Source organism: Malaclemys terrapin, chromosome 3 (assembly GCF_027887155.1).
Source record: "Malaclemys terrapin pileata isolate rMalTer1 chromosome 3, rMalTer1.hap1, whole genome shotgun sequence".
Lineage (NCBI taxonomy): Eukaryota > Metazoa > Chordata > Testudines > Emydidae > Malaclemys > Malaclemys terrapin.
The window spans coordinates 168188729-168467282 of record NC_071507.1 but is presented as its reverse complement, the minus strand read 5'-3'; the positions used below and the strand labels follow the sequence as shown (position 1 = coordinate 168467282).

The 278554-nt window shown below is 42.3% G+C and overlaps 3 protein-coding genes across 6 annotated transcripts; all 3 read left to right on the top strand.

Moving 5' to 3' along the window:
• The first annotated feature begins 27578 nt into the window (after positions 1–27578).
• Positions 27579–37798, top strand: LOC128834049 (protein CLN8-like). The gene is made up of 3 exons (XM_054022482.1): positions 27579–27883; positions 30036–30688; positions 32599–37798. The coding sequence occupies exons 2-3, from the start codon at positions 30146–30148 to the stop codon at positions 32920–32922; spliced, it is 867 nt and encodes a 288-aa protein (XP_053878457.1). The 5' UTR covers positions 27579–27883; positions 30036–30145; the 3' UTR covers positions 32923–37798.
• A 23764-nt stretch (positions 37799–61562) lies between these two features.
• Positions 61563–228119, top strand: ARHGEF10 (Rho guanine nucleotide exchange factor 10). 4 transcript variants are annotated; one of them, XM_054023863.1, is made up of 29 exons: positions 61563–61705; positions 79912–79995; positions 123618–123788; positions 125541–125831; positions 126983–127049; positions 127617–127696; positions 129678–129734; positions 133293–133456; positions 136316–136432; positions 137684–137798; positions 139898–140010; positions 143906–143983; positions 144205–144384; positions 145167–145283; positions 146845–146937; positions 149079–149249; positions 150836–150981; positions 155054–155229; positions 175162–175277; positions 177577–177704; positions 177901–178001; positions 181633–181754; positions 183776–183862; positions 186500–186723; positions 187951–188108; positions 197768–197910; positions 207342–207516; positions 219808–219927; positions 224656–228119. In XM_054023863.1, the coding sequence occupies exons 2-29, from the start codon at positions 79941–79943 to the stop codon at positions 225168–225170; spliced, it is 4080 nt and encodes a 1359-aa protein (XP_053879838.1). In that variant the 5' UTR covers positions 61563–61705; positions 79912–79940; the 3' UTR covers positions 225171–228119. The 4 variants fall into 4 exon arrangements, with proteins under 4 accessions (XP_053879838.1, XP_053879836.1, XP_053879839.1 ...); XM_054023861.1 differs by having other exon boundaries at positions 137660–137798; XM_054023862.1 differs by lacking the exon at positions 61563–61705 and adding an exon at positions 68671–68734 and having other exon boundaries at positions 137660–137798.
• An 18038-nt stretch (positions 228120–246157) lies between these two features.
• KBTBD11 (kelch repeat and BTB domain containing 11) lies at positions 246158–272706 on the top strand. The gene is made up of 2 exons (XM_054023125.1): positions 246158–246670; positions 264743–272706. Exon 2 carries the CDS (start codon positions 265774–265776, stop codon positions 267751–267753), a length of 1980 nt encoding a protein of 659 aa, XP_053879100.1. The 5' UTR covers positions 246158–246670; positions 264743–265773; the 3' UTR covers positions 267754–272706.
• Positions 272707–278554: the final 5848 nt, after the last annotated feature.

Below are 278554 nucleotides of genomic sequence, written 5' to 3'. Positions count from 1 at the left end.
TCCTTCCTGTAAAATAATTTGGTCTTTCCAGCCAACCTTCCAGTACTGTCACATTCTGAAAGGGTGTGGAAACCTGGCAATGCAGCTGTTGAACAGGCCTGCAGAGAACCAGTGTCATTTTCATTCAGTTCTGAAGATGTATTTGTTCATGTGTTCCAGCTGCATAAGGAATGTTAACTGAACTGAGTGATCCATGGGCTAGCATGTATGACTGCCAGGAATCATACATGGGTCATTCACTCTGGCACGTTGTGTAGTGCTAAGTTAAAGGCTGGCCATGTTGGAATGTATCTGTCTCCTGGAATGTGTGGTATGGTATGTCCGGGCTGTTTGGATCATTTGAAGGTACATGTTCTGTCTCTTCAGCAAAGCAGTACTTAATGAAGCCAGCCTTGGTTTTAGCACTTGGAGGGGCTGGGATCTGCAGTAGTGCTGAGGGATGCAAAAGGATATTAGAAGAGTGGGCCCTAATGGGCTGAGGCAGCTGGATAGATATTTTGACGGAGCTGTGCAGCGCTCGCTCGCTCTCTCCCCCCCTCTCTCTCCTTTTTTTTTTTTATAAATAAGGCCAAAAATAGGTTTTGTAAATCTGAGCTCATAAAACTTGTTATGAACGGAATCGTTTTTTATTACACTGATTTTTCAAATTTTCAATTAAAAGCATTTTTTTAAAAGGAAAAAGTAGGGAAAGGAAATTTAAAATACTCCCGAGCCAGTGTAAGCTGCTTAGGGCAGGAACCTTGTTATATTTTATACCTTCTAAAGCAGGGGTCAGCAGCCTTTAGCATGCAGTCCATCATTGACTGTCCGCAGGCACGGCTCTCTGCAGCTCCAAGTGGCTGCGGTTCGCCATTCCCAGCCAATGGGACCTGTGGGAAGTGGCGCGGGCCGCAGGGATGTGCTGGGCGCTGTTTTCTGCAGCTCCCATTGGCTAGGAATGGCAAACTGCGGCCACTGGGAGCTGCGGGGCCATGCCTGTGGACGGTCAACGTAAACAAAATGTCTCGCGGCCCACCAGCAGATTACCCTGATGGGCCGCGTGCCGAAGGTGGCCAACCCCTGTTCTAAAGCATCCTGTACAACAGTAGTATTTACTGAATAATACTGTTAACCCACCAGTTTTTGCTAGTGCAAAGGAACCAGAAAATGAAGTTGATATGTACCTAAACTTAATTCTTAATTGGGAGGGGGAAGTGTTCTTTGGTCTTGTGAAAAATGTAGCTGGTCTTGTGAAAAATGTACTTTTATCAGTGTTTCTCAACCTGCTTGTGGTGTTTCTCAACCTTTGGATTTGAAAAAAATTTGTGACCCCCCACACACCTGAAATATCATTTAGTAAATTATGAATAATACTTGGCGGGGGGGGGGGGGTGGCAAGCAGGTAATTGTCTGGTGCCCCATGCCACAGTATGCCCCGTGAATCTAAGTTACATGCTTCAGCCCCAGGAGGTGGGGCTTGGGCTTTGGCTTAACCCTTAGGTGACGGGGCAGAAGCCGAAGCCTGAGCCCCACCTCTTGGGGTGTAACTTAGGTTGTAACTTAGCTTTGCAGGGCCCCCTGTGCCATGGGGCCTCAGGCAATTGCCCTGCTTCTCTCCCGCAATGCCAGCCCTGCACTTATGACCCCCCCATAACCCGTCTCATTACCCTGACCCACAGGTTGAGAAACACTGACTTTCACCTTGATAGTGTGCCTTGAGCACCTAGATATCATGGGTGTAGTATAAGAAGCTGGATCAAACTCATTTACATTATTTGAAGAGGGGTGGCAGGAAAGGGGAGAGGCTCAGAATTTAAAGAGAAGGATAAGGGAAGTTCTGCTGGTCTGTATCCCTCTAAAATTATAATCTCAGCAAGTAACCTTAAGTGTACAAAATCACCTTTATATACAAGTAAGGGCTTGTCTTCACTACCGGGGAGATTGATGCTGCTGCAATCAATGCAGCATGTGTTGATTTAGCGGATCTAGTGAAGATCCATTAAATCAATGACAGAGCACTCTCTGGTCGACCCTAGTACTCTAGTTCCCTGAGAAGAGTAAGGTGTACAAGCCCTTACTCCTGGGGGAATTCTGGGCCACTGCGCATGTGCAGAATTTATTTCCCCCGCAGATTTCTTTGCTTTCCCACAGACTTTCTGATGGGGAAACAAAAGGAAGCCATAAGAGCGGTCATGTGACCCACATGTGAACCACTGTGGTCAGGATTGGGTGCAGCCTCACTGCTGTGCCCGTGTCCCAGGGGGGAAGCTGCACAGTGATCTCCCACCTCTATGCACTCAGTGTCCTGTGCTCCCCAATGCCATGCTGGAGCCTCCACATTTATTTGACAAATAAAATTTGCAGAATTTTAAAATATTGTGCACAGAATTTTTAATTTTTTGGCTCAGAATGCCCTCAGGAGTAAAGGCAAGTCAATGAGAGAGTCTCCTGTCGACACAGTGCGGTAAGTCGACCTAAGCTACGTCGACTCCAGCTACATTATTCACGTAACTGGAGTAGTGTGACTTAGGTCAACTTACCTAACTTTACAAGTGAAGACAAGCCCTTACGTGTGTTCCCCATCTGAGCTGCCACTTGTAGACCATTTGGTCAGGTTTACTGCTGTTATGCTGATCTCTGTCCTTCCTCTAGACCTAGACCAGTAGTGTCTGTTTCCTTTAGGTTTCTTTAGCTCTGAAGGATGAGAAATTACTCATGCCTAAATGCTACTAAGACTTTGTTGCTGTTGTAGGCACTAGGCGTAGTGCATTTGTAGGTTTTGCTAATGTAAAATTGGCATACTCCTTTAGCAGGGCTTTATCACACTCCCATATGTAAAAGCTCACATTGACTTCAGCATGAGTTGGGTCAGGCCCTTTAGTATGTTGGAAAATTTTTGCCTAACTTGTTGGCAAGTTAACGAACTCCCTTCTCCAGTTCAGTAATGCAGACTTAATCTTTGCCCTCATCAAGAATGGGCTTATTTATTGTAGTACTTTTTATCAGCCAGTGCTTCATATCCTATCAAACAGATCCAAACACTCCAGCCAGGTTCTGATTGCAGCTTTCATGTGTTGTGTTCTTCACATTGACGTGATTTGTTTGTTAAATCAATTTTTATTCTTACTTACAAAGCCTACCATTATCTAGCACAACAATGCAGAATTCCTTGTATTATAGATTCCAGCCCAAACTCAAGCTCTTCCAGATTGCCAGCTGGGTCCAAGTCCTGTAAATTTTTCTTCTTGTACAGTAATTGAAGATTTATATACTGTGCCCTCTCTTTCTAGATGCTCTAGCGTTGATCTCAGGGAGACTCCCACTTTACTTGGATTTAGAAGTCAGTTTAAACTGTCTCTGAAAACTATGAATGTAGTTGAGTTCGTTGTACAACAAAGCATGTTTGATGATATGCCATCTTTGGCTTTTTGTATAAATCAGTATTTTGTTGACATCAGGAATGGTAACATACATAAGCCAGTAAGTGAACACTTCAATCTCCCTGGTCATTCTATTACAGATTTAAAAGTCACTATCATTGAACAAAAAAACTTCAGAAACAGACTTCAAAGAGAAACAGCAGAACTAAAATTCATTTGCAAATTCAACACCATTAATCTGGGCTTGAATAGGGACTGGGAGTGGCTGGCTCATTACAGAAGCAGCTTTTCCTCTCCTCGAATTGACACCTCCTCATCTATTATTGGGAGTGGACTACATCCACCCTGATTGAATTGGCCCTGTCAACACTGGTTCTCCACTTGTGAAGTAACTCCCTGATCTCCATGTGTCAGTATATAATACCTGCATCTGTAACTTTCACTCTATGCATCCGAAGAAGTGAGGTTTTTACTCACGAAAGCTTATGCCCAAATAAATCTGTTAGTCTTTAAGGTGCCACCAGACTCCTTGTTGTTTTTCAAGTTTTATTGTTTTGCAACCAGTTCTGTGAAAGGCCAAATGGTGACAAAAATATTGGTTTGCTTCCTAATGGATTCCTCTAATTATGACATTTATGGCTAGATCCACAAAAGGACTTGGAAGTCTAACTGCCACTGAGGTCCTTAAAATTCCCGTTCAGCTGCTACTTAATACTTCCTCATACTAAAGCATGACAACTAACACAGAGCACGTTACATAATACAGCAATAACTGTACTATATTATCATCGGTCAGTGCAATTATCCCTAGAATAGATCAAATATTGAAAGCGTATTTAAAAGCATCTATATTTCTCCACACAAGGTGGCAGCATCTCTATATGGATATACAGGATCATGCACATGTGTTCCCAAAGCCATCAACTTTTCCAGGAGTATTTTTATTTCAGTTTGTTACAACAAAAAAATAATAATGGTCTTCAGTTCAGTTACAGGAAAATGCACATATGTGACGTGCTCAATCCAAGGCATAGGGAATGCACAAACTATTTAATATACTACTGACAGCAATAAGCACTACAAGCTAGTGTTGCGGTGCTTTAGTTTTCATTGGCTTTGGTTCTGGAACATATTGATTTTTTGTGATTCATATTTAGATAATTATCATATTCAAAGAAAAGGGAATTGTAAGGGGGAAAAGGAGTAAACAGTAAAAATTTGGAAATGATCAAGTTAAAATCGATAGTAATTTAGAGAATTGTTAAGTTTTTGATACATTGCTAATCAAGTGCACTTTTTAAAATCCATTAATTTTAAATGAGCTTAATTTCAAGATAAAAGGAAATCAAAGTGATTCCAGAATACAGGGGCCTATCTCCCAGCATTCAGTTGAGCCGCTCAGCGGGACGTACAGCTGGGGAGCAAAGCTGATTATATAAGTTGCTGCTCAGGGACTGGTTTGAACTGTTCCCTGCACAAGCAGCTGCAGAGTTGTGCTTCGTACCGATTGCTAACACTCCCTAGAGGCTGTTCCTGCAACCAAAGATTGCCAGAGCCCAGCTTTGCTTCCATCTGACAAACCCTCTTCACCTTTGGGAAGATATGAGGAGAATTATGGAGAATTTAAAGATGCCAGCATGGCACTTAAATCTGAATGACCAGTGCTTTTTTCCCCATGTGATATGAGATCTCACTGAAGTGAGGGGAAGAGGGCTTGTATGTGAACTAGACCTTCAGCAAATGATTTGAAGCCATAGCCGCACAGGGCTTTGAAGCCATCAGATCCACTGCACACCTGTAATATGGTAGATCTAACTGGGGGCTTGATTGTTTTCTTCCCCGGGGAAGAGCGTGAGAAGTGTACAGTGGAGTATCTTGTTTTCTTAGCATTTTAGGTTTTGAGAGGGGATTTATGAGGTTTTGAAGGGGCCATATCATATCCACTGGAGTGGGTCTAATAGTCTGTGAAGGAGAGAGCAGTCAGTGGCATGCATGGACAATACCCAATACACTTAAAAGCTCATGCATTCACTTCAACCTAAAAGGTTTAGGCCTCTCATTAAGGCTAAATTCTGCCCTGTGCTGTGCACATACACAACTCCCATTGAAGTCGGAGTGAACCAGATATGTGTGCTTCCATCCTGCATGCAGTTACACCTATATTTAAAAAAAAAAAAGTTTGTGATTTTGGATAACCAACTTGAGACATCAGAAAAGGCCTGATTTTCAGAAGAAGAGTGTTCAGCATATCTGGAAATCTGGTTCCTTTTAGGTGTGTAAATCTGGGGACACAAAAATTGAGGCAATCAAAACCACTAATAGCTCTTGAGAAAGTAAGTTTTAGATGCTCTGTTGAGAGGAGCCTTTTAAAATACCTTGTTAGATTTGTAACCCCTTTGGGGTTTAGAAAGCCTGGCCCTTTAAATCTTTTTCCTAAGCGGGAGGGGGAGAGTAAGAAAAAAGGAGGGAAACTCCAAGGGGCAGCACTGGAGCTTGAGGGAGAGGCAGCCTGCAGGCCCTGCACTGAAGCCTGGGAAGGACAGGGCTGATCGGGGACAGCTCAGGACAGGAGCCAGGAGGAGCACTGTGCCAGGGAGGAATTGCCCGAGAAGGACAGGCCGGAGCTGGACCCAGTATCACTGCTGCCCAGAGCTGCACGGGGCTGTGAGTACTGGGGCTTGTGACTCTGCGTTGGGGACAAGGAGGGAGGTTGCTGGCTAGTTAAGTGGGGAGGGGGTCGCTCTGTTTGGCTTTGCAGAGAGCGGCAGAAGAGGGCACCGGAGGGGTTTGTTGGGGGGAAGTTCACTGGCGCCGAAGACGACCAGGAGCACCCAAGACTCACCACTGGACTGGAACTTTGCTCAGGACTTCTGAACTCTGTGTGCAGATGCATTGCTCAGTGTCTGCCCTTCCAGACTGTGCTACCACTGGGCCTGTGGGGCCTTGGCTTACTGCTCCTCCTATATTCCCCCTTGTTGTTTTTCTCCTCTCATCCCTCTGTAAATAAATATTTCCCTTGTTATATCCACTGTACTTTCCCTGTGGGGGTGTGTGTTCACTCTGGGGGGGTTGGAACAGGTGCCCCTGGGGTGGAAGGGATTTCTCCTGCTGCATTCCTGCGCGTGCCTTCTCTTGGCCAGAGTTGTCTGCAGAGCAGACTCCATCTTGGCCACGAGGGCGCTAAAGTTACAGATTAGATAAGATAGCTCCAGGGCAGAATACGGCCTGAATTTCCAGCTAAGATGAAGGAAGTTGCAGAGTGGCAATGACATGCTGCTTATTAGCAACTTTCTTTGAAGAAAGACCCCACCTACAGGCAGGTTTGCGAGGCTGCAGCCAGGGAAGGAAGCCCTGGGACATGCTGTCCCTGTCTGCAGCCCTGCAAACCTGCCTGGGGCCCTGCCCCAGTGCTTCCTTGTGGGGCTGCAGCCTGGCAAACCTATGCCCAGGGACTACATCAGGAGGTAAGCGGCTGTGAGGTGGCAGGGGAGGCTGTGGGCAGCGCAGTAGTAGGGAAAGGAAATGCGGCCTGAATGTCAGAGCTGCACTTTACCTTGCCATGCCTTCTCCAGGCTGCACCCTGCCACAAGATTGCAAGCAGGGAAGAAAGCGCTGGGATGTTATGAGTCCTGACTCCTGAAGAGAGTATAATGCAACACCATAGATCCATAGTGCCCTTGCTCCCCATAGAAAGCCCCCTCATCTAGGCTTCAGCCCCCCCACTGCCGCCCTGGCTGCAGACAGGTTTTCAGGGCTGCAGCCAGGGAAGGCCCATCCCAGCACTTCCCTCCCTGTCTGCTCCCCTGCACACCTGCTTTATTAGCAACTACAGAGTAATAACTTTTTGCTGGCAGCCAAGAGGTTGCTAATAAGTGGCATCTACTGTACTTCAGTGACCCCACAGCTATAATCTCTGCTCTGAGTCCAGAGTCCACATCTGGTCCTCAGTATCCCAGCGCACACTGGGGAGGGATTCTCCATCTTGCCACAGCCTCTGTATGCTGTTGCAGCAGCCTAATACCGGGCAATATAAACACTAGGACTGACCATGGGAGAATTCCTTTGGGTAGCTTATACTGCCCTAAGAGTCTCACCAGCCTTTCTCCAGAAAGCTCTAGCATGGGGCCGTGATAGCCGCAGAAAGGAGCATTCTCCATGACACCATTGCCCACGGGGCAGCCCAGGGAGGCTGTCATAACTTAGGGCTGTATTTACATACTACTTATGGGTGTCTCATGCCATTATCCATCATGAAATTCCTGGTTTCCATTCCCTGCACACTTTCCAAAGGTACTGCACCACCTCCTAGGAGCAGTGTGCTGGTGACCCAGTAGGTTAACTTGTTATGTATCACACAGATGTAGTTATATACTCCTAAAACACAGCTACATACACCACAATGAACAAAAATTTGCAGCTGCCAGGTATGGCACTACTTACATGGCACTGTCATGTTTGAATCACGGTGTGATGGGGCACCTGCCCCACACTGGCCTGTAAGGGATTAATGTAGCTCTAGGGAGGCTGTGCTGGAGGCAGCCAATTAGAAAGGAGCTGAGAGGAGTTAGCCAATCATGGCCTTGGAAGCTCAGGGCAGAGCAGAGTTCAGTAGCTGCCTGGAGCTTGAGAAGGGAAAATCAGGCTCCTAGCATGAGGAACGAGTACCAGCACCCTGGACAGAGTAGTGCTGCCAGCAGTAACCAGGAAAGCTAGAGAGAGCTCCTGGCTAGCTGCTAACACTGGCAGGCTGAAACCCTGAGGTAAGAGTGAAAAAGGTGCTGGGGGTTGCGAGGAAGTGGCCCAGGGAGAGGTACAGGGAAATTGGAGGGGACACAGCTCATGGCTGCCATCTACAGGATCCCTGGGCCAGGACCTGGAGTAGTGGGTGGGTCCAAGTCCCCCTCTCACTACTGAGGAAGTAGCCAGACAATTGGCTGTGGTTGCCACTGAAGGAAGTGGCTGGACAGTTGACCCCAGTTCCCCCAGAAGGGGGAAGAACTGAGTGTGACACAGTCGGAGAACTGTGTCCTGAAGAGGATGCCATGGTATTTGGAACAACAGTGGTCCAAGAGCAGATGTGACAGTGGGCAAGACACCACCAGAAAAGGGTACAGAGCTAGTTACCAAGACAGCCAGCAGGAAACGCCGCACTGGTGAATTGCCTCCCCCATCACACATGGCAATAGCATATTTCTGAGCACAAATTAGTGCTGGGGCTGGCACCTTGGGGATATTCAGGGCATCATAATCTAGTGATCTGTACTGGAAGTCGCACATTTTTGAGTCCTAATTTTGGTTCAGCTAATGACTTGCTGTTTGGATGTGGGTGACTCATTTAACCTCTGTGTGACTTGGTTTCCTCATCTGACAATGGGAAGAACAATTCTAACCTGCTGTTCAGGATGTAGGGAGGATTAGGTAATGTTTATACAGTGTTCTGAACTTGTAAAGCTACTAGGGTGACTGATGTCCCTCTCAGTTCCTTCAGCCAGAGTAGCCTCGTGATAACACCTCCTATGTGACTGCTACTGCTATGGTGACTAACCTAACTCTATACAACAGGATTGGTGGCATACAGGCTGACAAATGCCATGGCCTACGGTCATCAGATCGATGTAAGCTATTGTCTGAGCCTACAGGAATCACTGTGAGACTTAAGGCATACACAGCCCTGCCACACTGGAAACCAGACAAGAAAAATGGCCATTGGACTTGTAATATGTATGTCTAACGATCTAATGGATTGCATGTACCACTCCTTTGTCACTTGTATTTGCAGCGCTATGGCTGTCCTTTGCCCAGCTCCATTAGTAGTTTGCTCCTTCTCTTCCATGTGATGTTTGCTGACAGCTATGTTCTTGTGATGGTAAGTGTGAGTAGTGGTTTCAGGTGCGGGGCTATTTCAACAACTACTAGCACCCCCTTCTTCCCCCCCACCCGTATACCAGCCATTCACATGCCAGGGTTGTGGATTCTATATCTCCCGTCCTGTTCTAACCAAATCTTACTGTATTTTGCTCTTTGTTCCATGGGTTTGTTTCTCCTACCAATTATCGCCACAATGCTAGTCACCTCAATTTTGAGGATGATGTCGACAATCATAGTTTGTACAAATGGGTCTTCATGTAACTCCATAGACCAATTCAGGAAGAACCGTGTTTTACCCCTGGCTACAGAGCCATTTGCCTAGCTGTGCTAATTGAGTTGCATGTTTTTTCAGTGCCTGGTGCCGTGCTTCCAGCTGCTCACCGTGACTCTTCCCAAAGTTGTGAACACCAACCATTACAGTGTGGCATCATGCAATGCAATCAATCACCAGTTGCTTAAAGGTTGAGTCCGAAATTTTTGTTTTGCGCAGCTTTTGTTTGGTCTCTCAAGCGTTTCATCTGTGCTCCGTGCTTACAGTTGCTGGAGCTTAATTTGGAATATAAGACTTGTTTTGGTAGTTGGATCTCAGGCATTCAAATTATATGGCCAGTCCATCTCAATTGGGCGCAGATCAAATGAGCCTCAATGCCGACTAAGCCAGCTTTCACCAGGACTTCAGTGTGGGGAAACCTGGTCCTGCCATTTGATGCCCAGCAATTGTTGTAGGTGTCACAAATGGAAGCAGTCAGGCTTCTGAATGTGTCATTGATAACAGGTCCATGTTTCACACCTTGTAGCCGTACAATGTGCTTGGCCTGCAGGAGGTTTGGTCTGCGCTGTAATGATTACTATTTGCACAAGTATTCCTTCCTGGGGGTCCCTTGCAGCACACTTTCTAATGTAATGGATAGATGCCTTAGGACGCTTTTGTATCAGAAATCACATTATCTAGCGTCAGTTGGGCAGTTTCTTCATTAGCTCAGCTCTGCATAATAAAGGGTGGAGAACATGATATGCGGGGAAGTTGGGCTCTCCTCTGGGAGCCACTACCAGCCCCACGCAGTGTGATGGCTGCTACATGGTGGGACTGTTTGACCTAACCCCTCCTACTTTGAATGAAGTTGAAAACCGCTTCTCATCTTCCCCCATGCTCCAGGTCTAGCTGCTCCAAGAAGAAATCATTTAAGATGTTGAGAACCTTGTCTCAGTGTGACCTGATGAGTTTACATGCATGCAGCTGATGTCACCAAGGATTAGTTTATAAGGGCAGGTCTTCACTTCAGGGGGGGGTCGACCTAAGATATGCAACTTCAGCTACATGAATAGCGTAGCTGAAGTGGCGTATTTTAGGTCGACTTACCTGGCTGTGAGGACGGCGGCGAGTTGACCACTGCCGCACCGCTGTCGACTCCGCTTCCGCCTCTTGCCGCGGTGGATTTCCGGAGTCGACAGAAGAGCCATCAGGGATCGATTTTATCACGTCTTCACTAGACGCGATAAGTCGATCCCCAATAGATCGATTGCTACCTGCCGATTCGGCGGGTAGTGAAGACGTGCCCTTAGATTGCTGTTGGCCAGTGATCTGTTGCTGAGACATACCTGTGCCTCACCTTTGGCAGCCACTGCTGTCCCACCACTCCCATACATGCAGTACAGAATGTAGAGTATGCAGAACTTCTACTTTCCATTGTGTAACTACTGCAAAAGGGAGTAAACAATAGCAGGGCAAACTATAAGATCCAGCCCTAAGTAAGTAGGCATCTGGCCCCTTATATTTGGATTCCAGGAATTCAGTATTTCACTTTTTGTTGCTACTGGAGAACACTGCAGCTGATCAGATTTCCCCGGAAATTTTTGTCTTTCCTTTTGTTATTAGAGTAGTCGTTTGCAGTGTACTGCAAGGCCCTGATTGCCTCCCTTCACTGGTGACTTCTATGGGCCTGACTCTCCTGTCATAAAAGTGTAAAGCAGGCAGGGCCGGCTCCAGGCACCAGTGGAGGAAGCACATGCCTGGGGCGGCACATGCTAAGGGGCAGCATTCCATTCATTTTTGGGTTGGCACAGTCAGAGTAGTTTTTTTTTTTTTTTTTTGCTTGGGGCGGCAAAAATGGTAGAGCCGGCCCTGAAAGCAGGAGTAAACCCATTGATTTTAGTGGAATAAGAACAGTATAAAATGAATGTACATAAAAGAAAATAGGCCCTATGTTTTTTACAGCGTATACCATAAGCTGCTTGTGACAGCATGTTGTAAGCTTTGATTTTTTTTTGTGTGTGTGTGTTCCCAGTTAGTAGTTTAAAGAGAAGCAGTAAAATCAAAACTGAGTTCTTGAAGGTTTGTGCCTCCTGAGTGGCTACAGATAATTTAATTTAGTGGAGGGCTGTGAATGACACAGTGAGTGATAAAACTGTCACGCTATCTAGAGTGACTCACGACTGTGAGTGCCTACTACAGGGCAGACTGTCAAAAACAGGGCATATACCCCAAACTAATGTGTTCTATAACTGAATTTCACCAAACCAGTACCAAATGTGAACTCCTGGATTATAACAGTCTCACCATGGAGTCACAGACAGTCCCCTTAGATTCTCCAGTATATCTTGCCACCCAGACAAACAGGGCTTAGTGATAAATGATCATTTACACCAAAAAATCACATCACTTTCAGGTTGCTGCACTTACCCCAGATCAATTGGTACCCTACATCTTACACTAAAGACAATTCCAATAGCCAATCCTGTAATAAACTATCTGAAGATTTATTAACTAGGATAAAGAAATAAGAGATATTTACAGGTTAAAGCAAGCAAACATATACACCCAAATGAGTTACCACCTAAATCCTAAGAGTGACAGAGTTGTGGTGATCTGTCAATTCAAAGTGTTTTTCAGGGCAGCCTCAGGAGGCAGCCCCTGGGGATCTCTAGCTTCAAAGTTCAAACAGCCAAAAAGATGGAAAATTTTCCTGAGGCTTTGTTTTATTTCCTTCATTCAGCTTCTAAGCCAACAGGATGAGCTTCCTTGCCCGTAGCGTTTCCCAATAGTGATAGGGCCATTTACCAATCCTTAGTACTGCGATATTCCTTGATGACCCATCTGATTTTGACAATCCTTCTGGATAGGCAGGGGTGACAATTATCGGTCCAGAGTTCACAAGTTTAGAGAACATTTTCAAAGTTATAAAGTACAACTTACATATTTTTGTATAGCATGGAATACAGACATTTCAAGGGAGATTAGTGCATGCAGCAACTTACTTGTATTGCAGAGTCTAAACACTAAATAAATTCTTATCAGACTAATACCTGTTTTGAGCAAAACTAACATGCAGGTGAACTGGTCTGGTCTCCAGCTATGAGTTTGTTAGTTCTCAGTTTATGCCTGCCTCCCGGGCAAGAGTTGGCAGCTGATCTGCCAGCATCACAAAAATTAGACTTGATTGAAAATAAAATAATGAGCTAAATCCATGGCTTTCAACCTGAGGTCCACGGACCCCTGAAGGCCCACAGACTATGCCTAACATGTCCGTGAAAGGTTGTCATTACCACAGAACAGTGGTTTTCAACCTGTAGTCTGCAGACCCCCAAGGGTCTGCAGATTATGCCTAAGATTTCCAAAGAGATCCATACCTCCATTTGAAAATTTTTAGGAGTCTGCAAATGAAAAAAGGTTGAAAACCACTGAGTTAAAGCAAACACGAATTGTAGTATAACCATACACTGAATTGATACTCACATCCTGAGATGAAATGATGCATCCAGGGGAGATCAGATCCTAAATGGGAAGAATTGGTATAATCCTTTCTCTCATGGTTCCTTGCTGGTGTAGGGGTGCACCTATCTAAAATCAGCATACTACCTTTTTTATAATCAGTTATAATAATGTCCCTTAATTAGTTAGCATTAAATCCACCTTTTTACAATAAATATTTTCTATTTGGCTATTTAACATTAAGCATTGTCTTAATTAACATCTGTCCAGTTCCTTCCCCACTCTGAACTCCAGGGTACAGATATGGGGACCTGCATGAAAGTCCCCTAAACTTATTTACCAGCTTAGATTATCAGTAAGCTGCCACCACCAAGTGTGTTCCAAATCTTAGGGAAGAGCCACTTGGAACTCTGCCTTTCCCCAAATATTTCCCAAATCTCTAACCCCCCCCCCCTTTCCTGGGCAGATTTGAGATAATTCCTTTCCCCCCACCCCCAGTCCTTACCCCCCTTTTCCTGGGTGAAAGGAAAGGCTTGAGAGTATACCCTCACCAATTAGTCCTGGGTGAACACAGATCCAAAACCCTTGGATCTTAAAACAAGGAAAAAATCAATCAGGTTCTTAAAAGAAGAATTTTAATTAAAGAAAAAGTAAAAATCATCTCTGTAAAATCAGGTTGGAAAATAACTTCACAGGGTAATCAGATTCAAAGAGCCCAGAGGAACCCCCTGTAGCCTTAGGTTCAAAGTTACAGCAAACAGAGGTAAACCCTCTAGCAAAAAGGAACATTTACAAGTTGAGAAAACAAACACGCCTTGCCTGGCTGTTCCTTACAAGTTTGAAATATGAGAGATTTGTTCAGAAAGATTTGGAGAGCATGGATTGATGTCCGGTCCCTCTTAGTCCCAAGAGCGAACACATCCAAAAACAAAGAGCACAAACAAAAGCCTTCCCCGCCACCAAGATTTGAAAATATCTTGTCCCCTTATTGGTCCTGTGGGTCAGGTGTCAGACAGGTTACCTGAGCTTCTTAACCCTCTACAGGTAAAAGGATTTTGGTGTCTTTGGCCAGGAGGGATTTTATAGTATTGTACACAGGGGGGTTGTTACCCTTCCCTTTATAATTATGACAACATCCATGTAAGTGCCATACCAATAACTATCAATATAGATAGATAGTACTTGCGTCTGATGAAGTGGGCATTCACCCACGAAAGCTTATGCTCCAATACTTCTGTTAGCCTTAAAGGTGCCAGAGGACCCTCTGTTGCTTTTTACAGATTCAGACTAACACGGCTACCCCTCTGTTACTTAATATAGATAGTGTTTTCCAAAACATTAACATCTTATCTAAAACACTTATAAAAACTAATTAGGACCAAAACATATATACCACATGACCAGGGGTTTTGCCCTTCTTTATCTCTAACTTGCATCTGATTTGTGTCACTTCAGTTTCCTCTTATTTTACCAGGAAATAATTTTTTTTTTAGGCCTACTCACATTTCTATATGACATAAGCAAGCATCATCTCTGTTGGCTAAAATATACAGCACTGTCCCTTTAAATGTGTGGTGGATTTGAAAGAGCTGCAAAATCCCATGAAATTATTCCATGTCCAAATGTGCAATCCATGTAATCAGAGTTTGACTTTTATCATTGAAGGTATAGAGTCTAAAATAAGTCCTAATACATAGAAGGGCAGACCTTCAGGAGGGTTTTATTTCATACAAATCCTAGGTGTCCTCTGCTCATAACCCACTATACCAGAGCTACAGATGGTCACAGTGGGATATCCCATTCCATCAAAAAGTCAGACGCTTTCAAAAAAGCAAGGTGGAAATTTGAATGAACAACATAAGCTTTACAGATATGGGAACTGAATCATAGAACTGTAAGGGACCTCGAGAGGTCATCTAGTCCAGTCCCCTGCACTCAAAGCTGGACTGAGTATTATCTAGACCATCCCTGACAGGTGTTTGTCCAACCTGCTCTTAAAAATCCCCAATGATGGAGATTTCACAACCTCCCTAAGCAATTTATTCCAGAGTTTAACCACTCTGACAGTTAAGAAGTTTTTCCTAATGTCCAACCTAAACCGCCCTTGCTGCAATTTAAGCCCATTGCTTCTTGTCCTATCCTCAGAGGTTAAGAAGAAAAAATTTTCTCCCTCCCACTTGTAACAACCTTTTATGTACTTGAATGTTTGAGTAGTGTAGGTCTCACAACTTCATCCCATCAGTCTGTCACATGGCCAGATCTGCACAGTGAAACCTGTGTTGCAGAGAGACACAAACTAATTGGCCCATATTCTGTTCTCAGCAGTGTTAGTCCATCGAATACGGTAGACTTACTCCTGATTTACATTGGTGTAACAGAATGCAGAATCACATCCATTGATTCCTGCAGCCCTGGCTGAGCAAGTGTCTGTTTTATGCACATTGATATTGGCAGCATTGAAAGTAAGTACCAACTCTTTCCTTGGTAGCACAGCTTACTCTGTGTTCACAGTAAAGACCTCTTAATATGCTTCCCAGAAGGGCTGTTATTCTCAGTCTTTATTATTGTTGTACATGATTCTGCTGTAACAATCAAAACACCAACATAAAGAGCTAGGAATGGTTAAAAGACTTCTTGTTATAAAAGCTGTTCCTCTTTTCTAAGTTCAAAACAAAATCCACTTCATATTTGCTGTAGTCTCATTCTATACAAGTGGGGAGAGTTTCTCTGGCGAAAAGTACTTTGTTCAGAAATGCCCATGTATCTTATCAATTCTGCCTTAAGGGTGCTTCAAAACTGTACTGAATATGGCTTACATCTCACTGTACTGTATTTCAGGAATGCTAAGTCAAAATATCTTCCTAAGCTCTTTCCAAATGAAATGGTGCAGCAAGCAACAGCATACCCACGCCAGCTACAGCTAGCAAATTGCTAAAGCACTGTAGACTATAATTGTCAGTTTGAAAAGAAGAAGGGGTTATGGTCACAAGACTGTAGAGACAGCATAAACCACAGAGTGCAAAGAGGTTTGACTTTCCTAGCCTGGCAATCACTAGGCCCATTTGGGGGACCATGCATCAGCATCATCTATGAGTCTGAGGAAACCTTAGACCCATTTTACTAGATTTGGCCGTTATCCTAAAAAAACATACTTATGTTTATCCATTGTGAGTAGTCCCACTGAAATCAATGGGCTGACTCTCAATGTGTCAATTTAAGCATATGAGTGAATCTTTGCAGGGTTGGGACCTCAAGAGTCTGCCAGACCTTAATCTAAACAGTTGTTGCTAGGGAAGTTAAAACAATTGCATCATCTCATTTTGCTGATTTTTAACTCCTAGGCTTTGGAAGCCAAAACAGTATTCCTTTCAGGCAAACAGAGATCCTCTAGGGGATATAAAAGAAATGACCGTGGGTTTTATCGAAAGTCCACTGATGTCAATGGAAAGATTCCTGTAAGAATACTAGAATATAACTGGCTGCTAAAAATCATGTTTGTCCATTGCGTTCCTCTCAGACCCTGCAACTTCTTTTCCATTTGCCCATCAAGTGTTTCTTCCGTTATCCCACTCCCCACTGTGTCATGGATACTTCCATAGAGAAGGCTAACAAGAATCTACAGTTTTATCCACTCAGAACTGGAACATCTGACAAACTCATCACAAGCAGCAGGAACAGATGTGAAACAATGTAAAAGAGAGAAAGATCATTCAGAAAAATTGAAGCAGTCAGCAAGGACTAGGCAGAAAGAAGTGGGAAGTGTCAGTACAAAAGAGAGAGGGAGGGCCAGATCAGCAGTTGGTGTAAATCATCTAATAGTCTAAGAACAAGACAAAACAGTAACAGGTAGGCACTCTCAATACAAAACTAAATTAGAAAATGATGGTACAGTGCAATGCTGATTTTTCTACCTAGAAATGTATGTGATGATCTGAAAGGGTCACCAAACTTTTAGTACATCTGGGCCCAGCATAATCTAAATAAACCCCTCATAGTTCTTTCCCTAAATTGTTGCTATAGTTTGGGGGAGGGGGGGGGGAAAGAAACAAACCAAAAATCCTAGCCTTGCCTGAGCGGAAACTATCTTGAGCCAGGGGTTCTTGCAACAAATTTTTGGTGGCCTCAGTACAGTCACCAACTCTTGCTGATGGCCGCACTGACACTTTTTCCTAAAATTATTTATTTTTCCTAAAGTTAATAAAGTAATATGCACATATTATACATCCAAATCATAGTAATGTATTTATGTACCTTTTTTTTCAGAATCAGTAATAAAAATAATGCAGTTAGGTCCAGTAAAGAATAGAGATTAAAAACACAAATAAGGTGCTTTGCATGTGCTTGTCTTTTTTATTATTGTTTCTTTTGCTTTTTTGGTAAAAGTGGTTGTCTGTACAACAATTCTGAAGTAAATTTAAAAATGCTTTGACATAACAGAAGTCCAAATAATAATAAAAACATAACTGGGTGGCTTGGGTCTGGGGAGGGGAGGGGAGGAGAGGGGAGGCACCACTGCAGCTGGCCCGGGGCTCATCCGGGCAGGTGGGGGGAGCTCAGGGCTTAGGCTGGCCTGGAGCTCCTCCAGCTGTGGAGTGGGATGGGGCACAGGGCTCTAGGTTTCAACGAGCCCGGGGCTCCTCTGGGCAGGGGTGTGTGTGTTGGGGGGAGGTCTTGGGCCTTCGGCCAGCTCTGGACTCCTCCGGCTGGGGAGGGGGGGGGGCCTCTGGTTAGTGTGACCAGATGTCCCGTTTTTAAAGGAACAGTCCCATTTTGGGGGACTTTTTCTTATATAGGCGCCTATTACCCCCCACCCTCTGTCCCGTTTTTTCACAGTTGCTATCTGGTAACCCTAGATCTGGGCTTCCCTGGGCAGGGGGTTTGTGGCTCCAGTTGCAGGGGGTCTTGGGGCTCTGGCTGCTGCGGGGGGGGGGGGGACATGGGTGGAAGAGGTGAGTCGGGGGCTAGCCTCCCCAAAAGGGGGCTCCACCCACTGCCTATGCGGCCACCACTCACCTCCTCAGTCCCCTGCCTGCTGCTCGCTTCCTGCATCCCGCCTCAGTCCCCAACCCGCCGCTTGTCTCCTCTCACCCCCCCCACCGCTCGCCTCCTCACCTCCCCAGCCCGCTGTGAGAACCCCCACTCGCTGGTGGCTTACCACTCCCCTCCTCACTCCCCCGCTCACAGCCAGACCTCCGCACCTGCCTCCTCACCCTGCTGCTGGCGTGTCACTCATCTCCTTACTCCTCTGCCTGTCCCGCCCCCGCCACTCACCTCACCGCTTGCCTCCTCACCCCCCCCCTTGCCTCCTCACCTTGCTCCTTAAGTGTTGTGCATCCTACCTGTGTCTCCAGAAAGGCGGGGCATGTAGGAGCAACAGGGGGAGAAGGGTGGGGCTGATGCTTCCCCCACACACACTGCCCAGGAAACTGCCGTGGCCACAGGGAAACCCCTTGGTGGCCGCATGCGAGAAACGGTGGCCTAAGAGGTCTTATAAATACCCCAAGTAAGACATAGACAAAAGGATTTGTTTCACCAGCTCCTACAGAGGCATCAGACATATCTGATGTGAGGAATCTGAGAAGAAAGGTAGAGAAACAAGTTCTGGAGAGGCAGGCTATGCCTAAAAGACCAGTTAGACCAGCCCGTGAAGAGTAGAGCTATGAAGAAAGAGTCTGACTACCAATACAGATTGGTCTGATGCAGCCAACACTGTTAAGACTTGTCCAGACATAAGGGAAGAGCTTGACGGCTGAGCTGTCACCCACAGTATCCTACTCCCTGGGAATCAACAATAACCAGAAGTTTCATCAAACCTGGGTACGTAAGTATTTATTATTTATTTATTTCTAGGGACAAAAGGGGGAGATAGTGTTTGTTTCTAGACACCTAAAAAGAGTTGGGGGGAGGGGGCAGTCTATCTTTTCTTAAGGAGCTGGGACCCAGGGAGAAAACAAGGGAAAGAAATTTGCATATTGCATGGATTGGGGGTGGGAGGAAGCAATGTGGCTAGAGAGATTTGGGCATTTACAGAGACATGAGTATAGGGGAGGGAAAGGAAATGAGAGAGCGAGACTGTGGACCTTGTGGTGACAGGGAGAAATTAAGATGAGGAAGTAGGGTTGGAAGTGGAGCAGCAGCAGCCCCTTCTCTTCATGAACCAGGATTTTCAAGGGAGAGAAACAGGTAGAGCTTGGGGTGAATGGTAGGAGGGGGACCGAGAGTCTGAGATTTAGAGAGCCTTTCTGAGGGAGAAGGGGGAAGGGAGAGAGAAAGAGATCCTGAGAGGCTCTTGCACAAAATGAGAAGAAATGGGGATCAGAGGAGAACAAAAGGATGAGATTCACACAGCCTTCACAGGAAAGTAGGACATTGTGAGGAAATAATGCTTTCAGGGCTGCTACTGGTGAGGCTTGAAAGAGCATCAGATAGGAAAGGGCCAGCCCCCGGGAAGCTGGACAGAGCAGGATGAGCAGCTCCAAATTGTGTTCAGATGACTCCAATAAGGGAGGAGAGAGAGCCTGGAGCTTCTCAGGAGTATGTGTGTCTTTTTGGGGGTGAGGGGTGGGAGAGAAAGTAGGCAGTAATTTTGTGGGATGTGGGACAGAATCATCCCTCTGGGTGTTCTCATAATTCTAAACTGTCTGTGCTACCCAGCAAAATTCCAGCAGGTTCAAACAAACCTATCTGATCCATCCATAGTTACTCTCCATTAATGGTTAGCTCCAAACCAGGGTCAGCAAAATTTAACTATATATATATATTTTTCAGTTTTCCCATCTGAGAATCTCAAACACTTCACAAAGAATTTTATTATCACAGCCTCCTTCTATGATGTTGATTTAAAAGGGTTGAGGCCTTCACAAAACAGTATGAAAGTGAAAACTGTGAACTATAGGCAGAGCCAGGAGGAACTCACACAGAGCTTGCAAAGCAGAACTAGGCAAAGTAGCTCTGGCGAATGAATGTACTACGCAGTATAGCAACTCCTGCGTTTATCCAAGGTACTTGCCAAGTCTGAGCTGCGCAACAGGTGATTTTGTGGTAGAATAAGTTTTGTATATTAAGAAATGTATCTAAACTATGGGATTGCATAAAATGAACATATGCTAAATGCTTCTGTTTGGGATAACTGTAGCTTTGTATGTAAGAATTTGGCCTCTGTACTCACTGGACACTGCCCAGAGGAGCTTTGAGGGGGCGTATAAAATATTTATGAAGTGAGATGGCGCATTTCATATTGCAGCTGACGCCCTGGAGGCAGGGTGTGCATACATGTGTGCCAGAGATCAAACCCCAAAGGTTTTAATATAGAATGCAGATTAGTAGCTATTAGAAGAACAGATTTCAATAAAGATGAAGATGGCAGGCAAAATTTGGTGTTAAAACTATGTGATGACATGAAAGATCATCAAATTTTCCATATCGAAAATCCACCAGAATAGAGTTCCCTCTCTAGTCCCCCTCCCCTGTGATTTTTGGGATGGGGGACTGAGACCTTTACACTGGAGGCTGGTATTTGTAACTGAGATGGGTTTTTCCCTCTTTGTTTTTTGGCTTGGTTAACTTAGGCTTGAACTCATAGGACAGTACTTTTAATTTAAAGCAAAGGTACCTAGAGCCCTGATCAGGCACATTTGACGTATTGTAGAAATCAGTGTTTCCCAAACTTGGGACACCGCTTGTTTAGGGAAAGCCCCTGGCGGGCGGGGACGGTTTATTTACCTGCCGCATCCGCAGGTCCGGCCGATCGCGGCTCCCACTGGCTGTGGTTCGCTGCTCCAGGCCAATGGGAGCTGCTGGAAGTGGCAGCCAGTACGTCCCTCGGCCCGCACTGCTTCCAGCAGCTCCCATTGGCCTGGAGCTGCGAACCGCAGCCAGTGGGAGCTGCGATAGGCCGGACCTGCGGATGTGGCAAGTAAACAAACCAGCCTGGCCCGCCAGGGGCTTTCCCTACACAAGTGGCGTCCCAAGTTTGGGAAACACTGGTATAAATCATAAAGAGAGCCACTTTTAGCTAACGCTACACTGCTATGCTACATATAGCTATCAGGGGAATGGACTTCTCTCCCTGGTAGGTCAGCATTTCTGGTTAACCACAGAAAGCCAGAGATTTCACCTGAGAGAGGCCAGGAATAATACAGATTAGATGACTACACCTCCTACAAGGCAACCCAGGGAGTTACCCAGGAACTATCTATCTAAACAAGTCTCAGGCTCTGAGAACAGGGAGAACTTCGATACTATGAACCTGGGTCTGAGAAATGAGGTAAGGCATGATCTACATCACATTCAGGAGGACATAACCCAAAGGCCATTTTCAAATACTCCTAGAAATTGTAATTATAGTAATAATGAAGGACCTATTAGACAGCACTCGCTCAGCTTGGCTATAGTGTCAGATACTGTAAGTGACCCCAGATACTGTGGCATATTATAAATGCCCAAGACTGATAGAAAATACCTCAGAAAAGAGATTGCCTTTGAGGAGACAAACTCCTGGGAGTTAGAGTAGGAAGATATTCCAGAAGGAAGGCGATTACAGCTCTAGGTTCAGACACCGTCTGTAATTGTTAATTACCATGATTTATAATAGCACTGAGGCACTTAAACTGGCACTGCTTTTACCTCAAGGAGCTTACAATCTAGGGAATTCTATCTAGACAATGCCAGGGTGAAAATTACAAGAAACCTTCATGGATATAAGGTAGAAATGTCTGGGGGAGCTGTGCCATTATGGGCAGTATTCTTATATGGGTGAATTTGGGAGTGGGGTTAGTTGATTACAGTTAACAGGTCATGTGTTGCTTGGTTTTACATATTTGGTTTGTCCCAAAAGGTTTTTTATTTCAATTTGCTTGTCTTGGTTTTAGAGATGGTTCGTTTCCAGAACATAGCTGACAGCACCAAAGTGGAGGCTAGAGGAGGAAAGCTACCCAAAAGAACTGAGTTTTGGGGAGAGATTGGAAGGAGGAGCGTGAGAACACCTGATGAATAGGACAGGGAAGCAGTTCCAGCCACAGGGATAATGTGAGGAAAGGTACCAAACTGACTGAGGATCTTGGCCAGAGTCACAAGTTGGGGAAGAAAACAAAGTGAGCATCAAGGAGAAGAGTATAAGTGGTGTGAGAAGAGGAAATAAAGGCTGAGATGTTGGCAGCACAAAAACATGCAGAACCTTGAAGGAGCCTGTGAAGATATACAAAGAGGGGAGTGCAATAGTCTTGATCAGTGGTGGGCAACCTGTGGCCCATGCCGTTTCCCGCAGCTCCCACTGGCTGGGAACGGCGAACCACAGCCACTGGGAGCTGTGGGTGGCTATGCAAATGTAAACAAACTGTCTGGTGGCCCACCAGCGGATTACCCTGATGGGTCATGTGTGGCCCGCAGGCCACAGGTTGCCCACCACTGGTCTCGATGGTGAGAGTGGAAGATGATTTTAGCAGTAGTGTGTTGGTGGACAGGAGAAGAGAAAGGCAGGGAGGCCAGAGAGGAGGTCAAGGCATGAACCGCAGTTCTGAGAACAGGCATAGTGAGGAATGGCCATCATTTAGAAATGCAAGATCTGATTCAACTCCCACTGAAGTCAAAGGGAGTCTTTCCCTTAGATCAGGTCCTTAGAGCACAATCCCTCACCCACTGAAGTAAATGGAAGTTTTTTCCGCTGCTTTGAATGGAAGCATAATGGGCCCTTTGTTATCTGTGAGTGAAGCAAAATAATGCTGCAAAAGTTGTTGCTGCGTTAAGAATTGTTTCTCTAGAGCCGTGTGTGATATCAGCTGTGATATCAGCTGTTATATCAGCTAGAAATGGTGCAACAAAGTTCAAGTACTCTGAAGTGAGCTGAGAGACATAATACCAGCCTGGAGGGGGCTGGCTCTAAGCTGATATAGAATGAAAAGCTATCATTCCCTTTGAACATGGACCTCTGATAAGTATGTCGTACCCCTAAAATAATTTCATACTACTGGAAGCTTCTTTGGCAGAGAATAGGTAAATAATATCCTTACTGACCAAGGTCAGAAACTCCTCTCACTGATGCTGAAGTGTTATTCCAGAAGGAGCCTGTTGGCTTACTTGAACTTTAATCAGCACAATGTCCTAGCCTGTGGAATGCTGCTTAGTCTAACAAGGAGGTGGCTGACAAGCAGACCTAAGTATTTACTTGCAATTGGCAACCAAAAGAAACTTAAAGTTAGTGGTCTCTCTCCCTCCTGAGAGGGATTTTTCCAGGCTGCATAGTTCCCTGCCTGTACTGTGATACTCCCAGCAAGCCAGACCATCTAAACTGGCCAGCATCTGCACTTCACTTTTTCTCCAGAGGCTAGGAACAGCTGTAATTGCCAGCAGCTACAAGTTACCACACAGCCCTTTCTAGGCAAGCATGTTTATTTTTAAGGTGAAAGCATTACAGTGAAAACATATTAAAAACAATAAAAGAACCTACACATATGCTAATAAGCTTACCAGAGACCACGCACCAACTCCAACAAGGGCTCTGGTAGGAGTCAGTCCTTCAAACCCCACCCAGGGTGTTTCTGTGCTTACCAATAGAGCCTTGCAAATTCATAGGCATTCACTTTATATCCGCAGACCATTTTCGCGGCTCATAGCTCGGATCTGAATACAAATTTTGTATCTATGCAGGGCTTTGCAGTACACACTCACCCAAATGGAGCAGCTGTCGCCCAGCCCTCAGGCTCCAGCTCGGCTCTCTGAGTCACGCAGCGGTGGGCTGCAATAGGTGGCAATAGCCTGCTGGACGTTCTGGGAGTTGTAGTCCCCAGCTTGCTCAGATGGAGGTGGTTAAATACAACTCCCAGAAGGGAGTAAGCGAAGCACCACTTTGAAAGAGGTGTGGTTGTACTTTAAACTAGTGGGTGGCAACAGTGGACACTGTGAAGAAAGTAGTTGTTGCTGCTGTCGGTCCCGACAAGGGATGCATGTGTTAGAGCCACTGCAGCTGCGTGGATGTCCGAGCCCTGCACTGGGAGGGCAGCGCTGCATACAAGTGCCCAGAATTGTAGCCTCCCTGCCCAGAACAGGGAAGGAGGTATGGCGGGAGGAGAGCAGGCAGCAGGGCAGGAGGTCTCTGGGGAGATGTGGGGGGCTTGACACAGCTCTGTCACTGCTACACAGTGACCTGTGGAGCTCTTAGTAGAGACTGGGTGCACCTATCCACGGTTTTGCAGGCAATATCCATGGACAATTTTTGCGGATTGGATGTGGATACAAATTTTGTATCCACGCAGGGCTCCACTCACAGTTAATAGCCTTAGATCAGGACCTTGAATAGGTTAGTCTTCCCTTTATACGGCTTGGGCCTTTGATCTTAAGACTCTGGGAACAGGTAATCTGCAGACAAGTGTCCTCTCAAGATGTAGCTTCAAAAGACTGGGATTTTCCTGGCAAAGCCCTGTCACTTCCAAGAATTCAGATCCATTTCTATTGCTTATATTATGCTGATGGTGGGACCTCTAACTTAAAACACAATTCTTGGATTTATTGCTCACTTCCCATGTTTTGTACTGGTTTGGAACAAAATTAAAAATAGTGAAATTAGGTCCAAAGTTGTTTTTGTTAATTGACTTGTCAGTGCTTTTGGGAGGGGAGGGAGTGAATGAAGCAATTCCCTAACCTTCCTATGTTTTGTTGATGCAACTTTAAGATGATATTGGGCTGATTTTTAACCCCTAGTCCAGGAGCAGGACTATTGTTCCTATATCCCAATCATCCACCCTTTGTCTCACTTGTTTATTTAAATTCTAAGTTCTTCAGGCCAAGAACTGTCTATTATTCTGCTTGTACTGCACCTAGCACACTGGGGCACCATTTTTCATTGCTCCCTAGGCACTACCATAAAACAAAGAATAATTCATAATGAAGTGTAATTGAGTACTCAAGGTGCAGGGCAGTGGTGAATTAGGCCCTTGATCTCCATGTTGTAAGCCTCAGATCATCTTGTGCACTGACATCCTTCCCTACTGTATGATTAAAACTGGAGTGGTAGTTCAGTTTTGTTGCTCATTAGGAGTTGACACTCAAAACATGAAACTGAGACAAAACAATTAATTACAATCAACTAATTTTAACTATAAAATCAGAGGTTCTTTCTATTTCTATATATTGCTTTGTCCTTTTGCACAAAAGGGATAGAGTTTTGTAACTACAGTATGTGACTTCTGATCACCTGATTTGGTAGTTTCATATCTCCATTGTTTCTGCTCTTCTTGAGAAGCATCAGAAAGAAGTTGAGCAGCAGGCTCTGTAAAGGAGGAGGATAGAAAATAAGGGGAAAACCTTGGGTGAACTGTAAGTTAGTCAAAAATTGTATCATTAACACTTTATGTGGCTATTGCAGCATTTAGATTTATGATGGTAACTAAACTTCTTCAAAATACTGCGCTTTAATATGTTACTGGCCATTTTAATATTTGCTATGGCGTACAAAGCAAAACCAGCTCAGAAAGAAAAGACCCACATCTTTGATTTAACATGCATATTGTCTTTATTTTTCAAAATCTCTAGCTAAGAAATTAAGATTTTAAAAATGATACAACCTGTTTACAAAAATTAGGCCAAATCCTTCTCTGGTGTGATTGTATTGAAGCCAGTACAGATACACCAGAGATGAATTTGGCCCATGAGTTTAAATTGTTTTCCCTTGTCTTAGTACTCCTTTTTTCATAGGTATTTCTGGAAATGTAAGCTGTACATGACTGTTTAGAAATTGTATTCATTGTGGATGCAAGGCTTTAAAAACACACCTTCCAAATTATAGGGTAAATACATTGTGAACAAGTCTACCTTCTGCATTGTTCTAAACTGAAAGATGCACCAAAAATTACAGCTGTGCCATAATAAATCCATGCTATTTTGCTTTAATCTATTATAGTTATAAGGTGTGTGATGTGCACAGATATGAATGTAAGCTACTGAAATCCAGTCACTCTAATGTGTTTCTGAATTAGGAGAGGAAGTTTGCAAAGTGCAAGAAAGCAGAAGAAAGGAAGAAGCATAGGCAGCGGTAAAAGACAGGCAGGCTGAGCAGTGTGATTCTTTGAAAGTACTTCTCTTGTCTATTATGGTACTGCAGAATAATTAATACCTAGGTCTTACACAGAGTTTTTTATCCATTAATCCTTAAGGTGCTTTGCCAAGGAGGGTGAGTATTGGGAAGAAACTAACACGTGAATTACAAAGTGTATCCGCTGAATTATTTCAGTAACTATTAACTGAATAAAATGAGAATGTTATCCTCATCTCTTGAGACATTTCAACCTAGACTTGGAAAAGCTCTGGAGCACATAGTGTAGGGATTAATGCTGAACTGTTAAGGGCAGAGAAAAGTTGACTGAACTCAGGGCCAGTTTGCAGTCAGTGTGCAAGGAAGAGAATAGATGTAGGTGAGATAGCACCTGTGTTGCAGATATTTAAATGACTAACTCTATTGGGATGAAATATACTTTATACTGCTGTATTAGGGTGTTCCTGATTAAGTTCCTTGTCCTGAGGGCCAATGTCCGGTTGTTGAAGCCCCACATTTAGGTCTGATAATAAATAAAACCTAATATTGATAATTAAATAAATAATCCCCCCCCCCAAAAAAAAGAGCTAGGGCAGAACTGCAAAGTGAAACGGACACGAAACTAACCAGGGCTTGCCCTGCTTCTCACGCTGGTTGCCCAGCCCGCGTGGAGCCGCTGTCAGCAGGAAATATGAGATGGCAGCGCCCCAGGCAACAGCGAGATGAGAACTCCCGAAGAAGAAAAGCTGGGGGATGGGCAGGCAGAGACAGGAGGGGGGGTGCAAAGTTTTTTTTGGGGTATATCTAATTGGGATAAATGCAGGCTGGGGGAGGCTACTCCAACATCCCCCGCATTAGGCAGGCGTGAGGATCCCAATGCTTCCCAACCACCCGTCTCCGGACACCAGCTGGTCTAAGCTCTTTTACCTGCCCAGCCTTCCCCCCCTCCCCCCGCCGGTTAATTTATTCTCTTCTTCCCTTCCCCTCCCAACAAGCCCCAAGCATCTTATTTCATGTCCTTCCCCGAGTCCCTCCACTACCCTACTCCCCACCGCTTTCCCTCGATACCCCTGGCTCCCCACCCCAGCCTTGCTTCAGCAGGGCACATGGGATAGGGGCTCCCACCGCACCCCCACCCCTGCCCCAGTGGGGGAGCACCCGGAGAGGGAAATCACTGACTGTTCTCCGTGAGAAATGCCCCACACCAAGTTGCACAAAACATGGCATCCCTGATAAATAAATATGACCTGGCATAATAAGATACCACAGTGCGGCACATGTGTACAATACAGCCAACCCACGTGTGTGACACACTATTTCTTTGCAGGACACACACACACACACGTCCTGCCCCACAGCGGGGTATTGGAGGGGTCTGTCCCTCGGGTCCATCTCCCACGTTTCTACACAGCTCAGTGGTTCTCGCTGCGGCTGCCAATGACAACACACTCCCCCCGTGCAATGGTTTGTCAGGACTCCCTACGGGGGGGGGGGAATCGCCCTTTTAATCGGTGCAACGCGAAACTTGGCTGCAGCACCAGGGCAGAGTGTGGCCTGACCCCCCTCCTGCCCTGCAGAATAAGCTCCAGGGAGAACTGAGTGCCGGGGTATTCAGTGCGCTCCACTCCCCCCGCCAGGGAGGGACCGACGGTTTACGTCAGCAGGAACAAAGGGTGGGACTTCGGCAGCAGCACATTATCCCGTATGCGGGTGTCTCCCTTTGCTGCGGTGAGGAGTTGGGCTCAAGGCTGTTTCACTTCCATTCCAGCTGCGTCTGCAAAGGTGGAAGAAGAAGCCCGGACTTCACTGTTTTGCTGTCGGCTGATTGCTGCTGTTGAGCGCATGACAGGAAAGCACAGGGGCCTTGGAGAGAAAACTCACAGCCAGCAGCGAGGCCTGCGTGCCACTGAAGCAGACCAGCCAGTAAGTAGCAAGCAATGGGTGCCGGGTGGAGAGGGGCTTTATTAACTATAGCACAGACATTCTGAATGTAAAGGGTGGGCCTAGGGGAACCCGCATACGGTTATTTCGTTGTTGTTGTTTTGTTTTCCCCCCTCCTGAACTGCTTCTTGTGCAAATATTTTCTCTGTGTTGTACTGTTTGCTCTTGTGAGGAGGAGGAAATGGGCATTAGCGTTAACTAACAGCTGGTTTTGGTTACGTGCTTAGAAAGCTTCTATCTTGGAAGTATGATGTCATTGCATGAAGTCAGGGGAGTTCTGAATGTAGCTGGGGTGGGGTGAGTGTGTTTTGTTTTGTCTTTTTTTGTGGGGAGTTTAGAGAGGAAATGTTTCTGGGGCTTTCTCTTCACACCAGTGTAACTATGCTTATGTTAATGGACCTGTGTCTCCACTTCCTTACATGTTGCATACATCAGTGCAGAGAGAGTGTAATATTGTATCAAATGAGGATCCTTAACTCCCACTCGTCCAAGATGCAAGGCAGTGGATTTGCTCTGGTGTAAATGATAATAAAAATCAGCAACATTCCTTTGCTCTGAGGCTATGAGGATATTTCCCCCCTTTTCTGTGATGTATTATATTGGGGAGCAGGAAGGGAAAGCATTTTTGCAGACTCTTTTTATTTATGTTCCTAACGATCCATATGGCTTCCTCTTTTGCCCCCCCCCCCCCTCACTGTGTTAAATTAGATATTCTCTTGGCAGTTCTTCCCATGGCTATATTTGACAGGATGTGCTGTGTCCAGTGGTGGTGCTGACTCCACTCTGATGCATCAGCAAAATGAACTGGTGATTATGGATCTTTTTAAACAAACAACAAAAAAGTTCAGCATCTTTAAACCACATCATGTGGAGGAAGTTTTAATTAAACTTTATACCCCCAAATTTGAAAATTTTGGACTATATAGTTAATGATATTACTGTGATGCTGGAGGAGACAATAGAGAGGTTGTTTCTCGATGTCCTACTCTCTTAGTTAGCTTCGGGAATAAATGACCTTTCGGAAAGTGGTCTAATTCTGTTCAGAAGTTGATTGTGCAGTTCTGTTCATGAGATGACCCTGCAAGCCTTTTGCTCATGTAAATAGTCTCATTTACTAGCATAAGGTGTTGTCAAACTATGCCTTGTTTTTTTGGTGTCTGATATTCCAAATTGCAAACAAAACAACATGCACACCTCTTTCTTCTGTGAGTTGTTTTAATTATGTATGCAGAATCAGAACTATGAAGCAGGGCTCCTTTCTTTTTAATTTTTAAACTTTGAGAAGTTGTATTTATTTTTCACAACATAGGACTTCTTAATACAGAAAAAGATTTTAAAAAATTCTCATTATAACAGACAAAAAGTACATTCTTGTGTGTATCAAAGGTCTGTTAATACAGAACATATAATAAAGAATATTTCCAGTATTATTCTGCTTCCTTATTTTCTTTTTTGTAGCCAAAATAATAAAGTGTGTGTATACACTATAATATCTATATCTACTATCTGTTCACTGAGGCCATGTTATTTGGCACTGAGAATTCAAGGCTCCTTCATACTTACAGGCATTGTAAAGTGTCCTTAGTGTATATGAGAATCAGACCCAGAGGGCTCCACAGGTGAAAAATGAAGATTCAGTGATGCTTAAAGAATTGTAAGTCTGTAGTTTTGGGGGGGGGGGTTGTTTTGTTTTTTCCTTTTGCCCTGGCCCCCTTCTTATGTCCATGGTACTTGTTGCTCTTCGCACTTGAAATGTGAACCTTGTTAGAAGCAATAAACATTGGTCATATTACAATTGCAGATAAACTGTCGAATTATTTTAACAGTGTGTTGACAATATTGACACTAGTGTTAGCAAAACATCTCAACCGAGTCTTCCTGAGGGATGATTTAGAAAGACAATGGAAGACTTGAAGATTTAAAAAAAAGTGTGTATTCTATGTATGTAGAAGCAACAGGAAGGGAAGAAAGACCAATAAGGACAAAGTCTTTACTGTAGTGAAACTAGTGAGCTTTCATAAATGACTTCTTCAAGAATATCTGTGCCTGTGCTTTATTTATTTATATTATATACATATGCGCGCACACACACAGAGCCATTCTTTACAAGTCTCCTTTCTTGTTTTAATTTCAGATGGGTACCTGCTCTATGTAATGGCACGGGCTCAGCAGCCTTAAGTAGACCAACGTGTGAGTAAGAAGCTTCAGACTCCCTCCCAATATTTTGAAGTATAGAAGGAAGAAATGAATCTTGCCAATGATGGTGCAATGTCCAGAGCCATATTTGACTGGGACTATGTTCTGTGGGAAGTTCGTTTGACATTACTAGCAGCTGGTTTTTTCATCTACCTGGGAGTATTTCTTCTAGCTCACTGGCTGTCCTCATGGATCAGTGCTACTTATCGTGCTTTGTCAGCAAAGGAGAAGGTCTTCTGGAATATGACTATCACACGTGGCGTGTTTGGAGTTCAGAGTTGCATAGCTGGGTTGTGGGCCATGCTCATAGATCCAGTTTTTCAAGCTGACAAAGTGTATTCACAGCAAAAGTGGAGCTGGTTTAATTGCTTAATAGCCTCTGGCTTCTTTTTGCTTGAAAATGTAGCTGTTCATCTGTCTAATATTATTTTCAAGACGTTTGATGTATTCTTGGTAGTTCATCATTTACTTGCCCTTGGTGGCTTTCTTGGGCTGATAACAAACATAAAATCTGGACACTATCTACCCCTGATTGGACTGCTACTTGAGATGAGCACTCCTTCAACCTGCTTCTCCTGGGTACTTTTAAAGGTAAGAACTTGTTAATGATCTTGTTTTAATTACTGGTGATAGAAGTTTCCTTTAAAAATGTTGCCCTTTCACTCCCCTCCCCACAAATATGCATATCTGCAAACAAATAAATAATGGTCTCCAAATTTGGAGATAAGTTCTGGGATCAAGGTAGATTTTTTTTTTTCTCTTCTAAACTGGAAATGAATTGACCAAGGGAATCCTTAATTATAACACCCTAAAAATAGTTAACTAATGTAAAACAAAAATATATTTATTTATTTATTTTTACCTATTTCATAACAAAGAAACAAAATGAAAGAGATTTAAAAAAAATAGTTTTCTGACTCACTTTTTGGAATCCAGTGCATAGGACCAAAGATTAGATGATTAAATTCAAATTTTGGAAGATTTTTTATTAAGTCTAAATAGTACCATGAGAATGGCTCATCAGGTCCAATAACTGTAATCTAGGCCTTAACATTATTGCTGGAGAATAAAGATGTGTGCTCACACACATGAGTGTTTATGTATGTTTTATATCCTCTGTGGATGTGGGGAAGGGAGAATAGACTTGAAGAGATCTGCCATGCTTGTAGGGAGAGAAGAAAACAGCCCTGCTTCCCAAGCCTTAATCAGTTCCAAAGGGTATGTCTTAGGGTACGTCTATACTTACCTCCGGGTAAGCAATCGATCCCGGAAGTGCTCGCCGTCGACACCGGTACTCCTGCTCCACAAGAGGAGTACGCGGAGTTGACGGGGGAGCCTGCCTGCCGCGTGTGGACCCGTGGTAAGTAACTTGTGGTTTGAAATAAGATACTTCAGCTACGTTATTCACGTAACTGAAGTTGCGTATCTTAGTTCGAACTGGGGGGTTAGTGTGGACCAGCCCTTAGTGGTTTAAACTTCAGGTCTAAAATATCTGGATTCTATAAAACTACAGCTCACCTCCGCCCTTCTGAGGTGCTTTTGATAAGAACTGAAACGGGGACGTACTTTTTGTGCATATAGATGCTAGAGCAGGCAGAGAGTCATGGTTTGCCTCAGTGGTGTTAGCTAAAATTTCCAGACCCTACTAACCCCCACTGCACTATTGTGACATGTGCTTTGTTTGAATAGTTTATTAAATGGTTTATGGAGGAAGACAATGTGCATGTAAGTGATACTGTACGCCCATTAATGTTCCCTGTAATTTTTTTATATCCATGTACGAATGAATTTTGTTATGTGCACCAATATGGAGCTGATGTGTCGTGGGGGTGGGGCCAAGGGGTTTGGAGTGTGATGTGGGTGGTGCTGGCTCCTGGGTGGGCCAGGATGAGGGGTCTGGGGTGTGGGAGGGGGCTCAGGGCTGGGGCAGAGCATTGGGGTGCAGGGGGGTGCAGGATCCAGCTGGGGGTGCAGACTCAAGGGGTGGGGCTGGGGATGAGGAATCTGGGGTGTAGGCTCCCCCAGGGCTGGGGCCAGAGGACTCCCCCAGGGCTGGGGCCAGAGGACTCCCCCAAGCCCTCTCCCCGCCATTAGCAGCTCAGGGGCTGAGGTCCCTCTCTCTGCTGGCAGCAGCTCCCGGGGCCGAGGTCCGTGGCAGCCCTGTATGTCCCAACTTGCTCCCCTCCCCACCCATCCCCTACTTCTCTCCTCTTCAGGTCCCCTTGGCTGTGTGCCTGGGTGACCCTTTATAGCCTGCCACGCAGCTTAGGGGGAACTTAGATGCCCATAATTTATGAAATGGTTTATAATTCTTGTGGACAAAAGATTGCACATTTATACAGCACCTCTTAGCACTCCAGAGGAAAATGATTGAGAGTATGTGTCTGTATGGCTGTTTACATCTAACACACAGGAAAGCTAAATATGTCTCTTATTTATAGAAAACACTGACTGCTGCTTCAAGGTAAGGCAATTTCATTTCTCTTTGTTGTCTTTTCCAGATTGGCTGGTCTAATACCCTTTTTTGGAAGGCAAACCAGTGGGTAATGATCCACCTGTTTCACTGTCGCATGATCATTACTTATCACATGTGGTGGGTGTGCATTTCCAATTGGAATGATGTGGTGGAAAATATGGGACTTCCATATTTTACTGTCTTTTTCATGGGATTATGTTCACTTACAATAATACTTAACCCATACTGGACATACAAGAAGACCAAGCAGCTCCTCACTCCAGTTGACTGGAACTTTTCAAATACAGCAATGAAAAATGGATCTTTTGGAAAATTAAACGGTGAAACAGGCCAAAAGAAGAGGCTATAATGCTGCAACAGATATTATGGTAAAATATGGCCAGAAGAACATGGAGCAGGTTTACTCCTGAGTGCATGAAAATAGAATTATTTACAAGACGTTTATAAACATATTGCTCAGTTGGCCGATTGTTATCAGTATTCTATACTCATTTATCAAAAGTGTTTAAAATTGTTGCTTCCTCTCTCTCATTATTTTTATATATATATAATATAACACAGTCAAAATCTTTGACTCACTCAGAATTTATGCCAGCATTTTTCTCACGTTGGACAGTGCTCTGTCATTTAGCAATGAAAAGCAAGCGTCTATCATTCATTTTAGAATCTCCAGGTGCTTCACAAATAGCTAATTAAGCCTCACAGCTCCTCCTTGAAGGAGATTAGCATTAATCCCATTCAGTATATGTGCGAGATATTGATAGTGACTTGTCCAAAGTTAAATTGTAAATCAGTGGCAAAACTAGAACTAGAATGTAGAACACCTGGCTCCTAGACCCATGCTTTTACCACTAGCCCATAAAATTTTATAATGAATTCTCCATCACTTGAAGTTTTTAAATCAAAACTAGATATCTTTCTGAAAGATCCGAGAGAATGATGTAGGTCAAACAGAAGGTGTGGGCTTGGTGCAGAGCAGAAATCACTGGGTGAGGTTCTATGGCCTGTGTTATACAGGAGGTCAGTCTAGATGATCATATTGGTCCCCAGGCCTTAAAAATCTATGAAAATGTAAAGTACCATAAGAGTCCATAATGAGCTGTTTGTTAGCACAATTTCTAGTGTACGAGGATCCATTGCACAAAATCACCCCAACTATCGGCACTGACTGATAACCTGGTTGATTGGCCAGCTGACTAGAGGGAAGTTGAGCTGTCTTTTCACTTGTGCAGGTGATTCCTCCACATCAAGGATGTGGTTGTTGCCTGTTCCGGAACCTCTTCTATGACCACACAGAGAACTTTAATCTTCAGGGACACCCCTCTGTATGGTAACACTCCTACAACATAATTTAGAAATCTTTTGTTTTTTTATTTAGGATCTTTATTTTCTTTACAATCAAATGACTCGTTGAGGGTGATAATACTTCGCTAGCATCTGTCTAGCAAAACCTTAAATCTTTCCCTGACACAAAGAAAATATTGTTGGTTTAAAGCTAACTAGTCTGGGACAACTGGTTAAAGTAATCATACCCAGTTACAGGCTTGATTGGACCAGTACTGGTTGAGGTTGTAGACAAGTGACTAATGGACTCTTCTGTGCAGGAGTGGCACCTAATGGCAGGAGTGATGCATTAGTTTTAACATATAAAACTGGCAAAACCAAAAATGTGTGTGGGGCAAATCCCATAATTTGACAAGAACTCTGCTTAATTGTAAATTTATTTCCCAAAGTAACTAGCTTCTGTAAGGCACATGGAAGTATTTTAGGTCAAGGCTCATTTTTCTAATAGTTTTGTATGTGGACATGTGGGTAACATACACTGTTTTCCTAATTATAAGGAGAAAGCATAAATCAGCACATTGTATGTAGTGTAAATGAAGCATTTCACTGACACATGCCAGGTGGAATGGGGAAAAACTGAATGCTCAGAATGCTGTTGGGCCCAAGCAGAAATGTATTAGGGAACACATCAAAGATTTGTTCCTGAGATATAGACCCTTTCACTTCTAGATCATAGGTTCAAATCCAGCCCTAGTGATGGCAGTAGAGTGATTATCTGGAGACTGTCTAATGAACTAGGTGAAATATATTTTGTGGTCTCAGTCCAGTTCCCAGTGGACAGTACTCCAAACCCCCACCTTTTTGGCAGTCTCATGAGAAAGGCCATGAAAATCAATTACCCTGTTATCCATAGTGGTGGCCTCTCCAGATCAGAGTAAAGTCTTGTTGCTTGGGCAGCGTGACACACATTTATCCTGTCCTGTAGATAAAGAACTGGATTCCCCAGGGCAGTCAATCAAGCACTTTTCAGGAGCAGAAAAGTCACACACAAAATGTTTGCGAAAAGGGTTGAGGATGAATCAGTTCCTCATAAACAGAAAAGAAAATCTGTGACCCAAATACATAAAGAGGCCAAACCTCACTGCAAGAGGTTCCAGTATTGGGTGCTCAGCAAGTCTGGTCACTTGGGAGCAAGATGCCACCTGGAGAAGGCATGGAGATGAGAAGTCAAAGAATTTGAGAATGTTTTGAAACCAGGAGACTGGAGAATTTGTCGAGGCCTAAGAACAGGAGAGAAGTAGCCTCAGAAGTGGGTGAAACAGGAAATTGGGATATACTCAGAGGTGAAAGTAAGCCGGTGCGCTGTACGGGGGCGGCCCGGCTTGCCCAGTGGGCAATTTAAAGGGCTGGAGCCCCAAGCCCTTTAAATTGCCACCAGAGCCCCACTGCTAGAGCCCTGAGGTAGGGCTGCGGGGCGCTGGGGGCTATTTAAAGGGCCCGGGGCTCCAGCTGCCTCTGCCGCCCCAAAGTCCTTTAAATAGCCGCTGGAGCCCCGCCACTTCCCCAGGGCTCCGGCACCTATTTAAAGGGCCGGGGCAGTAGAAGCAGGGGAGCCGCGGGCCCTTTAAATAGCCCCTGGAGCCCCAGGCTGCTGCTGCTACCCCGGTGTGGGAGGGCGGGAGGAGGAGGGGGCACTTATCCTACAGAGTGGACTGGGGCTGGCTCTGACTCCCTCAGCCACACCCCTTCTGCCCTAGGTCCCGCCCCTTCCGGGGGCCAGAGCTGGCCCCAGCGTACCGGTAAGTCACTGGACTTACTTTTACCCCTGGATATACTTGTAATTTTTGGAGTAGTTTGTGTGGCCTTGGTTTTAGCACTTAGAGGGGCTGTGATTAGCTGTAGTGCTGGAGATTCAAAAGCATATTGGAAGGGTGTTCTCAGTGGGATTAGGCAACTGGGTAGGTATCTCCAAGGAACTGTGTAGTTCGTTTTTTTTTTTTTTTTTTTTTTAAACAATTGGGGAAAAAATAGGTTTTGTAAAACTGAACAGAATAGCTTTTATTACACTGATATATAAAATATATAAAATTTTAATTAACAGCATTTCTTTTTAGGAAAAGGTCTGGAAAAGAAATTTTACCTAAATCCTGGAGCCAGTGTAAACTGCTCAGGACAGGAACCTTGTAACATTTTATACTTCTTAAAGCATCTTGTACCTCAGTGGTATTTTATGAATAATTTTGTTAACCTACCAGTGTTTGCTAGTTCAAAAGAGCCAGAGAGTGAAGTTGATATGTATCTAAACTGAATTTTTATTTGGGTGGAGAAAGTGTTCTTCGGTCTTGTGAAAAATGTAGCTAGGGCATTATTTTTATTAATGTGATTTTCACCTTGATAGTGTACCTTGAGCATCGAGATATCTTGGGTGTAGTATAATTTATTTTACTTTATTTGAAGAGGAGCGGTGGAGAAGAAGGGAGGCTCAGAACTTGTTAAAGGAAAGGATAAAGAATGAATCCCTCTAAAATTATAATCTCAACAAGTAACTTTAAGTGTACAGAATTACCTATCTGTACTAGCTATGTGTGTTCCTCATCTGAGCTGCACTTGTAGGCAGTTTGGTCAGGTTTATTGCTGTTATGCAGATACATATAGATATATCTCTCAATTCTTCTGGACCTAGACCAGTAGCATCTATTCTCTTTTATGTTTCTTTAGTTCTGAAGGATGAGATATTAGTCATGCCTAAATGCTGCTAAGACTTTATTATTGCTGTAGTCCCAGACTAATTGTAGTTCATTTGTAGGTTTTGCTAATGTAAAATGTAGCGTACTCCTTTAGGAGGACCTTATCACACTCACATATGGAAAAGCTCCCATTGACTTCAGCAAGAGTTGGATGAAGCCCTTAGTATGTTGCTGCCATCACTTCCAAAATTTTTGGCTGAGCCCAAATGCTGGCAGGTTAATGTACTCCCTTCCCCAGTTCAATGCTCCAGACTTTATCTTTGCCTTTATCATGAACAGGATTAATCATTGTAGTGCTTCTTAGAGCAGGTAATACCTTTTATTGGACCAACATCAGCTATTACCTCAACCACCTTGTGTCTCCAATATCCTGGGGTTAACACAGCTACAACAGTAGTACTTTTTGTCTTGCCAATACTCCATATCTTTTCAAACAGATCCAAAACACTCCAGCCACATATCCTGGACTGTGTACTTTGCATTGACTTGGTGTTGTTTTCTTTGTTAATCAATGTTTGTTTTTAATTACAAACCTACCATGGTCACGCACTAAGTACATAGACTTCCTTGCCGTATAGATTCCAGCCCAAACTCTCAAGCACTCCTCTAGATTGCCAACAGTATCCAAGACCTGCACATTTTTTTTCTTGTACAGTAATTGAGGATTTATATACTGTGCCCTCTCTTTCTATAACACTCTACTCTTGCCCTCAGGAGATGCCCACTTGACATGGATTTAGAAGTCTATTTAAAATGTCTTTTAAAATACTGAATGTAGTTGGGTTCATTTACAATATAACATGTTTTAGATGGCACGCTGTCTTTGGCTTCTTTGCATCATTAAAAGTATTTTGTGGAATAATTATAATTTGTGTGACTCTTCCATTCACTGTTTTACTGATGAAATGGCCGCTTTTTGAATATTCAACTTTGTCCACTGGTGACCTGCAGTGATTAAATAAGCTTTGCAATATATAGACTAAATGTATTTATAATGTTTTGTTACATTTGATAAGGATAACATCATGTTCAGCAATTGTGAATAACTAAAGGATAAAGGTCTTCATATTAACAATGTTTATAAAGAAACCGGTGAAAACTGCCCATTTAATGATTACAGATCATTAATATCAGTGCAGGGTCACAATGTTTTTCTTTTATAAAGGGGATTAAAAATGTACCACTTTGACATTATTCTTTGAGTCTGTGTATTGTGTATTCCCAGCTGTGTGGCCTGCGTCTGAGTTAGACCCTGATCCTGAGTACATGCATGTGAATAACTTTACACATGTGTATAAGTATTTTCAGGTTTATCTTATCCAAAGAGGAAGAGGTCTAATGAAATAAAAATTACAATTCAATGTTTAAAAGATTTACTATCCCAACCTTTTAAAAAAATAGCATTAACTTGTTTTTAAAGTGTTGCTTAAACGAATTGCCTTGATGCTAATCCCCAGCCCTCCCCCCCACAAAAAAAAACAACCCTCCAGCCAAATAAAAATTTCTGTAAAATCCATTTAGAATGATAGGCTTATCATTTGTAAACTGGAAAGAAGTTTTAGATTGCAGGATATAGTATAAACCCCCCATCATTTACAGGGAGGTTTTAGGGAAAAAAATATAAAATTAAAAAGAGAAGCCATAGCTTTGTAACTGCATGATGGACAGAGGTAAAAGCTGTAGTATCTGACACCATTACATCAAGAAACATGTCACCCACACCCTCTCTCTCCTTCCTCTTTTCCTGAGGGTTTATTTTAACAAACTGCCAACGTCTCCATATGCTTCTGTGAAACATACTGTCTTTAATCACATGCAAGTTTTAAAAAATAACCTATCCTAAACTTTTAAAAGTTTAACATGAAAAAACAGGGTATGGGGATAAGAAAACCCACATTGATTTTAGGAGAACTTTGACATTAACTGATATCTTTTTAGTGAAACAGCTTTGTATCCAGTCTTTGTTGTCGTGCTTGAGCATGAGTAAGCCTTTGCCATATGGAAACTCACTCCGTCTTCATGAGGCATTATTTCTCCATTGTCTTGCCAAATTTCTAATCACTTTTTCATGGGATATGAGAGACAGTAAGTAAATAACATTAGCAAAAGCACTGGGAGGATTGCATACTTGGCAATATTTCTGTAACAGTACCTGCAAAGCAATAATCCCATTTTTTGTTTTTATTTATCACATTGAAAGGCTCCTAATGAATTAATTTTCCCGCTCATGTACAACACTCTACATTTTACTTTTACACAAGCTGTAACCCTAAATACTGTACAGCATTAAATAATACAAGATGGTAGATGAAAGACCTGAGAAATTGAAAAGAATAGAGGTGTTATGGTCACTAAAGTCTTAGTGCAGAGGGAGTGGAAGGAAATTAAAAGACACAGTGAAATGGAAGTGTATGATTTAAAAGACTTGAAGAAAATAGTTGTGTGGTTCAGGAGTACTTTGTGCTGTTTCAGATCCCCACAGTGCCTACCATATTCAGCTCTTGTCAAAGGCAGAAACAGAATACCTTTGGTTTTGATAAACTGTAACCTACCAACAAGTAGCTTTGCCCGCCCACTTCCTGGTTCCCAATAGGAAGAAGTATACAATATAAAAATATGAAAGTTAAGCATGTACATGTTGTCGCCTTACCTCCTTTCCTTTTGATGCCTGTCCCCAGCCTGTTGTGCTATAAATATGCATTGGACCAAAGTGAGAGTGACTCTATAGCCCAGTGGTTAGGGCTATATGTGGGAGACCCAGGTTCAAAACTTGCTACTGCAATGCATATTTAATTATTTATACACAATGGAACATTTCCAACAGGATAGATGGAGAGAGACTGATTCCAGAATAGCCCAGTGTATAGTGCACTTTTCTCAGAAGAGGGAGACCAAGTTCAAAATCTTTCTCCACCTCAGGTAGAGGGGGTATTGATCTCAGCTCTCTCACATCCTATGTGAGTGCTCTAATCACCAGCCTAAGTATTATTAGGGGCACCATCACCACTACCACCTCCTCCTCCAGCTGTTTTGTGTGGGGTTAGCTTACTCAGAGCACACCTACTCAATTGGGCCCCACAGGTGAGATAGCCAGGGGAATGCTTAGTTTGAGGACCCCACTGGGGTTTAGGCATGAACTAGGCACCCAGCTGCCTAAGCTGAGATGACTGTGCATACGTTCACTAGCAGAAACGTAGGCAGCTGGGGACTTGAGCAGTGGCAGTTGAACAAGGATTCTGAGGATCTCAGTGGTGCCTAATATGGCAGTTAGACTCCTAAGTCCTTTTATGGCTCTAGCCCTAAATGTCATAATGGCAGGAATCCATTAGGAAGCAAACCAATATTTTTGTCACTATTTGGCCCTTCATAGGACCAGTGGCAGAACAATAAAACTAGCAGGAGCCAGTGCACTTTTGTTATGATTTCAGATGTACTTGGTGTATCGTTCTCAAAGTTGGTGGGCTGAAGAGATGATATGATGTGCTCTTACTCAGCAGACATTTAGATGATTACTGATATTGCTGAATATTAGTTTATAGATAAGTTAATGACTTTCAGCAATGTATTGAGACATATACCTGAGTAGTCTACATATTTGTATATTGGCTTCATTTTTTTAATAATATAAGCTCTCTGATTCCTAAGTATTTATGCCTTAAAAATACATTTTATTATTATAATACATTCCTGATTATAGAAGGTTTGTCATTGCCATCTATATGTTGTTTATTGTACATATGGGGGCAGCTCCATGGGCTCCAAATCATAGCTCCGTGGACTTTAATGGAGTTATGTCAATTAACATCAATTGAGGATCTGCCGAAGTGACTGCGGGATGTTTGCATGTTGACTCTTTGGCATTTAAGATCTAGAGGCCCCAACAGGAGAAAACAGGGGCTGAGCCTAATTCTGAAACTTCTGCATTACTCCATACCCAGCAATCTGACAGGAAATCTGACAGGAAATCGTGACAGGAAACTTAACTTCAGAGTATTCCAGGAACAGGTGTGAACATTTCCTTTATTGAACCAGAGGAATGATTCTGAGTGCCAAAACTTTGCTAAGATCTTTATAGGACACACAAAGTCTATTTCCCTAAGAACATGCAATCTAGAGTAAAGAGGAAACCACTGTACACTGTGATGTGTGTTTTAAAAAGAACCATCAGCTGTGTTTAGAACCATGGATTTGATGTACATCGCTGAAAAATATTTTTTCTGTTACTTAGTTCTCTTTGGAATAACTGCAAAGTAATAAAGACCCACACAAGTAAACTTCTTTGTAAACCATGAGTGAGAGCCAACTTCTGGGTGTTCTCCCATTTAGAAAACGTCTAAAATAAAGGTCTCTCAGACTAATTTTAGTGCATGGTTTTGCACCAGGGCTGCTTGTTTTTCTCTCCCTTTTCCTTTTGATTCATCTCCTCCGTTGGCTTCTGCATTCCACAAGGGAACAGCATGAGTTAGCTATTTGCAATGGAAAACAGCTTAGTTGCATATAAAAACAGATATTGTGAAACATGTTTTTTGTTTTTTATGAGTCATTGTCCATGAAGGTCAAACGCACATCATAGCAGAATAATCTTTTCTGGTGAGCAGAGCTCAGAATTACATGTTGGCTATCTGTGAAACCACTCTTTTAATAAGTTACTACCTGCTAACTACTTAAACATCTTCCTAAGGAACATCACATCCAAGTGCAGGGTGCATTTTTTTGATGGCGCCTTCTTTAACATAAATAAAATCAACATTATAATTATAATATAAAAACCCCAGAAAGCCTAAAACCCTACCAAAACAAGTGTGCTTCATTATAAGTGCTTCTTCTTCCTGGGAGAGGATAACAGAACAAACAACACAACAGATGTTAGTCATGTTGCTTAATGAACTATTGGAAAGCAAGACAAGGTGGGTGAGGTAATATCTTTTACTGGACCAACTACTGTTAGTGAGAGAGAGAGAAAAGTTCTCAAGCTACACAGAGCTCTTCTTGAGGTCACTAGAAGGTGCCCAGATACTACAGTGATGTGCACAATAGAAGAAAGAGTAGAATTCCTCTTAATTTTAACAACAATGCTTTGAAAAGAGTTGAAATGTTTGACATTCAAGAATAGCATTAGAATATCCATGAATTTAGGGGCTGGACAATGTAACTACTGTAGATTTGTATAAAGTGGGTGTTGTGTATTTCATAGGATAGCTCTGTGTGTAACTATTCTAACAATAGCATTTTGCAGAACAGTAATAAATTCTCAATAAAGCAAATTCCTGCACATACATTTTGTTCTTTTTAACTGCTACTAGTAGTTTTTCCTCATCTGTTTTTGTGCCATCATGGCCTACTGGATTGTTGAATCTGACTGCTGTATGAATTGTTCTCCAACCAGCAAGCTTCTAAACAGTTACTCAAACTATACAATGCCACAATGAGAAATGCAATTTCTCACCATAAAAATGTTAAGTCCATATTAGTAGTATTAAGGTTCTGTATTATATTAGCACACAAAGTTCTTACCCTGGCTTAGTGCTCTACAGTGCTGGGTGCTGTACAAATAAAGAGAGCCCTGACTTGGAGGATTTACAGTCTAAAAGAAACAAACTGATGAATGGATGGGGATAGAACACAAACAAATGAATATTGTGATAGCTGGCAGTTTAGGTAGCTACAACTGCAGTGACACCCACAAGAGGTGATCAGAGAGCTCAGTAAACATCACAAAGCTCACTGGGGGAAGGGGGGGGGAGTAGAGGTGGTTGGGTGCGAAGCCCTATTAGTTCTAGAATATTCTCTATGAACAGATCTGGATTTTTTTTTTTTTTACAAATTTGTTTATTACTCAGAAATGAACAATTTAAGCAAATATATTTCAAACCTACAGGCCTTATCTAACACCCCAAAGATTATATAAAATGGGAAGCTTAAAATGGATCTGTGCTGAGGTGTTATTCAACAGTTGGTACCTTTAAACATATGTTCTGTGGCACTGGACTGTAATTTTTCTTATTCTAGTGTTACCAAAATATCGGGTCCACCTAGCTGAGAGCCAATAACAGCCAGACGGATAAGGAAAAGTTGCTTTATTCTGAAGAAGAAAGGAGAGCTTTGCATCTTAGTACAAAACCTCTGTCTTACACACATTTTACAGATCCTTTATACACATTCAGACAAAGGTCCTTGCAGTGTTAACACTTGATTGGTGGTTGTCAGACCTGTGCTTTTGCTATCTGGTCAGCGAAAACCGGCTTGGGACCAGCTCCAACTACCTTAAGGTCTTGAAGGGAAGATAGTTGAAAAGTTCAGGCTACTGTGTACTTGAAGTGTCTGCTTCCCCCTAATGGCCACTGGTTGACATAAAGGCTGCTCTTTTTAAGGGGGGGGGGGTCACTAGTAACTTTCACAGTCCCCCCCCTTCAGGCCTGACAAATTCAAAAATTGTCAGGCCCGTTACGCAATTTGCGATCAAGCTGGAGAGACAGATACTGGTTTTTCTTATGGACAGCAGAGCTTTTGATCATAGCATTACACAGGCATTTGGCACATTGTATCATTGTCCAAATAACACATAGAAAGAAAAGAATCCGTTTAACAATTGTTTGAAAGAGCCCCGTAAACCATGACCCAAGGTCTGGAAGGAGGTCCTCAAAACTAAAGGTGTGATCAAAAGATAAAGCACGGAAAACAAACAGCAGCATTCTTAATGGCTTGTAAATCCTGCTCAATTAAGCCAGAATGATTAACATAGAAACAACATTTTACCCCGATGCGAGCACAAGTCCCCCCTTAATTGGTTCATATGCTTGGAAGGAGCATAGAGAATGTTTGTACTTCCACCCAGAAAGTTTCCAAGTATGTCTCCATGGCCACAGATCAGATGGTACTCCTGATGTGCCTGTAAGGGCAGTGGGCCAAGCCTGATGCTCTAGATCATTCCGAATGGCCATTAGCTGGTCATTCAGGAAATCCTGAATTTCTGAACATGCTAGATCCCACTGCAATGCCTTCCCAGCCTTAGTGATATTCAATACCATTTCTGTCAGCAACTTCTGGGTCATAGAACTAAGGGCGGAGATAACATGTAACTCACCAATTCCAGCCTGTACCTGGGTTAGCTGTGCCCCAATTTCTCATCATGTTTTGGTTCTTAAAAATATTCCAAACTGCTGCTGCACTATTGGCCCCATCCCACAGGGATCCGGTCAAGTCACTTTTCTTTCTAGAGGAAATAATCCAAGCCCTCTGTTGTGCTAATCTAATGGCAGCCCCTGTGAGCAATTTGGGTATGTAGAGGTGATCTGGAAACTGAATAAGGGTAATGAAAATTTAACAGTCTCTAGTATAGCGTTAATCACAGTTCATTGATATCCTAATACATTTCTTTTTGGTGTAGTACTATACCACATTCCCAAGCATGGGTCCCACAAGTTTCTTCCTGCCAGTATATAATTCTTTGTTTCTTCACCAGGGTCAGTTCTTAATGTCTCTTGTAGTCAGGAATCCCTGGACTTTGGTGGTTCCAATGAAGCAAGTGTTCCTTCTCTTTTCCTGAAATAGTGTGGTTTAGCATCATACCGGGGAGAGGTTACTAGCACATCACCCTGTAATGGTTTTGCTTCTTCTAGAAAAATCTGAAGGCACAGTAGGTCTGTCAGTGGACAAGGGAGAGGTTACCTAGCACTTCACCTTGTCTTTTTTCCTGCTGTCCAGAAGGCACAGCAGAGCTAGAAGGAGAAATAGGCTTATCAGTCGGAGAGTCCTCCCGAGGTGGAAGGGTCTTTTTACAGTGAGAAGCATGGGTCCAGGTAGCAGTCCTTGGCACTTCACAGCGGTGTTGGTGGTTAACAGCACTTGGAAAGGGCCTTTCCAGTGGGGAGCCAAAGCAGTCTTTCGTTGATGGACTTTACATAGACTCAGTCTCCTTGTTTCAATGAGTGGCAGGGCTGCTAGGGTCTTTGGGTAGCACTTCTTTTATCTGTGAGAAAAGAAACCTAACACATTTCATTAATGCCTGGCAGTGTTTTGCAGATTTCATAGTTGCTTGGACATATTCAGGCCCCCCTTTTCTTGGCTGTCAGTCAAGTCTTAGCTGTGGGCAGTGTCCTTGGATTGGGCCAGTGTCTAATCTTTGTACTGAGCTTGCTAGCTATTTTTTTTTTTCCAAGTTAACTCGTTCTGTTCTTTTTCCTTCTTGGCTTCTTTTAACCTACAAAGGAAACTTCCACTCTTCACTCATACACCTTTTCCCAACAATGAACACATACACATTGCCATTATACAGTACATTAGTCTTATTACTCAATGTATGCCATATACACCCTTTCAGTAAAATAACTTTATTACGGAGCTTTGGAGCAACAAACCAGGACAAGCACACCCACCTTTGAGGATTCCACTCGGTACAACCTCTGGTGTCCAATAGCTTTCCTCCCTCCCCAGCCCTCTGGCTAGAAATCTGAGGTAGCCAGAGGATCCCATGGGCAATATAGGGAATGGGTTAACCTTCCATGTCCTTGCTTCCAAAGACTGTTGGTATGCAAATTTTAACAACAATTTTGGCCATAGAACACAAAAATAATTCCTATTGTGCCAGTAAATGCATGGTACGTTGAATGCTATTCGGCTGGCATCCGTTTTCTCTGATGATCTGAAAGACAAAAGAACAGAGGTCTACCCCTTCTGGGCAGTCAGTCATTGCTTAAAATATTTCCTTTATATAAACATACTCTTGTTCATTTTAGGCAAAACAGAATTACCCCATATTTCCTTGCATTTATTTCATAGGCAGCCCAGGTTTCAGTGGCTTCTACCTTATTAGTTAGAAAATTGCATTAATACAGATGCTTTCTGGCTTGCTTCCAGATCCAAAGCTATCCACAGCTTAAAGATTCTTTCTTTAAAAAAAAAAAAAAGGGGGGGATACAATTAACTTTCCCAGACTTTTGATTGCCTTTTACTTCTAACTCCTGGTTTCAAACACACAGTGATCTGAAAAAGACAACACAACCTATATTGGTAGGTTTGCATTTCTTTTACCTCTGCTACAATATACACTGCACATGTTCTGGGGAAAATGCACATCCTCTCCACAATTCAATTTCCACAACACTAGCCACATCAATTTCTACACAAGGTGTAACTATTTCTTTTTAAACACCGGGTAAAAACCATTTACTTAACATATAATCTAAAGGGCTATCCTTAGGGGGTTTTACCAGAGACCCACCCATCTGCCTGCTGACACTCTAACAGAGAATTACACAGAGAACAGAGGGAATTATGACCTAATAGGATTCTATTACAGGAATTTCTACTAATACTGACCACTACAGGGGACGGGACAAAAGGATCCCAATTCGACCTCAGAGCTTCATCGCACACGATGGCTTCCACTCTGAGGAATTACGAATGAGAGGCTCAGTTCCGTCCACACACCTAACGCCCAAATGTATAAGACAGAAATTCATTAACCAGTTAACCAGACCAGAACCAGATAGCGTCTCCTTATCCTATTAGGACTCACCTTATCGGAGCACGAACCCCATGGGCTGCGGTGAAGCAGAGAAAAGGGGTGAAACACCCTGTTGGCACCGTTCCCAATTCGCCGCAGCCGTCCGGAGTCCAATGTCCGAGCTAGGAGAGTCCCGGCGGAGTCGCCAGAAACTGTTACCAAAATATCGGGTCCACCTAGCTGAGAGCCAACAACAGCCAGACAGGGATAAGGAAGAGTTGCTTTATTCTGCAGAAGAAAGGAGAGCTTTGCACCTTAGTACAAAACCTCTGTCTTACACACATTTTACAGATCCTTTATACACATTCAGACAAAGGTCTTTGCAGTGTTAACACTTGATTGGTGGTTGTCAGACCTGCGCTTTTGCTATCTGGTCAGTGAAAACCAGCTTGGGACCAGCTCCAACTACCTTAAGGCCTTGAAGGGAAGACAGTTGAAAAGTTCAGGCTACTGTATACTTGAAGTGTCTGCTTCCCCCTAATGGCCACTGGTTGACATAAAGGCTGCTCTGTTAAGGGGGGGGTCACTAGTAACTTTCACACTAGGAACAAAAAAAAAAAAAATGAGGCAAAGCAGTGAGGCAAAGCAGTGAGACAATGGTCTTTATTTAAAAAATGAACATGTCTGTTGCTTTACTTGTGAAGCTCCCTGGGACTGAGGCACACTTGTAAAAGTCATTGCAAGGCCTATTTTTGATGATGGAGTAAACTGTTTTTCACCCATGTAGATGTTCCCTGAGAGTGGAAAATGTTGCTCACACAACCTATTGTTCCTTCCTGTTTGCCCTAGCCAAAGCAGTACTTAGTGCTCTGGGATGGAGGGAAGTGAGAGATGAGACCCAGCAAACTACTGGAAGGACTCCACAATTTTTTGGAGGGAGCAGAGACAGGCACAGTAGTGAGAGCCTGTAAGAAGTTTGGTTTAAGTGACTTGCCCAGAATCACATAAGAGATGCTATGTAGCAGAGGCAGGGATAGAATCCAGTTCTTCAGGGCAGCAACTGCCTTAACCATGAGTGGGAGGGTGAGGTTCTGTGACCTGCAGTATGCAGGAGGTCAAACAAGATCCCTTGTGACCTTAAAGTCTATGAGATTAAAAAAAAAGCAGTCCGTGGTCCCTTGCTTTCAAACCCCTGGCATGGGGGACAAAAGAATGCAAATCTGCTGCTGTGTGTAACTCATGGGATGTCCCTGCAACTACTGTCTCTCTGCAGATAGTTCTCAGGGAAAGGACAGGGGCCCGTATAAGAACCTGAATGAACAGATGGGCTAGGCGCTAGACTTAGAGTAGCCACTTCTTACAATTGGCATTTTAGCCCCTGAGGGAGCTGCCATGACACCAGAAGCTCCACCTGTACAGAATTTCAGTCTCTCCAGCGAAAACCCATCTGTGATTGACTTACTGCCTTTTTCAGTTTCCTGACTCCTAAGGAAGAGCAGCCAATAAGGACAGATGCAGGAGGCAGACAGAGCTCCCACCCCTCCCCTCAGGAGCTAAGAGGAGTTTTTGGGTATGGATTGAGAGGAGCCATACCATTTTCATAAAAGAGGAGGAAGGAGAAGAAAGAGTGCAGTTATTTAGGCTTCTTTCTCCTCCCTTCTTACAGAAAATGGCTCACAATTCTCTGCTCCTTCCTTCATGCCTTCAGCACCAGGCCTAGGAAAGGAGAGAGTGGGGTGAAGAACTCCTGGAGTGGTAGGAGGAGCAGATGTGCTGAGGGGAAAACAGTGGGCCTATAGAATTGAAGTGTAGCTGACAGGGCAAAATTGGTGTGGCAGTTGGGGGTGTATAATTAATTGCTGGTTTTGGGGATGAGCAGATGTAGGAGTTTAGAGGGGAGAGAATTAATTAGTTAGAATATTTGGGCTTTGGGAGAAGCTGGAGGATCAGGCATTTTATGCAATTCTGTGTAATTTAATATCGCTTGGGTCTTCCAATGAGAGCTCCTGCAGCGAGAGCTAAAAATCACCTTATTCCATAAATTCAGGAGGGATGGCAACACTGTCCATTATGCACCAACTGGGGGTGATTAAAAAACAAAAGACAGGCCAGTAATCTCCCATCATCCCTTTTACACCCCCAGCATCTTGCACTAGCAATTTTTACTATTTATAGCCTTAATAGATCATTGACTTCTTTAAGCACTGTATAAAGTTGTTCTTCGAGGTATAGTAACAACTAATATGCTCACATCCTCATGAAATCCAGAGGCATTGCTTTGGTACTACTAATTGTTTGCACGAAATCAAGTCAGTACCATTCTGACATACCACCCTGATGCAGGCCTCTCCTGTACTAAAAGCTAGAGATGTTCAGTGAAGTAATGGTTCTGTCATGAACAGCAGATAATGGACCCCTCCTCATGGTGCAGCTTCAAAAGGCTGGGGTTTTGCATAATGAGATGGAGTGGGGAAGGAATTTGCATTCACTGTCAACTAGATATTTCCCAGGAAGTCTATGTTGCATGTGTTGTCCCAAAAGACCATTCTTGTCTACCACAATGTTCAATAAAGTCCTTTGAACATCCAGGCCCAGAGTATTACATAACCTCTGCATTTCATACAATGGGCTCCAAAGCTATTTAAACTTTATTCAATACGGCTTTCCCAGGGATATTGCAAGACATTGCCATCTCTGTCACAGGCTGCACTTGGCGTAGACAAGGAGCAGCCAACAAGAAAAATTCATTTGTATCTTGTAGGTTACATTTATAGACTGGGGGACTGTCTCCAGGAAAGCAGTGGCTCTGGAAAGGATTTAGGATCATGGTAGATAACCAATTGAACATGAGCTCCAATGTGGTGCTGTGGCTAAGAGGGCTAATGTGATTCTTGGATGTGTAAGCCCCGTGGCCTGAAGCTCTGGAGGGTAGGGCGCTCACTGCTATCATCTGTCAGTGAACAGAGGAAAGAGAGGCCCAGAGCAGCTTCAGAAACACCATAAGGGAAAGATCTCTCTGCCACCATCTACTTATCAACAGGGGCAAGAGAATGAATGAGCGAGGCCTGATTTGCATCTTTGTTATGTGCAAATTTTGGTTGCTTTGGAGAAAAGCTAGTTTTGAGTGAAAGGACACTGAAATGTTGTTATCCTTGTTGGGTGGCAAAAGGGCAGCTGGGTGAGAAGTCATCCCAACCTAACACCAGTCTAGCACGGTTGCGTGGTGGAGTATGGATACAAGTCAGTGACAGAGAGGTTCTTACTTTCTGGCAGGGAGTGCATTCCAGGTGGCAAGGACTCTGCTCAAAGGGCCTATATGCCACAAATCCCTATACACATTGCAAAGAGACAGTGCAATGACAGCTTTGTGACTTGAGGTGGCTTGGCAGTGAAAGGTGGATGTTTGCTGAAGCAACAGAGAGCAGCATCAGAGCGGAGTGAATTCCAGTGAGATCCCTCAGCACCAATGAAGCTGAAATCACCATAGCTGGTGGTACTGACCTTAATGAACCAAGCAATAAAATCATAGAAGATTAGGGTTGGAAGAGACCTCAGGAGGTCATCTAGTCCAATCCCCTGCTCAAAGCAGAACCAACACCAATTAAATCATCTCAGCCAGGGCTTCCCCTAGAAGCTAGAGACAGACTTGCCTGAACTCTGGGATTTCTCTAACCGCTGACACCAGTGGTGAGTGGGCTGTAAGTGGATATGGAGGGGAACTTGACTCTTAAAGGGACATTTACTTATAAAGCATGACACCAGCAGGAAAGCTTATGCCCAAATAAATTTGTTAGTCTCTAAGGTGCCACAAGGACTCCTCGTTGTTTTTGTGTTAAAAGACTGCGGCTAAACATACAGTAGTGGTGGGTATTTATTTGTGTGTGTATGTGGAGAGAATTCTATTGTTGCTTTGTTCTTCCAAGTTGATTCTGTGTCTCCTTTTCCCCATTAAAAAGTTTCCCCTGTTTCATATACATACTCAATGCTTGTGAGTGGGGAAATACTGTCTCTTAAAGGAGCCCAGGGAAGGTACTTAGTTTTTCTGGGAAGGGGTGCCACCTGGTGGTATTTGTTAGAATTTTAGGCTATATCTACGCAGGAATAAAAAACCCAGGGCTGGTCGGGATCAATTGACTTAGGCCACGTCTACACTACCCGCCGGATCGGCGGGTAGTAATTGATTTATCAGGGATCGATTTATTGCGTCTCATCTAGACGCAATAAAATCAATCCCCGAATTGACACCCGTACTCCACCTCAGCAGGAGGAGTAAGTGGAGTCAACGGGAGAGCCACAGCGGTCAACTTGCTGCCTTGAGGATGGCCAGGTAAGTCGAACTAAGATACTTCACATAGCTGAAGTTGCGTATCCTAGATCGATTTCCCCCCAGTGTAGACGAGCCCTTAGGCTCGCAGGACTTGGGTTCCAGGGCTGAAAAATTGCTGCGTAGATATTTGGGCTCGGGCTGGAGCCTGAGCTCTGGGACTCTGTAAAGATCTTTTATCCCTGTGTAGATGTACCCCTTAAAGGATCCTCTAGGTATTTGAACCTGGCACTTGTTGCTGTTGACAACACCAGGCAGAAGGATTACAGATGTATAAATGGGAGTATTTAGTATAAGTAGCGAGGAGGAATTACAGCATTGGTGTGAGCACTACAGGAATACTATGTCCAGTTCTGGTGGTCACACTCAAAAAGAAGACACGACAAAAGGCAAAGGGTTCAGAAAAGAGCTACAGGTAGGATTTGGGGTCTGGAAAACCTGCTCTATAGTGCAAGACTTAGGATACTCACTCTATTTAGCTATCAAAGAGAAGATTAATAGGTTGATTTGATCACAATTTACAAGTACCTAAATGAAGAGAAGATTTGTGACAATTAGAGATGTTTATAATGTTGCAGTCAGACAAAGGCTTGAAGCTGCGCTAGATAAATTAAGGCTAAAAATAAGGACACAATTTTAACATTGCCTTTAATGATAATTAACCATTGGATCCGATTACCAAGGGATGAGGTGGATTCTCCATCACGTGAAATCTTTAAATTGAGATTGGAGGTCATTCTAAAAACATGCTCTAGCTCAGTCACAGCATATGGGCTTGATAAGAAATGATTGGATAAATTCCATGGATTCTGTTATGTAGGAGGTCAAACTAGATCAGAGGTGGGCAAACTACGGCCCGGGAGCCACATCCAGCCCTTCAGATGTTTTAATCTGGCCCTTGAGCTTCCGCTGGGGAGCAGGGTCCGGGGCTTGCCCCATATGTGCTGCCTGGCCGCACCTCTGTGTAGAAGCCAGAGGTGGGACATACTACTGCTTCCAGTAGCTGCTTGAGGTAAGCGCCGCCCAGAGCCTGCGCCCCTGGCCCGCTCCCACACTCCAATTCCCAGCCCTGATCCTCCTCCCACCCTCTGAGCCCCTTGATCCCAGCGCAGAGCACCCTCCTGCACCCCAACCCCTCATCCTCAGCCCCACCCCAGAGCCCACACTCCCAGTTGGAGCCCCCACCCTCCCCACATATCCCAACCCGCTGCCCCAGCCTGGAGCCCCCTCCTGCACCCTGAACTTCTCATTTCTGGCCTCACCCCAGAGCCCGCACCCCCCACCTGGAGCCCTCACTCCCTCCCGCACCCCAACCCCCAATTTCGTGAGCATTCATGGCCCACCATACAATTTGCCTACCTCGAACTAGATGATCATAATGGTCCTTTCTGGTCTTAAAGCTTATGAATGATATTTTTATTTCTCTATTTTCCTTGTTCTGATTTTTAAAAAAAAAAGTAATATGAAAATTAATTTAATTCACCATTTTATAGTCACTTTAAAAGAAGTTCTCGTAATTTTTTCCATGCATTTTGAGAGTGAGGATTTTAAGTGCTAGTTTAGTAATATGGTGTACTGATCATGCATAGTTGTACATAGTCACAATGCGAGCAAACATGTAAAATACAGTCTGACTAAAAGTGTAGATGAAAGCCAGGCAACTTAAGAAGCATTTTATTTTGTTGAATTGTCATACTGCAGAATAAAATCTCTACTTAATCTTTAGTATAGCATATTGAATTGTCTATCATTGTACATATTCTGTTTGATTGTGCTAGCATGCTCCCATTAACAAAGCACTTAGCTGCCCATATTTTTAGTTATTTATGCTTTGTTATGCTTAAAAGGGAGAAAAGAACTTAGAAGCTTAAATTCCATTGTCTGTTGATAGGATTTAGACTCCTACATGTCTAAATCTCTTTTGAAAACAAGATTTAGGCTCCTAGATTGGTTAGGTGTTGTGACACTGAGTGCGGCAATGCCTAAACAGCTTTACAAATCTGGGCCTAAAACACTTCGCATCAAACAATAGGACGATGTAGTGAGCCTAGAATAGCAGTTTGTTATAGGAACCTTTCATACTCCAAGTATCCCAAAGCATGTTACATAATACAGCAATAACTTTAATACATTATCGTTGGTCAGTGCAATCATCCCTAGAGTAGATGAAGTGTTGAAAGAGTATTTAATAGCATCTATATTTCTCCACACAAGGTGGCAGTATCTTTATATGGATATACAGGGTAGTACACATATGTTCCCAAAGCCATTAACTTTTTACAGGAGTATTTTTATTTCAGTTTGTTACAACAAATATATAAAAACTAATAATGGTCTTCAGATCAGTTACAGGAAAATGCACACACGTGTCGTGCTCAATCCAAATCATAGGGAATGCACAAACTATTTAATATACTGCTCAAAAGAATAAGCACTACAAGGTTTTGTGGCAATGGTTTGCCTACATCAGTTTTGGACCTGGACTATATTGATTCTGTGGGATTCATATTAAGATAATTATCATGTTAAGAGAAAACGTAACTGTATTAAGCAGAAAAAAGGTATAAACAGAAAAAATTGGAAAAGATTAAGTTAAAATGGACAGCAATTGTAGAGAACACATTGTTAAACAAATTGGCATTTTTGACTCTATTAATTTTAAATGAATTTAATTTCCTTTGTATCTTGAAATTAAAGTGACTCCAGAATAGCTACAGTGGCCTAGATCCTTTCATCTAGCTGAGTTGCTCAATAGGACGTACAGCTGAGGAGCAAAGCTGATTATATATCCAGCTGCTCAGAGGTTGGTTTGTAATGCCCCTGTGAGCACCAGTCTCAGAGCTGTGCTATTTTGCACCCATCGGTAACAGCCACTAAGAGCTGTTCCTGCAGCCAAGGATTTCCAGAGCCCAGCTTCACTTCCATCTGACAAGTCCTCTTCAATGTTGGAATGGCCTGTTGTGTGACTGAGCAGCTGCTTAACACCAGCAAACCAGTGGAAAGCAGTCACAATGGGGGCCAGAACCAGTAAATCGTACTCTACTCATAGGTCAGTAATAGAAATCTGCAGGAGTATCTTGTGGTAATGTATAGGAGACAGAAGAGAGAAATAGTGGTCCAAGCAAATAAGCAGCACATTTTCTCATATCTGTTTAAAAAATATTGTGCATAAGTTAAAGATACCTCCATGGCACTTAAATCTCAATGACCAGCACTTATTTACCAAGCCACTGGAGATCTCACTGAAGTGAGCAGAAGACAGCTTATATGTGAACTAGAGCTTCAGCAAACTATTTGAAGCCATAGCGACACAGGGCTTTGAAGTCATCAGATCCATTGTGCACTGTAATACGGTAGATTTAACCAGGAACTTGTTTGTTCTTTCATCTTCTCCTCAGGGAGAGAAATGTACAGTGGAATGTCTTGTATTGGTAGGGATTTAGGTTTGGGGTGGTAGTTAACTATCACCCATTATATGATAAACACTTTTGAGCAAGTCTCACATTCTGTCCAGTAGAGAGCAATCAGTGGCATGCATGGACAGTAGCCAATACGTTTAAAACTCATGCATGCACTTCAGCTTAAAGCTTTAGGCCTCTCACCAGGTAATGTCCCATTAAAGGCTAAATTCTGGCCTGTGTTGTACACACACAAAACCCACTGTGAAGTGAGAGTGAATCAGATATGTGTGCCTCCATCCTGCATGCAGTTACACTTTTTCAAAAAAGGCTTGTGGTTCTGGGTGCCCAGCTTGAGACACCTTAAAAGGCTTGATTTACAGAAGATGGGTTGTTCAGCATATCTGGTTCTTTTTAGGTTTGTTAATTTGGGGACCCAAAAATTGAGGAAACCAAACCCACTAATAGCTGTTAAGAATGTAAGCTTTAGATATTCAGGTGAGAGGTATCGTTTTAGATATCTTGATAGATAAGGTAGATCCAGGGCAGCATTTGGCCCTAAAATTCCAGCCAAGATCCAATGTGGAATATTGGATGCTCTATACCATGCTGTCAAGAAATTAAAATTTCATAAATTGGAACTGCTGAAGTGTAAAGGGGACTGCCTCATGGTCTGTTCTGCTTTTGTCTGTCAGTGTGGAGGGAAGGAAGCACAGGGCTGGCCTGCTTCACAAAGTGGGAAAGTACCAGTAGTGAGAAGAGGAAGGTTTGTTTGGGCATTGACTTCAGAAGGTCGTAAGCAATGTTCGGGAGGCCTCAGATGCTGGCAGGAGCAAGCTGTCAAATGTTTTAAAAAATTGAAATCAGAACAAGAGCAACAACTGAGCCACTGTGAAAATATTGTGAAGTTTTCCCAAGTCTTGTTTAATGCATGTTTCCTCTCTGAGATGGGACTATAAAAATGGCCCTGTGGTCAGGGCCGGCTCTAGGCACCAGCAAAACAAGCTGGTACTTGGGGCGGCACATTTTTAGGGGTGGCATGGCTGGCACCAGAATGCCGCCCCTAAAAATGTGCCCCAGCCTCCCTAGCTCACCTCCGCTGTTGCTGCCACGGCGCGCGAAACAGCTGATTCGCGCGCTGCTACTCGTCCTCCCTCCCAGGCTCTCAAACCTGGGAGGGAGGGGAAGCAGCGGCGCGCAAATCAGCTGTTTCGCGCGCCGCAGCGGCTTGGGGTCTCCCCCTCCCTCCCAGGCTCTCAAACCTGGGAGGGAGGGGGAGATCCCGAGTGGCCGTTTCGCGCACCGCTGCTCCTCCTCCCCCCCAGGCTTGAGAGCCTGGGAGGGAGGGGGAAAAGCGGCGCCCGCGCCACGGCCACTCAGAGTCTCCCCCTCCCTCCCAGGCTCTCAAACCTGGAAGGGAGGGGGAGACTCCGAATGGCCGCGGCGCGGTGCCACTTCTCCCCTTCCCTCCTAGGCTTGAGAGCCTGGGGGGAGGAGGCAGGGCTGGGGATTTGGGGAAGGGGCAGAGTTGAGGCAGGGCCGGGGTAATTAAATAAGGGGGGGGGCGGCCAAAATTGTTTTTGCTTTGGGCGGCAAAAATCCTAGAGCCGGCCCTGCCTGTGGTATTCCATGTTTTATTGTGGGGGGAGAGATAGCTCAGTGGTTTGAGCATTAGCCTGCTAAGCCCAGGGTTGTGAGTTCAATCCTTGATGGTGCCATTTAGGGAACTGGGATAAAAATCTGTCTGGGGAGTGGTCCTGCTTTGAGCAGGGGGTTAGACTAGATAACATCCTGAGGTCCCTTCCAATCATGATATACTATAAGTGTCTCACAAGGATTTCTGTATCAACTATGTTCAGCATACAGGTAAAGAGATTTGGTCTTTTTCCTAACTGCGGGCCTTGCAAACTCAGCTTGGGTTTTAAAAGCCAAGCTCCATGCTCTGCATCTCATGCATCAATAGTAGAAAAGATTCTAAAGACTAAATTATGCCTTCACTTACACTTGTCTTACAATTCTGCCCTGAGGGCATGATCCAGTGTTCATTGACATCAATGGGAGTCTCTCCATTGGCTTTGGATCAGGTCTTTAGTGACATCCAGGCATATTTATTGGCTTTATAGGCAGTCTGTCAAGGCTGGATCCCCACTTTGAACTTTAGGGTACAAATGTAGGGGCCTGCATGAAAACTTCTAAGCTTAACTACCAGCTTAGCTCTGGTTCGGCTGCCACCATTTCAATGGATTCCATTCCTGGGAAACCTTGAAAAACCTTCACCAAATCCCTGGTGAATACAAATCCAAACCCCTTGGATCTTAAAACAAGGAGAAATTAACCATTCCCCTCCTTCCTCCCACCAACTCCTGGTGAATCAAGATCCAAACCCCTTGGATCTTGAACAAGGAAAAATCAATCAGGTTCTTAAAAAGAAGGCTTTTAATTAAAGAAAAGGGTAAAAATCATCTCTGTAAAATCAGTATGGAAATTAACCTTACAGGGTAATCAAACTTAAAGAGCTCAGAGGACTCCCCTCTAGTCTCAGGTTCAAAGTACAGCAAACAAAGATAAACACTCTGGTAAAAGGTACATTTACAAGTTGAGAAAACAAAGGAAAACTAACACGCCTTGCCTGGCTATTTACTTACAAGTTTGAAATAGGAGAGACTTGTTTAGAAAGATGTGGAGAACCTGGATTGATGTCTGGTCCCTCTCAGTCCCGAGAACGAACACACTCCCAAACAAAGAACACAAACAACAGCCTTCCCCCGCCAAGATTTGAAAGTATCTTGTCCCCTTATTGGTCCTTTAGGTCAGATGCCAGCCAGGTTACCTGAGCTTCTTAACCCTTTACAGGGCAAAGGATTTTGGAGTCTCTGGCCAGGAGGGATTTTTATAGTACTGTACACAGGATAGCTATTACCCTTCCCTTTATAGTTATGACACAGTCACACTGATGCAAGCCTATGCCACTTTCTATCTCCCTTCCTCTTTGCTGTATAAGTGGAGTGGAGCTCAATGGACCACATCCGACAGAGGGGGGTTGTGAGAAGGGACAGGCAGCATGTACTTCCTCCCCTGGATAGCCGTCTATCTCCTTCTAAGTTACTGCTATAAAGGCCAGCTGTGTGCAGGTTTGGATATCAAGGGCATGGCCACGGGGCAAGTGGGAATGGGGAAAGTGATGCTTCCCAACTTGTAGCCTTGCAAAGTCATTTGGGAGCTGCCATACTTAATATATCCTACAAAAACTCCCTTTGTGGCTTTTCTAAATCACGAGGGATGGTCTGCCCCTCTGGAATGGCACCAGTCTGTCTGTAACAGGAGTCAACTTAGTGGTGGCTCAAGATCAAAACTGGAGGTAGATCCCCATTGTGACACCCTGAAATCCCCTTATTCACCACTGTTGTATAAGTAGGATATGTTTTGCACAAAGTATGCCTTGTGAGGTATCATTCTAAAAGTCTTGATCTGCTAGACATTAATATCTCATTGGATTGTATATGCTATCGTTGTATGTGAAGTTATGAAGTTTGGCTATGTATGTGTTACTGAAACATGTTGTGAGGTTGAAAACACCCACAAGCAGCCTTTCAGGCACAACAGTAAAAAGGCCAAACAGTGTTAATGGCTTACTAAGGAAATGCACACAGGCACCAGGATTACCCCAGGAACTGCATACAATAGAAACCTCTCAGAGATAGCACTACACAATGGGAACTGTTTGACCTAGGTCACAGTAAAAGAGCTTCCCAGCAAGTGGGAAAAGATATAAAAGGGGGGAATGACATCATGATGGTACCTCACTCTTTCTACAACAACACACCTGGAAACACCTGAGGGGGGAAAAAAAAAAAAAAAGACTGAATTGGGGGAAAATGATGGTCCCACGCTGAAGGGATTTCTAGCCTGTGTATGAAAACCTGGGAAACCCAAACTGCAAAACAAACACAGCTTGTGCCTTAAGAATCTGCCAGCCTGTTTATCACTCAGGGTGAGAATTTTCTAATTAATATCCTATTTATCTAGTATGTTAAACTCAGTTTGCAGTTTTGTTTCTTTACTAGGTAATCTGCTTTGATCTGTTTGCTATCACTTATAATCACTTAAAATCTATCTTTTTGTAGTTAATAAACATATTTTATGTTTTAATCCAAACCAGTGTGCATTTGACTAAGGGGCCTGGGGAAAATCTCAACTTGGTTACCACATTGGTTATTCACATTGGGGGAAAGGCGGACTGGGTATTAAACCCATATACTGGCCAGATTTGAGCAGGGTAGGACGGTACTGCTCTGGGGTCCTAGGCTGGGAGGCTGGTGGTTAGAGAGCCTGCATGTAACTGCAGCTGGGTGTTTCCCTACCTGTGTGAATGCTGGTGAAAGTGCAAGCTTGGAGGGCTTTGCAACTTGTCAAGCAGCACAGCGTGAGAGGGAGCCCAGCTTGGTGGGTCAGAGGGCTCAGTGGTATGCCAGTTCCAGGTGGCACCCTGGGGGAGCTTGTCACACCCATAACTCCCCATGGTTACAAGATGTGCTAATTAACTGCAGACATTGCTGTTGATCTGTTCAGTGAAATGTGGGGTGCCTTCTCTAATATTCTGCAGAGGCTGCGGAGGTGATTGCTGGAATGTGTGTGTCACATCCTCTGGGCGACTAGAGCAGCTGTCTTTGCCTGAATCCTTCCAGACAGAAATTGATTAAAAGAGACACCCTTGAAAACAGCTGGTCAAAATTTCAGATTCTGGATTAAATGCAGATCTGCCACCGAAGCCCTTGAAGCTGCTGACTAGTGCATGGCTGTGCTGTGTTTCCAAACAACATAAACCACCCAGGATACTCTCTCTGACTGGGAAGTTATTGAAATCAGAGCCAGACATCACTTTGGGGGGCAGGGGGAGAGAAATGTCCTTGATTTCCACAACAGCATCTTTAACAATCAAGGTGTCTTTTGCCAAATGATCGAGGCTTTGCGGCTGATGAGCTTTATCCCTGGTCAGCTCCAGGCTCCGGAGGCGAACTGACAACCCGGAGAAGCTGGCCTTGTGAGCTCGCTCTCTGGAAGGAAGGAGCTCCAAAGCTGGGCGCACTCTGGAGCAGACCGGAAGACAGTGGTTTCCCCAGGAATTGAAATTAGGGGGGTGTTCGAATTTACAAGGGGGGGTGTCAGGGCCGATGAGATATATAAAAGAGATATGAATAAAGTAAATGTTTTGTTAGGATAATGCAAATTTAACATAAGGATAATGCAAGTTACACCAAAACCATAACAGGTCTAGATTTCTAAAAATATATATATATATATATATATATATATATATATATATATATATAAAATGTATTTAATTTAAATTGACTTTTGAAAGTAAGCCATCATGGGATAAGAGGGAAGTCCTGTCTTGGATCAGTAACTAGTTAAAGATGGGAAACAAAGGGTAGGAATAAATGGTCAGTTTTCAGAATGGAGAGAGATAAAGAGTGGTATCCCTGATAGGTCGGTACTGTTCAACATATTCATAAATAATCTGGAAAAATGGGTAAGCAGTGAGGTGGCAAAATTTGAAGATGATACAAAACTATTCAAGATAGTTAAGTCCCAAGCAGACTGCAAAGAGTTACAAAGGGATCTCACAAAACTGGGTGACTGGGTAACAAAATGGCAGATGAAATTCAATGTTGATAAATGCAAAGTAATGCACATTGGAAAACAGTCTCAACTATACGTACAAAATGATGGAGTCTGAATTAGCTGTTAACACTCAAGAAAGAGGTCTTGGGGTCATTGTGGATAGTTCTCTGGGAATGGGCAACAGAGGATGGATCACTTGATGATTACCTGTTATTTCATTCCCTCTGAGGCACCTGGCTTTGACCACTGTTGGAAGACAGGATACTGGGCTATATGGACCATTGGTCTGACCCAGTAGGACCATTTTTATGTAAAAATTAATTATAATAATAAAAATGTTTAGTTCAGAAACTCCCCAACATAATGACCTCTCAAGATAGCAACAATGTGAGATAACAACCTTGGCAAATAATGCGTTTTAAAAATCTTGGCCTACTAGGAAACATATTTATATAAGTTTCCATTCCCAGTCACAAATCTAGCATTCTGGAGCAAAGTCACTAAAACATAGTCCACAGGGGCGGCTCCAGGCACCAGTGCAGCAAGGGCATGCCTGGGGCGGCAAGCCGAGGGGGAGGGGGGCGGCGTGCTGGTCGCCGTGAGGGCGGCAGTGAGGCAGCCTTCGGCGGCATGCTGTGGGACGTCTGCCGGTCCCGTGGCTTTGGTGGCAATTTGGTGGCGGGTATGGCGAAGGCATGGGACCGGCAGATCACCCACAGAAAACGCCGCCAAATCCACTTGAGCTGCCTGGCTTCCGTGCTTGGGGCAGCAAAAAACATAGAGCCACCCCGATAGTCCAACAAACAAATGTTTATTTAACATGTCCCTCACTTTTCCCTCCACTGCACCCCACTCACCGGTGTTGTCCTTGGTCAATGGAGACTCAGAGTTCAGAGGTGCTTTCACGTGAGTACACCTCCTAGGTGGGGGGCAAGAAGGCACCTTGCTCATTCCTTCAGCTGCTCACTGTTCGCTCTGGCCACTGCTGTTTGTTGTGCCACCATTCACTCCATCACTCTGTTGCCAATGGCCCTGCACAGTCACCTTCTGCTGCCACCTGCCACTGTGACCTCTGCGAGTTGGTCTCTTGAGGTTCCACCCAGCTCTCAGTGATTTCAGCTGAGCTCTCAGTGGGGGAACCTCGCTGCTAGTGCAGTCTGGGCTGTCTCTTCCACAGAAACACTGTCCCACAGCAGGACTAAGCACTTAGACCTGATTATCAGTGATTTCAGCTGCAGTGGTCACTTAACAGAACTAACTAAAGTCTATCTATGGAGCCTAATCAGCTCTGTCTTTAAACAGTGGAGAGGGACAGGTCCCCACCCTCTCTCTTGATGTCCTCAATCAGCACAGGCTAAGTACAGTTCTACTGCCCTTTACTCATACAATAAGAACAACAACATTTCATTCCCCTCAGGTATTCAAGTGATTTGTAACCCAACCCCAGCCAAAATCGATCACTTGGGCAACACAGCTCTGTTTGCTGGATACCTAGGTAGATTAGGTGTGAATGTAAATACAATCTGGTCCTGAAGTCTTTCCCCCCAGCCCCAGCTCATCACTAGCTGTCATGGAGAGCTCATTTAGACTTTGCTTACAAATCATCATTTGAAATTATTAGGTTGGCCAACATCACCGAAATGAATGCACTGACATTGTCATAAAAAACAACAGCTGTATAAGGAAGCTAGTCTATGTTCATACTTTTCAAATCTATTATACTTTTTCAGATACACATATTTTATCATACACTGTATATGTTTTTAAAGTGTGTCTTAAAGTTTCAATTTCCATTCAAATTTCCAAACAGTCACTAAATTGGCATGTAACTAGTTCACAAAACTGGTGGGGGGTGTTGGGGAAATTCAGGGGGGGCGGTGTAGGGAAATCACTGCCTAGAGATGTTGACAGCTCCCTCCCTGCCCAGCTGTGCATAGAGGAGCAATTAGGCAGGTCACGTGCCCCGGCAGGAATGTGGTGTCTGTAGCGTTTGCGGAGGGAGAGAGAAAGGCCGGTCTGTAGCCTTCCCCTCCCATTCCAGCTGCAGCACAGAGACTGGCAGGAGAAGGAGCCAACAGGCCGGCAGAAGTGCTCCCGGACCCGCCAATCGTTGGGAGGCTAGTCCCAGGATTCCACACCGGGGTGGGCTGTGCTGCGCTGTAAGAAATTTGATATATTTTAAAAAGGGGCGAGCGAGACAATTGATCCTGCAACTGCAGCAGTGAGGAGGAGGCTGCGGCAGCTCCAAAGGTGACAGGAAACGGGTGAATTTCAAAATAAGCAGCAGCTCTCTCAGTGCGTGTCGAATGGTGAGTGCTGCCTGGGACCAGCTCTCTTAGTGTGGGTGGGCATCTCTGGGGAAGCAGCTCTGTATGCCGGGAGGGGGGTGGGTGTAAGATTGGGGCGGGGGGAGAAAGTTTAGTGACGTGTCTGAACAGGGACACTAACTTATTTTGTGGACAGGATGGCATCCCCTTGCAGATGGATGTCTGAGGTCCTTCCTCCCACTCCAACGACACATATACTCTCTCCCCTTGCGTGGAAAAGTTTAAACCTTCTTATAATCGAAGCCTTACCCTTGCGTTGCTTCGTGGATAAGTGAATGTGTCTTAAATCATGGCTTGTGGGCCTGTGTCGCCTCTTTTGGATTATAAAATAACTGGGACTGAGTTGCCTTCAGGATGGGCACACGCAAGAAAACCAAACTAAAAACACATTGCACGTTAGTGTTCTTTTGCTCTCATCAGTTCTGTTTAAAAAAAATGACATGAACACGTCCTGCTTTGTCTCAGTGCAGGGTGTTTTGTATATTTCATTTCTAGCAAATCATCATCTGCTTTGTTTTTGTTGACTTTTTTTTGACTATGTAAATAAACAGTGCTTCTCTGACACTGGAGTGCTGGGGATACCCTACTAAATTAAGCCTTTAGAGAAGAACGATCACTTTTTTCTGTAGAAATGAAAAACCCAGCCCTTTTGAAATCAGGTTGAAGATTTTTTTTCCCCCTTTTAATAAACTTTCTCCGAGAGAAAGTACTTGTGAGCTGTAGGATGATTGGCAGACAGGTGGCTGCTCAGAGACCCCCATATCTTTCAACTGAGACTTTTCTCCATTTGGGAGTTAAACTTTTTTCATGCAGTTTCAAAGACTGCTCATTTATGTTTTAGCACCTTTTTTTCTTTTGTACATTTTTAAAAGGTCAAGCACATTGGGCCAGAGGACATTTTCATGTCCCTAAAATTGTAGTTTCTGCCAATTTCTTATTTTGTGCTTAAAATTTCAAGTGAGCTAGAATTCATGTGTACCCCAGTTGACTTATGGTGTAAAATAATCGCGAAGTACTTGCAAATCTTCTGGGTTGTGGACAGTTGGGTTAAAGTTATTTCTAAAAAAAAAATTCACCAGTGCGTGTGAAGGAGTAGGAGAAAACTTGTTTGTATCGTTGCTTTCTTGTATTTGTTTCTATTAGGGCATGTTTTACCTGCATAAAGATTGCTTCATTACAAAAATAAGTGAGCAATGATGGCATGTACTACTTTTCTAGACTAGCAATATTTCTGATGTACGATAAGAACACACAAGAAACTATTTTCACTGGTTTTCAGCTGTAAGGTAGCAAGTGCTCAAGATGCAGTTAAATGTGTATGCTTAGATTTATTAGCAAAAATATATATATTCTCCAACTTTGGGGTTCTGCCCAGTTTTCAGATTGGCACCTGGGAGTGATTAGTAAAAAATAAAAATAATTTCAAGGATATTGTATCACTTTAGGCTCACTCTTTTTATTTAACAGTTTACTTGTCCAATGCTGGCTTTTTGATAGGCAATTAAAATCAATGAAGTTCTGTAAAACTAATGAAAAATATGAATAGTTATAGTATGGTCAAACAATTCCTTCCATATACAGTATATAAGAGAGACAAGATAGATGATATGAGAAAGTATTTCCTCCTGGGACCAACATGGCTACAACACGGCAACACATAATATATAATCAATATTTCCCTTGATTTCTTTGTAGCTGAAATTTTTGGATACAGAAACAATGCCATAGTGTGTGTGATAGAAGATGCCTTGCTCTTTCAGTATTAGATCAGACTATGATCCATCTAATTCAATATGGTGACTTCAGCCGTGGCCAGTACCACATGCTTGGGAATAGACAATTAGGGAATAACTTGCCCATAGGAAAAGTTTCTTTTCTGGTACTTGGCTTGGGTCCTGAGGTATGAGTCTTTATATCCTTCATAAATTTACCTCAGTACAACTGTGGATGTTTTTATTCAGTACTACTTATGAATCCTACTAAAGATCTTGGCCACAGTATCTGTGGCAGAAAGCTCCAGAGGTGAATCAAGCTAGGTATAAAAATGTATTTCCTTTTACCTGTTTTAAATTTGATGCTTCTTAATTTCACTGTTATACTAAAAAATGATTTTTTCCCTCTTCTGGTCTAAATCCATTTTTATTAATGGAATAGGAAAATGTCATAACTATAAGCCTCTTATTCTTGTAAAGAAATGGGATATTTTCCCAGAAGCCTCTCTTGTCTTTAGTAAACCCTGATGAACCATGCTTTCTGCAGTAAACCCAAAGTCCTGCATTTTCCATTTTGGAGACCTAGTATATGTATTTCCGGCCTGATCCTGAGAGGTGCTGAGTACCTACAATTGCCATTGCAGTCAGCCACTTCTAGGAGAGTTGTGGTCATTCAGCTGCTATCTCCTCTGCATCAAGCCCTTCATTCTTTTCACTTGGGTGATCTGTTTGATCTTCGCTTTGATTATATGACTTCAGGCATTGTTCAGTTTAATGCATCTTATCCCATTCCACCCCCCAGGCTCAGTAGCCCATGAACTGTTCACATGTATAGCTGGTCAAGGACAGTAGTTCTTTAGACACCAACTTGACATTTGATATTTGTGAAAGTTGTACGCCAGGAGTTTAATGTTTTAAAAGTAGAGGTTAGCACAGCAGTACAACACGCTTTTTTTCTGTAAGAAAATATCTATGGATATTATCTTTTTCATATCTGTACGCACAATATATAGCTTATTTAAAAAAAAAAAAAAGTGTCTGTAATTGAATTCCAAATTACCTTTGACATCTTAAATGGCACCTTGGTTCCTTCTCTACAGTTCCTTGGTAGAACTAGAGGTATTCTATTTAAATGTTTTACCGGTAATCTTGCTAATTGTTTCACTAATCAAAAATGTGTAAAGCAATCCCTAGTATAATTATATCATTAACCCTTAAAGCAAAAGAATAGCTTCTGAATGAAGGCTATCTGCTGCGATGAAATAGTTATTATTTCAGTGGAGGGATTCCAAGGTTTAAAATAAAAACTGAGCAGAGTTATAGCCTGCATTTGTATCATACCCAAATGTTGGGATTTCCTTAAGATGTAAAGGAGGAGAGGGGAAAACTAGCAAATGGAATGAGCAGCCCAGCTATGGAAAGGAAGGTAGTTTTAAAAAAATGCTTTGTTTTAGTCTTATAAAATAATGTAGAGCTTGATCCTGCAAGGTGCTGAGTGCCCCCTGCAATATGCTACATGACCTCAACTTCCATTAAAACCAATGTAAGTTATGGGTACCCAATGCCTCTGCTATCCACAATTCTACTCTAAGCTGCAAAGATCAGGCTACCCCATTCACCTCCTCTCCACAAGCAATATACTTACTTTCTTGAGATGGGTCTGAGATTCTACCACCCAATAACCAGGTAGCTACCTGGACCTCTCTCACTTTACAAATACCCCAAAGTAACTCTCCGGGAAGCTGATTAGAGACTCTGTGACCTAGAGGAGCTGACACATACATCCATTATATTACATTCTCATGGTTAATAATTTTTAAAAATAGAAAAGAGGCCAAATTCTTAACTGGTGTAAATCAGTGAAGCCTCATTTACTTCAATGACACTGTGTCAATTAACACCAGCTGAAGAGCAGGCCCAATAGTTTAAATACTTATCCTAGACCTGTGTCTGTTACAAGGAAAAATAACAAGGAGTCCTTGTGGCACCTTAGACTAACAAATGTATCTGGGCATAAGCTTTCATGGGCTAAAACCCACTTCATCAGATGCATGGAGTGGAAAATACAGAGGCAGGTATAAATGCACAGCACATAAAAAGATGGGAGTTGCCTTACCAAGTGTGGGGTCAGTGCTAACGTGCCAATTCAATTAAGTTGGAAGTGGGCTATTCTCAACAGTTGACAAGAAGGGGTGAATACCAGGGAGGAAAAATCACTTTTGTAGTGCTAATGAGGCCTATGTAATCAAGGTGGCCCATTTCAAACAGTTGACAAGAAGGTGGGAGTATTAGCAGGGAGAAATTAGTTTTTTGTAGTGATCCATCCACTCCCACTCTTTATTCAGGACTAATTTGATGGTGTCCATTTTGCAAATTAATTCCAGTTTTACAGTTTCTCATTGGAGTCTGGTTTTTTTGAAGTGATTTTTTTTTCCTTCCAAAGACACCCAACATGACAAACTTTGCATCGGGTACCACACAATCATTTTACAAGGATGAACATGGGGGTGCTAGGTGTTCCCCCTCCCCAGGTACAGAGCATCGCAAGGTGTCAGTAGAGGAGATTTTGGAACAAATTGATAAACTAAACAGTAATAAGTCACCCGGACCAGATGGTATTCACCCAAGAGTTCTGAAGGAACTCAAATGTGAAATTGCAAAACGACTAACTGTAGTCTGTAACCTATCATTTAAATCAGCCAATTTTTAAAAAGGGCTCCAGAGGTGATCCCAGCAATTACAGTATCAAAACAAATGGTTGAAACTATCATCAAGAACAAAATTGTCAGACACATAGATGAACATAATTTGTTGGGGCAGAGTCAACATGGTTGTTGTAAAGGGAAATCATGCCTCACCAATCTGCTAGAATTCTTTGAGGGGGTCAAAAAGCATGTGGACAAGGGGTTTCAGTATCGTTGGTCTGACCCAGTATGGCCGTTCTTATGTTCTAATCAGAAATGGAATGCTTATGCTCTGCCCCTGTTTAGGAAATCCTTAACCAAAGTAGAAAAGATTCTACTAGAGCAGAGGTAGGCAAACTATGGCCCACAGGCCACATCCAGCCTGCAGGACCGTCCTGCCCAGCCCCTGAGCTCCTGGCCTGGGAGGCAAGCCCCCGGCTCCTCCCTCGCTGTTCCCTCTCCCCCCGCAGGGGGTTGAATGGGGGCAGGGATCCCGGGGGGCAGTCAGGAAGGAGGGGAGGTTGGATGGGGTGGTGGGGGCAGTCAGGGGCAGGGGTTCCAGGGGAAGTCGGGACAGGGAGAAGGGGTGGTTGGCTGGGGCAGGGGTACCGGAGGGGCCATCAGGAATGAGAGGAGGGGTTGGATGGGGTGGTGGGGGTCCAGGGACGGTCAGGGAGCAGGAGTATGTGGATGGGGCAGGTGGTCTGGGGGGTTGTCAGGGAACGGGGGGGGGGGTTGGATGGGGCAGGAGTCCTGGGGGGACAGATAGGAGGTGGGGGCTAGGGCACAACTCCCTCCCCTAACCGGCCCTCCATACAATTTACGAAACCCAATGCGGCCTTCAGGCCAAAAAGTTCGCCCGCCCCTGTACTAGAGCATGTTATCAGGCTAAATGATGCAGCTTTTCAGCCTTGGCACATCACCAACAACATTTGCTTGATACTGTGGGCATTCCAGTTATCCTAGACTATCTTGTCTCCTTAAAGACCTGGCCCTTCACTGGGGTACACCTAGCAGCGATTAGTGCCTTCCTCCCTCTGGTGGAGGGACATTCTATCTTTAACACTCCCGGCTACTGTGTGATTTATGAAGGGCTTGATCGGGACGTTTCCACCCAGCATTAAACCTATCCCTCAAAGGGACATTAAGCTTGTTCTGTCAACACTCGCAGGTTCACTCTTGGAACCTGTGGCAACATGCGCTATGACCCACTTGTCTATAAAGGTGGCATTCTTAGTAGGGATGTAAAATGTTAACCAATAAGCCATGGGTCCTGGCCGCCACCCCGCCCCTGGGGTCTCGGTTGCCGGCCCCGCATGCCACGGGTTCTGGCTACCAGCCCCACACAGAGCCCGGTCATGGGGCCGGTAGCCAGAACCCGTGGCATGCGGGGCCGGCAGCCGGGATCCTGGGCACATAGGGAGGCAGCGGAGCCTAACAGTTAAACGTTTAACCAGTAAGATTTTAATAGTTTAAACATTTACTTTTTTAAAACATTATTTACATCCCTAGTTCTTAGTGGCCATTGCTTTGGCCAGAAGGGTCAGTGAGCTAAGAGCCATGATGACAGACCCTCCTTTTACAGTATTTCACAGAGAAGGTCTCCCCTTGGTTACATCCCAAATTCCTCCTCAAGATTGTCAAGTATCAGGGGGTAGCCGTGTTAGTCTGTATCTACAAAAACAACAAGGAGTCTGGTGGCACCTTAAAGACTAACAGATTTATTTGGGCATAAGCTTTCGTGAGTAAAAACCTCACTTCTTCGGATGCATAGAGTGAAAGCTCCTCAAGATTGTTTGAGTTCCATATCAATCAATCAATACACTTGCCTCTGTTTTTGCCAAAACCCCATGCTTCTTCTGAAGACAAGAGACTTCATTCCCTTGATGTCAGGTGCATTCTACCTGCAAAAAACCAATCCCATTAAAAAAATTTCTGAGACTCCTTGTTGCTGTAGCAGAAAGAGTGCATGGGTAAGCCATATCCTCACAGAGATTTTAGTGGGTTTTGGGATGCATCTTAGAATGCTGCAAAATAGCAAAAATTCCTCCTCATGCGGGTTTTACAGCTTACTCCACACAAACACAAATGGCCTTTTAGGACTTTCCACTGCAGGACATTTGCAGTGCAGTAACTTGGAGCTCTGTCCACACGTTTGCGACATGCTATGCGCTACAATGGCAGATGCAACCTTAGGAACAGCAGTACTACAAGCATCTCTGCTATCAGGTTCCTTGCACTCTCCTCCAGTCTGACTACTGCTTGCCAGTCACCCACATGGGGAATACACATAAGGACCATCACTCGAGGAAATGGAGGTTACTTACTGTAACTAGATGTTTTTCGAGATGTGTTCCATATCCGTATTCCACTACCTGCCTTTCTTTCCCTCCGCTGTGGATCCTGTTGGATTGCAGTAAGAAGAGCAACAGGAGAGACGTTGACCCACACTGCCTCTTATACCCGCAGTTGAGACCACAAAGGAAGCTACTGCACATGTATGAGTCAACAGACACTGCTTTGAACAATTTCTGGATTCAGGTGCATGGAGCACACAGACACTCATGTATGGTCCCTATCTGTGTTCCGCACATCTCAAAGAACTTCCAGTTACAGTAAGTAACCTCTATTTATTTTGTTACCAAAACCCATGTATATTTGTTTTCCTGCTGCTTGTCAATTAATAAGGATTGTGCTAGATATACAGCTTATTTTAATAAGATCAAAGTTATGGAGGTAGTATAGGGTTTCTCAATTTTTTTTCTTAGTGTGGACCTCATATAGACCGAGAGATTGTCTTGTGGATGTCTTCCTCTCCCATTCCTATTAACAGAACATCCCTGTTGTAACTATAATTGCTTTAATGGAAAATTAATATTGAGAAAGTGCTTAATGCATCCTAACTGTATGTTAATGTAATTTAGAGGGTGTAAAAAGGAGGAAAGCCATCTTTTCGTGGACCACCGGCAAATGGCTGGAAGATCACCAGTAGTTCACAGACCACAGCTTGAGAATCACTAATATAATGTACAGACATATTGTGGTAATTATGTTCTTCATACATGATGAGGAAAGGAGATGCATTAGTCAGTTTAGGGAAAAATTCCCTTCTCAGATCTATATAATGGATCAGGACTCTAATATTCTGCTCTCTCTCCATGTGTAGAACCCCTTGTGATATCAGTAGGAAATTCCTGTCTGGAGAGAGAGCAGAATCTTGGAGTCAAGATCTATAATGTGTCTCTGAGAGGAGAATTTTGCCCTTAGTTTCTATCCAAAATTAAACCAATTACACATTTTCTTAGAAGAAGAAATCTTGACATGATTAGAAAAAAAGACTTAGTGAATGGTATTTTTGAATCTGAGGATGTGTAAGCATGACTAGTAGTGGTTTTTTTTTTTTTTTTAAATTAAAGAATATGAATGTTGCTAATCGGGGAAATGCAAGATGTTTTTGCTGGCTTTCTCAGTTCCAAATAAGAACATGCATTCATTTTTTTTTCTTAATTGCATGAATCAGCAAAACAGTGGGAAGCAATGCATAACGTTGATTCATTTCCTACACATTAGCTGCTCAAACATGAAAACTGAAGCTGAATGTCTTGTGTGGGCAAATAGTTAACCAGACCAAAAGAAATTGTTTTATTGAAGTGGTAGTGAATAGTAGTCATATTTTTGGAAAATCTGCTTCAGTGACTTACTGCATTGCACAATACTTGGAACTAAATTCTGAATGCGTGCTATTAGGTTCCAAGTTTAATCTTAAACTTTCACCCTGGTTTCTATTCTCTACTCTCTTTTGGAAAGACTGTTCAAAGAAAATAAAAAAGTTAAGTTGAAATTTTCTAGTTAAGAAAATAGACTATAAAGTCTCTATTACCATATTTTCTTTCATCCTTCTCTTATCTAATTAAACGTGGATAATGCATCCATAGATCTCAAAATGCTTTACAAGGGAGGATAAACATTATTATCTAATTTTACAGAAGGGGAAATAAGGCATATGAAACAAGCTGTTGACCTAGCCAAAGATAGAGTATGGATGTTCTCTTTCTCTCTCTCTCTCTCTCTCTCTCTCAGGCCAGACTTAATTGTGAGCTTTCAACTTTGTAGTTTACGTACTTTTGGGTGCTCAATTTCTCAACCTTAGTATTACGTGAAAGCTTTTTTTTTTTTTGCATTTACTATTACATTTTATTTAATTGTTCTTGCTGCAAACCAGTTGATCACACAACCTGTGGTTCAAATAAAATCCTATTGGCATTGGTGACTGTACTTTAAGAATAGAATAATAGATGTCGACATGGAAAAGACTCTACCCAATCATTGGGTCCATCTGCATGTAAATTAAGAAGTGAAGATTTTTGGTATCAGGGTTAGGCGCAGAAGTCCCAATATTTTTAAATAGTATTTGTAAAGCTTTTTGAAGATGCAATATACTGTATGCTAGTATTTGTATTGGCAGTAGTAGTATTGTTGTTTCCTTTTTTGTGTTTTTCCTTGCTTTAGTTATAGTTTTTTGTAGAAAAACAATGGCTGCATTACTACAATATTTCTGATTTGTTTGGATAACATTTCAATATTGCATATAATTGGGTGAATGCAATTATTGATAATTTTCTGGAATCCACATTCCAATTCTGTTTGTGGGACTAAGTTGCAAAAGCACTTTCCTGTTTATTTCAAATTCTTTGTTAGTTAGAGATATGGAGAATGAGAGATTTTATTTATTATGTTCTTAGTGATCTGTGTGTGTTTTAAATGAGGCTGCTGAAAATATTGAACTATGTAATTTTCAGATATAGTCAACATTACTTTTCCTGACAGGAAACAAGGCAATTAATTTTTCCAAAGGTGATCAGATCCAAAAGAACGGTAAATATTTACATTAACTGCCTTAGGTTGGATCCTGATCTGCTAAAATGAATGGGAGTAGAATTAGGCCCTTGGTGAATTCAGTGAATCATTTTCTCTTTTTATCAGAAATAGCCAGGTGAAAGCTCCATACATATATTAGAAGATAATTCATTCTTGCTTTATAAAAGTCAGTGACTCATATTGACTTGAATGGGAGGTTGGAGCAAGCCATTAATTATTTTCCTTTTGTTTTTTAAAAAAAATAAGTAAACTGCATGGGGTGTGTATGTATGTATAATTATTTATTTCATTTTGTTTTATTCTGGAAGCCTAGTTTAATTCTGGAGTCAGTGGGTGATTTTGCTGGGGAAGTAGAATTGTTCTCAAAACAGAACTTTTTCTTTCTCTCACAGCAATCGTAAGTCACTATTGAAAAAGCAGAAAACGCTAGTGTTAATTTTGGTTCTGATGTGGTTTTTATACTAATAAAAATAAGTTTTGCTTTATCGTGGCTTCTTAATATGTATGCAGTCAAATAGTGCATAGATCTGCATTGTGATTGAATGTTTTGTGCGGTGTGAAGCATTCTTCTGACCTAATTAAGAATGTAAATCTTTACTAGAACAGTTTAGTTACTTTGATATCAAAGTACTGAGAGCAAGAGCATTTGGAGGATGAAAAACATTGAATACATTTGGAAAATCTATATTTTTCCAAATAATCGTCATTTGAAACAGACATAAAGTTATTGACTCTTCCTCATGAGTTTTCAGACTTTTGTTTCCAGCTAAATTGAGAATAAATACAAATAGTAAATAATTATAAGAGAAGATTTAGTGTATCGAGGTAACACCTAGAAGTCCCAGTCATGTTCCTTATTGCACTGAGTTCTGTAGAAGCAGAGGGGGGAAAAAACATGGTCCCTGCCTCCAAGAGCTTCTGATCTAAGTTTGCTCTTTTTTACCTTCCATGGTGCCAAGAGTGTTTCTTTGTTTTTTGGATTTTTTGTTTTGTTTTGTTTCTGTTAGGCAGATAAATAGTTATCTGTGCTATTTTAAATACTAATATGGTCACCATCACCATAATGTCCGAATACCTCACAATCTTTAATCGTTATCCTCATGACACCCCTCTGAGGTAGAACCCAATTCGATCAAGTCCTAGGTCAGTGCCTTAACCATTGAACCATCCTCTCTCCTCTGGTAGAAAGTAGAGAATTAAGTGTGGGGGAGGGATGATGGTAACCAGGATGACTCGATTTAGTTTTTTCAGGAACATGAATTATACTTATCTAAGGTTCAAATTCTGCTGCTGCTGTTGATGCTGAGTAGTGCCTTATTTCTGAGGCCGCATGACCTAGTGGATAGAGCATCACACTGGTCCTCAGAGTTCTAGTTCAGGCTTTGCCTCCAGTCTGTTGTATGACCTTAAGCAAGTCACTTCTTCACTCCGTGCCTCTGCTTTCCCATCTGTAAATTGGGGATAATGATAGTGATCTCTCTTGGCACCTAGGGATGAAAAGTGCTATATAAGAGCTTATTATTTTATTTATTTCTTATAAATAGTCCCACTGAAATCAATGAGGCCATTCACAAAAGGCCAGACTTCAGCCCATCTTTTCTGCCAACACAAGGCGGTAAGGAGATATAAATACCCCATAATCCACAGCACTTCCTACCCCCCTCATGGGTAGCGCTGTATGAGGGATAGCAGTGACCATGGGATTGTTCCAGTCTCTCCTACATAGGTGAACAGGGAATGGGCGGAGCCTTAGATCCTCTCCTTTTTTCCCCAACATATGGGCCATCACATGAGCTGAAGTACTGAGGAAGATAATCTGCAACAGGCACAGGGCCGCTGTGGATAATATCCTCCACTGGAGGAAGAAACAAACTGTGAATCTGAGCCTCAGTCTGGTTCTCAGTCCACTCCTTGGACAGAAAAAATCTGCATTGCCCGTTGCTCAGTGCTTGTTGCAATGCCATAATCTAGCCCAGAGGTTCCCAAACTTATTTGGCCTACCGCCCCCTTTTCAGAAAAAAAATTACTCAGCGCCCCCCTTTTCAGAAAAAAAAGTTACTTGGCGCCCCCCTGGAAATCTACCTTCTTTAAGTGAACAAACAGAAAGATGCAGTGACAAATTTGCGTTCTTTTATGTATCTATATTTCTACCTACATCCTACAATATAGTATCTGTTAGTCTTTAAGGTGCCACCAGACTCCTTGTTGTTTTTGTAGATACAGACTAACACGGCTACCCCCTGATAAAGAAAGATGTGTTATTAGAATATCGCCCACGACATCTGGTATACAGCGTTTTTTGCGTAATACGGCAAAAGACAACCAAACTAAAATACTAATGAAACTAAAACTGGGTTTTGTTCTTTGCTCAGCAATAGATATATGTATTTGATATTAAATTGTCAAATATCAAACTAAATTTATCAAGAAATAATTAGTTTAAAAAATAATCAATATGCAATTAAAAATCAGTTAATAGTTTTAATTTAGTTTGCCCTTATTTAAATAATTGTTCCTTATTAACACACGCCTTATTTACCAATTAACACAGATGATTCGATAGATATAAATAAATGTTATAGTTAACAGTTTTTTTACGATTTCATTCCCCTGTTTTCGTTAATATTGTAATAAAAAATATGACAAATATATTTGACTATACACTTCAAATAGTGCTGTACCGACACAAGCCTGCTACGATTTTATTATTAGTAAGCACTAGAGACACAGAACCGTACGGTAGATATGTACGAAAATGTATAAAAATACTCACGTGTAAATTGCTGTTTTATTGAAACAACAATAATACAATTTGCTTTGTATGTGATCCGTAATCCGTAAAGATCGAAGGTATCGAATATGAATAAAAATGTTTAAATACTTATTGCACTATTGTTAACTGCTTTTTACACAATTCAGAAACCATCTAAATTAGATTTCATACATGTCGAATATTTATAGTATCGTATTGTAAACAAGTCATTACACGCACATATTCCTGCCGATGCATGCTGGACTTCCTGACAATGCGCGACACGCTCGCCTGCCAACACTTGCTTGTTAAGAGCTGTTGGTGGACTTGACAACTGATCGGTTATAATTTGTGAATTTATTTGGAAAATAAAGTAATCACTACAACTTTAACTCTATGTTACACAGCAGATGAAACATGTACGAACGGTTTTTCAAAGTTTTCTTATATTCTCTTCTTTCTTTATGCTTCCACCACCCCCTTATTTTTATTCAACGCCCCCCAATTGCACCCGAGGTTACTACTGCCCCCCTGGATCGTTCCAGCGCCCCCCAGGGGGCAGTATCGCCCACTTTGGGAACCTCTGATCTAGCCTAAAGCAAGGCGCTACTCAGTGTTCGTATAAAGGTGGCAGAATAAGGTTCTAAGGGGTTTTATGGTATTTTATACATAATTCAACTATCTCTGAAAAACGTTTACTCCCTGCCAGTCGAGTGAATGATTTTAATGGGATCAGGATAGGATCTTAGATACTGAAACATTAGGTCTCATACTTACTGTGTGCATGTATTGCGAAGGAAATGTTTTCCTTATTTTAATTCATTCCACATATGGTGATTTGGGGAACTTCTCTTATAAGGATTTTGTTCTATTCCTGAATTTATTAATGTTTTTGTTTTGTAGCCCTTGGTATTTCCTTTAATATGTTAGATATTTGTTATTAAATCCAAATATCAATAAAACAATTAAGAATGAAAACTTTGATTCATTTTTCATATTCTCTCGCTATAGGGCTCCCACTATTGAAAAGAGCTGCCCCAGTCTGAGTGCATGCTTAAGTCACCCTTCATAGACAGTCTTTGTAACCTGAATCTTGCTTTAATACACAGGATCCATGGTTCCTAATTATGGCCTTACATAGAGAACAAACTGTGCTTGGAATTTTTATTTTCTCTGCAGAAATTTCAACTTTAGAGATATTAAAAAAAAAAAAAAAAAAAAAAAAAATACAATGAAACAAAACCAAACAAGCCCCAAACTCTGTACAGCAAGATTTATATCTCAGAGGGAGTTCTATAGTTGGGTGAACAAGCCTCACAATTAGTCATTAACCAGGCCATGTTCAATAGCTGGAGTAGGCACAATGGTGTTTTTGACGTTCGCATACTTGGTGTGGGCAGATTCTTCCCTTCCCACCCCCACTCCCTACAACCTTTCTGATAGCCTTATAGGCTGTCTCACAGCAGTCATTCTACAGCTCACATGCACAGCACTCTCTCTAAGGGGCAGGCTTGCATGGAAAATAACCTGCTTCCCTCTTTTCTTTCATGAATTAGGTAGGGTATACTTGCTAGCTCATACCTATTGCACCCTTGGCAATAAAGAATCTTGGTATGACTGCAACTGTGATTCACTCTCTGTTTTAAAGGGCTGCCGTGTAAAATGTGGTCTGTGCCGTTATCAAGTTTGTAGAAATGGCTCTTTTGGCGGAGATAGAAAACTTGGCAGTTTGATGTGTAATGGCCTATGCAGGAGACAGTCCTGTAGTTGTCTAGTTGCCTCTCACAGTTTTGGAGACACTTGTACCGCTCCTGTTTCTGTGGCCATCCTTCTGTTGTACAAGTACTTTTTTTTTTTTTTTTTTTTTTTTTATGAGGTGCTCACATGCTATATTTGCCTAGAATCAATAAGGAGGGATTTTCCTGTGCTGGAAACCCACACAGGACACTTTTTGCATACTCCTAGCTGAAACATTGTGGTACATCTTATACCTTTCACTGCCAAGGTTATGCCAAAATTAGAGTGCTTTCTCAAGCAGTAAGATAAACACATTCATTAAGCTGTACTACATCTCTACCCCGATATAACATGGTAAAGCAGTGCTCTAGGGGGGTGGGGCTGCGCGCTCCAGTGGATCAAAGCAAGTTGGATATAACGCAGTTTCACCTATAACGCGGTAAGATTTTTTTTTTTTTTTTGGCTCCTAAGGACAGCGTTCTGTTGTGGTAGAGGTGTATTAGGTAGCGTGAGGACACACCAGTGATAATCCTGACCTAGTCATGAGTGGGAATTGGTCCACAGAAAGCAATGGTGATTTTCTTTCAGTGTCCTTTGGGCAAGACTCGAAATGGTTGGGTTTTTGTTACCCAGCCAAGTAGCACTTCCTGCTATCAGGGTTTTAGTCTTGTCAATAACTAACCTCCTCTTTGTGAAAAGTTCTGATTTCCTGGTAGTCTTCATAAAACCTTAAGGCCTGAAGGCCATGTGCTCAGCACCTCTGAAATTTAGGCCACACCAAGTGTCTTTCATGGTCAAAGCCTAGTGCTTTAGATTGAAATGGGGTTGGAATCCCCGTCTTGTTACCTTGTGATAGGAGGCTATCCTTGGAGATCATCCCAGAATCCTATTGCTTTAAACCAGCGGTTCTCAAACTTGCACCACGACCCCCTTCTGACAATTAAAAAAAATACTACACAGCCCCAGGATGGGGGACCAAAGCCTGTGGTCTCCTGCCCCGTGGGGTGTGGGAGCCAAAGCCGAATCCTAAGGGCTTCAGCCCTGCTGCCCAGGGCTGAAGTTGAAGCCCGAGCCTTGCTGCCCAGGGTGGGGGGCTTGGACTTCACTTTCATCCCTGGGCCTGAGCAAGTCTAATGCCAGCCCTCATGACCTCATTAAAACAGGGTTGTGACTCACAGTTTGAGACCTGCTGCTTTAAACCATCTTGGTAGCTTTCTGGCTCCACTTTCCTGTCAGATGGCTCTGCTTGCATTGACAGAGAACTCTCTCAGTGAGCTCTCATTGTCCTGGGATGTCCAGACAACAGAGGAAAGAAAGCTTGCCATCCTTAGCTTTTTTATTTTTTTTGTTATGTACAGTATGTAGGGTGACCAGATGTCCCAATTTTTATAGGGATAGTCCCGATATTAGGCGTTTTTTCTGATATAGACTCCTATTACCCTCCCACCCCCGTCCTGATTTTTCACACTTGCTTTCTGGTCACCCTAACAGTATGGCTTATGGTTTTGCCACCTGTGGGTCCTTAAAGAGTGTTCTACAACTATAGATAGTTCAGCCTTAGGTAGGTGGGAAGGGAATTGTTTGCTTTGCTTTGCTTAGGGAGGCATTTGAACCCAAAATACAATCTCTCTCTCATATGACTATGGATGGAACATTCGTCTTTACATCCAAAATCCAAATTGCACAAAAACATAAAACAAAATTTCTGATGTCTGGAAAGAAAAGTCAAATTATTGTAAAGATATATCTATCGGGGTCATAAGAGATTCTTCCATGAGCAGCTGCATCTTCTATGGATAACTGCAGGTTCCAGTGGGTAGTGTACTAGCCTAGGATTTGGGAGACTTGAATCAAAGTTCCTGCTTTGCCACAGACTTCCTGTGTGATTTGGGGCAAGTCACTGAGTCTTTGTATCTCTGTACAATGGGACACTTCCTACCTCACAGGGGTGTTGTGAGGGATTAAAGATTGCAAGGTACTCAGATATCAAGGCAAAAGGGACTCTATTAAGTATCTTAGTTAAGTAGAGTAGTGTTCTAGCTATGTCAGTCCAAAGATATTAGAGAGAGGAGATGTGAGAGGTAATATAACCTCACCCACCTTGTCTCTTAGGTAAATAGAGACCACTATACATTCTAATGAGAAATATCAAAATGGCAGTGGTATTAAAAACTTCTTCGGCTTAGTTCTTTACATTTTTACTATTATTTGGCTGTGAAGACACAAATCGTTTAAAAAATGATTGTAGCCACTGGAATGAAGCTGTATGTGTACTATATATGGAAAAGAACATACAGTAATCTGTTGGAGGCCTTCTAGTTAGCATTTGTGGCTATTTGACAAAAAAATCTAGAGATACAGGGTTTACCTTCAGGACATAACTAGTTATTATGTGTTCCATCTTTGGAAATGTGAGTTCCAGTTACTACTCAAGCTTAAAAAGAAATGGAAAAATAACCCTATCAAGTAACCATAACTCTTCCTTTATTTCACATGGTAATTTTGGTGGGGAAAAATGCATTCCTGATGACACGATTTGAAAGTTTTATAAGTAGGGCATTCCTTTCTGTTCCATGGAAATATATGGGAGCGAGAGAGGTTTGAGGAGAGACAAAGTGGGGAAATGTTTCCTTTATATTTTAAGGGAAAACACATTTCCTTCTTAATGGATGGATGTTGTGTATGGATGTCAAACCTTTTCAGCCTTAAGCACCAAATGACTTCATAAATATCTATGACTTGATTGAGAATTAGTAATGATGATGGGTAAAGCGTAAAGCAACTGAGAAGAGTCTTTGATGTAGAAATGTGAATGCTTATCTGAATACTTTGGGACTGCCAGCAGCCTCCCTCCGAAATCTATAACAGTATGGCAAGTACATTCAGGAACATTTTGTAGACACCAGTTAGGTCTACACACACCAAGTAATGCGCAACATGTTAGTGCACTTCAGAAATCTCACCCCTGTACTGCGCTACCTCACCATGTAGAAAAGCCCTTTGACTTTCCATACTTTTATGACTCTGAAGACTTTCAACTCCTTGCATTGTGGGATGGTATAGCCCCAAACCCTGTGAAATCCTTTCCACTCTCACTGCTTTCTTGATGAACCAGAAATGGGCCACTTGGGACTGGGATTCAGGAAACCTGGATTCCCATCCTGACTCTGCCACTGACTTGCTGTGTAATCTTGGGAAAGTCACTTCACCCCTCTCTGCCTCAGTTTTCCTTCTTCCCCTTTGACTGTCTTGTCTCTTTTTAGACTGGAAGCTCTCTAGAGCAAGACAGTCTCTTACCATAGTGTCTAGGACAATGAAACCCAGTTGGGCCCTCTAAGTGTTGTTATAATACAAACAATAATAATTGATAATATTGTGGGAAGAGAGAAAAGGCTCTTTCATATTCTGGGATTTTTCTCTTCCTTGTTGCAGTCCGGGTCAAAATGTGGGGATGATCCAGAGAATCTTGTTACACTTGAGTCATTGAGAACATTAGGCCTACTGGTATGCATAGTGGTTGTATTGCACAAGAGAGGAGGGGAGGGTGGTCAGGTTGCCTTTAGAAGCTCCGGCTGGAAGTGGGCTGCCCAGACACCCTTCTTGTTCCACTCCTTTTCTAAAGGTGAGTAGGGGTGGGGCTTAATCAACATTTTCACACTTTCCAGAAAAGTTGAGTTTAAAAGGTGTTAGACCTTTATAAACTGAACCATTTTTTTTCTGGTCTTTTCTAAAAGTCAATAACAACTTGACTGTCTCTCCCTAGTTTTTGTTCAAAGTGGTGAAAGGACAATGGTAGTTACTTCTCAAGGTGAACAAAGGCAGCCTTGTCTGGCACTGCAAATTATTACTGCAAGGTCAACATAAGTTAGTTATTTGTTGCAAGGAAAAAGATACATCAGTGTGGTGTTTGCTAACAAGCAAGTTAACTCCATGGTGTCAGGACTGGTGATTTCTGGATATTAACTGCCAAATGGAAAATGAATTGTCATGACCTAAGAGTACTTTAGGACTCCTGACCCTGTGTGTGTGATGGGGAGAAAGGATTTTACAAAAAGGCTCACACCCATAATTTGGGGGCAGATTTTCAAAGCACGTAGGCACTGAAATATGCTCAGTTTATCAAAGGAATGTAAGTGTTACAGTGGGAGCTAGTGGGTACTAAGCACTTTTGAAAATCTGGCTCTCATTTAGGTGTCCAAACGAGAGCTGAGCTCTTCAGAAAATCTGACCCCAATTGTGAATGCTGAGCACAAGAAAATCCGGTTCCAGAGTCTTTTGAAAATAGGGCCCCTGCTCCCTCTCTCTTGTCCCAAGACATTAACGATGGTATTAGATGGCTGAAGTATGAGACTCAGATAAATAAAAAAGCAGACTTGCTAAATCTGGAAACAATGTTTACCTTTTAAAAAATGTGCTTTCTTGCAGGGGTATTTGTTCTGTTGAAGGAACAGAAAATGAGTGGGCACAGCAGTATGGAGGCAGAGGATTTCCCTCCCCCACCACCTGAAGGTAACTGTAATATTCCAGCTTTTTAGTTACTCACAGTGTAACAGAGATCCCCTCCCCACTAACCACTTCCAAAAATCTTTAGTCAATTTGATCTTTTTTCCAGGTGTTTTTTGTTGTACGTGTTGGCATTATCCTCATGAACACATTTTGTTTGTTCTTCAACCATTATTCCTCGGCCGTTCTTCAGGGGTTATGTATATTTAAGACCTAATTGTTGGTGCATTATGTCGGAGATTCTTTCCAATGATTTCTGTGAGCACTGAATCAAGCATGAAGTTTCATTTTTAACCGTCTCCCCATTGCTATGAATTTCCTCATCCATTGATCTGATTTCCGAGCTCTGCCAGTTACTGTCTCCAATATGAGGTGTTAAAAGTTGATTAGACTGATACAAAATTATTATATACTCAGAAATGTGCTCTTTCGGGACAGTCACCTTGTTGTGGTGAAGGGTCTTGCATGTTTCCAATGATCCTTGGAGCTAAGTTGTTGGGAGCTTCATGTTCCTGGTAGGGTCTCCCAAGGCAAACAGGTTTATCATAGAAGATTAGGGTTGGAAGAGACCTCATGAATCCGCACATAGGCGGCAGTAGTTAGATGGTCATCTGGCACCTGGATTGAGACAGGAGTGCAGTTTGGCAGCTACTGTGGTGACTGAGGAGTGCTCTTTAGGAGCTCCTCTGCTCATCCTGCATGGGGAGAGGGCTAGAAAAGGTGCCCTAAGCCTAGGCTGTCTCATACATTTCTGGCTAGATTACCGTGCCCAGTGGGAGCACTCGGCCTGCGGTCGAAGCTATAAAAAGACAGTGACTCTTGCTACATGGAACGTTCGCCCTCGAAGCTGAAAACACAGAGAGAGGAGGAAGTAAAAAAGAAATAACTTTCTCCCAGCGCCACAAAATGTCTGTACCGACTGCAGGCAGATTTGCAGTTCCAGGATCAGACTCCTGAGTCCCCTCAGGACTCCTATGTACATCTGTGGTAGAGCTCATCCTTGGATTGAGGGATCGCTAGGATGACCAGATCGCAAGAGTGAAATATCAAGACACATTGGGTGGGGGGGGGAGGAGAGGGGTGATGAGAGGGGACGCACAGCCCTAGGAATCTGCAAGAAGGGTGTACAGCCCCTGCTGCAGCCTGCACCACAAGCCACGGGGCAAGGACTCATGGCCCCACCTCCAGTCCCCAGCAGAAGCCACAGGGGCACAGGGCTCCAGCTCCAGCCCCCAGCTGAAGCCGCAGGATAGGGGCACAATATCCCGGTTGCAAAATCCGACTTGTTTGCAGGGCAGGGGAGCGAAGGGTCGCATTTCTAGCCGTGGCTCCAGCTGCAGTCACAGAGGGGAGGCCCCATAGTCCTGCTTTCAGCCCCAGCTTCAGCCACTGACAGCTGAAGCAAGCTAAGTCTCAGGTCTGGTCTATACTACCCGCCTGAATCGGCGGGTAGAAATCGACCTCTCGGGGATCGATTTATCGCGTCCCATCGGGACGCGACAATCGATTCCCCAAATCGGCGCTCTAACTCCACCAGCGGAGGTGGTAGTAAGCGCCGCCGACAAAAAGCGACAGAAGTCGATTTTGCCGCCGTCCTCACAACGGGGTAAGTTGGCTGCAATACGTCTAATTCAGCTACGCTATTCACGTAGCTGAATTTGCGTATCTTAAATCGACTCCCCGCTGTAGTGTAGATGTACCCTCAGAGGTCTGGAATCAGTGAGTGTCATGGCCCCCGACTAAATTATGGACTTCATTGTAATACATATTTAAACATACAGATTTATTTGTACACTAAACAAACAACGGGTAAAGGACTGGGTTTTTTATTCAGTCAGTAAATCAGCTTCCCAATTTGCATACCTCTCACACATGCCAGAAGTCTAGAACTTCTGGATGACTCTGCCATAGTCATGACTTGCTTCTGGGCAGTCACAAAGCTGTAGAAGTCCTTGCAGCTCATCCAGAAATTCATTTTGACAAGGGTTTCACTCTGCACCAAGTCCATGCTGTTTCAATTCTGGACATCAGTCCATGCACCTTTCATGATTGAAAATACACACTGTGTGTATGTGTTGCTTACTGGTATACTGAGCACGTATGACACCAGCTTTGTCATGTTTAGGAATCCAGTGCTACCGTCCTTGTTTCTCCGCACTTGAGACCAGAGTTCCCCAGCTGAGTCGTTTCCAGGCTCCAACTTGGAGCTGATGTCTTTGATACAGTACTCATCATAGAGCTGATCAAGATCCACTGTTTTTTGCAAACACATCCTTGTATTCAAATGCCCTATTAACTTTGATGTTCAAGCACTGGGTATTGAACAGGTAGCCAGTTGTTGAAAAATCAAACCATTTCTCCAAATATAGGATCGACACATCTTAATGAAATTTTACGTCTTTCTGGAGACATGCAGCAGTGACAGGCAGCATCTCAGTTAATGCATTTTCAATTTTGGAGACAAAGAATTTGTCATTCTTCTGTTGCTGAAGTTTAATTCTCAGAGTACTCATTATGGCATACACTTCACATGCTGTCATAATCTCATTTTCCAAACCGAGCACAGTATCATTGAAGATTTCCAGGACATTCTGGAGGAAAAGCAGATGAACCTCAACTTTGCTAGGCCCCTCACCTTGTTCACCATTTTCCATGTCCAAGAACAGCATCCATAAAGATTTTGGGCACTTCTCACTGCCCAGAGAAACAAAGTAGCACTTAACAGCCTGCCATGTATTTACAAGCCTGTTTACAGCTTGGAAAAAACTCATTCAGCGTGTCGGAACGTGGTGCAGTAAAGTGGCATACTCCATATCCACAAAGTCAAACATGTCCTTCAATGCTGCTACTCTCTTAGCAGAACTGCTGAAATGATTGAACGTCTTAATCACCAGAGTCTCAATGTCAACTTGTAGGGTATTGCTAGCATGTTTCACGGTGTTGTGCACAACATGGTCAGGGCAGTTTCCAGGCAAGATATTTTCATTTTGTTTTTTAAAATTCTGGTACACTGATTGTTGCTTTCCATAATTCACGTTTGCATTATCAGCACAGTAGAAAGACACTTTGTTTAGGTCTAGTTTGTCGCAAGTTTTTCAAGTAATGTGTTGAGACGAGACTGACGAGGCAATAAACTGTTAGACTTCTATGAGCAAAGCTTACCTTGGACCCCATGTTCGGGGGCCCAGTTGTAACGATGCTGGTCTTGGTGGGACCCAACTGAGAGTGCCAATTCAGGACAAATTGCTTAAAGCAGAACAGTTACATCCCAAGGCTGGGGTTTTTCCACCTCTAAGGCAAACCAAACCAGACAGCCAGAGAGGACTTTGGTTTTGCCCCACTGGATAACCACAAGTCACACAAGCAATTCCCTTAGATACTCCAGTTTCCCAGTATCACCACCAGTGCCATTCATTATGGGGATGAATGATTATGAAAACTAATACCTCAGTAAAAGAGAAAAGGTTCGCTTGATCCCAAAGGACCAAGCCCCAGACCCAGGTCAATATACAAATCAGATCTTACCCACAAATCACGCTGTTGCCAATCCTTCAGAATCTAAAATCTAAAGGTTTATTCATAAAAGGAAAACATATAGATTAGAGCCAGAATTGGTTAAATGGAATCCATTACATACAGTAATGGCATAGTTCTTGGTTCGGCTTGTTGCAGAGATAGAATAAACTGCAGGTTCAAATTAAGTCTCTGGAGTACATCCCCAGCAGGGATGGGTCATCAGTCTTTTGTGCAGAGCTTCCGTTTGTCCCTCCGGAGGTAAGAAGCAGGATTGAAGACCAGATGGAGATGAGGCATCAGCCTTTTATAGTCTTTTTCCAGGTGTAAAAACACTTCTTTGTTCTTACTGTGGGAAAATTACAGCAAATTGGAGTCTGGAGTCACATGGGCAAGTCCTTGCATACTTTGCTGAGTTACAAGGCGTATTTGCCTTCTCTCAATGGGTCAGTTGTATAACTGGTGGTCCTTAATGGGCCATCAAGCAGGCTAGGCAGAGCTGACACTAACTTGTCTGGGGTGTCCCCCAGAATCACAGCATAATTTTGAAATACAGACGGTATAGTGCCAATACTTATAACTTTAAATACAAAAATGATATATGCATACAGATAGCATAATCATAACCAGCAAACCATAACCTTGTCTTAGACACCTTATTTGACCTCCTTTGTACCAGATTTGGTGCCACTACAGGACCTTGGTTGCAACAATGATCTATATGGTCCCAGATTATATCAATAACGTCACACCAGTATCTTAGCAATAAGGGGAAAGTTTTCACATTGCCCTTCTTAGATGCATCTCTGGCAACTGAGAAATAAGGACCGTCTGGCTTGCTGAGGTCTTTCTAAAAATTCTGTTGAGAGCGATGACAGCACATTTTTGATCAATGCCTCCACTTTAGTCCGGCCACAGCTGACATGCTTCGCAATCGTTGAATCTGGCTACAAGGTAGGTGCTAGTTTAAGTTCAGTCAGACGAGCGATAGGAGTGTTGGACTACTGTGTGGTAAACTTGAGTTAGCTCAGCAGCGATAACCTTGTTATTGAAGAATTCATTTGGCCTTCTGAAAAAATGTGAGATCAGGGTATTCCTCTTGTGAGTCTTGGTGTTTTGTTCATGATTTTTTTTGAATCAGCATGATGCTTAACATCAGACTCACCACCATGGCAAATGCTAAATTCCTTCCTGCATGCTTTACAAAAGGCTTTTTTGAATCCCACTCATAGGATTTCTGAATCCAGGTGTAAGTGGCTTCCCAGTCTGTCCTGTATCTGCACTGTCCCTTTTTTTCTTGATAGTTGGGTCCTCCCTTGTCACTGCCATTTCGGGTGGGGTTTTTGGCTGAAGACTGTTAGCTAGATAGCTAGCCACTGAAAAGAACTGCGCAGTCTCTGTACTTCTTACATGTTGTTACGTGCCCACTGTAGTTTGTCCTACGATATGCACTGTGGTTCAGAACTGTAAACTACATATCCCTACTGTAAACTGCATTACACCTGAAAACAACCTAAAAAACCAAAATTGCCAGTAGATAACAGATCACAATCGACTAATTTTCTATTTCACTACCAAATTTTAAATTTTACCTGAATATCTGGACAAATGGCGTCCCCATTGTACATCATCAAGCAGATGTATGCCGCCAGGTGCAATTGCTGGTTGCCAATGTGGGTAAGTGAACTGGGCAGCAGCTTAGCATTGCTCTGCCCTGGGTGGAATCAGCATGTGCAGAGGCAGGTGCCTCCTTTCCTTGGCTCTGCCGTGAGCTAAGTGGACCGGTCTGCACTCAGTCTACTGGGGGGAGGATACAGCTATTACCTCTGTGGGGCACCTGCCCCTGCCTCCCCCATGCAAAAACAGGTGGTGAAAGAAAAGGTTTGAAATGGCAACTCTCCGATTCTAGCAGCCTCCCCCATCGAGCACAGAGCCACATCTCATTTCAGAGCCGGCAGTTCTAGCCCTTCCACTGCATCCACGGAACTGGCTGCAGGGGACTCCCCGCCTGGCTCTGCAACCCAGGGCTCCCTGCGAGCTGATCTGCCCAGCACTTCTTAGTCGCACCCCAAGTGCAGAGTGGTTCCGTTCCGGGGCTGTCACTCAGCCCTGGGTGCAGAGAGCCATTGGAACACTCCAGCCCTGGGGCTGGGCCAGAGAGGAGGTCAGCAGCAACCTGGATTCAATTGGTTGGGGTGGGTTTTCCTCTGTTGTTGCTTGCTGCAGAGTGAGTTTCCCAGATGGCAGAGCTTTCTGGGGGTGCTGTCCCTGCCCCTTAAAATAAATGGGTGACTTCAGTTCAGTTTGGCTCGGTCAGATCGCAAAGCTCATTCGCCAAGAGTGGGTTTGGATCTGGTGCAGTGCTAAGCCTGGTCACAAAGAACTGGCAGGTGATAGCTGGACTGAAGTGTGACTTTTGTTCCCAGCCTCAAGGAAAGGGCAGTCTTTTCAGTACCAGGTTTACAATGGTGACTCAGTGGCACCAGGCCCACACTCAGAAGGGGCCCTGGCATGGCCCTCTCCATTTGTGCTGCACCCCCAGATCCCACCAAGCCCACTGGCTCCTCTCCACCCCCTGCCCTGGCCAGACCCAAGTGCAGCTCCAGTTCTGAACAGTCTCGTGCCCACCACTTCAAGGGCCTCCCTGTCTTCTCAGAGTCGAGCTGCCTGGAACTGGTGCAGAAGTGGGGTCAGATTCAGCCAGTGCGGGGAGGCGAGTGTGTGTGTGCAGTGGCTTGGCTGGGCGCCTCCAGGCAAGTGGGTCCTCAAGAAGCCTGGAAGGGGCAGGCCCTGGCCTGGCTGATCACACTGCTCCCAAGAGTGATTCCCTGCCCCGGGACTGGCCCGGGCCACACTGCTTGCTGAGCCTAGCTGACACTCACCTCAGGGACCTGCCGGCCGCTTCCTGGGAATCGCTCCAGGTAAGCATTGCCAGGACCCGCCCTTACACCCTCTACCCCCGCCTTCAGTTGAGGAGGTGAGCAGCGGGAAGGGTGGGGCCGGCCAGGTGCAATGGGGGTATGCATGGCATGGCCAGAGGCACACTGGTCTGCCTGGCCCTGTGCTAACAGCATGCCCCTTCCTGTTGCGGGTGGGCCCATGCTGTGCCACACAGCTCCCCTGCCTAGCGCCCCCTGGATCCACTATGCCCTGCACCCCCTGAATTCACTATGCCTAGAGTCCCCCCCTCCCCCCCCCCCACAACCCTTCCACCACAAATGCACAGTGCTGTGCACACCACCATCCCTGCCCAGCGCCCCTGCCCACAACCCCAGCACCCCACACAGAACCCCCCACTCGCTAGTTTCCCAATACACACAGATTTCTCCTCCCTCCCAGTGCCCTTCCCCACAGCCCCACCACCACAACTAAATAATGCCCCACACAGACCCCCAGTGCCCTGACACACACAGGTCTCCCCCACTGCCCAGCGCCCTCCACACCCTCACAGCCCAGCACCCACACATCTCCCAGACACTCACTCCATCACACCCTGCCCCCTTCCCTGGCCGCAGTCACCAGCCCTGTTGGGAGGTCTCTGGCTCCTAGGGTCAGAGCGGCGAGGGGGGTCTCCAGACTCTCCATGTGCTCATCCGCCACAAGCACTAGCTTCCTGGCTTCCATTGGCCAGAAAAACGCCAATGGGAGCTGCTGGAGCTGCGGAGCGGGGTTTGCAGGCGGGAGCAGACCACAGAGCCCCCTACCCTCCCTGACCCTAAGAGCCAGAGAGACCTTCCCGTGGTGGGGGCGGTCCCAGCGGTGCCTACCTGGGGCGGCTCCCAGGAAGGATCTGGCAGGTCCCTTTGGCTCCTAGGATCAGGGGCAGCCGAGGGGTCTCCACGTGCTGCACCCACTCTAAGCACAAGCTCCATGGCTCCCATTGGCCAGGAAAAGCGCCAATGGGAGCTGCCAGAGCCGCGGAGCGGGGCTTGCAGGCACCAGCAGAGTGCAGAGAGCCCCCCGGCCCCACCCTTAAGCCAGAGGGACCTGCTGGGGGGGAGAGGTGGGGAGTCCTGGCGGTGCTTACCTGGGGCGGCTCCGAGGAAGCATCCGGCAGATCCCTCTGTCTCCTAGGGCCGGCGGGTCGGAGAGGGGAGGGGGCGCAGAGGGCTCTCTGCCCACTGCCTGTCCCCACAGCTCTGACTGGGCAGGACGGAGCCGGTGCAGCACGTGGAGACCCCCTTGCCACCTCTGTGCCTAGGAGCCGCACCAGAGGTTCCTGCTGGCGGACGGGTGCCGCGGGCTGCCCCATGAAGCGCCGCCAGCCCGGGACCTAAGGTGTGTGTGTGTGTGTGTGGTGAGCGGTCCCTGATATCAGGACAAAGGGTGTCCTGACTGATGTGCGGTGGGGATGCAGGACAAATCACTTAAAATCGGGACTGTCCCGATATCAGGACATCTGGTCACCCTAGGGATCACCAATCACTCAATGTGTCAGCGCTGGCTTGATTTGGATATAAACTTTTCTTTTTGTTTTTATTATTATTATTTTTATTATTATTATTTTACATTTTTACTTTAATAATAATTTACATAGTGCCTTCAATTTGCATAGCTCTTTAGAACATCCAATAGGACAAGTTTCCTACCTCAAAGATCTTGGGGACAGATTCTGTCCCTCAACCTGTCAGCTATATGATTTTGTGATCTAATGGGGGCTGCTGTAATGTGGCCTAATGGAGGCTGAGGGAGACTTCCCTAGGTGCAGGGACTAAATTTTCCCTCCGACAAGCCCTGGCACAGAGGGCATGCACAGACGGAGAAAGGAATGGGTGAGGATGGGGCTGTTCACTGTAGCATGGAGCACTATGGAAGATTCTGGGTGCTCCAGATTGTGGAGCAGACTATAGGCAGCTCTTGCAGGCGTCTGTCTGCTTTGATTTATTCTGAAGGGTAGAATAGCCCAGAATCCTGAGAGCTCAAAGATGGCATTACATACAAAGCTACCTTTGCCCCTCCCTCTCCCATTGGTCTGTGTCTACTGTGCTAGCGAGATAATTCACCTTTAGGCTTTTTCTGTTTCATTGTGGATTTACGGTGAGCACAGTAAGGTATATAGGCACTTGTGTCCATTATACACCATTCACATCTTGACAGGACAACCAGAGGAGTTTTTTTCCACATTGTTTCCCTAGTTATCAGCACCAGCTTGTTTATTCCCTGAGTTACTTAACTATTTGTATATGTAACTATTTCAGACTGTCTGAATCTTTCTCTCTCTCTCTCTTTCTCATATATATTACATTAAAACTTCATTTTACTTAATACCAGCTGAGAAGATTCTCCAGCGCTGTAGTTGCTCTATCACTGACCATTTTAAAACCAAAATTGGATGTTTTTCTAAAAGCTGTGCTCTAGGAATTATCTTGGGGAAGTTTGATGGCCTGTGTTATACAGGAGGTCAGACTGGATGATCACAATGGTCCCTTCTGGCCTTGGAATCTGTGAATCTATAAATGTTTTCCAGTTGCCATAAACATTAAAAATCACTTGTCTTGGTTTTGTTGAGTGATGACTAGGTAGGAACATAGGAATTGCCATTCTGGTTCAGAACGGTGCTCCATCTAGTCTAGTATCCTATCTATGACAGTGTTGCATACCAGATGCTTTGGAGCAGTGGTCCCCAACCTTTTTCATCTGGCGGGCGCCAGACGACGAGCCATGGAGGACTGTGGCGGCGGATGAGCATCCACTGAAATGCTGCCGACAAGCAGCGTCATCCAGAGGCGTCGCTGCCGAAATGCCACCTCTACACCTCTGGATGATGCTGCTTGTTGGCGGCATTTCGTCGGATGCTCATCTGCTGGCCAGTATGCTGGCGCACTTAGGCGCCATGGCACCCACGGGCACCGCGTTGGGGACCCCTGCTTTAGAGAGAGGTGAAAAAACTCTGCAGTTAGGGAATAACATGCCCATAGGAAAAGATTTCATATGGCCCCACTGTTTTGAGGTTGACTTATGCCTTGAAGCATGAGGGTTTAGATCCTTCCAAAATGTGCGCTTGCTCTCTCACTAAATCCTTGCTATTAGTGCTCTGGATGTGATTCTTGGTTTTGTTTAGTGATGAATTATGAGCATTGGCAGGATATCCATTTACTATAGAAAGACAAAGAAAATCCCTTATCAGACTGCCCATCTCTAAAGAATGTACATTAGCGGGGGAAAGTCCTGTTCTGCATATGGGCTGAGGCTGTTATTGAACAAAGAGCGCTGGCCAAATTATTGTAGCTGTGGTATTTAAGGCTCCGATTAGCAAAGCATTTTAGCCCATGTTTTACTTTAAGCATATGTGCCAATGGGACTGCTTATGTATTTAAAGTTAGGCCCTGACTCAAAGCACTCTAGCAAAGGCTTAACTTTGGACTCACATTTTAGACAGATAACAGCAAATTTTAGTTCCTTTATTTACTGAGATCCGACTTATTTAAAATGTGCCAAGATGTTGCTCTAGATCCTACTTTTACTGACACTGTTGCTGATGAACACAAAACCCCTGTTCTGAAGAGCTTACAGTCTAAAGATTCCTGAAGCTAGAGTATTTTTTTTAATTAATGTGGTGATTTATGAGTTCCAGGATGTGAATGACTTTAATGAATGAGCAGATTTGAATTTACTGATGATTTCTCGCTTGAGAAAACCCCATGCTAATAGAAGGCCTGGAAGTTAGATTAAAGGAAAGCTTCCATGATGCTGAATACAATAGGAAATCTCAGTAATTGCACTAAAGTGGCCTTGTTTTCCAGCTCAGACACCAGTGTTGCTAAGGAGATGTAGTCACCTGTGCCTCAGGGGGGAGAATACATGTGTTCTAGGATGACAGTTTCACTTATGACTGGGCTCATGAGATATTTCCCCTGCAAAGTGTTCATAGCAGGAGAAAGTCACGAATTTGGGTGCTGGGAGGGTTATATCAGAGTTTCTTTTGGATACTGATCTAAATATTGGTGATGGTTAATTGAGGCAAAGAAACTCAAATAAAAAGTCCACTTTAAGCAATTGGGCCAAAATTTTCAAACTTGGGAGCTAAACGTTAGGAACCTACAGCCATATTTAGGCACCCGAATAAAATTGACCTGACTTTCAGAAAGACTGAGGAACAACCGTCCCTGTAGAATGTATTGGTAGTTGTGAGTGCTCAGGCCCCTCCTTTAAGGTCTCTAAATGAAGATGCAGGTGCCTAACTGAAGTGTGTGATTCCAGCTTCTGTCCTTGGCAGCCAGGATACCGGGCTAAATGGACCATGGGTCTGATGCAGCATGGCAATTCCTATGCTCCTACATATTCATCAGTGAACAAAACCTTGTGAATTTTAATACTAAAGACCCTTGTAAAATGTTGGCCTTATTTCCCTACCTCCCTTTCTTTCCCTTTTCTATACTGGGATCTTTAGGGTGGCATTTTTTTTGCTCCTCCTACCCTCTTGTTCCATACTAACCTTGCTATGTTTTTGCTCTGTCCCATCAAAACACACATGATATTTTCTCTCCTGTTCACATTGCAGGTACTATAATAGCATGACTCGAATATCATGGGGGTGCAAGGCAAGGAGGTGGGCTCTCAAGATGTTCCCTGCCACTTTCTACGGAGATTTATAGGGAGGAGCTGAAGTCCATGCTTAGCAAACTGAACGTTCTGTCCCCCTTCCCTCTGCTGATTAGTTGGGGAGGTGGCTAAGTCCCCTGCCCAAACTCATGTGGCTGAGAGGTGGAGGTAAGGCCTGTGCTCAATGTTTAAGCCCCTCTTTCGTACTCTGGATGGACATAGACACACAGCAGCAGCACAAAGGGAGCTAGGGACATTCAACAGATGAGCACGTTGCTAGGATGCTGAGCAGGGGTGGCACTGAGATCCACGGTCTGCACTGACTCCAGTGGCCTCTGGTACATGGCGGTATTCTTTCTCAGAGGATGCACAGCCATCTTAAAGTCCTGAACTATAGTCTAAGGGCCAAATGGTTAGAGGAGGAAAAAAAATCTCATTAAGTCAATAGATATTACTCAGCATCTCTGTCTGCCACCCTCACAAATGCAGCCTGAGGTTTGAAAGTCATCTGGACTCCTTCCTGTTGATGGAAGGCAGCGTGATCTGCAGTGCCAGGGTGGGCATCAGGTGTCTCAAATTCTATTCCTGGCTCCACCCCTGACTTCCTGTGTGGCCCTGGACAAGTAACTTCACCATGTGTCTCTACTTCAACATCTTCACACCTAAAATAGGTTAACGGTATTCTCCCCATCTTCCTCATGGGAGTGTTATGAGGATGAATTAAAGTTTGTATAGTTGTCATGTCAGTGCGAAGTATGAGGATTTGTCTACCTGGTGCATTAGTCTTCACCAGAAGGGTGTAAATTCTAGGGTGTATTAGCATGTCACACACCCTGCTGGTGTGCACTACAAATTCCCTAATGCATGTTAATGTTGTACTGTTTGAAGCAAGACTACATTAACGCCGCTTAGGGAACATTTAGTGCATGCCAGCAGGGTCCACCTGGGCCAGTTAATGTGCAACACACTAGTGCACATTAGAATTTACATACTTCTAGTGTGGATTAATGTAACGTGTGGAGAAATCCTTAACAGAGCAGGCAGTAACTCTGTCCCAACTGAGGTGTAATTATAGGCATATTTAAGAGGCTGTTGAGGTCTACCGGAGGAATAATAGCTGGGAGAGTGGTGCATGTGTTTCCTTCATCTCCTCCTCCCTTTATTGTGTTCAGGCAACATAACTAACTGTAGCAAACACATGCTGCTGAATTTCACGTGTGTGTATATAATACTGACATTCCATTCATGCAACAGTTTAATTTCATGGTGACAAGTTTACACCAGTTAACTCCCACAGAGCAAATGGAGGCACTGCAGAAATTTTAAAAGATGATTGTTGTCATGCTCCCTTACCCCTCCCAAGTGACTTGACTTTTAAGTGATTGTCCTTTCAGGCACAAACATCAGGAATTCCCCAGTATTTGTTTTGGTTTATGTTCAGTGGGCATATGTATTAGCAGGAAGAGATTGAAAAAGAAAGAAATGAACTGCTTTATTTAAACAAAAAAAGAGGCAAACCCAAAAAACCTGGCACTTGTGAGCTCTGATAATGCCAGCCCACGTTCACTGCTTGCATATGTGTGTGCACATACAAGAGGTGGAACACAACTTTTAATATTTGTTGATTCTTTTGAGTCCTAATAATAATTAAAAAAAAAATAGACTTCTGGCCTCCCCACCAGCAGAGAAAAGACACTTTAAATATTAAGTGTTTAAGGATAAATGAAGGCCATGTACAATGCACTGTTATGTTTCTTATTAATAACTATAGCCAAGTATGTGCTCCACACCCATCTGGATAGTGAAGGGACATGCTGTGGAATGGAGACACTGTAGTAGTTGCCAGGCCTGGAAGGAAATGCTTGCAGCCATAGAAACAGATGAACTGGTGGTTTCTGCTCACTGCATTTCTTTCCACAGCTGTGCTTTCTTCACACTGACCAGCAAGGACTTGAGTCTGGTTGCTCTGATGCCATCTATTTTGTACTTGTTTATGGTACTCTGTTGAAAAGGGCATTACTTTTCCTACCACCCTGTCACAAAGGTTGTTTTTTCCTTCTACCCACGTGGGAACAGTCCTTTTGACCCTGTAAAATGGGATCCCCTCTGCTACTTACCCTTCCCTCTGGGAGGAATTCGAGATACTTATTGGGACCCTGTTGAGAAGGAACCTGGCCTGCCTGCTTCCTCAGCAGGAATGGGTACCAGAAAAACTGTTGCCTGCCTGAAGGAGAAAAATAATGTATTTGTTTTTAACAGACCGTTTTGGTGTGTTTTTTGCCACCTTTTATTTGGTTGCTACCTCTTATTCCTGGGGTAAGGTAATGTCCCTCATCAGTGCCAGATTCAGAACATATTGAAGTCAATGAGAGTCTTTGGATCAGTTCCTCAATGCTTTGCACTAATCAGTCGTCCTAAAAATAAATCATCCTAACCAAATAGTGTAGCTGCAGAGCAGCAAGATAGGCTGCTTAGTAGCAATTAGCCATGTCAGATTGTACTAAAATTTTTCTCTTCCTGTTGTATTATAACTCCAGAACTGTTCTTCTATAGTGCATTCTTTTGTTCCTTAAATATGTGTTTAAAACTGCATTGAAATTTCATGATGTTTAGTGTACAAACTCTCCAGTTGGATGTATCATTCTTCTGCGCTTCCTTACTTCAGCTGCTCTGTGGTATTGTAGTGAGCTTTTAAGCAGCTGCCACATTTTGCTTTAGAGATGGCTGTATGTCATTACCAGATGAGGTGAATTCCATACTGTTTACAATACGCACTGTGAAATTAAAGGTACTGTATAGATCTCATTATTCATTTACCTTGTTCAGTTCCAATTGAATAATATGACATTTCTGGCAGCATCAAAAAAGTATTTTATTAAACTTGCGTTGTGAAGGACACTGAAATGAGGCAGTTAAACTGGAGTTTTCATAATACTGGTAAGAAAAGCAATTGATATGTGTCTTGTGATTTGTTTATCAGGGTTAGGAGCTGTGAAATACGTGGGCCCATATTTCCTGTTATAACAGAATAAGTCCGCATTACCATGCTTTCTTTGGGGGTTTTAATAAGATCATTGCCTACATTAAACTGCAATTGTACAGGGAATTCGTCTTTGGCTATGCTGCATTGTTTGTAAGAGGTGCCTGTTTTCAGCAGACAGTTAGAAATGATGGTAAAAAAATTTAAGCCAAGAATGAGAACAGAATATGAATTGTAGTTATGAATAGTCCTTTGTTTCAGAAGCTGTTTGCAGCTTGTTGATGTCTGAATCCCATTTAGAATAGAAAAACTTAGAAGATCACATTAACTGATTTATTTTTCCTGTTATTTATTGAGAGTAAAGTAAGGATCCATTATTTAATTTAACAATAGATTCAGGGTCTCTAAATAAGAGCAGTAAAAGTATTTAGATGGCAGCAATACAGCTGCAAATTCACATCACCCCAATCACGTCTGTTTCCTCTAACCAAGCGTGTTAAAGACAAAAATTTGTGAAGTAAAGATTTACTTCCAAATATAATATTTACAATACAATATTTACAGCCCTCCCCCACTCCACCCCCTTTGAAAGAAGCCAGCAAACCAATCACTACTCATTTATGACTAGGAAACTTGTCAGATATGGATGATTCATTAGTGTTGCAATAAGAAAGGCTAGCTTGTCCGTTTTGATGCTTCCTGATATCTCTCTTCGAAATTTCTTTAATCTGAGTAAATCTTCGTACTGCTCCTTAATGTGCTATTGTTGCCTGAGTGAACTAAATATGATGGGACAGGTCCCAAAGATCTGAATTGAAATCTGTTTGACTTCATGAGACAAAAGGATGCCTGATGGACGTTAATATTAGGGAAAAAGAAGATGAATTCATGTCTGGCCTGTGGAGAATTATAATTAGTTGTTTGAAATGAAAAGGGAATATATTTATAAAGGGAAATTGTATTGATTTGTGTATTCATGGGAGAATGTTAAGATATTTCTGACATTGGAACTCCAATAGCCAAACCAGAGTACAGTAGAACCTTGATTTTTATTAACCAGACTTATAGGAACCATTTTTCCTGATTGGAAAAAAATCGCGTTGCTGCTGCTGAAGAACAAATCGACATTCCTTCACATTCTGATGCCCTCAGAACATTGAGAATTGCTTTTCAATTGTTTCCAAGACAAGAAGTGATACAGGGTCCTGAGCCGAAAGGTATGCACTGTACCTATTATAATTTTAAGGTGTTCAATTTTATGAGCTTGTCTATTCTTATGAACTCCTCAATCCACAATTAGTTGGTAAAACAGGCATCCTACTATATAAGGGGAAGCTGAGCTTACTTCTCTCCAGTACTTTGGGGTCCATGACCAGGACTCATTGGCAGGAGGCAGAGCAGATGGTTTTGCAATAGGCAAGAATTTTTTTCTGCTATACTGTAGGTCCAGGTCAATATTTCAGTATTCCATAACTAAATCTAGGACCAATCCAAGTGGTGCTTTCCTTTTTCATTGATTTTATAGTTACAATGTTAACATTATTGTAAAGGCAGAACATACCTCCTCAGCCTTGTGGGAAAGAGGAGAAGGGAACGTTTTGCAATTTACTGGACACTTAGATGGGGAAGATGAGAAACAAACAAGATTTTGAGCATGATTAAAAGCAAAAGCAGAGGTGAAAAGGCCAGTGAATGGAGTCTGAAAATATATCCCTCTTTCCCGCTCTTCCTTCTCAATTTCTGTGGCTTACCATCACAAAGCAATTTAAAAATCTCTGGTAGACCATCTTCAGAGAAAAACTGGATATACTCCAGACCTCTATCACTGCTTTTGAGGTCATTTCAAGCATGGTCTACCAAATTTGATTGCCTGGATAAACCAATGGAAGAATATACAGATACTTGAGAGCAGGTTGCAGTGTTGAAGAAACCGATTGAGAGGATATTGTCTTTACCAAGTGTTTTACTGCAGTGGTTTGGCACAATGTAACTTTTTTTTCTTTGTTTGCACTGGGATAACTTGTAGGCAGAAGCTACATTAAAAAAAAAAAAAAAATTCATCCCGAGAGAAAGAACAGGCTTTACAGGTGATATGCTGAGATAATGTCCAAAAAAATGAAACCTCAACCTCAAGATGGGGGAGGAGGGATAGCTCAGTGGTTTGAGCATTGGCCTGCGAAACCCAGGGTTGTGAGTTCAATTCTTGAGGGGGCCATTTAGGGATCTGGGGCAAAAATCTGTCTGGGGATTGGCTCTTCTGAGCAGGGGGTTGGACTAGATGACAACCTGAGGTCCCTTCCAACCCTGACATTCTATGATTGTATGACATTTCTTGAACAGCTACCTGCTTACACTTTCAGATAAATAGAACTAGCAAAGCCAACTGTATTCGTATCCTTTAGTAATTCAAAGTAATAATATTAAAGCTACTACAAAAATTACCATGTAGGCCCTGAATCAGCAAGATATTTAAGCACTACCCACTTTTAAGCTACAAATAGTCCCATTTGAACTACTTGCTTAAAGTTAAAATACATGCTTAGGTACTTGGATAAATCAGTGTCATAGGGTATGTCTACACTGCAGTCAAGATATGGGATTGCAGCAAGTGTAGACATGCGCCCAAGATAGTTTTGATTTGAGCTAGCTCAAAGCTAGTTCAAGTAATAATAGCAGTGAAGCTGTTGTTGTACAGGTCACGGCATGGTCTAGTCCTGCACACTTGGGACCCTGGGTACATACTTGAGGGGCCACTATGCTGCTGCAGCTTCATTGCTATTGTCATTTGAGCTGACTTACTTGAGTTAGTAGATAATTTTTCTTTAACTAGGTTTTGATTAAAGTGTGGGTGTACTGCAATCATACCTTCCAACTGCAGTATAGAGAGGAGCTTAGTGACCTTATTCTGTGACAGGGACACCAGGGAATGCCACTGAGTTAGGCTGGAAGCAACTCAGCCACATGGACCAGAGCAGTCTATAGGGTTTAATAAGTTCAACTTGTTCAACCTAACCTGTATTCAGATACTCTTTGTGAATAAAAATGTGGGTTCTCCATTACTGTGGTCAGGAGTATGGTATAAGAACTTAGATTCCACTGGGTCAGGGCCTCTCTGCTGCTACAGAGCAGAAAGCGAGGTCAGGCCCTATGAAAAGACTGAATAATCTATTATACAGTGGTTGCCAAAAATAATGGTTAACAAATTTTGCTTAACCAAAAATAAATACTTAAAAAAATTTATATCACTGTATTGTGGCATTTTGTTGTAGGGTTAGGATAGGACAAGAACACAACTACTGGGAAAAGTCGATATTGTGGAAAGGTGGGTGTTGGGAGGGGGTCAGTTAAAGTGGCCTCGAAGTTCCAGACAGCAATTCTGAGGGGTAAAAGTAAGACAGGCACAGAAACCCTGCCTCCACTAAAGCATGCTGGCATTCCTAGTACCGGTTCAGGCACCTGGCAAGCTTGTGAGATATTTTATATCTACAAATGAACTTTCCTACTATCCATCTGAATTGGAGATGCTCCAGGGAAGCCTGCAAATGCGTCTGCCTGCATTGTTTAATTCAAACTGTAGCTCAGCTGTTGCGGATGGGAGGAGGCTCAGGTTGAAGCCGCACTGGTCCAATTGCTCCTCCTAGTTTTGTCTCTCAGTGCTCCTGGCCAAACTTCAGATAAAGCTTTGTCATCTCCAAGTACTGACTCTATTACCGGCCAAATCCCTCCCTCACCAGAGGCATCTTGTGGCTGTAATCTTTCCATGCAGATGAGAGGTGTTGAGAAGGTGACTCCCTTCTAAAGGGGATACAACTGCAGGCCTGACCTGGCATCCTGGGAGGTGCGCTGTCTGCCAGGGGCCCATATGCAAGACATTATGGAAGGACTGCCACGGACCATCTGGCCCTCTGATTACTACCCCATGCTGCTCATCCATGTGGGCACTAAGGATACTGCAATGTAGGACACTGAGCAGATCAGAAGTGACGGGAGGGCTCTGGGAGTGAGGGTGAAGGAGTTGGTGTTGCAAGTGGTATTCTCATGGAGACTTCTGGTCAAGGGTAGGGGCCCAGGAAGATACAGAGACATCCTGGAGCTAAATACATGGCTGCATGAATGCTGTCACCAGGAGGGTTTCAGGTGCCTTGAGCATGGGTTCCTGTTCCATGAAGGACTGCTGAGCATAGATGGGGCCTACTTGTCAAGTAAGGGGAAGAGTGTCTTCTGATACAGACTGTCTAACCTAGTGAGGATTTAAACTAGATTTGATGGGGGAAGGCAACAAAAGCCCACAGGTAAGTCCAAAACACATTGACCTGGGTGAAGGGCTGGAATCTGGGGAGAACATGGGCAATCATAGTATGGACAAAGGAGAGACGAGAGGGAATATAGAGGGGAAATCTAATAAACATCTTAGATGTCTGTATACTAATGTGAGAAGTATGGGGAATTAACAGGAGGAACTAGAAATACTAGTGAGTAATCACAATTACAACATCATTAGTATCACAGAAACTTGGTGGATAATTCACATGACTGGAGCATTGGTATACGCTTGTTCAGGAAGGACATGCAGGGAAAAAAGGGAGGAGGTGTTGCCTGGTATATTGAAGAGGTATACACTTGCTTTGAGATTGAGATAAAAGTGTTGAAAATCTCTGGGTAAGGATAAAAGGGGTAAAAAACAAGGGAGATGGCATGGTAGGTGTTTATTATAGATCACCTAATCAGGAAGAAATGTGGATGAGAAGTTATCAATTGTTCACAATCAAGCTGGAAGGGCATATTGAGTGGAGTCCTGCAGGGTCCGGTTTTATTCAGTATCTTCGCAATGATTTGGATGATGGCATGAAGAGTACACTTATAAAGTTTGTGAATGATACCAAGCTGGGAGGGGTTGCAAGTGCTCTGGATGATAGGATTGGAATTCAAAATAATCTTGACACATTGGAGTGTGATGAAGCAGAGAAACTACACACCAGCATGGAAGGAGTTAAAGAGAGCCATTGGGCCCAGCTAGCCCCGCCCTATTATACCTGCAGCCAATGCCTGGCCTGGAGGAGAGAGAAAAGAAGGGGGCCTGACTCAGTTGTAGCTGACTGGTGAAAAGGCAGGAGCTAGCTGTCTCTCTACATGAGGGAAAGGATCACTAGCCTGCCAGCCAAGGCAGTCACCAGGAAACAAGCACCTTCTCCCTGGTCAAAGAGACTGAGGAAGAGGCCTAAGAGCACCAAGCCTACGACAGAACGGGGTGACCGAAGCATGGAGACCTTGAGATTCTGACCCCTCCAAACTTACAGCTGCCCCATGGAGGAACCCAGGACCGCAACAGGAAGCTACCCAAGGCTCACAAGGGGGCACTAGAGACGTGCTACCACTACAACTTGGACTGTTGGGGCCAGCCCCCAAACTGAAGGGACAATAACAGGAAGTAGCCCAGAGCAGTGGACATAGTGTAGAGTTCCTTTGCTCAGGGGTTGACTTGTGCTTGGCTGGGATCTGTGGAGTGGGAGGGTCTGAGTCTAATTCCCCCCAGCCTTAAAGCCTGAGGCACCTCAACCAAGTAGGGGGCCAAAAACCAAGCGCTCCAACCTCCACGCCGCCTGACCTTCCAAGGTCCCTGTTACATGGAGAAATGGTCTGAATTAAATAGGATGAAATTCAATAAGGAGAAATGCAAAGTACCACACTTATGAGGGAATAATCAGTTGCACAAATACAAAATGGGAAATGACTGAGTAGGAAGAAGTACTGAAGAAAAGCATCTAGGGGTTATAGTGGATCACAAGCTAAATATGAGTCGTCAATGTAATACAGTTGCAAAAAACAAACAAACATCATTCTGGGATGTATTAGCAGGAGTGTTGTGTTGTAAGCAAGACACCAGAAATAATTCTTCCAGTCTGCACTGATAAGGCCTCAACTGGAGTGATGTGTCCAGTTCTGGCCACTACACTTTAGGCATGATGTGGACAAATTGGAGAAAGTCCAGCGGAGAGCAACAAAAAATGATTAAATGTTTAGAAAAAATGACATACAAGGAAAAATTGAAAAAACTGTTTAGTCTGGAGAAGAAGACTGAGGGAGGACATAACGGTCTTCAAGTCCATAAAAGATTGTTTTAAAGAGGAGGGTGATAAATTGTTCTCCTTAACCAGTGAGGACAGGACAGGAAGTAATGGGCTTAAATTGCAGCAAGGGAGATTTAGGCTAGACGTAAGGAAAAATTTCCTAACTGTCAGGATAGTTAATCACTGTAACAAATTATCTACGCAGGCTATGGAATCTCTGTCACTGGAGGTTTTTAAGAACCGGTTAGACAACCACCTGCCAGGGATGGTCTAGATAATAGTTTCCTGCCTCAGTGCAGGGAACTGGACTAGATGACCTATCGAGGTCCCTTCCAATCCTACTTTTCTATGATTTTGTGATTCTAAGCACTTGGTGTTACTTTGCCAAGAGCAGTACCAGGCCTAATGCAGGGTACAAAACAGCTTCTTGAGAGAATAGAACAGGGGCTTCACACTCAGAGCACTCCATAGAGCCCAGCTCCCTATGTGTGACCTTCCCTGAACAACAAGGACCTAATTCTCATTTACACTAATGCCACTTGACAATGTAAAGGGGCTTAATTCAGTTGAAATGTAACTTGAAGGCTCTATTTCACTCCCAGAGCAGGGTACAGAGACCATTGTAAAAAATGAGAATCGGGTCTCAAAGCTTTAGGTGTGGTAGGTCATCCATTACATGGATCTACTGGCTATTCTCCATGTATTGTGATACAAAGGCCGTTACAGCAGCAGAATAGCTAGATTCCTTCTTCCCCAGGCCCAGAGAAATTCTCTAGCACACAGCCTGGCTGTTCAGACTGGGCACTGAAGCCAGGATGTAGGTTTTTCGTGACGCACACCTCTTTCACGCTGTCTGTCTGAAGATTTGGGTGGTAGCACTTAATCAGTTTATCACAGTCACAAGGGGTAGAAAAACCCCTGTTGTTAAGCGACCGATTAAATTCTGCAGAATTTGATGAATACAGCCCCCTTCACTACCCCACTGTTGAAAGTTCTCAGAGCCCCATTCATCAGTGGATGAGTGGATTTACCACAATCTGGTGCATATTAAACTTTATCTCTGGTTATAAATCAGTCAGCTCTTTATAGTGCTTTGTAGTCTGTGGGGGAAAGATGAGAGAGCTGGCAAGAAACCAGCTGAAATCCATACTATTAACATGTGTGGCCCCAGGGTTGTGTAGAATAAATGGCTGAACCTGCTCCAATACAAGAGGAAATTAAGCTTTGTAGATACAGACTAACATGGCTGCTACTCTGAAGCTTTGTGGATTGTTTCCTTGTACAAATTATACCAGGAGGAGTAAATACAAAGTATATGTCAACATTAAATTAAACTAGATGTTTAATTTAATATCCAACATTACATCAACTATATCATTTAGTAGCTGGGTGATAGGAGATATATAGATATCAGTTTTGTAGGATAAAATGTCCTTGGGATTCAATTCACCTTTCTGGGGGGGGATATTTTTTTTGTTGCACTGAGTCCAAAAAGTAAATTCAATCCCAAATACAGATTTTTATTCTACAAATTATGTATAATAAATCTCCTGTATCCATGCTTCTAAATTCAACATTTTAAAACATTTTACTGATCTACTTGATTCTTGATTCATGTCCATTGTGAGGGAGTTTAAGGCAGATTCTGCCCATTAACAGTAATTGCTTCAATGTACAGGAACAATAGTTTCTCGTTACTCGTATTTTTAACTGTCCGAAAACCTGTTTCAAAAATAACCTTTACTTAAAAAACCCCCCAAAAAACTGGTGGCCTCAATTTCAGTTTAAAATTAAATGATTTCAGTAGGTCTTTACCTGGTTTGCTAACTTCATTTTCCTCCTCAATGAAATAATCAGTTCCTTCATAATTCTCCCAAAATAGCAATTTCAGTATCAGATTTATGGGCTGCTTGGATACATGTGCTGGCAGACTTTGTTGTCAATCTAATAGTCACTAGGTTACAAGTTCAAATGTGCTGGGCTGACTAGATTTAGTACAATTCCAATAAGACACTTCTGTTTTTTTATGTAACAAAATCTAGTGCAATTAGAAATGTGAAATCAAGCATATAATCTACTTGTGTTAGATTGCCTAATAGTTTAATGCCTTTATTATATATCAATACAAATTAGTTACGTACGATGGCAAACTCCTTTGAATTAATAGTTGTGTCCACACTGTTTGCCAGTCCGTAACTCCTCTCCCCATGTATCCTGATCGCCCCTCACACCAATTCTCTATATAGCACGGTGGATTTCCATCCTCTAGTTTTGACATACAGATCAATCCATTTTATCTCGATGAGAGGTATTGTATTAATTTAAATGGAATAAATGGGCTAAAGGCAAAAACATAACCCAATCACTGTCTAACATTAAACAGTGTTAAACAAGGTCTGGGAGGTGAAATACAGAGACCCCAGCCTGCTTGGCACCATGGCAAATGCACCATTTAAAAATCCTTTTAACCTTTTTATTAAAGATTTCAGAAAAAATGAAACCCAGTTAAAGCATTTGAGAAGTAAAGTATTGAATAAGGCTTTCATTTTCACATCCCATGATCCTTTCTACTTTAGCTGTAGACAGTTTCTAGGTGGGGAAAAAACCCATGTTATTTGACAGTCTTTTAGATGGTATCAAAGATGGTAACAACTGTCCTTTTGGGGGAAAGAGAAAGTTAGTTTGAGATGGGCTGGAGATGCTGCTACTGTCGTTAAAGTCCAGCCTTAGAAGGAACAGCCCCTTGTTTGACAATTGGGTGGTATCAAAGATGGTAATAACTGTCATCCAGGTGGTGTTTGGGATTCAGCTGGAGCAGGTACATGTGCCTGTGTTATCTGGGTCCATGTCTTTCTGGCCCATTCTGGTCAGGACACCTCTTAGGCTCAGAATGTTGATGGTCTGGGGTTTCAGGAAGTGGTGTGTGGGGGCAGTGGTGGCAGCCATGACAGTGAAACTTACTCCAGTAGCTTCTGTCTGTTCTTTTTGTTGTGGTGGTGTTTTTTCATTCTTTTGTTCTTCCTTTCCCCACAAAATCTTTCTTTTAAGAACCCCCAAAGGGAGTGATGGGTGTTTTGTGCACCAGTTAGACCTAATATCAAACATACCAATTTGAGCTCATTAACTACTGGCTCCGTATCTTCTGTTTTTTAACAAGCATAATTTCAGCTCAGTCCTTGATTATATCAACTTTCACCTTTCTATTTAGACTAGTTCCATTATTCTGTCTGTTTCATAACTTTCCCCAGCAACATTTGTTATAGATTATTGTAAGACCTTACTAACTTTTGCGTGCTTTTTACAGTTCAGCTCACAATTGGGGTATATTTGTAGGCCTAATTATCAAAACAGAGGCCATAAAAGAGGCTTTCAGCTGCAAAGCTCTAGTCTCTATTTGCCTGTACAGCATATAGTCCTTTTCCCATATCGTATAGCAGGACTGGAACAAGATCCTGATTTATGGCATGCTTCTGTTTCCATTAGTGCTATGCTATTCTGCCCTCTATATAGAAATTCTCTCTTTCTCTCTTACACTTGAGATGTTTGTATCTTTAGAAATATGACCGAAAACTTCCATTCTGTAGCAAGTACTCCAGAGGACAAGTTAGAACAGGTTACAGACTCTTCTCCGGCTAACTAACCAGGTTCTCTTGAATGTTGAAATATGGGAGATGGTGCAGAAAAGATCCACAAAAATTATTTGAGGGATGGAGAAAATGCCTAACTGAAAGCGATTTAAGAGTGCCATCAGTTTAGTTTATTAAGAAGAAAGTTGAGAGGTGACTTGTTTGCAGTGTATAAATATCTTCATATGGAGGAAAATACCAGGTAATCAAGGGTTCTTTAATCTAGCAGAGAGAGGCTGAACAAGAACCAAAGCCGGAAGCTGAAGCCAGACCAATTCAAATTAGAAATGAGGAATAATTTTATAACAACGAGAGTGATTATTCTTGGGACAAACTACCAAGGGAGATGGTGAACTCTATTTTTTTATTTTATTTTTTGTCTTCACATCGAGTGGATGTGTTTCTGGAAGACAGTTTAGCCAAACACACATTGCTGGGCTCAATAAAAGGATAACTGGGGGAAATTTAATGACCTGTGATATACAGGCAGTCGGATTAGATGATCTAATGGTCCCTTCAAGCCTTAAACTCTATGAATCTATGAAATAAGCATTTTTATTGATTATATCATCTTTTCATTAGCTTATTAAACATCAGTATTGTTTCTTATGTGGTGAACTCAAAAGACCTTGCACATTCTCTGGCTATGAATGGTCAAATCTGGTCCTGAGTTAAATTCTGTATGCTATTACCACCAGGTTCCTTCAACTCTGTTTAGTGGGTTTAACACTTTTCCTAGGCTCTTTAAACTCTGAAAAGTTTTTATAGAAAAAGAAAATCTCACATCATTGGTGCTTTACATCTATAAATGAGCTGAGTTTGAATGGTTGTACTTTTGCTAGTCTGAGTTATATTAGTATTATCACTTATGTGACTGATTTGAATTCCAGTTCTTTTCAGATATTAAATTTTTGCTTCTTTTAGACTTTGAGTCTGGTTTAAGTTAAAGTCACATTACAGCACAAAGGCCATGATCCAAACCACACTGAAGTCAACTAAAAGACTCTTATTGACTTGAGTGGACTTTTGATAGGGCCAAAAAGCATTATTTAAAGTGGAATATATAACTTTGTTGCCTACCGAGAGGGTTGAAGGGTGGTTCTCTAAAAGAGCAGATAAAAACATCTTTAATTATTTTAAAATCCCTTTCTTCTTCATCTTTTGGAAAGAGTGTATTTGATAATTACAATCGGTATTAATCTGTGCCAATTTCTTCCATCTCTAATAGCATTTTGGACATAGGTAGATAATTAAAAACCTACCATAAACCCATATTTTAGAAGGTTTGAAAGACAATATCACAAAAACATATTACTCTTTTCAACATCTTAGCAATCAATATCTGTTTAAAGTGCTGGCTTGGTTATTTTTAAGTTTTATAGGGGTGCAAAATTACCCTAATTCTTCAGGAAGTGCCTAAAAGGAACAGGTTTTCCCTCAATCGAGTATGCAATAATACACCTCTACCTTGATATAATGCTGTCCTCGGGAGCCCAAAAAGTCTTACCGCGTTATAGGTGAAACCGCGTTATATCGAACTTGCTTTGATCCACAGGAGTGCGCAGCCCCGCCCCCCTCCCCGGAGCACTGCTTTACCGTGTTATATACGAATTCGTGTTATATCTGGTCACGTTATATCGGGGTAGAGATGTAGCTGAGGAAAAATAATTCAGTTTATCATATGGTAAGACTATTATTAATTTTTTACTTTTTATTAAAATGTATATTTCAATAGCATTCGAAGGTCCCAGTCAGGGGTCAGCGTTTCCCAATGTATTAGGCACTGTACAAACGAGAGCTCAGTTCTGCACTAATGATAATGGGAGTGCTCCGGTCTATTGGAATGGGTGCAAAACCAGCTCACAGCAGCGTGTCTCTGCTCCAAGTAGCTTACAATAAAAGGGACAGCTTGTGGATTCCTGTCTCATCCTGGTGAGAATTTACTCATGCAAGTGATTTCAATGGCATTACTTGTATTTTTAAGTGCTTAACCAGGAATAAACGCTGTACAATCTGGCCCGGACTCTAAAATTATGAGGGAGATAAAATGTTCAGAACTTACTCATTCCACAGTTGGTTTCCTAAACTCAGACTTCAGTACCAATGCCAACCAAGGTATGGGTAATAGCTACAAAATCTGTCCAAGGTATCACTCACATTTATACTATCCACTTGATGGTGTGAGTTTACTAGTTTGATCCTGCCTACAAGCCTATTACAAAGTTCTGCACTTTTTGGTGTGTTTAGTCCACTAGTCTAATTAGAGCTTGTGTCAGTTTTCCATAAGTTTTTAGTTTGTTTCACAGCATGTTTCACTGTGTTTGAAAAAGACTGTGGTCTAAGCCCACATCCATTTTATCTTGGCAAACAAATGGATCTATATCTGGCTCAGTCAGCTACAGCCGCAATAAAAGCTAGTTCCTAAGATTACATCAAAAAGTCAGCTCTTGTCCTGGAATAAAGCAGTGGTGCATCAGGATGTGATTTTACCCCCCCCCCCCTTCTGTGATTAAGGACTGATACAAATGTTGTTATAAATGACTTCACACTTACTCCACTACACACCAAAAGCTATGTTAAAGAACATCATTAGTAAAGTTGCAAAGTCCATCACTCAAAAGTTAGGAAATGCTAGTATTAAGGTTGCTTGTACAACCTTAATTTGGCCCGTGTGTGCGCATTATGATAGTCTTTAATTACTAGTTCATAGTCCTGGTCTCTGTGTGCAGCTAGTCTCAGTTTGTTCCTCTTCCTCCAGTTCCTTGTCAAAACTCAGTTTCTACCCACCCCCTAGCTCCCAATCTCCTTGCGGAACCAGTCTGTCTCCCATTGTAAACACCCAGTCATGATTTCTCTTCCTCACACCAATTTCAGTCTCGCCAAGTCTCCTTGTCCCAATCTACTCCTTTCCCTCCTTCTGTATTTGAGTCAGAGGGCTTCTCTTCCATGCTGCCTGGTTAGGGTTGCCAACTCTCTGGGTTTTGCCAGCAGTCTACTGGAATCACACACTATCTCCCAGAAACTACTGCAACCAAACCAGGAGATTTTTTAGGCACTGACAGTCTGGCGGAGCAGCCAGTACATCCATCTGCATCCTGGAGGGGCAGGGGGTCTCCGTGCGCTGCCCCCACCCCAAGTGCCGACTCCGCAGGTCCCATTGGCCAGGAACTGTGGCAATAGGAGCTGCAGGGGCGGTGCCTGCGGGTAGGGGCAGCAGTGCACAGAGACCCCCCCCCCCCGCACCCTCTCCCCCACCTAGGAGCCATTGCCAGAGTGATGTATTGGTCGCTTTTGGATGCTGCCTGAAGTAAGCACTGCCCTCCTCACCACCTCCTGCCCCCCAGCCCAGAGCCTGCGCCCAAACTCCTTCCCAGAACCTGCTTTCCCTCCCGCACCCAAACTCCCTTCCAGAGCCTGCACCTCCTCCTACCCCAGCCCACACCCTGCACCCCCTCCTGCACCCCAAACTCCTGCTTCAGCCTGGTGGGTGTGAGTGAGGGTGGGGGAGAGTGAGGGATGGGGAATAATGTGAGGGGGGGTGGGGCCTCAGAGAAGGGGCAGGATGGGGGTGTGGTTTTGGGCGGGGAAAGGGGTAGGGCAAGGGTGTTTAGGTTTGTGCAATTAGGCAGTTGGCAATCCTATGCCTGGGAGACAGCAGGGGGTGGGGTTCAACAGGAACACAGGAGAGATGAACTTTGTTCTCAGGCTAGGTCTATACTACCCGCCTGAATCGGCGGGTAGAAATCGACCTCTCGGATCGATTTATTGCATCCCGTTGGGACGCGACAATCGATCCCTGAATCAGCGCTCTTACTCCACCAGCGGAGGTGGTAGTAAGCGCCGCCGACAGAAAGCCGCAGAAGTCTATTTTGCCGCCGTCCTCACAACGGGGTAAGTCGGCTGCGATACGTCGAATTCAGCTACGCTATTCACGTAGCTGAATTTGTGTATCTTAAATCGACTCCCCCCTGTAGTGTAGATGTACCCTCAGTTCCAGTGCCTTGGCCTCAGCAACAATGATGAGGAAAGTCCAGCTTTGTCCCTGATTCTTTGGGCTGGAGGGAGCATGCTCCGTCACTCTGTGGAGCTGGCGCATGTGCAGTCTGGTGACACACAGGAGCTGTGAGAGGAGGGAACATGCTCAGTCACTCCGCAGGGATGGAATATGTGCTGTCTGGTTAGCACTAAGAGCATGTGCCAACTAGAGGTTTTTCAGAGGCTTGTAACATGGCCAAATTGGGGTGGATTTTCACGGGAACATAATAAAACTACATTCCTGACACAACGGCCAATTTTCAAGTCCCTGCTCGACTTGGGGATGCTAGAGCTTTTTGAAGAAAAAGTCACCAGAATTTTGTAGCATTGGCAAAACAACATATTTTTTCCTGGCCTTGTTTTTGGAAATGGCTGACCTGTTTTGGCTGAAGAAATAAAAAAACAAAACCAGTCTGAGTGCTGTTTGTATATCAAAAGCAATGTGTGGGAGGTACACTTGCCTAGAACTGCAATTAGCTATGGGCGTGGGGGAGAGACAACATTGATCAAAATTTTGCTTTGTTACTTCACTGAAACTACTTCCCATGTGGCTGAGAGCAACATTTCCCCAATGCTGCTTGATTGATGTCTTCTCTTTCAAGGCCCCGTTCCATTTTCTTGTGCCCCTCACTGCCGCTACACACCTATAAAAGAACTAGACAGAATCTGACCCTTAAAAGTAATGGTCTGAGAAAGCCAGTAAGTCAGTAAACACTTTCTCTGCCCTCTCTCAGAAGAGGGCCAATGAAGTCATCTCTGGCATAGTCCCATGGCTAAGTAACATGCAGGGGATCATGATTCCTGCTGGTTTCCTTTGATTTAGCTTGGTGAATTGGCAAATATCACAATTTTTGACATCTATTATGGTGGCTAAATGCATTCCTGGTCAGTAAACATATTACTGTAGTTGGTTATTCAACTTTTCATTATACCCATAAGTAGTTGATCATGAAAATATTTAAGGAGATTGATTTGAAGGAAACCTGGCACACAGCATTTCAAATATTTGAACAATCCAAAAGGTTTTCATGAAAGAGAAATATATTGGGCCAAAGGCAGGCTGGAATAAGCATCTGCAGCTCCCAGGGCTGAATGTAGAACAAAAGCTGCATAAGTAGAACTGTCCCCCACCAAGGATGAATTTTTTCATGACCATTTGCACAAAAAAATATATTTTTTCTGTCAGAAAATTTGAATTTGGAAAATTTCTGCAAGCACTAAATGTAAGCTAGTTATATGTTGGGTGTAAGTGACAAAGAAAACTTTTATGCTGATTTAGAATTCAGTGGGTGTGCAAAACAAGTATAAGCTACACACCTGAGAGGTAAAAAAAGGTTGGATGTGTAAGAAGATTGAGCACAACTTATTCATTTTGCACTCCCACTTTACTCCAAATAGGTCCCAGTTATGCTTCTTGTACATCCATTTACACCCATTGTCTAATCAATTTACACCTGAGGGATATCCGTACACCACCATTTTGTTCACCATTGTTCTCACCCTGTGGTAGGCAATCTGCAGTGTATCATCCATTTTTGGCAATATGGTCTCACTGACTGGGTTCCAGTTAATTTATATCTAAGGGTACGTCTTCACTACCCGCCGGATCGGTGGGTAGTAATCGATCCCCGAACATGCTTCCCATCGACTCTGGAACTCCACCAGAGCGAGAGGCGGAAGCGGAGTCGACGGGGGAGCTGCAGCCGTCGATCCCGCGCCGTGAGGGTGCGAGGTAAGTCGATCTAAGATACGTTGACTTCAACTATGCTATTCTCGTAGCTGAAGTTGTGTATCTTAGGCCTGGTCTACACTAGGCGTTTATGTCGAAGTTAGCGCCGTTACATCGAATTAACCCTGCACCTGTCCACACAGCGAAGCTATTTAGTTCGACATAGAGGTCTCTTAAATTCGACTTCTGTACTCCACCCCCGACGAGGGGAGTAGCGCTAAATTCGACATGGCCATGTCGAATTAGGCTAGGTGTGGATGGAAATCGACGCTAATAGCTCCGGGAGCTATCCCAGAGTGCACCACTCTGTGGACGCTCTGGACAGCAGTCCGAGCTCGGATGCTCTGACCAGCCACACAGGAAAAGCCCCGGGAAAATTTGAATTCCTTTTTCTGTCTGGGCAGTTTGAATCTCATTTCTTGTCTGGACATCGTGGCGAGCTCAGCAGCACTGGCAACGATGCAGAGCTCTCCAGCAGTGATGGCCGTGCAATCTCAGAATAGAAAGAGGGCCCTAGCATGGACTGATCGGGAAGTCTTGGATCTGATTGGTGTGTGGGGCGATGAGTCCGTGCTTTCCGAGCTGCGATCCAAAAGACGGAATGCGAAGATCTATGAGAAGATCTCTAAAGACATGTCAGAGAGAGGATACAGCTGGGATGCAACGCAGTGCCGCGTGAAAATCAAGGAGCTGAGACAAGGCTACCAGAAGACCAAAGAGGCAAACGGACGCTCCGGATCCCATCCCCAGACATCCCGTTTCTACGAGGCACTGCATTCCATCCTAGATGCGGCCGCCACCACTACCCCACCACTGACCGTGGACTCTGAGGATGGGATATTGTCCACGGCAGGTTCCTCGGACATATTAGCGGACGGGGAAGATGAGGAAGGAGATGAGGAGGACGAGGCAGTCGACAGCGCTTACAACGCTGATTTCCCCGACAGCCAGGATCTCTTCATCACCCTTACAGAGATCCCCTACCAACCGTCCCCAGCCGTTAACCCGGACACAGAATCTGGGGAAGGATCAGCCAGTAAGTGTTTTAAACATCTAAACATTTATTTTTAACAGAACAGGAATATTAAGAATAACAACAATGGGTTTCTCATGATTAGTTTGCCCTAGGCACTTAACGTTTCAGTCCTGGGCAGTGCAACTATTGAAAAAAAATCTAACAATGTCCGGTTTAGCATGATTGTTCTGCCTAAGCCGCTCTACTGTTTAGTCCCTGCCAGTGCAGCTACAGTAAAATGTGGTCTATATGTCCGGGGATAGAGCAGAAATCCTCCTGGGACATCTCGAGGAAGCTCTCCTGGAGGTAATTGGAAAGCCGTTGCATCAGGTTCCTGGGGAGAGCGGCCTTATTGGGTCCTCCGTAGTATGACACGTTTCCACACCACAAGACAATCAAGTACTCAGGGATCATTGCCCTGCAGAGCAGGGCGGCATACGGCCCTGGTCTTTGGAGGCTTTCCCAAAGCATTCTTTCTTTCTCACCCTCTGAGATCCTCATGAGGGTGATGTCGCTCATGGTGACCTGCTTTGAATTAGGTAGGGGAATGTTAGTGTTGGGACTGCTTGCCCGTTCCTTTACAGAACTGTAACCGCTGGTTTGCAGCCACGCGGTGGAGGCGGGAGAGGGGCAGCATACAGGGATCTTTCCCGGGGACAGCCGCAAGGGGGTGGGACAGGGGCAGAGTTCCTGCTTGCCGGATTGCTGGCAGCAGGGACTGGCATTGCTTTCAATGTGAAAGGAGGCCAGTGCTACTATTAAAGTTTTAAGCTGCCACAAGTCTACGGCTTACCATGTCTGCCTGCTACACAAATTCCAGTGTCCTGCCCCGCTTCTCAGATCTGCAGTGCAAGACCCCAGGCACTGAATGCGAAGGCCGAGAATTCGACCTTGTCCTGAGTGCGCATGTGATAGGTGCTGTGCATGGTCTTGTTCACAGAGAAAGACTATGTTCTTTGTTCACAACTACATTTATCTTTCTGAGGAATTCACTCCCTTTTTCCCATTCCCACAGCCACATCTGCGACTGTCTCACAACCTAGCCTGGCATCCCACTCCCAGAGGCTAGCGCAGATTAGGCATAGGAAGAAGAGGACACGGGAGGACATGTTCTCGGAACTTATGGGCTGCTCCCGACCCCAGGCAGCACAGCAGACCCAGTGGCGGGAGAACTTGTCCCAAATGCACCAAGCACACATGGAACGGGAGGAGAGGTGGCGGCAGGAAGACCAGCAGGCGACTGAAACGCTGCTTGGACTATTGAGGGAGCAAACGGACACGCTCTGGCGCCTCGTGGATGTTCTGCAGGAACAGAGGCAGGAGGACAGAGCCCCGCTGCAGTCCATCTCTAACCGCCCTCCCCCGCCACCAAGTCCCATACCCCCCTCACCCAAAGTGCAAAGAAGGAGGGGCGGCAGAGTCCGTGCAAACTCTCACTCCACCCCTGCAGACAGCTCTAGTAGTAGAAGGCTCTCATTCCCCAAAATTTGACAAGTTCTTTCCTTCCCGCCTCACACAAGCCCCTGTCCAAGTTTCACCTCCCAGTTTCATGTGTAGTTGCTAAAAAAAAAAAAAAAAAAAATATGTTTCTGTTAATTACTGTTTCCATCATGTTCTTTTGGAGGAGGGGGGGAAGGGGGTTGGTAATTGGACAGGACAGTCACCTTTAGCAGGGTACATAGGCGGGGGCAGGTCCAGCAGCAGGGCACATACACAGTGCAGTCACTAGTTACCCTGGTCAGTCTTGGAGGTGGTTTTCATGTTCTGTGGTGGGGGGTGGGTTGCTCTGTGACTTTGTGGCGGGGGAGGGCAGTTACAGATCTTATGCGGCGGTCCTTATCCTGGATCACAGAGCCCCGCAGCAGGGGATCTGTAACCGTCCTCCCCCTGCCACAAAGTCACATAGCCCTCCCCATACACACAGTCCCGATCAGGAGGGGTGACAGGCTCCGTTGAAACAACCAGTCCACCACAGCGGAGCCTGTCAATCCTGGAGTTTAGAGGAATCATTTGCGTCACTACACTACACCCGCTCCCCACCACAGTCTGCGTCCCAGGTTTAAAACATTCCTGCGAAAACAGTGATTAAAAAAACCTGTTCATTAACAGAGTAGAAGTGATTTTATTTCTAAACGTGTGTTGGAAGGGGGTATGTAACTGGAGAGGCTAGTCAACATTAACTGAGTAAAGAAACGGGGGCAGGTTCAGCTTCTCTGTACACTAACTTAAAAGTCACAGGTTACCCTGCTCAGTCAGGAACCTAGCTTTCAAAGCCTCCCCGATGCACAGCGCGTCCCGCTGGGCTCTTCTAATCACCCGGCTGTCTGGCTGGGCGTAATCAGAAGCCAGGCTATTTGCCTCAACCTCCCACCCCGCCATAAAGGTCTCCCCCTTGCTCTCACAGAGATTGTGGAGCACACAACAAGCTGCTATAACAATGGGGATATTGGTTTCGCTGAGATCACAGCGAGTCAGTAAGCTTCTCCATCTCCCCTTGAGACAGCCAAAAACACACTCCACCACCATTCTGCACTTGCTCAGCAGGTAGTTGAAGAGTTCTTTTTCACTGTCCAGGGCACCAGTATAGGGCTTCATGAGCCAGGGCATTAGCGGGTAGGCTGGGTCCCCGAGTATGACTATAGGCATCTCCACATCCCCAACAGTTATTTTGTGGTCTGGGAAGTAAGTACCTTCCTGCAGCCGTCTAAACAGACCAGAGTTCCTGAAAACACGAGCGTCATGAACCTTGCCCGGCCATCCGACGTAGATGTTCGTAAAACATCCCCTGTGGTCCACCAGTGCTTGCAGCACCATGGAAAAGTAGCCCTTTTTGTTAATGTACTGGCTGGCCTGGTGGTCTGGTGCCAGGATAGGGATGTGAGTTCCATCTATGGCCCCACCGCAGTTTGGGAATCCCATCGCTGCGAAGCCATCTATGATCACCTCCACGTTTCCCAGGGTCACTACCTTTGACAGCAGTACATCAACGATTGCCTTGGCTACTTGCATCACAACAACCCCCACGGTAGATTTGCCCACGCCAAAGTGGTTCGCGACTGACCGGTAGCTGTCTGGCGTTGCAAGTTTCCAGAGGGCTATGGCCACTCGCTTCTGGACAGTCAGGGCTGCTCGCATCCGGGTGTCATTGCGCTTCAGGGCAGGGGACAGCAACTCACAAAGTTCAAGGAAAGTTCCCTTCCGCATGCGAAAGTTTCGCAGCCACTGGGATTCATCCCAGACCTGCAGCACTATGCGGTCCCACCAGTCCGTGCTTGTTTCCCGGGCCCAAAATCGCCGTTCCACAACATCCACATGACCTATTGCCACCGTGATGTCCTCGGCGCTGGGTCCCGTGCTTTCTGACAGGTCTGTGCTACTCTCAGACTTCAGGCCCTCAGCGCGGTGCCGTAGCCTCCTTGCCTGATTTATCTGCATCTGCCTCTGGGAAAGGTGGATGATAAGCTGCGAGGCGTTGAGAACGGCCACAACTGCAGCGATGGTCGCAGCGGGCTCCATGCTCGCAGTGCTGTGGCGTCCGCGCTGTCACTGACTAGAAAAGTGCGCGAACTGATTTCCCGCCGGCACTTTCAGGGAGGGAGGGCGGGAGTGATGGACGGATGACGACAGTTACCCAAAAGCCCCCTCGACACATTTTTTTACCCAGAAGGCATTGGCGGCTCCACCCACAATTCCAATGGGCAGCGGGGACTGCGGGAACTGTGGGATAGCTGCCCACAGTGCACCGCTTCCAATGTCGACGCTTTCCCCGTTAGTGTGGACTCACAAAGTCGAATTACTGTCCTTAGTGTGGACACACACGTTAGAATTTGCAATATCGATTCCAAAAATTTGATTTAAGTAAAATCGAACTACTCTCGTAGTGTAGACATACCCTTAGATCGATTCCTTCCCCCCCCTCCACCAGTGTAGATCTACAACAGTAAGTCACATCCACTGATGGCTGAACACAAAGGCACCAGCTGGAATTGGGCCCCATTGTACTAGGTTCAGTGCAACTGTATAGGGCATGGTCCCTGCCTTGCAAAACTTATCTATTTTCCCAAAAAAAGGCTGTAATAAGTAAAGGAAAGGAGCAATAGGAGGAAAATGGGTCGGGAGGATGAGGGTGACAGTAATAAGATCAACAAAGTGATCTTTGAATAGGTCAACAAAGTGCACAAACTTCTTAGTGCTGAATCATTTTAAAGTCTTAAAATTACTAGGGCTATGGATTAATCACAGTTAACTCACGCGATCAACTAAAAAATTAATTGCGATTAAAAAAAATGTATTGCGATTAATCACCATTTTAGTCGCATTTTTAAACAATAGAATACCAATTGAAATTTATTAAATATTTTTGGATGTTTTTCTACATTTTCAAATATATTGATTTCAGCTACAGCACAGAATACAAAGTTTACACTGCTCACTTTATATTATTATTTATTACAAATATTTGCACTGTAAAAAGGAAACAAAAGAAATAGTATTTTTCAGTTCACCTAATACAAGTACTGTAGTGCAATTTCTTTATCGTGAAAGTGCAACTTACAAATGTAGATTTTGTTGTTGTTACATAAATGCACTCAAAAACAAACCAATGCAAAACTTTAGAGCCTGCAAGTCCACTCAATCCTACTTCTCGTTCAACCAATCGCTAAGACAAACAAGTTTGTTTACATGTACGGGAGATAATGCTGCCCACTTCTTATTTACAATGTCACCAGAAAGTGAGAACAGGCGTTCATATGGGACTTTTGTAGCTGGCATTGCAAGGTATTTATGTGCTAGATATGCTAAACACCCGTATGCTCCTTCATGCTTCGGCCACCATTCCAGAGGACATTCTTCCATGCTGATGACGCTCATTAAAAAAATAATGCGTTAATTAAACTTGTGACTGAACTCCTTGGGAGAGAATTGTATGTCTCTGGCTCTATTTTACCAGCATTCTGCCATATGTTTCATGTCATAGTAGTCTCAGATGATGACTCAGCACATGTTCATTTTAAGAACACTTTGCTGCAGATTTGACAAAACGCAAAGAAGGTACCAATGTGAGATTTCTAAAGATAGCTACAGCACTCGACCCAAGGTTTAAGAATCTGAAGAACCTTCCAAAATCTTTTCAGGATGGGGTGTGGCGAATGCTTTTAGAAGTCGTAAAAGAACAACATTCTGATGCAGAAACTACAGAACCGGAACCACCAAAAACGAAAATCAACCTTCTGCTGGTGGCATCTGACTCAGATGATAAAAATGAACATGGGTCGGTCTGCACTGCTTTGGATTGTTATTGAGCAGAACTCATCATCAGCATACATGCATGTCCTCTGGAATGGTGGTTGAAGCATGAAGGGACATATGAATCTTTAGTGCATCTGCCATTTAAATATCTTGCAATGCTGGCTAGAACAGTGCCATGCGAACACCTGTTCTCACTTTCAGGTGACATTGTGAACAAGAAGCAGGCAGCATTATCTCCTGCAAATGTAAACAAACTTGTTTGCCTGAGCAATTGGCTGAACAAAAAATAGGACTGAGTGAACTTGTAGGCGCTAAAGTTTTACAGTTTTATTTTTGAATGCAGTTATTTTTTGTACATAATTCTACATTTGTAAGTTCAACTTCCATGATAAAGAGATTGCACTACAGTACTTGTATCAGGTGAATTGAAAAAATCATTCCTTTTGGTTTTTGCAATGCAAATATTTACAATGAAAATAAATATAAAGTGAGCACTGTATACTTTGTATTCTGTGTCATAATTGAAATCAATATATTTGAAAATGTAGAAAACATCCAAAAAGATTTAAGTAAATGGTATTCTATTATTGTTTAACAGTGCGGTTAATCACAATTAATGTTTTTAATCGCTTGACAGCCCTAAAAATTACAATCAAACAATCTCCTAGGAAAACATCACCACCTGTGCTCCCTAAACTTTTCTCTCTGTCCCCCAACAAGAAAAAGGAATCCTGAGTTCACTTTACATATCCTGTTATCGTTATATTTGTTGTATGTAGTTTAAGAAAATTCAGAATTACTGAATGGGCCTGGTACCAACTGGCAGCACCGCCAAAAGGAAACCGCTAAAGTTCATGTTAAATTTGGCTACTCACAACCAAGTCTCAATAAATATACTGTGTTTATTTCTGAGGCCTGTTCTGGAGAAAGTAACTTCATTAAATAATATATTGCACAAAACTGCTCATAATTATAAATAATTATAATATAATCATAACTAATGTGTGTCATGTTAAATGAAGGAATGTTATATTTTCTTATCTTGTAATTTTTATGTTCATACATGCACATAACATATAAAGGGACGCCAAAGGGACAAAGGTCAAATTTAGAACGACATGTTTGGAAATAAAATATGCTATTGCACTAGACAAATAGAAATGTCTTCATAATATTTTCAGACTTCACATGGAAATAGTTTTTGAACAAATAAACATTCCCTAGCTGTGTTTTTAAGTGTAGAATTGTGAATTCTATCAGAAAGTTAAACTGATTAGTCTATTCTTGTTGCTCAGGCTGAGGAAAAATATATGAAATACACATAAAATTAGTTCCCCACCCCCCAAACTTTTAATAAGCTAAGGTGTTGTTTGTCACATAGGGAAGGAAATTTTATACTGATGCCATATTAACTATGAGCATTTCAAAATCATGAATCAGGCCCTAAATCATCATGAAATTAGTTTAAGAATCACTACATTTAAAATAAAATATTTTGGGTCTTTTTATTTGCCTTGTGGTTATTTAGCTTCTGGGATCCCATTTTCAAGCTCTTCTCTGCAACCACAAGAGCTAAAAATCTACTTTTCTTTAAAAGAAAGCTGAGAGTCTCACCTCTTCGCAAGCTCTCAGGAGCTGGGGCTTTCTGAAATGCACTGGGTATTGCAAGAGAATTGACAGTACTGTAGGACCAGATTTGGTTCAGGATTGAATCTGGTTTCTGCCTTGATAAACCCTTGCACTGCATCCTAGTGGCAGAAATAAATTATATGCCTGTTTGTTTGTTTGTGTGTAGGGGATTATTGCAGCAGAAAAAGTTGGCATAACTGGCATGGTAAGAGGGGCCAGGATGGCTGAGGGATTTGCTAAGTCAGTACATTTCCCCCAGTGGAAGAGTGTCTTTGGAGCCTCGGTTCTAACAAAAAATCCAGAAGAGAGAGCAGCAGAAGTACAACTACCTGCCGTTCCTTGGTGTAGATCTTCCACTAGGGAGCAGAGGGCCAGGGATAATTTCCCTTCATAGATTTCACTTCAGCACTTTCTTTAACGTGATAGTGTCCCTTCAATACACTGCATTAAAATGAAATAGGCTTCAGGTTCAAAGTCTGGACCTGGAGATGAACTCTTCCAAAGTTTGGGAGTGTCTTGTGGCTGGAGATTTAGTGATCTATCATAGGCACACAGGCTACAACATTTGTATCTGAACTTGCTTTAAGTTTGAGGCTATTCAGAACCAGGGCTTGGGTTTATCTGTAACTATCTATTTTTAAACAGGTACACTGGTAACTTCTAGATTGCCTGAGTGAAGTTTAAGCAATATCAGAACAATCCCACCGATAAAATTATAAAATAATTAAATGGACAGGATTATGGAAAGAGTGGCACTGCCCTACTTGGGCAAATTCTTCCTACTTAATAAACAGAAATCTATATCTAAAGTTTGAAGAAAACAAATTGCTTTGCTAAGGATTATGAGAACTAATTTTGCGTCTTGTTATTGCATGTTGGGAAAAGAAAGGATCAGTGTATGAGGGAATATCCTCGGGCCTGAGTCTTCCTTTCCTTTTACTATTACTATTATGTTTCACAGTAGCATCTACAGACCTTCACCAAGATAAGGACCCTGTTGTGTTCCAAAGAGCTTACAAACTATAGAAAAGAGACACAAAAGAACTATTACCTTCATTTTGCAGATGAGTAACTGTGACAAAATGAGTTTAAGTGACTTGCTCAAGGTCACACCAGAAGTTTTTGGCAGACCCTGAAAATAAACCTAGATATCCTGAGTCCCAGTCTAGTGCCTAAGACTATTCTTTTTCTCTGGATGGGGTAAACTGGTGTAAGTTAGAGGGTTCTCACTCTTTTTCTGGTATATGCAATGTTATAGCCATGTCAGTCTCAGGATATTAGAGAGACAAAGTGGGTGAGGTAATATCTTTTATTGGGCCAACTTCTGTTTGTGAGAGAGAAAAGCTTTCCGGCTTACACAGACCTCTACTTCAGGTCTGTGTAAGCTCGAAAGCTTGTCTCTCTCACCCCAGAAGTTGGTCCTTCTCCGTCTATTTGATGACGACTTCTGGGTAATGGCCTTTGCTTAGCTAAGAAGCACAGAGACACAATTTTTTTTTCTTAAATAGTTTTAATCAAATTGAAACAATTATAAGAATACTTATTTTCAAAACCATATAAAGGTCAGGTGTGCTTTCTGTATAAATATAATTATGGGTTTCTATGTTGTGCTATAATATGCGTTTTTATGTTTCATCAAGTGAAACAATGTGCCTTCAGGATTAAAAGACTCAACTGAGTAACATTTTTATTACTTATTAGATTCAAGGGATCATTGGATGTTAAGGTTTAAAGCTATTCATGTTCATACAGAAGAAAGGAAGGAACATGACAGTGCCAAAAGATAGAATCTAGTTTTAAAATTTCCTGAAGGAGAATCACTGTTCCACAGAGTTAGTGTTTCTAAAATGTGTGTAGTATGATAAGGAGTGTTCTCTCTTTATTTCCCTGCTTAACTCCTCATTCCATCACTGGACTGGTGTGGGAGGAAGAGCTTCCACGGTTGGTGCTCTTCAAGTTCTGTGCAGAGGTCATTTCAGAAATGTGGTATGGAGCAATCAATATATTTAAAAAGCAGGGACTGGGGTAAAAATTGTGGTAGGCACTTTTGAAAAGTCCAAAGTAAGTTCGAAGCAGAAATCCCATTGAAAGTCAATGAGACTTATTCTTCTAACTCACTAAGGCTCTTTCGAACATTCTCCTCGGATTGGGTCATAATATTTACTTATATCACTTTCAGTCCCCCACCCTATTGCTCCTTCCACTTCATAATGTCTCAGATAAATTTTCTGGAGATGGCAGTTCTTGTCAGTGATACTGGGCTACATTCACAGACAACGGAGGTACGTGGCTGTAAAACTAGTGCATTAAACCTATTGTTTCCAGATGAATAAATCTAATCTTCTCTGTTTTCTGCCTTCTTTTTTCTGCTTCTTTTTTCCTCTTCTATTCAGTGGGCCAGATTTTCCACTGCCTGGCTCCATGTGTCACCATTTACCCTTGGGTAAAGTAGGTGTATAGTGCTACCAAATCAGAATTCTCTACTTATCAGAGGGAAAGGGGGACAATAGTACCATGGCCCTGAGCTCAGGCCCTCTCAAAACGTCTGTAACCTCTGTGTAAATAAAGAAATGGGAGGGGTAAGGTCCCAAGGCACATGATATTCCAAGGCCCTAAAGTTCTCTTCATGGGCCTGATCCACTCACACTTCTGCTAGTGTTTCACACCACATTGTTCAGGTGTAAACAAGATGCAAGACAGAGGAGAATCCGAATGAGATCATCAGGACCAGCTGTTAGATGCAGCAGGCGGTTCGATGGAGATCGGCAGGACTGGTAGCAATGCATATTAAGAGCTGTGGTGTGGCCAGTGGGTTATCAGCTGCACTTATCCACTGACCTGGCACCCTCACACACACACAAAAAAGTTTACTCAGACTGCACAGGAGTTGAGATTTGAGTTTTCCAATAACAAGTAAAGCACCTGAAAAAATTGAAAGCCATTTTCCCCCCTCCCATGAGCTGATAACTCAAAAATGGTCACCTAGGCCTAATCCAAAGCCCACAGAAGTCAGTGAAAGCCTTTCTATTGCCCTCAATAGACACTGTATCAGCCTCCTAGAATTTTATCAATTTGGGGGTGGCGGGGAGGGAATCACATTTGGTCAAATACAAATATGTAAAGGTTCAGCCCCAAAGGTAACTTTATACAATATATAAACACATGAAGAAAATGGCTTGAAATTAAGTGTCCTGTTGCCTCAACCATAAGATATGATAGTAAGCAGGCAACTTATACATTTTTGTTCCTTTAAAAAAAATGAGTCACCTTTTCCCCTCTAGAGAAGGACTGTGTGAAAGGTCTTGTTATTGTTGTACAATCATAAAATATGCTGTCTCAGCCTGAAGAAACTGAAGCTCTGGCAAGAATGTTTATAACCATGACAATCTAAACAGTTAAGAGCTGTGAATTGTGTGGGTTTTATAAGGATACTGAGCAAGTCCTAGCTAGTGAAGATGGTGATAAAATCATCACAACTCAGGAGATATAATAAACCCTGCAGGAGTTTGCTTTTACCTCATATTACCTCAAGAAAAAAATGGTAAAGTTTACTTCTCTTACACACTTAATATGTTGTTGAAAAATATGTACTTTAAAAATATATTATGGAATGTATCCTCCTGTTGCTGTGGAAAAGCCAGGGGAGGCGGTATGTGGGAACAGAGCAGAAAATCCACTCGTTATTACCTCCATCTCATAGGGGTTTCTGGCAGTTTTCTCCTCAAGAGGCATGGGGTTTGGGATGGTGTGTTATGCCAGGCACAGAGTGGGAAGGGGTAAGGTGTGTCTCAACCCTTTGTGTTCTGATGACCCACAAAAAAGGAGATTGGTGGAAGCAGGTACCACTGCTTGAGCAGGCTTCCTCTTTCTGCTGCTGTGTCCACCATTGCCCTGGCACATTGGCTCCGGTAGGAGCTGAGGCTGCCATTGACTAAGTTCTCTCAACTCAGGCAGTAAGAGCAACAGTGGGGGCTTTACAGTGGCAGAATTAAATCCTAAAGGGGTATCCATGATGCTGTTGTCACACAAGGATAGTGACACAGACAGCAGCTGGATCCCAGTTCCTGCCACAGAAACCCTGTTGAGCCCGGTCTCTGCCAAGAAGATAGAAGGGCCTATGCGGGGAACATCTTCTCCTTCTGCACTTCATCCCTCCCAGTTTTTCATGGACAGAGTCAAGGAGCTCACCCTGTCTGGTTGGTCACAGGAGAGGTAATTACATTGATTCAGTTGTTACTTTTACAAAGGTCAGGGTTTAGAAAAGTGGAGTGCTGTTGACCTACAGATTTGCTGACAGAATAGAGAGCATTTCACCCTAGGTCACTTGCTCAAAGCCAGCTCAGGCTGGTACTGAGCATAACTCAATACCATCTGATAGATATTTGATGGCCCATGTGAAGAGAGTTTCTGCTATTGTCATACTGGCAGTTTCAGCAGAGAAACCAAAGTTTGAGTGGGCAGATCTAAAATTAACATGGCACACATTAAATGGATTAAAAACTGAATAACTAATAGGTCTTAAAATGTAAATAGGGAACCATTATTGAGTGGGTGCGTTTTCAGTGGATTCTGTATGCTATTTAAGATTTTATCGGTGACCTACAAGAAAACATAAAGTCGTCTCTGATAAAGTTTGCAAATGACACAATTGGCGGGAGTGGTAAATAATGAAGAGAACAAGCCATTGATATAGAGCGATCTGGATCACTTGGTAAACTGGATGCAGGCAAACAATATGTGTTTTAATATGGCTAAATGTAAATATATTTACCCAGAAACAAAGAACAAAGGCCATACTTACAGGATGGACACTATTCTGGGAAGCAATGACTTTGAAAAGGTTTTTGGGGTATGTGGTGGATAATTAGCTGAACATGAGCTCTCACTGTGATGCTGTGGCCAAAAGAGCTAATGTGATCTGGGAGGCATAAAGTCTTGAGTAGGAGTAGAGAGGTTGTTTTATCTCTGTAGAATCTAGCCAGTGGTGTGACTGCTGCTGGAATACTATGTCCAGTTCTGATATCCACAATTCAAGAAAGATGTTGATAAATTGGAGAGATTTCAGAGAAAAGCCACAAGAATGATTAAAGGATTGGAAAACATGCTTTCGCATGATAGACTTAACGAGCTCAATCTATTTAGCTTAACAAAGAGAAGGTTAAGGGGTGACTTGATCACTGTTTATAGGTATCTACACAGGGAACAAATATTTAATAATGAGATGTTCAATCTATCAGAGAAAGGTATAGCACAATATGATGCTAGTTGTGGAAGCTGAAGCTAGACAAATTCAGACTGGAAATAAGGCATAATTTTTTAGCAGTTTTGAGTAATTAATCATTGGAACAATTTTCCAGGGTCATGGTGGATTTTTCCATCACTAACCATTTTAAAAATAAGATTGGATGTTTTTCTAAAAGCTATGCTCTAGGAATTATTTTGGGGGAGTTCTATGGCCTGTGTTATACAGGAGGTCAGATGATCACAATGACCCCTTCTGGCCTAGGACTTTGTGAATCTATAAGGAAAGTCTGCAGAAGAGAAGAATGAGGGGGGATTTGATAGCTGCTTTCAACTACCTGAAAGGGGGTTCCAAAGAGTATGGATCTAGACTGTTCTTAGTGGTATCTGATGACAGAACAAGTAATGGTCTCAAGTTGCAGTGGGGGAGGTTTAGGTTGGATATTAGGAAAAACTTTTTCACTAGGAGGATGGTGAAGCTCTGGAATGGGTTACCTAGGGAGGTGGTTGGATCTCCTTCCTTAGAGGTTTTTAAGGTCAGGCTTGACAAAGCCCTGGCTGGGATGATTTAGTTGGGAATTGGTCCTGCTTTGAGCATGGAGTTGGACTAGATGACCTCCTGAGGTCCCTTCCAACCCTGATATTCTATGATTCTATGAAAGAAGGGGTTTAAGTCACAAAGTTTAGATTTGGATCTGGATTCAGATCTGAACTTTTCCAAAGTTTTCAGAGGAAGCTGTTGAAGTTTATTCATAACAAGTGTTCTGGTTCTGGTTGGTCTCTATTAAAAATAGAAACACGTTGTATTATATATGTTTTTACTTGGCATGGTTTACATTAAAAAGATTACTAAGAACTTCATGGTCTTAGAAATATATCAAGGAGCACTGTTTTGTCCTAGAGAGCCTAAAATTCTAGGACCTAATTGTGCAACCCTCATTCACAACAGTGAGCACTTATCCCATTAAATCATAATAAAAAATGGTTCCTCTCTGCTCAGTTCTAGAAAATGAATTAAAAGGCTGTGGTACCAATGATGAAGAGGAGGAAGAAGGGGAACAATTTGATTTCGATAGTGGCGATGAAATACCAGAAGCAGACAGACAAGCACTTGTGCCACCTGCTTCAGACTCTGGGATTAATGCAGAACATGAAGACACTAACTCCACAGGTAAGCCTTTATATGGCTAATAGGCCAGGGGAGTACTGCTCAAGTAAGGATCAAGCCCCATGTTCATCAGATGCTTTTCATGCTGATAGAATTGCTGTAGTTCACAAAAATATTTCCATAAACGGAATGTGAAAGTGATTTAATTTATCCCAAATACTTTAGTTCCTTGTGGACTTAACAAGGAGAAAGGGTAGTTATTGTCCCTGACTGGATTCTTATTCCCCTGCTGCACTTAACCTAGGAACTGGTTTCCTCATCCCTGTCTTGTGCAGGAATCTGCTGTGATGGTAGGGTCTTTGTGACAATGATTATCTATGGATATCTCTAGGGAAGCTTCATAGGGTGTGTCTACATAGACGGTGGAAGTGAGCCTCCCAATGGGGCTCATACTAGCACTCTAAAAATAGCTGTGCAGACAGTGCTTTGAAGTTGTGGCTCACACTCTGAAGGCTAGAGAGTGGTGTGGGCGTCAGAGCCTGAGCCACTTCAAGGCGCTGTTTACACGACTATTTTCAGAGCACTAGCGTGAGCCCCATAGCCCAGGTCTAATGACCTGGGCTGTGAAGACGTAACTGTAGTGGCAACTTGGCAGCGGGGGGGCATGCTTCACTCAGCTTGGGCAACCTGGCATTGAGTGGATGTGCTCTTAAAAATAAATGGAGCATATTTTTGTGCCATATGAAACCATTTGTGTGAAAAGAAACCTTTCTTTGACTATTAGGAGCTGTGGACCTGTGTGTCTGTTAAGAGCATTCACCATGTCCATCCACTCTTAGACGTGATCTAACCACCAGGCTACAGAGTCACTCACCTAGGAGGTGGGAGAACCAGGATCCCATCCTCCCTGCTCCAATCACTCTTTCATTATTTGTCCAAAGTGGAACATCTTCAACAGGAGAGATTGAGGGAGCCCTGCATCAGACTGTCCCATTGCCCCATGGCTAGGGTACTCACCCAAGAGGTGGCAGAGCTCTGTTCAAATCTGTTCTCCTTGTCAGGTGGAGGGGGGACTTGAACCAGGAGTCTCCCCCCCATCCCAGGTGAATACCCTAACCACTGGGCTAAAAGGTACAAGGGACATCCCCTCCGCCCAATTTGTGTCAGTTCGCCATCTATAAATTGGCGATAATAGCATTATCACAACTCATGGGGTGCTGTGAGAATAAATACTTTAAAGATTCTGAGGTGCTCAGATACTACAGTGGCAGAAGCCATATAAATACTAGAGGACTATTTAGTGCAATATAAATTTCAGCTTGGAAAAGAGATGAATAAGGGGGGATATGATAGAGGTCTATAAAATCATAACTGGTGTGGAGAAAGTAAATAAGGAGGTGTTATTTACTCCTTCTCATAACTCAAGAACTTGGGATCACCAAATGAAATTAATAGGCAACAGGTTTAAACAAAAGGAAGTATTTTTTCACACAACACACAGTCAACCTGTGGAACTCCTTGCCAGAGGATGTTTTGAAGGCCAAGACTATACAGGGTTCAAAAAAGAACGGGATAAATTCATGAAGGATAGGTCCATGAATGGCTATTAGCCAGGATGGGCAGGGATGGTGCCACTAGCCTCTGTTTGCCAGAAGCTGGGACTGGGCGACAGGGGATGGATTAATTGATGTTTACCTCTGGAGCACCTGGCATTGACCACTGTCTGGGCTTGATGGACCTATAGTCTGAACCAGTATGGCTGTTCTTATGTTCTTATGATATAAACGAAAGCTTATGCTTCTTTTATTTGTCAAGGGGATGACAACATAGATAGAACTGAGAAAATACAAACAAAAGAATCCCGTGCAGATGGTGCTCCAACAAAAGTAAACCCATATTCAGTCATAAATATTTCACCAATACAAGAAAAGGATCATTCCTCATCACCAGAACCCAATCCTCAAGATGAAAATGCAAGCCCTAACTTATCTGGTGTATATTTGGTTCCGGTGCCCTGTGGCTATGCTGTACCATCCAATTTACCACTGATGCTGCCGGCATATTCCAGTCCTGTCATAATACGCAGTGTTTCTGTGGACGAAGAAGGTACAATATCTCTTGAATTTACTTTCTCTCTGGTAGCAACTAGTTAAACCCCTAGTTTAATTTCAGTGAACCATAATGCCCTCTCAGTTTTTATGTAGCACTCTTCCTTGAAATCTGTGGGGAACTCTGTAACAACTGAAAATCGTCTCCATCACAGAGTACGCAGCTGAACTTCGCTCTCAGTCATCTGAGAAGGATTTTTGTTTATTAAAGAGAAAGAAAATCCATGAAGGACTCTGTATTATTAGGAATGGGCCATTTAAGAAACTATTCAAGTGGGATTAGTGCACTTTGAGAGATGCGAGCAAACACACATTTTTTTTAAACAAAAAAACCCTTCTACGTAGTCAGTTTCTTTAAACCAGTGGTTCTCAACTATTAGTCAGTGGAGCAAGGACATGAAATTGGTCTCCCAGGTGAATGCCCTTACCACCAGAGTCATTCTTACTTTCTCTCTGTCAAGTATTTGATACCGAGTGGAATAATTTCACCTGGAGAGATTGAGAGAGACCCATAAAAGACTATTTGATAGGCTAGAGCAAAACGGGAGACCAAAGTTGACATCTCTTCTCCATCTCAGGTAAAGGGGAGGAACTGAACTCTGATCTATCTCATCCCAGGAGACTGCCCTTACCACTGGACTAAAAGCCATTTTGTGCATTTATGAAGTTTCCAGATTTTAAAAAAGCAGTTCATTTTGGGTTGAATGAACCATTTTGTTTTACTTGAAACAAACTTGTTGTCAATTATTTTTCAATTCACCCACATTTTCCTGAATTTTCAGACTTGGTTTGACCTGAACCAATTTTTTTAAAGTTTTTTTTTTTTTTTTTTGGAACTGCTAGCAAACTGAAAAACCAGTCATTCATCCAGCTCTGGGTTCTGTTAACAACTCTGCCACTGACTTGCGGTGTCCCTGTGCCTTAGTATCCCCATTGCCAAAATGGATATAACAACACCAAGAAGCTTAATTATTTTTGAGAGGTGTTCATAAACCACATTGAGATCTGTAGATAAAGGGCATTGTATAAGAGCAGATGATGATTAATAGTAGCAATACTATTAATTATTTGTTAGAAGCTAACATTTGAACCAAAAAAATGTTTTAGTCCTAGCATTCTAGTAACTGTGCTGTCTTCTACTCTTTTTAGTGGGTATGCAGTCAGTAACTGAAGATGGCAATAGTAATTCCTTGAGCTCAGAGGATCCCCCAAATAGGTAATTGGCAGCATTTATTTATCTCCAAATCCTTAATTTATGAGATGGTTTGTTGGTTACTTTTATATTTTTAGTTTTATTTTTTCTTGCCTGACATTCTCATTGCTGGGTTTTTAACAACTTCAGCTTTCATTGTGCTTTGTGGTGCCAGATCAATTCTGTTTGTGTACTAGCATCAGCACTGGGTGAACTCTTGCATATAAAATCATTACAAGTGGCCCTTTGACATCTGTGAAAGAGAGAGGTTTAATTTTATGCCTTACAGGGAGACTGCAAACACAAAGAATTGCTTTGGAAAATGAAGAATAAGTGATTTATTTATTTAAGCTAATATTGTCAACAATGGGTTGCTAAAGTTAAATTCTTAATTCCATATTAAGTCACTTAGATCTTAAAAATAAAAACCTAAAACTTACATATTAAGTCTGAATTAGCCAACAGTTTTCTAGTGCCTTTTAATTTCAGAATGCGAGGAAAAAGTTGAGTAGAACTTAGCTACTTATTGACATGGTTTAAAACGAACGTTGCAAGATTTTTAATTCATTTATTTTGTGGGGTTTTTTCAAGTGAAGATAACCAGGTCAGTAAAGAAGAAGATGCTCTAGCCAAATGGGTTGCAGATCCTGCAAACACATCGTGGATGGAAAGTAAGTGTCAATCAGTCACAGCAGTGTCACTGTGTCAGTAGGTGACTCAATGTCATCATCAGTCACAGCTTCATGCCTGGGAACATCTGCATTGTCTTTTCCTGCATTTTTCAAACATGTTCCAGAGCTAAATAACAACAATTAAAAAACACGCTTCTCCATTTTTAGTATAAGGGCCAAATTCTGTTCACAATAAGTGTTTGTTGAAGTAAGTGAAGTCATGTACCAGTAACTGGGGGGATAATTTGGCCCCATCTGATGGATATATATTGAGGAAGAAATTTGCTTATGACCTAATGATTCCATTAAGTCCTTGGTAGAGTCACTTGAGGCTGAAATTGGCATTATGCAAACAGGTCTATTTGCCACATCTGGCAATTGGATTCATCATGGAGAGGTTGAGAGTGAAGAACTCTGGGCAGGCTAAAGTGAATCCCTCTAAATCCTAATGTGGGAAACTGGCTCTTAGCTTGTTGAATGAGTCTGTGTCTCAGGGCAGGAAATTGAAAGAGGCTCTGTAGCTTAAAGAGGCATTCTCCCTGCCTGAGCTGTGTTATATAGCCAAAGAGATGGTGCCCACTGGTCTGGAAATGTCCCCCACATGGAAATTGGGAGGAGTGGGGAATTACTTCATCACTCCAACCTGTTTCTTAGTTTACCAACATAATCATTAAATTACTTCCAGACAGAGTCTGGGTCTTGAACAGTTATATCAGGGATTCTTGACAATGACCAGCGCCTGCAGTTTAGCACTCATGACAACCTTACAGTAACAATCCAGTTAGCTTGCACAAAGGAGGAGAAAACGTTTGGCCGATGAAACAGATTTCAGTCTCAAGCGCCCGAAAGGTTATAAATGATGAGGAAAAAATTGTTAAAAAAATTGTGATAAATACCATGGATAGTGTGTGTGCTAGACAGATCTAAAGTCACGCTAAAGGATGACTTTGTGTGGCCTGGGGATAGAGAGACTCTGTCCCAGGAAACCAAGAATCTCTTGATTTTCAGGGCCTGGTGTCCTGCCCAGACTGTTTAATGAAAGACAGTGTTTTGCCCTGATTTTTTGTAAACCTTGTAGCCTGGCCCCCTGAAGGAGCCATGGGCCAGTTGAGTCAGTGAAATTCACGGCAGGTTGGGGGAGCACATACATGCCAGGTCTGTCACGTTTGCCACCCTGCTGTGGATGAAGATTGTCAGTGAGCACCCCTCCCGCCAGCCTTGCCTTCCGATGGAGTCAGATTCCAGGCAGTTCTGTAAGTGGTGAGCCTATTGGCGGCCCAGCTGTACACAATTATGTCCGGCAGCTTCTGAGCCAGCTGGATTGTGTCAGGGGGTTGGGTGGGGTTGGAACTAAAAAGAGTAAGAAGAAAGCTTCTGAGCATGAATGAGACAGACAAAGAACTGAATACTGGTGGCACGCGGGGGAGAACATTGTAGTGTGGTGAATGTCAGGGAGAAGTGAAGAAACGGAAGAAATAAAACTTAAAAAATAGAGAAAGATGAGTGTGGGCTGCCTTTTCCTTCCTCCTCACTCCCCTTGTCCCACCCCAGACCCCAGCACAATAGGCTGTTTTTTCACCTTGTAAAGTCAGATCACCTTATCATCCTAGCTGCAGGGTTGGGTCTGGTGCAGGGATTTGGAATGAGAGAGTGCTGGGAGAGAGCAAGAAAGGAATTACAGAATATACAGGAGAGCCCCCAGAGTGCACTTCGCAGCTTAAATGAAATTCCTGCCAGATGTGGTGATGGCCACATGAGCCATCACTGTTATGGTTAATAATATCAATAATAATATTATTATTATACTTTATTTATGTTATTTGATTGAATAGAAGTACTGGCAAAATACTGATATTTCTATGTAAACAGAAAATAGGGTATGTCTCTATTATACACATATTTGCTGATAAGACTCAAAATCTTTGTTGGTCTGAGTCAAATCTAAAAAGCTTTTCCCACTGTTTTTCCTTTTTGTTATTAGACCCAGATGAAGTAATTTATGACGATGTGCCAAAAGAAGATTCAGACACTGAACCAGGTTTGAGTTTATGCGGTCACTTTGATGATGATGATTTAATACAATCACAGGTTTTATTTTAACGCACACATAAAACTATAATATGATCCAGGGGAATTTGTATCAGACAGACATATAGGTGTAAGTTTCATACCCCAAACTGCATGTAAATGCCATTAACATTGTGTCACAAATCATCAAGTCCTATGAAGTTCCAAATTAAGGACTACTCCTGTCAAAATTTGCCTCCAAAAGCCTCTTCTGTTATGCTGTTCAAAGGCCTGATTCATAGATTCAAAGCCAGAAGGGACCATTTTGAACATTCAGATCTCTGCCACAGTCACAGTCTCGCCCTTTGGGTATTGTTAATTATTAAAATACATCTAGAATTATATTAGAGAACTGACCTAAAAAAAGTATTTTCAAAACCATAAGACTTGAACATCACTGAGCATGCTGAGGCACCTGATATCTAAATGTAGTGGAGCTTTCTGATGTCTAAAGCTCTAGCTGCTGACTTCCTAGCAAGTCAGTCCACTCAAGGGTAAAGTTAGCCAGCAGCCAAGTCTCAAACAAAATCTGCTCTTTGACCAACTGTAACATAACAAATCAGGAGGAGAACTCATGTCAATGAGCAGCTTGCACCCAGTCCACTACTCTACTACTACAGCTTACTGTACATCAGTCAAGGAAGACGTTCAAAGAGGCTGCAACCCACCTATGTATACCTCTGTAGAAAAGTTTTATTCTAACTCCAAACTAACCTAACTCCTTTACTGGATGGAGGGACAAGAGTAGACTTTGATGAAATCCTGGCAACATTGGTTTTCACCTTGAAAATTGTGAGTAGTGGAATGCTGGGTGCAGTGTTGTTTAGATAATGTGAGCTGCAAAATCACATCATTCTCAGGTGCCTTCCTTACTGGGAAGCCTCCATTTGGACTACATCCCCCATCATACACCAAGACCAGGGATTCCCATGGTGCACAATGGTGGTTCCACGAGAGAGCAGACCAAGATGTAGTTCAGTCTCTGAGCCCAACCTATAGAAGAGAATGAGGCATGAGGCATCTGAACTACAATGAAATCTGAATCAAAATCTTTGGTTTTAAATCAAAAGTTTTCAGCTGAAAATTTTCAGCTTTCTATTTTTAACTGAAAAGTCTAAACTTTCCAGGGGGAAAAAAAACTATTTTTTGTGACCACGTGAACTGATAATTTTGCAATTAAGATCTAAGGATTTGTTTGTTTTTAAATTGAGAACAGGTTGGGAATGCATATTTATCCTATTGGATGAATTAATTTCTTGAATTTATAAGGAATTTTTAAAGTAATCACACCATGTTTAATGATGAATAGTATTAGGAACTTAGAATGTGTGCTGTTTTAGTAATATTTGTACCTTTATAATCCTCAATCTATGTGCGTTTTAACAGGAAGACACTGTCCCTGTCTCATGAATTTCCCAAATCTGAGGCTCCCATTCTGCAATTCAGGCAGATCCATTGCATTCACTGGAGTTTAGCTTGGGGGCAGGGTCTACCAGCACTGCTGTCATTGCGGAATTGGGGCCTATGGCTCCCTCTCATAAGTGCTCTATTGTGCAGATCTCCCCTTGGAGTCAGTGGGAGTTTCACACACAGATTGTTTACAGGACTGGGCCCCAAATCAGAGCTATTTAACTATATATGATCCACAAATTTTAGAGTTCACTGTCATTACAATGATTTTTTTGTTAAATTCTCGGTTTTGCTGGAATGCCACTGAATGGTGCAAGAAGTGTGTGTTTAAGAACCGAATCTATATTTATGGAAAAAACCCAGCTAGATTCAAAAGTTGAGTTTCAGCATTTCCAGGAGTTCACTTTTTGTTAATACCAAATGCTTTAAGTAATATTAATTAATATTACAAAACTGTTACTTGTCAAATTTTAGTTTTTGAATTTAATAAGTATTGGGCCATTCAAATATGCAAAAAGTCAATTTTTTTTCTCTGAAACAATTTGTCATTTACATATAACCTAAATCTTGTCTCTTTTTTGTAGACTGTTGCATAAATCAAACATTATCTCCAAAGTGCTGGTCAGGTGTGCTGAGATTTACTGGAGAGCAGTTTTTAATACTAAATTATAATCTCCCAGAAAATAGAAATTTATAATACAAGTGCCTACATACCTTAATTGTAATGTACAAATAATGCCATTTATAACTATGAAAGCAAATACCTGCTTTCTCATGATTATTTGGCAGTAAAATCTTTCCATTTCATTTAGAATCAATGTGTTATGGGTGATGCCTATGCCTGCTAAAACATCAGTCACAGTAAAGATGGAAAGAAGGAGACAGAAATTAATAAAGCAATTAAAAGCGTTTCCCCAAACAATGAAGTCATTTTTAATAACTGATTCAATAAGTAATTGTGCAAACTGTTTTTCATTAATTTTTAGCTGACAGCACTTGAAGTGGCTGCTGATATGAAGCCACTTGGTCAGTGATCGGAAAAAGCTTAATGTTTTGAGCTCTTAATCTAGTTTATACATAAGGTAATGCTCCTTGGTAATTTGAGGTGATGCATTCATGAATGCTGAGTATGAATGTAGTTGGGAAGATGAAAATGGGTTGTGGAACATAGTTCTTGCTATACATAGGTCTAATCCATTTTACTTAAAATAGTAACTTTTTTATTTGTTCCTAGCCAAAATATGTCATCTGTTGTGTGTATTGATCATGAAAAGGTTCCTAAAGTGAGGTGGTATATGTGGTAGCAAGACACATCAAGGGGAGTTTACATATAGAGGGTCAATTCCTGCTCACCACATGCATGGGAGTAATTATGTTGACATCCCACTGAACTTGTGTGTACAATGAGCAGCATTTGCACAAAGATCTACTGTATATAAAATAAAACATATAGAAGCAAATTCTGCCTTAGCACCGGCAAACCAGCACAATAAAGATGAACACATATATTGGACACCCCTCTTTGAAAAGGCCATCCTCCTAGGAAGCATGGTGTGGGCACCAGAGCATTAGCCATACATGCTACTGTGGTGCACCAAAGAGATATCTGCCTGAAAGCTTGAATGCTGAGAAAAGGCTTCCTACTGCAATCTATGGAGTGTAGCAAAGGGCAGACTATAGCCCAGGGATTGGCAGCCTTCGGCACATGGCCTGCCAGGGTAAGCAGGGCTGGGCTGGTTTGTTTACCTGCCGCGTCCGTAGGTTCGGCCGATCGCAGCTCCCATTGGCCACGGTTTGCTGTTCCGGGACGATGGGGGCTGCGGGAAGTGGCGCGGGCCAAGGGATGTGCTGGCTGCTGCTTCCTGCAGCCCCCATTGACCTGGGATGGCAAACCACGGCCAGTAGGAGAGGCGATCTGCTGAACCTACGGGCGCGGCAGGTAAACAAACCGGCCCAGCCTGCCAGGGTGCTTACCCTGTCAGGCTGCGGGCCAAAGGTTGCCAATCCCTGCTGTAGACCATAGGGAACAGGCACTTTGGAATTAAAATACATTGGAACTTCTTTGATGCTTAAGTAAAATATTGTATTTTCTTTTGTGTTTTGGTATTAATGCATGCAGAGGAAATGATTTATGATGATGTTGAAAATGGAGATGAAGGTGGAAACAGCTCCCTAGAATACGGATGGAGTTCAAGTGAGTTTGAAAGCTACGAAGAACAAAGTGACTCAGAGTGCAAAGATGGAATTCCCAGCTCCTTTTTGCGAGGCAACCACAAAAGACATGTATGTAACCCACAGCAGTCTTTTTCCTTATTCAGTTTTTCTAATTACCCTGATTGCTCAACATTTACCTTGCCCAGTTGTCCCCATACCCTCTCATGAACCCAACTGCCAAGTACAAAGAGCATCTTTGCAAATGAGCTCTGAACCAGTAAGAGAATGAGGACTGAAGGCAAAACATAAAAGGAAAAAACGGGTGAAAACGTAAAGGCAGACAGATCTGCACATAGGCTATGAAAATGGGTTGTTTGTTTCCCATGAGCTGTTCATGACCTTTTCAACTTCTCCAGCTTCTGACATAGTGTAAGTGGCAAATGAGTATAGGAAGTAGTGTGAAGAGTAGAATTGGGTGACCGTCATGGATTTTGAGGCTGTGCAATCCGCATGAATGGGTTTGCAGAATTCACAAAACTAGTCAGTTTGCAAACATTTCTCTGCCCCCTTTGATTTTAACCCTTTATTTTATTGCGCAACTGTGATTCAGCTTTGAAAAAATGATGATTGTAGCTGAAGGGAAGCCTACGCTATGTATTGGGGGATAGAAAGACTCAAAGTCTCCCTGGTGAGGGTGGATGGTCTGTATACAAGCTGTATAGTGTCTGATTTTCTGGTCTAGTACCTTTGTTCTCCATTGCTCCTGGAGGCAACTATGGACTGGTTCAGTACCTAGAGTACATTAAACTCAAGCTGCTCTAGTTCTTCCAGTTCTACTAGTTTCTGCTAATGATCCCCTAGGCGTCATTCCAGAACTGGGATTTGTTAGGGTGCATGATGCTCCAGCCATCTATGCCAACGTGGTCAGGACTAGGTATTGCAGATCCAGCTGCTGCATCAGATTTGCAGAGGAACACAAAAATGGGGAAGGTATCAAGGGCTGAGATGTAAGCTATACACTGAATCTGTATTTGAATTACAAGTTATATCTCTCTTGTCCTCTGTTGTTGTTTTTTTTGTTTTGTTTTGGTCTTTCTTCCTGCTCTGTCTCCAGGGTTTTTTGCTTAATATTTAAATAGTTACATTTTCTCTCTGCCCTGACACTGCTCATTTTCTTGCATTTCCCCTTAGAGGTATTGCAAACCCAATAATGTAGCAATTTCAAACACAAAATGTTCAAGTGGGTACAAAGTTGAGGGGAGGGGGGAATTCACCGTGGAGAGAAGACTGAACAGAGAAAATGTTGTTATACAAATTTGATATAAGACCCTATATGGAATAGAATAGAACAGAATTCCACAAGATCCACATTTTGATTTCACAGATTTCTTAACTCACTGCTCTTCATATCCCTGCTCCATCCATTGCCCTATATCCCATCCATGCAGGATCAGGAATTAGGGTGGAGAGGAGGAATGACTGAAGAACTGTATCTGCTTAAAAGAGACTAGTTAAGCACTGTTGTTTTTCCCCCTGGCTGAAACAAGCTTAAGCTACTGTACCTGATGCTTGCTGGGGTAATTCTGGAACTGACTGAAGAAAGATCTGATTATCATTCTGAATACATTAGGCAGCAGTTGAGAAATGCTCTGCACATAGTGTGCCTGAAGTGGCAGGATATTTTGTTTCTTCGCTCTTGTTACCTGTGGCGTATTAGTGGGGCTCCAGTGGAACACACTTTTAACCTTGTTTTTTTGTTGTTGTTGGTTTTTTTTTTTGGTGGGGCGGCATGTTTGCAAAATGAAATGCCCTCTTGTTGGTAGATCAAATTCTGCTCTCATTTACATGGGTGTAAGGCAAGAGTGGTACCAACGGTGTTAATTACATCTTGACCTATAAGGGTGTAACTGAGGGCAGAATTTGGCCCTTTGTTTTCAACTTGGTGGACATCTCGTTTCATATTACCTCAATTTGTTGTCAAACAATGCTACTGATGTCAAAATGCAAAGTTTTATACTGGATATTTTCAGTGAATATTTTTCTTTGTACTTTCACCTGAGGTTCTCAGAGTGCTTCACAAACATTGATTAATAAGTCATACAACAGCCCTTGGCAGGTATTGTCCCTTTAATACAAATTCATGCACAGAGTGATTATATGACTTGCCCAAGGCCGGCAGTGAATCTGGAATAAAGCTGTGAATAGGTCACAGAATTCCTGATTCCCACTCCTGTGCTCTAACTAGTAGATTATACATCTTTCCGTACTGGACTATGCTTACCCAACTCACCAGTGCGATGAACCTCCAATTTAAAAATATCTGGAAGTTCTGCAGATACTTTGGCCTATTTTGACAGTTTTTCGTTCAGTTCACCATTCTTGAGGATCTTCAGAAATATAGAAGCTAGGATTCATACTTGGCACAATGGAGTGATGTTCTAGGTTAATGCTAATATATCATAATAGCAAGAGATGCACAGTATAACTTTAAATTTAGATGAGCTTAGCACAACTGCTATTCTTTTGGATTGAGGGAAGCTTCCTCTTCCTTCATCATGTTGTCAAAGCACTTGCCAGTGGATCATGAAGGCCTCAGTCTAAGCCTCAGTGGGTATACTCTACATGGGGATAAAAGACCCAGGGCATGGCTGTGGCTGGCCCAGGTCAGGGTCACAGAGTTTGGGCTCCACCCTGAGCCTGAATGTCTACAGAGGAATTTTTCAGCCACGGAGCCTGAGACCTGCAAGTCCGAGTCAGCTGACCCAGGCCAGCCATGAGTTTTCATCCTCATGTAGACATACTCAGTAAGTGCAGCAATGTGTAGAACACACAAACAAAAAATCCAGCTCCACTAATTGGTTACATTCTCTCTATTGACAGGACACTGACAGGCAGACAGAATTGCATGCATGATACTTCGCATGTACTTCAGTGTTAAGTTTGCACTACAGCCTTTTTGAAAAGATTGTATTTTTTTATACACTGTAGCTTTCTCATGACCTAACCCGTTTAAAGGAGCACTATGAGAAAAAGATGAAAGATTTGATGGCAAACACTGTGGGAGCGGTAGAGATTCAGCAACTAAAGCAAAAACATGAGCTGAAGGTAGTGTAGTTAATTTTTGTAACAAGCTACGTGTTAAAATGATTGTTCTTCAAATGCAGACAATGTTATCTTTTCTTTGTTAAACAGCAAGTTGAATATAAAAAATGGAACAGTAACTTATTTAACATTATTACTAAATGTACTGGATATTGTACAGTTTGTCTTACAAGAACATTGTCAAGGATTTCTATAGTATTTACTGTCTGGCTGTAATACTTTTACAAGATCAACTACAACATAGTCTTTCCTTAATGATTGAGGCCCCGATTCTGCTACCTGATCCATGTGTGCAGATCCCTTCTGCCCTTGTGGAGCCTTGTAAAAGTCCATGGGAACTATGTGGGCAGAGGGGTCATCCCACATGGATCAGATTGCACGACTGGGGACCTTCATGCTTGTACAGAATGGAACTGAAATGAAGAAGGTTGTTTTTCAATAACAACTGCTCATCTACTGAAAGTGCCTTGTCACAGCAAGATACTTTTGTTTATGCCCTGTTTATAATGGACAGTGTCAGCACAATTGTGGGAGTAGTGTTCATTTTTGCTGTGGCTGCAGTCAGGAAAGGGAGAGCAGTTTTTTGAATGGAGATTTACTAGGAAAATTGCATCTCTGGCTAATAATTATAACACTTTTTTTACGTGTGCCTAAAATAAAATAATGTAGACCCTGATGGGCTATAATTTAAACATCCTTGTAATACAGTTCTTATTTAAGAATGTAATTAATTATAAATGGAACCAGTGTTCAGATCAGTTTCAGTTTGGGATAGGTTTAGTAGTTTGCATTTGAGGTTGAACTTGGACCAGGTTTCTGCTTCATGGCCGTGACATTCTGAGATCTATTCTCAGTACATATCTGCCCATCTGAACCCTTGAATGGTGGAAATCTAGTGGTTCTTGTAAAATTTCCACCATCTTGGATTGCATCCAAAGCAGATTCAGAAAACAGGTCTCATCCAGGTGTAGATGCTATCCAAAAAAAATCAGAGGACAGGAGAGACCAGTGTTCAGATTTGAAGTCCCACCTCAATTAATATATTTTAAAATACCTATAAATATTCATAACACCTGGAGTAGTTTTTTTCATAAGATTATAGTCATTTGACCATAGGTTAGATTTTGGGCCTAAACTACTTGACAATGTTCTTTTAAAAGGTGACATCTTTTAAGACGATTGATGCTACAATATGTTGAATTCTACTCCTATTATTCACTGAACATGTAGAATATGTTTTTTGCTGTCTTGCAGATGCAAAAGCTCATGAGAGCTGCCAGGGAAGGTACCAAAGATGGCTACGAAAAGACTAAAGCAGCTGTGAAGAAAGGTCGGTCATTCATCAGAACCAAATCCTTTATTACCCACGGTAGGTGTGGATTATTTAAGTTTCTCTATAAAGTTCACTTAGATAATTAAGTTAATTGTCTTAGCATGTTATTTATTACCAGCAGTATTCTGGACCCGTGAGAGCAGAGTTACATTGATAAAACCTGAGTCAGCCAGAGTTACATTGATAAAGCATGTCTCAGTCACAATCGGGGCTCTGATAGATCTGTGGTTGTGGAATCTCCAAGAGTTTTAAGATTTTGAAGGCAACCCTGAGGACCTTGGAAATTCACTAGAATCCTGAGTCAGCCATATTATCCTTCAGTCAGCCTTCCACCGCCATGTAAGTGTGCTCCTTTACAATAAGCAGTGTCATAGACTCTGCCTCGTCCAAAGCTCATATGCAGTATGGCAAATGGGACCATGGGAAATGTCAGGGGATAAGTGTCCCCCATTGCCTTCTTTCAAATAAACCCCTTGAACATCAGCCAGCTGCTGAAGAAATCTAAAGAGTCTGCATCCGAAGTATGCTTTCCTGGTTTAGCCCCTCAGTGGAGTGACAGTGATTACTATTAACCAATGAGCATTTGCCAAGTGACACTGTATACTTACCACCACGATTTCCTATCCTAAGCATAAAGGGAAACTGTTGTATCTCCATGCCATGGTGTGGAGTATCATTGTGTCAGCCCAGGAAAGAGGAGTCTAAGGACTGCAAGCTGAGTGCTGCCACCTACCATCCTTCAAGAAATGGAAATTGATAGGAAAGGAAGGAGCTTTCGCAGGACACTGCTGATCTGAATAACCCCTGTCCTTGATAACAACAGATACACAGCCCTCCTCACCATCAGCAGCAGAGCACCACAATAGTTTTTAGCCTGGGAAAGTGTCAGGGAGTACAAAGTTCCTTCTCATCCTGAATAAATGCAGGGAGCTAGTCTGTCTCGCCATTCAAAATGCCTGGCAAGGGGATTATTTCAGCCATAAGGCTGTAAGGACTGACATACAGTGCGAATCCCTGGGGTGGACTCAGACTGGTTCTTGAACACAGGAGTTTGAGTACTGGAGAATGGAAGGGGTTTTTACACAACTTTCCTGCTCATAAATTTATCCTCATTCATTAGTGTGGCACAGATAGATTTGGATTTTGACCTTCACCATCAAGTCAGCCAGCCATTGTTTAGTCTGCCATGGAGCTAACATATCTAGTTATTTAGGGGCTATGTAGCCCAGAAGAAGGGCATGTACATTTCTGGCTGGATTGAGCTCTCAGCCAGTTTCCTAGTCCATGGGAAACTGGTTTGTTTTACAGACTCTTTCTGAAGAAACACATAGACTTTGCAAGCTAGCAGAACTCCTTTCTTAATTAGCTTTTTTCTAAGCCATATCTGCTCATGCTCTTTGCTTCCTGAAGCATTACTTCCCTATATCTGTGTGTATTACCAATCACTGTACTGAGTGTTTTCTACATAAAATCAATAGCAATTGTTAAGTCCCTAGTGGACTACATGGAATCTCTGCCTCTCTTCCGTTTCTCTGCCTGAGAAATTTTTGTTTTAGTTGGTTGATTTGCTTGTTTATTACAGGTTTATGTATTTTATTTTTTTGGGTGGGGGGTTAGTTGGGAGTGTCAGTGTGTGAGTGTCATTCATATGGTGGAAAGTATTTCTTAAGAGAAAGATTTTGCAGCATTTCTTAAAGACGGTCAGATTATGGATCACCTAATCTCTTGTGGAAGTTTGTTCAACAGATGCATCCCTTTGAGCAATACTGCTTTGTCCCCTGCTGTCATATACTTCATTCTGGGCAGGAAAGAACAAATGGAAGTAAAGCAAAAGACACAGAGGCTGCCATCTGCACTGAGGATGCTGGGGAACTCTCCCACTCGTGCTATACCATTGATGCACCCCTATCATGGTGAAAACATCAGCAGTTATTCTCTGCATAGCTCCCACTGTTTCTGGCACTGAAGAAACTACACCGGTGCTAGAGTAATGATGGCAGAGTTCATTAACATGCTTGGTGTAGACAAGACTGTGGATACCCCAGTATGATGACTGTGCATGGACAATGTGATTCTGGTTTTCCAACCAAAAGAGATATAAAAATTGACTTTCTGCTGTATTTCATTATATGTAGATCATAAAGCATCCTGTCTGGAAGAAGAGGAACTAAATTTATTTATTGATGTTGACTGTATGCATACAGAAGCAATTATGACTCCTATGCCTGAAGGATTATCACAGCAACAGGTAGTACTTTGTGTGTGTTTAAATATTATGGAAACGCACAGTAAATGTCTTATAGGATACGGCATTTGCATGGACAAAAATCTGATTTGTGGTGGGGTAATTGTGCATGTAAATTAAATAGACAATGCTGCATTCATTGTAGCTTGCATGGTTGTTCACCTGGTTTAGAAAATCATGCCCTAAATCCCTTATCCAAGGTCGCACAGGAAATCTGTAGCAGAGCTTGGACTAGAACCAAGGTTTACTGGATTCTAGCCCTTAACCACAAGATCGTCCTTTTTCCCGACTTGGCTGCCATTGCCTGTCTGTTATTCTATACTTCAGTCTAGGTTGAGGTAGGTGAAGAACAGAAATCAAATTAACAAGAAAAATCTCCCTTTCGTCCAGAGGGGAAGTTACTAATTTGTATTTAAGAGGATTGGTTTAAATCTAATAATTACTTAAGTTTACTTGAAACTAAATCAGAGTATACAATGTTTGCAAAATGAAACTGTCCTGAGTTTTTATTGGTCAGAATTACCACCTTTGACAAATACACCGTGGGATTTCTAGAAGAAAATGTTGCAGTTGTTAAACATTAAAGGCACTAGAAGCATTTTTAGAGTATGATTATACTCCACCCTCTTCAGAACCCCATTTTCAGGAGACAAGCATTTTGGATGTTTCAGTTCCTGTAACGGGCACTTAAAGCAGAGCACAATCTAGAAAGTAGTGACAGAAGATAAGCCTAATATACTGTAAGAAAATTAATGGGCCAATAATATATTCATTCTTCAGATGAACAGTGAAGTACCAGATTGAAAACAACTTCAGTAATGCAAGAAGTAAAGTCTCTTTTACATTGACTTCTCTTTATTCTTAGGCTTTTGGAATCTGATCTCCTGCCTTCTTCCTTACCCCCTTCAGTTCTATACAGTTCCACTTTTGAGTCACATTTCTCTTGGATCCATATCCACACTTTAGGATAGATTGGGAGGTTGAACCTAGAGATGGTGTGAATTTAAGTAGCTCCATGGAAATTGGTAGGCATGAATGCAATTGCACTAGACATAAGCTTAGCCAGGGATGCAGAATGATGTCCATGGTCTTGCTTTAACATTAAAACTTAAAGTTGAATGTGACATAACTTTGGGTGAAATACAGCAGCTGTCCTTAAACATGTCTATTGGCTTGAGAGATGTTACCATTGTTCCTGGTTCTCCCTTTAAAGTGTAGAAAATATCTCTCAACCCTCCTGAATCGTAAAAAATGTCTTCTGGTTATAATTATTGTTGTATAAAAAGTAATGTTAAATATTATATATACACATGTAATACTAAGTATTATCGATTAAGTATATTTGATGTAATTGGATGACAGTATAACATTTGTTCTTACCTGCGGCAGCTAAAGGAGGGTTTCAGCTATATAGTGGGAAGGTGTCAAAGACAATCCCTATGTACTTGGGATCTGGGTTCAGTGCTCGAGAGACCCCCACAGTTTGTCCCCAGGTAGTGCACAACTTATTGCTGAAGACCAGCCTTTTGTTAGTTCAAGATGCAGAGCTCAGGTTGAATCTGGCAAAGGAAATTCATACTGGGATGCAGACTGAGCTGACAGAGAAAATTTGGTGAATGGCTTGAAGAACATGGAAGCAGACAGATAGAATGTATGATACATGAAGTGATGAGAAATTGACAAGCAGGGAATCCACTGGGCCCCCTCTGTGAGGAGAGGAGAATTAAAACTCCCACTATTCTAGGGACTGCACACTGGTGGACAATGTACAGGGCAGTACTGACATCCAATATAAAGGAAGCCATTCTCTTTCTGACATTCTCCCCTTTTTGACGAGAAGATGAGAAAACTGTTGGTGCCTGGAGATTATGGTTAGTATTGGAAGAAAGTGTGATCCAATAATGACACGATGAATGAACTTTAGGTCCCAGTCTGTGCAAACCTGAAATGATGAAAGGACATATTGTCCTCAAGGGAGTGAATAGTCTCTTAATCAAAAAGAGAAATATTTTGGGAAAAACACTAGAAGCGTCTTTTAATGATGGGGAGCTAGGACTGGTGTTGTTTGTTTGCTGTTTTTTAATGGCTATGGATAAGAATATTAAATTATTTGTGTATTGAGCATAAAAATCCATATGCTTCCCACACACATGCACATTGGTATCATGGTGTTTCTTTTTGAATGAAAAATAAAGTATTGTATGTGCACTTGGCAATGCAGTAAGTGTATAGTGTACAATTTGGTCTTTTAGACCAGGGGTTCTCAAACTGGGGGTCGGGACCCTTCCGGGGGTCGTGAGGTTATGATATGGGGGGTCATGAGCTGTCAGCCTCCACACCATATCCCGCTTTGCCTCCAGCATTTATAGTGGTGTTAAATATATTTAAAAGTTTTTTAATTTATAAGGGTCGCACTCAGAGGCTTGCTATGTGAAAGGAGTCACCAGTACAAAAGTTTGAGAATCACTGTTTTAGACTTTCTTTATGAATATGCTGCTTTCGACCACAAGGTGGCATAACAGTTTTTGTTTAAATCCAGGTCCTGTTTGAATTCCTCTTTATATACTGTGTCATACTGTGAGCCTGGAAATGTTGGATCATTGAATCAGTCATTTTAGTTCTGCAATCATAATCTCTGTTACAAGTTTTATATGTTTAGGAATAAAAAATGCTGGGACATAATTTATTATTTTTCCCACCCAGCCATACCAGCAAAAATATGGGTGTAGCAGACTTATAATATTACACCAAGTATATAACAGACCCTTTGTTAGTGTCTCCTGCATATCTATCTCTGTTAGGCATTAATAAGATGTCTATCACAATATGTAAGCACTGATATTGTGCATTATATTTTATGTACCGCTGGGTCTGATACATGTCAGAAAATTATTATAGAGTTAAAGTCACAAAACCCAACATGTTTTGGAGAAAAATTTCAATGGAAATTAGTCATAGAATCATAGGAGTGGAAGGGATCCCGAGAGGTCATCTAGTCCAGTCCCCTGCACTCATGGCAGGACCAAGTATTAATATATGTCTATTTATATATATATATATATATATATCATGGGACCTATTGCAATCCTGTTACGCTGTATGAGAATAAACAAGAATGTTGTTCCTCAAGGTAATGGGAACAAAGCACTGACCCTACACCAATGCTTTTTCACTGTTATTGTTTATAAGTCCTTATCTTCAGGAGTCTGTCATTGGATTTTTTCCCTCCAAATCAGTGTTAATATGTTATGAAGATGTAAAACAACAAAAACATGACACTTGAAGTCTGATTTTGAAAACTGGCCAACTATGTTGCATCTGTATATCAAATAGCTAAGGTTCTATCACCATCTGTGCCCACAGCTATCTGTACCCCAAAAATTGTGGGTGGGAAATAAGAGGCCATATTTTAAAAGTGAACCTTTAAAATGAGACAGTCAGAAAAGAAAACACGTATGACTACTGCTATTATAGTATTTCATGCACAATTTAAAACATAATTAGAGTAATAATAAGTTTCATGAATTTCTGAAGAGATATGACATTTATTTTATTATAGTTCCAATGTCAGGAATACTTTAGCTTGACATATAATACCAGGATTGATTTGTCAATGTAAGACCTTTATGGTTAACGTTTAATATGAGTCTGTGATTTTGCCTAATACTCTTAACTCTGTTTCTATTTTAGAAATAGGGCCAACTGGGCCAACTGTTTTTTTCCCCCCTGTAAGTTAGTTATTTCAGACTAGTAAACAAAAAAGAAGAATTTAGTAAACAAACTCCACAGTGTCTGTACATCTCTGTCAGTAATAATCATTATTTTCAACAAGTCCCAGAAATGAAGGAAGTATCAACTACTTTAAGTTTGAGAGTTTAACTTTTATCACTTTGAACAGGTTGTGAGAAGATATATTCTGGGCTCTGTGGTTGACAGTGAGAAGAATTATGTGGATGCTCTCAAAAGAATTCTGGAGGTATCTAAATATTGTTTGCTTTTTACTATTTGGAAAGGAACGAAATCCTCAGAATTATTCATGAACTGTACTATGAATCATATGCATAAGGTTAGGGGGGGCATCAGATCAAATGTGTTTTCTTTTGACTATAAGGCAGGATTTGGCCTAGGTTTTACTTTTTGATGTTAAATTCTAATTTTTTTTCAGGTTGTTTGAATGAATCTGTTTTCTTTATTCAGCAATATGAGAAGCCTCTCTCAGAAATGGAACCAAAGCTACTGAGTGAAAGAAAACTCAAAATGGTCTTTTATCGTATTAAGGAGATTCTTCAGTGCCATTCAATGTTTCAGATAGCACTAGCCAGCCGTGTCTCTGAATGGGATTCTGTTGAAATGATTGGAGATGTCTTTGTTGCTTCAGTAAGTAAATACAAGTGAGAAGAGGCATGAAAAATGTCTATTTTGTTTTTAAATTGTTGATCTGGTGTCTGCTGTAATAGCACATGTACCTATTAGGACAACTACATTGACACCAACACGTCTTCTGTTTGATTGGCTGCAAGTGAAAGAGCTTTGGCCAATATTTTCAAATGTGTGTGCCTCATGTTAGCCACCTAAATCCGCAAAGGATGGGCGTGGATATGCAGGAAAGTAGCTACCCCAATCCTCAGCCCAACAAGGGACAACCTCTGGATTAATGTAGTGGTCTTAGAGACCACTCCACCAATTGGAGTTCAGCGCATGTTAGCGCCACTCCTCTTGCCTCCACTTCCCCTAGACATCCCCTCCTTTGCTTAGGAGGGATAAATGCAGTAATGCATAGTGCTCTAAAGCATCCACGTACATCAGAGGAAGCTTTTCTGGGCAGCTGTCCCTCTTCTTTGTATTGCCAGAATCTGGTCCCATATATTTAATGTGGCTGAGCTGAAGTGTCTACTAGAACCATATGTTTTACAATTCATAAATTTTGCAAACTTACAACTTTAACTCTGCATTCGATACATTTGCATGTTGTAGCTTATCAGGAGTTAACTGGTTAGTTCCAACTATGGGCTCAATAGAAGTTGAAGGTATTTAGCAACTCCTATGCGGAGCATTCAGTTCCTCACAGCACCAGGCATTTAGACGTCAAAAATAAAAATGAGCCTGTCTTCAACTGGATTTCCTGTTGATGACTGAGGTTTGTCTTGTCTGCATTTCAGTTTTCTAAATCCATGGTTCTAGATGCATACAGTGAGTATGTAAATAACTTCAGTACAGCAGTGGGGATTCTCAAGAAAACATGTGCCACGAAGCCTGCCTTTCTAGATTTTTTAAAGGTGAGTACATTTAAGCTTGAAAGAAAGCTGAAGAAAATGATGTAGCACAAGATGAGTTAGGGAAAAATTTGGCCCCATGGTGTGTAAATTTAAAGAGAACCAAGTTCACCCACAATTCTAGTGTAGCCGGAGGATGACATGATTTTAGCCCCAAGGGGTATTTTGCCATGCACCTCAGTTTTATTGACATTCAGAATGACTGTTGGGATTCTTTCACGTCAGATAAACATTAGCTGAGTCACATGCTGAGGCCTCATCTTTCGACAAAGTACATTATATATAAAAGTGTTAAATTAAAACTCACTCTGAACCTTTCTGGGCATGGTAAAAAATACACAGAGCTAGTAGCCCTCAATCTCCTCAGTCACTTCAGTGGGATGTTTGCCTGAGTGAGGACTGTAGACTTGGGACCATAATCTTCAATTCTGGTCAGGCAAAAGTGAGGATTTTAGAGGACTAGAGCTAGGGTGCACATGAGTGGTTGCAGGTCAGTACTGTAATGATGGGCACCATTATTTGCATTTTGAGCTGTGCAACATTATTTGCATTTTTAAATGTTGATATAATACTTTCCAGAAGCTGGGAATGGGCAACAGGGGGTGGATCACTTGATGATTACCTGTTCTGTTCCTTCCCTCTGGGGCACCTGGCATTGGCCGCTATCGGAAGACAGGATACTGGGCTAGATGGACCATTGGACCATACTGACCAAGTATGGCCATTCTTATGATTCTTCCTCACTCCACCCCGCCCTGGTTTTGGACCAAATACATACTGTTCAAAATATTTCAGCATTTTGAAAAAAATGAGAAAAATCTTTAAAAATCATGAAATTTTACTCCTGTTTGTCAACCAGCTCTAATAAGAACCTCCCTAGAAGATTCCAAAGTTCTCCTCCTGAGCATGCAGAGAACTAACAAAATGACAAATCTGTTTTTTCCTCCTTTCCCTGGGTGTCCTTTGATATGTATGGACTTCGCTTTGTGTTTACATAGCTTTGAGCTTGAGAGTTTTCCCTAGACTTTCTTTCTTAAAATACCAAAATGGATGAATAAATATAGATAGCACTGCATCAGCTGGAAAGGTTTTACCCCAGATCCCATGACAGAGAACAGCCATAATAGAAAATAAGGCCACAATCCAACAAAGCAGTTACTTTTATGGTTAAATTTAAGACATGGAACAAGTCAATGGGAACACTTGCATGCTTAAAGTTAAGCTCATGCTTAAATCCATTGTCTAGACAAGTAGAAATGTGCTCAGTTCACACAGAATTTAGTTTCCCATTTCAGCTACTTTTGTACTGTTGGGATTTGTCTCTTCCCTTGTTTTTAAGGAGGAAGTTTTCTTTCTTTTCACTTGCCATTATGACAAATTAAATGGTAAGATTTTTCACAGAGACCTAACTAATACTTCTAAATGAATTTGTGAAATCTTAATTCTATTCCTGGTACAAAGAAAGTTATTGATATAAAGAAATCCTGGCAAATATTTTAATTTTCTGAAAGACAATAATAGAAATCTACTAACATGAGCAAATGCAGTGACTTTCTCATTTCAGCAATGCCAGGAGTCGAGCCCTGATCGAATTACACTCTATGGTTTAATGATGAAACCCATACAACGCTTTCCACAGTTCATTCTTCTGCTTCAGGTAAACAATACTTACCAGTGAGGCTTAGCAGATAAATGCTTCTTTTGTATTCTCTTAGTACTCACCCTCTTGGGGGATTCTGTGGGATCTGTTATACTGTAGCAATATATTGAAATGGGAGCTGTTTTTGAGTCTTGGGATCAAACAAGTGAAAAATTAAGTATGTAGTAACGAGAGCTGTGAGGTTCACTGAGTTTTTGTTTGTTTCACATCAGCTCGAAACTATTTTTTTTTTAATTTTTCAGCGAACCAAAAAAGTTTTTAAAAAAATTTACCTTGGGTCAAATAAAACATCATCTTCAACCCAAAATGAAACATTTCAGTTTGTTTTTTGAGAGGGTTTTTTTTTACCTTCTGAAATTGTTAAGATAAAATTGAGATTAAAAATAAAAACAAAATGTCATTTCAAATCAAAAAGTCAAATGTTTTGTTTTGAAAATGTCAGAATGAAACTTTTTAGCTTTTTTGGAATCTTTTGTTTTTGTTTTTTCTTCAGCCAAAACAATTTGGCAAAATTGCACACATTTCACCAACTGTTTGGGCCAATCCAAATCTTTATTTTTTGACAATAAATAAATAAATAAAAAGCTTTGTCTGAAAATTTTCATCCAGATCTAGTAATCTTTTAGTTTGAGTGCCAGGATCTACTGTGGGAAAAAGTTACTAGAGTTTGGTACTTTACCTTTGCACGTCAATAAATATTTCTTTAGGTATCCCTCATTCAAAAACAGTTGTGCCATGTATTTGTGTACAGCTGTTGTTGTTTTAAAGGGAAAAATACACTACATTCATGTAAGGGCCACAATTGTTCTGTGCGGAGTTTGGACACTAGTGGTTCTTCTCTCTAGGAGTCTTTAGGATGTCTGTGCAGTGATCAGACATCCTTTTTAAAACAAAAAATTATTTATTTTGCTGTAGGAACAAAGCATTTAGACAAAAAGGATTTTAAAATAACAGTCTACATGCATGTCTATTTCACCCAAAGGCTTACCATCCTCTGATGGAACCCTATACAGACATAACTTCTTCACACCCCCAGCAGTTGCCTCTATCTCTGCTTGTATCCCCTGAACATCTCCGCCCAATTTGAGAAAATATTCCTTCTTAAACTGCTATAGTTCTTTTAATCTTTTGGCTCTCAGGCCTTTTCCTATCCTGGCACTGTCTCTTAAGAAGCCTCAACTGTTTGTGGGGAAGTGGTTTATCTTGAACCTTTCCATTTTCTTCCTGTTCGTTTTTCCTTACAGCCCCCTAGTAATCTGAACTAATATAGTTGTACAGTGGACATCTCAATAACTGACTCAACATATAGTATTATTAAATTATTACAGAGCAGCTCCAATTCCATCCCACTAGCCATGATCAGTTGATTAATTTCTTCTAGGTGTCATGGAGGAAGACTGGTTTGAGGATGGTAGGCCATGTGTAAGTGTGGAATGAAGACTAGAGATGGTTGAGGGAAGGAGTTCACAAGTGGGCAGACAGGCTAGCATCATTGATGCGGCAGAGGAGATGGGGCAATCTGATAATAAATAATAGTGGGTACATAGGAATGTCTGAGAATTGTCGGCAAAGGAAACATGCTGCCCAAATGGTTTCAGTGTCTGCCTCGAATATGGAAATGTTTGGAAATTATTTCAAGATCCATGGAGCAGGCACTTTCTTCCACTGTATTTCGTACAGCATTAAGCTCATTGTTCTCATTTAGTAAATAATAATAATGATAATGATGAGAAAGAGTTTCAGTATGACTTTACATTAAATTAAAGGTTGGGAAAGTTTTTCAGGCTTATTGGATACAGGTATCTACGTATTATAATGCATGTTGATTTTCAGACTGTTTCTTTAATGTCATTTGTATCTTTCATATTTTTCTTCAATTTGGAATCCCATCTCCTTACCTACTTACTGGAAAATAAGCTTCACAGGCCAACATCTCTTTGAAGAGCAATTAGAATATTCAGACAACCAAGAATCCAAAGTGCTCTATTATTTGCATCAGAAGTCATTAATAGCATTAGGGTTATCCTTGAGTAGACTTCAGTTTCAGAGCAATGCAATAACTTTAGACAGACGTTTACAACACTATGTCCCATCTTTAACTTATGCCTCGGAAATCATATCTGTACTCCTTTTTTTAGGATATGTTGAAAAATACTACTAAAGGACATCCTGATAGGCTGCCACTGCAGATGGCTCTTACAGAGCTCGAAACATTGGCAGAGAAATTAAATGAAAGGAAAAGAGATGCAGATCAGCGCTGTGAAATAAAGCAGATCGCAAAAGCCATGAATGAACGTTATCTGAACAAGGTTGGGACAGAATATAATTTATACTGTGGAAGCTCATACATTGCTAATTTCTTATTACCTTCTCCTGAGCAGCTAGTGGAGTGGCTACCTTATCTGCACCCCTTTGTGTGATGGTTCTATTTAAAGCATAGGTGGATTTGGGGGATAGAATGGCTGGAAAATGTAAGGCACCTCCATGATAATATAGGTCTACTGTCCAAAACCACAATGTGCTGTGGGTGCAGGGTTGTGTCCAGTGCTGCAGCCCAGTGGTGTTCCATGATCTGGTAAAGGGAGAATGCTAACTCCTTATCCCACCTCATACCTTCACATAGATCCTCTGCACAAGGACATGCTAATTTGTCTTCATGACAGGATCCAGGATTTAGCCCTATAGGCAGTGTAAAGTATTTAATGGTCCATTTTTTCCCTTTAATATTTCAACCCAACAAAGCAGTCCCAGATGCGCTGACTGATGTATCTAATAGTTTCTTGTTTTGCCTGTATTATTCAATTATTTGGATAGTAAAATAGAAATATCCTCACGAGAATGGTGAGATACATTTAAAAGGAATTGAGACAGGAACAGCCTTCTTGTCTTACTGTGCAGCATAAATGCCTCTGTTCTTTCTGGGAGATGAGGCATCACATACCTGAATTACTGCTCATTTATGATTTATTCTCTTTAATACATCTATATAGTATGGTGAGCGCCTAGACCTATTCTGAGAAAAAAGTGCTGACTGCACCTCATATTTTTCTCAAGTGGTGTAGAAAGTCCTCTCGGTTTTCTGGAGGGGAAGTAGTCAACCAAAGAATAGGCATTTTGCATCATTAAGATCAATATTTCAAAAGAAAAAAAGTGGTGAATTGATCAGAGTATTGGGATAAGCCTGGATGTGCTTTATTTACCTGTGTAGCCAAAAGGTTAAAAATTGTGTACTGTACTGGCAGCATTGGCAGGGCTGCATCTGGAACACTGGTTTCAGTTTCCAGATGCTCTGGATGTAGAGGATTGACTTAGGTCTTTTAATCTTTCCTCCTAATTATATATCCTGTACACTGCATGGTAGCCTGTCTAAACAGCAACATGATGATCACTGACATGTAGTTAAAGGAGTAAAACATAGAGACAGATTTTACCTAATAGGCACTGGCTCGTGCTTTGGGGACAGGGGAGAGCGGGGCAGTGTTCCCAATGGGAGTTCCAGGTGACATTGTGCTATCAGATGTGGCAGCTTTGTGGCATGCCGTGGGAGCCTGTATACTGCCTTATGTGGTTTTCTCAACTGCCAGTCAGCTCTGTAGACCAGTGCATGCAGAGGGAGTAGCCATGACCCTGCCTCCTCCTACTCCTTCTTGCCCCTTTGGAGTAGTTGACACCTCAGAGCATATGTGAATTGACTGGAAGGGAGTAGAGAGAAAGGAATTGTAGACGTCTATGGGCCCAATTCCTATTTTATGCCAGAGGGGTCCTTAAATCCACCTATAAACACTTTTAATGCAGTATAGAATAGGGTATCCCATTATATTAGCCAACATCCACTGCAAAAACAGAGGCAATGTCATGTGTATACATTAATATGTTGATCGTTTTAAAACTCCAGTTACTCAGCAGTGGAAACCGATACCTAATACGGACTGATGATATGATAGAAACAGTTTACAACGAGAAAGGAGAAATTGTCAAAACCAAAGAACGACGACTCTTCATGCTGAACGATGTATTGATGTGTGCAACAGTGAGTGCACGGTAAGGCTCACTTCATGCTGTTTGAATGGATCACTTGGAAACATTAACCAGAATGGATTCTTAATGGAAACTTTAACCATAGATATTAGTTTCTGTAAATTTCGATAATGTGCCAGTAGCTTTGTTGTTCTTCTCTCCTGATTGTATTTTAAAGAATTAAGATAAACCACTAGAAAAAAGTACAAACAGAAAATTACAGATAGACAGAAGCAATCTGTCCAGTTTCCAGATATTGGTAAGAGTTGGCCTGTAGTGGAGATTAGGTGGCACAATTGCTTAGAGGTGAGGAGTTAGTGCACTAAAGACCTGAGTGTTGGCCTTGACTTGGGTAATGGGTGAAAGTGAGTTTATAGGAACTCAGTCTGGTGTTGATTCTTTATGTGCACATGCACACACACAAAACTGTAATTTGGTCGAGTTTACTGTTTAAAAATAGAAAAGCTGGGGTGAAATCCTGGAACCATCACAGTCAATATCAAAGCTCCCATTAACATCAGTTGTGCCAGGCTTCCACCCCGGAACCTAAAACTGAAGGATTAAGACTGAGGTGCTTAGTAAAAGGTATCTTTTGCATAGTGCTTTCTGTCCTATTGCTGGTATAACTGGTGCTATTAGTCTGTTACTTTCACGTGTGCCAAGATCACACACATTTTAATATGTTGGTTGTATTGTAATTTTTTTTCCCTTTGTGTATGGGTGCATGCTGACAGAGAACATATAGACAGACCACTAAATTCTTTCTTTCTTAACTAACTAACTAACTAAACTAAAATTAGCAACTTTTCTCAGCCCAATGTGATGTCTTCAGTACACTCCTGAAATGTGAATACCTTAAGGTATTCCTTATCTATTTTGTGTAATCTTACTAGTGCTAAGTCTCAAACGATATCAGCAAGTGAAAAGTGATTTTTAATAACACTTTGCTCTTCAGATGTTCACAAGCTGTTTTCCTATTAACCAGGAATTGTGATTCTTCTCCTTTCCCTTTTATTCAGTCCTTCAGTCACACCTTTCTTGTGACTCACTGAGAGAAAATTGCTTTCTTTTGCCTATTTTAGTCCTTCCTGTGACACCTTGTCCTGGATTCTGTGTAATTGTTCCTAAAGTGGCAGAATGCAATCTGTTTTCTTTTCTCATGTGAAAAGTCCATGATTTTACTGAGTCTCTGGGTTTGCTATTAAGGTGACTGTTACAGTAATCAGACTCAATGCTCCTCTTCCTGTGGGCCTGACCATTACTTAGCACCCTGCTTAGGGGAATTGTCTAATTTGGTATACGTGTCCCATGGGGATTTGTTAACACAGAAAAAGATGTCTCATTAAAATGTACAGGGTTATTTTTTCTCTAGCAGTTCAGAATTGAACTAGCTCTCACAAGTTCTCCACCCACACCTTTTCCATAATAATGGATTTATAAAGGCTTTACTCACGTCAACAATAGGGCTTCCCACCTCCGACCGCTGTGCATTCCACTTAGAGATGGGCCCAGCTGCAAGCTGTGCATCCAGATCAGGATCCATACTATTCTGTAGCGTTGAGGTGTCCAGATCTGGGGCTTCTTCATAGACTTTAAATCCATAAAGGATCATTATAATACTTGCTCATTTCTTGTAGGGTTAGCAAAGGAACAACATGGCTGATAGTGACTGCTCGCTGCTCCTCTAGCCAATCCCCTCCCATCCATGAAGCCTGATTTCTTGGCGCATCTGCTGATGGGATTCAGCAGGAAAGAGGAGACAAAGATAAATCTCCTTTCTCACAAACACACCCTACCCATATTTGTTGGGTTTTCTTCCCTCCGTTTATGGAGGCCGAAACGACAGTCCGGCCCATAATTTGGAAAATACGTTATCCTTTTTTTTTAAGTGACTTGTGGGTCACCCATGATTGCAAGGGGAATCCATATATGGTAGAACCCATTGATAGGGGAGTATTATTTTATTCCAGAGAATATCTTCACGCTAAGCAGAATTGCAATTTGCACATTCCAATACTTTTAAACAATCTGGGCTTTTGTTTTACTTCACTGTGAAGCAGTTTTGCTATCAATGGGTTTCAGTGTATTTATGCATCATAAATGTGAAAACCTTATGTTAAAGATATATTAGGGTAGTACTGAATATTTAAAAATGCCAAGAAATGCAAATTAGACATTTGGTTTGGGATTTCATGCCTATGGAATATAGTAGATTTGATAAAGGTGATCACAGATTATAGTTTAAAATATTAGAGGAGAGTGACATTTTTAGTTGACATCCTATGGAAAATAAAGGTTTGGTAAAATAAAACATCAGTGAGAACTGGTGGAGCATTGTCAAAGTAAGTGGAAAATTGTAGATACAACAACTGTAGATTTTAAGATGCATTCTGAACTGCCTAAGTACATATGAAAATTAATTATGCCATTATTTATTTCTGCTCTTAACCCTGCTTCTTACACATGTAACACACATGTAGAGTATAGGTGTTTTCATTTTGTGCTTTGCTTTACGTATTTGGTTGTGACTGGCATATTCTGTTTGGAATGATTAATCATTTACATGAGAGTTCTCTGCATTATGAACAACAGCAAGTCATTTACATGTTACTTTTTCTTCCATCTTCAGAGGAAAGAAAAACCTAAAAGACATAGTATTATGCCACACAAGTGGGATTGCCAGGCATCCAGTTTTCGACTGGAACGTCTGGTCGAAAAGGGACCCTGGCAGCTCCGGTCGGCATTGCCAACTGGGCTGTTAAAAGTCCGGTCGTCAGTGCAGTGGAGGCCCATGGCTAAGGCAGGCTTCGTGTTCCTCCCGGAAGTGACTGCCAGGTCCCTGCAGCCCCTGGGCACTGGGGCGGCCAGGGACTGGGAGGCTACGCGTGCTGCCCCCACCCTGAGTACTGGCTCTGCAGCTCCCATTGGCCGGGAACTGTGACCAATGGGAGCTGCAGGGGGTGGTGCCTGCAGGTGCAAAGGCAGCACGCACCGTGCAGAGTTGCCTGGCCGCCCATGCGCCTAGAGGCTGCAGAGATCTGGCGGCCACTTCCTCGGAGCCACGATAAGCACTGCCGGGACCCTGTGCCCCAACCTGCTGGCCCAGCCTCTAGCCCCCTCTCAGACCCGAAACCCCTCAACTCCGGCCCCACCCCCAGTGGGAATCCTCACCCCCAGCCGGAGCTCTCACCCCCCTGCAACCCTGCCCCAGCCCGGAACCCCCTCCTGCACCCTAAATCCCTCATCCTCAGCTCCACCCCAGAGCCTGTACCCCCAGCCCAGAGCCCATACTCCCTCTTGGACTCCAACCCCATGCCCCAGCCCGGTGAAAGTGAATGAGGGTGGGGAAGAGTGAGCGATGGGGGGGGAGGGGAGAGAAATGGAGTGAGTGGGGGCGGGGCCTCAGAAGGGGCGGGGCAGGGATGTTCAGTTTGTGTGATTAGAAAGTTGGAAGCCCCCTACACATGAGAGCTGAGGTCAGATGAGAATCTAATACTGTTTGACCAGTGGGAGCATGGCATTCTCACTAGAGGTTAAGTTCACCCATCAAAGTACAAGTCTTCTGAGCTTGAGGGCATGATAGGTAATCCCTTGGGTAATATACTTTAAATAGTTTGTGAACCCTCTAGTGACCCTCTCTGTCATCTGTGTTCCAAATGCCCTCAGAGGCTTGCCTCAGCAGCAGTGTGTCTATGTAGCTAGGTCTAGCATGGTATGTATAGTTAGTAAACATGGTTACCTGGACTCCACTATGCCCAGTGTAAAGTATCAGAGGGGTAGCCGTGTTAGTCTGAGTCTGTAAAAAGCAACAGAGGGTCCTGTGGCACCTTTAAGACTAACTGTTAGTCTTAAAGGTGCCACAGGACTCTCTGTTGCTTTCTATGCCCAGTGTAGTTTCTTTATATTATGTTTGTTGTATAAAGAGCAAAAGACACAGCAATGCTGGTCAATGTCATGTGTGTGATCTTTTTAAAATAGTATTGCACCTGTTACAGAGACCTATGCAGATTTTCCAAATCAAAATAGTAAATAAAATGACTACTAGCATGAAAGACATACAGGTGCTCAAAAACTCAATAATTCATGCATCTTCCAGCTCTTCGTATGAAAGCAGTGGCATCATGGCAACTGGCCTAAGGTATTTATTAAAATGGAGTGTGCCACTTGGACAAGTGGAAGTAATAGAATATGGCAGCAGTGAAGGCCAAGGAGAGAACTGCAGATTCCCACCTCAGCACTCAGCCGAGAATGTCATCGTTAATGTTAAGCCAAGTAAGTGACAGGCACCATTATTGAAGGATTTTACATTCTGATTAAGGCCCTGGTTCGGATTTAGATGGGTGATTGAAAGCAAAAAGGAAAACATTCTCTGTATGTTTTTTCTTGCATTATGTACAATAGTTTTTTAAAAATTCTGAAAATGCATAAAGTTCTAACCACACTTTTGACTTACTATGTGACTCACCTTTATTTATGCCACTTGGTAGTGACAATGATTGGGAAATGCAAGACACCAAACTTTACTGTGTTGATTACTTGTGGGTCCTGTCCTGTCCTGGGTTGATTACTTATGGGTTCAGCCCTGAGCTTTGCAGCCACAGCGTTGTAAGAAGATCATGGCTGGTGGTGGGGAAGATCTTTCCAGAGGAGATCGTGAAACATTTCTGGCAGGTTTCTTCACAGCTAAGTGGCAGTCAGGAAACACCATGTATCCCAAAGAAGTCCCCCTGACCAACACCTCCAAAATAGAGCTTGTTTGGTGAGAGCTTGCCATAGGATTTGGCAGTGGGAGATGAAGAGGTGACATCTCCTCCAGAGATCCTTCCCACAAGGGGAAAACTTTCTGTTTATTCTGGAAAAGGACAGGCTCCCCTCCACAACCCTCCCTGTTCCCCTTACCCCCATTACTGCTGGAGCCACACAAATGTTCAGGGCTGCCCAGAGGATTCAGGGGTCCTGGGGCAAAGCAATTTCGGGGGCCTCTTCCATAAAAAAAAGTTGCAATACTATAGTAACATGTATTTGGAAATGTAAAAAATAACCAGTGAAATACATTCAAAAATTAATTTTTAATAATTTGAAAATACACTAAATACATTATTTAAAAACATTAAATGCTTTAATGGTATGTATACATTTGCAATTACATAATGGGCTGTCGCTGGGTGATGGTGATGGTTGGGGCCAATGGGCTGTTGCTGCCTGGGGGTGGCGCTGCTGTTGCCCAGGGCTGGGTGGGGAGCTGGGCTCTGGGTCAGGAGGTGCCCGGCTCGGAGCTGAGGGTCTGGGCTGTGGGGGGATGGGGTCGGGGGGTGCCCGGCTCAGAGGGGCTGGGCTCGGAGCTGAGGGTCAGGGCTGTGAGGGGATGGGGTCGGGGGGTGCCCGGCTCAGAGGGGCTGGGCTCGGAGCTAGGGGTCAGGGCTGTGGGGGGGATGGGGTATCTGGCTCAGAGGGGCTTACCATGCTTCTTACCCCCGCCTCCCCTCTCCCAGAGCCTCAGCGCGCCGCGTCCAGGAGCGGCCCTGGACAGTGCTGCAGCGGTGTGGTGGCTCCAGCGGGGCCTGAGCTCCCGCCACTTGGCCGCAGCTTGCAGCCCCGCCCCCTTACCACGTGGCTCGGAGCGGCGGGAGCTCATGCCCTGCCCGAACCACGCTGCTACAGCGCTGTCCAGGGCCACTCCTAGACACAGCGCGCTGAGGATCCGGGCGGGGGGAGGGAGGCAGAGGCGGGGGGAAGCCTCCAACATTCTCGTGGGGGCACCTGCGGGGCCCGGGGCCTGTGGCAAATTACCCCACTTGCCCCCACTCCGGGCGACCCTGCAGATGTTATTGTAGGTTTAAGTGTGCACTAACTACTGCATTCTCCATAACCCTAGCAGGGGTAAGAGGGCTGGGGATATACATTGGCCTGCTTGGAGGGGCTTATTTACATGAGTTCCCTGTCTCCCTACCCATTCAAGCAGCCCAGAAATCCTACCTACTGAGCAGGTGCGGATCCCATCTTCTGTTAGGAACAGAGGAACTGCCATGCCAGATACAACCATTAGTCCATATGGTCTGGTAGCCTGTTGCTGACAGTTGCCAGTGCCAGATTTTACTGTAGTGGGCATTAATGGGATAACCTGCCTATAGGGGAATCTTCTTCCTTAAAGAAGTGATCTTATGCCCTGAAGTTTAAAAGTTTATTTCCCTTATACACTGTTTAATATACATCCTATCTACATGCTGTGCCAACTGTCCCTAGGATTGGTCAGCCTGATGCACAACATGTAAATGGGTTTCAATCGTTAGTCTTTCTGTATGCGATGAATGATTTTTTTATCCTGTGTTTTGCTTGGATGCATTTATTTTAAGCTCATCTCTTTTTTACATTCTAAACCCTTGCTGTTAGCTGGCAGTACTCCCTTCTGAGTTATTCAAGAGCTGTGGTTTAAAGCAGTTTCAGTAGTGAATCAATGCAGTATGTCACGCTGTACTTACTTAATGTCACTCTCTTGGCTTTTGCTTCATGCCATTCACCACATTCACCTGAAAAGAAATATTGTACCTCAGAGCTGTTTGAAATCTATCTTAAATATATAGCACCTTCCTGATCACCAAGGGTAGCAGAGTTCTCTTGCCCCTCCCTCCTAAGTGATTCTGGGTAAAATTTTCAAATGTGCCTAAGTTACTTAACAGCCAATGGGACTAAGGCCCAATCCTCAAAGGTATTTTTAGTGGAGTTAAGACCTAAGAGCCTGTGTCACTTTTGAAAATGTTGCTCTCTGTGTTACACATAGGGTTGTCAACATTCTAATTGCACAAAACTGAACACCCTCGCCCCACCCTCTGCCCCGCCCCTTCCCCGACCCCATTCCTGCCCCGCCCTTCTCTGAGGCCCCGCCACCCTGGTACCTTTTTGACCGGGTGTTCCGACCGAAAACTGGACACCTGGCAACCCTATTTACACCAGCAAGCTCAGAGTCTGTTCTCCTTTGCTGATAATAAGCCTCAGGCTTAGCTTAGCTGGACATTGATTAAGTAAGTGGCTAAGTTCTGTTCATTTTATTACCCCATTTTCTCACCCACCGTCCAAAACAGGATAACATTACACAAAAGAATATGGGAGGTGGCGTAGCTAGAGGAAGGAGATAAAAGAGAAAAGACAGACCAGAAGGATAGTAGATATGCAAAGGAATATATGAGTCTTCAACAGTAGTCATACCCTTCCTTCCCAAATGATGAGCACCCCCCATTAAGCTAATCAAACATAATCAGAAACTATGAAAGAAAAGTGAATGCAACCCCAAAGTCTATGGCATGCCTGTTTATGCACTACCAACCACTCTGAATACAGGCTTGTATTGGATTAGACTGAATCTTGCTTAAACCCTGAGGAACTCCCTTCCTATTTCTTGCTAAAGATTAAAGGAACCCCGAAAATATGATCTTGCTACATAGAAAGAAAACTAGCAAAGTTCTTAACATTCATGTGGGTATCATTGCACATATACTGCAGGAGCTATGCAGTTTACTTATGTCACCTCTGTACTTTCAGAATGCTTCAAAGAGATGCTCCGGTGGGACACCAAATGCATTTAATAAACTCTGAGAGAAAAAAATTCTTATTCAGACAGTTTGGGGTCCTATGGGTGAAATCCTGGCCCCACTGAAGACAACTGGGAGTTTTGTCATTGACTTCAGTGGAACCACGATTTCACCTCATATTTCCAGTTTCTAAAACTACTAGCAATTAGAGAGAGAAGGAGAGAGACAGAAATTGTGATTAGATTTAAGTGCATTAAATGCTTGAGGATTAGCTTTGCCTTGTCTTGGAGGACTGAGAAAAGGAGACTTGTAGGTGCAGCCTTGGCAGTGAAGTATTTAGACTCCATAAGACTAATACTCTCATGTTACTGCCTGTCTCAGCAAGGATTTTTGATAAGTTCCAACTGTATCCTTACAAGGATTGTTGGTAATTACATCTGTTTTACCATGGCATTCTTCCCCCCCACAAAACTTTTTGTATAAGGGGGCAACTGTCACATCGTATCCCATTAGTATTGGCCTAATTTGTATAGCTCTGTACTCTATTCTGTTTGGGTCATTTCTGTTAATCACTACAGTGAGTCAATGGGATTCTTGTAATGCACTCAGGTTCATAAAGATGCTGGCTAAAATGTCGTTTGTATTTTAAGATTATTGCTTGATCCATCATGACAAAAGACGGAGATAAAAGTGGCAAACATCATCTTGGCCATTGCAGAGAATTGAATAGCCTGAATTTAAATTCATCCTATAAATTATATTGCACTGGTGGAGGGAGTTTGAAAGGTTTTATGAATACATTCAAATCAAGGGCCTGTGTTAACTACCATTGTTAGTCTGAAACAAGAGCTATGTGAACACTTTTTGCACTCGGCAAATTTATGACATTTGTTCTCAAATTTTAATAGTAGCAAAAAGCAGTATTTGAAGTACAAATCTGCTTTTTTCCTTCGCTAGGCATGAAAAAATGTGTGTAGTTTGAGCAAAAAGGGAAAGAATTCTTCCCTTAGGACGGACCTCCTTGCTATGCTGTGGCGTCTGGTTTGCATGTTTAGTTGCCTTAGTTTGAGCCCTATTTTTCTGAGTAGCTCTCATTGTTGCGAATGTGGGGAAATATTAGGTCCCCATTGTTTTGCAGAATCCTTCATGCAGGAATCTGCCTGATATGAAATTAGTGCAATATACTATGATTTCCAGAAGCCGCTGCCACTGCCTACATCCTCCAACTATATTTAAAGCAAAATATTTTATGTTTGCCATTTGAAAATAGGGCTTGATTCTGATGTCATTTACACTGGTGCAAATCAGAAGTAATTCCATTTATCTCATTGGAATTACTCCTGATTTACAATGATGTAACAGATCAGAACCCACACCTGCAGAGTTTCAAATGAAAACATTTATCTTAACTCTGTATGCTAACAGCTGTGTTTCCCCATTGAGTCCTTCCAAGCTAATGTGTTACAGAAGGTTTTCCTACTGAACTGTCCGCAGAATGAGTCTGGATAAGATTCTCTCTTTAAAACCCCAACTACAAGATCATATAGGCCATCACCTAGTATCTTCATTTCCTTATCCAGTAAACTGTCAGTCCATAAATGAACTATTCACAGTGCTGAAGAAGCTACATTCAGGTGCATGCCTTTGTGCTTGCCGTTTCTAACACAAATGTGTCTGTGTGTATTATTTTTTAAAAATCAAAACCAAAACACTCCACTGCACACACTTCTCCTGGAGAGAGGATGAGAGAACAGACGCATGCTAAATATCGGACACATGATAAATGATACGTGCTAAATTACTCATTGCACTGCTGAAAGAAGCTCGGATCCTATGGGGATGAGTGCAGTATAAGAACCTATATAGAATAGAATATTCAGACATGAGAGTGGGAATGTTTTCAGAGTAATCCTGCTTCTTTATTAGCATGAAAAGCAATTTGGATACTCTCCTTCTTCTTGATTTATTGTGTGCCAGAAAAATTATGGTGGTGTTTAACAGGGAGCTTAAAAAAATCATGGATGAGTTATCAGAGAAAGCTTTTGTGTGATATATATATATTTGATTCATCCCCATAATATTTGCAAGATGTGAATGTTTTGGGTTGTCACCCCTTGGGTGCAATCTGGGGGCTGTGGGAACCGTGGGGCCCCTCTCCAACACAGAGCTAGGTTGGGGACATAGCCAGCCTCATCCAGGCCCTGTTATCATCCAACACAACAGCAGGTGGCGCCACTCACCTAAACTGGGCTACCCGCATGAAAACAGCAGACCGCAGCCAGTTTCCCAGCTCCCTAGGCACGCACCCCCCTCTGGAGTATAAACCCAAAATTATATAGTCTTGCACTGCACAGGGATCTTAGATAGATTTTAAGTGATTGTAAGTGATGGAAAACAGATCAAAGCAGATTACCTAGTAAAATAAACAAAAACACAAACTAAGCCTAAGACACTAGAAAGATAGGTTATGAGTTAGCAAATTCTCTCCCTGACTGATGATACAAGCAGGCTTGCAGATTCTTAAGGGACCAGCTGCGCTTGCTTTGTAGCTTGGGATCCCCTCTCCCATACCAAGTCTTTTTCTTTTGGAGCTTCTCTCAGGTGTTGAGTTGTAATGGAGTGAAGAATAACAGATGATGCCACTCCCTGCCTTATATAGCCTTTCCATATAGCGGGAACCCTTTGTTGCAAACTCAGTTCTCAGACCAGTTTGTGGAAAAATACGGGTACCCAAAATGGAGTCCAGAATCATGTGGGCTGATCACATGATTGCAGAGTCACAGCCGCCATTAACCATAGGATGTCTGGAGTGTTCTCAGCAAGGTTCACCAGGTGGAGGATAAGCTTTTCCTAAGGCCTATTGTTTTCCGTAATGAACTGAACGGGCCCTTTACAAGCAACTATTTAGATTGGCAGCATCTTGCCTAGTGGGCGTTACCCAGATGTGACTCCATGTGAAATACAGATCCATAGTCAATATTCATAACTTCTGATACAAAAATACATGTATACAAATAGGATAATCATATTCAGCAAATCATAACTTTTCCAATGGCACCTTACATGACCTGTCTTATTCAAAATGCATCATAATTACACCATAATCATATCATCATAATATCACTATGAAGAATAGGGGGTTCAGTGTCACTGTGGGCATTATTATAACGTTAGACTTTGTATCAAAGGTGAGAAGCAAATGCCATGATTTTGGACCCAGACAGAACTAGGCAAGGGAAATAAATAATATGGAGAGATCTTAGACTAGGAAATCGCTGAAAATCTCACTAGGCCAGATACTCTTGGCAATGTCTCTTTCCCATTCAGTAGGGCCAAATAGTGAACCCTTTTCTCCCACTGGCGAGTAGTTTGGAACAGGACTCACATGGACTTCGGTGAGACTATTCCTGTACATAACTGTTCACTTGTAGGAGTAAAGGATTCATCATCTCTCCCTAAGTGATTTTATTGTCCAGGCAACATGGTCTGGGGGATGAGCATGAGGTTCAAGAAGTCCTGAATTTTAATATTGGCTGTCACTGACTTGCTTGCGTGCCCTTGGGAAGGTTGCAGCACTTCTCTGCCTCAGTTTCCCAATCTCTCAAATGCGGATTCTAATACCAATCTGCTTCCCTCACAGCAATGCTGTGAGGATGAGTTGCTTTGAATGTTTTAAGGGCTGCCCACGTACTATTTATTTTTTGAATTATTATTCTTTGTTTTAGTATTTTAAGTGTTGTTATATGCTAAACAACTCTCATGCTCTGAATTTCTTTCATATGCTCACTCCTCTTCCTCTTGGATGATCTTTGTGAGTGAATGGATTTGTTTGTGGGTTATTTTCTGCCATTTTGGTATATTGCTCTTTCTTGGCTTTTTGAAGAGGTTGATCGCACATTTAGGGCCCAGTGGAATGTCGTTTGATTTTAATTTAATAAAAGGGATGCAAGTTAGGTCCAATTCACTCAAAGAAAAGTGTACAGTAAGTTAGAGCAAAAAAATGCCACTCTACACTCCCATCATAAACAAGGGGACGGGTCAGAATGTGGTGGATATGACTTACTGATTTTTGGTGTTCTCTTGTTGGAGAATGGTTGTCTCTTTCCAAAATAAATAAAATGAATGTCCTGGGCTAAATCCCTTGTATTCACCAAATCCAGACTATTCCCCTCCAAAAGCAATTTAACAAAGGGAGCAAGCTACTTTAACTTACACATTCTTCCCTTTGCATGTAGAAGCACAAATAATAATGTCAGTGTAGAATCATTGCTCTTTAGGGGGACTTTATGGGCAAGTGTCAAATTTTATGTGGCTGCAGTTTACTTGACCTTTAGCAATTGGGATTCCAAATTGGCATATTGCTTGCTTTTGTGGTGATGGATCTGCTGTGTCACATTTCTACATGGTGCTGCGGAGAGAGAGGCTATTTGGGAGCTTGTTACAGCTCCCTGATTCTCAGGATAGATCTGTGCCAGCCCCAGTGTAGGTTAAAGCAACCTGGGGCAAGAATACCTAGAAGGACTGACTCTAAAGCAAGAAAAGGGGAAGGGATCCAGTGAGTCATAAGGCCTCTTTTGAGTGGGAAGCATGCGGCTGCCAGCTATGGCTTGGTTTGCTGTTGCTGGCCACATTGATCATTAATGATATACAGTATATACTATCACCCAGGCAACAGCACAATTTATTTTTGGCCATGTGGCTAAAAATTAACTGAGAGTTAGAAAGAGGGAGGGAGAGATGTCCATCTCTCCTGTGTGTTCCCATACAATGGTGAGTGTGTTGTCAGTGCTTAAGAAATGATACTACAATGAGAGAAAGATTCAATATATTGTGTATTATTGGTGGAAGTTTGGTGCTATTTTACTTTCATAGATTCACCTATGGTGGTTGAGGACCAGGGTTTAACCCCAGTTATATATTTTCTCCTTCATGAGCAAATTTTTGAAGATACATTCATATTCCACCCCCCTGTTTGTGGTTTAGATCTCTGTGGTTTGTATTTGTTGTTATGTTGAATAACAAGAGCATGTCAAAATGCAGACATGACTCTCTCTACTGAGTTTCCTTCTGCTTTCTGCAGTCAGTTTATGTATGTCTCCAAAGGTTACCATGGAAACAAATGTGGGCGTGAGTTTGACTGGATATACTGGATACTTGTGTTTCTGTTAGTGTCTTGGAGAATATAAAACCCTTGCAGCATTTTCATCAGACGTGACAGGAAGGTTCCTTTCAAAAGCAGAAATAATACTACTCTGAGAGCTGTAGTAGAAATGGCTGATTTTGAACAGTGAGTCTCGAAGGGGAAAAAAATAAAAATGAAAAGATCTGAGCGGCTGTCTTGTCAGCTCCTGAAAGCAGGACATCTGCAATAGAGGGTCCAGCAAAAATGAGGCAAGATATAAAAAATTGTTTCATATCCCTGGTTAGTGACAAATTTGTAAATTAGTGAAATTACTTTCAGTTAAAAGGGAAGGCGCTCCTGGGCCATTCTGCTTTCAGTTCCTACTCCTTTCCTGAAGAAGGAATAGTAGCAGCTGAACTACTGAAACAGCAGCTCTTTTCCTTCCTCCTAAGGAAACAGTGTCCTCTGGGTTTTGCTTTGTTCATTGCCACAATTCCAGCTGTTCTGCTCCAGGCCCTACTCAGTGTGTGGCGATACAAACCGGTGCCCACCATTATGGCCTGCAATATTGGTGAATTTTGGTCCTAAATTTTCCAGTGTAGATTGAAACTCCCAGTCCTTTATTCTCCCCAATGCACTACTTTCCTTCCTTCATTTTGGCAGAATGCAGCTTCTTTCTCTGAGAAATGTTTCTAGCATTCCAGATTAAGTGGACTGTTTTATATTCCTTAAACTTCATTCCCAATGCATGAGCTACTTCTCACTTCCTTTTAAAAACCTCTACGTTTCCTTGCTGCTATTACATAATCTCACACACTAGGGACCCAGTGCTGCAAACACTTACTACCTTGCACAGCGTTTGCAGCTGCAAGAAATCCTATTGCTTGTAATGGGGCTGCTCACATGAGTAATGTTACTCGCCTGAGCAAGTGATTGCTGGGTTGGGTGATAATTTTGTATTCACTATCTCCAGCGTTAAGCTCTGTCACATCAGGTGCATGCTGAGACAGCTCTCCAATGTTCACATTTATATTACATGAAAAAGAAGGAGTCGCAGTGACAGGGAGGTGAAGGTTGATCCAGTGGTCAGGGCATTGGTCTGGGACTTGGGTGGCTCTGGTTCAGTTTCCTAGCTCTGCTACAAACTTCTTGTGGTACCATAGACAAGGCTCTGTGCCTCTTGATAATAGTACTTCCATACCTCATAGGTGTTGTGAGGATATATACATTAAAGATTGTGAGATGCTTGGGGCCATATAAGTACCTTAGATGAAAAGGGTGTCCTGTATGATAGTAGTTTATTTTCTTGTAGAAGTTAGAGTGGGTAATGCAACTAAATTTTCATGAGAAGGCTCCTCAAGGTGAAGGGTGAGTATTCCTCCTGCCCCAGTTGTTAAAGAGGTTCACCCAACCTCTGCTCAAGAGAGTCACACTTTGGGGGCACTATGTGCTTCTGGAATCCCAGGTTTTGTTGGTGGCCAAAAGCACCTAGTATCATTAGCTTCTCTTAATATGTTTGCATCCTTTTTCTTTCCAAGCCAGCCTTATCTAGACTGGATACTTCACTGTACTCTATTTGGAGTTATACTTGAAGACCACTCCAAAGCTGCAGCTTGTGTAGAATATGGCTGCCAAACTGCTTAGCCAGAAAGATGTATTACACATTTTCTAAAATCAGCACTGACTTCCTGTTCGCTTAAGTCCAATTCTAGATGTTGATTCTAAACCACATTAGGGTGACCAGATGTCAAAACTGAAATATTGGGACGTGGGGGGCAGAGCAAAAAAAAAAAAAACCGCCAGAGCGCCTCCACCCTCTCCCCCCCCGCTGGTGCAATCCCGCAGGCGGTCCCGGAGTCCCGCAGGGAACGAACTGGGCTGCCGCTGCCTCCGCCCCGGGGCTGCCCACGGGATTGCACCAGCTGGGCAGCCAGCCCAGATGCAACTGGCCAGGGGCTGGGTGCAGCATGCGTGCTGGGTCCCCGCAGCAGGTTCAGGCTCGGGGGTTCGCGCCCCGGGCGCCAGAGCCGCAGCCGCCGAGCGCCACGTGCTTGGTCAGCAGCCGCTTCCTCCCGCCGCGGCAGTGGGAGCTGCAGCAGCGGCTGCTCCCGAGTCCCACTGGCCATCGCCCAGGTGGGGAGAACAGCCGCCGCCTGGCCCCGTGGGCCGCCTCCCTGCTCCTCCTCCAGGTACCGCCCCGCCCGAGTCCTGCCTGCGCTCGGGGCCGGGCCGGACTCACACTCAGCCCGGCCCCGCACTCCCCTGTGTCTCCCGGGCCTCCAGCGCTTGCCGAGGGAGGAGGAATGGCGTGCTTGGGGAAGAGGCGGGGATTTGGGGAGGGATCCAATCCGGCAGTGCGGGGGCGGGGCTGGGGGCGGGGATTTGCTGAGGGATCCAATGGGGGAAAGAGGGGGCGGAGTTGAGGCAGGGGGGCGCAAGCCCCTCCGGGTTCTGCCTGTGCGCAGGAGCCTTTGCTTGTTTGTCCAGTGTCCCGACCTAACATTGATCGGGACGTGGGACAAACAAGCAAATATCGAGACAGTCCCAATAAAATCGGGACGTCTGGTCACCCTAAACCACATGCACCTATATGACATGGCTTTGAGTGTTATGGAATTAAAGTGAGTAGAATTTGAATCACAATGGCCCAAATTCATCCCCCGTTTAAATTTACTGAGATCATTAATTTGGCACAACGTGTTAAAGCACAAAGGGCCTTCTATATGATAAGGTAGAAAGTCTAGTTCTATGGCATGAACTTAAAACTGACCCCGCATGAGATTGTTTTATAGAGATTTTCTTCTATTTCAGGGTCCTTATCTAGGATTGGATCTATATCAGTGGTTTGGTTCTCAAATTTTTGTACTGGTGACCCCTTTCACATAGCAAGCCTCTGAGTGCAACCCCCCCCCCCTTATAAATTTAAAAACACTTTTTTATATATTTAACACCATTATAAATGATGGCTGCAAAGCAGAGTTTGGGGTGGAGGCTGACAGCTCATGACCCCCCATGTAATAAACTTGTCACCCCCTGAAGGGTCTTGACCCCCAGTTTGAGAACCCCCGATCTATATTAACATTTTAGAAGCTTATTTAGATTCTACTTCATAAGTAAACTTTAGGTTTTGGATTGAAGGGGGCTAGTTGTGTAATGTTGTTATAAAATTCCACTTAGCTGGTAAAATGTTGTCTTTAAAACACACAAGTTACAGAGGTATCCATGGGAACAGTAACACTGTGTGTGACTAAACTGAAAGATACACATACAATGACTATTGTTGCGATGGTGCAGATGTAAAGCACTTTGCTTATGTAAGAGAATGTTCAGGAACTTTTTAGTGCAGTGCCTAAAAATAAAAAACTCATTTGCTTTGTCCCTGGCTTTAACATTAATAATGAATTTTCAGAGCCAGGGAATTAGAGACACACAGCTGACTGCAAATGATGCTTTTCCCTATCTGTTTTTGGTGTATTTTAATAATAGAAAGTGAATGGGGGTGGCTCTTTATGGAATGAGGGGAGGGCGGAAATTTGTTGTTGGCTTTTTAGGTGATTGTCTGTCATGTTGTTGTATAGCTCATTCCCTTTATAAGCGAAGAACACTCAATACTTGACAATGGGTGCCAGCGTCAGTTTCCAAATGTATAACAACATCCATGCCCATATTACTTATTAATTCCTTTTCCTAATCCTAATGATCAGTAGTGGACATAGCTGGCATATTTGAAATCATCATATAAAAGTCTTGTCCTTTTTAGCCATTCTCTTCCAGGTAAATAATTCTACCAGACTTTTACTTTCTTATGGAGGAGTACCTTTCTTTAATATATGAGGTCTCTCGAATTCCATGCAGCTGCTATATTTATCCTCATGTGTCTTGCTCTCCAAAGTGGAACACTTATAGAAGCATAATCTAGTGCCCAGATATCATGAAGAGGTGTCTGAGGTCCAAAGCCTTGGGGCTTCACCATAACAGTTTCAAGTTTTTCCTTCGTTAATTCCCACCCATTCGGTGCAGTGAACAGACACCTGTCTCTCGCGGCGTAATACTGACTCTTCAGCAAGATCCTAGTTCTACCCAAACATCCTTAAATGGAGCTGAGGATCTCTAGGCCCCTCTGCCTCCTGCTTAAATCTACCAGTCATTAAAAAAATAACATCAAAAAACCACATTATCTGTGAAAATTTTCACAGGCCATTTTTCATTTAAAAGAAAAAGTTTAGAATGAAAAGTATGAAACATCTGCAGTTGTATTCAAGTAGTATGAGCATATTATTGCTGCATCATTCCTGAGATAGATTTTCTTAGCCCAAACTTGAGATCTGAGCATCCCTTAACTAAGTCTAAATCCAGATCTGAATTTGAAGAGCTCCAATGTCTGTCATGAGTTGAACCATAATCCTGGATCCAGAACACCTTTGGAACTTGGTGGGTTGAAATCTGGATTCAAATTTTGTGGCAAGTACTCATCTGTGGATTCACTCACATTTCTTTGGAGTGCAGGAATAGGTACCAGTTCAAATTTAGTATTGTTTTGCCAAAGACAGTAATTTTGTCTATACATCAGAACCCTTTAAAAATACAGTTTCTCCCCAGACTTCAGCTGATCTTCTGTGTTCCAAATCAAATTTAAATCTTCCTCACCCTCATAGTGTTGGATTTTTGTAAGTTTCAATATGCTGCAAGCAGATGGCTCAGTGGGAGGAAGCAATAATACGTACACTTGCCCTCACAATCCAAACCACAGCTGGCATGTCAAATTTTTGGCCTGACTGCCTTCGCAGGATCATTTAAAGCTAGCATCACCTTCAAGCTTACAATTGACTTTGTGTTGTATTGCAATAAAATGCTGTAATTGTAGTCAGGAAAATATTCCATCTTAGTTTTGTCTATTGTTTTTAACAGATGAATATTTATCATCAAATCCGGTTTCAGATTGGATTTTTTACAGTCTGATTTTGAAGAAACAGTGAGCGCTCTTCACCTCTCTCAAAAAAAAGCCATTTAATATTTATTATAAAATTGAGCTTTTCTTAAGCATTATTTTTACTTCTTGTGTTTTTACTTCATGTCAGTACATCTGTTTCCAAGAAATTTATATCAATGCTGTATGCTTATGTACTGATTGCATGAAACGAAAGTAATTAATGTAATCATACTCAAGGAGCAGCTTGTCAGAAATAGTTATTTTGCAATATAAGAGATAACCAGGAATATTTCTACTAACAATCCTTGGTACTAATGTGAGATGTGATACACAAATATTTGTATAAACATTCACAATAGTCAGGGAATGCTGAATGTAGCTTTTAGAAATGTGTTTAAATGATACGCAGATGGAATTTGATTCCTCTTGATTTTTTTTCAAATAAAAATAATAATACATCATTGAACTTTCCTTAAAGTAGCATAAATCTATCAGAAATTACGAAGGGCCAGATTGTGAACCAACCCACTCACATTAGAAGTCAATCAACTATTTATGCAAGTAATTGCTCACTAATGTAAATAAGGATTAGTTCTTCTTAAAGAATCGGGGGGCAGGGGGAGGTGATCTTCTCAGAGCTGTATTATCCAGAAGTCTTGCAATGCCCCAGGATGTAGCATACAGAATTTACTGCACAGTCGCTGCGGGGAGCAGCAAAAGGGGGAGCCAGACAGAGGGGTCTCCAAGGAGCAGCTGGCCTGTCAGTGCACATTAATGTCGCTGCTGCTGTGCTGGCCATCACAGGGAAGGAGCTACAGCTGATTGCTGTGCTCAGTGGACGAAACCCTGTGCTGCCTGGTGTCTCAATATGGTGGGGAGACAAGACGGGTTGTGGGGCAGAAGCTGCAGAGTTGTGTGATTGGGAAAGGGTTGCAGTGTCAGGGCCGGCCCTAGACCAAATGGCGCCCCAGGCGAGGAGGATCTTTGGTGCCTCTCCCCCTCCATTTGTTAAACTTTTGAATACCTTATTTTTTATTGCATTAGTAGCCCATATCATGACTTTTATGCATGATTTGCATGCATGATTTATTCCTGTCGTATAAGACGATAAATTTGCATGCTAGGATCTGTAAATCTGTATTTATTCATGCCATATATAAGCAAATAAAAAAATTATTTCCTCTAAGCTTATAGAAACATTTTAATTTTAAGAATAACTGAAAGGTACTAACATGAAGAAATTGAACTGTGCACCTATATAGGGTGGGCCAGTATAAAGAGTGTTACAGTAGGTGACAGCTTTAGAATGTTTACCCTAGTCCTTTAGTTCAAAAGGTGTCGTTTCTCGCCTTTACCCTCATGAACTGAATCACAGCGTCAGAGAGATCCAAAGACTGGCCAATGGCATTTTCAAGCAATAAAATAGCAAGTGATGTCAGTCTCTCATCAGCCATCATCGATGGAAGATATGTTTTAATGAGCCAGAGATTCAAAAAGCTGCGCTCACCACTCGTGACTTGACTGGCAGCTTGAGCAGAATCCTAAAAGCTATAAACATATTAGGAAAAGTGTCCTTCAGCTCTGCATCACGAATGAATTGGAGAACTTGGAGTGGAGAGTGCTTCCTGTGTTGCAGGATGGGACAGATGTTGTCCAATTTGACATAGAGGTTTTTATCATTGACGTCTGAACATTCCCCATGTGTCAGCGTCTGTGAAGGTCCATACAAATATTCAAGAGTGTTTTCCTGTCCACTAGCAGCTTACTAAGGGAGAGATGGGTGGAATAACCCAGTCCCTCAGTATTTTTTCCACCAGTGAGACCTAATATCTGACATACCAATTTTGGCTCATTAAGTTCTTGCTCCACATACATCTCCTGTTTTTAACAAGCATTTTTGCAACACAATCCTGGAATTATATCAACTTGGCCTTTTTGTTTACACTAATTCAGTTATTCTGTCTCTCTTTCATACCTTTTCCCATCCCATGAGTTATTACAGGTTATTATGACTAAGGCTAGGTTTTAGTCACGGGTATTTTTAGTAAAAGTCATGGACGGGTCATGGGCAGTAAACAAATATTCACGACCTGTGACCTGTCCATGACTCGTACTATATATTCCTGACTAAATCTTAGGGAGGGGGTGGCTCAGGGGTGTCGGGGGTTCTTGGGAGGGGGGGCAGTCTGGGGGAGGGACCATGGGTGCTGCGGGGGCTGGGATCCGTGCTGGTGCAGGGGGGAGGGGCAGGTGGCAGCGGGTGGCCCGGGATTGTTGGTGTTTGGTGGGGCTGGCAGGCTGCCTCCCCAGCTCCGCGCCTCCCCAGAAACACCAACATCCCTCAGCTCCTATGCAGAGGTGTTGCCATGCAGCTCTGTGCACTGCCTCCTCCCTGAGTGCTGGCTCCGCAGCTCCCATTGGCCAGGAACCACCGCCAGTGGGTGCTACGGGGGTGGTGCCTGCAGGCGGAGGCAGCGCATAGAGCCCCCTAGCCGTGCCTCCCTGTAGGAGACGAGGGATGTTGCCGCTTCTGGGGAGCCCCCTGAGGTACATATGAACTTTTACATACTTTTTGCAGTTAAGATCACAATTTGGGCAAACAGGGTATAATCCCCAGTTTGAGGAGACATACATATGCTAGCTCTGATCGAGCTAGTGTGCTAAAAAATAGAGTATAGCAGTGGCAGTGTGAGTGGAGGGAGGGGCTACCCATCCTGAGAATATACCCAGTGTCTCTGATGAGCACATAATCATGCAAATAGCCCCTGCTGCTGGGGCTACACTCTATTTTTAGTACTGTAATTAGATGAGAGCAGGTATGAGTGTGTCTCCTCGAGTAGGGAATTACACCTCTAGCTCCAAGTGTAGACATACCCTTAGGGTCAAATCCTGGCCCTGTTGAAGTCAATGGCTAAACTGCCATTAACTTCAATGGGGCCAGGATTTGACCCTTAATCTGTAGGCAGTGTACAGAGCACTTGCCCAACTTGCCGCTGCAGTCCATAGATTGGAGTACTGGATACAGTCTGCCGCATCCTTTCTCCCCATGCACATCATTGTCCAGAAGAGCCAGGCTGTTTACAGATCCTTGCCTCTTCTGCGCTCATTGGCTACATCTACCCTTGGAGCTGACGGTGTAAATTCCAGCTCAAGGAGATGTACCCACATTACCTCTGATTGAGCTATTGTGCTGAAAACAGACGTGTAGCCACAGCAGTGCGAGTGGCGGGAGGGGCGAGCTGCCCCATGTATGATCTTGTCTGAGACCATAGATATGTACTCAGGGTGGCTAGTCCCTCCTGCTGTTCATGCCGCCCTGGCTACACTCTATTTTTAGCATGCTGGCTCAATCCAAGCTAGAGCAGGTATGTCTCCCCAAGCTGGAATTTACATCTCCAGCTTGAAATGTAGACATACCCATTTAGGCCTTGCCTTCAATGGGAAAATAAAGTTGTGCTGGACAGCACATTAACTACCAAGAGTTAATTAACATGCTGTTAGCCACCTCTTAGTACAGGCAAAGCCAGGATCAAATTCAGAGATAACGTAAATGTTCATGTAAATTACAACCCACTATTTGGGAATAAGATTTTGTTTTGAGGCAGAGGGCTGAGATTGTAACAGGAAAAGCACCTCCTTTGTAGTCCCATCGGCATGTAATTTACGCCTGCTTACACTGCTTTATGTTCCCTTACACAATATATGCCTACTAAGGACTCATCCAAAGCCAATACTCCCATTGACTACCATGGACTTTGGATCTGGCCCTTAATGAAAACTTACACTATCGTTTTCATTTCCTCTGAATGTGTCCCTAGGTGCTTCGGAATAGCAGAAGATGAACAAATATTCTTAAGCTATTATTTGTTTTCCTTACTTATAGCATTTGCGTCTCACTCATACCATTTGCCTATTAGCTTTTTCTTTTTTGTTGTAAAACTTTTGGTCTTTAATGAATGAGCATAAAATGGCTTTCATTTAATTGTTCTGCATTATGGACTCTCAAACCCCAAGTTAATTGATTTGTTTTGATACTTTTATTACATCCGTTTATTTTGAAGTATTATTAAAAGCCTATAAAACATGCATGATATCGAGAAAATAGACTGAGATGACAATTATTGAGTCAAAATCAAGATCTCTGTCCTTATCTTCAAGGTATTCAATGGTCTGGGGCTAGGATATCTGTAAGATGATCTAAAGCTCCCGGAAGAGGGCCTCTGGTCAACAGCTGTGCTCCTCAGGCACAATGGACTTGTCCACTGCAAGGGTAAAGCTGATCTGTGTAGGAGACAGAGCTTTATTGGGTGGAGAAAACTCCTGCAGAATCAAAAAAAGCCTCAAACCCCACCCCTTCCCATACCATGTATATGGGGCTGTTCTCTGAGCTTGCCTTCAGTCATAAAATAAAACACATAGTGCTGTAGACATTTAAAAATAAAATACATAATAAAATGAATAACCCTCACAGAAGGGACTGAACGAAAACCACATTTGGCATATGCTAGTCATATCCCTTAATTGCACTTCTGGAAGGTGTCCATTAGCTACAGTGGTTAGGGTGATATAAGAATATGAATAGGATAGAATAGGATAAAATTATCATGAGGAGAAAACGCATAGTCATTTGCAACTCATCAGTTATCTCCTCCCTCATGAAGTTGCAGTAAATGGCATCAGATTTACAAGAGATATAGCTCTGCACACGACAAGAGAAACTGCACAAACTTAGCTTTTATATTTAAAATTTAAATGTTTGCAATTGAATAGTTATACTTATAAGTACTAGCACAAGTGGATTATGGCTACTAGATGTCAACTCATGTATTAACTATACTAAATGTAATTAGGAATATATTGGAAACAAATCTGGTATAGTTAATAAACTAGCTGCTGTAATGTTTTTTTAAATTACATTTTAAAGTTTTTTATTAAGATATTTACATATATTAGGTGTTTTAAATGAAGACAAATTATCTTACAAAATATTTGCATATATTATCTATTAACTTGTAAATTATCTTTGTCTGCAACTGCCTCATCAATGATGGGTCAGTGGGCCCAATCTACAGGAAGGTGTCCCTTTTAGCACAAACTCATGTTTTGACTCATTATATAATAAATTTACAAACCATGGAGATGGCAGGCCGCTAGTTTGTTTCCTACTAGAGATAGGTGAACCTGAGTGGTTAGGTTTGCATTTGGATTTGAAACTCCCAGAAGTCTGAAGAAATTTGGATCTGGTTTAACCTACTATGTAGATCCAGCTATGAAGTTTAGACAGTATCCAGGTGGAGAATTGAGCTTCAGCAAATTTCATGGGTGTTTGGTTTATGTCCATACCTAGTTAATGGTCAGAGTAGGTTGCAAATACACCTGAATGTTTGGGAAATGGAAAAAGTCAAAAATAAGACAGGTAAGTAAATGTGATCCATCACAAATTCCTTGGCTAAATTACTGACTACCTGGGAGCATGCTAAAATTTATTTTACACCCTTATTCTTTGCATTGTAAGCACTGTAGGGGTAGAGGTTGTCTCATTTTGTGCCTTGTACAGTGTTCAGCACATTCTCACTCTTTGGGGTTAGAGTTTGCCAGTCTGTTATTCACATTGCATAGTACTTTACTTTGTGAGTAGCCCCGCTGAAATTAACAACTGTATAGGAATAAGAATGGCAAACTCTGGCCCTTAATAAAAAATGACGACTATTACGGACATTGATTAGCCAAAATTTAAGAGAATAAAAAGACAAAAGAAGGGGATGGGGAAAGAACTGTTTAGGAATTTCAAATGCTGCTTTTTCTGGAAGCAGAGTTAGTGGGAGTTGAAATGCACTAATTCAGTTATTTCTCATGTACAAAGCAAATTGTAAAAAGATAACATCAGATATAAATCTTCCTCTTCTCCGTTTCTACTTGGGAATTAATTGTTTGCATTTTATGTAATAAATTAAGCTTACACTTTCTTTCTTACACGCTGCGTTGAATGTGAGGTTAAGAAAGACTACATTGTACTTATTAACATGCAGCACAGGAAAAGAACACTGGATGAAAGTTATATCTGTTCTGTAATTGTATAAATCAAGGTATACTCAACAGTTCCCTATTTGATGCTCAAAGGCATTTCACAAAAATCTTCTCTAATAAATTAGTTCATGTTACCAGAAAATCATTAAGCAAAAAAATCATTTGAAATGTTTTGGGACTATATAGTGCCTTAGCCTAACACTGAGTTTTCCATCAGTCAAGCGGTGGAATTCATCTTAAAAACTGATTGCACAATAAAGTCTATAGTGATCTACTTGGGGCTTGGTATTTATTTTGGTATTTTTTACCCCTTGGCAATTTTACCACATCTGTGGAGTGGACATTGTGTGCTGCGCGTTGGAGTGCCTAAGTTCCCCTTGTGAATCCCATCCTCGGTGTAGCTGCACATCAGGACACTTGTCTATTTTTTGTGTATGAGAAGGAGCAAGGCTAGCCCTGATTAGCCTGGCCTGTATACAGAATTAAATACCAGCAGCTTGTAGGTTAATATTTCTCACCTTCACCTTTCAGTGATGCTTTCCTTTGGCTGCTGAATTGGATATTTTGTTGTATATAACACATATTTTTATGTATTTCAGACAAACTTTATATGGGACCAGGACAACTGTACCATGATTTGCAGAATCTTTTACATGATTTGAACGTAGTCAGTCAAATTAGTCAACTGATAGGCAGTCTTAAAGGAAACTATCAGGTAACAACCAAAGCCTGACTTATTTTCAAAATACACTTCCAGTCCTAAAGCTGTAGAATCAATCAGTCCTTTCTGAGAGCTCTGTATGGCATTCTTTAGTTCTCCCTGGAGAGCGTATAATCATTTTTAAACTCCAGTAATTGATTTACTGTTAAATGTTTAGAGTTATAAATAGATTACAGCTTGCTTTCTAATCTTGTTTTTCTCTGTTGTTTTTATGTGTGGGTGGGTAAAAAAGTGTCTGCATTTGCCCAGTAGCTGCTAAGCTAATATGGGTACAGAATTACATTTCAATTCCTAAGAAAAATGCTTTCTTAGGATTGGGCTATGTAGTAGTGGGAAGATTGTTTTACATTGCTGCTTTATCATATCTGGCTAAGGATCCTAACACCCACCCCAAATACCTAGTCCCAGTCTTTTTGTGATGGTACAGTAGTTAAAATTGGTGAATACTACAAATGAATACTCATGAATAATTTTTTTTATATTTTTACACTAATTTGTTTAAGCTGTGTTCACACCACATTTGTGTTCTTTTCACCATATATTCCATCAAACAATTGTACTATTGCTAACCTTAAGGGTATGTCTTCACTACTGTCCGGATCGGCGGGCAGCGATCGATCCAATGGGGATTGATTTATCGCATCTAGTCTAGTCACAATAAATCGATCCCCGAGCGCTCTCCCATCGACTCCTGTACTCCAGCTCCGTGAGAGGCGCAGGCAGAGTCGACGGGGGAGCGGCAGCAGTCGACTCACCGTAGTGAAGACACCGTGGTAAGTAGATCTAAGTACATCGACTTCAGCTACTTTATTCACATAGCTGAAGTTGTGTAACTTAGATCGATCCCCACCCTTAGTGTAGACCAGGGCTGAATGTTCCAAAATCATGAGTCAGGCCCCCAAAATCATGAGATTGGCTTAAAAATCATTAAATTTTACAAATAGGGTTTTTTAGTTCACCTTCTGGTTTTTGAGCCTTTAGGATGTATTTGGGGCACATTTTCAAGCTTTTCTTTGCAACCATGGGGGCTAGAAACTTAATTTTTTGGTAAATGAAAACTGAGATTCTTCCATAATCTCTTGTCTCCAGGATCGGAGCATTAAGTAAAACATAAAATATTGCAAGAGTTGTGATAACATTGCAGGTGTTAGCAACACTGCAAATGTACTGTTAGGAATTTTCACTGAAACAATGATTTTTAAGTGAATATTGCAAAATATTTACAGAAAGTGAATTTCAGGTGCATTATTATGAATATTCAGACTGGAAACTAGCCAGGAGCGTACAATACCGTGCCACTTACATAGCCAGTCAAAGAAGCACCAATTTTGAATATTGAATACTTGCAGGTGGTAATGGGTGAACTGTTCATATTTATTTGAAGAATAAGGCCTCTCTCTCTTTGTGATAGAAACTTTATATACATTTCTTAGCTATTTGACAGGTTTCAGGGTAGCAGCCGTGTTAGTCTGTATCCTCAAAAAGAACAGGAGTACTGTGGCACCTTAGAGACTAACAAATTTATTAGAGCATAAGCTTTCGTGGGCTACAACCCACTTCTTCAAGTGGTTTGTAGCCCACGAAAGCTTATGCTCTAATAAATTTGTTAGTCTCTAAGGTGCCACAAGTACTCCTGTTCTTTTTTAGCTATTTGAAATTAACCTACTTCAGCATATGGACTGTTCACCATCATTATTGCTTTGAGTGTATCAGATATACTCCTGCAAGGTGATGGATCGCCTGAATTACATGTGATTGTCTCTGCTACCTGACTAGATAACTCCCAGCCCCACAGAAAACTTTCAAGATGGTTAAACAAGTACCTCTGGTTTGAATATTTGAGCAAATGTAGTATTTACACAAGGATTTGAACTCTTTCTACAAAAAGTTTACAAAACAAAAATTGGCTCGTATAAATGTTCAGTGAAAGGTAATTAAAAGGTCCTGAATATGGCTGAAGCAAATTTATACTTTTTATTCCATTAGATGTTTGTGAATATGTTCTGCTATATTCACCCAACCGTACTTGCAATAAACTGTTTGAAAGTCCATCATCAGATGAAACATGTTGACATAAACATTTGTCAAATAATTCTGAATGGCATTAACAAATCTGTTAAATTATTCATGTGCAATGTGTGCACAGAAAAAAGATTAATGTGTCTATTAATAAATTGTTCATTGTGACTATTTCACCCATGTCTAGTGGCAGAGTTAGCTTAAAGGAGAATGTGTTATCTGTTGCTTTTTGTGTTAGTATTGTACCTCAACACCTTTTCTTTTAATCTTGCAGAACTTGAACCAGTCAGTGGCCCATGACTGGACATCAGGTTTACAAAAACTTATATTGAAAAAAGAAGATGAAATCAGAGCTGCAGATCGCTGCAGAATTCAGCTGCAGCTTCCAGGGAAGCAGGACAAGTCAGTAGAAATTGTAAATCTAAATCTTTCTAAGTGTGTGTATGCAGAGAAAGGACTAAGAGCTCATCATGTTGCTCAGCATTCCTAGCCCTGGGCATTCCTAGCCCTGTGTCCTGTACTTGTTAGAACAAGAAGTTTCATTTCATTTTTAGAGAGATTATTGAAAAGTGATTATTATTTCTTTAATGTTTCACAGGTCTGGGAGACCAACTTTCTTTACTGCAGTGTTCAATACATTTACTCCTGCTATCAAACAGTCTTGGATCACCAATTTACAAATGGCAAAGCTTGCTCTTGGTAAGACTTAGTTTCCTTAAGCTAATTGAAACACTGTATCAAGTTGACAGAATGTTAACTCTTTCTCTAGATAGTTTTTAGGTTACAATATAATGTGTGTTCGAAGATTAATTTATTTATGGAAAGACTTCCTGTAGATGTTGGAAATCAAGTTACAGTATATAGTAATAAGTGTATATCACTAAAGGTTAAAGATGCTTTTAAAAAGAGAGGGGAAGTTCATAACTTATAACTGTAATTAGCACAGCATGCTAACAAAGTTTGAGATAATTTTTACCAGCTTGAGATGCTAACTAGTCTGTGTCACAGTGAATGACAACACAACCATGTGCAGAGAGATTGGAAGAGTCATTCCAATCTAAAACTATGTTTTCAGACCAGTTCTCAAAACATTTTCAAAATATTCCTTTCGGGGTGGAATTTCTCATTATTAGTTTTATCCCAAGAAATAAATTGTATTTGGGAAGTTACAACAAAATTGGCGGAACAGTTTTTTTAGTTTTCTAAGCATGAAGAAAACCTTGCAAATAAACTCATAGAAATGTAGGGCTGGAAGGGACCTCAGGATGTCATGCAATCCATCCCCCCATACTGAGGCAGGATTTTATATATATATAAAATCCTGCCTCAGTATGGGGGGATGGATTGCATGACATCCTGAGGTCCCTTTATATATATATATATAGTCCCTTTATATATATATAGTCCCATTTTTATATATATATATATAATGTTCTTTTAAAATAACAGGCACCTGTGCATGTGAACAACTCAAAATTAGATTTGTTTTTAGACATCAAACTTACGACGTATCTAATCCTCAATGAAGGCAGATGTTTTTTGACATTCCTGAAATAATTAGATTCCCAAGTGTCCTTTTATAAACAATTTAAAAGGATATGCTAGTATGCATTGCTACTACATTGTTGTAACTGTTTTCCATGCACTGGCCTCCATTTTCAAAAATGACTAGTGATTTTGGATGCCTGACTTGAGGCGCCTTTGGACAGCCTGATTTGCAGAGAACAGGTGCTCAGCAGTTCCTGAACGAAAGGAACTTTTGAGTTTTCTCAAAGTAGGCACTCAGAAATTGAGCTATCTAAAATGACTAATTATTTGAAAATGTTTGGATCACTGATTGTAACTCACCAGAGCTATCTCAAGCATAGGTATGCTTGGCAGAATTAGATTTTTATTTTTTTATAATTTCGATGGAGAATATCAATGTTTATTTTTAAGCATTTTTTATCAATTTAAATTTTCACAGTTGTGTAAATTTATAGGTTTTAAGCATTTTCTTCTATTAGTATTGATTTAAATGTTCAGAGTTGTGGGAAATTATGGGGTCAGACAATCGGGAGTGTCAGATAATAGTTTAATGACAGTAGACATTGAGATTCAGAAAGTTAAAGCTTTATAACCATTAAAAAATTTGTCAACATCACATGCAAAATATACAAAGTTAAAAGACTTAAATTGAACTCGAATAAGTTCTCCAGCAACATTTTTTCTTACTTTGCCAATCTGTAATTTTGATTATTTTCCATGAAATATTTGTGGTCGATTTGCGTGTGTATGGTGAAATTGATGTTTACTGACATTTACCAATAAACATCTAATCCTTCCAAGCCTAAGGCTAAAATAATCATAGAATCATAGGACTGGAAGGGACCTCGACAGGTCATCTAGTCCAGTCCCCTGCACTCTTGGCAGGACTAAGTATTGTCTAGACCAGTGGTCACCAACCAGTCGATTGCGATCGACTGGTCAATCCTAAAAAATCTCTCAGTCGATTGCGATCTCCATTGGCGCAGCGGTGCTGACACTAAAGCAGACTCCCTGCCTACCCCAGCCCCACACTGCTCCCGGAAGTGGCCAGCATAGCCCCGTGGCCCCGGGGGCGGAGGGGCAGGGGTCTCCCTCTGTGCGCTGCTCCTGCCTGCAAGCACCACCCCCACAGCTCCATTGGCCGGGGGAGGTGCTTGCAGAGAGGGGCAGTGCACGGAGCCACGTGCCCCTCCTCCCCCGCCTCCCACGGGCCGCAGGGGCACATTAGCCCCTTCCTGGAGCAGTGTGGGGCCGGGGTTGGCAGGGAACTTTCCTTAGCCTCGCTGCGCCTGCCGCCGACCGGGAGCCACTGGAGGGAAGTGCTGGCCAACGGGAGGCCACACCCCAACCCCCAGCCTTGAGCCCCCTCCCAGAGCCAGCACCCTGTACCCCTTCCTACACCCCAACATTCAGCCCCGAGCCCCGTCCCAGAGCCTGCACCCCAACACTCTGCCCCAGCCCAGAGCCCCGTCCTGCATCCAAACTCCCTCCTAAAGCTTGCACCCCTCACCTCCTCCTGAACCCCTCACCCCCGCCGCAGGTTTAGCCCAGAGCCCCCTCCCCCCTCCCACACTGTGACCCCCTCGGCACAAGCCCAAAGCCTGCACCCCATCCTGAACCCCAACCCTCTGCCCCAGTCCAGTGAAAGTGACTGAGAGTGGGGAGAGCGAGCAACGGAGAGAGAGAGGGATGGAGTGAGTGGGGCGGGGCTTTGGAGAAGGGGTGGGGTCTTGGGGAAAGGGTGGGGTCGATCCTGGGTTGCCCTTAGATTCAAAAAAGTGATCTTGGGTGTAAAAAGATTGGAGACCACTGATCTAGACCATTCCTGACAGGTGTTTATCTAACCTGCTCTTAAAAATTGCCAATGACGGAGATTCCACAACCTCTCTAGGCAATTTATTCCATTGTTTAACCACCCTGACAGGAAGTTTTTCCTAATGTCCAACCAAAACCTCCTTTGCTTCAATTTAAGCCCATTGCTTCTTGTCCTTTCCTCAGAGGTTAAGAAGCACAGTTCTTCCCCCTCCTCCTTGTAACAACCTTTTATGTACTTGAAAACTGTTAGCATGTCCCCTCTCTTTTCTTCTCTTTTCCAGACTAAACAAACCCAATTTTTTCAATCTGCCCTCATACATCGTGTTTTCTAAACCTTTAATAATTTTTGTTGCTCTTCTCTGGACTTTCTCCAGTTTGTCCACATCTTTCCTGAAATGTGGCACCCAGAACTGGACACAGTAATCCAGTTGAGGCCTAATCAGTGCGGAGTAGAGCGGAAGAATTACTTCTCATATCTTGCTTACAACACTCCTGCTAATACATCGCAGAAAGATGTTTGCTTTTTTTGTAACAGTGTTACACTGTTGACTCATATTTAGCTTGTGGTCCACTATGACCCCCAGATGACCCCTTTCTGAAGTACTCCTTCCTAGATAGTCATTTCCAATTTTGTATGTGTGCAACTGATTGTTCCTTCCTAAATGGAGTACTTTGCATTTGTCCTTATTCAATTTCACCCTATTTACTTCAGACCATTTTTCCACCTTGTCCAGATCATTTTGCATTTGAATGGAATGAAACGAAATAGTGGAAGATAGCTCATTCCAGATTTAAATATTAGTGTGTTATTTTACATCTGTCACATACCCCCCCCCCCCCAAAATACAGATGTAATAACAAATATTATTCTTTCATCAACTGGGGCTGTTTGGGGTTAAAAGATTGGTAGAACAGTTTGTTTTAGCTGTATTTTTAGCAACTATTAAGTGAAAGCACTATGGAGTATTTTTACTTTTTGCCATTACAGCAGAGGAGAACCTCCTGGGGTGGTTCTGTGTAGAAGATGATGGGAATCAGATCAAAAAAGAGAAGCATCCTCTCCTTGTTAGACACATGCCAGTAATGGTGGCCAAACAACAGGAATTTAAGGTGAATAGTGTTGGTATCTTAAGTAATACTGTGAGCTCATTGTATAACATACAATCACATCTTAGGAATACATTTGTTTGGTTTGATTCAGGCTTGCTTCTGCAAGCTTGTGCTAATGTATCCCAGGGCACGTGGTTCTTACGTGAAAATGCAGTTTTACTTTAAAAAGTGATCTAAAAATGGTACTTGTGCTTAATGGATCTTTCCTGAAGTCTGTTCAAACTCATATCTGTTGCTGACTTTAGTGACAAAAATAAACTGAGCACATTTGATTTATAAATAATTGAGATATTAAACATGAACCACCCCATGATGTCATATTTACAGTGTCCCTTTTCAGAGCAGAACCACAATTTATAGTAACCAAAATCCACGGTAAAACCTCCAGTCTCCCATAAAACCATATATGTTTGGGTCCCATAAAACATTGTACTCTAGCTATATTGAATAATTTTTGACTCAGAGCTTACTGAATGTTAATCAAATTTAATTTTAAAATGTAAATTGAGACCTAGCTGCTGAGATCATGTGATTACAATAGAATCTCAATCTACTTAAAATAAATAGGAAAGTCTCCAGCCCTCGTAGTTGCAAAGAAAAGCTTGGAAGTGTAACTTAGTGTAACACTTGCAGTGACATCCGCCTGAGTCTGCAGAGAGCCTGAAACAATAGGTCTGAGACGTGTCAATTTTTCTATGCATTTCAAAGGGGGAGTTAACTCTAAGACTCACTATACTAGGGGGCACTACCCATGCCACCATTGACAGGAGGAGAGTGTAGAACTCCCAAGGAGGGAGCCCTCCTACCACCAGCCCTACTGTTCCAAAGAGGAGGGGGCCCTGCTGTAACTCCTGAGAATAGCATGGGGAGGCCTGGCCACTTCTTGATAGAGCCACCTTGCTACTAACTTGTCTCTCTGCAGTGAGAAGGGCTCTCTCTGGCCCTGATCTTACAATCTTGCCAAATTGGGGGCTAAAGGGCCATTATTTTAATTATGGAAAACTTCGTCAGGTTTGACCAAGTCATGAATAAAGACACAAAACAGCCCAAGAAATGTCCAAACCTCAAATTCTGTCTCTTTCACCAACAATGGAGGTGGCCATCACAGCAACTAGAATACACTTTACTGGGGTTTGCAATTTCAGCAAGTGTCAGCGAGCAATGCGCTGAACTGGACTTGAAGAGCTCTTGTTTTCTTTGATCTCTCAGTGGCCGCCTTCTACTCTTTTAATGGGCCGCCATGCAAACAGATGTTGGTTTGATGGAGAAAGCAGATAATAAAGCTTGCCTTTGAGAAAACTATGCATAAATCCTGACATGGACACCTAGAATAGGTGACCTTATTTTCAAAAGTGCTGCGCACTCAGCAATAACTATTGACTTCAGGGGGGGTTGCTGGGTGCTCTGCAGTTTTTAAAATCAACTTTTTTTACGTATGTACTTAAGGTAGGATTTTTAGGAGGCTAATTTATGAACCCATTTTTAAAGTCTTTTCCTTACTGAGTAGATAGTGCTGTATATGATTAAATTTTAAAATAGCCTTATTTCTTAGTTTTTAAATTCCCCAATTTTATCTTGAGTTTTTTCCTGTAACATTGTAACAGCAATAGCAAACTCCACAACTTTTTCTTTATTAGAGAGAAGAGCATTAGTGAACATTTCAGATGGAGACTATCTGAAAAGTATAATTCCTTATTTAATGCCTTCAGAAAATACATTTTTCCTTAATTGACTATGATGTGATATGTGTAAATGTTAGTTTGTATTAATTAAACACATTTTAAAATGTATATCTAAACTTTAAAGAGCAGTTCCAGTGCTGTTAAACGAGGATGTAAATCCATTACTCCTCATAAGGGTCCCAATTCCGCAAAGCATTTAGTGTGGTGCTTAAGTGCTTTGCTGAATTAGGATGAATTTAAATGTATTCTTAAAATGCTTAGTTGACATGGGGCCTTCAGAAAGGACAGATGTATCTGCTTCATTGTAAATATGAATCATTTTTCATTCTTTCTTTCAAGATTGAATGTGCTACTTATAATCCTGACCCTTACCTCTGTAGCGAAACTGATTCAGATTCCTGTTCCACGGAGCATGGTTTTCTGTGGGTAAGTTAAGTCTTCAAACATCAAGTGAGAGGTGGTTTGTTTTGTTTTTTTTCAATCTTTCTTACTTATTTTTCTGTAAGAATCCACAATACATGGATTTGATATGCATGCACATTCTGAATAGCTAAATACTACAAATGAAATCCAGTAGTTTTGTCCCCATAATCGTGTGTGTGTGTGTGTGTGTGTGTGTGTGTGTGTGTGAGAGAGAGAGAGAGAGAGAGAGAGAGAGAGAGAGAGCATCCACATGTATTTGGTGGCATGGTTTGTTAGAAATTCCCAAGAACTCAGCATAGCCACAAGTGAGCCATGCAGCTGATCTCAAATGAGTTGCAATAAAACCACATATGAGACCACAACATACCATCATCCATTCAATAATTTAGAAATGTTTTAAAGAGTTTTTAAACATTCCATTGGGACTATTTTTTATATCCTCTAGCTGTAAAACTATGCTGGCATAATATTATGAAGCCAATTATAAAGACATTCCTACAAGCCAAAAAGTATAACTAATGGATTTTTTAAAACCTCTACCAATTTTAACAGCTTTTCCGTGCAGAATCATAGAATCATAGAATATCAGGGTTGGAGGGGACCTCAGGAGGTCATCTAGTCCAACCCCCTGCTCAAAGCAGGACCAATTCCCAACTAAATCATCCCAGCCAGGGCTTTGTCAAGCCTGACCTTAAAAACCTCTAAGGAAGGAGATTCCACCACCTCCCTAGGTAACCCATTCCAGTGCTTCACAACCCTCCTAGTGAAAAAGTTTTTCCTAATATCCAACCTAAACCTCCCCAACTGCAACTTGAGACCATTACTCCTTGTTCTGTCATCAGGTACCACTGAGAACAGTCTAGATCCATCCTCTTTGGAACCCCCTTTCAGGTAGTTGAAAGCAGCTATCAAATCCCCCCTCATTCTTCTCTTCTGCAGACTAAACAATCCCAGTTCCCTCAGCCTCGCCTCATAAGTCATGTGCTCCAGCCCCCTAATCATTTTTGTTGCCCTCCTCTGGACTCCCTCCAATTTTTCCACATCCTTCTTGTAGTGTGGGGCCCAAAACTGGACACAGTACTCCAGATGAGGCCTCACCAATGTTGAATAGAGGGGAATGATCACATCCCTCGATCTGCTAGCAATGCCCCTACTTATACAGCCCAAAATGCCGTTAGCCTTCTTGGCAACAAGGGCACACTGTTGACTTCTCGTCCACTGTAACCCGTAGGTCCTTTTCTGCAGAACTGCTGCCTAGACATTCGGTCCCTAGTCTGTAGCAGTGCATGGGATTCTTCCATCCTAAGTGCAGGACTCTGTACTTGTCCTTGTTGAACCTCATCAGATTTCTTTTGGCCCAATCCTCTAATTTGTCTAGGTCCCTCTATATCCTATCCCTACCTTGCAGCATATCTACCACTCCTCCCAGTTTAGTGTCATCTGCAAACTTGCTGAGGGTGCAGTCCATGCCATCCTCCAGATCATTAATGAAGATATTGAACAAAACTGGCCCCAGAACCGAACCTTGGGGCACTCCGCTTGATACCAGCTGCCAACTAGAGATGGAGCCATTGATCACTACCTGTTGAGCCCGACGATCTAGCCAGCTTTTTATCCATCTTATAGTCCATTCATCCAGCCCATACTTCTTTAACTTGCTGGAAAGAATATTGTGGGAGACGATATCAAAAGCTTTGCTAAAGTCGAGGGATAACATGTCCACTGTTTTCCCCTCATCCACAGAGCCAATTATCTGGTCATGTTGTCACTTTTTTAGAGGCTGATATTTTGGCAACTTCCAGTAGTAGAAGCAAAAGGTGGAAATACTATTTTCAAAGGTCTGATTTGAGATGATCTGTGTAACTCACTCGTGGCTTTGCTAATTATGAATACAGTCATCACAAACTTATGCCAATAAAATCTTTATACCACACCGGAATGTTCTCTTCTTCTCTTATAAATATTTAAAGTATTCCTATGTACATTTCTTTCTTTTCCCTAAAGTGGAAGTTCTCCCAGCCTTCCCACCTCCCTAATGCACACTGGTATGAAGTGCAGGGCTGGCAATGTTTGGTCTTTGTGCAGTGAGATATTTAGGGTCCAATACCTCCTGAACCGACAGGGATAGAAATGGATGGTTAATACCATGGGGAGCTGGTAATCCTCTTCATTGGGGTACAGTACTTGTTTCAGGCCCTCAAATTACAGACAATAATGAGCCTTAAACTTCCAGCTCTAGTGTTTATAGTGAAGCTTTCTAAAACTTATTAGTTACAGAAGCATTATATCACACTAATGTTATGTGTTATATTTGTATTACATTGCATTATGTATACACAAGTCTCAAAAGGGTACACAATAACCTTCCTTTAGAAACAGAAAGGTCAGAACTGTGTATACAAGTGTGCTGGGAAAATCAATTTCATGTTCTTTTGCTATATTTTAAACTATATTATGGTTGGTGTTTAATGATTTTCTTGTAACGTTTTTGTGTGCTAACTTAACACATGAAAGCTCCTTTAAGTGCTTAGAAGCTGAGAAGCTGTCTTTAATTAGTTTGCCATGTGTTTATCATGGTTAACTGTGATCTTGCCATGGAAGGATATTAATCTTTTCCTTTCTCGTCCCTCTCTAATTCAGATTGGCAGTTGCACTAATCAAATGGGCCAAATTGCAATTGTTTCATTTCAAAACTCCAGTCCCAAGGTTATTGAGTGCTTCAATGTGGAATCACGCATTCTCTGCATGGTCTACATTCCAGAGGAAGAGAAACAGAAAGAGTTAAATGTGGCTCCAGAGTCTGAAAATATGGCTACGAAAACCTTAAAAGTGCCTACTGTCTGCCTAGGCATGGAGGAAGGAAGGTGATAAGTAAATTATATGCAATATGTTGAAATTGACTATTTGTTTGTTTATTATTCTGCAATAATAGATTATCCATCCAATGCTACGTGCACCTTAGAAAATCATATTAAAATGACACCTATGAGTAAACAGACCCATCAGTTGTCCCAAGATCCTATCACATAACCCAGTAACAACATACATGTAATAAAAATTAACCTCCACACACAAAATTTTTAAACTTATCATACATGGGATAAAAACCATAGAGACTAACAAATACCTCTGAAGAAAAAGGATTAATTCCTTTAAATAATGTAATCTCTGTAGGATATAAGTACAGATTTTTAAGGATATTACATCATTCCATCATTTTAATAATCGGGCGGGGGGGGGTTGAAAATGATGAAGTGCTGTTAGCAACACGAGAAGCAAGTAATTATTTACCTTTTATAATGCTGCATTTGCAGGATTTGCTAGAAATTTTTCATGCTAATAAGATAAAACACGTTGATGTTGTTTATCATGTATGAACTGAGTCTTCATTAGGTCATCTCTGTACATTAGTGGCAAACAGAAATAGGTTTATGTGAAGTTGTTGTTATGGTAAGCAAAGGATGGTGGATGTAACTATTGAGAACATAAGTAGGAGAATTTGTGTGCTCTTCCTGCCAGTGTAAATAAGTGACTACTCTTTCTATAAAAATAATGCTGTATATTGTCTAAATTTAAAGCAATAAAGCATAATCAGACTAGTTCTCTGCATGTGTAAACTACTGTTCATGCCAGACCTACCTATTTACCTATCATTTCTGGCATACACATCATGATAATATATAGGTACCATGACAAAGAATTTAAAAGTAAATTGATTTCTGATACTGAACTATTTTCTTCTTTCTTCTGTCAGGTAGGGCTGGATCCAAAGCTCATTGAAGTCAATTAAAAGACTTCACTGGGCTTTGAATCAGGCCCTGGAGAGGTACAACTCTGGGTCTGTAAGAGGACAGTATCTTGTTAGAAGGAAGGTCTCTCCAGCTGAGGTGAAGTCTCCCTACTGCAAGGAATTTATTGTTTGGGCATAAAATAATAATGAAAATGACTAGATGAACTACATTTTTAGCATAATAAAGTACCTTTATTTTTCTCCAATACTTTTATTACTGTAAAGCCTGTTGTGACCTTTATAGTAAGAACTGAACAAGACATATTTACATTTTTCTCATGTATTTTTTTTTTTTTGGTAGCATTTCTATTTACAAGAGTCATCAAGGCTCAAAGAAAGTCCGACTTCAGCACTTCTTCACCCCAGAAAAATCAACGGTTATGAGCCTAACGTATCTGTCACAGTACTTGTTTGCTGGTCTGGTTAATGGGAACATTGCAATCTACACAAAAGCAGAAGGTAGAGTAATAACATCCTGAGGAACTCCTGTGTCAATATATTTTGGCAGAAGCAGATTTCCACTGGTCTATTTTTCCTTTCCTGAACAGCTTCTGAATTTAAGTTATTACAGTTTGATGCAAACATTTACCTTTGAAATGTTTTCTTTATAGACTTATGTCTTTTGTTCTTTCCAAAGGATGGTGTGTGCTTGGCTGTTAGTCCTGATTTATTATTGTTATATCAGTATTGTTATTATGCACATTATGTTCTCCGTCACAGTCCCCACTCAGGATCAGGTCCCAGTTGTACTAGCTACTGTAAAATACATATAAAGACAGTTCCCTGCCTAGAGAGCTTACTATAGGTGATAACAATCAAGATACTGTATTTAACACAGTACAGATGCTAATGTCAATCTAGTTCCCAATATCTGAGACGGGAAATGGTTTCTCTTTGCTAGCTCTTTTAGCAAATCCAAATTGAAATGGTGACTAAACTGTGCTCTCCTCTCTAGATACATTGCTCATGCATCTCACAAAGAGGCCTCTCTTTCCTATTTATATCACTTGAGAAGGTTTTAAGGTATGGATTAATTTGGACAATGGGGAATCCAAAACAAGAGGTGCGAAGGATGCTTCTTTCCCACCAACTACCATGTTCAGCCCAGTGGCCCCCTCTTTGTCTCCCTTACTGAGCTCTCTTTTGGTCTTTGCTCCAGGGAGAGCTGCATTAGACCACAAGCCCTTTTAAGAATATTCCCCCAACTGAATGTCAGGCCTGCTCTACATTACACTGTTAGGTCAGCTTAACTACATTGCTCAGGGCTGTGAAAAATGTCATGCCCTGTGCAACGTTATTAAGCTGACCTAAGCCGTGGTGTAGACCCTGATAGGTCAATGGAAGAATTCTTCTGTTGACCTAGCAAGTGCCTCTCGGAGAGGTGGATTTACCACAGCAACAGAAGAACATCTTCCGCTGTGGCACTGTAGCATTTCTACTGCAGGCTTACCCACAGACAGGGAAGAACCTGTCCCTGATGGAGCAAAGTTGTGGCCTTGATCATGCTCAGGTGCATCCCACAACATCATTCTGATGGTCTCAATTGCTATATATGGCTGTAGGGCTGGGGACAAGTTGTGAATTGACAGTCTCCCAAGAATGTGCTGGGTTTGAGCAGTGATTTAAAACTACAGTTGTCTTCGCACAGCTTCTTCCAAGGAAGGGAGTAGAACCCGTTTGTAGGCAAGAAGAGATGCAGGGATTCTCTGAGATCCACATCTGCAGAGGCAATTAAGGGAAGGACAATGCCCTTAGTCAGGGACCAGTACTGTACAGCATAAAGAACTTATCTAACAATGATTGTGTTCAAGTTACCTGAACCTTTGACATGGAAAATCTACATGCAGCCATTTTTTACTCATCTTGCAGTGCCTTCTCCTACAGCTTGCCTCACGTCTGTTTTTACAGCTCTTCACGCCTAATAAAAAAGGTTACCAGTCATTTGTTTCCATATTAGCATCAATTTTCCATATAGTTTGCTGCTGTGGTCATGTGTAAGACACAGTGTGCTTATTCAGACACAATCAGCCCTGAAGGAGTGTTGTTATGAAGCACTGACCTATTTTACCAGACAGACGATTCTGAGCTGTGGAACGAGAGACACGGAGAATGTGGCCTAATAAGTATTTCACGTAATTTATCAGCACAGAATCAAAATGTCACCTTTAGTTCTACACTGTGTTTCATTTTCCAGTCACATACATCAGTTCAGTGTGCTAATAATTCGATGTATACAGATTAAAAGAGAAGAGGGGCAAGACTGAAAAGTGAAATATTGGATATTTTCTAGATAAAAGCAGCTTGCTACACCGTAAGACATTCTTACCTGCATGCCTGTATTCAGAGAAAGGCAAATGCTAATCCCAGTGCACATTTTAAGTACTGTAATTGGGCAGTGCACTGGGGAGTTCCATGGGGTAAGGAAGGAAATATCTTTCTTCCAGCTGCATAGCCACTTCGCAGCTGCTTTTGCAGGTTCAATCCTTGTTCCTTCCCACAAAAAACAGAATGGGCAGTGGATGTGTGTAGTCACATATCCACCAGGTCTGCCTCATTCTATTTCCAGCCCCAAAATGAGTCTCACCTGTCCCACTGTTTTCATCTGGTACAGCTTCAAATTGGCCAGTGTGTACAGATGCCCATTTGCATTCCTGCAATCCTGCTCCCCCATTCTTTGCATATATAGGACTTTTACCCATTGCACTACAGCCAGAGCACACTATGGCTGTAGGAAGGGGGGCAGGATTTGTCCCAAATTGTTCCTTTAAAGGGAAATTTAAACGGCATGTTTAGCAAACTGAGGGAATGTGTATGAGGCAGAGGAGGAGGACTGGGGAATTTTCACAGCCAAACTCCCTCACTTGCATATTTCTGTATGGACAACAATGTTTTATGTAACTAGACAACCATTTGTCAAAATATTTTTACTTCCCCATTGTAAATCGACTAAACAGCAGTAAGTAATAAAGGTAAAGGAACATGGTCTTCCTGAAATCTAAACAGTGTCAAAAAGTGAGCTATAAGTAATTTGAGGTACTACCTGTGCCTCAAACTTCTTCTAGTTTATTTTCCTGATGTTCTGTGAAACAGCCACACAGACAAAAGGATATTGTCCTAACAGTCCAGTCCTATTTTCCACATGTGAGTAGTGTTACTGGGGAAAAAATGAATCTGCCCATAACAAAGCACTATTATTATAGGCAGCGTAGGTAGCACTGCTTGTTATTAAAGTTGCCTGACACTTCCCATTATAAGACCCTGTTTTCAGTTGCTTATAACTTTGCCAAACTTTAGCTGTTCGGGCTGAAATTTTACATGCTGGATATCTGACTGAGGCTGATTATTATTTATCTATTTATTTTCTGCCAAAACAGTTCAGACATTACTGAGAACAAGGTTAAGGAAAAATACATCATTTTGCCCAGGCTAAAAATATCTGTGACTCTTTCTTGAAAAGCTTTAGCTCCTCCATACTTTGGAGCAGAGACTTTAAATATGGCCAGAGGGTGGCGTTTATGACAGGGATGTGCCTTTTGCCATCCCCGTGAAAATCCACCAAAATTTGACCAAGTTATAAGCCTTTGAAAAATCACGGCTTGCACATGCTTAGTAGAGACTTGGTAGAGCTTGGAAGATTCCATTCATTCCTGGGGCTGAGCAGGACTTTCCATCCAATAGCAATTGCCGGCTGCTCTGGGCCATACTAGGTCCAAGTAAAGGCAGTGGAACTGAGAGCAGGAAGCCTGTCTCTCTTGCTCTTTCAATGACCCCGACCCTGCAGGGCCCAGGCAGGCTAGAGGAGGAAGCTACCTGTTTGAATGTATTTGGGAGAGCCTGGTGGAACAGGAAAAGGATATGGGATTGGAGGCTGGAGGAGGAGGAAAGCGGCGACTGGGAGTTAGGGAGAGATTGGGACTGGGACGTGGAGCCAGGGAGAGAAATGGGGTTGTAGGGACTGAAAGCCAATGGGTGGAGGAAGGAAACTGAGATCAGATACGGAGCCTGGGGAGTGGAGATTGGGATTAGCTAGGCAAAGAGACTAAGACTGGGAACCATGGGGTGGGGGGAGGGAAGACAGATCTGAAGAAGAGCCAGGGTAGGGGTGAGAACTGGGACTCTCTGGGCACAGAGGTTTGGACAAGGAGTGTGAGGGTGGCAGACAAGAAACCTGGGGAATAAGAGAGAGACCCAGTGGGAACAGGGACTGTATGGGATTAACTGGAGGTTTGAGGAGGGGAAAAACAGATTGGACAAGAAGTCAGGAGGGGGGAATTGGAAATGGCTGGGCAAGGGGACTGGGAATGGTGTGGGGGGGGAAAGAGTAAACATTTTTCCTCTTTCAGTTGTCATAATTCTACACGTTAATGGTAATAGTAGGTAGTAAAACTATTACAGTGTTTTGATTTTCAAGTTGACAATGTTACTTTGAGTTATTTCAGATATTTGAGATAAATGCACCAGGCGCTTAGCAAAGTTTTGCACTTTGCTTTGAAATTCATGCTTACTTGCTTCTCTTTTCTAGTTTTTCTTTTCTTCATTGAATGAAAGGTCAAAATTGTTAATCTCATTTGTATTATTACTTTGTGTATTGGCTTTATATCATTATTTTTGTTGCAATTGAAAGGACACTGTAAAGTAGCATTGCACCAACCTATGTGTCTTATGACGTCTAATGACATGTGCCAGTCAACCATTATCACTTTTTTTGATAGAATTACAAAATGAGAATTAGTGGATGGAGAAAAAGTGGTAAATGAAATATATTTTTTTATTTTAATAAAGCATTTGGTACAATGTCTCAGTCTTACAATCAGAACTAATCTAAATCCACTTGTGTATGAAAATTCTCAAGTGGATAGGAAAGGGACTGAAGGACCATAAACAAAAAATTATAATAAATGGCCAAGTAGGAAGTTGAAGGGAAGGGTGGAATTTGTAGTGGGTTACTGCTGAGATCTGTATTAGGTCAAGTCTTTGACCCCATTCCTGCTGTATGATTTAAACTAATAGGGCTCCACAGGATGCAAATGCAAAGGTCATTCATGCAGATCCAGCTGCAGACCTGAGGCCTTGTCCGGGGGGAGTAAAGAACCCATTAAAGAAACAGTGATGATCCTAAACTAAGAGACGCTATAAACACCAGTATAAAAAAATCATACAAAGGAAAGTAGAAGCATGGCCAGAAGATACTATTAAGGTCCAACTTGGGGAGGAAAAAAAACAAAAACACCTAATACATTTGTGAGATAATTATGCAAAACACACATATTCATGGGATGCAGGCAGAAGAAACTTGGAAAGTAGAGATATGGGAGTGATTGAACAGCCATGCAGATGTGTTAGCTATGAGATATGGTAGCAGAAAAAGGTTAGTGCTCATTTGGCTTGCATTCCCAGAGGCATAGTGTCTCAGGACAGGAAAGTAACACTCAATTTTTATACAATTTAGGTATGTTGCACCTGGAATATTATGTTTAGTTTCAGGCACTTCCTTGCCAGAAAAACATTGACTTAGTGTATGGAATTCAGAGAACAAGAGCAGCAATCATCTGGAGACTAGAAATATTAACTTATGAATAAATAGTGAAAGAGCTTAGCTAAGCAACCACTAAGTAAAACCATGATAACAATCTGCAAACATTTGCAGGGGATTAACACCAAGGAGGATGAGGTATTATCTTGCAGAGTTAAAGGGGAATATAACTAAGAATAATGGGATGAAATTAGGAATGGGACCATTTAAATTCATAACAAACTTCCTGACAGTGAGACCTCTCAGTCTGTGGAATAGTCTCCTAATGGAAGCGATGGGAGCCCCCTTTGTTTATGAAATTTAAACCTGGACTGAACAAAATACTATCCACTGTACAAGGGTGATGGACTAGCGGTGGTACTGAAAAGATAAATACTATTATCCTGGTGTTGGGAGTATGTCCTTTCCCTACAGGAAATACCTTGAATACTGCAAATATTGAGTTAGTTACCTAATCTTATTTACTTACCTAACGCAGGTACTTTCGGTGCCACCTATGTGGAATTAGATAAAGTCTATGACTTTTTATATTAGACTGGAATCCTGCTATTTGATCTGCAATATTGGTTCATATCTGGAAAACATTGTTTACTGTGCTCACATGTGCAGCAGAGGGTTTTCCTCAGCATATGAAGATGCACTCTGTATTCAGAGGAAGGCAGGGATGAGCCCTAAAATAGTTATCCCCAGGTGATGGGAAATGTGCTATTATTTGCAAACATCATTTTGCTTTTAAATCCTTTGTCCTATCATCAAGAAATTAAATAAATCACTAGCCACTGTTCATATACCACGTGATATAAAAATGTTTGTGCTCCACTGCACAAATAAACTAACAAACTCTATTCCCAGGGTTGTGCTGGCAGCGTTATTGAAATCATCAGTGGTGCTGCTGAGTAAGACAGGAAGTTACCAAACAAAAAGATGCCTGTTAAGTTCAGCTCAGTTGATGGCACCAGGAGTGGGGCGGTGGAATGAATGCAAGCTGTAAAAGGACATTTTGACAGGGAAAGTAATTTTTTAAATCATGTTGTATCATACCAAAAACAGAGAATAAAACTAAACTATACAATAGTACAGTTTGCCTTCAGACTATTACGTGGGGGGAAAAATGTCCTCCCACCCCAAGAATGCTGTTCTGGTCCCTGCTTTTCCATCCCCACCCATCCACTGGGACCCATGTCTCCCGCCGCTGGGAATTTCTCTTCTCTTACCCATGCAATGCATGAATTGGTGATGCCAGGAGTCGAGTTCTCAGTGGACTCTGCTGTACAAAAATAGATTCCCTGTTCACCGGGTCACAGCCCCATTTGGCTCAGCTGCCCCTCCATCAGAACAGAGGGGCGGCTGGGCCAAATTTGAGTGGTGTTATAACCCCATGCGCCAGGTTGCAACCAGCCTTTTGCTCCACCTACCTGATTTACAGGTGCAATTAGGTAGTTAAAGGTGAAGTACTACCACTTGTATCCGCAGTTTATTGCAGCATAAAACTTCAAAAATAATTATTTGTAGGTGCAAATGTAACACTGATAGACCCCGATCATCGGCAGGCGGGATTGAACCTGGGCCCTCTGGAGCTAAATGCATGAGCCTCTATTGCATGAGCTAAAAGCCACATGGCTGTTAGCTGAGGCTATAGAGCAGACTCCTTAATATCTCTCTCTCTAAGTGGTCTCAATGCCACTAGATGGGACAGAACACCACCCCTAGGAGGTGTGTGGGTTACACAAAATTAGAGAATGATATTGAAAATCAAGCACATTGCACAAACACATGATAGCATGCAGAACATTTAGGTCCCAATCCGGCATTTTTTGCATACCCAAAATCTCACTGAAATGCTGAGTTTGGGATTTTCACAGAATGTAGACATGGGCCCATTGTGCTATCAGTACCAATAGAAAAGGACTTTTGGAAAGTAATTTTTGATCCACATAAATGAAGAGTCTCTGAAGAGAGCGACTACTAAAACCAAAATCTGTTACGTCAAGTTGGATTAAAGTTTTTTAAACTTTTTAAAACAAAATTAGTATCTGCAATAGATATCAGCTGGTGATCTTCCTTGCTATTTTAATGCATATATGACATATTACATGTAGTGACTATATATGAGATTTGATCAAAATTAACTGAAGAAGGACTTAATTCTGCAATCCCTTATTCACAAGTAGTTGTATTGAAGTCATCATGAGCACTAAAGGCATAAGCCAGACACTTACTGAAATCAATGAGAGTCTTTTCATGCCCTTCAGTGAATGAAGTAAGTGGAAAAGACATCCACTGTCTTCAGTTTATATTGAATAAGGCCTTAAATGCCTAACTTTTAAAAATAAATGATGACCCTGAAAGAAATGAGGTAGAAATACATTGGGAATCATTATACATTTCAGTTACGTTTTACACCAAATTCAGACATGCAGGAAATAAACAGACTATTGCATTTATGTCTGAGAAGAAAGGGTGTTGAATCAATGAACAAGATAGTCTCTAGTTGAATTTAATATGTGATTCATTTCTGAAAAGTTGACTGTATTAAAAAAAATAGCTTCTTACTCAGCAGATCTACTCATGGTGCAAATTCAAAGTCTGTGTACTTTAGCGGACATAGTAAGACTATGCCATTTTTTACTACTCTTACCCCTGAAGAAGCAAAATAGCTCAGGGACAGAGAACTGGATTCTGTTTTGACTTGCACATAGTCAATGTAAATAGTAAACGGACTTCCAAGTGTAGGGCACTTGTGCACCTTTATTATCTTCAAATTATGACCTCAATTATGCAATCTCCACCTCAGCAGTTAATTTGAGGACAATGTGGTCTAAGTGAGGAAGGCACATAACCCTAAGTTTTGTTATTACTGGTGGTGATGTCTGAGTCAGAGAGAACACAGATTAGTTTTACATCACAGGTAGAGTTTGCAGGGCTATTAATTGGAAACACTCTTCTCACTTGCAGACTGAATTCATTTGATATGGAAATCATTGTGACACAATGAATACAGAATTCAGTGTCTTTTATACGAAGATACTTTTCAGATTAGAACCACATTCTAAGCATGTGTCAAGAACAGTTATATAGTTGCAGATATCAGAGGCAATACAGTTTATGAGTACCACAATTTTGTTTGGGTCCTGATTCAGCAAAGCACTTATGCATGTGTTTACCATTATTACTATTATTGTATTACAGTGGTGTCCAGGAATCCCAGACAAGGATTAGGGCCCCATTGTTCTAAACACTATATAGGCAGGTAGCAAAGAGAAAATCACTGCCCCAATGATCATATAATCTATATAAGAGTTTATGTAAGTATATGCTTAAATTGAGCACATGCTTATGTGTGTTGTTGATGTCAGTAAGTGGGCAATGTTACCGGAGCTCACACAGGCCACAGATAGATATGCAAGTAAGGTGACATTTTCTCAGTGTAACCACACAGATATTAGAAACAAATACATTTCATATAGCTTATTAATAAGACAAGGAACATAAAAGACAATAAGAAGAGGTTCTATAAATACATATGAGCAGGAGAAAGATGAAAGAAAGTGAAGGTTCACTGCGTGGTGGGGAAGGAGAGCTAGCAATGGACAACACCAAGAAGGCTGAGGTGTTTAATGCCTATTTTGCTTCAGATTTCACTAAAAGACCACATGTCTAACACAATTAATATGAACAACAAGGGGGGAAAGAACACAAGCCGGAATAGGGAAAGATCAGGTTAAAGAATATTTAAATAAGTTAGATGTATTCAAATTGGCAGAAGCTGATGAATTTAAGGAACTAGCTGAAGCAATCTCAGAACCATTAAGTGATCATTATCAAGAACTCATGGAAAACTGGTGAGGTTCCAGAAGACTGGGAAAGAGTGAGCATGTATCTATCTTTAAAAACAGGAACAAAGAGGACCTGGGAAGTTATAGACCAGTGAGCCTAACTTCAATGCCTGGAAAGATATTGGAACAAATTATTAAACAATCAGTTTGTAAGCACCTGAAGGATAATAGTAATATAATCCATATAAAACATGCTTAAATACCAAATGAATAGTTTTTTTTCTGACTGCCATCTCTGCAAACTCAGCATGGGCTCTGAAAGTCCAACTGTGTTCTTTCCTTCTCATACGTCATCACTACTTGTAAAGATACTGCAGGCCAGTTGAATGCTCAGTTACACCTCTGCCTCCCCAGTGTCTTGAAATTGTGCCCTGTGTTACACCTGCACAACCCACTGATTTTACACAGGTCTAACTAAGGCCATAGTTTGGACCAGAGATGTTACACAAGTGTCAACAAGAAACCAAGTTAGCTTGCAGTGTCACTACTTGTATCCTGCATGTAGGGAAATACTTTCTTGTAACTGATAATTTGTACTCTTGCAAGTTTCAGGTGGATTGCTTGCTAGTCATATAGTAAGTCTCTGTGTTTGTCTGTTACTGATTTTGTTTTATAAGTGCTAATAGCTCAGTCACAGCTGGGTGAGGCATACTGCTTTCCAAACTATTTGTTCTTAAGTGAATTTGAAAATCAAAAATTACATTTTTATTGTGTGTAACATTTCATCTTGCTTCTTTTCTTCTGTAAAGATGGAGCCTGGAATTCAGAACCCCAGAAAGTAGTGAAATTAGGGGTTCTGCCAGTTAGAAGTCTACTCATGATGGAAGATACCATTTGGGCTGCGTCTGGTGGACAAATTTTTATAATCAGTACTGAGACACATACAGTAGAGGTAAATGTTTTTTGAGTATTATTTGCATATTGTGCCATGAAACACAATTATTCTAAATAACAATGGATAGACTTTAAGCATTAAAAATTGGTTCAGACAACCTATAAAATTCACTGAATACTCTAAGAAATGTAGTTTTGAGTTGTTTAACTTTGTGTCAGTGAGATTTCACTTTTTCTGCACTTTGAACTGCTCTTATATTGGCATTTGTTGCCAATATAATTTGTATGGATTTTTGGTCTGATTTTTACCCCCCTTAAATTGTCATGTGACTTCTGGAAACTGTAGGGTATTTTGTGTAAGGACTAGCTCTAAAAGCTAGACCCGAGAGAGAGAGAGAGAGAGTGCTGGAAATCAGCATGAGTTGTCTACGAACTTGGAGACCAGGACTCTAGGGTACATATATACAGTAGTTGGGAGGTGTGGTTCCCAGCTTGGGTGGACATATATGTGCTAATTCTAATGCTGCTCAAGCTAGAGCAGTAAAATTAGCGGTGTAGCTGCAGCTGTGCAGGTGGTGGCTCGGGCTAACTGCCTGAGTACTGTCCCTTAACGAGATGAGATAAGGAGCTTGGCTTGTTTAGTCTAACAAAATGAAGGAGATGGGGAGATATGATTGCTCTCTATAAGTACATCAGACAGATAAACACCAGGGATGGAGAGGAGTTGTTTTATTTAAGGGCCAATGTTGCCACAAGAACAAATGGATATAAACTGGCCATCAATAAATGTAACCTTGAAATTAGATGAAGGAGTCTAATCATTAGAGGAGTGAAGTTCTGGAACAGCCTCCCAAGGGGAGCCGTGGGGGCAAAAAACCTAACTTGTTTTAAGACTGAGCTTAAGTTTATGGAAGGGATGGTATGATGAGATTGCCTACAATGGCATATGGTCTATCTACGACTGCTGATAGCAAATATCTCCAATGGACAGAGATGGGTCATTAGATGGGGAGGGCTGTGAGTTACTACAGAGAATTCTTTCCTAGGTGTCTGACTGGGTGATCTTGCCCACATGCTCAGAGTTTAACTGATCACCATATTTTGGGTCAGGAAGGAATTTTTCCCCAGGTCAGCGGGCGGGAGTTCGCTTTCCTCTGCAGCATGGGGCATGGGTCACTTGCTGGTTTGAACATGAGTAAATGGAAGAGTTGAAGATTTCAGTAACTCAGTCAGAGGTTAGGGATCTATTTCAGGAGTGAGTGGGTGAGGTTCTGTGGCCTGCAACATGCAGTAGGCCAGACGAGATGATCATGATGGTCCCTTTGGGCCTTAAAAAGTCTTTGAATTTATAAAACACCCTGGATGGCTAGCCCAAGTCACAGCCCTTGCTGCTACGGCACAAATGCTGTCTTTAAGCACTGGCTCAAGCAAAGCTACTGGGCAGACAAACCGTGAAAGACAAGCTTGGTTCCAGGCAACAGTTCTGCTTCTGTGTAGCTAGATGTGGCTTTTTGCCTTGTGGAGACTTCTTAACACACCCATAATCCTCCCTGTTTTCTCTCCTCAGCCACCAGTAAAATCTTCCTGTGTCTGATTGTGGCAGGCCAGTTGAAGCAGTGAATATACTTGGGGAGGGGGGGGACTTCCATCACAAGGCTGTTTGGCCAAGCACCAATGTGGCGTGATCTCTCCAAGTGATCAGTTCAAATTAGCAACAATAAGTGCAGACTTTTATCTGCCAAAAAGTCCTTGGACACAGTTTCAGCTTGTTTCACATCCTGAGAGCTGTCAAGGGAAAGAAGGGAGTCAGGCAGCATGTTCCTCCATATCTTTCTTCCCTTCTCCCTACTGCTCTTTCCTTGTTGCAGGTTTATATCCCCACACACTCTGGGACCCAGCTGTACACTGCCTCAGTAGGCTCATTAACATTCCTCTCACAGAACTGCTTGGGCCAAATTCTTACATGATTTGCATGTAGCCACACTGACATCAATGATTTCAGTGGAGTTGCATGTGTGTGACCGGGAGGAGAATTCACTCTAGACTGTTCACTTAAGCTAGCTGTTAGACTGCGCGTAGCCCAGTCCCAAAGTGCTGTTCCTCTTCACAGGTACAGTGGCTAGTGCAGGAGCACTTGGCTGAAGAGGAAAGAAGCTTTCACGTTTCTTTTACACTCAGAATAGGGGAAGGAATACTGGAGGATGAATTCCAGTGAATCATGCTGAGTTCTGTAGAAACCAGCTCTCTCTTCTTTCAAGACAGATGGAATTTCGAGGGTCCAGGCAGTTATTCAGGATTGCTCTGCCAAAGAGATTTACACCCTATGCCTGTTCCAGATCTTCCACCACTCTATCAGGGGCATGACTTAGTGGCCTAAACATAGGGGGCTTAAATCCTAACAGGGATAAGTCTTTCCTTCCCCCTGCCAGGAAGATACTTTATGTTCCATGAATTTTATGGCATGGAATTCTTTCAGATGAAAATCTGCGGTGAGAGCCACAGTCTCCTTGCTTGTGTGATTTATTATTAATTTTGTTTCACTGTTGATCATGGTTCTCCTCACTATTGTCTGTTTGGTACACTTGGTAGCAGGATTCACTGTCAAGGACTTGGGGGGTGATAGTGAGTTTTCTACTTACTTCTTTTTGTGACCACGGTTGCTGGGATGACTTGTTTGATCTGAGTGAATGCTCCCACTTTTCAATTTTTTTTTACTTTGCCTTTGTTTTAACATGTTTTTTTGCTTGTGTGCATGGCTCCATGTGGTTATGGGAAAGGTGAATTGGTGGGAGATTCAGATGAGCTACCTATTAGCAAGAACCTTTACAGGGCATAAGCCCTGGGATATCTGAAGCTCTTAAACAGCTTTGGTAAATCCCCTTGTCTCTCACTGAGACATGCCCTGAGTGACTCCCTTCAATGAGAGGGGACATGAAGGAGGAATGAGCATCCTCTCCCCTGTAGCAAAGCTTCTGCTTTAGCAGGATAAGGATGAGGCAGCTTGGATGCACTCAGCTGGTAATATCGTTAAAGCATTCCTCCAGGGCAGAGACCAAACTTCCTGGGATAGGAGGCTGTGCATCTGTGCATCTCTAGTTCATGTGTAGAAATGATAATGCCAAATCCTCATCCCACACCTCTTCCTGGTAAGGCACTGCCTGCCTTTTAGGAATCTTATTTTCATATGTTTCCTCAGCCAGCAATCCATGCCTTTACGGCGTGTGGAACTCCCTCCCCTCTGAAATCTATCTTACTCCACCTCTCCCTGCTTTTTCAAAGCACGCTAAGCCTTCATTTCTAATGCTTTTTTTTTAATGACCGCTGTTGGCCCTTTATATATTTCTGTTGGCTCTCATTCTCTTTTTTCTGTATGGATTGGGCTCCCTCAAATTCATTTTGTTTTTATGTAAATAACATGTTTTAATTGTAATGTTTCAGTGTGGTTTTGGAAATGGCACAGTGCCCTGAGCCCCTTGGCCAGGGATATTTTGGAAAGCAAGGAATTGCTGTTGCGTAGTATTAAAGATCCCAGTACAAATTTTGCCCAAGTGTAGGCGTTTGCCTTTGCCCTTCCTCACTATTTTCCCTCCCACTAATGCAATATTTAGCATTTTGGGTCCTGTTTCCCTACAAACCTCCCACCAAAAGGTGGCAGCATTTCAGTATTGCTGTTGTGTCTAGACCTTGATCCTGTGGTTATCTCTGTGCAAACAGACTCATGCAGGATTGGGGCCTCACTTGTAAAATATCTCAGTATTTTATCGGCTGAAAGTCACTATGTAAATGAAAAATAATCCTATTTTTCAAGCCTTGGCTAATTATAGACAAACTACTTTAGTTTGAAAGATTTAAGTGGAATGATCTGAAATGAGTTAAACAAACAGAAATTTCCTGTGTTTCTGTTGCCTAAATATTGTAATTTTTTTTAAAGTAGCAAAAGTCAATCACTATTTCATGAACAAAGAGACCCATTATGTGGAGCTTGCTATGCTTGAGAAACCATGGTTCAGTTCTTGGCTCAGTTATTTAGGCCTGGAATCACAACTGAGTTTGCACTGTGCAAGTGGGCAACCTCTGAAAAGAAAGAATTCAACTGTGCAATACACTGTCAAAACAATAGTGGGCCATGTCAGGCTCCAGTGTTGGAAAGAGCGACTGTGGCATCCAAAATGTGTTTTGCAGCTCTGTGGTTGCTATAGAGTTGGAACAAGAGAGTCTGAGGAAAAAAACCTGGGCTTTGAATGGAAGGCGGAGAGGGAATGCGCTTATGAAAACTCAAGAAGGGGAAATGTAATATGCTAAATTGAGAACTTGTGATTGTTTACATAAAGATCGGGGATAGGTCCGGTTTTGTCACTCAGTAGTTGCCCTGCTTGTTCTATGAACTAAATTCTTTAAAGATAAAAATCAACATCTGTATTTCACATGGGTAATGCAATCAATGTAGATGCTAGCAGCTACTTTCAGTGAAAACATTTATGCACTGGCAAAATCCACGTTTTCGGTACATTCCTGCTCCTACTCTATATGAATGAGGGGGGATTTGATAGCAGCCTTCAACTACCTGAAGGGGGGTTCCAAAGAGGATGGAGCTCGGCTGTTCTCAGTGGTGGCAGATGACAGAACAAGGAGCAATGGTCTCAAGTTGCAGTGGGGGAGGTCCAGGTTGGATATCAGGAAAAACTATTTCACTAGGAGGGTGGTGAAACACTGGAATGCGTTACCTAGGGAGGTGGTGGAGTCTCCTTCCTTGGAGGTTTTTAAGGCCCGGCTTGACAAAGCCCTGGCTGGGATGATTTAGCTGGGAATTGGTCCTGCTTTGAGCAGGGGGTTGGACTAGATGACCTCTTGAGGTCCCTTCCAACTCTGATATTCTATGATTCTATGATTCTATGATTAGAAGACCATTTGATTGAGAAGAATGGCTTTTTGTGCATTCCCTATGTGGCTGAGAGCATGGTAAATAGATTTTTTTTTCTGGATGTCTCAGATAACTGTACAAACAGAAGCAGACACTATGTGGTAGTTTAATGAATTAGCTGGTAAATATAGATGAATTAGAGACTCCGATGTGAATTGTTTGCAGTTGTGCTAATAGAATCATCTTCCTGCTCATGGTCAGAGCAGAACACTTCAGAAATGGTTCATTTTTAAATTTTGTATCATTAGTTCAATTACCTGCCTGATCCAAAGCCAGACGTCTAGAAATGAGCTTTGGGCTTTGGATCAGTCCTTAGGAGGATTTATCAACACACATTTGACATCATAATAATTGGGTGTGATACTATAAAGCAAACCATATTATTTTTGAAGCCATGATTGTCATGAAATTTTTACATGTACTATGGATGTATCGCGAAACTCACTTCTAAGGATGAGCAGCTTTCCCAGGGGATCTGCCTGCAATGTGACAAATGAATGTCTCCAACTCTTGCTCTATTGGACAAATTATACATTTGTATTTTTAAATTGTGTATCTTATTTAAGGAAAACTGAGATGAGGTAAGATAGAGAGTTTAAGGAATGGGAAAATGTACAATACCATGTGTCATTAAGTGTCCAGTTTTTCTATGCTACTTGAGTAAAAATGTCATTGTAAAATAGTAGATATAAATGCATACAGCAGAGATGCTCTCCTTGCCTTCCAGATTGTGGTCACTAGTAAGGCCCAAAGGTAATACAGTTTGACTCACCAGAATTGAGAACGTGAGCATAACTTAACAGCCAAAGAGACACCTTCTCTATTCCTTTACTGTAATCTGTGCACTTGAGGAATATTACAATTCCTTAAAAAAATACAAAAAAAAACCCCTCCCCCTCAAAACCCACTAAACAGCAAGCATGAAAATAGGAATAATAAGAGAAGATAGACAGTATTCTCCTCTGTTACACTGATGTGGGTCTGGAGTAATTCTGTTGACATAAGTGGCATTACATTTGTCAGGTATGTTGTCAAGTAATATGATAGTGACTGAAAGAAAGGATGACCCATTGGTTAGGACAATAGTAGAGGAGTTGGGAGACCCAGTTTCAATTCCCTGTTCTCTCCCACAGACTTCCTGAATGACTCTGGGCAAGTCACTTAGACTATCTGTGGCTCAGTTTCCCATCTGTAAAATGGGGATAATAAAACTTCCCTACCTCACAGGGGTGTTAATGAGGATATTTTAAATTGTGAGATGCCTAGATACTATGGTGATGGGGCCCATAAAAGTACCTAAGATGGACTGAGAGAAGAATTTGGCCTGATGTGAGTGGTCTTTGAGAAAGGTGTGGATTAGATGCTGACACTAAATGACCAGAATGTAATACTATCTGGTTAAGAAACATAAACAGGGAATGTTTATTTTTAAAATGTGAGAATAAAATTGAGTGTCTCTCAGAATTGTGAGACATAGAACAGCTCTATACTCTTAAATCCTTGAGGCTGAATCCATGCAGGGGAGGTATTTGTCATTTATGCATTACAGGGATTCTTTATCGTATACGAACAGCTCTGTACACTCCAGTAAGCAGCCTGCTTGCACAACATATAAAAATAGGGTGACCAGATGACCAGATGACAAGATATTGGAACACATGGGGGGAGCAGCCACAGGCTCACTCCCCCTCCCCCCTACCCTCCCCCACACCCCACTGGAGCCATGGGGGAAGGGGGATACAAAGCCTGAGGAAGACGCGGGCTGGGGGCGCAGGGCCCTGGCTCCGGCTGCATCCCCACCACAGGTCGGGGGCTCATGGCCCCCACTCCAGCCCTCCTGCAAGCCGCCAGTTGGGGGCGCATGGCCCTGGCCCCTGCCATAAGCACACGGCCCCAGCTCCCGCCCGCAGCCCTGCCGCGGGCACAGGGCCCCAGTCACAGCCCCGCTGCTTGCCTGGGGGATGGTTCCCACCCACTGGGAAACACCTGTCAGGTTCCTCTGGCTCCTAAGATCAGCGGCGGCCAGCAGGGTCTCCACTCCACGTGCTGCGCCTGCCACAAGCACTGGCTCCAGCTGCCAGGGTCAGGGGCAGCCAAGGTGAGGGTCTGCGCCCTGTTCGCACCCATAGCTCCCATTGGCCGCGATGGAGCCAGTGCTTGTGGTAGGTGCAGCATGCAGAGTCCCCCTCTGGCCGCCCCTGTGCCTCGGGGCTGCAGGGTCCTGCAGCCCGCCGTTTCCTGAGAGCCGCCCCAAATAAGTACTGCTGGGACCCGAGGTGAGTGCTCACCAGTGTACTCCTCCAGCCCCGAGCCAAAATATCGGGACAAATGGCATCCTGACCGTACATCGGTCGGGACACTGGACAAACAACTAAATATCAGGACAGTCCCGATTTTATCAGGCTGTCTGGTCACCCTATGTAAAAAACAACAACAATCTGTTATTTCAAAGACGAGTCACTTATAATGGTGAAGAGGAAACAAGTTCCAAATGTTATGGCCAAACTTTGCTTTTACTGATTGAAGGGCTTCAGTTACATATAAGAGTTCTCTCTCATACCTTAAAGACAGGACACAGATAGGGTCCTGCCTCATAATGGAAACCTTGCTGGAGCTAGAAGAGAGTTCTTGTAATTGGTCAGAGTGGTTACTTATTTCAGGAGTAATCCCTATGTGACTCCAGATTAAAGTGGCCATGCATAATTTGAACAGTAATTATATACTCTAGTAAACAAATTATCTCAGTTAAACTAGCTCTCCAGCATTCTGATGAATTTAAGAGTGACATGGGCTTTCAGCATACTCCTGTGAACACACTGCGCAGGGTCTTGCCTTCAAAGGAAGATGAGAGCACTCACTACTCTGGCAAGAGGCACCCATCATCTTAAAGGACCAGGCTCATAAATTACCAACATTTATAAAGCTCATACCTTAAACAAAAAGAAAGCAATAATACTACATAAGACTTACCTATTCATATATGTAATTGAGCAAGTAATGATGCCTTTAGAGCCTTAAATAATATACTTTTTAAAGATCAATTTATCCCTAATCTCATTGTCCATTTTACTGAGTAGAAACAGAATTAAATAAAGACCAGAAAGAAAATCCTTGATATTATTAATAGTATTTTATCTCTTTGGTAAAGAAACAAAAATGGAGTTCCCCACTGAACCCTCCCAGGGCTCTAGGATTTTAATCCTGTTTCACCTTCTCCTCCATATTGGGTATCTCTAAAGCAGGGGAGATTCAGAGTGACTTTTCCACATAATGAAATGACTGGCAATGTTAAATTTGACCCATCTTAATGTGTCCTTTTGTTCAGATATCCTTATCTGAGGGAGGTCAGAATTTTCTCAGTGACAACAAAATCTACGGGGACATTTTGTTACGTATTTTTATGATTAGGTGCTAGGTTATGTTATAGCGACCAATCTTACACTAATAAGCTATTCCCTGCTATATATATTTAGGGCCATGAAAGACTGAGGCCATATTTTCAGGGTTGGTGTTTATGTACATCATGATGATATTCAGAACTTAAAATTGTTCTTTCAAAAGAAAGTTAATTGAATGGTTTGTTCAAAGAGAAGTTTAAAATAGGAGAGATTATTCATAGGGACTGTCTTTTAGTTATGTCTTTGTAGAGCACCTAGTGCAGGGGGCCCTAGTTCATGACTAGGGCTCCTAAGCTCATTGGTAATACAAATAAAAATAACTATTAATAATTACACCAATAATGGTTGGATCACTGGAGAGAGATGCTCATTATGGTCACCATTTGGCAGATTATTAATGCCACTGTGTGAAGTATGAAAGAGATTGAGATGAAGGAATTAGCAAGGGATGTGTGTGGAGATACCTTGGCCCTTCAAAATGACTGGGAGTCTTTTCCCATTTACTGGGTAAAATGGTGGGCAGGCACAGAAACCCAATCCCAAGGGGATTCAAGGCAACTGAAACTACTAGCAGAAAGCAAAATCTCACCCAGGAAAGTTAAAAATGCACCAGAAGTTACTGTGACTGATTCATGCTCACTGCAGTGAAGTTGTGTTCTGCCTTCCAAGTGAGTGTTTGTCTGTACATTCCACCCAAACCCAGGCCATGTTTACACTAGGGAGTCTTACAAAATACCCTACTGGTGGGTGCTCTACTGCAGATTTAATTAACATGATGGCAAAAATAAGTCCAGTCTCAGGAGACTTGTCTGTACTTGTGTTCCCATTGGAGCTACGATACAGAAATGCAGAATTCCTGTTAAGTAACAACTGTTATCAAATTCTAAATTCCCAGGATGTAATCAGATGAGCATCTATAAAACTTTAGTGGCGAGAGCTTGGGATTCCCTCCTTAATAGTTATGCAGTTTTTTCCAAAACAAGTGGCAATGCAAACTAACACCGTATATGCAGCGGAGTCAGGACTTGCTCTTAGTGGAGCAAAGGGATCAGGCAACCTGGCACTCTACACAGAGAATAAAAGCACATTTCCTACTCTGAGAAGTTCATAAGTACAAATGAATGCTCTGTCATCGGTGCATCTATTATAGATCCTTTGTCTTCTTTGTAGCGCCATTTTGAAGCTCATCAAGAAGAAGGGATGGTGATCTCACACATGGCTGTTGCAGGAGTGGGAATCTGGATTGCCTTCACATCTGGATCTACACTCCGCCTATTCCACACTGAGACACTGAAACACCTCCAGGACATTAACATTGCCACTCCTGTTCACAATATGTTGTCAGGTAACTGCATTCTACACTCATGTTTTTGTTTTGGCTGAGTCACCCCCTTTTTATTCTGCTACAGTATCTCATAGATGTGGGCCTGAACTAGAACCCTAGTTTCATACTTTTAACTGTATCTAGATGTCAGCTGTGCAGCTTGAGTCTCTCTCTCTTGAATAGTTGGGTAGTCTGTATGTCAGATTGTGAGACACTATGAGAGTTAACAGAAAGACAATCTTTTAAGAAACTAAAGAGCAGGATTCATATATTTCAGTTCACCGTCTGCTCTTCAGAGCAGGGTATGCAGTTAATTCCCTCCATATCTACCATCCCCATTACAAGACATAGAGAAAATAGTAAATCGCATATAGGAGGCCAGTTGGGGGCTCCAATTTTGTCCTGTTTTGTAGTACTGTTGAAGAATAGATTAACAAGATTTGTTGGGAAGAGCCAATTCAGCTTTTGTAAAGGGAAATCATGCCTCACCAATCTATTAGAATTCTGTGAGTGGAACAACAAACATATGGACCAGATTCAGAGTGGTAGCCATGTTAATCTGTATCCACAAAAAGAATGAGGAGTACTTGTGGCACCTCCTCGTTCTTTTTTTTTTATGGACAAGAGAAATCCAGTGGATATAGTGTACTTGGACTTTCAGAGAGCCTTTGACAATGTCCCTCACCAAAGGCTCTTAAGCAAAGTAAACTGTCATGGGATAAGAGGGAAGATCCTCTGTTGGATGAGTAACTGGTTAAAAGACAGGAAACAAAGGGTAGGAATAAAAGGTCAGTTTTCAGAATGGAGAGAAGTAAATAGTGGTGTCCCTCAGGGGTCTGTACTGGGACCAGTCCTGTTCATCATATTCATAAATGATCGGAGGAAAAGGGGTAAGCAGTCAGGTGGCAAAATTTGCAGACGATACAAAACTACTCAAGATAGTTAAGTCCAAAGCAGACTGCAAAGAGTTACAAAGGGATCTCACAAAACAGTGTGATTGGGCAACAGAATGGCAGATGAAATTAAATGTTGATAAATGCAAAGTAATTCACATTGGAAAACATAATCCCAAATATACATAAAAATGATGGGGTCTAAATAAGCTATTGACACTTAAGAAAGAAACCATGGAGTCATTGTGTATAGTTCTCTGAAAACATCTATTCATTGTGCAGCAGCAGTCAAAATAAAACTAGCAGAATGTTAGGAACCATTAAGAAAGAGATATATAACAAGACAGAAAATATAATACCTCTATATAAATCCATAGTACACCCATACCTTGAATGATGCATGCAGTTCTGGTTACCCCAAAAAAGTTATATTAGAATCCGGGGTGCTGAGAGCCATTGAAACAAACCCTGTATGTGATGGAAACCACTTCAAGCCAGGGAATGCTGCTGCATCCCCAGCACCCCTAGCTCCACCTATGATTTGAATTGGAAAAGGTATAGAAAGGGACAACAAAAATGACTAGCAGTATGGAGTAGCTTCCATATGAGGAGATATTAAAAAGATTGGGACTTTTCAGCTTGCATAAAAGACCACTAAGAGAGGATATGCAGCAGTGCAAGTACAGTGGCACGGTACCCCGTACCAGCAAGATATTTATAGCTGGTATGGCGTACCGGAAAGATACTCCTCTGGAGTGGCTGTAATGCCCTCAGCCCTGCCCCGCCCCCCTGCCCTTCCATGGAGCTGCGTCTTCTCCGTCCGTACAGCAGCAGCCCCGCCAGAGCACAGGGCTGGGTGGACAGGGATGGGGGCGGTACAGCCACCAGAGAGCTGCCAGCGTTCTGCTCCTTTCCTCGCTGTGGTTCCCAGCGACTGTCATAGGCAGGATATCAGGCTAGGACTGTTGGTCTTTTGCAATATCATAGAACTGGAAGGGACCTTTGAGGTTTCTAGTCCAGTCCCGTGCACTTATGGCAGGACTAGGTATTATCTAGACCATCCCTGACAGGTGTTTGTCTAACCTGCTCTTAAAAATCTTCAATGATGGAGATTCCACAACCTCCCTAGGCAATTTATTCCAGTGCTTAACCACCCGGACAGTTAGGAAGTTTTTCCTAATGTCCAAACTAAACCTCCCTTGCTGCAGTTTAAGCCCATTGCTTCTTGTCCTATCCTCAGAGGTTAAGAAGAACAATTTTCCTCCCTCCTCCTTGTAACAACCTTTTATGCCCAATGAACAGCTAGGGATTCCCCTGATGTAAGGGAATCCCAGGATGGCATAAAGCCACTGGCTGCCAGGTGCCTGGCACAGGGGCTGTTACAAATTGGCAGGCTAGCACAGCCCCAAGTCTGCTCAAATATATACCAGGAACTCACTTGCCCTGGGAATTGAGGGACTACAATGGTGAGTGGCTTACAGACGACTTCGACCCACCACACAGGATTCCTGTGCTGAGCTTGACTGCACTTGAGACTCAGGATTAATTTTCTTGTTAGAACTGAATAGTTGATAGCACAATAAATTATACTATTACTTATGTCACTGTACATTCAATCTTTTCCTACAATAGGATATAAATAATAAAATCAATGCTGAAATAGCCCACTTGATAAATTCTCAAAATAGAATAGCTTTTGCCCATATTTCAAAAGGGTACATGTAAAAGTATATGTATTCACATGCACAAGTTACACACAGGCATCCTAATTTGTGTGTGTCCATTGCACTATATCTGGGCCTCGAGTGACTGAAAGCAAAAATGCATTTTTGCATGCATCTCTTTCCAAATTTGGGCAATTAGTTAGAGATTACTTTTCCTAATACTTTTTGGTTATAACTTGATGATGTCCCACTGCACACTGTGAAATGCAAAAGCAGCATTGCACAGAGAACATCTACTCTTTATTTAACAGGTTGCTAGAATTACAGATAATCCTTAATCATAATTTCATTAAAGGTAGCTATTCTCTTTTCTTACAATGACATCTTGGCATCTAATCCTATTCTGAAAATAATTATTTGTAATATAACGATTGTTTTTTTGCTGTAACAATTAAAGTGGCAACCCAGTTTAGTTTTTTTAAAAACACACATGTAATTGTTTTACTACAGAAAATAAAAGATTGAAGACCTTACTCCAAATGTTTTTTTGTTTATGTAGGTTTCTTTCTATTACCCTATGGGATTAATTTAATGTGTTAAAGCATGTGCTCACATTCACAGCTACCAACAGTAAAGTTTGTAGACAATAGCAAAATAATAGTTTTAAAGCAGAGAATGCATGAGTTAGGAATAAGAAATGTGACCTCTGTATTGACTATAGAAATGCTTCAAGGGTCTAGGATTCCTGAAAAGAAAGAGGGGAACTGGTTTTGGAAACAGGGTTGGCAATTTAACAGGGAAAAACTAGTTTAGGACAGGGCACTGGTAAATAAACTGGGAAAAATAAAATAATTACCAGAATATACTAGTGACAATTATTGGGAAATATTTAGCAGTTTGATAATAGTTTTTTAGCATATATAATAGTTAAATAATATTGAAAACTGAAATATGAGTCATGATATGTGAAAGTTCCTTGAGAAAATACTGAACTAAAATGTGTAGACATTTCGATGTTCAGTATTATATTACATATATTAATATTACGCCTACTGCGGCTTTACTTTTTATTTGTACAACCCTAAATTAATTTCCAAATCTCCAACCTTATGTAATCACAATTTGAATACGTAACTACAATGAAGTGTAATGTGGTGTGCGCTAATGAAACAGTTTTTAAAACAGAAAATGCCTTGAACTGGAATTGGTAGTTTTTCCCATGGCAGTAAAAAACATGATTTTATCTGATAAAAAACACCTCTGGTATGCATGACATCCCCTTTTGGAAAGTAAGCAGGAGGAGGTTTTGACACAAGGGGTTGGAAGAGACAAGGGGAGTCTTTTGCTGGGAACGTGGAAGGAAGCAAAGGGGAGAGACTCCCACTTAGGAAGGACAGTGGGAGCCTCAGAAGTGCCAGGAAAAGGAAAAGCAATGGGAAGGAGGGAAACAATTAGAATAGGGTTGCCAACTTTCTAATTGCACAAAACCGAACACTGTAGTCCCGCCCCTATCCTGAGACCATGCCCCACCCCTGCTCGCTAAATTCCCCCTCCCTCGATGCCTCACTCTCCCCCACCCTCACTCACTTTTACTGGGCTGGGGGAAGGGGTTGGGGCATGGAAGGGGGGAAGGGCTCTAATAGAGGTGCGGGCTCCAGGGTGGGGCTGAGGATGAGGAGTTTGAGGAGCAGGAGGGGGCTCCAGGCTGTGGATTGGGGAGGGATTTGGTGTTTGGGATTGGGAGGGGGCTGTGGGCTGTGGCAGGGGGTTGGGGTGCAGGAGGGGGTACAGGCTCTGGGCTGGGGGTGCAGGCTCTGGGGTGGGCTCGGGGATGAGGCGTTTGGAGTGCAGGAGGGAACTCTAGGTTTGGGGGGGCTCAGGGCTGTGGCAGGGGGTTAGGGCTCAGGGTTGGTGTGTGGGCTTACCTCGGCGGCTCCCAGTCAGTGGTGCAGGGGAGCTAAGGCAGGCTCCCTGCCTGTCCTGGCACAGCGCTGCGCCCAGGAAGCGGCCAGCAGGTCCGGCTCCTAGGTGGGGGGGCTAGGAGGCTCCGTATGCTGCTCTTGCCCACAGGCACCATCACCCCAACTCCCATTTGCCGTGGTTCCCAGCCAGTGGGATTGTGGAGCCAGTGCTTGGGGCAGGCACAGCACGCGGTGTCCTGTGCTCCCCCCCACTGCCTAGGAGCCGGACCTGCTGGTGTCTTTTTGACCGGGGCATTCTGGTCGAAAACAGGACACCTGGCAACCCTAACTTAGAAAGGATTGTTCAGGAGAGGCTGGACATGAACTGGCTGTAAGGAGGAGGGAGGAAATGGCAGAGCTGGCCATGATGGAAGGGGAAGCGTCTATCAGGAGATTGACATCTCCTCAATTATTCACATTTCATTAAGTGTTTGGAAACAATTATTGGCCAAAGTAGAGTATCAGAATTTAGCCTGCAATATGGCTGCATGCCTCTCTGCAGTGGAATTTAGGCTCATGCCTGTTTTTCATTTATTTCCAGTCCGTCTCCTTGTCAAAGTTCTCCAAGTCCAAAATGTTTCAATGGTATTAAAAGATATGGTTTCATTTTTCTTTCCAAATCTCCCTATTTGTACCTAAGGATGATATTCAGATCACTTGCACCCATGTGCCCCAAATGCAGCTTAGCCCAGCACCGGGGAAGGGGGTGGGGGGGGGGAGGGTCAGCGTGCTGCTTTGATTTGAACAATGATCAGTTTTTTGGCACTGAAAGTATTTTTTTCCTTAAACAGAATAGTGTATAAAATTTTAGATTTAAAAAATAAATCCCTTTCTTACCTACTTATCGTCTCACCCTACCTACTATATATTGCATTCGCTTCAAAATAAAGCTCCACTGTAAATGGTGTCATTAGTATCTCTTCGTTTTTACAGTGCTCTATTAAGAGTCTATTCTAAATTGTATGTAACTCCCACACTGAAGACTGGTTACTGAATTTTCTTCTTGCTCTGTGTTTAAATGGGCCATTCCATTTAATTTGTCCTATTTGTGCAAAAGGATGAGGATCAGCATAAACAGAAGATTAACACTAAGTTAATATTTCCTACAGTGGTGCAAAGAAAGTGTTGAATTCCTTGTTGAAAATGTTTGTTCTCTATGAGTGTAATGAAAAAAAAGTCATCTTGAAAATATTTAGTTTAAGCTGTCATTGCCATGGTAATAAAATAGGCTGATGTAATTGATGTAATTGACCAACATTTTCCTGTAAAAGAGTTTTGGCTATTTTTAATATCCTCTTGTGTAATTCTCAAAACTTTAGGGGTTTTTCTTTTCTTTCAAAAACCTCTCCTGTGAGTCAAAGGTTTTTTTAAGAGTGGAAATTGTGCAGAAAAAATGCTACAATAGTGTCCATTTGAAACATGAAATGCATTCCAGTTATTCAGTAGCAGTTCTTGGATCTCTGAGCATGATCCCACAACATTGTAACCAAAAAGGTTAAAAGAGAGAGAAGTAGGTGGTTTGCATAATAAATTTGCTCAGAGCCTTTTACAATTAAAAACGAAAACAGCCAAAGACCACATCAGACGGTGTGTAATATACTGGACGCTAAAAAGGAGTGGTGTGAAATGACTGCATGTTTAGAAGTCTTGTATTGTAACGTATTGTGCTGAGAAATGCTTAGGGGTGTGTGGGCATTTGATTCATGCTGTCCATCCAGGGCTCGGATGTGTGCTGCAAGGGAATGTTTGTATTTTAAATGGAACAACCCAGTTAATTGTATGCAGTTTGACAGAGGCTCATTAACATAGAGTGAGTAAAAGCTCACGGTTTATTGAACTCAGAGATGAGAAGAACAGGGGGAAGAAGTTAGTCTAAAAATCCTCCTAATGTGCAAGAGAATGTTTGCTACAGGAAGAATAGACCCAATGTCATGACAAGTCTATCAAGAATCTGGACTCCTTGGATCAGATTCTCAGCACACGAAGGGACCATAAAACCAGCTTAACTCAGGGATTTGCTGTGATTCTGCTCTTCTTTACCTCAGTAGATCCATTGCGGTTAATGGAATTACATTTACTGTAGAATCAGTGTGAGTGAGAGGAAAATTATAATCCTTTTATCTGTCTCCTACTGCTCCAGGAGGGAAAGGTCACTTTGAATTATATGGCTCTGCTGAAGTTACACAACACAAAGTAATTTAGCATTAGGTTTTCACAATTTTATTGCCATGTGAACACAGCTTTCAATGTCCCGGCCTGCCTTCCCTGCCACAAAGAATGTTCCTGTTCTACCTTGGGAAAGGTAACATTGCAACCTACTGCAGAGTGCACGGTAAGACAAGAGTGAAACGTGGAGGAAATGGCAGAGGAAAGGATTGTCTTCCTAATAACTGCAAGCTGGCAGAGTTGAATAATAAAAAAGCAGACATAGCCCATAACAAACATGAACCGATAATGTCATTGTGTTTTTCTCTATCTGATACATTGTCAGGGAGGCATCTGATGGCTTCTGCTTGGGGAGGTAGTGCCAGGGGAGAGGAGATCTGTAGTGGAAGGCAGTTACTCCCATGATCTTGGGAGTTCCTGAATACTGCCATTTATGGGCTGGATATTGGTTGTATTCTGGCCCTTTAGACTACTTATGTGACTCAAAAGGAACAGGAATCGGCCAGCTGAGAGTTCCTCTGGTGCGAGAGAGTTCTCAGTTGGTGTTGAATGAGCGCCCCCACGCTTCAGCTCCAGAGGGGAAGTGGCCTGAGCATGCTCCAATCTAACTATGTTCAGTGGGTGCAATGTTTAAACATGTAGTCAGCTGCCATAAATTAGAGCAGTTCCTAGATTACTCTGATTTATCCAGGGCCTCAGTGCAAACATAGACTGGTCCTGGGAATCAGGGAACTATAAAGGGCCTCCTGATGGATCTCTTTCTCTGCTGCTGGGCCTATGTTTTTAATGCAACGGAATGTATGGGAGTGGATTAGGTTGCAGGAGATGAAATGGGTGAGGGATCTAATGGGGGGGCCTGGTGTGAGGAAAAGATGAAGCTGAGAGAACTGTCAGTTTCTAGAATACTGGAAAGTTTAAACATAGCAATTGTTTTAATCGCAAGATACCAGCAAACACAAGGGGTTAGAACCCAGTATCTTCAGCTCAGTACACCCTGCTACCACTATAGCCAAAGGACCAACCCCTTTAGCTGGTAACAGAAGAGGTCTAGTAGCCTTTGTAGAAAAGACACTAGGTGTGGCATGAGCATACACCTCTTGCCAATATGTTATATATGTTGCCTTTGAGGGCAAACTTGTGCCCAATATATTTGGTCCACAGTTCAAATAGGCAACTTTGCAACAACCCCTGTCACAATTCATATAGTCTACTTAAGGCATGTATACCATGCTTCCTTGTTCACTAGGTTTTTTTAAAGTAGTACTAATTAATAGTCATACTATACACATGCCACATTTTTATTAACTAGATTGTATTTTTTTCATGATCACACATTTTATTTTTCAGTAAAGAACACTGATATTTAAATATCCTCAAACCAAACAATTTCCCAGGTGTTTTTAAAATTTGTAATGCAGTCTGTCCTTTGAGAGAGATTCTGCTGACCCTGAACTATCTGATTTCTTTGTGCTTATGGATGATGACAAGTTACCTATCTAACAAAGGGGTAGTTTCCGTTCTTTATCCTCTAACATTACGAATGTGTTTCCTGGAAACTGATGAGAAAGAGAGACAAAGAAAAAACATTTTCTCATTTCCTCTCTATAGAAAATAAAGTACACTCATTTGTAGTTAATAAACCCTCATCGCTGTTAAAGGGTTTTTTTATCAAGTTGCCGTCCTACAAAAGAGTAAAAAGAGGGAAAGCTGGGAGGGTAGTCTGATACAATAAACAGCACTGTAGGGTTTTTAGGCAGTTTAATTTGCAGGTTGGGCCAGATCCTGCAGCAGAATCTGTGCAGGTGCATCCCTGCATAGAACTGACTGCAGAGGGCTCTGTGTAGGGGCAAAAGTTTCACTTACACATATCCAGTTGCAGGACCAGAGTCAAAAGCTGATACCTGAGGAAGATCTAGATGGAGGCTTGAACCTGAAAAAAATAGAATAAATGAGCCTGCTCAATTAAGCATGTCCATAAGTCTTCCCAGGATCAGGGTCTTATTAAGTTTACTAGTTTAACAATTCCACTAAGTATTAGTCCAATTTCATCTGAAAGATTTCATTTAATACAGGAATACTAATATTTAGCTTTTATATTTATCACCTTCTCTTGAAGACTGTAATGGTGAATATCTTGTTGTTGTTATTTTTAGATAGAACACATTAAATTAATCAGGGGCCATTGCTTGTTTGCATTTGTTTCCCCCTGGGATAAAATAAACAAACTTTAAAAGTCACAGATTTGCACACCATAGCAAGATTACAAATCTTATTTTGCAAACAACAATTAAACCTTTTTATGAGTGGTTTTATTTGTCATCACACATTACTATAAGTTATGTCAAAAATACGTATTCACATGCAGATGTTTCCTGCTTTCCCAAGATTTCAAAGCAAGCACTTTTCCTTTTGACCTCACTTTTAGTGGTTCATGCATAAGGTTGTGTTCTATATATAGGACTCTATTCTGCCTGCAAATCACATACTATTTTCACATGTGGAAATAATAATGTTACTTCACAGGTGCAAATTACCAGTTGGAATTTGCTTCAAGGCTAAAGTGTGAAGACAGGCATTGAGATTTTTTCCCCAGTGTTGAACACCCTAAAAGGCATTGCAGATATTAGATATATGAAGATCCCATTACTGCAGTGCTTAGATAGGTAAAACTACCACTGGAGTTTTGCCTGCTTAAGAACAGTAGGATTGGACCCAAAGATGTTATATATTTAGGAACATTAGCTTGTTTGCATTATGGATGAGCTAAACCACAAAATTTGGCTCTTGAAAACCCCCAAATTCAGAGGTGTTTGGAACCAAGGATTTGGTTCATTTTGGTCTATTAAGATATTTGCTAAATTTGGAAATCTGGAATCAGTTGTGTATTTTGAGATCTTCTCAAGTTCAGAGATAACTAGAAATGATTTTGGTTTGTGCCCATCCCAAACTAAGCCTAATGAAATTGTGCAATTGAGAAAATCATAATTAGTATATAGAAATATCTGCATAATATCTGAGTATGAAAGGCAACCTAATATTAGAAGATGTGAGTTTGGTTTGGTGGGTACCATGTATAATACTTACTGTTCTTTGCTTAGTAGGTTCTTTGTTTCAACAAGGAAATGTATTGGTTTATTAATGTGTTTTTATTTGCCTTCACTTTCACAAACAGAGCAAGGCTGTAGCCTCTGGCATCATTCTGGGATATGATGATTTTTTTCTCTGATAGGTGTCTTCCATTCTCCATTTTCATCCAGCTGCAATCACTTTAATGCCATCTACCCTCTGACTGTAAGGGTAGAATTTTCAGTCTCCTTCAAGTCTGTCCCTCTGATCAGCTGTGAAAGGAGCACACTTGCATACTCCCCTTTGGAAACCTAACACATCTCCTCATTTATATTTCAGTTAAAAATATTAAGCTTTCACAAGACACATAATAATTTACTTGTAGACATAGAACTTTAATTGTATGCTAAGATGACTTCTTATTGTTTGCTATACCAGAGAGAGGAAGGGAGAAAGAGAAAAACTAATATTGTGGATTTTTTCATTATGCCTGATTTATATTTGTAAGTAGATTTGACTAGCACTGTTAGATGTTGCTTTATAAGACCATACTGTTTCTCTCACATGCTTTTTGATGACTGTTTTGTCTCTTTTATCCTTACACATTCTAACATCCTTTTTTCTCTCCAGTGCTTTTGCTTTCCAATGCTCTCCAGGCTTTCAATTAATTAATCAAAATCTTCTGTCCCCTGTTTATTTTTTAATGCAGTGGTTCTCAAACTTTTTTTTTTTTTTTTGCAGACCACTTAATGATCTTTCCAAATGTTGTTTGTACCGTTAGCTAACTATGGTAAAGCACTTTGGATAAAAGCGCTATATTAAAAAAAACCTTAATAATAATTAATGTTTTTTTGGTTTTACAAATAAAAGCACATAATTCATATTTTAATACCAGTAGTCTTACCTTTCTAAGGTGATGGATGTGCCCTCTCTACCCTGCCACAGCAGCCCCTGAGCTGGGGCTGGGAAGGAGGGCCATCTCTCCCTGGCAGCCATAGCCCTGGAGCTGGGGAAAGTCGTCTTTTTCTCTGGCTGCTGAAGCCCTGCATGTCCCAAATTCCCCCACCCCGTCTTCTCACCCCACTGTCCCCTCACACCTACCCCCTATTCCCCCCAAGGCCACCACCTCACCTTACATGTGCGTTTTCTCCAGGGTCCAGGCACCTAATTAGTGGAGCCATGCCTGCGCGGCTCCACTAATTAGGTGGGTGGCCCTTCATTCTCTCATGTCTGGCCGCCCAGGCGCACATCTTAGAGGGAACAATCTGTAGACCACCTGATGGAGCTCGCGGACCACTGGTTTGAGAACCTCTGGTTTAATGAATAAATCTGAAGCCATTTTGCTCTGACATGCATTCTTACTCCAGATAGCTGAAAAATCCATTCTATTACTTTACAAAAGAGATACAAGTTATAAGGACCAGCAAGAAAGGGAACATTGAAGAAATGACACCATAGAGGAAACTTTTTACATTGTCAAATGTCAAATAATGAAATGTAATTCAATCCTGATATTCTAATTATTATTTTCTATCCCTTTCTATATGTAACCTAGCCTTTTTATTTATTTGTTTATTTATTTTACCACAACTCCACACTGAGCAGAGGTTTTCATTGAACTGTCCACAATGAAGATCTAGTCTTTCTTCCTAAGTGGTTACAGTTAATGTGGAACCTAGCAATATGTATAAATAGTTTACATTATTCCTTTCCATGTGCATTATTTTACATTTGTCAATGCTGAATTTCATCAGCATCATGCTGTCCATTCACCTAATGTTATTAGGTCTCTTTGGAGTTCTCCACAATCTTTTCTAGTAATGGCCATACTAAAAAATGTCATGTCCTCTGCAGATTTTGCCGTCTCACTCTTCACTGCTGTGCCAGAACCTCACTGAATATATAAATCAATACTTAACCTAATATGGAGTTTTGGGGGAACCAGGCCACCACTTTAGTCCATCTCTTTGTTTCTGTCTCTTAGCCAGTTTCTAATTCAGGACATAACGTCACCTCTTGTCACAGAACTACTTAGTTTCCATTCATGAGGGAGGCTGTTAAAGACTTTTTGAAAGTCCATGTGCATTGAATCAATCAGTTATATTTTTTCTCCCTCAAAGGCTACGAGGATTTTGAGCAATCCCAAAATACACCAAGCTGTTACAGAAAAGTAGAAAAATATGCAGTTATGCTCATGAAATATGGACAGTGTTGAGTCTTGAACACAATGTAACACTGTAGCCTTGTATAATTCTGTTTTGTATTATATAGTATTATATATTGTAGTGTTGCGACGAAGAATATGTAAAAGTAACCTGTTTGTAGAAGTAATATATAGCTGCTTTCAGCAGCATTTCAAAAGTAATTTCATTTCATGTGGGTTATATGGCATGCAGGTAAAGTTTCAAGGCCTTGCGTCAGCAAAATATTTAAGCTTCTGTTTAAATGTTTTGCTGAATCAGAGCCCATAACAATGTAATTCTGTGCAGTTTACTGTAGGTTTCCTTTACAAAATCAAAGGTTATGTCCGTTAAATAATGCAGCTCTCTCTGAATTTCACAGGACACCGTGTTTCTGTGACCAGTCTGCTGGTGTGCCATGGATTATTGTTAGTTGGAACAAATCTGGGTATTATAGTAGCACTACCAGTGCCTCGTTTGCAAGGAATTCCAAAAGTAACGGGTGAGTAAAATTTTTCATATATTTTTGTATGCTGGTATGCTGAAGACTGGATTTGCAGTACATTAGTCAATAAATCAAGTAAATATGTAAAATTTTGTGTATTGTATGGACATGGTTTGAGCTTTTTTATGAGTATTTGTTGATCCTACTTAGTTTTATAGTATATCTGTAACATATTTCTATTGTCTTCTGTTATTTTTGCTTTATTAAATCAGCGTCCATGACTACAACTGTTGTTGTTCTTTTGAGGCAGAGTGGGATGGAGATTAGTTCTTCAAGCCATGTATTATGGAGGGAAGAAACCTCTGTGTCTAAGATTGAACAGCCTTTCCACTGTAAAGAGAAATGTTGTTCTCCTCTACAATTTTTTGGAAATGTTATACCAGAAAGCAAATTGGCATGTCAAAGGAGAGTCAAGGGGGTATTTATTTCCAAATTTGGAGAGAAATGGCATACTGGATTTGGAGAGATGGGTATTGAAAGTTCAGTGTTTTTCCTGATTGGTTATTTTTGTGACATGATCACTTCATAACATTGAGGTTTTGAAGTGTAAAATTTGACTTATTGGTTAGCTTTTGACAACTATAGCATTTGGGGGCCTGCTGAAGTGATAAGGCACCTTATTTTGGTAGTTATTCATTTCTGAGATAGAAACATCAGAACTCTGCCAACATTTTGGAAACATTTCAATTCTGCTCTTAACTACCATAATAAAGCAAGGTTCAAAAAGGTGTGCTGGATGTGGCATAGGTGAAGCTACAGTTTGGTTTCAGAACTTCACCTAGAATTTCTGAGTTGTGGAGGGAAGCAGGAAGACCTTATAAGCCAAGCAGCTTATATCTAGTTTCCATAATAAACTTTTTAAAACCAAAACTCCTGTAACTTTACAAAAATAAAAATAAGATTGACTACTATTCAGAAAAATAACAATATGTATCAATAACTTAAGAGAAGACAACATTATGTTTTTAATTGGCAAACCTAAAAACATTAATGTTTAGGAGAAACTTTAAAAATAGATGGATTGTATGGATATCATAGTTGAAGTCATAAAAAAAATCTTTAACTTTTAACCTCCCATTTCCACTTTGGTTATTTTGTCTGAACTGTAATTCTTAAATTTATTTTGGGATTGAGAGTTTTTCTATGGACCTTAGGAGGTCCAAAGCTCCAGGCATATTAAATTTGGAGAAAATATACTTTTATAGTTTGCAGGTTGAGTATCAGGAATGTGAATCTCAGAGCACCAATTTTTATAATTGCCTCACTTCATATGTGTGTCTCTAATAGCAATTGTGATAGTTCATCATTCCACCTTGCACTTACTATATAAGGGCTTGTCTGCACAGTGGGGAAATGCACTTTACATAGGGTTGCCAGGCGTCTGGTTTTCAACCGAAACATGTGGTCGAAAAGGGACCCTGGCAGCTCCGGTCAGCACCCGTGACTGGGCCATTAAAAGTCCGGTTGGCAGCGCAGCAGGGCTAAGGCAGGCTCCCTGCCTGCCCTGGCTTCGCTCAGTGCCCGGAAGTGGCCAGCATGTCCCTGCAACCCCGAGGCGCAGGGGCCATCAGGGAAGTTCTGCACGCTGCCCCCGGTGCCAGCTCCACAGCTTCCCATTGGCTGGGAACCGCAGCCAACGAGAGCTGCAGTGACGGCACCTGCAGGCGCGGGCAGCGCACACCGCACAGAGCTTCCTAGCTGCACCTTCGCCTAGGGGCCAGAGCTGGACGTACCAGCCACTTCCAGGAGCAGCGCGGAGCCAGGGCAGGCAGTGAGTCTGCCTTAGCCCCACTGCGCCACTGACTGGGAGCCACCTGAGATAAGCGCTGGCTGGCTGGAGATCACATCGTGAACCCCCTCCCACACTCCAACCCCCTGCCCCAGGTCGGAACACCCTCCTGCATCCTAACTCCCTCCCAGACACTGCACCCCCTCCGGCACCCCACTCCCTGCCCCATTCCAGAGCCCCCTCCCGCACCCTGAACTCCTCATTTCTGGCCCCATCCCAGAGCCTGAACCCCCAGCTGGAGCCCTCACCTTCTCCTGCACTCCAACCCCCTGCCCCAGCCTAGTGAAAATGAGTGCTGGTGGGGGAGAGCAAGTGACTGAGGAAGGGGGGCTGGAGTGAGAGGGGCGGGGCCTCAGAAGGGGCGGGGTAGGGGTGGGGCAAGGGTGTTCAGTTTTGTGCAATTAGAAAGTTGCCAACTCTAGCTTTAGAGGGTGTGATTTCTAAAGCACACCAACATGTTGCGCGTTAATTAGTCCATTCAGTGTTCCATATTATGCTTTAACGTAGTGCTGTTTGAAACGGTACTATGTTAAAGCACACTAGGGAACCTTTACTGCACATCAGTAGCAGAGGTGCTGGAACTATTTGTATAGTGGGGGTGCTGAGAGCCATTGAATCAAACTGTAAACCCTGTATATAATGGAAACCACTTCAAGCCAGGGGTGCAGCAGCACCCCTAGTTCCAGCACCTATGATCAGTAGGGTCTACATGGACCAATTAATGCCCAACACATTAGTGTGCTCTAGAAATCATCCCCCCATGGAATGTATTACCTCACTGTGTAGACAAGCCCTAAGTGATAGAATTTCATGATCACAGCCTAACAATATGTCAAACATGGGAGATAATGCGAAACTTTTTGATGCACGTCTGGTATCTCACTGTATGCAAGTCGCACCAATAGCATGCACATAGGACACCTGTTCTGTTTTCAGCTTGCATCAGGTGAACACATGGTGATGGTTTGGAGTGAACTGAGGTAGTAGTGTTCTCGGGGGTATCCCATGGTCCTTGCTTTCCAGCTGATCTGCATCAGGGTTCTGGGTCTCAGAAAGATCCTGGTTTTCAGGGGACAGCTCCTCTCCAGCATCTTCCCACTGAAGCTGTACTGGACCTTGCTGGTCATCCTCGAGGTGGGGGAGATTGCGGCCAGTGGACTCCACGTGGTGTCTTGAAAAAGTTGTGCTATACTTATGTAGGATCCTGTCTAGTTTATCATAAAATGGACAGGTCATATGGCCCTTGCCAAATTGCCTCCTTCTGTCCCTCGTTTCAATGTACTTACTTCTGAGTGGCTCGCTTTTTATCCAGCACGGGTCAGCATCTCAGTCATGACACCTTGTGGACATCTGCTTGGCAGTGTCTGCAAAAAGGTCTTTATTCTTCTGGCTGGCCACAAAAGTGGCATACACTGACACTTCTCCCCAGATAGTGATGAGATCCAGGGTCTCAGCACATCTCCAAGCAGCTGTGCAAGGCATGTTGTTGGGCTTCTGGAGTGCCATCGCAGTTGTATTGCAAGAATATTGAAACACTCAGTAACGGAGGGGAAGGGGGAGAAATGGACATGCAAATTGGCAAATTCTGGCTCTGCGTCAGCTTTTAAAGAAGCGGGGGGAGGTGGGGGAAATTCCTGGGAACTTGACACCAGAGCATGGGAAGGCACACATGGGAACAGATAGATCAGTAATTGTCTACCCACAAGGCACAGTGGGATAACCATTGGAAGCATGGAGAAAGTGGTGTGCAGCAATTGCGTCCACATGAACAATATAGACCACACTAATTCAATTTGCAGCAAACCCAGCGTTAGTAGCAAATTTTGAGTTAGTGCATGGTGATGGTCTGCATCATGTGTATGCAACCATTTTCAAACAGAATCAGCTTGGTTTGATCTGCTTTAAAAGCCTTGTGTAGACAGGCCCTTAGATGATGTGTGTAGATATGCCAACTCTGTTTCTCTGTACAGCTTACTGATCTGAGATACATCCACCTGTGTCTATTTGGAACCTTTATTTACTATATATGCATTTGTCACAGATTCACATAATCTGTCTATCTTTGGGTATCTCACAACTTTCTCTCATTCCAAATTATGCCTGGTTCTTCCTGAGGCCAATGATCTTGTCTGACATACAGGCACATCTCAGGACCTCATCCCCCCACGCAGGTGGGAGTATGTATGGCAGAATGTTGCATCTTTTCTCCACTCTGAAGAAAGATCCACATATTTTCAAGTTATTAAAGATCATCTGAATTTAGCCCTAGCAATTTGCTTTTGGTGCCAGCTTTTGACTGACAGTTTAAATCCTTCTTTTCTCCTCCAATGTCCCACAGCCTAAATACTTTTTAAAAAAAATTAAATTGAGATTGCTCATTCACCATTTGTCCTGTGAATGCACCACTGCAACTAGAGATCAGCACTTCAGGGCAAATCCTACCCCATCCTCCGTGGGTGTGGAGTGCCCTCCTGCACTGGAATTGATGTGTTTATACTATTCAAGAGGCGAGGAGTAGGATTAACTGAAAACCTTTCATTTTGTTGGGGAGTCTTGGAGAAAGCAGGTAATGTTAAGGTAGTGACAATGCCAGTTAAAACAAGTCAGCTGAGGATTTCTTTACTCTTGCTGTTGTGAAAACAGAGTACAAAAGTATGAACTAAATGTCAACTTACTCTTCATGTCCTGCTTTTAGCAGATTTCTGTTCCAGCCCTAATGCATCTTTAATGTACTTTAGATTTTTTTGTAAATTATTCCATGTTTCATTTCAGTAAATATATGAAGAAGCTGTTACGTGCTGTGTTTCTTTTGACAGGGTTATGCAAGTCTAATTGAAATGATTTGTTGTGAGAATGAACTAGTTGTGGTGTAAAACAGTGATCTAAAATGAGTGAGATTAATATTACATAACCTTTTCATTTTTCTTTGGCTTCAGGAAGGGGAATGGTATCCTATCATGCACATAATGGCCCAGTCAAATTCCTTGTAATGGTTACAGCTGTAAACAAGAAAAACAAAAGCAAATCAAGAAACAGTCTACCTCCTAACTCCGAATCTAAAGAAGATGACCAAAAAAATGTCCTGCACAATGACAGACCAAGCTCTTCCCTAAGTAACACTCATGATACTGCAGTATGGCTAGGTGGTTCAGTAGGATCCATTGCACAAAGAAGTGACATGTCTTCATCTTCTGGGTCCCTAACATTGTCTCATGGGTCAAATTCCCTAGAACGTAGGCCGGAGGACAGCACAATTTATGAGCTCTTGAAGGATCAAAACATCTCACTTAAAAATAAAAGACAGCGATCCAGGAAAATGAAAGCAAGTTCAGTATTAGTCATCTCTGGAGGACAAGGACATAGAAGGGTGAACAAGAAGTCCAAGCAGCAGCGACAGGATGAACTGGTATCTTCTGTGATGGTTTGGCAGATTCCGCTATTAAACATCTAAGTGACTAAAACCATGTTAAATGGTGACTTTTTACAAAGTCATTTGATTTCATTCCTAAACTCTACATTTGTTATGATGCTTTGTCTTTTAAAGGGATTTCTGATGTAATCTTACTACAGTGAATACCAAGGACCAAACCCTGCAGCCATTACTCATGTGAGCAGTCCTGTTGAAGTCAATTGGATTGATCACCTGGGTAAGGGCTGCAAGATAGATTCCTAACCTATTTAGAACATCCTACCTTATTACAATATTGAAAATATTTAGCTGCTGCTGAGGGCTCTGCTACTTAAAATATTGGGGATATATCAGACCCTTTTAAATGGTTTTAGAATCTCCACTTTATTTATATTCAAGTTTATATCTGTCATTATTATGATTCGTAGCACTTAGGAGAGGCAGGGAAGATATACCATTTCACATGCTGTTTTTTGCTTTCTTAAGTCAGCACTTTTTTCAAAAGTGATTCTTGCATGTACTGTACATTTTAACAAAGTAGCAAATATTTTGAGCAATAAATATACTAATAAAGGATAACAGGTTAATTCAGTAATCACTATATAATATAATTCAACAAGAAAGTGTATGGGTTCGACCAAAAAAATTAACAGACAGATAGGCTAATTGTTTTTGTATCTTTCAAAGCAAAAATACATTGTTAATTTCTAATGCTCAATATTATTAAAAAACAATGCTGGAGGGGGAAAAAGTGTGTTAACAGCATTGGAAGATGTGATATCTATCTATATTGTTTACCTTTATTCTTTAGTGGAGGCCCTTGCACATGATGATTTGGGACAAATAGAAAATACAATACAGGTTGAAGATACAAAATAGATGTGCATTCTAACTAACTTCTTGGTGCCAGTGTTGGTAGTGCATTCTGTTTCTGGCAGTGGGGTGTACTTCTAGCATCACGGGTATGTAGAAAATCTGTGTGCCATTTTTAACAATACATAAATTTTAATTCTGTGATAGCAGTGAAGCAATTAAAACATGAAGAGGTACATGGTTACACAGTGAATAAATGCAGGGAATTAATACTGAGTGTAAGATCATCTGAATATATCAATATCTACAGGAAGCGCACATAGTAATGCAAGCATTCATCTGAAATCAATTAATGTGCACTTTAGGCATGACTACAGGCTAAAATCCACTACGTAATGTCGGTACATAGAAGTGTGCTCTAGTGCTCATCTGCAAGCAGCAGGGACATGACCATCTCTCAGCAGTAGTCACCCCTCCTAAGCCTGCCAGAATTTCAGATAAATAGCTTCTTTTCCTAAAATGAATACCGTACTGTAAAGTCAGAGCCAGATTCTCTGCTGCACCCAGTCTTTGCTGATGGTCACGGGGCAAGGAGGGGTCAAATGGATTAACTGGGGGTTTCTCTAGACTACATGAGCTGGTAACTAACCCCAAGAGACTGTCCACCAGCTGAGAATATCTGGATCTTTGCCACCTGCCCATCCACCTTTCTGGCATATCCTGTCTCACCCCCCTTCCATGTCCAGGGCCAGCGTGGAAGAGAACTATTCTGGGGGAATTCTCAACTAGAAAGATCCAGGCATTTTCCAGCCAGTTTATGCCACTCCGGTAGTGCTAAGGGGCCAAACTGCAAGAGGGAACCTGGCCATATATTCTCATTTAACAAGTAGAATTGTATGTTGCCTCATTAAGTGAGAGTGCAGTGGGAATTTTATTAGAATTTAGGGTGCTATAGGTCAAATTATTTTATGGGAGGGAATAGCCACCTCATTGGGTGTGAGAATTAAACAAAGCCTCCAGTTCAGAAAAGGACTGTACTGAAGCATGTTTGTCTTGAATATGGATGCTTTCCTGAACTAGGGGGGGGGATAGCCTGAGTACTAGAAAACATAAAAGAGGCCAGGTAAATCTATGCCTATCAAGCTTCATTTGGATGTTGTAAACTCTACAGCGCATGACCATCAACAGAATGTAAGAGCATAGAATATGAGCAAAACATTTCCTAAAGCAGAATAAATGCCAAATGTTTGCATTGGCTAGAGTCAAGTAAACAACATAAGGTTTTGATTACCTAAATAAAGTGCATATACTTTGGGGCTATTTTTATTCCAGCTTGGAAAAAAGGTTTCCACATACTTCAAATGACGTCCGTCACCTCTGATATAAACTGCTTAATCTCACCAAGCAGTCAGATCTGTGTGGGCAGACCCTTGTGGCAGCGCAGAATCCCACTGACTTCAGTGGAATTCTCCACAAGCATAAAAATCCACCTGTGCAGATCTGACTGCAGGGTCAGGGCCTAAATTCTTATTCTATGCCCATTGCCAACGTATCTGCTTGTTTCATTGGGTGTTGTCCCTTGCTTACTTTATTAAAGTATTAAATTTTGATTAAAATTTAACTTCAGGATAAAAAACAAATGTTGACTGGCTTTTATTCATAAACTATATGTAACCCTTGTCCTTCTGCTTCTCTGCAAAGAGAAGAAACCAGTTCTGATTCCGCACGGTGCCCATGTTTGGAATTCTATTGCCAGGCATGTCTGGCATGAAGGATTGCACCCACAGTTACACAGCTCTTTATTATTGGTAACAGTGGGCTGAGTCCACAAGCCCCCGCCATGTTGAACTGGAATTCCATGCATGGAAGATTTGCAGGATCCGCTACTACAGCTACACAACTATCTATTTTAACATTTTAGGAGACAAACCTCCTAATATGCTAGCCAAAATATACTTTTATTTTGTTTATAAACAGTAGAAACACAGCACAGTCATGCTCCTATGAAAGTCAATGGGAGTTTTGCTACTGACTTCAATAGTAACAGGACTGGGCCCATGATTTAGCTTTCTTTAATTATAACTTTTTGCAACTAAGCACTATATAAGCATTACTAGGATATGAGGCAAAGAGAAGCTTTAGAGCATGTTATAAAACTATACATCAAAGTTCTAGCCAGAGATCAAACTCAATGTCCAATGTTTGCTTTGTGATATACTGCTAACTTGTATTACATTAACACCAAAAGCAAGCCAAAGGTACTTTTACAGTCGATAAGAAAACTTGATAGATACATTTGACTGTGTTGCTAGGTAGGTCAGATTTGGCTTTTAATGTCACTTTAAGATGTGGAAAAAAATTAAGAGGAAAGGGGAAATAGTGTAACCACTACAATACGTTACATGTTATGTTTTTAACAAATAATAGCTATGTTATAGTGTGAGCCATAACTGTGTATTTGTGTCCAAAGTAAACTCAACAAAATGTTTGTTTTAAAAAAAACTGTGAATAAAAAAATTAAACTTCAAAAATATATTTCTTTGTTAATCATTTTACCAATGGAAAACCTGAGGGCTACAATTTGTGGGGTACAGAAATATATATCAAGAATGTGCATTCTTTTCAAATGGATATGTGGAGGGGAAAGTAAGACATATACCTAAGAGACCAAAGAGATATATTTTTGAATTTATTCCAGCTCTACTGACCTAGTCACCACAAAATACACTTTCTGTGGGTGCCAGATACTGAAGGCGCCATGGGCTTTCAAAACTTGACACAGTGTGTCTGGACCCTAATGCTGATCCACAGTAAAATTTCCACCACACTGTCCCCATGGAATAAAATGTCCAAGTCTGCAGAGCATTCGTGACAATGCATAAAAAGTGAAATCCATTAATGAGGGAAATGAGCATGGGGAGGGAGTCAATTCATGTTAACACAGGAAATGAGTTTTCAGAGGCTGCCTGATAATTCTATTGCAGTTAATCAGCCCTAAATGGTAAATGGAGGAGTTCATGATCAGGGCTGGATTAACGCATGGGCTTTAGGGGCTACAGCCCAGGGCCCTAGGCTAAAGGGTGCCCCGGCACAGGAGAGCTCAGGCAGGCTGCTTGCATGATGTGGCCCCATGCCGCTCCCGGAAGCGGCCAGCTGCTGGCACGTCTCTGTGGCCCCTGGCAGGGGGCGGCTCCATGTGCTGCTCCCACCCCCAGTATAGTCCCCACAGCTCCCCCATTGGCCAGGAACTGGCCAGTGGGAACTGCGGGGGCAGTGTTTGTGGTCATGCGAAGCACACGGAGACACGTTGTTCCCCTCCCCTCGGGCATGCAGAGACATGCCAGCAGCCGGACACTTCTGTGAGCGGTGTGGAGCCATGGCATGCAGGCAGGCAGCCAGCCTGAGCCCTGCTGCACTGCCGTCCAGGAGCCGCCTGTGGTAAGTGCCTCCTGGCCAGAGCCTGCACCTCACCACCCCCCCCCGCACCCCTGCCCCGGATCAGAATATCCTCCTGCACCAAACTCCCTCCCAGATCCTGCATGCCCACCTGCACCACAACCCCCTGCCCTAGGGCAGAATCCACTCCTGCACTAAACTCCCTCCCAGAGCCTGCACCCACCACCCTCTCCTGCACCCCAACACTCTGCCCCAGCCTGAAGCCCCCTCCTGCACCCAAACTCCATCCCAGACCCCACACCCCCTCCTGCACCCCAACCCCTGCCCCAGTCAGAATCCACTCCTGCACCAAACTCCCTCCCAGAGCCTGCACCCACCACCCTCTCCTGCACCCCAACACTCTGCCCCAGTCTGGAGCCCCCTCCTGCACCCAAACTCCCTCCCAGACCCTGCACCCAACTCCCTCCCAGACCCCCAACCCCTTGTCCTGGAGCAGAATCCACTCCTGCACCAAACTCCCTCCCAGAGCCCGCACCTCTCACCCTCTCCTGCACCCAACACTCTGCCCCAGTCTGGAGCCCCCTCCTGCACCCAAACTGTCTCCCAGAAAGAAACTAATATAGCAGCTGTTCTAAGGTAAGAAATAGGCTATTTTGAATTAACTTAACTATATTCTACATTTTTAAAGACTGAAATGTAACCACAGAATGGCTTTATGTTAATTAAAAGGCAAGTTTAGTATAGCGTTAATAGCCTCGAGGCCATAATTGTGATCATTTTGTTTTAAATTAGGAAAAAGACTTGTATACAGGGGCCCCACAAAATCTAATAGCCCCAGGCCCACAGGAGAGTTAATCCGGCCCTGTTCATGATTATAGTATTTAGATTCAGCCATGAGGCTTACATCTAGCATGCATAACTTTGTGGTACCTGGGACTGAGCCTAAGAGACTTAGTCCCTTTTGTCTGTATGTGCACTACCGTAAACAAATAATAAATAATACTAAGATGAGCTATTGATTCTTTGCCACAATGAATTACTACTAAAGCTCATATTTGTATTACTGTTATTCTATTCTCTTTGCAGTTCTGATCAGTGTTGCACTTTTTTCTTACTTGCTTTTCCCTCCTCTCTCTCCAAGGATAGTAAGTATTTCTGTGTACATTTTCCTATCATTGCTATTATTACAGTGGGAACAATAGAGACCCCAAACAAGTGCGAGGCACCATATATACACATAGTAAGAGACAGACTCTGCCCCTAAGAGTTTACAACTGTAGACATATGTGACCGTGGGCAAGTCCCTTATTCTTTCTTTGTCTCAGTGCCCCATCTATAATATGTCTACGGTTGTAAACTCATTATAGATGGGATACTGGGACACAGAAAGAATCAGGGATTTGCCCAGGGTCACACATGAAGTCTGTGGCAGAGCACAAAATTGAACCAGATCTTCTGAGCCCTATTCACAAGACCATTGTTCCTTTCTTCCTGTCCAATCTGGTTTTCTTTTCTTAAATGAACACACTACTATGAGCAAAGTGCATTTGGATGTATGCAAAGTACACATAGGTTTGAAACGGACAGTTAATACAAATGCTGTACAGGAATTAGTTTGAATTGCAGCACGCGACTTTGTCTGTGGAATTGATTCAGTGTTTATATGGAGCTTTACATCTTCAGTACATTTGTATAATAATACCCCAGTGAGGGAGATATGTTAGTATTATCCTTGTTTTACAGATGACGAACCCAAGTTACCAAGAGCTTAAATTACTTGCCCAAAGCTACACAGTGTGTCAGACAGTGAATGCAGATTAAAACCCAGGCCTGGTTCCCAGGCCCATGCTTAATCCTCTAGACCAAGCTGCCTATATGGCTGTAAAAATACCTCACCTTCCCAGGCATCATAGATTCTGTTTCGAAAACTTGACTTGACTGTTGATATGGCCTTAAGATAGTGCACATCACCTAGGGTCTGAGGAACCTGGGTATCTTATGCCATAGCACAAAATGATAGCATTAAGTCACTTCATCATCCAGGTTTAGGAGTTTTCAGCAGCTGTATTGATTAATCCTGCCTCCCTTGAATGTGAAATGTGTATCTGTGATCATAGACTCATAGACTCATAGACTTTAAGGTCAGAAGGGACCATCATGATCATCTGGTCTGACCTCCTGCATGCTGCAGGCCGCAAGACCCTTCTCTGGACTCTGCCGTTGAAGTCCCCAATCCTGTGTTTTAGTGACTTCAATCGGCTGAGACCCTCCTGCTAGTGATCCCTGCCCCATGCTGCGGAGGAAGGCGAAAAACCTCCAGAGGCTCAGCCAATCTACCCTGGAGGAAAATTCCTTCCCGACCCCAAATATGGCGATCAGTAATACCCCGAGCATATAGGCAAGAGTCTCTAGCCTGACCCTTGTTGGCCATTATGATATTCATGTACCATTGCTTGGTTTTCCATGGCTACTATGTTTTACCATTAAACCATTCCCTCCATAAACTTATCCAACTTAATCTTAAAACCAGACAGGTCCGTCGCCCCCACCGTTTCCCTCGGAAGGCCGTTCCAATATTTCACCCCTCTGACGGTCAGAAACCTTCGTCTAATTTCAAGCCTGAACTTCCCCCTGGCCAGTTTATATCCATTCATCAGTTTGTCTGTTATTAGATGCGAGAGAACTAGCTCAAGATCTCCAGGAGGCTTCAGTTTCTTCTGCTTCCTCTTACTTAGACTTGCTGAATATAGCATTTTCTTCAAAGGCATGCCTAGAAACCAGAGAACTGCCTCTGCCAGCAATATCCTCCTTTCAGGGGGGTGGGATAGCTCAGTGGTTTGAGCATTGGCCTGCTAAACCTAGGGTTGTGAGTTCAATCCTTGAGGGGGCCACTTAGGGATCTGGGGCAAAATCAGTACTTGGTCCTGCTAATGAAGGCAGGGGGCTGGACTCAATGACCTTTCAGGGTCCCTTCCAGTTCTAGGAGATGGGTATATCTCCATATATTATTAAATTATTCACCTCATGTCTTGTCCCTTGGAGGCTAGCTAGCTAGTGTTGGTACCCAACAGGAGGAGAAAATCAAAATACTGTAATGATGGCAATGAAACTCAGGCCTCAGATTAAGGCATCTCAGTACTGACTAGGCATCTGAAGTCTTAATAACGGACTCCATTTTGAAATTAACAAGGTGGACACACACACACAATACCCAAGAGGGATTGGAATTGCTCATTTCTGAGCATAAATTCAATCTAGTTGGCATTACTGAAACCTGATGGGATGATCCCCAAGCTTAGAATGTTAAAATTAATGGTTGCAACCTATTTAGGAAGGATTGAGTGGGCAAAAGGGGAGGGCGAGTGTCTCTCTCTCTGTCAAAAATGGCATTACCTGTTTCTGAATCACTGATAGTTAAGAATGAAATTATCTTGAAAGCAAATGGGTCAATATCCTAACAGATAAAGCACAAGATAGGGTATTGGTGTCTACTACAGACCACCAAATCACACTAGGGAACAGGATGACCTATCTATAAAGTGTAGGGGAAAAAAGCTCTGTGATCATGGGGAACATCAGTTTGGGTGACCTATGGTGGAGACCTCTTGCTGCTGTTACTAAAACATCCTTGGACTTTCTAAATATTATAGACGATGAATTCCTAGCTCAAAAAGTTGCATCCAACACAGGGGTATTCGATATTAGCTCTTGCCTTGACAGATAAAAAGGAACTGATCACAGAACTAAAAGTTAATGATCATTTAGGTACAAGTGAACATGGCTTGATCACATTTATAATATGAAAACACAGTCAAGTCCAGACCAGTAATATATATACTTGGTGCTTTAAAAGAGCCAATTTCACAAAGCTGAAAACAATTATGAGCCAAAACACCTGAGAGGAAGAATTTAATCAGAAAAATGTGAGTAATAACTGGAAATTGGTTAAGAACATTTTATTAGATGCTGTGATAGGCTGCTGGGCAACAGCAACAGCAACTGTAACAGCATTCTGATCACTGGACCACCAATTAAATCAGCCCACAGTTAACCAGAGGGCCAAAGCTGTGCCTGACTGATAGATTGGGGATAGGCTGAAGAGATACAAGGCTAACTAATCCATTATCCCAGAAAGTTGAAAGGCACAGGGAAGAAGTGCTTGGAGGAGGCAGGCTTTTGTGAGTCAGAGCCAGAGCCAGAACCAGGAGAGATTTCTCAGGGAGAAGATATGGGCTGCCTCCCCCCTCCTTGGCAGAGTGAGATAGGAAGTGTATGCTATTGTAAATACTGAGCAGCACAAGATTGTAAGGGTAGTGGGGAGAACACTATAAATAAATTACATAAGGTGTTTGACAAGGAGAAGGTCTCTGCGGGGTCTGAGGCTAGAAAAGAGACAGGAGTTGGATGCAGCCCTGTCACAGATGCCCTAAAAGTCACAATCCAGAAAGAAGGCCATAGTGGTTCAAAAACTGGCCTTGTTTAGAGAGGAAGTGATGGCATCTATAAAAAAACCCACCATAACAAATGGAAGAAAGGGGAAGTTGATAATAATGAATATAAATCAGAAGTTAGGAATTGTAGAACACTGATAAGGGAAGCAAAGGAACATCTGGAGCAATCTCTCTGACCAGCAGAGTTAAGGACAATAAGTAAGCATTTTTAAGTATATTAGGAACAAACAAACAAACCAAAAATTCTAACAATGGCATTGGTCCATTACTAAATAGAAATTGTAGAATTATCAATAATAATGCAGAAAAGGTATAAGTGTTCAATAAATATTTGTGGGAAAAAGATGATGTGATATGACTTTCCACTGTACTAGTATCTCAGGAGGCTGTTAAACAGCAACTAATAAAGTTAAACATTTTTAAATCAGCAAGTCTGGATAACTTACATCCAAGAGTTTGAAAAAAGCTGGCCAGAACTCATTAGACTGTTGATTTTCAATAAATCTTGGAAGACTGGGGAAGTTCCAGAAGAATATTTTAAAAGGGTAAATGGGGTGACCTGGTTAATTATAGGTCTGTTAGCCTGATGTTTATCCCAGACAAGATAATGAAGCAGCTGATATGGGATTTGTTAATAAAGAATTATAGGCGGATAATATAATAATTACATATCAACGTGCGTGTATGGAAAATAGCTCTTGACAAACTAACCTGATATCTTTTTTGATGAGTTTACAAGTTTGGTTGATAAAGGTAATAATGTTGGTGTAATATACTTGGACTTTTGTAAGGCATTTGACTTGGTGCCATGCGACATTTTGATTAAAAAACTAGAACAATATAAAATTAACGTGGCACACATTATATGGATTAAAAGTTAGCTAACTGATAAATCTTAAAATGTAATTGTAAATGGGGAATCATCACTGAATGGTTGTTTCTAGTGGGATCCTGCAGAGATCATTTCTTGGCCCTATGCTAGTTAACATTTTAACAATGATCTGGAAGAAAACATAAAATTATTAATGGTAAAGTTTGCAGATGACACAAAAATTGGAGAGTGGTAAATAATGAGGACAGGTCACTGATTCAGAGCAATTTGGATTGCTTGGTAAACTGAGTGCAAGCGAACAATATGCATTTTAATACAGTTAAATGTACCGATCTAGGAACAGAGAATGTAGGCAATACTTATAGAATGGGAGACTCTATCCTGGAAAGCAGTGACTCTGAAAAGGATTTGAGGTTTATGGTGGATAATCAGATGAACATGAGCTCCTAGTCCAACATCATGGCCAAAGAGGTTAATGTGATCTTTGAATACAAAGGCAATCTTGAGTAAGAGCAGAGAGGTTATTTTACCTATGTGTTGGCACTGGTGCAACCACTGCTGGAATGCTGTGTCGAGTTTTGGTATCCACAATTCAAGAAGGATGTTGATAAATTAGACAGGGTTCAGAGAAGCACCAGGAGAATAATTAAAGGATTATAAAACATGCTTTGTAGTTGTAGACTCAAGGAGCTCATTCTATTTAACTTAACAAAGAGAAGGTTATGGGGTGATTTGATCAGTCTACAAGTACCTACATGGGGAACAAATGATTGATAATGGACTCTTCAATCTAACAGACAAAGACATAATATGATCCAATGGCTGGAAGTTGAAGTTGAACAAATTCAGACTGGAAATGCATACATTTTTGACAATGAGGAATAATTTACTAAGGGTTGTGGTCGATTCTCCATCACTTTTATGATGGGGTCTATTCTCCATCAATTTTAAAACCGAGATTGGATGTTTTTCTAAAAGATATGCTCTAGGAATTGTTTTGGGGAAGTTCTATGGCCTGTGTTATACAGGAGGTCAGACTAGATTATCACAATGGTCCCTTCTGGCCTTGGAATCTATGAATAAACCTGAGGCACTGTTAAGTGCCTTGGCCAGACTCCATGAGCTGCTCTGTAAAGGAGCTTAGGCATATGTGGCATGACCTTCAAAAGGTGTATATAAACAGAACCCATTCCTCCAGCAAAAGGTACCTTGATTGCAGAGCTGCAGGACTACACTCCTATGGAATGTGGACTCTGATATTCCAGAGGTAATCATGACCTTTTTTAATACATCTGCTAGCCCTAAAGATGAGGAAGAAGACATTAAGGTAAACTCAAACCTTTGAGGTGAAGAGAATTGTGAGATAATTCATTAGGGGGGCAGAATTTTAAGGTATTTAGACTACTAGACACCTCTTGGGATTTTCAAATATGCCTAGGTGCCTAACTCACATTTGGGACTGCATCTTTAAGTGTATAAATACCTTTTAAAATCTGACCCTAGGGGTTTAAATCCTTCTCAAGATACAACTTAGTTATAGGGTTAAATAACTTGCACTCTGTCTTTCAGAGAACTGTCACTGCAGATCCTGACTCTAGGAGTCCTATGCCTTTGCACCTTGAGTATCCGAGTATTTTAAATGTCAGTAAAGATGGGGTGAATGCACATTGACGCACAGATCCAAACTTCCCAGTGGTAGTTGTAAAAGACCTTACCATTGATTCCCACTGTTCCCATTTTTCTGCCTGCAGTGCAGGTCACAGGACAGTCCTTATAATCCAACTCAGATGCTTTTTTAAGGTAATTTTTTCATGTTTTCTTTCTAAAAAGACTTTTGCACAGGCTGGTGTGTACCATTGAGGATGATTCCTCATCATGGACTGACTTTGCCATTAACACTCTTGGGGGCAGATTCCGAAACCCTTACTTCCAATGAAGAGCAATTTACACCAGGAGTTGCTGCCACCGAAATAACGAGGAGTCCAATGGCACCTTAAAGACTAACAGATTTATTTGGGCATAAGCTTTCATGGGTAAAAAAACCACCCATAGGCAACAAAGCTTATGCTTAAATAAATCTGTTAGTCCTTAAGGTGGCACCGGACTCCTCGTTGTTTTTGTGGATACAAACTAACACGGCTACTTCCTGATACTTGCCACTGAAATGAGTCTGAGTAAGGATCTCTCAGTCTGGCCCTTGGTGATTACCTACCAAGCTATTCATGAAGAGGAAGTTTCATTAATTAACTTTTTAAAAGAAGCATATTCAGCACCAGGTTGGTTTTCTTGGAGAAGGAAATTATAGTTAGGGATTTTTGTAGGAGAAATTAGTAGAAAAAGGATTCCAGGGAGAGTTATGATTGGCGAGCAATTTTGGATGGATAATTCCATATTGAAAAGTGGGAAAGAGTAAGAAAGAAGGGAGGTGGTTATTTTTAATTTTTCAAATAAGCTTTGGAATGATTTGAAAATAAAAGTTGGCAGGTTGGGTTTGAGTTTTATTTTATCTGATTCAATCAACTGTAGAAAATAATACCCTCCACTTGTCTTTCGCCTGGCAATTTATATCTCAAAGGTTTTAATTGTATTAATTAAAATATGTTCTACCTGTTCTATTTTTTAGGTTAATGAAGGGTGGTAATTATATAATCCAACATGACATTCCAGTCTCATGTCATGCATGTTTTTCTTAAATCAATATTAATGTCCAAGTCTGTAGCATTTTATGGTCTCAGCTTCACAAAAAATATGAAACCCAACATTGGAAAAAATCTTTCTTGAGCTACATTTCCCCTCCATCTACTGTAGCGAGATCTGTCACAAGATGCTAACCCTGATACCCTCAACACTAGCCCTTGTCTTTTCATTCTGCTAATTTAGGTCTGTCACATGGCTGCATGAAATTCAGTAAACCAAAAGGCTAAAAAACAGATCAGCTGAGGTGGGTATGAAGTGTAGACTTCTGAAAATATAACCCCGTCACCTACCTATATGATCTGTCTAGAAGATGTGTGAGTTTTGCAAAGAGATTTAAGATTTTAATTTAGGTTGGCATCTTTAGCTGTGTAACAGAAATATAACAAGATGATTCTTTGTGTCTGGCAACATTGCACTTGTGATGGTTAGTAATGGAAAAAAGCATGGTAAACCCTGGATGGTGTTGTGTTAAAACACCTTGGAGCTTTTCAGACAAGGGTCTACAGCAGGGGTGGGCAAATTATGGCCTGGGGGCCACATCTGGCCCTCCACATGTTTTAATCCAGTTCTCAAGCTTCTGCCAGGAAGTGGGGTCCAGGGCTTGTCCTGCTCTGACGCTCCAGCCGGGGAGCAGGGTCAGGGTCTTGCACCACTCCACATGGCTCCCGGAAGCAGTGGCATGTCCCCCCTCCGGCTCCTACACATAGGGACAGCCAGAGGGCTCCACATGCTGCCCCCATCCCAAACGCTGCCCCCGCAGCTCCCTTGGCCGGGAACTGCAGCCAATGGGAGCTGCAGGGGCGGCACCTGCGGACAGTGCAGTGCGCAGAGCCACCTGGCCGCACCTCCACGTAGGAGCTGGAGGGGGGACATGCTGCTGTTTCTGGGAGCTGCTTGAGATAAGCGCTGCCTGGAGCCTGACCCCCGACCTCCTCTCGCACCCCAACCCCCTACCCCAGCCCTGATTCCCCTTCCACCCTCTGAACCCCTCGATCCCAGAGCAGAGTACCCTCTTGCACCCCCAACCCCTCAACACCAACCTCACCCCAGAGCCCACACCCCCAGCTGGAGCCCTCCTGCCCCCCAACCCCCAATTTTGTGAGCATTCACAGCCCGCCATACAATTTCCATACCCAGATGTGGCCCTCAGGCCAAAAGTTTTGCCCACCCCTGGTCTACAGCTTTCAAATTGGAAGAAGAAAAGAAAGAGTAAGAAATTGTTTATTTTAACTTGCACTTTGGCTCCTGGCACTGAAGCAGACACCTCAGAGGCCAGCATTGTCAAATCTTGTCACCATTATCCTGCACCTGCTCCTATATGTATGTACAAGGAAAATGTGTTTGATTCACCTCTGTCAGTTCAAGAATTATGAAGCATGAAGAGGGACAAAATGCTGACATGTTAATGTAGGTTGTACATTTAGGTACCTGAAATACAAAAGAGCAGCCTACAACTGCTGTAAGTCTGTCTGATAAGCGGTAAATGTCTAATATTTAGATACACCAGCTAACAATTGTGCTTAGCAGCAGTTTTGTATAAATTCTCTTGCCCATTTGTCACACAGGTGTTAACTTGTATCTCCCAGGAAACACACGTTTGAGAATTTTACCTCACAAATAGAGGAGATAATACCTATTAAGCTGGATCCTGGCACAGGGGGCTTATAAGGCTGAAAGGAGGCTTTTGGTGAGAAACTGCCTTAGACAAGGATTGTAGCCTGTAAAGTTTTAGTCACTAGGATGTGTGTGGTACTTTTATTTTATTTCCGTTTCTATTCTATTTCCTTGCTTCGTATCATTTGAATCTCTGTTCTTTATTAATAAGCTCATTCTTGGGTTTACTATGAATTCCTCGCAGTGCAATATATTAAAGCATGCATCCTCAGCTGAACTAACAGGCTGGCGTGAGCACTGTCTCTCTGACACACTGTTTAGCAGCAGCAAATCTGTATCTCACTGAGGCCAAGGGGTTAACAAGGTGACTCACAGTTCTGGATGTCCCAAGAAAGCACTACAAGGCGGACACAGTTTCTCCCATTTCTCACCTGAAATGTGTCTTTATGCTAGGGACGTGTCTGATAATAAGGGTTTTCTGAGCCCATTGTATTCACTCATTTATTTTTCAGGGCTTGATCTGGCTATGTACAGAGGCCCAGATCTTCACAAATATTTAGGTATGTAACTCCCGGTAATGTCAACAGGAATTAGGTTGCATAAATACTTGTGAGCATCTGGGACTGAGTGCCTCTGGGAGATGTTATGTGGGAGTTTAAGGTTTCAAGTTACTCACCTAGTACCTTGCAGAACTGGGCCCAAAGTAACTTGGTTCCCCTGCATATGATCCTCATGCAGAGGTGCCAGATTTTGCACTGCTCCATGTGTGACATGGGCATAAATATCAGCTTGTGGTCAATACAAGCAGTGGTGGACATAGGCATGAAACTGTATGAAACTTGGGAGCCTGGGTGCATGCTGGAGGGTCTCAGGGTAGATGGGTGAGTGTTTGGAAGGTGGTGGTGTGTCTGGGATCACAGGCATCAACTTTCTGATTTCCCCAGGGGTGCTCGACCCCCATGTCACCCCAGGCCCACCCCTTCCCCCAAGACCCCACCACTGCCCCACCTCTACCCATCCCTGCTCTGAAATATCAACTGCTGTTTGGGCAAATAACCTTAATCGGTGCTAATATATTGGAAAAGTGCAGCTGCAATGCAGTAGCTTCTCAGCAGCAGCTGGAAACCCTCATGGCCTCAGTGGTAGGCTTCCAATACATTTATCAATCTACTCTATTATCCTCAGTTTCCTTCTGGTGCAAGGATGCTGATTCTGGAAGTGTGTTAATACACTGGTTGCCCAAGGTCTCCAACATTACTGCCAGTTCTATTGAAAATAAAAGGTTGGTTAGTGGATTAGCCTGTCCCTCTGAGGTAACCTTCCACAAGGCAGAACTGGGACCTGTTACCTAATTCACATAGGGTATGTCTACACTACGGGATTACTCTGAATTTACAGAATTCGATTTTTGGCAACCCATTGTATAAAGTCGAGTGCATGTGGCCACACTAAGCACATTAATTTGGCGGTGCGTGTCCATGTACTGAGGCTAGCGTTGACTTCCGGAGTGTTGAACTGTGGGTAGCTATCCCATAGCTATCCCATAGTTTCCGCAGTCTCCCCCGCTCATTGGAATTCTGGGTTGAGATCCCAATGCCTGATGGGGTCAAAAATTTGTCACGGGTGGTTATGGGTAAATGTCATCAGTCAATCCTCCCTCCGTGAAAGCACCGGCAGACAATCATTTCGTGCCGTTTTCCCTGGATTGCCCGGGCAGACACCATAGCACGGCAACCATTGAGCCCGTTCAGCCTTTTTTCGCTGTCACCGTATATCTACTGGATGCTGCTGACAGACGCGGTGCTGCAGCGCTACACAGCAGCATCCCCTTGCCTTTGCAAGTTAGCAAAGACGGTTGCCAGCCATACTGTACCGTCTGCTGCTTTGCAAGTTGGCAAAGACGGTTACCAGTCATACTGTACCGTCTGCTGCTGTCATGGGTGCTCCTGGGCGGCCTCGGTGAGGTCGGTCAGGGGCGCCTGGACAAAAATGGGAATGACTGCCCAGGTCATTCTCTTCTTTAAGTTTTGTCTGGAGAGTCAGTCCTGCCTAGAATATCAGGCAAGCCTACTAAAGAACCAGAGAGGCAAATGGCTGTTCCGGGTCAGAGACCCAGACATCCTGCAGAAATGATGAGCTGCATGCCATTCTAGGGGGGGCCCTACAACAACCCCACCCATTGCTTCCCTCCTCCCCCACCCCTCCCAGGCTACCTTGGCAGTTATCCCCCCTTTTGTGTGATGAAGTAATAAAGAATGCATGAATTTGAAACAACATTGACTTTATTGCCTCTGCAAGCAGAGATCAAAGGGGGGAGGGGAGGGCGGTTGGCTTACAGCGAAGTCGAGTGAACCACCATTCTGCACTTGCTCAGCCTATAGCTGAAAATGGGAATCTGTGATAAGCACTAGGATAGAAGCACAGGCAGGACTGAATCTCCATTTGTGTGTGGGTCTTTGGTTGACACTGGTAAAATACAAAATGTCCCAGGATATGTATGTTGGGGGACAGTTCTAAACGGCAGCTTTATTTTTTTATTTGCAGCAAAAAGTATCTGATTGTGAGCTCTGGGAGCAAGGGGTAAGCTGGGGTAGGTGCAACCATGCGGTGCTGCCGACTGGGAGAGCAGCCTGAGGCAGAAGCCTCCAGCTGGCATGATATTCCAGGCAGGACTGAATCTCCATTACACAAAACCTGAAGTCATTCCCTTTTTTGTCCATGTGCCCCCGACCGACCTCACCAAGGCCAGCCAGGAGCACCCATGCCTGCCCAGGAGCACCCACGGGACGACGATGATGGTTACCAGTCATACTGCACCGTCTGCCGTCCGCAAGGCAAGGCAAGGGGATGCTGCTGTGTAGCGCTGCAGCACCACGTCTGCCAGCAGCATCCAGTAGACATACGTTGACGGTGAAAAAAGGCGAGAAATGATTTTTTTCCCTTTGCTTTCACAGAGTGGGGCGGAGAGAGGGGGGCTGACGACATATATCCTGAACCACCCGAGACAATGTTTTTGACCCTTCAGGCATTGGGAGCTCAACCCAGAATTCAAATGGTTTTCGGAGAGTGCGGGAACTGTGGGATAGCTACAGTCGTCAGTTGCCCCTCCCTCCATGAGCGTCCATTTGATTCTTTGGCTTTCTGGTACGCTTGTCTCAGCTCCTTAAGTTTCATGCAGCACTGTGTTGAGTCCCCGTTGTGGCCTCTGTCCATCATGCCCTTGGAGATTTTTTCAAATGTTTTGGCATTTCGTCTTTTGGAACAGAGTTCTGATAGAACAGATTCATTTCCCCATACAGAGATCAGATTCAGTATTTCCCATTTGGTCCATGCTGGAGCTCTTTTTTGATTCCGGGACTGCATGGTCACCTGTGCTGATTAGTGCTCCATGCTGGGCAAACAGGAAATGAAATTCAAAAGTTCGCGGGGCTTTTCCTGTCTACCTGGCCAGTGCATCTGAGTTAAGATTGCTGTCCAGAGCGGTCACAATGGTGCACTGTGGGATAGCTCCCGGAGGCCAATACTGTTGAATTATGGCCACACTAACCCTAATTCGAAATGGCAATGTCGATTTCGGCGCTACTCTCCTCGTCGGAGAGGAGTACAGAAATAGATTTTAAGAGCCCTTTATGTCGAAGTAAATGGCTTCATTGTGTGGACGGGTGCAGGGTTAATTCGATTTAACGCTGCTAAATTCGAACTAAACTCGTAGTGTAGACCAGGCCATAGGGTGATATTCTCCCCTGTGCAGAGGGGCAGCACAAAGTCTATGCACCTCTTAAGTCTGTGTGAATCATAGCTCAGACCTGTATGTGCAGTAACACACTGGAACATGGTGTAACTGTTGTACCTGAAGAGAAGCTCAGTGAACACAGCATTGCTTAAAATCATCATGTACGTGACAAGCATGAGCCAGAGGGATCTTATGTGATCTGGTTGGTATAGTCATACAACTTGTAGTGGGAAGGGGAGTCAAGCATATATATCTAGGGGAGACAACACTCCATATATGAAAAGTGTGATAAGGTTTAAAAAAATAAAATAACTCCCAAGTGTCTGAGTTTTTGCATTAGTTATTGGGTTTCAGTCTGAACGTGAGATATACACCATTGAACAATATCAGGAAGGAGATTAGTTCATGATGTCAAGTGACAAGAGTTATTTTTGGCAGACTTTTATGCATTTGCTTATGTTATATGGAAGCATCTTTCAGTGAGCTGGGAATAAATTGCAACACAAATAATGTAAAGGATCTGGATTAGACAAAAACCAGGAAATTAAAAATTTGGCTCAAAACTTTAACCATATCCACATCCTATTATATTAAGTTATTGCAGGGGACTTTCAATGGCATATTATTATTTATTTTAATGGCATCAAAAAGTGTGCTTGGTGTCTCCTAGTTCAGATGAAAGGTAAGATCCCTGCCTACAAGTAACATTCCAGTCCAGCAAAGCACTTAAGTACATGCATAACTTTAAACACAGACAGGAGCAGTGCCATTGATTTCAAGGGCTTAAAGTCATACACATATGTAAGTGCTTTTCTGGAGTAGGGTCTAATATCAGATATGACACAATAAAGGTTGTAAAAGACAGTGGGTAGTGGAGAGGTAGGGAAGATGGGGCAACATCACTAAGAGGTTATTGCTACTGAGCCACCATATTGTGCAGCATGATGGAGCTAAAAAAATTATATCAGTAGATAGAATGAATAAGTAGCTATCATGGAGGAAGTGAGTCTTCAGGAGGGATTTCAGAGAGGGGAATTTAGTAGCTTTGAAAAGCAGCTCCGGAAGGGCCTTCCAGGGGAAAGGTACAGCATCATAGGCTGCTATGGGAGAAGCAGACAAACCAGGGTAGTGTCACTTGTGGAGCTGAGTGGGTGAGAAGCAAAGTTATAAGAGAAAAGGCCGGCAGGATACATGATGATAATGGTATTATTCTAAAATATCTAGATATCATTAATGGATCAGCAGGTTTCTGAAAACAAAATCATTGTAGTCTTGCGCGTAGCACTGTGCACTGTCTTGATAGGAGTCACGTTAGCTCTTGCAGTAGGGTGCCATCTAGGTAAGTAACATTCACTTCATTAGGAGGAGGCTGAGGCTCAATGTCTAAGTACTTCAATGTGGATTTTAGTAGGAAACAGGAAAAAGTTAGAGATGAGCCAGATCTGAAGCTCTGATTACTAGTTTCAACTTTGGAGACTTGGATAAAATTGGACCCAGATCCAAATCAGAGCAAAATCAAAAACACCAGGCTTTTGCCAAGCTCTTACGTAAATACATTCTCAACTGGCGTAAGTCAGAGTAGCCTAAAAGATCTGGCTTGAAGACTTTCATTTTTGTTTTTTGTAGAAAGGGGGGAATGGTACCACAGAGGTGGCTGTCCTCCCTACCAACCTGGGAGTGGGTAGATCTAGGGACACTATCTGGCACAAATTTAAGACATTTCTCCAATTCTGTAGACACCTTGGGCTCGTAGACACAACCAACGCACCCAAAGGATGTATCTTCCTATTTTTATATAACATACAGGTCAGGATATAGACAAAATGTTGACATTAAAAGAAATGAAAAATGGAGGTGACTGAACAGGGGCATGTGGAGAATCCATTTTGCACTTTGATTTCAGGAAGCCATTTTCTCTCCCCATTGATATATTCACAGAGGGCTAAATCCCATATTTTATCCACAAAGCTATCTGTTGTGTCATGTAATCTCAAACATCATCTTTCATAGAATGTAACATCCAGAGATAGAGGCTATGTAAATAGATTAGGCCCTTTGTTAATTCTCTCATCACCCCCACTTACCTTCTCATTGACTCTGTCACTTTCAGATAAATGGGAGATCACTTACATGTCTTTCAGAAGAAGTTTTGCAAGTAGCATATTTGTGTACTGAATATCTAACCTAAAGTTTTAAGGGAAGTTTGCAGGACAGGTTGCCTGTGTAAAATTTTATTTTTTATACTTCAGGGTAATATAGTTGGGAAAATGTGAGGATCCATAGTAGTATATTTGTATAAATACTGGAGGATCCATACAATTCCTGTAATAGGGCAAGTCTACACTAAAAAATTAAGTCAATCTAAATTATGTCAACATTCGGCCACCACAGTAATGAAATTGCTTTTGCAAGTCCATACTACGCTTCTTGTGTCAATGGTGTGTGTCCTCACTAGGAGCATGTGCACGGATTTAACTGTCAGTCTGGGGCATTGTGGGACAGCTTTTGAAAAGCAGCAACAGTAAATGTAAGCAACACAGTCTACCATCACACTGTGTTGAGCTAACTACGTTGCCCTAAGTGCTACTCCTCTCATGGAGGTGGAGTTATTAAGTCGGTGTGGTGGGCAAGTTACATCGGTGGGAGCTGCGTTTTAGTGTAGATGCTAACAGTTAGGTTGACTTAAGCTGCCTTTTGTCAACCTAACTCTGTAAGTGTAGACCAGAGCTAACTATTTTTGGATAAATGCAGTCCAAACTTAGTGGAAGCACAACTTGGCCATGAAGCAAGGTCACTCAACACTTCCAGGATCAGCATCCTTGCACCAGAAGGAAACTGAGGATAATACGGAGTTTGATAAATGCATCCACAGCCTACCATTGGGCCAAGAGGGTGTCCAGCTGCTGCTGAGAAGCTACTGCGGCATTGCAGAGGCACTTTTCCAACCTGATCTAATTCTTAGCACCCATTAAGGTTACATACCGAAAGAGCGGTTGACACTTGAATCATTCCACTCTGCAGCAACAGGTTAGTTTGTTTTCTGACCACTAATGAGAACAAATATGTGCAGGGCAGAGGTCACTTGTAACCATTAGATTTTAAATGTAAATTGGCCACAATGCCGGGGTTAGAGGCCACTGAAGATGAATGAGCCATGATTTAGCAGGAGGGACATTGGAAATGTAAGCAAAAGCCTCATCGCTCTCTAGGAAAGCAGACCTGCCCAGCGGGGCCGCTGAACAAAGGCGCATAAAGAAGATAAATATGCCGAAGCGGGGGGCTGCAGCGCGGGGCCCCGAGCGCCGCTCTTTGTGTGTGCACGGTGCATGTAGGTGGGCTCACACAAAGGAACTCCCAGCCAAACCTCTGACCCTCCCGCGAAGCGAGCGATCGTGCCGGCTGGTGGCCGTTCAGCCATTTGCATGGCGCGCATCACACCCGGCGCTCCCGCCCCGCGCACACACTCCCGAACTCGGGCAGTGCCGCGCGCGCAGGCAGCTCCAGCCGGGCGCAGCCGTGCAGATCCCCGCTGTGTGCACACGGGGACGGAGCGGCAGCGGCACCTAACCCACCGGCGCTGCCACAGAGCCGCTCCCCGCCCTGCCGGCCGGCGGCTAGCTCCAGAGCAAAGGAACCGCAGCAGAGCGCGGGCTGCCGTATATATTGCTCAGGCATTTGCAAATTCGATCCCCGCCCCCCGCAGCCGTGGCCGGAGCAGGACACCGCAGGGAGGGCGAAGGGATGCCTCCTGGCACGGCCTGGCACTCGGCTGGCCCGCGGCGTTGTCTGGCTCACTAAAGCGAGGAGAGGTGGAGGTGCGGTTGGGACTGACTCACGCAGGGCCTTAGGAAGCGCCTTATCCCGCCGCTCAGGGCTGAAACTGACCAGATCCGCTGCGGCAGCTGGGGCCGGATCCAGGCAGGGGCCCCCCAAGGCACTGGACACGCGGAACCAACCCTCCCGAAGAGCTGAGGCGCTAACGTGACACTGTCCCCGCTGCCCAGAGGTAAGCGCTTGGCTAGCCCTGTGTTGCACAGCCCCACTATGCAAAGGTGTCACGTTCCCAGTCCGTGGCAGCTGCCCCGTTCAGGTGTAGAGCCCAAGCGGTCCTTGCTGGCGAGTCAAACCTAATGGTTGTAATAAGGAATGAAAATGCATTCCCGTGGGGATGGGTTTGGCAGCTCCTGGGCCCTTTTTCTCTCCCCCCTCCGGCGGATTTCTTGAGGCTGGATGGAGAACTTAATTCCCCACGTAATGTTAATGATGCACTTGCTCTAAGGATCTCAAGTAGGAGTAAATTGTTCACTCAGTGTGAATCAAAGCATGTTCTCTGTCTGCTGTGCAGGGTCCTCGGAGACTTTTTATTACAAAAATCCATCACCATGCAACAGTTAATTAAGAAACAACCTTGTGAATTTGTTCCTAAATTTGTGTTTTTTAAAGCACCCGACAACAAGCTAAATGTGTTTATTAATGGAGATTTGGAACTCTTGTCAGTTTTAATCATGCTTTTCTCTTCTGTCAATCCTGATTAATCCAGTTCACTGCCTACCCTGTATAGTACGGCCGCAGCAGCACTGAGCATGCTCCCGTATGGAGAGGCATATTTTCTTGTCTCTTCTCCTGCTCTCACCTAGTAAGCCACATTAAGATCCGTTCCCCCCACCTCCCACACACTCACTTTTCCTTTTTGCCTTTACTCCTGCTGACCTATTAGAAATCTGAATGACTCAGCACCTTTACAGTCATGTTTAAGCCTGTTAACAGCAGCATAATAGTAGATGCCATCATTCATTTTTATTGAACACTTGCCCAACCTACTCAAATCACATGAATGGTACAAGCCTTCAGTATGCATACACATATTACTTAACATCATGGCAGGTAACGCCTCAGGAAGAATTCTACAGAATTTAGTAGAGTTGAAACCAATAGGGTTTTATAAATCTTACTCTAAAAACCTATAGAACAGAACAAAAAGCAATACACTTTATTAAACTATAAATTAAATTAATATTAGGAGTTCTTAAAACTACAGAAAGGTTATGATTTTAACTTAATTCAGGAGGGCTTTTCCACAGTGGCATGCAAAGGCAATAATATAGATCAATGTGTATATCCTTTTCTCTGTCTCATCTGTCTACAAAGCTAAAGAACTCTTGTTATTTCACAAATTGACAATGTCCCAAAAGAAATAAGTGAAATATTTACTGTGAGTAACAAAATCTTCTTTGGCATTTATTAAGACATATTTATTCCATGGTTTAGGTGGCCAGCATATCCCTCTTCCTGCCAGTAAAATTCTTCCAGTTCTTCCCTTGCCTTCTCTGTGCCCCTCAGATAGCATTTATTCATTCTTTAATTAGGAAATCCTAATGCATGTCAATGGGGCCCTCCAGCTATCCAATACTAATGGAGTCCTATGATAGGAAACACTCATAAGACCAAGGGTATTGGGACCCCATCTTGCCAGCCCTTTCTGATGTAAGTAAATGTTCCTGCTGTGAATAGTGCCACTGAAGGCAATGATTATACTCATGAGTTAATGGGTATGGTTGGTGGAACTGGGTCTTGGCATTGTGAAAAGATGGGTTCCTTTAACAAACGTTTTTCTTCTGCAAGTGTATTATTCACATGACTTTCCCATATAAAAACAATAACAAAAACCAAACAAAAAATAGCCATTTTTTTCTACAACCCAAAACCCTTTAAGCTTTTAATGTAGATAGATTTAAAACTTGCATAAACATTAGGTCACAAGTATTTGGCAGGCCTATTTAATGAAAGCCATTAACAATCCCTATAATAAAGTAAGATTATAGTGTTTAGAACTGTCCTAGGTTTACAGAGAAAGGGATCCAGTTAAAGTAGAGAGCCCAAATCCATGAAAGCTGCTGAGCATGCTCAGTGTAGTATCTAACATTTTGGTCCTGTTGCATTCAGAAAGAAGGTGGGTGAGGTAATCTTTTGTTGGGCCAACTTCTGTTGGTGAGAGAGACAAGAGTTCAGGCTTACACAGAGCTCTTCTTCAGGTCTGGGAAAGGTACTTAGAGCATCACAGCTAAATACAAGGGGGGACAGATTGTTTAGCATAAGGAGTTAACACATAAGAGACCTTTCAAGGTGAACTGGGCAGTTAACACCTCTGCAGTCACAGGACAAAGGAGGATTAGTGGGTTATAGATCATTGTAATGAGTCTTAAATCCAGTGTCTTTATTGAGTCCATGATTTTTAGTGTCTAACAAAGTTATGAATTTAAGCTCCCAGGCTTGTCTTTTGCAATAGGGCATTTCATTAGTGGTCGCTGCCTCCTAAGAATTGGGGTAAGAGGCCAAGACTGAGGCCAATCCTACGCCCATAGAAGTCAGTAGATTTTTTTTCATGTAGAGCACCATCAAGCTAATTTTTTTCTTATGATATTGAATCAGAAACTGATTCATGCTGTCATGTCATTTATGCCTATGGAGATTCTGCAGCAGTGCAATCAAGGAAGCTATTTCTTTTCAATGAACAGAAATGTATATACCTAGATCCCTCAGCTAATTTTTCATTTTATTCAGTCTGATTAGCCATATTGGAACATTACAGTTCCTATGTCTTTTTTTTTTTTTTATAGTACCATCAACAGCTATGTTTAGGGTTCCCTGCATCAATTTTTATCACAATTTGTTCTTGTCAGAGAACAAACATCCCTAATTCTCTTTTTTGAAAAATAATTATTTTCACAGTCCATGGTGCATTTTTTTCTGAGATCTGATAGTTAGAAACAGAAAATCAAAATGCCAGTTCCCAAAAATGACTTACGAACAGTATAATGACAAAACTAGCATTTAGCTTTGGCACAAGCAGAGCAACAGGTGTGGGGAAGAGGCTAACATTAGAAATGTAAATGCCGCTTTTCGTCACTTTAAGGTGCATGAAAAAAATGTGAAAATGTTTTTAATAACTTAAGTCGAAGAAAATTCGCAACATATAAGGCAACGTCTGCCCTTGCACAACTCCCATTGACATGTGCATATCTGAGAGCAGAATTTGGTTCTAGTGCTTAATTTAAAGAGACAATAGCAAGAGGCAAATTTTCACTTTTGGCCTAGTTGTGTCACACGTACATAAAATTCTCTCTCCTATATATGGGATTACAATTAAGCATTTTCATATCTACCAGATGTCTCACTGTGACTGACCAATCCAAAATAGACTTTTTATGCCCCAATCCCACAAAGACATAAGCAAATGTGTAACTTTACACATGTAAGTAGCTCAGTCCTATTTAAATTAAAAGGACTGTGCATGTGTGCGAAGTTATACATGTGTTTATCTTTGCAGGATTGGATCCTTAGTAATTTTTTTGTAGACGTAATGGATGATCCTGCAGTCCTTTCTCAGGCCTGACTCAGGTATGGTCCTTGGATATTATGGGTAGTTTTGCCCTTGTAAGGGCTACAGGATGGGGCCAGTATAATATGGTAATAACCAAACAATTATTGTAGAAAAGTGTTGTCCAAATATCTTATACAACATACACATAACTTTATACATTATATATTCAAAATTATCATACCCTAATGATCACAGTTAAGTTTATAACATATATCTATTGCCCATCAGTACAAAGCACATAACCAATACTGCACAAACTGCAAAAAAAAACTGCTATAGAGTTACAAATTTTGCCTCTGTGAGAAACAAAAGGACAGTCATGTGTTAGTTTTTTGGGTGTGACATTCCACAAGCTAGTAGTTTAGCCAAAGGGACAGCATCTGTCAAGCCTTTCACAAAGAAACATGCCACATACAGCAACTTCCCCTCATATAAATATACACACATACTTTGTACAAGCAATTTCTATTCTGTTATGTTGATTCACACATATGACACTCACAATTTGTTCCAAACCTACCAGAATGTTCACACTTTAGTCCAGTGGTTCCCAACCTTTACAGACTACTGTACCCCTTTTAGATGTGATGTGTCTTGCATACCCCAAATTTCACCTCACTTAAAAACAACTTGCTTACAAAATCAGACACAAAAATACAAGTGTGCCAGCACACTATTACTGAAAAATTGTGTACTTCCTCATTTTTACCATCTAATTATAATATAAATCAATTGGAATATAAATATTGTACTTAATTTCAGCATATAGTATATAGAACAATATAAAACAAGTCATTGTCTGTATTAAATTTTAGTTTGTGCCAACTTCGCTAGTGCTTTTTATGTAGCCTGTTGTAAAACTAGGCAAATATCTAGATGAGTTGATGTACCCCCTGGAAGACCTCTGTGTACCCCAGGAGTATGTGTCCCCCTGGTTAAGAACCACTGCTTTAGTTCCACAGCCATACAGAATTCTTCACTAGGGTGTTATGGAAACTCACTAGATACACGAGTCATTTGGGATATTCTACCAAAGTCAGACTACCTCTCAGAGGGGACTGTCTAAAAGCCATAACTTCCTCTGCTTTAAGGAAGTGATAAGAGTGGGAAAGGGGAGTGACTGCTATGTACCCACAGTCTATGTATAATGTGTGCTGATATGTGTTTGGGTCCAAACCAGGGACAATGCCAGGGTAGCTCTGATTGACATTAAATCCCTTGAAAATATATTGAATACAAGATCGCCAAGATAATGAATCTTAACAACAACTAGCTCTTACATGGCACTTCATCAGTAGATGTCAAAGTGCTTTACAACAGAGGTCAGTGTCATTATCTCCATTTTTACAGCTGGAGAAACTGAGGCAGAAAGAGGGGCAGCCCAAGGTCACCAGGCAGGCCAGAGCCAGGAATAGAACCCATGTTTCCTGAGTCACTGTCTAGATAACCCCTGGACTAGATTTGACAGAAAGTTCATTTGCTCAGCTAGGAATCAAGAAAGATGGCCTATACAACACTTTATTCGCCTTCCTCCGCAGCATGGGGCAGGGATCGCTAGCAGGAGGGTTCTCTGCCAATTGAAGTCACCAAGACACAGGATTTGGGGACTTCATCAGCAGAGTCAAGGGAAGGGTAGGGACGGTTTTGTGGCCTGCGGCATGCAGGGGGTCAGACCAGATGATCATAATGGTCCCTTCTGACCTTAAAGTCTATGAGTCTATGAGATAAAGAGAAAATTTTTTCAGTTAGTTCATCCAGAAGTGAATTATGGAGTGAAATTCTATGGCCTGTGTCATGCAGGGATCAGATTAGATGATCACAATGGTCTCTTCTGATCTTTAATCCTATATATTTATGAGTCTTCAGTGCTGTCAATCTGGCCCCTTGCATGAAAATTGAGTGATTTTTTTTTTTTAATCAGGCAAGCAGTTAAATAGCAGTAAATCATAATCTAAACAGGGATTAAAATCATTTAAAAAGAAAAATAAGAGGCAGTATAGCCAAAATACCCTTTTCTTGACTATCCATATTCAGCATATGGAATTCCCATTAAAGTCAGTGGGAATGATCCTCATCAAGGCCCAGCTCCTCAAAGGTATTTCTGCATCTAACTCTAGGTACCTAAATACCTTTGAGAAGCTGGGCCCAGGTACTCACAGGATCAGACCCTGTAAATATTAGGATTTTCATGGAAGACTCTGTTTTCCACCTCAGCCCAGCCTACGACTGCCTTCTTTGTATGTGGTAAACTTTCACTGGAATGCAAACAACATAGATTTCAATACAATGTTTATGATGTTTTTTCCCCACTCCTGCAGTTGTGTTGGCCAGATGGACTAGGCTCATATTTTGTTAAATCTCACTTATAGAGTTGCTGTTGAATACAGTCCCATCTCCTGTTGAGAGCAGAGCTGACAGCCTGCAGGTTTCTCTGACACCATTGAATTTGGCCACCAAACTGCCTCTGGCTTCACCATGTGTTGCTGTTATGAGGTCAACAAATGTGATTTTTTTCCCCCCATCCTAGCCCAAGATGTGATGGGCCAGACCCTCAGCTGGTGTAAATCAGCATAACTCCACTGAAGTCAATGGAGTGATGCCAATTTACTACAGCTTTGGATCTGTCCCAGTGTCTTCAGAACACACTTCCTGCAGCTGGGGAGTGCAGTGGACAAGAACAATAAACTGTTAAGCTGCTCTGGCACTATTTTTTCTTAAAAGTTGCATACGCATTAGGCACGTTGTTGTTTTTACCACCTGTGGGTTTGGCCAAAGGAAACTGAAAAGCATTTTGGAAAAGCACAATGCTGCAAAGTCAGCAGAAAGAAAAATCCAAACAAAGCAAATGACCCAATAGTGTCTTGAACATTAAAGAATTACAAAAATAACAGACCTCCCCCACCCCCAATCAGTAAGACACTTTTATGGCTGTTGGGAATGTAATTGAAGTGCTATATCAGAAGCAAATTATTAGTTTAATTTAGGTTTGTACATTAAGGAATTTTTTATATATATATAGTATTTCCCATTTATGTCCTTTAAAAAATGTTGACTTTTCCTGTATATTTTTTGTTTGTTTAATACAATGATACTCAGACCTCAGTGGTTCAAGAGCCAAATTACTGATCAACATTATCCAAAAGAGCGACAATAGTATGAATTTATATATATAATTTTCACAGCAAAATTACTGACCAAGTATTATTATTTTCTCAACTACAATTGGTTAATAACATAGTAAAAGCATACTGCTTGGTTAATAACTTAGTCTGGTTAATAATTAAATAACATAGTGTTTTAATATCGTTTGCTGCAAAGAGCCACCAGAGACACATCGCTGGCAGCTCGCGATCCATAGTCTGAGTATTACTGGTTTAGTACATATGTAACAAAATAAAGTGATGCCCTATGTTCATAAGGCAAGAAAAAATGGACAGATTGTAGCATTTCATATTGGTAAATTTCCTTATTTTTATTGTTTATTATTGTTACTTATTGTTTGTATTGCAGTAGGACCCATAGGACTCAATTAGGATCAGAACACTATTGTGCTAGACACTGAACAAACACATAAGAAGTCATGATCTTTGGCCTAGATATGAGGCTCATAGTAGTGCAAAATGTACTACATGCTGGGAGACTATGTATATTCCCATGCATAGAATACCTTCCCAAAACAAGATATTAAATACAGATCTAGAATTTCTAAAGCTCAGGATGACGAATAAACTCTGGGGTTCTGTTAGTCATAAGTTTTTTCTATACATTGTAATTAATTTTCCAAGTGTGAGATTTCTCCCTTAGGCCCAGATTCACCTCTGAACTAGAACTAAGGCTAACACAGGGATTGAGAGCAGTTGGCTTTGAGGGGCTAGTTAGGCACCCAATGCAATTAGGCCATCTTAATTTGCACCCCTTTTGCAATGGCTCCTATAAATGCCCTAACCACTGCCCAATGTACCTATGACCCACCTCAGAATGTGTCCTGCACTAATGCCTCCTGTGGAGGTGAGTTGAGGCAACACACTGAAACAACTGAAGACAGTTGTAAGTTTTTCAAAGTTTTTCTTGTGCCTTATTAAGGGCACAAGAGCAACCTATCCCACTGCGTAGGAAAGATAGGAAGTATGGCAAGAGAAGACCCTGGCTTAACCAGGAGATCTTCAATTATCTGAAACTCAAAAAAAGTCCTACAAAAAGTGGAAACTACGTCCAATTACAAAGAATGAATATAAACAAATAACACAAGTATGTAGGGACAAAATTAGAAAGGCCAAGGCACACAACGAGATCAAACTAGCTAAAGACATAAAGGGTAACAAGAAAACATTCTCCAAATCCATTAGACACAAGAGGAAAACCAAGGATAGGGTAGGCCCGTTACTCAATAAGGGGGAAAAACAATCACAGAAAATGTGGAAATGGCAGAGGTGCTTAATGACTTCTTTGTTTCGGTTTTCACCAAGAAGGTTGGTGGTGATTGGATGGCTAACATAGTGAATGCCAGTGAAAATTAGTTAGGATCAGCTGACTGAGGAGATATTTGAGCCATTAGCAATTATCTTTGAAAAGTTGTGGAAGACGGGAGACATTCCAGAAGACTGGAAAAGGGCAAATATAGTTCCAATCTATAAAAAAGGAAATAAGGACAACCCGGGGAATTACAGACCAGTCAGCTTAACTTCTGTACCTGGAAAGATAATGGAGCAAATAATAAAGCAATCAGTTTGCAAACATCCAGAAGATAATAAGGTGATAAGTAACAGTCAGCAACAGTCAAGAACAAATCATGTCAAACCAACCTGATAGCTTTCTTTGACAGGGTAACAAGCTTTGTGGATAGGGGGGAAGCGGTAGATGTGGTATATCTTGACTTTAGTAAAGCTTTTGATACTGTCTCGCATGACCTTCTCATAAACAAACAAGGGAAATACAACCTAGATGGAGCTACTATAAGGTGGGTGCATAACTGCTTGGAAAACCATTCCCAGAGAGTAGTTATCAGTGGTTCACAGTCATGCTGGAAGGGCATAACAAGTGGGGTCCCGCAGGGATCAGTTCTGGGTCTGGTTCTGTTCAATATCTTCATCAATGATTTAGATAATGGCATAGAGAGTACACTTATAAAGTTTGCGGATGATACCAAGCTGAGGGGGGTTGCAAGTGCTTAGGAGGATTGGATTATAATTCAAAATGATCTGGAGAAATTGTCTGAGTAAATAGGATGAAATTCAATAAGGACAAATGCAAAATACTCCACTTAGGAAGGAATAATCAGTTGCACACGTACAAAATGGGAAATGGCTGCCTAGGCAGGAGTACTGCAGAAAGGGATCTGGGGGTCATAGTGGACCACAAGCTAAATATGAGTCAATAGTGTAACACTGTTGCAAAAAAAGCGAACATCATTCTGGGATGTATTGGTAGGACTGTTGTAAGCAAGACATGAGAAGTAATTCTTCTGCTTTACTCTGCCATGATTAGGCCTCAGCTGGAGTATTGTGTCCAGTTCTGGGTGCCACATTTCAGGAAAGATGTGGACAAATTGGAGAAAGTCCAGAGAAGAGCAACAAAAATGATTAAAGGTTTAGAAAACATGATGTATGAGGGCAGATTGAAAAAATTGGGTTTGTTTAGACTGGAAAATAGAAGACTGAGAGGGGACATGATAACAGTTTTCAAGTACATAAAAGGTTGTTACAAGGGGGAGGGAGAAAATGTTTTCTTCTTAACTGCTGATGATAGGACAAGAAGCAACGGGCTTAAATTGCAGCAAGGGAGGTTTATGTTGGACATTAGGAAAAACTTCCTAACTGTCAGGTTGGTTAAGCACTGGAATAAATTGCTTAGGGAGGTTGTGGAATCTCCATCATTGGCAAGTTTTAAGAGCAGGTTAGATAAACACCTGTCAGGAATGGTCTAGATCAGTGCCACTGGGAGCTGCGGGCGGCTGTGCCTGTGGATGGTCAATGTAAACAATCTTGCGGCCCGCCAGCGGATTACCCTGACGGGCCACAGGTTGCCCACCACTGGTCTAGATAATACTTAGTCCTGCCATGAGTGCAGGAGACTGGACTACATGACCTCTCGAGGTCCGTTCCAGTTCTATGATTGCTGGTATAGCTGCTCTGGGAACCTGTAGTGAGCTTCCTTGAGAGGCTCATGTCCTCTTTGTGGCTCCTTTACCACCACAAAGGGCCACAGCCCAACTAATTCTCCCCTCTCTGTGCAGCGTTAATGCTGGGCACGTATTTATTTTTATTTATTCATTTATTTAAACAACAATAAAAAAATCCCCATATAAAAGATCTAGGTACCCTAAGAATTAGACTTATACCACTTAAAAAAAATCACTCATCAGGAAAAAAAAAAATCTTATACAGGTAACAAGTTAGCTCATTCATTAAATCAAAGAATAAAAAAAACACTTTCACTCACCATCCCCATAGCCTACTCTTCAGTCTTCCCCAAAACTTTATTTACTGAATAAAGTTTTGTTTTTCCGTTTTCCATCTAAATCAGTACAACTTTCTTCAGAGCTAAAATTCTTGGAGGGGAAATATCTGTAGAAATCTGGAATTATTATGTAAAGCTAATTAGAACCCACAGACTATTTTAACTGCAGCTAAGATAGCTTGGAAACCTTGTGTTTGAAAAATATTTATGTAAAAATAGCACAGAAGGAACCCATGATCTCAGAGAAGGAGACAGAAGATACAAGACTCTAGGTCTCTGTGATTTCTGTCCTGTTTTGGCATCCCTTATTTTGTGTGCCCAGAAATCAGAGCCAATCAGTGTCTCATTTAAAAAAAACAAGTTCCTTTTCTGAGTCCCAGAGTTTGGCTGGGAAGCTTATTGCTGTTTCACTATCCCCTTCTTCAAAAGCTTTTGTATTAGGAACAAAATCTTTCCTTTTAGCCTATGTTCCTGCTCTTAAGGCTGGGAAGCACCAGATTTTGTAGGTTTTCTGGAGGAATATCTTCTAGTTTCTTAGCACCTGCCCAGATTGCCTCTTTGTTATGCATTTCTGTGCCAGTAAATATCATAGTTCTTCCTGTGCTTTGTCAGAGTTCTTAGATTCTGCTCACCTTTTTAATCTGTACTCTTTCTATAGGTATGTCAAAGGCAAAATCTTGCCTTAAGAGTAACTATGGAGCACACTGCTCTAGATCACTGGCTTATCTGCTATATTAGGGTGTAGGGGGCCTACTTTTTCAAGAATGCAATAGGGTTGGTTGCTCCTGCAGTCCTAGGAAGCACAACCAATCCCGGCTCTTACTTGATTTTCCAGAATCTCTATTAATTTTTTATTTTTTTGAAGGCTGCAAGAAATCTGCTGATTTGCTGGATTTCTCTTTCACACATTTTAGTGAAAAATTCTTCTCTTGCTGTATTGTGGTCTTAACTTTATCAAAATGGCTCTCTTGGACCTTGTCTATACTGTGAAATTTTACCCTGTCTGAACACATTTGCAAGCAATTGTGTTGGGCGTTAACACTGTTTAATAGACAGTGTTGACTAGAACTTTATGTACTCAGTTTCATGTCAGCTGTGATTAAAACTCCTAAGTTGAATGTTCTATCACAGTTAGCTGATATGTACACCGTAGACTGTTCTGATCTACATAGATTCATAGAGTTTAAGATCAGACGGAATCGCTAGCTCATTTAGTCTGATAGCACAGGCCATTACATTTCACCATTACCCCTGGATTGAGTCTAATAGCTTGTGTCTGCCTAAATCATGCATTCCAAAAAAGGACCTGTCTTGGTTTAAAGACATCAAGAGATGGAGAAGTCACCCCTTCTCTTGGTAATTTGTTCCCTCACTGTTAGAATGTTGTGCCTAGTTTCTCATTTGAATTTGTTTCAGCTTCCAGCCATTGGTTCTTGTTAGGCCCAGATTAAAAAGCCCCTTAATGCCCAATATTTTCTACCCATTAAAGTACTTGTACAAGGTAATCAAGTCACCTCTGTCTTCTTTTTGATAAACTGAAGAGATTGAGCACTAAGTCTATCCCTGAAAAGCATTTTCTCCACACCTAGAATAATTTTTGTGGCTCTTTTCTGAACCCTCTTCAATTTTTCAACTCCCTTTTTTAAAATGCAGACACCAAAACTGGATGCAGTAGCCCATTATCAGTCTAACCAATGTTGTGTACAGAGGTAAAATCACCTCCATACTTCTACTCACTTTATCCTGTTTATACGTCCATAGTTCACATTAGCCCTTTTTGCCACAGCATTGCACTGGGTGCTCATGTTGAGTTGCTTATCCAGTATGATCCTATAACGTCACTATAGTGCATCCAGCTTTGTATCATCTGGCATGATTTTTGGTATCCATGTACAGACATGGTTAAAAAGTAATAGTGGCCAGACTTAAATTTATCTATGTGTGACCATATCGTATATGTAGAACTGCGAGACAGGCACTCCTGGAGCTTGCAAAGATTTCAGATAAGAGGCTTTAACAGATTCAGTGTCCTTTTGCTCTGCCTTCGTACTCTGCTCTGTTTTACTTTTGTGACACAAATGGCAGCTCCAGGGTTTTCTCATCATGTGTTGTCTTTTTAAAAAATCTTGTTTCTGCATATGTTCTTTGTGTTAGACATTTTTTCTTTTAAATTATATTGATACAGTATTTGCATTTAAAATTGTTAGCTTTTCAGTTGTGTAGGTGTATTATTTCCTTTATGGTGTGAGAGCTCTTAAGAGAGCTTCCTTCCTACACACTTTTTGAAAAGTTTATATGGAAAGGAACTCAATAAAATATCTTTCTCGTAAGAATTCTCATCCGTATTAATACCGTATTTAGGAAAGCCTGTATTTTTTTTATGGCCACTATGACTTTTTTTTTCATAATGCAGCCATATTAGTGATTCTGTAGTTAAGGTTTTGACAATATTTCTATTATAAGACCAGTTTTTGCCATAACCCCTTCCCTTTTCTCTTGAATTTCTGAGGAAGCGCTCCTAGCTGTATGAAATTGATCTTGCGGGGTCTTCTAGTCAGAGGAGAATTTTTTATGAAAGTTTATTTTCTTTATTAAGGTTGTATGGAAAAAGTGAATTGTTAGATGAAAGAATGCATTTCTATTAAGAGCTCTGAAAATATAAAACTGGGAGAGGTCATGAAGAAGCTTTATAAGCAACTTGAGAGAGGCTACAATCCTGTGAACTCTATGAAACACATCCTGTAGTAAGGGCAAGGTAGTGAATTTCTGTTATAAGCCAAATTTTGAGCACCCTCAATTTTCAGAAAAAAGCTCCTTTCGTCCTGGAATTTCTCATGGGTCTGTCACTAGTGGAGAAATTGTTTGTTTGTTTTTTTCCAAAAGTTTGAGGTTAATCAAACAAACAGTTGTTTAGGATATGCAACTTAAAAACAATAGTCATTTTTCTTTTGTTTGTTTGTTTTTGTTAGCCCCTAACATTTATGTCCACTCAATTTGAAGTGGTTTGCATGGACAACATCAATTTTGTTTTATACAATAGCCCTCAATAAGCACTAATGCACAGGACTACTTTTAATAAGTCTGAATGGAAAATTCAGGAGTTATAAATTAGAGGTTAGAGTTGAACTTCTGGAAGCTAAACAGAGAGGTTTGCAAATATTATAATTTCTCTGAGAGGACTCGTAGAAGTTAGTAATAATATGGAGCGTATCTGCAGAGCTTGTTAGTTTCATGAGAAGCAGATCATGGAACCTATAAGTCTGACTACTGTAGTTAGCATAGCTCACAAGTTCCATGAAAAACTGGACAGTTCTACAACGGCCAAGCATCCTTTAGCTCTCCCTATTGCCACACTGGCCTTCATTAACTTTCCCGCAAAACAGCTTGGGGAAGGAGATCGGCAAACTTCTTTGCCCTAGATCAGCCTGTCAAGCAGTCACTTTGCTCCTGACTCACCCTTCTCTTAGATTAGAATTAGGTTCCTTCTCTCCAAAGAGTCCCTATATTGGCTGTCCCCAATTTAACAGTCTCCTTAATTAAATATGAGAGACAGATTCTCGCCTCCAGTTCAGGACACTTCGGGTTGTTCAGGTGGCCCAAACTATCTAACTGAAAATTCCCCCAGCCTAGGACAGCATTCAGCTGGTGTAAAGCTGGCATAGCAAGATGTTATGCCAATCACTCACTGTTACCTATCCTGGCATTAAAGACATGTTGGGGTGGGTAGACAGCATGTGCACTCTGCCAATTCTCTGTATTGTCCATTGCGGACCACAGCCAGCCAATGTAAAATAGAGCAGTTTAAGAAGCTGAAATGCTGCTCTAATTTATTCTGGGGTATGGGTTGAAGCTAATTCAGGTTGTGACTCAGAAAACTGTAACCAGCTCCCTGGCATAGAGTGGATCTTGATGTAGGAGATAATCTGATTCAAAGTTTATTGGCACAGCTCGAAAAGTAGAGAAAACAAAAGGTAATTGGAAACATTCATCTAGTTGAACGCTATGAAAGAACAGCTACATGGGTTCAACACAAAGAAATATTACTTATAAAATGTTGTTAAAACATCTCTCTCTTAGAACAAGGCCTCTCCCTCTATCAAAAAACTGCCTCTTGCAGTCTAAGACTAGGTCTACACTACGGGGGAATAGGGTAGCTGAAGTTGCATATTTTAGGTCGACTTACCTGGCTGTGAGGACGGCGGCGAGTCGACCGCTGCTGCTCTCCCGTCGACTCCGCTTCCGCCTCTCGCTGTGGTGGATTTCCGGAGTCGACGGCAGAGCGATTGGGAATCGATTTTATCGCGTCTACACTAGACGTGATAAATCGATCCCTGATAGATCGATGTGCCCTTAGTGTTGCTTTAATCAAGCTATCTTATATCTGTTTGCTAGACTGATGGGTACACATCCAGGATGTCGCAAGTGTATCACTGCCAAGCATGTAGATGCAGCTCATGGTTGTTGGCAGTTACAATGTCTATTAACATGCTGTCATTACATCACCCTAGGCCAAACCCAAGCTAATAAATACTGGCTTGAGTCCATTTAATATAATTCCTATATTAGAGGCCCCAGCCTACTACTCCTGTATCAGCCCATAGATACCAAAATACTTTAAACAGCTTTCTTCCTTTTCCAGCACCTATCCCATTTTAAAGCTTTGACCAAACTAATCGAAAAATGCTAAAAACACATTTGTTTTCTTTTAAAAGTTGACAAAATTATTAATTCAGCTGTCTTCTATTATTTCCATAATTCTTGATGATTTTGTTGCAATGAAAAACCCCCTTCATCAGTTACAATTTGACATAAAAAGTTGGATGTCAAAGCCCTCCAGGGTAGATCGGCAGAGGCTCTGGAGGTTTTTCGCCTTCCTCCACAGCATGAGGCAGGGGTCGCCAGCTGGAGGATTCTCTGCTACTTGAAGTCTCTAAACCACTGGATTTGGGGACTTCAACAGCAGAGTCAAGGGAAAGGGGTTGGGACGGCTTTGTGGCCTGCATCATGCGGGAGGTCAGACTAGATGATCATAATGGTCCCTTCTGACCTTAAAGTCTATGAGCTACATGCTGGAAGACAAGGATGGAATACAGTTTTACATTCCATCAGCCACTTTTCAGCTTTCTCTTGTTCTATGCACGACCTATGATTTTGGGATCCCTCATGCTGGCTAAGAGAAAAGTTCCATCGCTTCTCTGAATTGTTTTCCAAATTTATCTTTGTGTGATTCCAATTTTGTTGTTAATTACAGCAGATTTCCACTGCAACAGCCTCATCAGCCTAATCTGCCAAGTCCCTCCTTTGTTATGTAAAATGTATGCTATGATTGATTAAATCCTCCTATATAATGCTCAGTACAAATTTCAGTATACTGATAATCATTTGATTAAAATAAATCTAGAGACAATTTTTTTGAAAGTTTCACCGAGTGTCATTGGGAAGCTGGGGCATCAATCCTTTCAATATGGTGACTGAAGATTTTTTTTTTTAAAACTCTCACAATGTTTGCTAGGATAGTGTTAGGTTAACCTTTCTTAACAAGGTTTCAATGGTGAGCTAAACATGTGTGAATATGTGAAGGGTCTTAGGGCTCATCTTTTTCATTCATTTTTTCATTTTTTAATTGTCTCAGCAAGTGACATTAGGCTTCTGTCATAATTTTCTCTGAATGGCATCTTCTTTACAACTTGGACACAATATTTGGTTGTTTTCTTTTCGGATGTAGAATGAGTTGTATTAAGCAGGAACACATTTTTCCATATGTACATGCTTGTAACCATTATCTGGTCACTTCTCAAATTCAACCCATAATCTTGCATCAAAGTCAATATTAATTCTTTTAGTTCTTCCTTTAACTTCCCCTCTCTTTCTGTACTTGCAACATCTAGTAGTAGACCTGTGACTGTAAAGCTGTTTGAAGGAGTCTGTTGTGATGAATCTAAGCAGTAATAGTATGAGGAATCTGCTAATGGTCAATCTTTGACTGCTTTTTCCACGATGGCAGATGTAGGTCAAGAGGATAGGAAGCTAGGAGGAGTGGATCACAAAAGCAGGGAGTCTGGGCTCCTAAGCGGATTGTGATATTGAAGGCAATTGGTAGAGTGTGTACTGGGACCCAGCAAGGTGTTAAGGCCATTGCATCCTTAGCATCTCAGGAACCTACTATCCATGCCCAAGCCAAGGTGCACAAGGGCTGGTGTCCCAGAGCCCTGCAGGGACCTATAAAGGGGCAGTATTGACAATGCATATCCAGGGCAAAATGCTCCATTCATTTGTTTAGAGCGTTCATTGTACTTCATTGACAATTACATTGTTAGCATAAAAAAAAAAATCTCAAAACCTTCTTACATTCAAGACTATGCTTTTCAGAGTTTTTTAACAGCATAATCTGTATGATCTTTGCCATTTTGGGGGCGTAACATGATTTAGCATCGTGGCTATGTTGGGATGGGTTAGAACGCAAAACAACTACCTAGTGAATTTAATATTGTGAAGAATGAAGAGTATATAGAAGCATGTTATCAAATGCCCTTCCCACAATGAATGACAAACGTGTAAACATATCTTACATTTATTCACCGATGTCACTTCTCCAATGTGGAGAAAACCTGAGGAGAAACAGCAGCAGCCCAAGTCCACTGGAGTCTGTTGCTGCTCCCCAGATTTCTCAGTGGATGAAGAGGATCAGAGCAAATCTGCATTTGCACTCCCAGTTACAAAGATGTGTAATGGATCAGCTGCTGCTTAGGGAAGTGAAGGGAAGCATCTAGTGTGTTGCTGAGCAGACAGGGAAAAGAAAAGACCTGCTTCTTTCCAGTGGGATTTAGGGATCAGCAGAAGCAGGCCCTCTGTTTCTCCTCTTCTTTAATTAAAACTACAGAGAAGATGAGTTGCTTATATGAACTTCAGAAGGCAATAAAGTCCAGTCTACCAGGTTCAACTCTGGACTTCAAGAAATCTGCAAACTATGTTCATAAGATGGGTCAGTTCAGCTCCAGACTTCAAAATATCCATACTAGAAATGCAGAGATTCTGAAATCTGTAAATTCCATCAAAATGTACAAGTTACATTAAAACCTTGTGGAGTTCTCACAGGTTCAAATATTCATAGCAAATAATTCCAATATTAATCTCCCATCCTTCAAAGAAGCCTTCAATGGCAATACAAATCTTTGGTGAGGACAGAATAAAATGAATGCCCAGTCCTTCAAGCCCTTATAAACAGGATAGTTTTTTATTAACACATATCACATTAAAATAAATGAGACTAGTCATGTAAACAAGGATTATCCATGCCAGCCTGGGTTTGCCAGCTGCAGCTTCACATTTGGAGTTTCTAGGCAAAGTGGTGTTTGAGTTATGACATTTTCAAGAAAGAAAATCAAAGTAAGTTAGGCTTGTCTAACATTAAAATAGTTTTCAAACTCATGTTTCCAAAATGCCTTGTTTGAGTTACCTCAAATTTTACTAAATCCATAAATAAATAATCCTTACTGGCAGGAAACCATATGGAACATTTTGGGCAGAAATGAGTGTGTATGAGGAAAATAGAAAGTGGTCACATAGAAATTTATAATGAATAGATAGTTACAAACTATGGAGTCAGTACTGCAGCTCCCTATAATATGAAATTAAACACAGACAATTTATTGACAATATGATAATTATCAGTGATTGGAACTTAAACAAAACCTAGGAAAATCCTTTTTTAAAAATGTCTCAGTTAAGCTGTAACTAAAATTCTACATTTATGTAACAAAGATTTTAAAAAATCTCTTTGGTTGTGGTTTGGAAATCTAATCTAACTTTCAACCATGGCCCACAGACTTCCAGTTTCCCAGTGAAAACTTCATGTATTGACCTATGTACTGTGAACCTACCCATTTCTTATTCTTATGAGCAAGAAGCCTAAACCCGCCCAGGATGCTTCATGTATCCACATATGGGACTACACAGCAACCTACATCAGTCGGGGACACATTTGTCAGTTTACTTTTTGTTTGTTTGTTTTTTTCATAACTGTATCAAGCAGTTCTCTAGTACCTATTTTGCAACAATTGTGGTTTGCATTAACCTCATTTTAGTCAATTTCATAATCAAATTTCAGGATGCACTATCCACCATTAAAGGAAACTCAATTATACTAGTACAAAACTCCTCTGGAATAAGCTCTAATAACAACCACAAACTGAAAATTATTTTTTTACACTGATCAACTTTTTTACATTTTCTTTTAAACAGGAACAAGAAATGCATTGGATCCCGTAAGAAATAGTGAACTGAAGAAACCTTCTTGAATCTCAAGGAGCCTATAATTTCCAAGGAAATCTTGACTGGTTTAAAAACTGTTCAGAACTGCAGTTGGTTTCTGCCTTTAAAATAGTTGCTTACGGTGAATAAATTATGGACCTAACTATATTTAAGACTCTAATCTTAAAGGATCACATTTCCTCAACACAGTCTATTGAACAAACAATACAAAAGGATGCCACCCAGCACAACAGCGTCAGGGGTTGGGGCAATAATTGCAGAATGTAATCACACGTCAGCATGTTTAATTGACCCTGTTGCTGCAAATTTCAGAGCAGAAAGTCCAAGGAAAATGTTTAGCTCCTCTTTGAGCTGAAATAAAACAGTGCAATTAGTCAGACTGATCTTGGGAGATGCACGTAGGCTGATATGAACATCCAGGTAAATTAAAACTGTTAAAACTGAATGATCTCTGACTTGTGAAAGAACACGTGTCGCTTACTCTGAAGAAAAAAATAGGAAAAAGGCTCATAGAAAATTAAATTGCGCCAGGAAAAAAAAAATCAAACTCCCCCAAGGTACAGGAAGTGAGATTCTTTATTACTATACATTGATCTGTCAATGCCACTTAAGGAAAGTCTGAGCAATCAAGGTGTAGCAAACACAGTATTGTTACAGATATCTATACAATGTTGAAATTAGTCAAGTTCAAAAGTTCAGCAGTGACTGGCTGCAGGGACAGCTGCCACCACACCCCTTTCTGCTGTCAGCATGTGAGAGGAGTCCAGGCTTGGAAACAAGGCTGAAATTGACCATGTGCCAAGAAGGAGAGTTGAGCAAGAAAAACCCACAGTAACGTTCAACCTTAAACCACAAAGGAAAAAAAGGAAAAAGTGACGGGGGGAGAAGAGGAAGGCGAAGGGGTGGCTAACTGTGCTGCTGAGCTGGGAGAGAGAGAGAGAGAGAGTGTGTGTGTGGGGGGGTGGGACGGACATTAGCCAGGTCCAGCCTCTGCTAGAGCCATGGAAAACTCAGTCCTATCCTGTGTCCTTTATCCAGGTGATGGGAATATCAGTGAGGCAAAGACCTGTCCCAAAAGGCTCTGTGGAGAAGCGGAGCAGCAGCTAGGGCCCCCGGCAAAAGCTCTGGGGGAAGCAGAGCGCAGCAACGGCAGCCAGCAGCAGCCTGGCTCCATGGAAGGGAGCGCATCAGCGGGGGAAGAGGAGAGTGGGGGTGGGGAAAGCGCCACGCTCCCTTTGCAAGCCCCCTGCGGTTTCAGCTCCTCCTTGTGCTTCAGCTCGCCTGGGGCAGGGGACAAAGCCCCGCAGCAGGATCCTGGAGCAGCCTCCTCCTGCAGCCGGGTGGTGAAGAGCCAGTGGGAGATTAACAACACGGCGTCCGAGGAGGAGGGGGAGGCGGGAGGAACTGACATCGCCCGGCCGCCGCCTGGCACTTACTGTCCCCAGGCTGGAGCGCAGCCCAGCAGCCCGCAGCAGCCGGTCTCAGAGGAGCCGGACCTGGTGATCGAAGTGTCCGGCCGGCGGATCCGAGCCCACAAGTCGGTGCTGGCAGCCAAAAGCGACTATTTCCGCGCACGCTCGTCCCGGGACATCCTGCGGGTGAAGGGGGTTAGCTACGGGGCACTGCGCCTGCTCATTGACTACGTCTACACGGCCCGCATGGGTGAGGTGCGCCATGACAACCTGGCTGAGGTGGTGAGTGGCGCCCGCGTGCTGCAGATGCCTTGCGCCCTGCACTGCGCAGCTGAGGCCATGCGGGCCCAGCTGCGCCTTGACAACTGCTACCAGCTGCTGTGCCTGGCCAAGAAGCAGCGGCTGGCGGAGCTGCGGGAGGCCACCTACCGCTTCATGAGCGACCACTACCTGCAGGTGCTGCGGGAGCCCGCCGTCTACGGGCGCCTGAGCGGCGCGGAGCGGGACCTCATCCTGCAGCGCCGCCTGGAGGCCGGCAAGCGGTGCCTGTTGGTGGCCGAGGTCAGCGATGCCTTCGAGAGGCTGAGCGCGGGCAGCAGGCCGCAGAGCCGGGAGAGCAGCCGGCCACAGAGCCCCTCCTCCGTGGTGTCGTTGGAGGAGAGCAGCTACCTGATCTACTGCTACCAGGAGGCGGCCAAGGAGTGGAGGGTGCTGACCCGCCTGCCTGAGGAGGCCAACGCCAAGGGCTGTGCCATGTGCGTCCTCTACAACTACCTCTTCTTGGCTGGGGGCATCGCGGCGGCACCGGGCGAGCAGCGAGCCCGTCTCTCTGACAAGGTCTTCTGCTACAACCCACTCACCGACACATGGAGCCAGGTGCGGCCGCTGGGCCAGCCCCGCTCACAGCTCAAGCTGCTGGCCTTGGATGGCTACCTCTACGCTGTGGGGGGCGAATGCCTCTTCACCGTGGAGAGGTATGACCCCCGGGCCGACCGCTGGAGCCCGGTGGCACCACTGCCCAAGGGTGCCTTCGCCGTGGCGCATGAAGCCACCACCTGCAACGGGGAGATCTACGTGTCGGGCGGCTCCCTCTTCTACCGCCTGCTCAAGTACGACCCCCGGCGGGATGAGTGGCAGGAGTGCCCCTACAACAGTAGCCGCCGCCGTTCCGCTGACATGGTGGCCTTCAAGAGCTTCATCTACCGCTTCGACCTGAGCGGGAGCCGCGGCGAGCAGGGCCAGGCCGGCGGGGTCGAGGTCTTCCGCTACAACACCGTGGCCAAGCGCTGGAGCCAGTGCGCCTCCCTGAGGCCCAGCAGCGGCCCCCTGCAGCCCTTCCGCTGCGCCGCCCTGGGCAGCACCATCTACTGTGTCAACCGGGCCGGCACCCTACGCTTCAACCTGGCCCAGGACGGTGAGGTGGAGGCTGATGGGGGGCTGCCAGGCAGCTTCGATGCGGAGCTGCTCAAGGCCCCCTTCGAGGCTAAAGGTGTCCTCCTGCCCTTCGTGCTCACCCTGCCGGAGAAGCCAGACAAAGCTGGGGAGCCAGAGAGCCCCCTGGTGCTCTGAGTGGGCCTGGTGTGAGGGCAGCCAGATCAACTGCGGGAAGGGGCTGCGATTGGTTTCTGCATTGCACCACCATCAGCTGGTCTGGGGCCCTTCCACCACTGCATGGCAAACATCTAGCCAGGGGCCTACTCCAGCTGGCAGGATTAGAGGGAGCTGGGCCTGCCCCTAGCTCAGCGGCCTGCCGGACAGCCACAGCCCCTGACTAGGGGCATCTTCAGAAGGTATGCATGAATTAGAAGGCTGGGGTGATCTAGGGCCGCTGCTGGTTATAACCACTCTAATCTTTACTTTGCTTCATGCGGGAAGAATTCACTCCTTGGCGCTGGTGAGCAGTCAAGCAAATTAAAGAAAAGCTGCTAAAATAGGATAATCTTTGGGATAATGTGGGCCAGTTCCCAATCTGGAGAAGACCTTTCCTCCTGGAGTTATATAAATCCCTGAAAACAGAAGCTTATAATGGAATATTTAATAATAGTGTTGCTCTTGTATATATACACAAGAGGGTCTGCTTCTTCTGCCATTCATTTTCTTTTCTCTTTTGGATATCAGTTGTGAATACTGCTGGCTACATAAAGGAATTCAGTTTACTTTAAACTCAACAGTGCATATGTTAGAAAAGTGTAAGGAGATCATCTGAATTGCATCCTTTCATTTTTGGTTCAATAGATTCTTTAAGGAAGACATGGCACTGTAGCCCCAAGGATCTGCAACCACAACGAATGATTTAACAGAGACCAGATTTAAAGTTTTTAAGCAACACAAATGCCTGCCACATGTTCATATTTGGAATACAGGGGAAAAGTCAATTTACCATAGCACAGCAGAATTGTGGCTGAAAGAAGTGACAATTTCTGTAAAAGACAATGCTTTACTTTTTTATCAGAAGTTTTAAATTCTAGTAAACAGGAAGCAAAGCTGTTCAGTTCATGGCAGATTGACATGACTGTGGATGCCACTGAGTTTTGGGGGAAACATTTTGTATTTCACTGCTCTTTAATTAACTGCAAATCAATGAAAATGAACCTAAACCAAATGTGAATTCTTTAAAACTGATTGCATTCAGTTTATATATTACATTTTATGTCCAGTAGCCTGTGGTAAGAGACTATTCCAGCATAGAACAAGGCTATCACAGGAGAACAAGAAAAACGAGAGTTTGCTACACAGGCTGATTATACGTATGTACTAGCATAATGTTGAGATTTCCCTATCTTTTAATTGAGAGACTGATTTATTTATTTGAGGTAAATGAGTGTTGTAATTAATAATTCACTTGTCAATTATAGTTCATACTGATACCATATACTTTTGTTTGGATTCTGAATCTTTTGAGAATAATTGTTTATGGAGCAGCATTTAGGGGGGAGAAAAATGATATAATGGGAAGTTGAAGCATACTTTTTATCATGTTATTCAGAAAAAAAAGTGTAGACCTTCTGGACAGGCATGCTGTATTAAAAAGCGCACTTGCATTTATTTTATACATTTTATATGTAGACATCCAATAGAAGGATACAGCAAATCTGTTTAGCTTTACAGTAATTAATGAGAAACCATTTTCTTAAAATAGACCCAGTGTTTTTGCTGTTGTTAATTCAGCCTGGAATTGTCACTTGATTATGGAAAATAATTGTTTATGAGTATTCAGTATTCTAGAAAGACATAGCAACTTCACATCAAAGAACTGCAGTAGAAGAATCCTTATGTTTTATTAAAATATCTTATTTTAGCAGGGTACTAACAGTAGAATTCTTATATCTCATTGCTAGTTCTAAAGAAAGGCAGCAGATTCTACCATGAGACATCATTTTGACAGATAGAAGACACAGAGTTTATCTTTATGGTTTATTTGATGTTTTATACAGTTGATCTGATTAGAATACTATTTAGAAACCAGTGGTGCAATCATGAAGCCTTTAGTCAAATTATCTCCCCAATGAAGTCACTGTAAGTGTTGCCTGAACAAGGACTTTATGACTGGACTATATACATGTTAGCCTAGTCAGCATGCTAGTTGGTTGAATGGGATTTAACACTGCAGTCAGAATTTATGTTGTGCATACAAGTGAAAGTTAGATATTGATCTTTTACTTGCCGATACACTTAACAGATTAGTTAATTCCTCAGCTGGACAAATACAATTTTGCATTTTTCTCCTAATTATATTATTGCCTTCTAAGTATAATAAGAGCTGTGAGGCTAAAGAAAAAATGATTTGTGTGCATTAGAATTATTTTTCATATAATTGTAGCACAGGTAATGCTTACAGTTCAGAAACTGCAAACACTTCTGCACATGCTTAAAGCTAAGCAGTGTGCAAGTATTGCTGGATCAGAGCCTAAACCAATATAAGGACCAGATGCACATATTGAAATGTCAGTTTTATCTCATAGTACAATTATACAATTGTTTATGTATTTGAATACCTTACCTAGTACAGTATTTATACTACATTTCTAGTGAGGAAGCTAATCAGGTTTGTAATTTTTTTCCCCTTTGCATTTTAATTTGGTGGTATTTTATGAAAATGCTGCCTGATTAGTTTTGGGAAATCACTGTGACCTTAAATTTATAAAGATATTCCACAAACATCTAGCAAAGATTTGAAATGTACCTTTATGATAATTAAGATATTTGTTGCTGTCTATAACTAGAAAATATATTTGCAAATACACTTTACAACAAAGCCAACCAAAAATAAATAAACAAGATTAAATCAAAAGTGCTACAAACACCATGAAGACATTTTCACTATTTCATTCAGACTAGGAATGATAGTATTGGGCCAAAATGTGCTCTCACTATTTACCCTGTGAAAAACAATCTGGTTTTAATTAGTAGTCAGTCAAATAGAATTTTCTTTATACCCTAGTTGCATAATCACAGCCAGATGATTGATTTTTCTGGTAACGTAAAGACATTTCTAGCTGGTTTCCTATTTTCTACCCCATGTTTCCTAAGTAGGTCTCCTGTGACTTTTTCCCCATTATATCTTCAGTACTAAATTAAGTTATGAATGTACCAAGTGAAATGAAGATGCAAGCCTTACAAAGCAAAGTTAGCAACAGACGGAGAGCCAAGCAATGACATGAGAAAGAACCTTAATTCCTGCAACACTGTTTATAAAACTCCTGTTTAAACCTTGAAACCAATTCAAAGGAATAATTGTCAAAAGAATATCCCTATTTGCTCAACACAAGAATTGCTAAACAATATGGGAATGATGGTAATCATAGCTGTTTAATGAATAAAACTGTTGTGCAGTAGCTAATGTGAATTCCATGCACAATGAAATCCCTTGTAAATAGCTGATAGAATTTCAACTGCTAAAAGAATAAATTATTCACACAAAAGCTGTACCTCTCCTATGCTGTTTGGTTAGATATCAAAATGATTGCTCTCAGTACCTTTGGTTATCTATTGTTCATGAGTAGCTTATTGCATTTCATGCTTTAACAGCATTGATTCCAGTGACTCCTCCGCAGATTCTTTCCATTTTGCAAGCACAGAGCTTAAACTCGGCATTGGGTTGATTTGCTTTGTGTCTCTATAGTGACACCTAGCATTTGTTACTTGAACAAACACCAGAAGTTCTATAGTGAGTTACTTTTTTCTTAGTTTGAGTTTTTCTCAATGACATTGATTTTGGTACAGTTATAAAAGCATAAGAAAAGAGGAGAAACTCTTACTTATATCATATCCTAATGGTACCATTCAAGTAACTGTAGTGAGTCATTTAATGAATCTGTCTGTAAGGGATAATATCCTGCCTTTGTTCTGTGCACTGAACTCACAGTGGATTGAAAGGCCTTATGTGTGGTGTGATAGCAGAATGTAGACCTAAGTAATTTCTAAGAAAAGTACCTTTTAATCTAAGGCTGGGCAGATCCTGCTGGAGGGTGGTGAAGCACTGGAATGGGTTACCTAGGGAGGTGGTGGAATCTCCATCCTTAGAGGTTTTTAAGGTCAGGCTTGACAAAGCCCTGGCTGGGATGATTTAGTTGGGGATTGGTCCTGCTTTGAGCAGGGGGTTGGACTAGATGACCTCCTGAGGTCCCTTCCAACTCTGATATTCTATGATTCTGTGAATACCCAAAGGTAGGAGACTAGGGTAGTATGTACACCTAGAGGGCCAGATTCTGCTCTCAGTTAAATCAGTGTAAATATGGAATAATTCCACTAATTTACACCAGTACAACTGATAACAGCATTTGGCCCACAAACTCTTTGAGTCAAATTCTGCCCTCAGAAATGTCCAATCCCCCTGATGTCACACCATTCATTTTGGCCTAAGAAAAGTATTGTAGTAGGAGCCGCTGGAGTAAATTTACCAGAATTAGGAATCAGTATTCTATTTTGTATTTTAGAGGCTCGCTCAGTTTCACAAGTTACCAGTATTTATCCAGCAGATAGGAGAAAATGTGAATTTGTCTCCTGCTCTATTTATTTATTTTTAACTACCATATATTTAGCCAAAGCAAACAAAATAATGGTTGAGGGAGGATAATGGGGGAGCCAAAAGTAGTATTTTAGCCAGTGTGGAATACATGGCCAGTTGTCTTAAAATATTTTAGTAAACACAATTCCCTATTTATATTTTTTCCATAATTGGAGCACATTTCAAACAAATACAGTATTTTTCAGTGAGCTAGTTTATTGCAGCAACCTCATGCTTGGCTCTTAAACATTAATGTTAGTGGTGAATAAACCCTAAACAAATTTGTGAAACTATAAAATGACCACATTGATACTGTCATTTATCACAGACTAACTAATGCAAATGCTTCGGACACTGTGCACAATTCAGGTGAATTACATTTGTAACTGATGTATTTATTAACAGTTCAGTTTTAAATATCTAGGCAAAAATCACTGTAAAGCTTTTTATGTACTCTAATTTATGCTGTAATGGAATAAATACATGAAAAAGCTCACCTTAGGGCTTTGCGGGTAGTCAGTGTCCTTTCTTTATTCTTTATTAAATTTCTTTATTTTATATATATAGTAATCTATATTGTTTACAATAAGTAAACAGTGTTGTGTACATTCTTAACATACAGCAGGAGATTGACGTTCTAAGTACAGTATAATTGGCACATATTTTAATGGTATTCATGCTCATTACAAAAGTTTGAAAAAAATGCAGTGTGCTTTGAAAACAGTTGCTAGTCCAGCTGAAAGAGCACATTTTCTTTTTGTAATGTGTTTGTACTACAAGGTTGAAATCCACAGTGCTATTAAAAAACCCAATTAATTGACTGCTGTGTAGGTGCAGGGGTGGTAGGGTGGGGAAGTGATATCACCCCCAAACCTGGAGACAAGTTGTGGGTGCTACAGCATGGTTAATTTCTACTTCCTGTTGCTTCCATAAAGAAGCTAAAATACATTAATTAACTGTATCTAAAGTTACAGTTAAGGTTGCCTGAGCATATTCTGATATTATTTAATATGTCAGATTCCTGATAGTTGGCAAATCTAAGGAAGGCATAGGGCCTGATTCTCCACTTACACCAGTTTATTGCCACTCCTTTGACTTCAGTTGAATTACTGCAGATTGGCACAAGTGTGAGCACCATCAAGCCCCTAGTTCAAATTTACTACTCTGTCTCCAGCTGCTGTTTTTCTTGTGAATAAGTTGGAGTTCAGTTCTTTTGAAGTTAAAACACAGACAGACTGAAAGAGATCTGGGGGCCAAACTCATAGGCAAAATGAGATGGATTCAAAGTTGGTGTAAATTTAACTCTTCCCCCTGCTACCCTAATGGGCAGACTATACCAATTTAGACCCTTATGTTTACCTAATTAGGGCCAAATTCTGCTGTCAGTTGCACCAGTATAAATATGGAATAACTCAACTGTCCTCACACACACCTTACCACTGTGCAGTTTGTCTTTTCCCTTGCTCCTTGCATTGAATTTGGCCCACTGTTTGCAAGTGTGTTTCATGTGGTGTAACTCACTGAGAGGCCAGAAGAGAAGAATGCAGCAAGAAAAGCACTTAACTGGATATGGTAAGTATATGTAAGGTTCAGTGTACACCTTCCCCTCCTCCCCCGCAGTTTAAATGTACACCATTTCCAATCCCCTGAGCATATAAATTCCTAGATTTCCACTCACACATCCTGTGTGGGTTTAAATAAGTCTGTTGGAGCCTAATTAGGTATCAGGCACTATAGTGCTGACATCAAGCCTCATCCTAGGAGATGTGTGCATGCAAATTACATTGAGTTTAGTGAAAATTGTGTTCACCCATCTCCCTGGATGATTAGGCCCATAGGGTAAAATTTCAGCTGTGTCTACAGCAAATTAGTGATGACTGGCTCCAAACATAGTTTGTATCCACAGACAACATGCTTAATTCTCATATGAGAAAAGTAAAAGCACCGAAGCTACCTGTTACAGCACAAAGGCTATATAGATTAGGATTTCAAAGTCCTCCTTATTTGGGGGTATGTTCTCTGTGGTATCAAGCACAGTATACTTTTTCAGTTCCCCTCAAATGTTTAGCCTCTATGCTTTCACTGCTTGATGTGACCTTGAGTATCTCAAAGGTTTCCTTGTAAATACACCTGTGTGCCTATGTAATACTGACAGACCCTGGTCATTGGTGAGCAGGATCAAACCTGGGACCTCTGAAGCTTAATACATGATCCTCTACTGGATGAGTTAAAAGCCATATGGCCCTTAGTGAAGGCTGTAGAGCAGGGATCGGCAACCTTTGGCACGCGGTCCGCCAGGGTAAGCACCCTGATGGGCTGGGCCAGTTTGTTTACCTGCCACGTCTGCAAGGTCGGCCGATCACGGCTCCCACTGGCTGCGGTTCGCCGCTCCAGGCCAAAGGGGGTAGTGGGAAGCGGCGGCCACCACATCCCTCAGCCTGCACTGCTTCCCGCTGCCCCCATTGGCCTGGAACAGCAAACCGCGGCCAGTGGAAGCCGCGATCAGCCGGACTTGCAGAGGCAGCAGTTAAACAAACCATGCCAAAGGTTGCTGATCCCTGCTGTAGAGCAGACTCATTAATCTCTAAGTGGTCTTAGTGCCACTGATGGGACAGAGCACCACACCCAGGAGGTGTGTGGGTTACACCTATAGTGTGTGCTTCTTTGTAGTTGCTTCAAGAGAGAGAAACTTTGCTAAGGGCTTGGCTACACTTGCAAGTTACAGCACAATAAAAGAGCCCCACGCGCCCTAGCTCACTCCCCGTCCACACTGGCAAGGCACATAGAGCGCTCTGTCTCCATAGCTACAGCACTGCTGGTACTCCACCTCGGCGAGAGGAATAACGTTTGCTGCGCTTTGGCTACAACGCACAGGCATCAGTATGAACGAGATGTTGGGTTACTGCACTCGGATCGGCTTGCGGAAATGTCCCATAATCCCCTTAAGTCAAGTGACCACTCTTGTCATTGTTTTGAGCTCCTGTAGGAATGCGGAAATGCCCTTTCAAAGCTCAGTTTTTGACAGCCGGCGTGCAAGCTATTAGTGTGGAATGCTGTGTGTGAGATAGAGAGGCGGGGGGGAGGAGGGATCTGCTACTGTCTGAACTTACAAGACAGCATGCTGACATGCTCTCAGCTCCCCAAAACCCACTCTCTCTCCCCCCACATACAACACACTCCCTGTCACACTCCACCCCCTGCCCCATTTGAAAAGCACATTTCAGTCACTTGCATGCTGGGATAGATGCCCATAATGTACCCCTCCCAGTGCTGCTGCAAGTGCTGCAAATGTGGCCACGCCAGTGTGCAAGCAGCTGTCAGTGTGGACAGACTGCAGCGCTTTCCCTACTGTGTTCTCCGAAGGCAGGTTTAACTCACAGCGCTCTACATCTGCAAGTGTAGCCACGCCCTTAGAACCCAAATAAGAGGATGTTGATCAGCTTCTTGGCTACAAGTGAAGTAAATTATTACTTATTTCTGACTGCTCTGGGCACATGTCAAGCATATAAGAAGACACAATCCTTTCCCCAAGGAGTTTATAATCTAAGGAGAGACAAACAAAAAGCCTAGTGGGTGGGGAGAAAGGGAGCAACACATTATTATTCTTGATTATTTATTTTGTATTGTGATAAGGTCTACAAGGACCCCATTGTGGTAGGCGCTCTATAAGCACAGAAGTAAAAGGTGGTCCCAACGAGTTTACAGTCTAGTTAATCTGTTGTGTTTACAAATGCATATTATAAATAGGACATGACAATTATATCCATATTAGTCTGTAAGCATGACACTGTCAGCTTGCAAGTTTCTTATAGGAATCATCAAACTGGAAGGGACCTCGAGAGGTGTTTGTCTAACCTGCTCTTAAAAGTCTCCAATGATGGAGATTCCACAACCTCCCTAGGCAATTTATTTCAGTGCTTAACTACGCTGACAGGAAGTTTTTCTAACGTTTAATCATGATAGACTAAAAGGTTTGTACAATCTAGCACATTGTGGATGGCTACCAGAAACAGTTATTAATATTCTTAGCTTTTCAGAGGAGGATGAAGTAGGTGTGGCTCAGAAGTGACACCTGCTTGCCAGTTAGGAGTGGAATTAGAACCTATGGAAGATGCTGAGTTTTAAGTTCATCAAGGTGGTTGTGGTGACAAACAGGCCATGGAAAGGAGGGGGGAAATATATATGTATAATGTTCTTACATCCACCTTCTCCCTATGAAAAAGTTTGCCCTTAGAGTGTGCTAACAGTGACAATTCTGAATGTAGTACCCTAATGAGCTGGCATACCCAGAGATATTTTTAAGATGACGTTTGTCTTTTCCTTTGCAGGTTAGATTATATTTCTGTTTCTGCACAATTCTTCGAGTAGGTCACTGGGAAGGTGAAAGGACTCTGCTGACTCAATAACATCCTTCAATCACCATAAGAATCCAGAGACTTTCCTTTTCTGCCAGGGACTTCCTCTTTCCCTCGCCTGTTGATACTTTTTTTGTTTTGCAGAAAAGAAAGAAAAGGAATATATGCTAACCTACAAACAACAGCAAAACTTTCTAGATGAGATGAAGAAGAGAACTGGTGTATCTTGTCCTCCAGCAGAAGGGTATGCTAAATAAAAACGGGCTGTTTACTGTGCTTGCTAGAAAAAAGCATTAAAGGAAATAAAATTGATCATAGTGCAGACTCAGGGCAGTGTCAACTAATGTCTTTTTTGATGATGCTGTTTAGTGAACCGATGCTTTTATTCATTAAAAAATGTGGTCACCGAGGGCTTTGCAGCGAGGGGCAAGATAACCACAGGTTGGCTGCAGCGACTATGCAGGAAGCTACTGGGGAGGGAAGGAAGGAAGAACACATGCTCTCATACTATTAGATTCTTTCCCACACACTTTAGAAAGCATTATCTCACTGTTCAAGAGTTTAGTCCGTAGCAGCAGATTATCTATCTGCTCCGGATTTGATTCCCTTTAGCTTTGCAGCCATTTGCACATTTGAAAAGTAAGTGCAAAATGTGCAAGTGGAAAATTCTGTTCTGGTAATGTTTTACACCCAATCTGTACAGGTCACAGGTCAATGACTATTCCAGGTACAGGGGTGGATCAGATATCCCACCCAACCCTCTCTCCCTGATAGAGGAAGAAGGGGAATTGTTTGCTTAGAATTAGAGACACTGAATCTCACATTCAAAACCTCCTGAACTTCGGGAGGAGCGGATATGACAATGAATTTCACAGCTGCCTCCTATCTTTGTCATGGACCACACCAAACAAAACTGAATATTGTTTATGTGAGGTAGTGAAGGAATGGAGAAGGGTGACAGAGAGAGATCCACATTTTTCAGCTTGAGGACAGCTATAGTTACAATGGATGTTTTATCATACAGGCCCATTGAAGTCAGTGGAACTATGCCAATTTACACCAGCTGAGGCTCAGGAGTTTTTGTCTTGTGTTTATTGTCTACATAATGGTGGCAATTATGCTAGGTCAATAAACAGTACATGAAATACACATTATAGGTGAGACCCCTATAAAATATCATTTAAAATTCTGAAAACCTTGCAGAGTCATTTCACCAGGAGACACCATGGAAGTGGAGTGGTGCTTTATACAAATCCAGACAATCTCATTTAAAAGAAGAATTTCACATCTTCCTGTGAATTGGTCATGCAGTTCTCAGAGGCTCTTGTCTATTTTTAAATTAAACTGTGAAGTCTGAGTCAGCATTTAACTTCGATATCTATTGCTCATCTTAATAATCCATTCTAGAGGTGCTGTGCTTGAATTCCCGCCTCACTTCCTTGTCTCCTTCCAAAGCAGTTAAAGTTGTCAGGGTTGTCCTGGCTCTTCACGTCAAGGTGCCACTGGGAAAAGACCTCAATTTAAGTACGTCCTACCTGAGGAGATTTGCTTGAGTTCATCTGTTGCTGCCTTCACAGCTCTTTCTATTCAGCTCAGTACATCTTTGATTAGTTATGCCCACACTTTGTTGTTTTTCTTTGAAAACTTGCCCCAGACTCTCAGGCCTTAGTGCTAGTTTACTTTGCATAGAGACGTATACAGAGATCCAGACACACAGAGACCACAGAGCACTTATTTCACACGTCTTGGCTGACATCAATCATAGAATCATAGATGATTAGGGTTGGAAGAGACCTCAGGAGGTCAGCTAGTCCAACCCTCTGCTCAAAGCAGGACTAACACCAACTAAATCATCCCAGCCAGGGCTTTGTCAAGCTGGGCCTTAAAAACCTCTGAGGTTGGAGATTCCACTACCTCCCTAAGTAACCCATTCCAGTGCTTCACCACCCTCCTAGTGAAATAGTGTTTCCTAATATCCAACCTAGACCTCCCTCACAGCAACTTGAGA

What these genes read in the sequence shown, in the direction of transcription:
- LOC128834049 (XM_054022482.1), top strand. Translation starts at nt 30,146, where the DNA reads ATGAATCTTGCCAATGATGGTGCAATGTCCAGAGCCATATTTGACTGG. An exon ending in TCTCCTGGGTACTTTTAAAG is followed by an intron (nt 30,689 to 32,598) that starts GTAAGAACTTGT and finishes TGTCTTTTCCAG; the next exon opens with ATTGGCTGGTCTAATACCCT.
- ARHGEF10 (XM_054023861.1), top strand. Translation starts at nt 79,941, where the DNA reads ATGAGTGGGCACAGCAGTATGGAGGCAGAGGATTTCCCTCCCCCACCA. An exon ending in AAACACATCGTGGATGGAAA is followed by an intron (nt 127,697 to 129,677) that starts GTAAGTGTCAAT and finishes TTTTGTTATTAG; the next exon opens with ACCCAGATGAAGTAATTTAT. An exon ending in CTGAGACACATACAGTAGAG is followed by an intron (nt 197,911 to 207,341) that starts GTAAATGTTTTT and finishes TCTTCTTTGTAG; the next exon opens with CGCCATTTTGAAGCTCATCA.
- KBTBD11 (XM_054023125.1), top strand. Translation starts at nt 265,774, where the DNA reads ATGGAAAACTCAGTCCTATCCTGTGTCCTTTATCCAGGTGATGGGAAT.